The 213,827-nt window shown below is 47.7% G+C and overlaps 4 protein-coding genes, 1 non-coding gene and 2 pseudogenes across 18 annotated transcripts; 3 read left to right on the top strand and 4 right to left on the bottom strand.

The window, feature by feature from the left end:
• The first annotated feature begins 16,080 nt into the window (after positions 1 to 16,080).
• On the top strand, positions 16,081 to 28,217 carry MORN3 (MORN repeat containing 3). Its single transcript, XM_057743792.1, has 7 exons — positions 16,081 to 16,171; positions 18,941 to 19,114; positions 22,757 to 22,914; positions 24,441 to 24,600; positions 27,264 to 27,448; positions 27,698 to 27,778; positions 28,154 to 28,217. The coding sequence occupies exons 2-6, from the start codon at positions 18,970 to 18,972 to the stop codon at positions 27,770 to 27,772; spliced, it is 723 nt and encodes a 240-aa protein (XP_057599775.1). The 5' UTR covers positions 16,081 to 16,171; positions 18,941 to 18,969; the 3' UTR covers positions 27,773 to 27,778; positions 28,154 to 28,217.
• A 4,457-nt stretch (positions 28,218 to 32,674) lies between these two features.
• On the bottom strand, positions 32,675 to 46,789 carry ORAI1 (ORAI calcium release-activated calcium modulator 1). Its single transcript, XM_057743791.1, is given in 5 exon segments — positions 32,675 to 33,686; positions 46,183 to 46,515; positions 46,517 to 46,666; positions 46,668 to 46,745; positions 46,748 to 46,789. Coding segments are annotated over 5 exon segments (1,215 nt in total). The 3' UTR covers positions 32,675 to 33,074.
• Positions 46,790 to 59,760: 12,971 nt separating this feature from the next.
• Positions 59,761 to 59,861, top strand: LOC130859707 (U6 spliceosomal RNA; annotated as a pseudogene).
• Positions 59,862 to 71,942: 12,081 nt separating this feature from the next.
• KDM2B (lysine demethylase 2B) lies at positions 71,943 to 191,992 on the top strand. Of its 12 annotated transcripts, none has more exons than XM_057743781.1 (23): positions 71,943 to 72,078; positions 74,092 to 74,236; positions 77,146 to 77,224; positions 79,182 to 79,228; positions 99,016 to 99,194; positions 99,386 to 99,492; positions 110,126 to 110,219; positions 111,607 to 111,760; positions 120,372 to 120,487; positions 126,166 to 126,292; positions 128,616 to 129,097; positions 144,682 to 144,768; positions 172,028 to 172,252; positions 177,165 to 177,308; positions 178,512 to 178,599; positions 178,765 to 179,033; positions 179,218 to 179,331; positions 179,988 to 180,026; positions 180,157 to 180,836; positions 181,458 to 181,621; positions 181,713 to 181,874; positions 182,531 to 182,749; positions 190,401 to 191,990. In XM_057743781.1, exons 1-23 carry the CDS (start codon positions 72,031 to 72,033, stop codon positions 190,580 to 190,582), a joined length of 3,951 nt encoding a protein of 1,316 aa, XP_057599764.1. In that variant the 5' UTR covers positions 71,943 to 72,030; the 3' UTR covers positions 190,583 to 191,990. The 12 variants fall into 12 exon arrangements, with proteins under 12 accessions (XP_057599764.1, XP_057599767.1, XP_057599766.1 ...); XM_057743784.1 differs by lacking the exon at positions 71,943 to 72,078 and adding an exon at positions 72,718 to 73,028 and having other exon boundaries at positions 178,512 to 178,598; positions 178,773 to 179,033; XM_057743783.1 differs by lacking the exon at positions 71,943 to 72,078 and adding an exon at positions 72,718 to 73,028.
• On the bottom strand, positions 80,414 to 80,485 carry TRNAQ-UUG (transfer RNA glutamine (anticodon UUG)). Its single transcript has one exon. It is a non-coding gene; the product is annotated as a tRNA-Gln (tRNA).
• On the bottom strand, positions 93,870 to 94,438 carry LOC130858048 (ferritin light chain-like; annotated as a pseudogene).
• Positions 191,993 to 195,101: 3,109 nt separating the features above from the next.
• Positions 195,102 to 212,953, bottom strand: RNF34 (ring finger protein 34). 3 transcript variants are annotated; one of them, XM_057746718.1, is made up of 6 exons: positions 212,828 to 212,953; positions 201,366 to 201,584; positions 199,737 to 200,144; positions 198,194 to 198,295; positions 197,734 to 197,935; positions 195,102 to 196,052 (listed from the first exon to the last, which is right to left on the bottom strand). In XM_057746718.1, the coding sequence occupies exons 1-6, from the start codon at positions 212,831 to 212,833 to the stop codon at positions 195,862 to 195,864; spliced, it is 1,128 nt and encodes a 375-aa protein (XP_057602701.1). In that variant the 5' UTR covers positions 212,834 to 212,953; the 3' UTR covers positions 195,102 to 195,861. The 3 variants fall into 3 exon arrangements, with proteins under 3 accessions (XP_057602701.1, XP_057602703.1, XP_057602702.1); XM_057746720.1 differs by having other exon boundaries at positions 199,737 to 199,787; XM_057746719.1 differs by lacking the exon at positions 212,828 to 212,953 and adding an exon at positions 212,177 to 212,304.
• Positions 212,954 to 213,827: the final 874 nt, after the last annotated feature.

Below are 213,827 nucleotides of genomic sequence, written 5' to 3'. Positions count from 1 at the left end.
TTGCAAATATTTTCCCATTTTGTGTGTTGATTTATATATATCTGTTAAAAAGTGTATGTATACATTTTAACTTACTCAACAATCTCTAACTTAAAGAAAACTTGCAAGTACAGTACATAAAACTTATTTTTCGGACCCATATGAGCGTAGATCGCTCACCCAATTCACCCTATCACTCCTGAACACCTAAGTGGGCATTTCCCACAATCAAGAACATTCTCTTAGGGACTTCCCTGGTGGCACAGTGGTTAAGACTCCATGCTCCTAATGTATGGGGCCCAGGTTCGATCCCTGGTCAGGGAACTAGATCCCACACGCATGCCGCAACTAGGAGTTCACATGCCACAACTGGGGAGCCCGCCGCAACTAAAACCTGGTGCAACCAAATAAATAAATTAAATAAATACATTTAAAAAAAAAAAAGAACATTCTTAGGAGAATGGCACCTAATCAACCAAAGTACAATCATGGAAATGAAGACATTAACAGCGATACATTACTCCTTCTAATCCTCGGACCACAATCAAGTTTTCCAATTGTGCCAATAGCCTCCTTCACAGCAAAAGGATCCAATCCAGGTTCATCTGCCGTACGTAGTTGTCCTGTCTCTTTAGCCTCCTTTCATATGGAATGGCTCCTCAATCGTCCTTCTCTTGATTTTTCTGAACAGGACAGGATGGGTATTTTTTAGAATTTTCCTCAAGGGGGGTTTGCCTAATAGGTCCTCTGATTAGACTGAGCTTAGGTATCTTTGTATCTCTTAGCAGAAGTCATGCTATTCTCTCCTCACTGCAGCTCACCAAGCAGCACAGAATTCCAATGTGTCCCACTACTGACGACGTTCACTTTGCTTGATTAAGGTAGTGTTTTCCAGGCTTCTTCTGGGAAGAAGAGTAAAGTTACTTGTATTTCCTTCGTAAGCATTTTATGGGAGGCACGCTAACTATGTAAATATTCTGCTCTGCACCAGTTTCCATTTATTTATATCAGCATGAACTCATATTTTTTTAGTCAATGAGTTATAATCCATTACTGTAACTATTTTGATGCTCAAGTTGTCACAGACTTGGCCACTGAGATTCCCTTTTAGCTGACTTCTGTGTCCTTTTGATAGCTCTCCATCACTCTTTGAACATTTCCTTACTTTTTGACACAAAAAGATGTTCCAAGCGCATCTTGCACATTCTTGGCTCCAACTCTGAAATCAGCCATTTCTCCAAGCATTCCTGGTTCCCTCTAGTGGAGAATGGCATTTAGAAACCAAGTTGGTTTCTTTTTTAATTTGTTTGGTGGTTTGTTTTTTTTTTTTTTTGCCACACTGTGCAGGATCTTAGTTCCCTGACCAGGGATAGAACCTGTGCCCTCGGCAATGAAAGCATGGAGTCCTAACCACTGGACCACTAGGAAATTCCCTAGAAACCAAGTTCTGAGTACTAGATGTGTGTGTGTGTGTGTGTGTGTGTGTGTGTTCATCACTGTGGGCCATCACTACTCTCTTCTCTCAAAGGAAAGATCTAGGGACTGTATTTGTATATTATGCATGTATGTATCTGTAGACATTTACACCTTTATTAATAACTCTATTTATAAATATTGAAAACCATGACTTCACAGCAATATCCAGTTCCAATCCACAGCGTTCATTCTAGTTAGTCCCGTTTCCACATTCACTATTCCTCTCTCCAGCAATGGGAGACCTGGCTCCCGTCATCTTTACTTATCCGATCATTCCTCCTCATATAACCAATCTCCCAGGGCCACCACCATCCTCTCCCCAGTCCTGAAGCCAACCTTGCCCCAAATAAGTGTATCTTAATGAGAGGGATGATGAGAACATTGATCTTGCTCTTTGGTTTGGTGTCCAGATTAAAACGTCTTTTTTTCTTATGTGAAATCATACCCAACCTCTGATGGCCATTATCAAAGAATTGTGAGTGGAAGGAAGTGCCTGATAAAGATACAGAAACTGAACACTTCCTAATTCACCTCAAAAGGCATCTAAGAATATTTGAAGAATCTATTTATCATTAGACATCTCTGCTGTCCTCATTTATTGCAGACACAAAAAAGCCCTATACCCTGGGTCCCAGCCAACCCTGTTATTTTGGAGGCCCTCTGTCAAGCAACAGGGAGAAAACATCCGGGGACTTCCCTGGTGGCGCAGTGGTTAAGAATCCGCCTGCCAATGCAGGGGACACAGGTTCAGTCCCTGAGCTGGGAAGATCCTACGTGTCGTGGAGCAACTAAGCTCCTGTGCCACAACTACTGAGCCTGCGTGCTGCAACTACTGAAGCCCATGTATCTAGAGCCTGTGCTCTGCAACAAGAGAAGCCACTATGCTGAGAAGCGTGCACACCTAAAAGAAGAGCAGCCCCTGCTCTCCACAACTAAAGAAAGCCTGTGCACAGCAATGAAGACCCAACGCAGCCAAAAACAAATAAGTAAATACATAAAATAAATTTATTAAAAAAAAGGAAAAAAGGAAATATTCAGTGTCTTCAATGCATTTGAAGAATTAGGTCTGACAGTTCCCCAATGAAGCCATATTTACCAGGTTCTTTCGTATAATGGCGGATATCGGAGGAAGAGTGTAGGTAAAGGGAAATTCCCCAAAATGTTTTCCAATCACCAGGGGAAGTGTTGGCTGCTTTTTGTTTTCCGTGTGGTTTGCTTTTGAGCCTGCAAGACTAAATCTTATTTAATTGCACCACCTGCCGGCAACTTTTAAGAATTTCTGTTTCTTCCAACAAAAGGCAAAAAGCAACAAAGAGTTATTCACAAATAATATTTTTTCTTTCACCTGAAAAACTACTACTCACAGAGCTGGGGTGGTAGAAATATGTCAACATTCTTCATCTTTACTGAAAGAAAAATCTGCTTTCCATGTTTTCAACAATGAGACTCTATTACCTTTTTCTTGTGACATATATACAGAAAAATGCATAAAATGTATATGCATAGTTTAAATAGTAATCATAAAGAGAATCTGGATAATTAAGGCCCAGGTCAAGAATAAGACATTGCTGGGACTTCCCTGGTGGTCCAGTGGGTAAGACTCCCCGCTCCCAATGCAGGCAGCCTGGGTTCGATCTCTGATCAAGGAACTAGATCCCGAATGCATGCCACAAAGAGCCTGAATGCTGCAACTAAGACCCGGAACAGCCTAAATAAATAAATAAATATTAAAAAAAAAAAAGAATAAGACATTGCCAACGACAACAACAAAAAAAGAAGACATTGCCATCACCCTAGATAACCCCAGGCCCCTCTTCTGTGATCCTTTCTCCCTCCCTTTCCCCTAAACTAACCACTATTCTGATTTGGGGGATAATCATTTGAACGTGAATTACTTTTATAACCAGAAAACAACTAAAGTATTCATTTTAAAAAATAATGTAAAAAATTGGTGTAGCTATTTAATCTGGAAACTTACATGGTTACGCCTGCATTTAACAAATATATATCGAGTCCATCATGATTAGTCATCAGGGAAATACAAATCAAATCGTAATGAGATACCACTTCACACCCATTAGGATGGCTAAACTTGACAAAGAATAATAATTGTTGGCAAAGATATGGAGAAATTAAGACCCTTGTATATTACGGATGGGAATGTAAAACAGTGCAACCACTTTGGAAAGTAGTTGGCAGTTCCTCAAAATGTTAAACATAGAGTTACCACCTGACACCTAGTGATTCCACTCCTAGGTGTAGTACCAAGAGAAAAGAAAACATACGTCCACACAAAACCTGGTACACAAATGTTCATAGCAGCACTATCATAACAGTCGAAATGTGGAAACAACACACATTTCCATTAACTGGTGAATGGATAAATAAAGCGTGATATGCCCTACGATGGAATATTACTCAGCCATCAAATGGAACGAGGTATAGGCTACTACATGGAAGAACCTCGGAAATATGATGCTGCGTGAACGAAGTTAGCACAAAAGACCACAACTATATGATTCTGTTTATATGAAATGTCCAGAATAGGCACATCGACAGCAACAGAAACGAGATTAGTGGTTGCCCTGGAATGGGGATAAGGGAAAGGGAGATGGACTGCTAATGGGTACAGGGTTTCTTTTTGGGGTGATGAGAATGTTCTGGACTTAGATAGTGGTGATGGCTGTACAACTCTGAATACACTAAAAACCGCTGAAATTGCATAGAGTGAATTTTATGCCAGGTGCTGTATCTTAATTAATTTGTTATAAATAATTTTTTTGAGTACCTACTATGTATCAAGCCCCATGCTAGGCAATGGGGTTACAATAAGGAGAAAAGCTAGATAGGGTTCCTGTTCATATGTGGTATACATAGTGTTAAATATTGCATCACACAAAAGATATTCAAAGATCTTTAAAGGGAAGGCAATATCCAATTAATAACACAAGACTTCCCAATCATTTCTGCTTAGTAGAGTTTTGTTATGATTAAGTAAAGCTCTAAATCTCATTTCTCACTTGAAGGAATCAGATGCCTGCCCCTCCCCCCCACCCCCATGGCACTGCACACACCATACGGGTAACTAACAAGTGAAAGAGGCCTTGACTGTAGAATGGAAACTTCAGCAGCATCATGTTACATACATGCTTAATTTTTTCCTGCTTTTTATTTTGGGAAAAAATTTTCAAAAGAAGGAAGCGAGGAAGGGAGAAAGGAAAGAAAATTTTATTTGTGAAATATGCATACAGAAAAGAGCAAAAAACGTTATGAATAGTTTAACAAAGGAACAAAGGATTATGCAGTGAACACCGATGTAACTGCTACCCAGGGCAAGAAACAGAGCATCACCAGCCCCCAAAAGCCTTGAGTGTGCTGATTCCCAATCACAATCTCCTTCTTTACCCAGACGTAACCACAGTCCTTTTTGGGTTTTGGGGGGGCTTTTTTGTCTGCACTGCAGGGCTTGCGGGATCTTAGTTACACAACCAGGGATCGAACCCGAGCCCCTGTAGTGGAAGCATGGAGTCCTAACCACTAGACCACCAGGGAACCCCAGAGTCCTAATTTTTAACCACAGTCCTAATTTTTATGGTAATTTCTTTGTCTTTCCTTGTAGTTTTACCACTTCTCTTTGCATTCCTACCTAACAGATTTGTTTTTCACTTTTTATAAGTGAAATTATGGGACTCCCCTGGTGGTCTAATGGGTAAGACTCCACCACTCCCAATGCAGAGGGCCAGGTTTCCATTCCTGGTTTGGGAACTAGATCCCGCATGCATGCTGCAACTAAGACCCAGTGCAGCCAAAACAAATAAATAAATAAATTTCTAAAGTGACATTATACTCTGTTTATTTGTTTCTGGTTTGTTTTTATGCCTCTTGTGCTCAGTATTATGTTTTTAATTATTCATCTGTGCTTCATGGACTATAATTTGTTTTCACTGCTGTGACATTCTATGGAATGAGTAGTTCCCAAGTGATTTACGTGTGCTATCAATAATAAACATCCAGGTCATTTCCTTTTTGGGGTCTGAAGGACAACGCTGCAAAGGGCATTCAGGTATATTTATCCTGGTACCAAACCAGGAGTTAATTGCCAGATGCAAGGTTACTCGTATCTTCAGATCTCACCAAACTGCCTTCCAAAGTGGTTCACGCTCCCTAAGAGTTTGACCCTTCTGCTTTTTCAAAATACCTTTGAAGTGTATTTCATATGGTTGGTGGCTTAAAAAAATTCTAAGTGGGTTTTCATGAAAGCTGCTATTGGGCTGTTTGAAATAGGGAGACAAGTGCCACTTGCCAGAAAAAGCACTTTAAAGAATTTAACAACTGCTCAGCGCCTCTCAGCTCTCGGCTCTGTATGACAACAGTGCAAACATCACCATTTATACCTCTTCCACGCACCTGCCATGGGAACAGTTGTTAACTGTGTACAGTATGCTTTCACAAACAGTACTTCAAGTAATCCTCATAACCCTGAGAGGTAAGTGCTCTTATTGTGTGTTTTAGAGATGAGGAAACAGAGAGCAGCAGCTGTCCAGAGTATCCAGTGAATTCCAGTGCAGGGGCTTGTAGCTCGGGTTAGTCTCTTCATCACCCTTAGCATGGGAACCTGAGATTGTATGTTGTATAGAGAATTTTGTTGTAAAGGACTCACTGTGACCAGATCAACAGAGCACTGCATACTCCATAGGGGATTTGGTCATGTAGCTTGTTTTGGTTAACATTACCAAAGATGTAAAAAGCACTTGAGGGACTTCCCTGGTGGCACAGTGGTTAAGAATCCGCCTGCCAATGCAGGGGACCTGGGTTGAAGCCCTGATCTGGGAAAATCCCACATGTGATGGAGCAACTAAGCCCGTGTGCCACAACTACTGAAGCCTGCGCACCTAGAGCCCGGGCTCCGCAACAAGATAAGCCACTGCACTGAGAAGCCCGAGCACCACAGTGAAGAGTAGCCCCAGCTCATCACAACTAGAGAAAGCCCGTGTGCAGCGACAAAGACCCAAAAGCAGCCAATAAATAAATTTGAAAAAATAAAAAATAAATTAAAAAAAAAAGGAAAAGGTTTGTCCAATTATAATTCACCCCCTGGCTCTGGGGAAGAGGGCTCACTTTCCCTAGACAAAAGGGAAGCTAACATATTTGGAAATCCGCCATCAAGGAGGAAGGAGGGGGGTGAATTTCAGTAGCAATCAACAGTGTGTCCACCATAGGGGACCACAGCCCCCATTCTACCTGCCCCTATTATCATGGCCCAGGAATTGTCAGAGGCTCAGGACAAAGTCAGTATAATCAAATACAATGAGACGAGATCGGGTGCGTTCAGGGTGCTATGGCCATAGATAATATCACTGCAGAAAATGAAGTAGGCTGGGAAAAGGGACTGTTTTTCAACCATTCGCCAGACTTGAAAGGTTGGACAAAGTTATTCTCTTGATACCTCTTTTGTCATCTCTTGAAGAGTCAGAGATGATAAAAATTGTCCTTTATTCAGCCATCCATTTATTCAACGAGTATTTATTAAGGACCTCCTGGGAACGGTATTCATTTGCTAGGGCTGTCATAACAAAGTACCACAACCCGGGGTGGCTTAAAAGACGGAAGTTTATTATGGAGGCTAGAAATCTGAAATCAAGGTGTCAGCAGGGGTGGTTCTTCCTGGAAGCTCTGAGGGAGAATCCGTCCCATGCCTCTCTCCCAGCTTCTGCTGGTGTGCCTGCGTCTTTGGTGTCCCTTGGCTTGTGGACAAGTCACTCCAATCTCCCTTGGCATCCTCCTTGTGTCTCTGCCGCCAGATTTCCCCTTCACGTAAGGACAGCAGTCATATTGGATCAGGAGCCACCCTAATGACCTCATCTTAACTTGATCATCTGCAAAGACCCTATTTCCAAATGTCACATCCACAGGGACTGAGGGTTGGGATTTCAACCTCTTTGAGGGGAACTCAAACACAACGAGAACACGTTTTGGGGCATACAAAGCCACAGCATACTTAAACTCAGCCTCAAAGGAGTGGGAAGAAGTCAAGTAAAGAAAATCGGAAGAAAAGAGGGATAAACAGAAGACCAGCGGAGAGAGGCAAAGAAGAGAGAGTAGGAATACGAAACAGAGAGAAAAAACAGAGATGCAGAGAAGTGTTGGAGGGAGGCAGGGCTGACTACTTAATTTACGAGGCCTGGTGCGAAATGAAGATGTGGTGTCCTTTAAGAATTATTAAAAATTTCAAAACGGTGACAACAGAACATTAAGCCAAGCACAAGGCACTTCTGCGTGACTGCCCTGTGAGGAGGGTTGTGCTAACTGGTGTATTTTGAGTCCATTTAAGGGTTTCCTTGATTGCATTTCATTATTTTTCTGTTCTTTATGAGGCATCTGTGAAACAGTTCATTCTTTTCACAGCAGGTCCATAGCTTAAGGAGAAGGTGGCTACCCAACTGTCTGAGCAACTTCCTAAGGGTACCCAAGAATCACCTTTCCTTTCCTTTTCATTGTTTGCATCCTTAATTATAATTCATAACTTGGCAGTTTGGGAGGTTTTACTGCCTGCCAGGTTGGGACCTTCTTAGTTTTCCCAACCTCTCCCTGTTTAACCAAAAACTGTGGTCAAAGTCTCACCTTCTGCCTCATTCCCTGCCAGCCGATCAAGTTCAAGAAAACACAATGGTTCCCGGCCACTGGGTTTGGAACCAACCTTCCTCCGCCTGGCATCTAGACCTCCTCACTCCCAGTCTATCGCACTCTGTTCATAGGACACAATCGCCCATGTTGTGTGAGGTCATCCTTCCACTTTGGTCAAGACAGTGTCCAGAGTCACTACACTATCATGTTTGCCTCGAAGACCTTGTCCAGGCTCTTCCCATCGCTGAACCCCAAGGTCCTTCCTTTCTGGGTGGACTTGTCAAGGGCAGGGGCTGAATTGTATTCACTTTTGAATCTCCAGTACCCAGCACAATGTACATATAAAAGAGATGTTTTCCACAAATATCTATGGAATCAAGTTGGTGAACTGACACAGGGGACTTTCAAAACATTTATAACTTTTACGACACAAAATCACACTTACCTCTCTGCAGACTTGTTTCTCTTCTGGCTCTTGTTAAATTTATCTTCCTAATGATTTCCAGACTGGGATTCCTGACTAGGACCTACCATTATGTGGGTGAGAATGTGTGCTCTATTTTCTTTTTAATAATACTTGTTTTCAACCTGGACACATAGGCACTCAAATGTGTCTTTATTGAGTCCTGACGTCTTTTAGAATATAAGAACTCATGAAGGGACTTCCTTGGTGGCGTAGTGGGTTAAGAATCTGCCTGCCAATGCAGGGGACACGGGTTCAAGCCCGGGCACGGGAAGGGCACGGGAAAAACCCCATATGCTCCGGAGCAACTAAGCCCAAGCCCATGGGCCACAACTACTGAAGCCTGAAGGCCTAGAGCCCGTGCTCTGCAACGAGAGAGAAGTCACTGCAATGAGATGCCTGCGCAACACAGCTAAGAGCAGCCGCCCCTCCAACCAACTAGAGAAAGCCCACGCGCAGCAAGAGACCCATCACAGCCAAAAAATAATAAATAAGTAAATAAATAAAAATTAAAAAAAAAGAATTCACGGGGGTACTTCCCTGGTGGTCCAGTGGTTAGGACTCTCAGCTTCCACTGCAGGGGGCCCAGGTTTGGTCCCTGGTCAGGGAACTAGGATCCCGCAAGCTCCACAGCGAAGCCGAGAAAGAGAGGGGGGAGAAAAGTCATGGGGAAAAAGAAAACAGGGAAAATCCTCTTTCTCCCTAAAATCTTTACTTAACACATATGTAAAAAAGAATACTCTTGAAAAATCTTTCTAAAATCGAAAATTAAGTTCCCTGTGATCAAATTCTGGTCTTTACGATTCTAGGTACAGTAATTCTACAGCAGGACATTTTGTATCGTCCCTAAATTCAGCTTTCCGTTCAGCTACACCCGCCTCGGCCGCGCTTTCTCCCTCCGCCCTTTGGGCTCTGCAATACGATCCCGCCCACCTCCGGCAGACGCGCTCTCAGCGCAGGCGCAATTCCTGGAACCAGTCCCCGACCTCCCGGTCTGGCGCTGAAGTACGCGCATGTGCAAGGGGGGGGAGGGGCTGGTTAATTGGGCGGGAGAATGCAGGTCCACGGAACTCACGCGACTGTCTCCTCCCACCTAAATAGGCGGGAGGAGCCGAGAGCCGCCTCGGGTTTCAGGCAGCGCACGCGCATTGAGTGCAGGAACGTGGCGAGCAACGAGGGCAAGTCTTTACGCCTGATTATTTAAATAAGGCAGGAAGCTTCTCCCTTCTGCTCCTTAACCCGCCTCCTTTCTCTCCGTTTTACCCGCCTCTGACTTTTAAAGGGCCAGAGCTCTTTTTCACCGAATTGCTTTTTTTTTAATTAAGCATTTATTGAGAGCCTTCTGTGTGCCTGGCCCAACTTCCCAATTTTTCCTTTGTAATACTTGTTACAATTACGTTAATATGTATATTTTTGCGTACATTTCTTTCCTCGCCCTAATTGTACCATGCCCTTGGAGGCAATTCTCCGAAATGGGAGGGCCTCTGACGTTCTGGGCAGATCTTCCCATGTCAAAAGCTATAAGAGTGTTAATCTTATCTTAGCCACTTATCTGCTGTTTTACTCTAGGTATTTTGTTTAAGTTTTGTGAACCTGAGAATTTGCGTATTTTTTAACTGAAGATAAGGCTATCTCCCTACCTTATAGAACTGTTGTGGAAATATGCGATTTTTCTTTAAACTCTGTAAAGTACCAAATACCAGCTATGTATTAAATATATAGGAGTTGTCAAGTGGAATTAGTCAGAAAATAGTTTTATGGTTTCTGTAACATGGGTTCCAGATGGTTCTTCGGGAGGATTTAACTAATTGCCAGGATAGCTAGCGTAGGTAATGGTGCCTTTTCTCTCACAGTGTTGCCAATATCACAGTCCATCATTTTTACACATTTTTCTAGTCTAGACAGTATGTAATGGTATGGTAGGGTTATTTTAACTTTCATTTCTTTAATTGCTGGTGAGGCTGTGCATTTTCCCTGGGGATGACTTATTAGCGGTATTTCTTTGCATAACAACTATTTTCAAACACCATAATTTCCACTGGCTTATCCCTGCAGACATTATGTTAGGTTCTGACAGAACATTTCTCTGACCAACTTAAAAAAGGGGGGGGGGGGATGGGGAGCTGTGGGCAGTAAAAGGAAGCTTTCCAAGGAAAGGACAGAGCAGATCAGAGCTCAATCCCTGAAAGCAGTGCTGTCCAGTAGCACTTTCTGTGGTAAAGGAAATGTTCTCTATCTGCGCTGTCCCCTAGGATAGCCAGCTGCCAGCTGTGTCTACTGGATACTTGGAATGTGGCTAGTACAACTGAGGAATTGAATTCTTATTTATATAAAATTCTTTGATGGCATAACCCTAGAGATTAAGAAAGAAGGAGAGAAAGGAGGGGAAAAGAGGGTCCTACAGAGTCACTTAGAAGTGACCTCATTCTGTTTGGGGAAGGAAAAGCACCTTTTACCGAGGAGGCTGTAAAACATTTAGCGTCTTGGGACTTCTCTGTTGGCACAGTGGTTAGGAATCCTCCTGCCAATGCAGGGGACATGGGTTCCATCCCTGATCTGGGAAGATCCCACATGCCGTGGGCGCCACAACTACTGAAGCCCTCTCACCTAGAGCGCATGTTCTGCAACAATGAAAGGCAGCGCACTGAGAAGCCCGTGCACCACAAGGAAGAGTAGCCCCCGCTTTCCGCAACTAGAGAAAGCCTGTGCGCAGCAACGAAGACCCAACACAGCCAATAAATACATAAATTAAAAAACAAACAACAACAACAACAAAAGTTTAGGGTCTTGTCTCTTATGGTCTTACATCTTGACCTTAGGATTGATGTCCAGTACTACTGTAGTGCAGATAAGTGGCTCAATTGAGCACAGCTGTATTTTAAGAACTTTGTTCCCCTAGGGTGGTGAGTGGACCTAGAGGTGACCATTTGTAAAAAATTTGAAAATTTTTCATTGTTCCACTTTCAAAAGTACTGCTTTTGTTAAACCCAGTATTTAGTTTTTCTTGTAATACATTTTGTTAACCTGTGTGAAAGGATTAAACTTCATTATGGTTTTTAAAACGCTATTTGTATGTGAATTTAAGTGCAGCCATATTGTTTTTTAAAACCATATGGTTTACCCCTGATTTCCCAAAGTTGCAATAAATTCTCAAAAGTTACAAAAAAAAAAAGTGCCCTCATATATATGAAGGGACTCAAATTTAGACTTTTGGCATTGTTCCAAAGAGAGACAGTCCCAGCGAGTCCTTTGTGACAAGAATGGTGCTCAGTTTACAAAAATCTACCAAGCTATAAACTATCTCCACTTTTCTATATGTATTTTATACTTCAATAAAAATTTAAATAGTATTTGTTGCACTTTGTGTTACCCTCTTTAGGCATTTCTCTGATTTTTAATTTAGCAGAAGTCTCAACAACAAGAAGTGTCCTGTGACTCGCGCCGGACATCTAAGAGCCCCTAGAGGGCGCTCATTCTGCACCGGAGACTTTTTAAAACAGCTTTATTGAGAGAGAATCCACGTAACACACAATTCACCTATTTAAAATGTACAACTCGATGGTTCTTGGTATATTCACAGAGTTATGCATCCATCATCACAGTCAGTTTTAGAATATTTTAATCACCGCAAACAAAAAGAAAAAACCCTGCCCTTTAACAATCACCTTCTTATCTCCCCATCTCCCCCTTCCCCAAGTAACCACTGATCTACTTTTTGTCTCTATAGATTTGCCTATTCTGGACATTTCATATGAATATAAACAATGTATGACCTTTTGTGTCTGGCTTCTCTCACTTAGCATAATATTTTCAAGGTTCATCCATGTTATAGCCTTTGTCAGTATTTCATTCCTTTTTATGGTTGAATAATGTTCTGCTCTATGAATAGATGACATTTTCTTTATCCATTCATCTTCTTCTTCTTTTTTTTTTGGCCATGCCACTAGGCTTGTTGGATCTTAGTTCCCTGAACAGGGATTGACCCAGGCCGCCTGCAGTGGAAGCACTGAGTCCTAACCACTGGACCCCCAGGGAATTCCCCTATCCATTAATTTTTTGATGGATATTAGGGCTGTCTCCAGGTGGGTCCTTCCTGCCAGTTCTGGGAAGGTTGAGACCCAGATTGCTCAACTCCAGAAGACTCCATTCTCATTTTATTTAGACAGTGCTCTCAGGAATGGACTACAGTGTGAATATCAGTCCCTGGAGTTGACAACTCAGCAAGCATTGGACAAAACCTTGGGATTTCTTGCCAGGGTGGAGCATCCAGGCTTCTAGCCAAAGCTCTGTGCCCAGGAAAGTATATGCCTCCCCAAGGGAATGTTTATCTGTGGGTGTATGGAGGAGTCCCTCTCACCCGAGACTACACAGAAGAACTCCGTTCACCCCAAGCTGTAAACAAGGTCCTTGGGAGGAGCCCAGCTAAATTCTAGCCATTCAAAACTGACTACCTGGGACTTCCCTGGTGGAACAGTGGGTAAGACTCTGTGCTCCCGATGCAGGGGACCCAGATTTGATCCCTGGTAAGGGAACTAGATCCCACATGCATGCTGCAACTGAGTTCATATATCGCAATGAAGACCCGGTGCAGCCAAAATAAATAAATAAATATTAAAAAAACAAACAAAAAACATGGCTACCTTTTTTTGGTTTGTTTTTGGCCAAGCCAAGCACAGCATGTGGGATCTTAATTCTCTGACCAGGGATGGAACCCGCGCCCCCTGCAGTGGAAGCATAGAGTCTTAACTACTAGACCACCAGGGAAGTCACAAATCTCGCCATTCAAATCTGCCAAGTTATTATCAGAAGGGTGTATGGGACAGGGGCCCTCAAGCTTGATGTTCCTGGCACTTCAGTATTAAGGAGTAGCAGGTCCATAGCATCTACTCAGGACTTTGTGAATAATGCTACCAAATTATGACTCCATAAGGAGCATTATCTCATAGATTTGTAACCTGCCCATCCAGATTGCCTGGCAAGGCAGATAAACTTTAACCTGCCCCAGATTCTTCTCTAGGGGACAGTCCTTACTTCCCCTGAGCCAGGGTCTGGCTTAGTGGTTGGAAAAGGGCTTCTTGGAGGGGTGGGACTGAGGCTTGAGGCTGTGTCTTAGCTTTGCCTTAGGAGAGAGAAAATTAGACCATTACAGTGCCACTCAGCAGGTGGCAGGACAACTCTGGACAAAGTCATAGCACAGGGATAGTTTGCACCAGGATAGAACCTGCTGGGACACCAGGCCAGATACCTGAGGAGGAGAGGAGAATGTCTTGAGGAGAACCACAGCATGACTGGTCCTGGGCAGAGCCTGGACCCTAGGTGAGCCAGTCATGAATTTGGGATTGGAATTCGGAAAGAGCCAATTAATTTCTGTGAGTGTTTGGAACCGGTGTGGAACCATGAGCATGAGAAAGCTGATTGGCAGAATGAGAAAGATGAAGGAGATGTGCAGAGAAAGAGAGAGAGAAAGGGAGAGAGAGAGAGAGAATGGCTTTGCTATTGACAGCTTTCCAACACTCTTGTATCCTGAATAAATTTCCTTTATTGGATAGTGTGAGATGGTGTCTCTACTTGAAACAAAGGAACCTTGGATAAGGCAGGAAGACACATTGTGTAAGTTCTATGTCAATTACCTTCTAATGAGACAGAGAGACACCCAACAAATTAACTACAAATGATGTGATAGTGTGGAAATCAGAGCAAAATTCCCATTCCAATGGGAGTGAAGAGCAAAGCAATGAAGGGGAGCCCACTGGTAATCAAAAAAAAAAAAAGCCATCAAGACAAGTTCTTTTTCTATGAGGTGAGTAAGGAGCTTTTAAAAACAATAGTACTCAATGTGGCCAAAGGGTAAAGGTGGGGGAAAAACAAGACACTCTTCTGTTGTGTGTATGGAACTGATACAATCTTTCAGGAGGGCAATTTGGTGATATACATCAAGAATTCAAAAACCGCTCATACCCTTTGACCCACAATTCTGCCTCTGGGAATCTTTCCTAAGGAAATAAGCAGCCGTGCACAACCACATTTACATGGAAGGACTTTGCTCAGAGCAACATTTATAATGGGGAACATTGGCAATAAATCTATGCCCATCACCAGGAGACTGGCGAAGAAACTATTTAGGTATTACAATGATGTTCTTGAATGTGTTTCATCATGGAAAAACTGTGCCATTCTCTGGGCAGTGGTGTTTCTCCTATGGTCACAAGTTGGCTCCAGTTTTGTAAAAAAGAAAAAAGTATATATAATATTTATATGATTTGTTAAGGAACTGCTCCCAGGGAAAATGGCTAATAGACAGGGGAAGTGAGTGAAGAAGCCCAGTGAGTGCACCCTGATCCCATGGGGAACTCTAGAGCAAAAATTAGACTTACACAATTATTCTGGGAATTCCCTGGTTGTCCAGTGGTTAGGGCTCCATGCCTCCACTGCAGCGGCGACAGGTTCTGTCCCTGGTCAGGGAACTAAGATCCCCGCAGGCCGCTTGGCATGGCCAAAAAAAGGGAAAAAAAAAAAAAAAACTTTGCCTTAGAAGAGACAGACAATAAATAAGGGTGTGTGTGTGTGTGTGTGTGTGTGTGTGTGTGTGTAGTGCCAAAGAGAACACAAAACAGGAATGAGGCTGGGAAAGAGGAAAACACTTCGGAAAGTATAAATGGAGATTCCAATTTTAAATAGGGTGGTCCAGAAAGTCCGTACTTAGGTGATGTTTGAATAAAGCCCTGGAGAGCAAGGGGTGATCCAGGCTGCTATTTGGAAGAAGAGATGGTCTGGCAGAGGACACAGAAGAGGCAAAGCCCTGAGGCAGGAACATGCCTAGCATCTTCTAGGAACAGAAAGGAAGCAAGTGTGAGTCTAAAGCAGGGTGGGACTGAGCACAGAGTAGGGGACAAGCTCAGAGAGGAAAGGGGAAGGAGGTGGGCAAATGACACATAAGCCACTATAGGCACTGTGGCTTTTAGTCTGAGTGACTAGGGCAGCCACTGAAAGGAAGTGAGCTGAGGAATGACTTGGGCCGACTTGTGTATATGTAAATCGGATGCATCCTCCCGGGTGGAGAGGCTATATAGCTTCCCTCAGATTCTCAGAGGCGTCTAGTAGACCATCACAAAACAAAGAACAGGTGTAATGCTGGTTTTCCCTTCAAATTTTGCCCCTTTGTCTTTGCAAGTAGGCAGAAAAGCCTTTGACGCTTTCCTGCCAACTTCGGGCGAGGTATTTGCGCTGGGGAACCCGGGAGGGGAGGGAAGCAAAGGCGGAGAAGGCAGTAAGCTCCCGGGGCACACCATGGCTCAAGCTCCGCGGATATCAGGTCTCTCGGGCTCGCCCACCACCCTTTGGCCACCAGGTCAAAGGTGCACCAGCCGGCACTAGACCTCCACAGGCCCGAAGACGTCCTTCCTCATCGCGGAAGGATCTTCAGCCTGCCTCAAGCGCGACTCAGCGAGCTCACAGCCTCCGCAGGAAGGGGCGGGCCCTGACAGCTGCTTTGCTGGGGCCCCGCGTTGTCATAGCGACCCCGGCCGGGATCGCGACGCCGGAGCGTTGAGGCTGGAGGCAGCGGGCTGAGACCGCGCCGCTCTCGGCCGGGGACTCCAGATCCAGGCTCCATCCTGCAGGAGAGCGCAGGTGAGCGGGTGCAGGTGTGACGCGGCGCGGGCTGGCAACTGACCGCCCAGCCATCTGGGCTCCGCTCCTTCCACCTTCCATGGTGGTAATTATTCGTTATCAAAACAACCCGAGCAGAGTCCAAGCACCTCATTGCAAAACTTTCTTTTCCTTTTTTTTTTTTAATGCTTGGCCGAGCACTGGGGCTTGCGGGATAGTTCTCCAGCCGCGAATGGAACCTCCATCCCACAGTGAAAGCGACGAGTCCTAACCACTGGGCAGCCAGGGAATTCCCCAAGTTTTCTTTTCCTATCAAGAGCTCTATGCATTAAGACCGCAACCTCCTCTTGGGTAGAATCAACATTTCCGAAAGTGTGGGACAGAGGATGAGTTACACTGATGAAGCATTAAGTATCACCCAATGACATTGTAAGAAAGTTATTAGATTCTGGGTTCTCTTACAGTTCTGAGTAAGCCAAGGAGAAAGTGTCAGTTTGGGTCTAATATGGCCATAACACCTTTCGAACGTTCGCTAATCTCAACTGTAAGCCCCAGTATCTAGCTAAGACTTAAATAATGATTGTAAAATCTCTTTCTTGGGTAAACGTATTGATTTAAAAAAAAATAAATTTATTTATTTATTTTATTTATTTATTGGCTGTGTTGGGTCTTTGTTGCTGCACACGGGCTTTCTCTAGTTGCTGCGAGCAGGGGCTACTCTTCACTGTGGTGCACGGGCTCCTCATTGTAGTGGCTTCTCTTGTTGTGGAGCATGGACTCTAGGCACATGAGCTTCAATAGTTGCGGCACACGGGCTCAATAGTTGTGGCTCACGGACTCTAGAGTACAGGCTCAATAGTTGTGGTGAACAGGATTCCACAGTTAGTTGCATGTGGAATCTTCCCAGAGCAGGGCTCAAACCCGTGTCCCCTGCATTGGCAGGTGGATTCCCAACCACTGCGCCACCAGGGAAGTCCAAATGTATTGATTTTTTAAGTGAATTAATTTCAATATAAAGATTAATCACAGTACACGTGGTACGTGCAAATGGGAGAAAAAATAAAAACATTAAATTTAGGACCTGAAACTGTTTCCCTCTGCCCAATTTTTGTCCTGGCAGTTTTCCTCACCTGGAGTGACTTTCCCTATTCCTAGGCATGATTGTCAAAATATGTACTAGCCACTATGGTTGGCCAGCCTAGTCAGACTCCTGCAGGTCCTTGCTGTGGCCCTGTAGGGAACTCTTTGATGGGCAGGGCCCAGTGCAAAATGAAAATGTGAGGCACTAGCTCATTAAATATTAAGAATTTCAAAACAGTGACAACAGAGTCGAGACCAAGCACATGGCCTTCTAAGGACCAGGCCCTGTGCAACAAACTGTTCAGGTTGCACACCTGTGATGCTGCCCCTGGGTGGGTGGATGCCTGTCACACCATGATCTCCTGAAACCTGCTCAGCCCTGAGGTCATAATCATTGGTCAGTACCTCTGCCTGGGAAATCCCTGGTTGCCAAGTGGTTAAGGACTCTGAGCTTCCACTGCAGGGGGCCAAGGTTCCATCCCTAGTTGAGTGACTAAGATACATCAAGCCACATTGTGCACAAAACAAAACAAAACAAACAAAAAGGCCTCTGCCTGATGATGGTTAATGAAATAGTTCACTCTACTCCCCTCCCCCATCCTCTTATTCTCCTATCCCTCTACTCCACCCCCCACCCCCATCCCAGGCTGCTAGCACTGCTCAAGTGTGTGTGTCAATGTGTATGTGTGTATTTCCCAAACCAATGGAGCAGGATAGATGGTACTTGCTGAGGAGAAACAGGGATTCTTATGATTTGGAGGCGGTCTTTATCACCTTGCATAAGTCCCCTGGAGACAGACAAATGGACATCAATGTCTGCACTGGAGATCCTGGGGACATGAAGAGCACAGATGGGGGAGCTCCCAGACTGGGGAGAGACCTTAGACCACCTAAAGTCTCTCTGCAACCCCACCAGGCAGGGTGGGGAGGAGAGCCCTGTTCTGATGAAAAAACCTAACCAGGCACCCAGGCAGAGGGCAGAGGGTGGCAGTAGAAGAGTGATTAACCATCCTGGTGTGCCTGGGACTGTCCCAGTTTTAGCACTGAAAGCCCAGTGTCCTAGGAAACCCCTCAGTCCCAGGCACAGCGGGACAGGTGGTCACCCTCGAGGCAGTATCTTTAGTTGATGGGCGCTCCTGACAGCACACAAACCTCTGCAAAGCCAGCCCTTAGGCTCTTCTACCATCCTATCCACCAGTCAGAGGAGGCAGGACCCAGGGGGCTAACCTGCTGAGTGTTGAGCCAGTGGTGGCCGTAGCAGCGTCTGCCAGCCCAGACAAAGTGGCCTGGCTAGGCCCCAGCTCCCCTAGAGTGGGTCCCAGTGCTCACAACTGGAGGCTCCAGGCCAGCATCCACTCTGATTACTCATATTAGTTATTAAATATGTGACTTTCACCCTCTCCCCCGGGGCAGCTTCTTCCTGATGCCATCACAAACCCCTCTGATCTACTGGTTTCCCTGGGTTCCCATCCAGCAATTGTGTCATCAGATCCCCCACCCCAGGGGGCCCCTGGAGAGGCAGGGAGGAGACAGCTGAGGGTCAGCCCAGCACAAAGGAATCCCCCCCAAGGGCTGCTCATCTGCCCTGGGGACTCAGAACACACATGACTCACCCCATTTGACCTCAGACAAGTGTCTCCCTGGGAAGCCGCAGGATCCGGGCATTACTCAGGGCAAACTGAGCCCTTGATGTCCTTAACCCTTTGCCAGCACCCTCTGGTCCCGCAGAAGCAGCCAACATGCCTGTCTCCAAGTGCCTGCAGAGGTCGGAGCCTCTGTGGAAGGGGTGGGACCGGAAGGCCCAGAAGAACGGACCGAGGCACCAGGTGTTTGCTGTCAATGGCGATCACTATGTGGGCGAGTGGAAGGACAACACGAAACACGGTAAGTGGGGGACCGTCAGGGGCTCAGGCGGTGCGTATGGGGGCTGGGCCATGGTGGGCAACCAGGGCCAAGGAAGCAGCTTGCAGCGCTCACTGGGGCCATAAGATATATTTACAAGGAGTGAATGCTGACTTGGACCAGCCAGCAGCCTCCTCATGCTGCGGTACTGGAACCCAGCTCAGCCCTGGCTTCAGCCGAGCAAAGGGACCAGCAGGGGACAAAGCAGTCTTTAGACACCAGCCTCAGCCTCTGCTGGGGGCTCACAGGACACCAGCTCATTCTCTACCCTCTGACATCTGGGCTAAGCATGGGACTGGCTAGCAGGAGGAAAAGGTGACCCCCAGAAACGAGCTTGCAACTGGGATTCTGGTCTTCAAACTCAGCCCTTCAAACCAGCAGGGGGCGAAGGAGGACACCTGCCCCACCCCCTCAGTGGCTGAGGCTCTGACTTTTACTGGGCTGGGTTCCTGGTCTAACTAGTGGGGAGTGTGAGCTCCTTGTGATACAGACTGAGCCCTGAATTTTAAAAAAAATAAAGTTTTTACTCAAAAAAGTGTTATGGCTTCTCAGTCCAGTCTTGCAATTCCAGATTCTCTGCTCTTGGCCACTCTTCTCTCCTGCTTTCCGGCGTTAAATGTTTGAGTCCATAAACCTGGGTCAGAATCTCAGCTCCACCAACGGCGACCTTTAGAGATTTACTACACCACTCTGAGTCCCAGTTTTCCACCTGTAAGATAAGAGATGTCGTTCATCAAGTACGTCGCTAAGGGTCTGTGCAGAAGGGGAACTTCTGGAATGTTCTCTGAGGGCTGCACATGGCAGGGATCACTACTCAGACCTTCCTTGTCCAAGAAGCCCCCCCAAAGTTGACCTCACCCAGTGTGTAACACAACACCCACCCTAAGCACTGACTTAAAGGCCAGGCTTTATGCAGCCGCTTGGAGCTCTGTGTGTGGTTAAGGACGTCTGCCTGCGTGTTTCAATCCTTGTGGGCAGCCTGTGGTGTGTACAGAACCCGGGACTGGGCGTCAGGACCCCGAAGTTCTGAGCCTGGGTCTGCTACCGAGTAGCTGTGTGACTCTGGGTAAGTCGTTTTACATTCTCTGCACCTGGCTGCCCCACCTGTGATACGACCTTGTGGGCTGGTGTGGCCTCTGAGCCCGCCTGTGTGAGTCCTGCCTCCCCTCTGACCGTGGAGGCATGGAGCTTTGGGGCTGGGGCTGCAGAAAGCAGATCTCTCGGAGCACCCAGGCCCAGCGCCCCCTCTCTTGACCCTGCTCTCAGCCAAGCTGAAGTGGGTTGCCGCCGTATAAGCAGATTGGACGCAGTCAAGACAGTCATCATCCAGGGCAAGGATAGGCTGGCCCCGGTGGTTCCCCAGACCACGCACTCCACTGACATCCATTGTGCCCCTGGTCTGTGCCAGGCCCTGTACTGGGCATCTGGAATAATCCCAACTCTCAGGGTCCTTCCAGTCCCACTGACAACTGCACAGTAGGTAATGTCCCGTTTTACAGGTGAGGAAACTGGGGCTCAGAGAGAGGAGGCGACTTAATCAAGGCTGCACAGCTAAAAGTGGTTATCAGCATGATGTAAAGAGGACCAGAGAGAAGCTATGAAAGGGACCACGAGAACATAGACAGTCAGCGAGGGATGTTTGAGCCAAGCCCAGAGGATGAAAATGATTAGCCAGGCAGGGGGGAGCATGTCTTCTAGATGGTGGAATCAGGAATGGAGGGATGCTTTCGGCTATTACATCTCATTCAAGGAAGGGACTGGAAGCCAGTGGGCTGGAACACAGAGAACAGGGGGGAAAGGGGCAGGTTAGGAGGGCCAATCATATACCGCCTCACAGGCCTTGGTTAGTTCTGCCTTCATCTGGGAGGCAAACAGTCTTGTTGGACCAACTTGGGTCACATGCCCTTCACTGAAGCAATTACAGTGGCCTGGGTTGGATAGACTACACTAATTGGCTCGGCTTGCCAGGAGTCAGCCCCATGCAAACCTCAACGATTGAGACTGAGGGAGGGCTGATTCCTCAAAGGAAATAAACTAGAGGAAGGACAGGTGTAAACAGCCCTTTATGTGCTACAATGTAACTGGATCTTACCTCAAGGGCAAAAGTCATTGATATCATCTTTTCTATTTGCAGGCATTGTCCTAAGTGTTCTACATATATGAATGAATTTAGTGACCAGAACAACCCCTTGAGATATTCTTGTACCCATTTTACAGATGAGGAACCTGAGGCCCAGAGAGTTAAGTTACTTGCACTAGATCAGAAAGCTCACAGGGACAATGCTGGATTTGTGCCTGAGCTACCAAGGACCAAGACATGAGTTGGCATGCATAGGTACTTCACAAATATTGCATTCGTCCCTTTGTTCAACAAATATTGGTCACCTACAATAAGCCAGGAACTGTTCTTCCATGCTGGAAATAGAGCAGTGAACAGAACAGACAGTCTCTCCCCTTGTGGAGTGTACATTCTCCTGGTAGAGACAGACAATAGACAATAAGTGATAAATAAATGAATTATCTATTATGTTGAGTTGACAAGTGATATGGAAATAAATAGAACAAGTTAAGGGAGTAAAAGAAGCTATAATTTTAAATGGGATGATCAGAGTAGGCCTCAATGAGGAAATGAGATTTGAGCAAAGGCTCGCAGAGGGTAGGGAGTGAACAAATATTTGGGGAAGAATTTTCCAGGCCAAAGGAGAAGCAGGTACAAACGCCCTGGGGTGGGGGGTGGGGGTGGGCCTCCCTGATGGTCCAGTGGTTAAGATTCCATGCTCCCAATGCAGGGGGTCCGGTTTCGATCCATGGTCAGGGAACTAGAGCCCGCATGCTACAACTAAAAGATCCCGCACACGGCAAGGAAGATCCCACATGCCGTAACTAAGAGCTGGTGCAGCCAAATTAAAAAAAGAAAAGAAACCCTGAGGTGGAAGCATATCTGGTGGGTTCCAGGAACAGCATGGAAACCACAGTGGTTGGAGGGCAGAATGGAAAATGGGAGTGGAGGACACAGAAGGGGTCGGAATAGTAGGAGATGGGTCTCCATGTGTGTTCAGGCCAGCTGAAGAAATATGCAGAACCTTTTCTAGAAATCCTGATCATCTGGTGTACCCATTCAGTATTATTAAAAAGATGAAGCTGACACAGGGAGAGCAACTCGATGATGGGTGATAACTTAGAGGGCTGAGTAAGGAGGGTGGGAAAGAGTTGCGGGAGGGAGGGGATATGGGGATATATGTACAAATACAGCTGATTTACTTTGTTGTGCAGCAAAAACTGGCACAACAGTGTAAAGCAATCATATTCCAATAAAGAGCTAAAAAAAAAAAAAGCTACTCAGGGAAAAAAAAAAAAGATGAAGCTGAAACACTGAAAGGGCAGATTTCTACTTGGGGTCTACGGTATCAGTTTGGCTTCCGGGCAAAGGGCTGTAGAAACAACTTTCTTGGGGTTTTCCTGGGTGTTGGAGGTCTAGAGACCAGACACAGACCCTGACCCAGTCCTTGAGAATTGTCCAGTCTAGGGGCCCCTAAGGCCCAGGAGGACACAGCACCTGCCATCCTACACCCCCAGCCCCATGAAGGCCATGTCTGCGATGTTGGCTCATCTTTGTGTCACTAGGGAAAGGAACACAGGTCTGGAAGAAGAACGGAGCCATCTATGAGGGGGACTGGAAGTTTGGGAAGCGAGATGGCTATGGAACCCTCAGCCTTCCTGATCAAGAGACCGGAAAGTACAGGAGAGTCTACTCAGGCTGGTGGAAAGGCGATAAGAAGTGTGTAAGTGGTTCCCATCACGTCCTGGGGTGAGAGCCAGGCTGAAAGCAGGGTGTGTGTGTGTGTGTGTGTGTGTGTGTGTGTGTTTGGGGGGGGGGGGGGTTAGTCAGAGAGGCCTGGGAGAAAAGGGAGGAGGGATCTAAGGAGGGGAGGAGAGCAGGGTTGCTGTGTGGGTGGGAGAAGGAAGGGGTGGGGGAACATGAAGGCTTCTCAGAACAAAACCCAGGAAACAGGAAGCAAGAGGAGAGGGCCCAGGGAGGAGCCCACAAACCCTGTGGCTACAAGAAGCCAGCCAGGCTGTGAGGGGGCAAAGTCTCCACCCCACCTCCCCACTCATTTCCTGGCTTTCTTTTCCCCTGGCATCCCTTTCTGAGAATCCCCCTTCTGTTGGGACTGGATAAGGAGCAGGGGGTGGTTGAAAAAGTGAGAGCAAGAAAGAAAGCAGAGGCCACACCCTTGGCCAAGAGAGTAAGATCCTGAGTGGTAGAAGCCAGCCAGAGGCATGTCCCCAACCCATAAACATCTGAAAACTCACCATAGGTCATGGGGACAGTACTACTATTGAACAACTGCTATTGTGTCCCTGGAACATGATATATTGTAAAACTCACAACAACAACATCACCATCATCATTACTATTTTTATTCCCGTTTTACTGATGAGGAAACAAGCTTAGAAAGGTGCAGTAGGTCAAGTGCCTTGCCTGGAGTCACACTGTTGGCAAGCTGTAGAGCCTAGGATTTCATGATCTCTGCTCTCAATGCTTATTGGCCAATGGGGACAAAGACCCCAAAATAAATAATTTACATATAATATGGTGCTAGTGTAGAGGTTTTCACAGAAAGTCCAGAGGAGGTGATAAGATGCAAGGAGTTAGGGAGTAAAAAAGGAGAAGGGGAAGCAGCAAGGGAGGCAGAAGTAGCAAAATGAAGGAGCTATGAAACAGCAAGGCGTGTCTGCCCACAGGGGTGGGAGTGAGGGGAGGGGTAGGTGGCGGCCTTGAAGGCTATGTGGGGGATCACAATTTGGGGAATAGATTTGGACTGCATAATCCAACCTCTTTAGGTGTGATTTGTGGGGAGTCTGTGGTGCTTCTCTGTGGCTGCATGATAAGTGTTTATGTTCATTTTTCTGGGGAGAAAGCCCATAGCTTTGATTGATTGTCAGGCATCTGAGAGTTTTAATAGGGTCAAATCAGAGTTGGGGAGACGGGGCAAACGTGATTAGATGCGATGTAAAGATCCTCCTAGCAGCAGTATGGAAGATGCATGGGCTTGGGGGAGGAAGGGGGAGGGGAGGAGGAAGACCAGTGAGAAGGGGAGAAATGATGGTGGGCTGCAGGAAGGCAGTAGCTCAAGGATAGAGGGGAATGGACAGCCTGAGAGATTTTTCAATAAAAGACGGTCAGCTTGGATGTAGGGCTGGGGGAGGAAGCGAGAAAGCCCAGGTGTGTGGCTTGAGTGCCAGGAAAGATGGTCAGGGTTCCTCGTGTGCGGTAACGTGAACGGGGACACCTTCGTGCTTTCAGGGCTATGGGATCCACCTTTTCGGACCCAAGGAGTATTACGAGGGTGACTGGTGTGGCAACCAGCGCAGCGGGTGGGGCCGCATGTACCACAGCAACGGAGACATCTACGAGGGCCAGTGGTGTAACGACAAGCCGGAAGGGGAGGGCATGTTACGCCTGGGTGAGTGCCTAGCCCCGCCCCAATGGCCTGCTGGCCGCGCCCACCCGGCCACGCCCTCCAGCCACTCTCCTCCGGGCCCTGCATGACCACGCCCCGCCTGGCCACGCCCCCTCATAGCCCTGCTCCCGAGTGGGTTAACGTGAATGACGGCACCGGGTCCTTGCCTTCAGGAAGTCTATGCTCTAAAAGGGGAGCCTAATAATAAATATAAACAATTAAGACACTGTCTTATGGTCAAAATAATTATAGCCTGTAAGTATACAGCCCTGAGCTCATTTAATCCACACTGCAATCCTATAAGATAGGTACTCTCATCATCCGCACTTTACAAATAAACTGAGGCACGGAGAGGTTAAGTATTTGCTCAAGGTTACACGGTCTCCTCTGAGGTCAAAAGTGCTAAGGAATTCCCCTTGAAAACAGGAAGCTGTGTTGGAAAATGACAAAGGCGTTGGGGTCAGGGCTATTTAGATTGGCTTAGGGTCAGAGAATGCCTCCCTGAAGAGGTGAGGTTTGAATAGAGAAGGAACGAGAAGAAGGGGCCGGATATGTACTGAGCTGGGGAAGAAATTCCTAGGCAGAGGAGAGTACTGAGAAGCCCCCACTGGTGTCAGGACTTCATCCATTCTCTACAGAGCAACCAGAGCAAGCTTTTCACAAATTGAACCTTGTCATTGCCTTGCTTTCAACCTTCCCATAGCTCCCTGTCGCCCTCAGACTGAGTTCACAGGCCTGACTATGGTCTGAGGGGCCCAGCATCATCTGGCCCTGCTCCCCTCTCCAGCTTCACCTCCTCTCTTCCCCTGGACTCCCTTCATTTTGGTCACACTAACTTTCAATTCCTCCCACACTTTCTGCCTCAGGGTCTTTGCACTGCTGTTCCCTCTTCCTGGAATAGAAAGATGATTCCTCCAAATCTTTGCATTGTCTCCTCAAAGAAGGCTTCCCTGTACATCCCACCTGAAGCACTTTCTTCTCATTGTGCTCAGCACTTGCTTCCTTTCCTTCTCAGCACTAGGTGTATAATCTTGTATCTCTGTGCCTTGGTTTCCTCTCCTGTAGAATGGGAATAATGGCAGTACCCACTTCACAGGGCTATGGGGAGGATTAGATGAGGGAGTCTGTGTAAAGTGCTTAGAACAGGGCCTGGCTGTCTATAAAGCTAGTATCATCCCTCCAGACTGTGAGCTGCAGGAGGACTGGGACTGTCTGTTTTGTTCCCCACTGTTTCCCCGGTGCCTGCCATGTAACCGACACTCTTGGTAAGGACGCAAACCAGAGCCCTGTCTCCTGAAAACTCAAGATGCCAACTTCCAGTGAGACTTGAATAAACCGAGCCGTTGGGCAGCTGGGGAGGGTCAAGGCCAGCTGCTCTGTCATTCTCAATCCCCCAGGCACCCACCTTCGTGCCTGATTTCAATGCGCATCTCCTAGTAATAGCCTGCATTTAGGGAGGGCCAGCTGTGGCCCACACAGTGAAGGAGCTTTAGGTGCACCACTTTTAAGGCTTGGACTCTGGAGCCAGCCAGCCTGGGCTCAAATTCTAGCTCAAGCTCTGCTAGTTGTGCGACCTTTGGCAATTAGTTTCCTTAAATTCTCTATGCTTCGGTTTTCTCAACTGTAAAGTAAGGGGAAAATAAAGCTTAACTAGAGTTATTGTGAAGGTTAAATGAGGCTTATATTTGTAAAATGCTTAGCATGACATGGAATGGTAAGCGCTCACTATCAGTACATACTTGTCTGTCGTAGGGCTCAGCAAACTATGGGCCAAATCCAACCCAACACGTTTTTGTAAATAAAGTTTTATTGGCACACAGATGTGCTCATTCAGCTATGTATTGTCCACGGCTGCTTTTGTGCTGCAATAGCAGAGTTGACCATCTTTGCAATGGCAGAGACCCTATGGCCCGCAATGCCGAAAATACTATCTGCCCCTTTGCAGAAAGTTTGCTGACCTCTGACCTAGAGTTTATCCACTACTCTTCTAAGTCCTGTCTGTGTATGGACTCATTTAATCTTCACAATAATTCTATGAGTGAGGTGCTGCTCTTGTCCCCGTTTTACAAATGAGGAATTGAGACAGGATGGTTAAGTGACTTGCTCAAGGTCACGCAGCTCCTAAGTGTCTGAGCTGAGACATGTTAGCTTTATTATTATTTTTACACCACCACCCCCATCCCATAGAAAGTGGAATTGATTCCAGATGAAGGGCAGAGGCTCCTGGGATGAGCAGGATTTGGTCTGAAACCCTGCCTCCGCCACTTCCTAGTTCTGAGACCTTGAGCAAATCGGTCAAATTCCTGGAGCTTTTCAAGGTCCATGTATAAAATGGAATCCTTCATAGAACTGTTTTTGTGAGATGTGAGGTCAGAAACAGCATGGAAGCAGGCACAGAGTAAGTGCTGGAGAAACACTGCCTGTCAGTATTATTAGCTATGTTTTTTCACAGCTAGGAAACGATGGTGCTCATCCAGGTTCAGGTGGGCAGTGGAGGCGAGATGTGAACCAGGTCTGAAACTGGAGGTCGCTGACAGCCCTGGGCTCTGTGGCTTTCTGGTGGGCACGATGTCCAGCCTGGGCGTGGCAGAGGGTCCAGCCAGGGTGTATGCAGTCTGGCCTGGTTTGATGGGCCCGCACCCACAACTCCTTGTTCTTACCCCCAGAGAACGGGAACCGCTACGAAGGCAGCTGGCAGAGAGGCATGAAGAATGGGTCAGGGCGTTTCTTCCACCTGGACCACGGTCAGCTGTTTGAAGGCTTCTGGGTTGACAACGTGGCCAAGTGTGGCACAATGATTGACTTTGGCCGCGATGAGGCCCCCAAACCCACCCAGTTCCCCATTCCTGAGGTGGGCAGTTCAGTTCTCACCCCACCCAGAGGGAGACAGAAAACAGCATGCCCCCCAGCCACACCCAGCCTGGCCGAGCCCAGCCCAGCCAGGAAACAGACGGGGTTTTGTTTTCAGTCAGGGCATCCCCAGGGAGGCTGCAGTAACCCCCAAAGCAGGCAGCACCCCCACGAGGCAAGGCAGTGCCCCGAAGGCTGGCAGCCTGGGCCTTCCATGCACCTCAAACCAACCCCTGCTGCTTCCCTCCAGGTCAAAATTCTAGATCCTGATGGTGTGTTGGAAGAAGCCTTGGCCATGTTCAAGAAGACAGAGGAGGGAGATTGATGCCAGGTGAGAGGCGGGCATGCCTGCCACCATCTAATGTGGTCTGGGCAGCTCCTGGGGTCTCCTCTGGCCAAGGGGCTCAGGGTCCAGACCAGAGAGGCCGGGTTTCTTGCCTCCTGCAGTCCTACTGGTCGTTTTTGCTTTCTCCACTTCAAAACTGTTTTCCCTGCACAAGTCCTGCCAAATCCTCCCATTTGCCTCCTGGGCTTATTGGAGTCAGGTGGTCTGCTCACCCCAGAGTGCCCCTGGCCTCTACTTGCCTGTCCTGTGGGGCCTTATTCAGTGCTAGCCCCTCCTGGTGTGGGTATAACTGAGGTGGAGGAGAGAACATTGGTACAGCATCTTTGAAACGCCAGCCTCCCCCACCCCTCGCCCCTGCAGAGAGAACACCAGCATTTCTGGAGGAATTCAAACCGGAGTCACCCAACTGCTGGAACCTGTGTGGCTCCTGCTGGAGGAGCAAGCGGGGACTCAGGCACACCCCTGGCACCCTCAGAAGGCCCCTTACTCCTCCCGGGACTGGATCATTCTTTACCCGTGGAAGCCAGCACTTCTCTCCCCTGCTGGCCTTGGGGACCCTCTTGTTACTGCCTTTATTCCTGGACCCCATCCCTGAGCACACCAGAATAAAAGAGAGCCTGGCAGCATGAGCTCAGGACCTGTGGTGGGTGGCTGGAGTGCAGGGGAGCCTCAGGAGGGATTTCAGGTAGAGAAGAGGGGAAACATCCCCATGGGTGCATGGATTTACCTTGGGGCAGAAAGGGGCCGTGCCTCTCATCTCTGAGAGATCCTGGGAAGGAGATAGAGCCTGCATGTGGTTACACTGGTCACTAAGATTTGGCATCAAAATGTGACCTGGCTTCTCAGCCTAACACAGAGGCCTCCAACCTTGGAATCCCATGGGAGATTTAAAAGCTAGGAATGCCCAGATCCCATACCCAGAGATTCTCATCCATCTGGGGTGAGGCCTGGGACTTCAGAAAGTTCCCCGGCTGACTCTAATGTGTAGCTGGGGCAGAGAACCTCTGACTTACTTGTTTTGTATGTCTAACCAAGGGACCTCAGTTGCCCCATCTGTAAAATGGGACTTTGGAGATCTCACAGGGGTGTTTTGAGGATTTGCTAGTGGATGTAAAAGTTACAAATAACGTGTACTGAGGTTACTTCTAAAGCAGATTTCTGGGAAGGGCTTTGCATAATTCTAGAAAACATTCCTGCAAGATAAGAAGAACTCTTACATAATGGGAAGGAACAGGAGTTCTGCGGTCAGACTGCTTGTGTGAATCCCAGCACTGATTTATTCGCTATGTGTTTTTGTGTATGTCACCCAACCTCTCTGTTCTCCAAGTTTCGTCTCCTCTAATGCAGTACTTACCATCCGGGATTATTGTGGTTACTGGAAGAATGAAATAAGGTGGTTCAGCCAAGGGAGAGTGGTTTTGTCCCCCTTCCTTCCCTGGGGACATCTGGCAAAGTGTGGAGACATTTTTTGTTGTCACAGTTGGCAGGGAAGAATCCTACTGGCACCCAGTGGGTAGAGGCTGGGATCCTGCTAAACATGTTATAATGTAAACATTCTGCAGAAGAAACATTCAACCCAAGTTCAATGGTGTCATACCATGAAATAACCCTGAAATATCATGATGTTCATAGAGCCCTCAGCAAGTGCCCGGCATGTAGTAAAGGGCTCAGTAAAGCGTTCACTGACACTATTGAGGTTCTCTCTGCCATCTAAATCCTAAGCAAGTGACCTGATCCGTGGCATGGTTCTCAATCGGTACCTCTGAAGCCAGGAAGCTGAGCCTGGCTGCCTCTGGACACATAACTAGCCAGATAGAGAGTTACAAATTGCCAGGCACAGTGCTGACCTCTTAACATGGGTGCTCTCCCATGACCCCTCAACAACCTACAAGGTGTCTTGCTATTATTTGTGTCATTTTGGAGGAGAAAACTGAGGTTCAGGAAGGCTCACAAGTCACCAAACTATAAAGTGACCGTGCTTAAACTTAGGCCTGTCCACTCTTAAGGTGAGAACAGTGGCAGTGAGTATAGAAGACTACCATTTTTTTTCAGAAAAAGTAGGGTGTGTGCTTGTTTATATATAAAATCTCTAGATGGGAACAAAATAAACTGGCAACAGTGGTTCTCTGTGGAGAATTGGGAATCTGGGAGGGACAGTAATTTTTCACTCTTGTATTTGGAACCTATGAATGTATTATCTATTCAAAATATAAAATTGAAATTAGATTGTGTTTTTAACTGTCTGTTTCCCTAAGTTGCCTGAGTTTGAGTACCTGAAGTGCTTGTTAAAAAGAGATTCCAGGGGACTTCCCTGGGGGTGCAGTGGTTAAGAATCCGCCTGCTCATGCACGGGGAACGGGTTCGATCCCTGGTCCGGGAAGATCCCACATGCCAGGAAGATCCCACATGCCGTGGAGCAACTAAGCCCATGAGCCATAACTACTAAGCCTGTGCTCTAGAGCCCATGAGTCACAACTGCTGAGCCCACATGCCACAACTACTGAAGCCCATGTGCCTAGAGCCTGTGCTTTGCAACAAGAGAAGCCACCACAATGAGAAGCCCACTCACCACAATGAAGAGTAGCCCCCACTCACCACAATCAGAGAAAGTCTGCACACAGCAAGGAGGACCCAATGCAGCCAAAAAAAAAAAAAGAGATTCCAAAGACACCCAGACCAGCTTGAATTGGAATCTGCAGAAGGGCTTGTAAATCCACATTTTATAAGCCAATCTGATGATTCTCGAGTTCAGGCAAGTTTAGGAAAGGAAATCAGACTACAGGGTCCCAGCCCAGAAATTATTCCAGCAGGATCCCAGAAAGTCTCTGCAGAAGCAGGGAGATGGGTATTGTAAGCAAAGAATGGAAGATGCCCAGGTCTTCTCTGAGGAGTGGTGATTTTCACATAGGGGTACCTGCCCCATCCTACTTGGTCTCAATCAGAGGGCCATCTGGGGACAGGGAAGGGGTGGGTCCTGATGCATGTGACGCAGGATGGTGGCAAGAAGCTGCAACAGGATAAAGAAGGACCCCTTCCCCATGCAGCCCACCACGCTGCTGTTGGCACAGCAGGACAAGAGCTTAAGGTCATACTTTCTCCCAACCAACTTTCACTTCAGCCAGAGCACTTTGTACCACTTTCTATATCAGGTTTATGGGACAGAACAGAGCTGTCAAACTCAGAGGCCTTCTGGGGCCAGGCACGTAACATACGAAGCTGGGTTGGTGTGATACAGTAGGGAGTGGTGGGGACTGTGGCAAGTACATCTCCTGGGGAAGAGGTAGCTGCAACTCAGCTTCTGTTCACTCCTGCCCTGCAAGAAAGTGGGCCCAGTAATCTCTGCTGTTGGATCTTCTAATTTCTTAAGCAAAGCCAGAATCAGCCTATGTAAGATTTTTGTGGTCTAGGCTGCGAGCCAGACTTTCAGGCTCAAATTCTTCCCAATAATTACTTACCCTCTTTGGACATCAATTTTTGTCATCTGCAAAATGGAGATAAAATTCCTGCCAAAATGCACAACCCGATCATAAAAATGAGGAAATAACAGAGAAACTAGACAGAAGCGGTGTTCTACAAAAATGTGGATATTACAAAGGACAAATCCTGTTGCAAGTTAAAGGCGACTAAAGAGACATGACAACGCAATGCCACATGTGATCCTGGATGGAAAAATCACTGCAAGAAAGGACATGTTTGGGACAAGAGGGAAATTGAAAACAGATGTTATATTAGGTAATAGTATCTCACCAGAGTCAAATTTCCTGAATTTGATCACTGAATTGTGGTCATGTAGAGGAATGTCCTTGGTTTTAGGAAGACACCTACAACTAATGTATATGGCTCAGGAGGAAAAACATATTCTCCTCCTCATTATTCATGGTTTCAGCATTTGCGAATTTGCCTACTTGCAGAGGTCAAACAAAGTGGCCTTCGTTGCAGCTCCTGCTGTAAAAAAGTATCCTTTTCATGGTCTATTTAGTGCCACATTTCTCACATTTCGGTGCTTTTTGTTGGTGATTTCACTACCTAAAATGGTCCCCAGGGGTAGCAATGAAGCACTGTCTAGTGTTCAGGGCACAGGAAGGCTGTGATGTGCCTTACAGAGAAAATACATGTGTTACTTCAGTTTTAGTCACAAATGAGTGATAGTGCTGTTGTGACAGTGTATAAGTTCAACGTTATATACAACAACATATATTAAGTAAGGCGTCTTTAAAAAGAAACACACATAAAACAAGGCTACGTATTGAGACTGGCTGACAAAAATGTTGTGACTGGAGGCTCGCGGGAACCTAACCCCGTATTTCTCTTAAAAGCAATGGTTTAGGGACTTCCTAGGTCACACAGTGGTTAAGAATCCGCCTGCCAATGCAGGGGACACAGGTTTGATCCCTGGTCCGGGAAGATCCCACATGCCGCGGAGCAACTAAGCCCGTAAGCCACAACTATTGAACCTGTGTGCTGCAACTACTGAAGCCCACAAAGCTAGAGCCCGTGCTCCACAACACGAGAAGCCACCACAGTGAGGAACCCGCATACCACAACGAAGAGTAGCCCCTGCTCACCGCAACTAGAGAAAGCCCATGACCAGCAATGAAAACCCAATGCAGCCAGTAAGTTTAAAAAAGAAAAAAAAAAAAAAAAAAGGGCAATGCTTTAGTACTCACTAATTCAGTGTTCTGTGACTATAGAACAAAACCACTGTGAATAATAAGAATTGACTGTACATCTATTTCAGTTACTGTTCATGCAACTTTTTTGGGTAGGTTTGAAATTTCCCAAAATGTTAAAAAAAAATTTCTGCTTAGAGACGGATCTGACTGGGGCAACAGGATAAATACCAGGTAGTCCAGACCCAGCAAATACAGACACAAGAGGAGGTGTCCCTTATGAGTATATTTCTGTGTTCACACGCGCACGCACACACACAATCGACGCTGAACGGGAAGGGGGGTCAAGACGGAAAGGACAGGAGGCATCCCGGTGGCACTGGCATGTGGGAGGAGGGGCAAAGGGAGCCTTTGTCCCCACTCTGGCTCCCACCAGTGGCCTCCAAACAGGTGAACCTGGAGCTGGAAGATCAGGAACTGCTTCTTCTCTTAGAGGAAAGTTTCAAAGTGCAGTAATTTCTCTTAAAAAAAAAAAAGCCTCTTCCCTTCACTCTCTGCCCCCTGACGAAAGCCCAGCCCCCTGTGCAGGCTGTCCTTGAGGCTGGGGCAGGACAAGGTCATGGGGAAGGGCGTTAAGGCCAAAAGCTCCGCAGTGCCCAGCCCGGGAGGGCTTAGGCATAGTGGCTGCCGGGGGTCAGGGGATGGTCCCCTCTGTGGTCCAGCTGGTCCTGCAGGCGGGCAAACTCGGCCAGCTCGTTGAGCTCCTGGAACTGTCGGTCCGTCTTATGGCTGACCAGTGAGCGGTAGAAGTGGACGGCAAAGACGATGAAGATCAGGCCGAAGGGGACCATGATGGTGGTGGAGGCGATGGCGGCGGCCTGGCCCGCGGTGATGCCGCCTGCGCTGCTGCTGACGTTGGCGGCCGCGCCGCCGCCGGCCGGGGTCTTGCTGGTGGGCTGCGGCTGGCCTGGCTGCTTCTTGAGGGGCAAGAACTTGACCCAGCAGAGCAGCACGACCTCGGCCAGGAAGAGGAGCGTGCCGATGACAGTGGAGAAGGCCCAGGCCAGCTCGATGTGGCGGTGCATGCGCTCGTGGGGGGACTCCTTGACCGAGTTGAGGTTGTGCACATTGCTCACCGCCTCGATGTTGGGCAGGATGCAGGTGCTAATCATGAGTGCAAACAGGTGCACGGCCACCAGCACCGTGGTGCAGGCGCTGAAGGCGATGAGCAGCCCCGGTGGGTAGTCGTGGTTAGTGTCCAGCTGCACCTCCACCATCGCCACCTGGGGGGGAGGGGAGAGGGGGGGCTGAGTGACAGGACAGTCATGGCTCAGAGGCTCTCCTCCCATCAAGCTCTGGGAACCCGGCTAAGTCACATGGCCTCTCTGAGCCTCAGTTTCCATATCTGTATAATGGGGATAATAAGACCCACCCACTTAGGGTTGAGAAGTGGCAGGGAGTACTGGTGGAGAGTGCAGGCTTGGAGCCCAGGCTGCCTGGATTTGGATCCCAGTTCTGCTACTCACGAGTGACGTGTCTTTGGGAAAGTCACTGAACCTCTCTTTGCCTCAACTTTCTTATTTGTAAAATGGGATATCGTATCTGTTCCTAGGATTAACAATTAAATGAGAGCTCCTGGTAGATGGCAAATACCTCCCAAATAGTAATCATCAAAAATGGTTAAAATGGTAAGTTTTGTGTAAATTTCAGTCTGATTAAAAAAAAAAAGTTTACACGAATGAAAAAAGGTTCACTTCCTGTTGGTGCCACACTCCCAATTCCCAAGCAGAGGTTTCTTCATGCCCTGCTCTGGGGACAAGGAGAGGGGTGGGGTGAAGGGATGAAGGCCCTCCCAGGTCATGCCCAGGCCCTTTCTGAGAACACAGTGCACCAACCAAGAAGGAATCAAGAGAGGCTTCCCAGAAGAGATGGGCTCTGACCGGCTGCTGCGCTGCAGTCGGTGGGCCCCGGGGCCATCTCCTCTTCCAGCCCCAGCGCTGGGCTCAGGGCCCCAGGGCTGACGCACTAGCTGCTCCCCAGTTCCTGGAGACCCGTGGATCTGGGGTCACCAGGGGCACACTCCAGGCCTGCCACCCGCCTCCTCTCACCTAGGCCTTGCAAATCACCCCCATATAAAGGAGCCAACTCATCACATCTGGGTTGGGAGAAGCGGGCGGTGGGCACACTGCCAGGGTCTGCCTGCCGAGGCCGGAGGGCCTGGGGCAGCAGGTGCCAAAGGCAATACCATTAAGGAGAATGACCCTTCGTGAAGGGTTCACTGTGTATGTGCCAGGCTCAGAAGGGGGAGGTCTGATGCTAAAGTGCACCCACGAGCCTCACACCTGCCCTGACCCCTCCTGACTCCTGGGGAGGGAGTGGGCTCCTTCCTTCCCAGCTTTCTTGCCTATAATGCCTGCTCCTGTCTGCTTTCATTTCTTGCACCTCCGCAGCCTTCCGAAGCCTGGAAAGGTGGTGTGGGGCAGTTGTTACCACCAAGGGCTCTGGAGCCAGGCTGCCTGCTTTAAGCCCTGACTGCTCTGCCCTTTATTAGGCAGTGTGACTCTGGCAAGTTCCTTCAACTTTCTGGGCCTCAGTTTCCTTATCTGTAAAAAAAAGAATATTGGGGGACTTCCCGGGTGGTCCAGTGGGTAAGACTCCATGCTCCCCATGCAGGGGGCCCAGGTCCCATCCCTGGTTGGGGAACTAGATCCCGCAGGTTGTAACTAAGAGTCCGCATGCCACAACTAAGACCCAGAGCAGCCAAAATTAGTTAATTAAAAAAAAAAGAATATTGGGGGAATTCCCTGGCGGTCCAGTGGTTAGGACTAAGTGTTTTCACTGCCTGGGCCCAGGTTCGATCCCTGATTGGGGAACTAAGATCCCATAACTTAGAAGGTTGTTCTGAGGACTGAGTTAACCCCACATCAAATATTTATTTAGTGCCTGGCACAGAGTAAACCCTCAATAAAAGGAGCTTTACTATTACTGTTATTCAGTTTAGAAACCTCACCCTCGATCCCAGTGTCTCTAGATGAAACCCTCCTGTTTCTATCCTCCTGCCCGGGCTGAGAACACCGAAAGCAAACTGGCAGATTGGGTTTTGGCTCCAGAACCACCCCTGTTTCCCTGAGTGACCTTGGTCAAGACCCTCCCCTTTGTCTCTGTAAAAGGAGGGGATGTGGCAAGATTAAGGTCACCATCTAGAGCTGATCTGGGGTTGGACACTTTTGAGAATTTGGTGGAAATACTGGATACTCCTTAAGACAGCGAGCTGTATACAGTCATAGGACTCTGCAGCCAATTTCAACAGGATTCACAGACTTTTGTCTTAGAATTCCCACAACTGATCACTGTATAAACTTTTCAGCCCAGGAGTTTGTAAAATGTTTCAAGCTCATATAAATCTGGGGCAGTGCCAAGAGGATTTTGACCATTTTTAGGATCACTCACTGGTGGCCTAAGGCCAACGCTGAGATTTCTTAGCACATGCAGGTGAGGGGCAGGGCATCAGGGCAGGCCACCAGGGCACGGTGGGTTAAGGGCTGCACCCTGGGCTCCCTGGTCTCTGTCCTCAGGCCTGACCGCACTGGAAAAGGGGGGCACCTCCAGCAGGGTGTACCTCCTGCCACCTCCCCAACCCCAGCACTTCCTCTTCCTGTTTTGGCCTGCTGCCTCAGAACCCAAAACCAGAGAAGGGACCAGCAGGACAACCCACTGCTTGGCTGCCCGAGGTCCACTGGCTATCGATTCACTCACCGGAAATGTCCAGACCCATTAGGACATCAGGCCCTGAACTGGGCTCTGGGGGTCTATACCGGGTGGGAGTGGGGTGCTGACATATACAGATATACACGTAACCAATCTGTTCCCTTAAGCCTGGTATCTCCACCTCTGTAGAGCCATTAAGAGTAAACTGGCCCCTCCACTTACAAAGCTGGTAACCTCTCTATGCCACAGGTTCTGCATCTATAAAATTGGGGCTTTTATGAGGATTCAACAGATTAATGAATACAGAGCCCTCAGCACAAGACCTGGTGCGTGCGCGCACACACACATATATACATACATATATATATATGCTTAATACATATACATACATACATATATATACAAGCATACATACATGTATCTATATGCTTAATACAATGCCAATGATTATTAGCAACACTATTGTTACTTTTTTACAAATGAGGAAAGGGAGGCTCATAGAGGTGAAATGTCAGCTGTCCCAAGGGTTACCCTGTTATTGAGTGGGGGACCTGTACTCAAGCCCACTTAGCTCTAAAGCCCGTGTGCAAAGGGGGTAATAGCACTTTCCTCACACCTGCTACTACAGACTTGAACATCTGTAAACCTTCTAAATTCATATTTTAAATCCTTACCCCCAAGGAGGTAGGGCCTTTGGGGGTGATTACGGCATGAGGGTGGCGCCCTCGTGATAGGATTAGTGCCCTTATAGAAGAGCCCCCCTCCCCGACACTCCTTCACCACTCCTGCCACGTGAGGACACAGTGAGTAGTAGACAGTGTCTATGAACCAGGAAGCCAGCCCCTCACCAGACACGGAACCTGCTGGCACCTTGATCTTGGACTTCTAGCCTCCAGAAGTGTGAGAAATAGATATCTGTCGTTTATAACCCACCCAGTCTGTGGTCTTCTGTTATAGCAGCCCAGACAAAGACAATCACTGAGGAGAGTAAATGAGGTCTTGACATGTGTTTAACAAAGGGCCAGCCCACAGAATGTCCTCAGTAAATCTTAGTTAAACAGAAAAAGAGATGGAAAACAAATAGCCCCTGGGTGCCGTCAGCGGAGGCTGGTGAGAGCTGACCCCATATGCCCATGTTCTGCCTCCTGGGGAGGGTGATGGGCTCGGTCCCCCACGCTAGGCCTGGTCTGCCCCTTTCTGAGGCTGCCTCAGCTCTAAACCCTGGGTATAAGGAGAACGTGTGCCCCAAAGCACACAGCTGGCCAGACGGCCACCTTGACAGGACAGAGACCACCCTTGCCACACCATCTGTCACGCCCGCAGGCTCCAGAGCCAGAACATGCAGCTGTTGGGACACACCTGGCCTGGGGACACCAGAACGTCCCTGGAGGTCTCGGGCTAGGGGGGAGTCTCGGTAGCTCAGCCTGCGACGCTGGGCCCTGGGGAGGAGGAAGGGGCCTGCTGCCATGCCCTGGAAGAAACCCCATCACCCTCGTCGCCGGACCCTACAGTTCCTGGAACTTGGACCCCGCCGGCTAGGTGTATGTCCTGTTCCCACGTTGGGGACCAAGCTCAGTGTTCTGGGCTGTGTGAAGGGAATGGTTGGCACAAAACATGGCTCGCGATGAAAACTGTTCACAGAAATAAAAACGACTGCTTTTTCCACAACATGTCCCACTTGGGAAATCTCCTCAAGGGTAGGGAGGGTAAAGCCAGGGGGGCCGCTCGGAACCTGGCAGGCGACTCCCAGGGCCCCAGCTGAGTCCCGGAGAGATCAGATCAGATCAGATTGCAAGCAGCTTCGCAAGGTAAATATAGCCAGAGTGCTGGGCTGTTAACCTAAAATAAACAGCTCCCGGCCAGCCATGGGCCTGCTTAAACCTGGCCACATGGGTCCTAAAGGGTGAGGAACGGCCAGCACCCCCTCACTCTGGTCTGCAGACCTCCAACCCCCCCCACCCCCGTCACCCCCCACAGGGACACCAAACCTCAAGCACCAGCCCAGAAGAGGCTCCTGAGAAGGGCAGGGCCTGGCTGGCTTTGCCGGGTATCTGCTTACCACGCCCGAATGCCAACCACGTCTCCTCACTCCTGCTGGGCTCCATGGAGATCTTCGCCACCTGGCGCCTGGGAGGCCAGGCCCTTCCGAGGCAGCCCTCCCATGCCTGGCCCGACACCGGTGCCCAACAGCTGGGAGACACAACTCCCCTTTCGTAAGCCTGGGCCTCTGTTCACCTGGGCCACCAACCCACCGTCACCCCAGGTCACCCAGGGCTGCCTGAGCCTGCGGGCCCCACCTCAGATGCAAACCATCTATTAAGAGAGGACTGAGGGCTCGTCGGGTAATTTCAGAACGCTTTTCACGACTACAGTCCAGTATTCCAAAGGTTTCCATAAATAGAAACATACCCATTTATAACAGAAACAAGTTTCCCCAAACAATAATTATCCTTCAAGCGCGCTAATCCAGGCTACTCGTACAACATGTGACATGACGCATACGGCTGCTTTCTACTTCATTCCACGCTTATTCCAATAAAAAAAAAATGCCTGTTGCGACTCACTTTGCGTCACAAGCCACGGACAGGTTGAACCTGCAGGTTGGGGGGAGGAGACAGGGAACAGGCCTAGCCCTTCTCTTCATCTGGCTAATTTGGACCTCTTCAGGTTTTTACCTTCCAAGTCACCCCTGCTCCATGGCCTCCCATGTGAGGATGGAGCCATTCATTCATTCGCGGAAAATTTTTTTGTTTCTTTTGGCTGCGCTGCGCAGCTTACAGGATCTTAGTTTCCCCATCAGGGATTGAACCTGCGCCCTCGTCAGTGAAAGCGCGGAGTCCTAACCACTGGACCGCTAGGGAAGTCCGCTCACAGACCACTTTTACTGAGAATTTACTATGTGCCTGGAGGCTCTTGTGGCTCTGCTGGAGAGAAAGCAGGAAGACAGCAGAATCCCTGCCCCAGGGAGGATGACGGGCACTAAATGTTCAGGCATGCATTTTCAGACCGTAGGGTCTATCCACCAATGCTCCTCCACCACTGCACTTGCCAAACACGTTCGGAAGATGTAATGACACGTCTGGTTTCCTCCACTTTACTTCCCTGTTTACCCAGCTTCCAGCACTGGGCCTTGTCCCTCTAGGGGCCTCAGTAAACGAATGTTAAAGCAGTAAACGAAGGTAGGGCTTGACCTTTGGGGATTTCAGCCCAGGGCCTCTAAAGTGTCCGAAGACAATCCTATGTGACCCACTGGAAACCGGAAGACCATACAAGAACTCTGATGATATTTTTTTGGCTCATCCTTTCAAGTTTTCCATGTTGTGTTTTTATGTACTTTTTTTTTTGGCTGCACCACACAGCTTGTGGGATGTTAGTTCCCTGACCAGGGATCGAACCTGCAGTGGAAGTGCGGAGTCTTTTTTATTATTAATTAATTAATTAATTGGCTGCATTGGGTCTTTGTTGCTCCATGTAGGCTTTCTCCAGTTGTGGAGCACGGGCTCTAAGTGCAAGGGCTTTAGTAGTTGCAGCACGTGCGCTAAATAGCTGTGGCTTGCGGGCTCTAGAGCACAGGCTCAGTAGTTGTGGCTCATGGGCTTAGTTGCTCCGTGGCATGTGGGATCTTCCTGGCCCAGGGATCGAACCCATGTCCCCTGCATTGGCAGGTGGATTCTTAACCACTGCGCCACCAGGGAAGCCCAAGTGCAGAGTCTTAACCAATGGACTGCCAGGGAAGTCCCCTATGTAGCTTTTAATACTCATGTTTTATTAGCACACATACCATTCATTACCATATATATATGTATATATATGCACATAGCGTACATACTTGCGCGTACAAACACTGAGCCTAGTGTTGACAATATCTTCAGTGGGGTGTGCACTCAAAAGTTTGGAGAACACCTCTTAGACCAGGGGTTGCCGAACTGGCCTACAGTGTGCTTCTTTGCAAATAAAGTTTTACTGGCACACAGCCACATCCACTTAACTTAAGGTCTATGGCTGCTTTCAAGCTAAAATAGCAGAATTGAGTATAGGTTTCCCCCTGTAACGTACCTCTGAAACCTTTCGTAAGCTGAAATGGCCTAAAGGGATGGAGCAATTACCTTAGGACACATCTTGCTAACAAATGCACACATAAATCAAGATTAAAGCACAGATGCTCACAGACACGGCTCAAAGCTCTGGCGACTTGATGCCGAGATGCTGAGTATGGTTCCCGGCAAATGAGCTTGGTGGTGTCAGTCTCACCCCTGAGGGTGAACGCTGCCTCTATAATGGCTTGCTGCAAACCAAACGCTGCATGCTATTTTCACTTTTCGCCTTTTTTTACTAAAAGTAAAAATTCTCTTTGGGTTTCTTTCGGATTAGTGAAAACAGGTACTAATGAAAACAGGTACTAATGTAGGTCTTCTATAAAAGCGAGGTGGCATAAAGCAAACTTTTGAAAAGTGGGAGACACCTGTAGTTACCACTGAGACCGCATGGCCCGCAAAGCTGAAAATACTCACTTTACAGAAAAAGTTGGCCCATTCCTGGGTTAGACCAATGCTCTTAAAGAGAGCTGTCAAACCACAGTACCAGAAAATTCTCCTCCAGGGAGCTTGTGGTTTTCTTTTTTTTTCTTTTTTTTTAATATTTATTTATTTGGCTGCGCTGGGTCTTAGCTGCAGCACGCAAGATCTTCGTTGCCACATGCAGGACCTAGTTCCCTGACCAGGGATCGAACCTGGCCCCTTGTGTTTGGCAGCACAGAGTCTTAACCACTGGACCACCAGGGAGGTCCCTATCATTTTTGTTTTCTTTTGTTTTCGGCCGCACCGCACAGCTTGCAGGATCTTAGTTCCCCAACCAGGGATTGAACCCGTGCTCTCTGCAGTGAAAGTGTGGAGTACTAACCACTGGACCGCCAGGGAATTCCCGTGGTTCTATCAGTTTGAGGCATCCCTTCTGGGGAGCGTACGAAAGGCCTCCCAGAAGAAGTTCCACCAAAGAGAAACCTGTTCTTGTTCAAACTTTCTCAGTTTTATTTCTCCAAGGAAACTCCTTCCCAACACTGATGACCACAGTGCCACCTTGGGAAGCCCCAGAGCTCTCGTTCACAGCCCTGCACCCAGAAACCAGCAGAGTTCAGCACAGGCCATGGCTGAAACTCCAGACACGTGCCACAGGCACTTGTGAAGTTTTCCAAAAGGCTTCTCAGCTAGGCAGGGAGTACCTGCCCCTTGGGGCATTCAGCAAAATTCCATTTATACGCAGCTCAGAGTGCAGAACTGCACATCTGGAAGACTTCAAAGGCCTAGTTTTCAACTAGCTACAGAGGACACAGCAAGAGGGTGGTTGAGTAGAAAAGGCTCCAAGCCAGACAAACCAGGGCTTGAAATCTACTAGCTGGGTGATCAGAATCTCTATGAGCCTCAGTTGGCCTTAGTTTCCCCACCTACAGTACATACCTTTAAGACCTGTTCTGAGGGTTAAAAAAGGATGAAAGAAAAGGGTCCAGGCTCACGCCTGGTGTTCAATAAACAGTAACACCATCAACATTATGCAAGAATTCATCATGGAACTCCTCTGCTCCAAAACCTTCCATGGCTCCCCACTGCCTGCAGCAGAGTTCAAAAGTCCCAAACAACAAGTCAAGGCCCTGCACCGTCTAGTCTGGCTAGATTCGTCTTCCTCTGCTACTCCTGACACACCCTCAACTCCAGCCACACCAGACTCTGCCTTTTCCTGGAGACCCTATAATTTCTCACCTTTGCAAGTTTGCTCCTAATACTTCCCCTGATAGAGGGTTTTTCGCCAAGCCCTAACTCTACCCACCTTCAAGGCTTAGCTGGAATCACATTCTTCTAAATGAGTTAACCCTTATAAAAGCAGTCCTGGGAATTCCCTGGGGGTTCAGTGGTTACGGCTTGGTGCTTTCGCTGCCGTGGGCCGGGATTCAATCCCTGGTTGGGGAACTAGGATCCCGCATGCGGTGGCCCGCCCTCCCCCCAGCCCCCAAAGTAGTCCCAACACCACGGGAACAAGGGTAAGCAAGTTTCCGTCATACTCCGGCCAGGTACATTCTAAGTGCTCTGCAAATACAAATGAATCCTCACACCAACCCTATGAGGTTGCTATTACTATCACCCCCATTTTACAGATGAGGAAGCGCAGGCCCAGAGACATTAAGCAACTTCCCCAGGATCTCACAGTTGTCAGTGGTAGAGCCAGGATTTGCACCCAAGTTGTCTGGCTCCAGAGTCCCGTGTTCTCACTCTGCTCTAGAATACTCTGAGCCTCCCAACTCTGACCTCCCACCACTCTCTCTGGTGCTTCCTCTCCCGTAGCAGTGGGGCCACACCACGGTCACACCTGCAGCTTACCAGCCAGGTAATCTTGGACAAGTCATGCACTGGGGAACCAGCACCTACCCTCGTTCCCCAGGCTGTGAAGATCACAGGAGATGGTACAAGGAGAATCCTTAGCGTTAGCCCAATCAACAATGGCAGTGATTACCGTTAGTAATGAGTGCTGGGACTTCCCTGGTGGTCCAGGGGTTAAGAATCCGCCTTCCAAAGCAGGGGACGCGTGTGCGTTCGATCCCTGGTCGGGGAACTAAGATTACACATGCCGCCGGGCAACTAAGCCTGCGCAACGCAACTACTAAGCACACAGACCACAATTAGAGACAAGCCAGCACGGCGACAAGGATCCCACACGCCACAACAAAGATCCCGCGTACTACAACTAAGACCCGAGGCAACCAAAAATACAATAAATATATATATATTTTAAAAGTAATGAGTACCATGAGGAGTAATAGTAATTTCTTACTCTTCTCCAGGCCCTGAACACGTCACAGAGGCTCAATAATGTCGTGATCTGAGCCCTTCCTTCGGACTCATTTTCAGAGAAATTCCAAGCAGCTTCTGAACCCACTCTGGAACCTGAGAACAAAAGGGTGCTGGCAGGTGGAGAACTTGAGGAGGCAGATAATCCAAAAATAATTGATCCCAGGTCACGGAAAGCATTTTGTTTACAGCAGCAGGCTGCCCTTCCCAATTATCTACTGCTTAGGCTAACGTTACAGGCTGCCTCCCCAGCAAACCAAGACTGCCGTGTGTGCTCGCCACGGTCCTGAGGGGACAGGGTCAGGCTGGCTGCCTTTGCTGAGAGGTAAACTGAGGCACGGATGGCCCGAGTCACGGCACCCTCGGCTCAAGGGGCACTTGTAGGCTACTGAGCATGTGCTACATCCAGGGCCCTTGGTTTTGGAAACTGGATATTGAATCCAGACAAGGCCCGTTGTTGCTGGAAATGCCATCAGGAATGGGAATCTTGTCTGCAGACTAGACAGGGTCCGCCTAAGGTGTACATCACCGGATCCTGATAATTCTTCAATCCTTCTTAGGCCCAGCTGGAGCTTATAATGACTCCTCATGCAAGTCCATGGGAGAGCAGGATATGTGCCTCCTTTGTACACATGAGAAAACTGGCCCCAAGGAGTAAAGCCGCTTGTCTGAGGTCCCACGGCCTATCTCCCCAGCACATCAGGGCTCCTGGCCAGGCCCTTCCACTCATGAAAGAGGAGTCTCTCCATCCCCTCCAGGCTCTTGGGAAACCCTCCCTCAATCTCACCTTGTGTGCAGGTGAGTCTGGCATCCTCACCAACTCTCCCACCCTTGGAAACCAAAAGTCACATCATGTCACTTCTGGTTTTCCAAGTCTCTAGGAAAGAAGCCCTCTGGGGGCAGGAAGTTGGTTGTGCTGACTCACAGGTCAAGGGACAGCAGTCCAGGAAACCTGCTCACAATGTTTCCATGGCGCTCGGTTGCGTGGCACCCCTTCCTCTCCAAGGCTTGTTCACAAGGCTGGCTGGCTGTGGTGGGCATGGGGCACGGGCAGACCTGCCCTGCTGAGCCCTTCTCTCCACCCCAAGCCACCTCTCCCCATTTCCAGACTCACGGCAAACGCAGTTACTCTATTGTAACTGCTTCCCCAGAACGGAAGCTGTCATGGGGTTTAGCCTTCTCTGCTGGCAGAACTTTGGGATCTCAGCAGTGGAGGCAGGAAGCCTTCTCCACCCCGAGACTGGGTAAAAGAAAGGTCCCCAAGAGACAGTCTGGGTGAGTCAAGGCCCACCAAGTGCTGCCGGCTGCCCCTGCCGCCTGACTTCCCCACACTGTTTTTAGCAAGAAGAAGAGGGGGTGACATTTGATTAGAAGGCCCAGCTTCTAAGAGGCAACTCAAGAAAGCAGGAAAGCTTCACCCATCAGCTCCTCACTTCTGGAGTGAGAAGGGTCTGGGCCACTATGAATTTATGACCCCAAGAAAAAGGGGAACAGGCATCCCACCATCTAAAACCCAGAACACTACTGTGAAGAACTGACAGCCACTGGTGTCACTCCCTTCCCCCGACTGTAACATTTTATTTACTTAAGAGAAGTTTTTCTGCTCGATTTCTCGCTCCCTAAAAGGCCTGGTCCTAACAGGTCCCTGGCAGGAGACGGCTCAGAGCTCCATACATCACAAATGGCACAAGTGTCCAAGAGAGTTCTGGATGCCAGCTGACCTGGGTTCAAATCCCACTCCAACAGGTGAGCTGTGTGGTCAGCTCAAAGTCCTATGACAAAATTACCTCAAAGGGTGGTTGAGGACTCAGTGCGTAAGCTAGGGAACCTGCACAGTGCCAAGCACTTAGTGGGTGCTTGGCAAGTGTCAGCTATTCCCAGGATTTGCGGCTGACAGAACAGAATCCCTTCATGTAGACCTAAACTAAAAACTAGAGTAACACTTCTTACAAACACACACATTCTCTCCTCCCCTCTCAAAGGCTTCCTTGGTCAAATTCTTAAAGTCAGAGAAACTTCTGAGTAGCAGACTTTATTCACCACTTCAGAAATTGAGGCCCACAGAGAGATGACGATAAGTTCGCACAGGCAGCATGTGGCAGAGGCGGGAGAACCCCTCCCCTACCTCAATCACCTGGCTTTCCACCGGGGCCCTGGGGTGCTCTGGGCCTGCTTAGGGCTTCTAAAAAGTTCTTGCCCCTGTGCATCGCCCATTAGTTTGCTGAACACAGGGAGAGTACTAGACACACTCCCTTCCCAAGAAAACCTCAAGGGTGCAGCCACTCCCTCCCTCAAGGCCAAGAGCTTAGCTCACTCACTGGTGAGGCAAGAGTGCTCCGGGCCAAAAATCTTGCAGGGGTGGTGGGGGTGAGGTTGGAGGGGGCAGACCCCATTCATGCAGGCTGAGGTCACTGAAAGGGATAATCAGGATTTGTTCTGTAGGTCCCTGTCCTGAGAGACTCCAAGATCCCCAGCCTGAAGGCATCCTCGGGGCCACTTCTCAGCCCAACCTGCAGCCTCACCTACCCCATCCCCCCAGAGTCTGGTTCTCACTCCAACCCAGCCCCCTGGGAAACTAAGCCTACCCCCCTACATCAAGAAAGAGCCCACTGAATGGGAACATGTCCCACCCTCCTCCCCCACACCCAGTGACTCAGTGGCAAGTTTCTGGAGAAGAAGCTGAGGGTGGGGAGTGGTTGTCAAACCCCCAGGCTGAGGCCTCGGAAAATGCAATAGGAGAAAGGGTGTCGGGAAATCCCCTCGATTAGGTAATAAAAGAACCTGACCTCAAGTGTGGGGGCACAAGGGAGATGGCTCAGGGGTCCTTCTCCTCCCAACCTCCTGACACCTGCTTCCAAAGAGATCAGACCACTTTACGCATTTCCTTTCCGCCTGAACATATGTGGGGCTGTCTTCTTACAGATCTACGTCGAGAATCCTGCTGTTTCTCCCTCCTTGCTGCATCGAGCTCGCCCATCTGAAGGCATCTGAGCCCCCCAACCCTGGACATTTGCATGATACCCAATCTCCCACATCGGGTGTCACTTGTCCACCTCTCGTGTCCAGCACCTCTGGCCCCCTCCAGTATCCACGACAGCTTTCTCCCAGCTCTTCCCTTCACCCCCAGCCCGCCTGGCCCGCCCAGCCAGCTCCCCTGCGGGCCCCGTCGGGGCTGCGGGCGGCAGCGGCCAGGACCTGAGAGGGGGCAGGGCAGGGCAGTGCGGCCCGAGCTCACCATGGCGAAGCCGGAGAGCAGAGCCGAGGTCCGGCTGGAGGCTTTGAGCTTGGCGCGGCTCAAGTAGAGCTTGCGCCAGGACAGCGCCTGCATCGAGTGCTCGTTGAGGCTCATCACCTCCGAGTAACTCTGGCCGATCCAGTCCGGGTAGGTGACGGCGGGCGGTGGCGACGACCCCGGGGGCTCCCCGTCCCCGCTGCGGCGGCGGCTCCGGCGGCTGCCGCTGGTGGTGTCGCCGTCGCTGAGGGGAAGCTCCGGGCTGTTGCTGCTCGGGGGCGGGGCGGGCTCCGGATGCATGGAGCACGCTGCAAAGGCGCGGGCCGGCCCCGGCGCCTAGCGAAGGCAGCGGCCCCCACCCCCCGCCGCACCTCCGCCTCCGCCTGGCCCCGCGCGGCTCCGACCTGATGCGGCCGGCCGCCGAGGACGAGGAGGTCGAGGAAGCGACCGCAGCACAAACTCGCAGGCCCGCCGCGCCGCGCCGCGCCGCTTGCAAAAGCCCGGGGAGGCAGAGACGAGAAGCTGAGCGCGAGCCAGCGTCCCGGATCTCCGGGCCTGGACCCCCCCCGGCGCGCGCCACGATTGGCTGCCGCCCCGGACCGATTTGCATGCTCCCCGCCCACGATGAGGTGGGCGGAGCCAGTGCGAGTCATGTGACTCGTCCCATCCGACGGTACCGCCTACAGTCCCTGGCCCCGCGCCGTCAGCGCCCGCGCCTCTTCCTGGAAGTGCCCCAGCCCCCGGGCCTCTCTGGGCTCCTGCTGCTGGCGCCTCCCATCTCCGCAGCTGCTCCGATGGCCCTTCTCCCAGAGCTCCGACTCCTGGGTCGGGCCACCTGAAGTCACCTCTGGGCGCCTCCTGAAGCCCGTTTCCCCCTTGGAACAAGGTGACTCAAGGCCTGCAGGAAAAAGAGCAGACTGTGATCTAGAGTTCATTCATTCTCTATTTATTGAGCACTTACTGGGTGCCAATACTGTTCTGGACACTGAGGGTAGGGTGGTGAACAAAATCGACAAAATCTTCTGCCTTCCTGGAGCTAACATTCTAGTGGCGGAGACACGCAAACACCAAGGAGTAAATTATAATAGTTTAGAAGGTGATACATGTATAGAAAAAATAAAGCAGGGAAAGGAGGCACTGGTAGTGCATGGGTTGCAGTTTTAATTGAAAATGCTCTGGGCAAGGCGTTTTGTTATTGGTGTTTTAGGGCAGGGATTTTTGGTCTGTTTTGTCCAATTCGTACACTTAGAGTTCACTGTCATCTGAAACAAGACGGGATACAGAATAATAAACCCATTCGGTAAGTTTACTGCACACCTACTAAGCTCTAGGCTGAGGGATTTCAAGAAAATGGTAACTTTCATGGAATCTTATATTTTAGTGAAGAGAACAAGCAATCAACAAACAAAATAAGTTCACATCATTCTGACTTGGTCACTTTTGAGCTAAGATCTGAACCAGCAATGCAAAGCAGGGACCTGCTTTCCAGGGGTGGAATGGAACAGCACATGCAGAGACGCTGGAGCAACAATAACTGCCCTTTGGAGCATTACGAGGCCAATGTAGCTGCAGAATAATGGAGGGCAGAGGTGAAGAGGGGGTAGAGTACTGGGCTAAGAACTGTTTCCTAGGGTATCGGCTCCAGGAGGGCAGGGACCTTCACTGTGGGTTTCACATCTCTACCCCCAGCATCTAGAGTATTGCTTGGCACACTGCTCAGTAAGTATCTGTTGAATGAATAAGTGTGGGAGAGATAGAAATGAGTGAAACTCCTAATTAGCCCAGAGTCAAGGCACAAGCATGCAATTAGCCCAGATTCAAGGCACAAGCATGCGGCCCTCCAGGTCAGCTATGTGAAATTTAAATCTTGTCACCACTAGAGGGTGCCCCTCCACTCACCCAAATTATGGAATAAAACTGAAGGCCCCCCCTCCTCCCAAAAGTCTCTGGGATTCTCCCAGAGACCTCTCTCTGTTTTTAGGAAGACTGGGGACCTTGGAATTTGAAATCTCACCCTACTGGGCTTGTTTCTTTGGTGGCCTTTGTACTTGTTACTTCTTTCACTTACCATCTGTGTCTCAGATCAGATATCACCTCCAAAGAGAGACCTCCCTTCTCTGTCGAAAGTGGCCCCCATTCCATGTTCTGTCACCTCACCCTGTTTTATTTTTTATTTAAGTATTTGATATTTTTTTCTTATTAGTAATGTATATATGGATATCCCAATCTCCCAATTCATCCAATATTTCCCTTATAGTTCTGATCACAGTACCTGAAATCACCTAGTTTATTTATGTACTGACTTGTTTCTCTGTGCCCCCCACTCCCCCAGCAGATGAGTATCTGAGAGCAAAGTTCCCCTATGTTAAATTACTTCCTTATCACCCAGGGCCTCTCATAGGATCATGCACACGGGAGATTCCCAATAGGAACACTTTCAACGAAAAACAGCATGAAACCTCCTTGGTTCTAAGAACCTCCCCCCCCCTTCCCCCGCCCCGCCCCGGCCAGCTCAGAATTGGGTTTGCACAACTTTTTGAGGGCCCATGGGGCCTGAAGGGGGCGGGGTGGGGCAGCAGGTCTGGAAGGGATGAGCCTGGAAGCTGGGAGGAAAGATTTGCTGATTAAGGAAGAACAAAAGGATGTGGGAGTGGCAGCTCAGCAGGGGGCTTTGGGGGTGGGTATGGGGCCAGATTTCCTTTCTCCAGCTACTACATCATACCCCTCCCACTCCTACTTTTGTGGGATTTGAGTCCTACCAAGTGCACAGAGCAAAAACCAAAAATACTATTGAGACGAGTTGGTGGCTTGGGAGGGTGGTGGGCACCTGGGCAATCCCTGCTTCCTGCTCTAGGGTCCTGGAGCCGGGAAGGGTCAGTTGTTAATAACTTTTCCCCACATTGTTAGAGCTAGTTCGGGCCGTGAGATACACCCACCCCATCCCAAGCCCCTGCTTAACAGAAGCTGAGGCCCCAGAGAGAAAGCACCTTGGCAAAGAACACCAAACAAGCCAGTGGAGAATCAGCCCCGGAACCCAGAATGAGGCTGCCCATCCCGGCAGTACCTCCAAGACCACGTGTGGCTCCCCCTAGTGGCTAGGGGTGTGTGCGGGCTCAGCCTTTTGGGGTTTATATTTGAAAAAGCCAAATAGAAATTTTCAATCAACTCTGTGCATGAGGACGATATAGAGATTCAACCGAAGGGGATGCTGCAACCTGCTTCACCACTGTGGCCAATGGGCACAGCCCCAGGCGGACCAAAGAGGGCATGAGTTGCCTTGGGAGGTAGCAAGCTCCCCATTGCATGGGGTAAAAAAAATACTTAGCACTTCAGTAGTGCTAATGAATGACAAGCATTATTCTAAGTGCTTTATTAGTAAATAATTTATATACTGATTATAAATAAATATATAAAATATATTTTAATAAAATAGAATGATATATTTATTAAATATATTCAGTTATATGTTAACATAACTTTGTTATATTGCATATGTTAAATTACTTTGTTGGTTACTATTATTTTATTGTATTGACTATATTATGTTGAACTTGAGAATTCCTTACAACAAAGTGTTGTATTAATATCACCATTTTTTTTAAATTGAAGTAAAGTTGATTTACAATATTGTGTTAGTTTCAGGTGTATATCACCATTCTACAGATGAGAAAAATGCAGAGAGCCAGTAAGTAGTAGTACAGACATTAAACCCAGATGGTGGATCTCCAGAGTCTGGGGCTTAACTACCACCAAAGTCACCTCTGTCCTTGCATCAGAATCTCCAGAGGTATTTTTTTAAATGCAAGTTACTAACCACCCCCCTCCCAAGCAGTTTAGTTTTAGCAAGTTTTTTGGGTAAAGTTTGAGAACCACCAAACTAGATGAGCTTTAGTTTTTGAGTACTTTTAGCCTTCTGCAGTGGTTAAGGTTGGCTGTTCCCTTGGCCACTCAGTTGCAGTGTGACCTTGGGCAAACTACTTAACCTCTCTGGGCAACCAATACTCTTAGCAAAAACAAAGATATTATAGGACTTCCCTGGTGGCACAGAGAGAATCCGCCTGCCAAAGCAGGGGACATGGGTTTGATCCCTGGTCTGGGAGCATCCCACATGCCATGGAGCAACTAAGCCCGTGCACCACAACTACTGAGCCTGCACTCTGGAGCCCAAGAGCCACAACTACTGAGTCCACATGCCACAACTACTGAAGCCTGTGAGACTAGAGCCTATGCTCCACAACAAGAAAAGCCACTTCAATGAAAAGTCCTCACACCCCAATGAAGAGTAGCCCCCACTCGCTGCAACTAGAGAAAGCTTGCATGCAGCAATGAAGATCCAATGCAGCCAAAAATAATTTAAAAAGAAAAAATATTATACAAACATCCTGAGTTCAGACACCCAGTCACCTCCCCCAGTCAAATTTTTAGGAGGGGTAAATCTGATGCCCACATGAAAAGGAAATCCCTTGCCCCTTCCTGCCCAAAAAGGCTTCAAAGAATTCTCCAGTTTCAGTTTGAAAAAGGAGCATTTTGTCAGAGCTCATCATGGTCGCTTGCCTCTATTTCCTTCCCCCATCTCTGCCTTACCCTCTGATTGTTCTGAGGCTTGAAACCCCTAAATTAATAATAAAAGAGCCATCATTTCTTGAGCTCTTGCCTTTACAGACCTGTGCTTGTAAACCTCTGGTGATGGGACGTGCCCTCCTTCTGTATCAGTTATTTATTAAAAAAATAAATAAATTTATTTTCCACTGCGTTGGGTCATCATTGCTGTGCTCGGGCTTTCTCTAGTTGTGGCGAGCAGGGGCTACTCTTCAATGCAGAGCCCAGGCTTCTCATTGTGGTGGCTTCTCTTGTTGTGGAGCACAGGGGGTAGGCACAGGGGGTTCAGTAGTTGTGCCACATGGGCTCAATAGTTGTGGCTCGTGGGCTCTAGAGTGCAGGCTCAGTAGTTGTGGCACACGGGCTTGGTTGCTCCTTGGCATGTGGGATATTCTCAGACCAGGGATTGAACCCGTGTCCCCTGTATTGGCAGGTGGATTCTTAACCTCTGCACCACCAGGGAAGCTCTGTATTGGTTATTTCTAACAGAAAGTTTTCTTTCTATGGAGCTGGTATAGGCCTCCCTGTGACTCCCTCTGTGTGTCACATAGAATGTGGGAAATCCCTCTTCTGCTCAGCCCTTGCGCCAACTCCATACAACAGTTGGAAGCAGCATGAGTGAGTGATCCAGGGGCTTTCAGAGTCAAAGAATTGGATGAAGGAAGCAGGGGACTGGTTACAAAATTCCAAATTCGGGTTTGTGATGATCTTAAAATGATTCTCTATGCCTGACACTCAGAGACCATGCCCAGGGGAACCCCTGTCCTGCCTCCCTGCTCCCCAGGCCCTGGGCTTTTAGGGCTCACCCTTCTCCCTGGTCAGAAGCCATTGCTGGGGCTGTGTGCTTGTGCTTATGCCTTTTATGGTTAGTTTTTTTGTGTCCTGGCTAAGAAATCTTTGCCAACCCCAAGGTCATGAAGATAGTCACCTATGTTTTAAAATTTTAAAACACAGAGTTTTAAAAAAATTTAGAGGGACTTCCCTCGTGGTCCAGTGGTTAAGACTCTGTGCTCCCAATGGAGGGGGTCCAGGTTCGATCCTTAGTCAGGGAACTAGATCCCACACGCCCTAGATCCTGCATGCCCTAGATTCTGCACGTGGCAACTAAAACCTGGCACAGCCAGATAAATATTTTTCTTTAAAAGTTTAAACAAAAATAAAAAGCTTTAGAGTTTTTGCTTGTATATTTATGTCTATGATCCATCTCAAACTTATTTTTTATTTATTTATTTATTGGCTGTGGTGGGTCTTCATTGCTGCACATGGGCTTTCTCTAGTTGCAGCGAGCGGGGGCTACTCTTCATTGTGGTGCATGGGCTTCTCATTGTGGTGGCTTCTCTTGTTGCAGAGCACGGGCACTAGGCACATAGGCTTCAGTAGTTGTGGCACTCAAGCCCAGTAGTTGTGGCTCACTGGCTCTAGAGCACAGGCTCAGTAGTTGTGGCACATGGGCTTAATTGCTCCAGGGCATGTGGGATCTTCCCAGCCCAGGGCTCAAACCTGTGTCCCCTGTATTGGCAGGCAGATTCTTAACCACTGTGCTACCAAGGAAGTCCCGAAACAGGGTCTTAATAGAGGTAACCAAATTAAAATGAGGTCATTACAGTGAGCCCTAATCCAATATGATTAGTGTAGACACACAGGCAGGCCCAGAGAGAAGACGATATGAAGAGACACAGGGAGAAGATGGCCATCCACAGACCTGGGTCAGATCTTCCCATGGAGCCTTCAGAAGGACCACAGCCCTGCTGATACCTTGATTTCCCAGACTTCTGCCCTCTCAAAATGTGAGACAATAAATTTCTGGTGTTCTTGGCTACCTAGTTTGTGGTACTTTGTTACAGCAGCACTAGGAAGCTCTTATACATACCCTGGACCAAGTCGAGGTGGGATCTTAAGTCAGCCAATGGACTTGAATTCTAATGGGTTTATCAGGGGCTGCAAGTGTGTTCAAGATGTCAGCAGAGATTAGAAAAAGACAAACAGACTTTGGAGCTAGGTGCTCCTCAGTGTGAAGCCCAGCTAGTTATTTTTTTGGCTGCACTGGGTCTTCGTTGCTGCACGTGGGCTTTCTCTAGTTGTGGCAAGCAGGGGCTACTCTGTTTTGGTGCATGGGTTTCAGTAGTTGCAGCACAAGAGCTCAGTAGCTGTGGCACATGGGCTTAGTTGCTCCTTGGCATGTGGATCTTCCTGGCCCAGGGTTCCAACCCGTGTCCCCTGCATTAGCAGGCGGACTCCTAACCACTGCGCCACTGGGGAAGTCCCTGAATCCAAGCTTTGTCAGTTTATAACTGTACCACTTTGGGTAAGCAACCCAAGCCTCTCTGAGCCCCACCTGTTGAATAGGGATAGTAAGTAATGGGACTTGGCAGAAAGGGTTACTATGAGTGTTCCATGAAAGAACATTTGTCTGGGACTTCCCTGGTGACACAGTGGTTAAGAATCCCCCTGCAAATGCAGGCGACACGGGTTTGATCCCTGGGCCAGGAAGGTTCCTACATGCCGCAGAGCAACTAAGCCTGTGCACCACAACTACTGAGCCTGCACTCTAGAGCCTGCAAACCACAATTACTGAAGCCCTTGTGCCTAGAGCCTGTGCTCTGCAACAAGAGAGGCCATGGCAATGAGAAGCCCGTGCACCGCAGCTAAGAGTTGCCCCCATTCACCTCAACTAGAGAAAGCCCATGTGCAGCAAAAAATACCCAACACAGTCAATCAATCAATCAAATTTATTAAAACAAAAACAAAAACATTTGTCTGGCAAATGTTTATATAATGCTTATATAATGGTGGTTATTATTTTCCCTTTGGCGGGGTGTGCTGTGCTCAAGGAGAGGGTATTATTTCATTCCAAACCTGATGAATTGGCTAATCTCTAAGTATTCACGAAAGGCAGAATATCAGTGAGAATCCAACCAGGAAAAACAGACACTAGAACAGGGGAATTTATACAAAGAATTGCTTCACAGGTAATGGAAGAACCATGGAAAAGGCAAACAGGAGAGCGTGAAGAACCTACAGATTAGCAATAGCAGGAAGGCCAGTACCACCCCTGGGATTGGAGGGACAGAGTGGGGAGGTGATGTTTCTGGTACCCAGGAAGGATTGGAGTCACCAGATAGAAGCTGGACCCACAGTGGGCCTGTTGGTGGAAGGTGGGGACATAGGAAATGTAGCTGCTGCTGGAAATATTACCTGAGGCAGAGAGAGGGAGAAATACTCTGGCTTCTCCCTTCCTCCCACCCACCAGTCTCCTATCACTGCATCCCATTGGTCGATCTACACAAGAAGCCAGTTGATTTGGCAGCCTGCAGAGGTTGACCTCCATGTGATACAGAGCTCAGCAGAGGAAGGGCAAGGAATGGATATGAGGGCAAACGAGCCCAGGCCCAACACTGGGGACCTGGAGTTATATTTAATCTCTCTAAGCCTCAGATTCCCCATCTAGAAGACGGGGATAATGATGTCTTGTGAGTACCTCTCACAGTACAGCTGTCTGCATAAACAAGATAGCAAAGAGAAACAGTTGAACCTGGTGCGCCGGGCACCTAGTAAGGAGTGTGTGAATGTGAAGGAATTATCAAGTTAGTTGTTTTTTGGTCAGAGGATGAAAGGAAGGAAGAGGACAGAGGCCTGGGAATAAACTCAAGGTACTGCAGCAGTTCTGGTGCTAGTGATATTTTTATCTTGCAGACGTGCCCATCTGTCCTCTCTCTGTTTTCAGCTGGTGACTGTCAGTCTCCTTTTAGAAACCCTGAGTCAGGGCTCACCACACAAAGTTCAGGGTAGTCGCCACACTCCTTCAAAAGGACTTCAATCCACTAGATTTTTAGTTGGTGTCTCTGCCTCCAATTGCTGCCAAACTTTCTTTGCCTCTCCTGGCCTGGGGCTGAGCCATTTCCAGGATCTCTCTTTGTGTAATTAAAAAGAAAAATAGAACTGCCAATGTTGCCAAACATGTATTTAAAGTGACACCCTGGGTTCAGGGAGTGAAAAATAAAAATGTTTAAGGTTTAGATTAAAAGTCTCCATGCCCAGCTGTCTCCTGACCTTGGAATGTCTCCTCGGCCCTGCCGCCTTTAATCCCCTGCCCTGGCTTGTAAAAGCCTTTTAGACCGAGGGCATTTATTTCCCCGAGAACTATTCCAGCCTAATCACATAAAAATGCCCAGCAGCACAGGAACAGCCTGTCAAGTGCAATGCAGTTCTGTGGTTCTCTCCAGAGGCCCTGGAGAAGGTGGGGAAATTGGGGCTTGGATCACCCTAGGAGCCACCCCTGAGTCCTCGCTTCCCTTCACTGTGCCCTTCCCCTGCCACATCTAATCCATCAGAAAACCCAGTCGATTGTAACCCTTAACGTTTTCTTAAAATCTGACCTCTTCTCCCCAGTATCACTGCTTCCATCTTAGCCAGGCCACCATCATCACTCCCTGAGAGGTCTGCAGTAACCTGCTCCCTGATGTCTCTGCTTCTAAAGCCATTCTGGGGAACTTCCCTGGTGGTCCAGTGTGTGAGACTGTGTGTTCCCAATGTAGGGGCCCGGGTTCAATCCCTGGTTGGGGAGCTAGATCCTGCATGTATGCCGCAACTTAGAATCTGCATGCTGCAAATTAGAATCCACATGCCACAACTAAGACCCGGTGCAGGGTCTCAGTTTTATTTATTAAAAAATTTTTTTTAAATTTATTTATTAAAAATAAATAATAAAATAAATTAATTAACATTAAAACCATTCTGTAACAGCAACCAGAAAAATCTTTCTAAAGCAAATCTGATGCTGTCCCTTCTCTGGCTGTACTATCTTCCCACTGTTGCTGTAACAAATTACACAAATTCAGTGACTTGAAACTCTACAAATGTATTCTCCTACACTTCCAAAGTTCAGAAGTCCAAAACGAGTCATAAAGGGCTAAGATTAAGCTGATGAGAGGACTGGTTCCTTCTGGAAACTCTGAGGAGAAATCCATTTCCTTGCCTTTTTCAGCTTCTGTACTCCTTGGCTTGTGAGCCCTTCCCACTTCTTCAAAGCACGTTAGTCCAGTCTCTGCTTTTAGCGTCACATCTCCTCTCTCGAGCCCTCCTCTACTTTGTATAAGGACCCTGTGTTTACCTTGGGCTCATCAGGATTATTAAAGATAATCTCCCCATCTCAAGATCCTTGACTTGGTCACATCTGCAAAGCTCCTTCTGCCATATGAGGTGATGTTTTCACAGGTTCCGGGGATTAGGATGTGGACGTCTTCGGGGGTCATTATTCAGCCTACCACACCTGCTTAAAGCCTTCCAATGGCTTTGCATCTGAGTTAGAATAAAATCCAAGCTCCTTACCCTTAACAAGAAAGTCTCATCTGATCTAGTGCCTTCCTATTGCTCCAGTACCATGCTCTGCCCCACCCCGCACCCCTTAGCTTCCCTTGCTTCTCACAGTTCTTTCCACAGCCAAGCCTAATATGTCTTGTCTCAAGGCCTCTGCACATGCTGTTTCTTCTGCCTAATTGCTTTTCCCCCAGATCTTCATGTGGCTGGCTGCTTCTTCCCTTTTAGACTTTAGCTGAAGTCTAAAGAGACTTCTCAGAGAGGCCTTTCCCTGATTAATCCATCTCACCCACCACTCCCTGCTCTCTCTCATATCACCTAGGTATACTTAATGTCAACAGAAGCACTTAATGTTACTGTTGTTGGTGTTTTTGTTTACTTATTTACTGTCTCTCTCCTCCTTTAGAAAGTGAGCAAATGAGAGAGAAAAACTCTTCCTTGCGTTGGTCACTGCTGTGTCCCCAGCAACTGGTAAACAGTATCCTTGATAAATGTTTGTTGAATGGATGGATGGATGGATGGATGCTGATGATGGTCTGGACATCCAATTTGGTCTCTGGGCTTCAGTGTCCAGGATTTAGGCTCAGGATGGAGTTAGGTCAGAGAGGCAGGAGGGTGCAACATTTAATGAGTACTTCCTGTGTACCAGGCCCTGTGCTAGTCTTTCGTTTATGCAATTTAACATTTATTGAACACCTACTGTATGCCAGGCCTGGTGCAAGTTACTTATTCATGCGTTATTTATTCAATTCAAGGAGCATTTGAGTGCCTACTGAATGCTAGGCAATGTATATTTCACAAGCATCTACTGTATACTGGCTGCCCCAAATCAGTGCCTACATACACAGTAGTTACATAAATGCCTGAATCAATGAATGCCCTCAAGGAGCCCCCAGTCTTCCTGCTAAAAAGGACTGTAAATAAATAAATCTAACGCACAAAGATAAGCTATAACATGGGTGTGTTCAGAGTGCAGAGGGGCCCCTTATCACCTTGTACTGGCAGGTACATTTCCCAGTCTTATCTTCTCACCTGGGAACTAGCTCTTTGAAGGTCAGGTAGACTCACCCCTCACTCACCTGCCTGTCCATCCCTTGGGCACCCAGGAAGGATCTTGCCTGTAGCACGTGCTCAGTCAATGCCTGTTGTCTAATTACTGCTGATCCCCTACTGGCAGTTGTTCCTTCATTCATATCCCGGGCAAGAGGGCAGCAGCCTGGTCCTAACCCTGGTGCTGCTGGCAGTGTGCTGGGGGCCTCCGACAGGCTACCCACCCTCCCATTTGGCTTGATTTTTCCAGCCATTGATGAGAGATTTGGTCTCCTTCCTTGGTGTAATCCCTTGCCTGGACTTCTATATAATCTATTCTTATAAAAATTCAGGCAATGCATAGAAACTGTTAAAGATTCAAATCCTCACCATAAGGGACTTCCCTGGTGGCCTAGTGGTTAGGATTCCAGGCTTTCACTGCAGTGGCCCGGGTTCAATCCCTGGTTGGGGAAGATCCCGCAAGCCACGTGGTGCAGCCAAAAACCAAACCAAACCAAACAGATCCTTGCCATCGTCACAAGGTTTGGCCTGATATGACACTTTCCTTCCCTCCTTCCTTCTCTTCTTCTTTTTAAAAAAGTAGTTTTACCAAAATTACCATTTTAACCATTTTAACATGTACAGTTCTGTGGCATTAAGTACATTCCCACTGTTAGGCCACCATCACCAGCGTCCTTTCCTTCTTTTTTAATAATAATACATAAGATGCACTATTTAGGTATTATCTTTTAATGGGGTCTTACATTTAATGATCAGTTCGTTTAGTTACAAAGATAACTTTAATAATGTACCAGTGATTTTGATAAGAAATGGCTGATATGGAGTTTGTGATAGTAAAATGAAGTAGTGAAATTACTTTTTGGACAGATGTAGAGAACAAACATATGGACACCAAGTGGGGAAAGTGGGGGGGGGGATGGGGGGAGTTTAAGATGAATTGGGAGATTGGGATTGCCATATATACATTACCAATAAGAAAAAAATGTCAAATTGTACACTTTAAATATATGCAGTTTATTGTATGTCAAAAAAAATATTTCCAGTTGCTTCCCATCACACTTATAATAAATTCCAAAGTTTTGCACACACACACACAAACTGGAAGCCTAGAGAGGGACAAGTACCACTGCCACGTTCAAATAAAGTTGTATCCTAGGGGAAAAAAAAAGTGCAGAGGAGGTGAGTCCATAAAGAATAGAATAAAATAAAATAAAGTTTAAACCATAAAAAGAAAAAAGAAGTTACTTTTTGGAGTTACTGTTATGCAAAGTAATTAAGATTGTGCCACTGTGAGCAAGTATAAAAACAAAGAATACTATGCAGTTGTAGGCTTAAAAAATAGGAAATAAACATATATATGGTGTATTTTATTTTATTTTTAAAATTTTTTATTAATGTTTTTAAAATTTATTGATTTATGTTTAGGCTGTGTTGGGTCTTTGTTGCGCTTGGATTTTCTCTAGTTGCGGCGAGCAGGGGCTACTCTTTGTTGTGGTCTGCAGGCTTTTCATTGCGGTGGCTTCTCTTGTTGCGGAGCATGGGCGCTAGGCACATGGGCTTCAGTAGCTGTGGCACACGGGTTTAGTTACTCCGTGGCATGTGGGATCTTACCAGACCAGGGATCGAACCTGTGTCCACTGCATTGGCAGACAGATTCTTAACCACTGCACTACCAGGGAAGTCCCAACATATATATGGTTTAAAATAATAATATATTATTGTGATCATCAATTTAAGAAACAAAACTTTACCACTTTCACAGCAGCATTATTCACAACAGCCAAAAGGTAGAAACAACCCAAACGTCCATCAGTGGAAGAATGGAAAAACAAGGTGCTATATACATACCATGGAATATTAGTCTTAATAAAGAAGGAAATTCTGACACATGGTACAATATGGATGAGAGTTGAAGACATCATGCTTAGTGAAATAAGCCAGTCACAGAAGGACAAATATGGTGTGATTCCACTTACATGAAGTATCTAGAGGAGTCAAGTTCATAGAAATGCAAAATAGAATGGTAGTTGCTAGAGGCTGGGTGGAGGGGGATTTGGGGAGAGTTATTTATTCATTGGGTGTGGAGTTTCTGTTTGGGATTGTTTTGGGCTGAATGTTTATGTCCTCCCCAAACTGTCATTTTGAAGCCCTAATCCCCAGTGTGATAGAACCTTTGGAAGGTAATTAGTTTTAGATTAGGTCACGAGAATGGGATCCTTACGAGGGGATTAATGCCCTTATAAGAGAAGGAGAGAGAGAGAGGTCCCTCTCCACACATGTACCTAGGAAAGGCCATACAAGCACACAGGGAGAAGGTGGCTGCCTACAAACCAGGAAGTCGGTCCTCACTGGAAACTGAATCTGCTGGCACCTTGACCTTGGATTTCCCAGCCTCCAGAAATGTGAGAAATAAATGCCTGTTGTTTAAGTCACCCAGTCTATGGAATTTCGTTATTCTGGCCCAAGGTAACTAAGACAAGGATAATGAAAAAGTTCTAGAGTTGGATGGTGGTGACAGTTGCACCAAAATATAAATGTACTTAATGCTATTGAACTGTACACTGAAAAATGGTTAAAATGATAAACCCTACATTATATGTATTTTGATACAGTTAAAAAAGTGCTCACTTCAGTCTACTAAAATTGGAACAGTACAAAGATTGGCATGGCCCCTACACAAGGATGACATGACATGCATATTTGTGAAATGTTCCATTAAAAAAGCAAATAAAAGAGAAAAAAAGGGACTTCCCTGGTGGTCCAGTGGTTAAGACTGCATGCTCCCAATCCAGGGGACGTGGGTTCAAACCCTGGTTGGGGAACTAGATCCTGCAAGCCGCAACTAGAAGAGCCTGCATGCTGCAATGATCCCGTGTGCCACAACTAAGACTCAGCGCAGCCAAAAACAAGCAAACAAAAACAAAACCCCTAAAAAACCCTTAAAATTAAAAAAAGATCTCTTAAAAGAAAAACAAAAAACACAGAAAAAAAAACCCAAGAAAAACCCTAATATTACCAGCATTTCTCTCTGAAATTCTCCATCGCCTCATTCCAATCTCCTCCTCCTTGCTTCCCAGAAGTAACTACTATCCTCAGTTTTGGATTTATCCTTTTTTGTTCCATTGCTTTTCTATATACAGTTTACTTTGGCCTGTTTTTGAACTTTATATACACTTTACTCTGAGGCTACTTCTGCAACGTGCCTTTCAGTTCAACATTTTTTGGTCAGAGTCACCATGTAGACGCAAGGAGAACTAGGTCATTCTTTTTAACTGCTGTGTAGTATTCCATCTTCTTCAGAGCCTCTCAGCCTCTCCTCTTGGGTGATTTCCTTTGGCCACTTGCTTCATCCTAACCATTAATTACTATGTTGACAGATTCTGTGTGGGTTCTGACCAAATGGCCTCCATCTGGAGCTTCCGCATGTGACACTGAGTGACTGCCTAGGTGCTCATGCATGGGTAATCCTGAAGAAGAAGGGAATTTACACCCCATGGGACAAACCTTTGATGAGAAGCCAGAAGATAATTCGTCTCCCTTCTTCCTCTCCCCAAAACTGTCCTATGTTTCCATAGTAAATATGGCCTCTCCTTGGGACCCTCATTGACGCACCGCTTTCCCTGCCTCACTCCCCCTTTTCTGCACCCTTGTTTCCTTGGGACTGCATTCCCCAACAAAGCAGTACTGCAAACTTTTGATTCAGATTCTGCTTTCTGAGGAAACTGAGAAAGACATATCGGCAATGTGTCCATGCCCATCGATGCACAGTTGAGTCCTTCCATGTTTTCTGAGATCGCATACAATGTGGCTGGGCCTACCATCCTTATTCATGCTTCCTGGTGCACTTGAGTGTATTTCTCCAGAACGTTCCTCACTCAGAACTGCAGGATCATAGGCTGCACATTCCTTCAGGTTTATCAGATATTGCCCAATTAGTTCTTCTTTTTAAAAAAAAATTTATTTATTTATTTATTTATTGGCTGAGTTGGGTCTTCCTTGCAGCAAGCAGGGGCTACTCTTCATCGCAGTGCACAGGCTTCTCTTGTTGCAGAGCACAGCCTCTAGGCATGCAGGTTTCAGTAGTTGTGGCACACAGGCTTAGTTGCTCCGTGGCCTGTGGGATCTTCCCAGACCAGGGCTGGAACCCGTGTCCCCTACATTGGCAGGTGGATTCTTAACCACTGCACCAGCAGGGAAGTTCCGCCCAATTAGTTCTTTTTTTTTTTTTTTTTTTTTTTATTGTTAGGTATAATGTGTTTTTTTTTTTTTTTTTTTATTATTATTTTATTTTATTTTTTTTGGGGATACACCAGGTTCAATCAACTGTTTTTATTATTATTTTATTTTATTTTTTTGGGGGGTACACCAGGTTCAATCAACTGTTTTTATACACATATCCCCATATTCCCTCCCTTCCTTGACGCCCCCCCCTCGATTCCCCCCCACCCTCCCTGCCCCAGTCCTCTAAGGCATCTTCCATCCTCGAGTTGGACTCCCTTTGTTATACAACAACTTCCCACTGACTATTTTACAGTTGGTAGTATATATATGTCTGTACTACCCAGTTAGTTCTTAAAGTGCTTACTTATTTTTCCAGTGTATTTCATCCCTAACCCCCACCCTCAGCTCACTACATTTGGGTCATATGGGCCTTTTTCAGTTCCTTTACTGTATGTGCTCCCTCATCACGAGGCCTTTGCATCTGCTATTTTTTCTGCTTCCCCCACACTCAGCCTCTTTCCTCAGAGCTCAGCTCTGTGCCTCACTTCCTTAGAACAGCTCCTTGACTTCCTCCTCAACCCCAGGCCAGGTCAACCCCCTCCTCCCCCCGCCCATATTATATATCTCATAGCCTCGTATACTTCTCTGCTGTGATCCGCTTATCAGTTGCAATGTTCCCTCTATCTGTGCAACTGTTGGTACAAAGTCTCCCCTCTGCTAAATTTCACTAGCCTGAAAGTCGTGACCCACCATGTTGGTTTCAGCTCACTCCCATATCTGCAGCACCCAACACCATGCCTGGCACATACTAGGCAATTTAAAAAAAAATTATTTATTTATCCACCTACTTATTTTTTTGGCTGCATTGGGTCTTAGCTGCAGCACTTGGGATCTTTGTTGTGGTACTTGGGCTTCTCTAGTTGTGTGCATTCCAGAGTGTGTGGGCTCTCTAGTTGTGGCTCACATGCTCAATAGTTGTGGCACATGGGCTTAGTTGCCCAGTGGCATGTGGGATCTTAGTTCCCCAACCAGGAACTATGTGTCCCCTGCACTGGAAAGTGGATTCTTAACCTCTGGACCACCAGGCAAGTCCCCATACTAGGCAATTGATATTATTATTCTAATAGCTATTCTATGTTCTCACTCATGTTTGAGCTCAGTATGTAATTTTTTTCCAACATTAATTAGCATCTACTGGGGGCCAAGATCATGACAATGTAAACAAAATCCTGTTCCTTGAGGAGCTCACAGATAAAGTTTAATAAACATTAATTGAGCTCACTGGACCCTTACCTATTTTAAGTGCTTAGAGCTAAGCACTTAAAACTTTAACTGGCTCAGAAGTCACCTCTAGTCTGAGTGTTACTATAATGAGTAATGAAGACCATTGTTTATTGAGCACTTATTATGTGCCAGGCACTTTACCATTTCATTCTATCCTCATGTCCTACCAGAGAGGTAGTATTATTACCTCTATTTTACAGATGAGGAAACTGAGCCTTAGGAAGGTGAAGTCACTTGTTCCAGATCACACAGCTAGTAAATGGTGCAGACGGGATTTCTCAGCCAGAGCACCTAACTTCCTATCACGATATTAAACTTCCCCTGTCCCAATTACACTGCTTTCAGTTAGATTCCAGAGACTAAATTCTTAATCACAATGGTAAACTAATAATAGCTACCATTATGGGGCACTTATTGAGTACTAATCACTTTACATCCATCCATTCATTTATTCGGCAAATATTTACTGAGAACTTATAACATGCCAAGCTCTGTTTGAAGGGCTGGGGGTACAGAGGCAAACAAAACAGAATAAAATCCCTGCCTTGCAGAGTTGACATCCTAGCGGGAAAAGAAAAAAAAAAAAAAAAGAAAGAAAAACCCCTAAACAAACAAATAAAAAAAAAATATGATAGGTGGTAATCAGTGCTACAGAGCAAATGGAAGCAGAAAAAGGAAACAGAGTGTTATGACTGGAGTTTCCATGGTCTCATTTCATTCCCCCAACAATATATTATTTTTCCCATCATACAAATAATAATGAGATTCAGAGAGGTGTAGTCACTTTCCCCAAAGGCACACAGCTCACATGCTAAGTCAGAACTCTGGAAGAACAAGGAAACCATCCTGCACTTTTTGCTGTGCACCCACTGAGTGCCCAGGGTTGAAGACAAAAGGACCAAGAGTTTAAGATCTGCCAGGCCAGTAAGTTGATCCAGGTGAGAGGAGGAGTCACGAAGCTGCACTCAGGTGCACAGTAAACCTGATCGCTTATGGGAGATACTGAGGCTGAGACTGTAGGCTCAGGCTGACGAATCGATTCTAGAGATTAGGAGCAGAAGATGAAGGCTGCCTAGTTCTTTTGGGGGCTGTTGGTGACCCAGAGGCCCAACAGTCCTTGCCCTGCCCCCACAGCTGGCTCCGCGCCGCGCCCCTTCCGCCCTAGGTCTCCAGCCTCCAGGCCATCAAGCTGGGAGATCTAGAAAGTGGCTAGTGACAGAGTGCAACCCCCCCCCACCCCAAAGCCACAATCACATGCAAATAGGGCCTCCCCTCCCCCATCCAGCATTACTAGCTTGAGGGGCCTCCTGGATAGCAAGGGCCTGGGTTCTGGAATGGGATGCTGGTTTGCAGGCCTCAGCTGTGGGCGTTGACAGCTGGTCCCTGCCCCCAGGTGGCCCTGCAACTCAGTTTCTGCCAAGCAGATCTCATGAACCCTGAACCCGGGAGGCAGTCTGGAATAGAGTGAAGGAGAGCCTGGGCTCTGGAGCCAGAAAAGTGTAGAGCACTGCCTCCCCCAGTTCACCACTTTTGTCTGTTGCACTTCAAGAGGCCCTCTTAGAACCCTTGCACCTTCTTCAAAGAGGTACACTTTAAGGTTTAGTTGATCAAGCTGAAAACAGACATATTTTGGAGTTTGTGGGACTCATTTATTCATTCAACAAACGTTTGTTGGGTATATTTTATGAGGCAGGCCCTAGGGGCTGAAGATAAGCACTGAGCAAGACCATGTCTCAGAGACTTCTCTTTCCAATGAGACAGATAGTACACTATTAACATATGAGCATTTCATTATAATTGTGAGAAGCGTTCTGGATGAGAAAGGGTTTCGTGCTAAGGGAAATTGAACAAACTCACCTGTTCTCAATTTGCAATGGGCAAGATTTCTCTCTTTAGACTGGGGATAAAAGCCAAAGGTCCATCTCATTTCAGAACATCCTAGTCTCCCCAGGATGAAAGGCCTGCCCTTAGCCATGGATAGGTGTTGAGGGGTGAAGGAGAGGGTTTCCTATAAAGTCTGCTCTGTTTATGAATCTAGGAGGCACTCAATAAATAATTGGTGAATTACTGAATGTCATTTCAAGGAGGGTTAAAAAAGCCATTGACAGCTGCAAAGGGTGTTACACTATGGGTCTCTAGGAAAAGAGAAAATCTTAGCAGTTTTATTCCTAGCTTTCTGGAAGGGAAGGAATTTGGGGACTAGGGGAAGCAAGTTAGGGGTGTCAGACGTCCATTAGACACTTAGAGTAGGTGCTGGCACTGTGCTACCTGGAAGATAATCAATGAATGACAGAGACAGGGTTCCTGCCCCCCCAGGCTCATGGTCTGGTGACAGCACAGGCAACAATAAAATAATGTAATGAGCATCATGTAGAACCAGGAAAGAGAAGCCATCTAGACTGATTCCAGGAGGATAAATAAGAGCTATGGAGAGGAGGAGGGCTGGCAGGAGAGAATGCTCTGAGTGGAGGGACCAGCACAGGCAAAGGTCTGGAGGAGAGAAAGCAGGTTTATTTAAAGAACTCAAAATAGTTTGGCATGTTCAGACTTTGAAGGAGACCTGCTGGGGAGAGAAAGAATGTTGGAGAGAAAAGCAGGGCTGTGGCACCCATCTCAGGCAGCCTTCCTCTTGGGGGAAAACTAAATTTCTTTTCCTTTTTTTTCCATTTTTATTGGAGTATAGTTGATTCACAGTGTTGTGTTAGTTTCAGCTGTACAGCAAAGTAAATGTGTTATACATATACATATATCCGCTCTTTTTAAGATTCTCTTCCCATGTAGGCCATTACAGAGTACTGCGTAGAGTTCCCTATGCTATACAGTAGGTCCTTATCAGTAATTTATATTTTATGCAGTAGATGTATATGTCAATTCCAATCTTCCAGTGTATCCCTTCCCCTCCAAAAAAACTAAATTTGTGGATTCCACAGCTAATTAGGGTTATTAAGTCCAGGTGGTCGCCTTCATTTCAATGAAGACACACCATTTACTGACCACCCTATTCCAGAACACTGGCTCATTCAGTCGTCACATGAACTCATACATCTCATATCATGACCCCCCATTTTACAGATGGAATAACTGAGGCTCAGTTTGGGCCCTTGGTCCAAGGTCACATAGCTCATTACATTTGAGAATTTAGAATGTTCCTTTATGTAAAGGCTTCTGTTCTAGCAGCTGGTTTTTTTGTTTTTGTTTTGTTTTTCCATGAGGTAACACATGTAAAAGCTTTTTTGTGATAGAGGCATGTAAACATGAAGCATTATTATTAGTTTTGCTGGATTTCTGGTTCTATCCAGTTTGGCCTGCAGCATTCAGGGAGCCCAGGAAGGGGCAATAATGAAAACCAAAAGGCCCAATGGCCTCTATTAAAGTTCCCGCACATCTATTCTGGTTCCCTCTCTGGGGCACCTCCAGATATTATCTTCTGCCGAATATTGAGTTTGTTTCTCAGAAGTTACAAGACGTGGGAGATTAAAAAAAAAAACAAAAAACAGCAGCATCAACAACTACAAAAACCCTTGCAGCAGCCTGAACACAAAGAGTTTGAATTTTGAACAAAGGGCAGGGTGAGACCCAAAGTAAATGCTGACACATCCTCTCTCCAGCTGTGAACTGGGGGTCTGAGGGCTGCTGCAAAGGTCATCTGTCTCTACATCTTTGGGCAGGAAATGCAATTCAATCTTCTCAATGACTGATCGCTCTGTAAGATTAATGGAAATGTCTCCAACACTGGTCTCTGTTCTGACAGCACAAAAAGTGAATCAAACTTCTCTCTCCTTCCTTCTCCTCTTACTAAGCAAGGTCAGCTGATTCTGCATTTTAGAAGTTCAAAACTTTTCTTTAGGAAATTTGTCCCTGGGTGTTCCTTTGCAGGGCAAAACTTTCTTCTGGGGTGAGAACCAAAGATGGCATTTGAAGGTCTGGGGGGCCTTTCTAGGCTTTTTATCTGTCCCTGCTTCATCTTTCAAAGTAAAATGAATGTAAAGGGTATGGTCGTCCCTGAAAGGGTTAACTGCCAGCCCGGCTGTCCAGCCCTCGGGGATTGGCAACCAATGACAATTTAGTATGATGAAGTAATGCTTGCATTTTGATTTCCATTGGTTAACACACTTGTCCATCAATCCAAAGATGCAAGTTTTGAAAGTATCTTTGAACTTTTATGACTCTCTTCCTGGCGTTAACCCCTTGATTAACTCACCCGTTATTTCTAAGTTTCCTTCCAATCCTCACGCTGGAAAAGAGATATTAGAATATGTAGAACTCTAGCCATAAACCTGTCTTTCCCAAAAGACCAAAGCCGGACACTGAGGCCATGTGTAATTCTGCTCTTTCTTACTCAGATACTTCAATCCACAAGGACTGAAGAGCTAAACAAAAACCAAAACAAACAAAAGTCTCTGGGAACTACAATCACTTTAACTGTAATAGTGTGGTCTATTGTCCCAGAGTACTTATTAAATTGCAAAAGTAACACAAAATATGACAAAACTCTAAGGTTTGGCAAAGGTAGGTGCTGGATACACAAGTCCTTGCTTTATTTATTCACATGTATCTTCTATGCCTTTCTTTTTTTTTCTTACAATTCCTTCAACGAAAATTAATTTGTTTATAAATATAGATTTTCTAAAATTGGGGTATAGTTGTTTTACTATGTTGTATTAGTTTCTACTGTACAGCAGAGTTCCCTGTGCTATACAGCAGGTTCTCATTAGTAATCTATTTTAGACATATTAGTGCATATATATCAATCCCAATCTATGCCTTTATGTCTGAAATATTTGATAAATTTAAAAGTGCAAATTGGTTGTTAAAAATGCAAATAATATATTAGTATAGACTCTACATTAACACCCTCAAAATTTTCTCCTCTCCTCAGAAGTGATCTAACAATGGTTTGTCGTTTTAGTCAAGGCTTTCTTTTTCCTTCCTTCCTTCCACATATCTATACATTACCTATACATAGCTTGTTTTCACAGAAATGGGATCATTACATACATGTTATTCTGTGATAATTTTGTTTCTTAACCAATCTTGAATTCTTCTGTATCACAACATTCAGATTTAATTCATCCTAAATAATATTTTAGAATGAGGCAGTTTTACAGATGGTACATGGAAAGAACTCCAAGATCATATTAAGTGAAAAAGGAAGGGGAAGGACAGTGTGTATATTTTGTGACACAATAATAAAAAAAAATATATGTAGATGTTTGTAAGAGCTGAAGCCATTTCTGGGAGGATACCCAAGAGACTTCCTAAGTTTTCTGGGGATGGGAGTGTGGAGAGGAGAAACTGGGAGTGGGAGAGAAAGAAAGCAATTTTAAAACAATTTTTAAATAGTGGAACATTTCATAAATACAATAGAATTTGTAAAATATTTACGTACACTTAAAGAATTACACTTGTGGCCACCATCCAGATTAAGAAACAGAAAATCACCAGTACCTTTCACTGTTCGTATTCCCTGCCCCAGAATTGAAGTTTTTTTCTGGATTTTGTGTTAATCACTCCTTTGATTTTTTTTTTTTTGTTGTTGTTGTTTTGTTTTTGATATGGACCATTTTTAAAGTCTTTATTGAATTTGTTACAATATTGCTTCTGTTTTATGTTTTGGTTTTTTGGCCACTAGGCATGCGGGATATTAGCTCCCTGATCAGCGATTGAACCTGTACTTCCTGCCTTGGAAGGCGAAGTCTTAACCACTGGACTGGCAGGGAAGTCCCTACTCCTTTTCTTTTTTACCACTTATGTATGTATAAGTAAATAATACTTATTTGGTTTAGATTTGCCTGATTATGAAACTTACAGGCTCAAAAAGCACGAATAAAATTAAACTCAATTTTGAGTAGGTAATACATCTACATAGTATAAAATTCAAAATGTACTGCAACTTATAAAATGAAATTAAATCTATAAGATTCAAAATCAGGCAACACTAATGCATATAAATGGTTAAAAATTTCACACTGTACCAAAGAAAAAGTTTTCTTCTCTTTTCCCAGTTCTTTTCCCTATTTAAAAATTGTATTTATTTCCAGAGAAAATTCTGTGCATATACAAAAAAATATGTAGATACAGATATATCCCCTTGGGTTTACATATGTGGTCTTCACAATTTAGTATTATTCTGTATCTTGTTTTGTTTTAATTTAAGGATAACATGAAATCATTTTACATCTGTATATATAGAGCTACTTTATTCTTTTAAATAATTTGATAGCATTTCATTGGTCATACAAATGGTCCAAGAATTATTTAATGAGTTCCCCAACTTTTAGATTGTTTTCAATCTTTTCCTATTGCAAACAGGGCTACAATGAATTGCACCTTTGTGCTTGAGTCTGACAGTAGGATATATTATCAGGAAGTAGCTATCCATCGCTAAGGCTTCCTGCTTCATCACCAATTATCTGTCCTTGAGAAGATTGTCAGATCTGGGCAGGTGGGGCAATCTTACATCTGACTGGCATCCCCAGGTGCCTACATTGCCATGCTCTTGGCAGGCACTCAGAGTGGGTGGTTTAAGAGTTAACACTCCAGACATTCACACTGTACCAGACAACTGCTTCTAGAAAATCTCTGCAGGTATCCCTGGCCTCCTTTCCCCAAGACAAATTCTGGAAAACACTCTAAGGTTGCACTGTCCAGTAAGACAGACACGAGCTACATATAGTTATTTAAATTTAATTAAAATTAAATTCAACATTCAGTTCCTTAATCCCACTACCCAGATTTCAAGTGCTCAAGAGCCACATGTGGCTAGAGGCTCCCGTGTTAGTGCAGACATAGAACATGTCCATCTTCATGTTCTACGGGACAGCCCTGCAGGGAGGACTAGTGGGAAGCCTGTGGGCTCTGGATTCCTTCAAGCCCTGGTTCAAATCCTGTCTCTGAGATTTCACAGCTGTAAAATGTGGGCAAGTTACTTGACCTCTCTTTGAGCCTCAGCTATAAAAGTTGGCAATTATAGACCCTCCCTTATAGAACTTTGATGAGGATTCAGAGAGCAAATGTGAGAGGTTGTGCTCAAAGACATAGTAAACTCTCAAAAATTAGGAGCTATTATAATCATACATGAATATGACAGCTTCAGTTTCTGACGGATTCTGGGAGTTCCTAACTTGAGAGCCCTTCCTAACTTGCTTGGGAAGCGGTGGGCCACCTCTTGCCCAGCCAGGAGTAAGTCTACAATCAGAGCTGGTTTTTCTGTCCTCTCAGTCTTTAGAGCACAGAGCCGCTCAATCAACCTTTGATGAATGAAGAAATGAATGAATGGGGCCAACACAGCCAGGATCTAACTGGGCCTTTTGTAAGAATGAGCAAGAGGGTCCAGGAAGTCCTTATTATTATGTTTCAAATACAACTGGCCTGGTCTTTCTTTCCTGCCAGAAAAAATAAAAACCTCTCATGGGGAAATCACCTTAAGCTTCCCTCCCATGTCTCACCTACAGTCCACTCCTCTGGGACAATTAGCCAAGGAAGGAGCTCAAGGGTCTTGGCCCTTCCCCCTTTGGCCCAACATAACCTCCTCCCCCCACTTTGAGCAAATGCCTGGAATTCTTTCAACGGGAGGACAAAGCCTTTCATCTGCCAATTACTGATAAAGGGAAAATGCAAATATTGCTGGGGAAGGTGATCCATCTTGGGCCCAACATTTATTGAGTGACCACTTAGGATCAGGCAGCAGGGTAGGCATTCTGGGGGCATCAAAGGGGAACAAACCCCCGGCTGGCCCATTCTTCTCTCTGGTCTGTGGTTTCCTGGCGGTTTGTAAAGGGAGGGGATTAAATTAGGTGACTACTCAACCCCTTCCCACTCTGACAGGCCAGGAACTCCCCATTGGGGTGATATATGGACTGAACTGTTTTTACACTAGGGTGCCTGCCATCGGGTCTTTTCCTGACACCAGCTTTTGGGGACACCGTATCCCATGGGGAGACAGAAGGGTCTTTGGAGGAAAGGAGAATTAAGACCAAGTGTTTTATTTCACAGTTTTGCTTTACTGCACTTAACTCGTGACCTCCCAGCCCACTGCACTCTCCTTTGGACATGATCTCATTCTGTGGGAGCAGTGGAGATGGACCACATCTAAAAAAGGGCGTGGTGGCATGGCGGACTCTAGCTGGAGCCCCAGCAACCCCATTTATAAACTGTGTGATCTTGGGTGATTGGCTTTCCCTTCGAGGCGGTTTCCTTATTTGCAAAATGAGGAATAACAAAACTATTTCCCTTAAAGGGTTCTGGCAAGAAAAAGAGAAGCAAATGAAATGGCCCCAGGTTCTTGACAGAGGCTGAAAGCACAACCTTTTCACTCCCATTAAGCCAAGGTGGGCGATTTCAGTTTGGAAGAAATTTTCGATGTGTGCCAGCTAGTGGACTTAGATTAAAACAAACTTCAAAGAGTAGTCTTTGGAGGGTGGGTGGGAAAAGATACAGAAAGATAGGACAGGAAACTTCAAGGTGAGCGAGGGGGAAGCTGTCTCTTACCCTGACCAGTACTGAGCTGATGGTGTTCATCTGATCTCTGACTGGCAAGCCACTTCCTCTCCCCTTATCTGTCTGATCACTGTGTCGACAGAGGGAGGCTATGAGGGTGGAGCAATCATCCAGATTGAGAACGTCTCTGAGCCTCAGTTTCCCATCCACAAAATGACCTGCTCCAACCATCATCCCACAGGGTTCAAAAGAGAAGTAAAATTAAAAGTATGGGAAGTTTTTTTTTTTGCAATGCCTGCTATCAGCTGATATAAGGCTCCTTTACTGTAGTCCTGGTGCCATCCCCTCATCGTGATCTTTACCCCCAAGATCAGGCCTAGTTGGGCTGGAACAATGGTTAGGGCCAGTTTTTCTCACAACCAAAGTCGATCTGACCGTTGTCCACGAGGTACTTACAGGACAGCACGTTTAGGATTCCAGTTTTGGGGGTGGTCACAGTGAACTAGGTATGTGGACAGGGAAGCATACCGAGATCTAATGATACTCCATATATGTATAGAGGGTGCCCATACGTCCTCCGAGAAGCGCTGTAGGATTAATCAAGGGGCGCCCAAAGTTCCCCGCGCCCCATCCCAGCGCCTTGCACCTTTCCACCGACATTTCTCCTGTAAACCACCAATAAGGGCTTACCCTTCGCATGTTTGCCAGCTGCGTTAGGAGGCGCCAGATCCGATTCTCTCGGTAGTTCGCTCCTGAGCATCTATTTCCTCCTCTTGGCGAGCGCAGGGACCTTTAAAAAATGTCCAGCTTCTCTTCCAGGGCTTGTCGCCTAGTAAAGGACTCCACAGACGCGGGCAGAATGAATGAATGAAAGGCAACGTCTTCCGGTCAGCTCGGGTCTGAAAAGCCTTTGGTCTGGATGTATTTCCTGTACCTGTGTGTATGTGGATCCTTGAGTCCAGGAGTTTAAAAGTTATGCAGTCCGTACAGGTATGGAGCTGCGCTAATTTCTTCCTGAGCCCCCCAAATGTCTCCTCCGTATCGCAAGTCCGCTTATGGGAGTCTATAGAGGATCCCCCCCCCCAAAAAAAAGTAGTAGAAAAGAAAAAAAATTATATATACACAAAATGCTTTGAATTTGGGTCGGCCACGTAGGTAACGAGGTGGGGTGAATAAAGGAGGAGGAAGAGGGGTGGCCCGTGGGGGCTGTGGGCAATGGGGGCAGGGATTGAGGTGGGAGGTCGTTTTTTGGGGGTGCCAGGCCCCGGGGGCTTTCACTCCAGCACGGTCGGCTTGCATTTCCGCGCCTCCCGCTGAGGCCAGCCGTGCAAATCTGCACCTCCCTCCCCACCCCCTCCCTCCTTCCCTTCCTCCCTGCCCCGCCATCTCCGGGATGCGCCCGCCGCCTGCAACTCAGCCCTTCCAAAAGTCAGCTCTGCACACAACTCCCGGGCGGCGGCGGCGCCTGCGTGCAGAGGCGCACTCGTGACCCAACAACAAAACAGCGATGCCAGGGCGCTAACGGCGCCCGGTGCCTCCCGGGCGCCCTCTCCGCCCCACACCTCCTCGGGCCGCCGCCCCCGCCCACCCCAATCCGTGGCCGAGCGCGCCCCCCCCCCCCAACACACTAGCCGGGCCGCGGGCTCAGAGCGCGATCGGCAACAATGTTTACGTTCCGGGGATTATGACGTCGACGCCTCCCCCCCCACAACTGCTGAAAATGGTTTCCTAGGACTTTGCAAACGGATCTGCTTAAGTGTTGGTGCAAAACTTTGTAGATCTCGGCTCTGGCTTGCTTTATTTATTTATTTTTTGGTTTGTTTTCTTTGGTCTTCCCTCCTTCCCCCCTCCGCCAAAATGCAGGGGGCAGGAGTGTTGACAATTAATTGGTGAACTCTCTTAAAAAAATGGAGGCAGAGAAAGACTCTGGAAGAAGATTGGTGTGTAGCTTTTTTTTTTTTTTTCCAAATCTGTATCTGGTATATGATAGATCTATTTTTTTTTGTTGTTGTTTCTTGCTGCCTTTTCTTTCCTTTTCTGTATTTTGCAAGAGGACCGGAAAAAAAATATAATAAATTGCATGCAAAAGGAAGCAAGCAGCTTACTCCTCCAGTCCCTTGTGAGGCTCAGAGTCTCAGACACTTAAGTGGGGAGGTGGTAGCGGGGAAAGGCGTGGAGGGGGGCTCAGCGGGCTCGGGGTTCGCCCGGAATCTGGGGGGCTGCGGGGCCGGGCGCTCGGCGGTGGAGGGAGGAGGCAGAGGATGCGGGGAGTGGTGGGGGATTCTCCTTAGGAAGTGAGTGTGCGCGCGCGCTTGTGGGGAGATGAGGCAGCTGCTGGTGCGTTTTGGGGTCTCCGATGGGAGCTTTGTGGCGGGCCGTCTGCCTCTCCCCCTCCCAAGCGCCGAACCCCCCCTCCCACTTCTTCTTCTTGCACTGGCGGTCGGTCGGCGGGGGCGGCTGGGGTCTCAGCCCTTCCATTTCAGCTTTCTCGCTTCCCCGGTAGCTCGGGGGCGGCTCCAGTCTTAGAAATGCCGCCGGCCCCCGGTTCCGGCTTCCCGGCTCAGCCGCTGCGGCCGCCAGGGCTGCTGTTAGCGCCGAGCCGGGCGCTGCGGCGGCTCCTCCCGGGGCCTACAAATGCCCCGCCAGCCCGTGCGCGGAGCCCCCCTCGCGGGTTACATAACCGGGCTCCTGGCCGAGTGGGCAAAACTCAACACCTCTCGGGGGTGGGGGGCGAGGGAGAGTCCCCCAGATATCCCTTACATGGCCTCCAAAGATGCAGGAGGGGAGTGCCCTGTCTAGGGTGCAGCCTGACCCTGGGGGTGCGGGCCCCTCTCATTATCCTGATTTTCAGCATCTTTGGCTTTTGCGCAAAGTTGCTCCGGTCGCATGGGTGGGGTGCAGGGGGCGCGCGGCTCCTGCACCTGTTCGAGCTGGGCCCAGGGTGAGAGGCGACCCCCAGTTCCCCCAATAATGTCCTGGGCTCTCTGGTTTGGGTCCCCGCAGCGCCCGATTGACCGCCAGAGATACGACGAGAACGAGGACTTGTCGGACGTGGAGGAGATTGTCAGCGTCCGCGGCTTCAGCCTGGAGGAGAAGCTGCGCAGCCAGCTGTACCAGGGGGACTTCGTGCACGCCATGGAGGGCAAAGGTGAGGCGCCCCCTCCTCGGGCCGTCCTCCGCGGCGCGGCCCGAGCGCACGTGGGGAGGGAGCTGCCGGTGGCTGGGTTCGTATTTCGCGCCCGCGTCCCCCATTCCAGGGGATCCGGTGACGAAAAGAGGCCGAGCACTGGGGGGGTGGGGTGGGGTGGCGAGGGAGGAGGGCAGGCGGGAACTGGGGCCGGACGTGGGCCTAGGCCCGGCGGGCGCCCACCACCAGCCCCAGGGTGGGCAGAGCCAGGGAGCCGGGGGACCGAGGGACCTGGGGACCGACGGGCGGACAGAGGGAGGGCGGGTGCGCAGCGTTCTACCCCTCCCGGAGCCGGCCCAGCTCCTTGCAGCTGACTGGCCGGAGTGGGGCTGGGGCACCCCAGGGTCATTGGGGTGAGGCTCCCCCCAGGCCTGAAGCCTCCCGAACCCCGTGCCATTTCTGGCCCTGCCAGTTAGGACCTGGCGCTGGGGTCGCCCCGGGTCACTTAGTGACAACTCCGCAGGCCTGGGGTCTGCTGAGCCCCATCACCTCTGGGCTCTGCCAGATTGGAGCCGGGTGGGTGAGCCGGGAGTTGCTAGCTGGCCCCCACTTAAGCCTGAGGCCCCTAGCCCTGCAGCCCTGAAGTGGGGGCTGCAGGTAAGGGGGTTATCCCCACTCAGGCTCCAGGCTGCCCCCTGGCAGTTTGAGGTGAAGGCTTGGGGCACCCCCCTGGGGACACAGGGTCTCTTCCCAGGCCTGAGGCCTTGAGAGCTCTGTCTCTCTTGTGAGCCCTGCCAGTTTAGAGCAGAAGTTGGAGAAGCCTCTGGGGTTTGGGAACGTCACCCCAGCCTGCGACCTTCAGGGCCTGACTAACTCCTGGACCCTGGTACTAGCCAGGTGTCTGGGAGTGTCTTCCAGACTTCGAGGTGATGCTCTGGCTTGGGTCTAAGGCCTGCAAGCCCCCTGGTTCAGCCTGTGGGATTGGGATTTTGGATTTGTCCCTGCCTACTTAGGCATCTCCCAAATGCCCTTCTGGGGTTTGTAAGTTCATTTTTGCCCCACAGACATTTGGGTTTCCTTTATATTACTCTGTTTCCATTTTGTTTATCCCCCTCCCCCCTTGGAAAACCCTCCCATCCCTCAGTGAGCAGATTATAGGGAAGCACATCCCGCCTCCAGGTTCCGGTTGAGTGGCTGGGGCTGTGGGGTTAGCCCCTAGGAGAGACCATCCTGGCTTTGCATTTTTGAAGTGTCTCTTTTGTGCCCATTGCTTCCTGGAGGCTTTGGTGGTTGGGGGTGGTTGTGGGGGCAGGGAAGAAAAAATTTCTTTCAGGCTTCCAGGTCTTAAGAGCATTGCACACGGAGGCTGGACAGTTCAAGGGGTCTAGTCTCAGCTACATTTAAATTTCCTTAGCACAAATGGGATTTTAATTCCTCTCCTTCCCCATTTTTCTTGAGTCGTTTGATGGATCGTAGGAGAAAACAGTATGCAACTCTTTCTGGTTATTGGTGAGGAGTTCTCTGCCCAGGATCTCAGTGTTTTCTCAGGCTCATTTGAGGAAGTTGAAGCTGACCCTGGGGGTGGACTTTGGGTGTGTGTTTATGGGTGGGGGGGAGGTTTCCAGCAAGGGAGATTCCTTAAACCTGCTGTCCAGGCTTCTTTCAAAGGAGAGGGCTCTAGGGTTTTTGGTTGTTAATTCACATCTTCCCCCAAAACTGGAGGGAGGAGCTGAGAAACAGAAGGAGCCCTTAGCTTGGATTCAAAATTGAAGCTTAAACTTCTCTGCCTTTAAATCCTTAGGAATCCCCATTCACCGGGAGCCCCTGGGGATCTGAGCTGCTAAGGTCAGGGCTTTCCCCAGCTCTGGTTTTGTTCTCTCCCTCCTCTGAGCAGAGTTGCCTTGGTCCCCCCCCTCCCCCCAAAAGCTGCCCTAGTGAACTGTTTCCCTGGGGCAGGGGCTTCAGTGGCCTGGGATCTCTTGTCTGTCTCCCTTCTGACAGGCCAGGGAGGGTTTGTGCCTTTGTGAATTGTTTTCAGTTACCTGAGGATTTGGGGATGTGAGGATTTATCTCTGCCTCCCTCACCTCCATATTTAGGGATATGGTTGGGTCAGATACCCTACTTTTGGTACTAAAGTAGGTTAGAAACTAAGGCTTCCTTCATTCTCCAGGGCTTTCGATAAGGGCCAAGCGTACGTCAGACAGAAAACTACACGAGGAATTTTCTTTAGGCCTCACTATGTCCCCTTCACACTGGCTTCACCTGGGGAGCATCCCTCTCGGTTATCCAGCTGAAGCAAGTGTTGTGATGGCTGCAGCAGAATTTCACTATTAAGACAACAAAGCTGTGCCCAGTTCCCTAGTTATTTTGGCACCAAATACAGTTTCCAGGGAAACCGGCTTCCCCCCCCCCCCCTTCACTATGCAGGATATTACAATAAGATCTTCCCTGATGCTCAGTTACAATGAGAACCCTCCTCTCAGCCTCCTCTCTGGGGCTTCAGATCCTCCCAGGTGGCATTCTTCAGTTTTGCAGTTCCTTTACTTTCTGAGCTCAGCTTGGGATGCATTTCTCTGTCCGTCCCTGTTTCATAGTGATAACTGGGGCTCTTTCTGTGTGGGGTTCTTTCATGAGTCTCCCTCCCCAACCCTTGCAGGCCTTGGGCTGTTCATTGACAAGTTCCGACCCGTGGGGCATGCAGGGAATGACTGAGTAGGCAGAGGAGCTGATAGTTGGCATGGCTTCTTGGGCTTTGCCTAATCCATTTCGTTGTCATTTTCTAGGGAGCTCTTGCCCTTTGAGCTGGTGTCTGCATCTATTATAACCCCTGCCCCTTCCTCCATCATTTTTCTTCCCCTAACCAATGGATCGTGGTTCATTTGCTCCTTCATAACTTAACCAACCTCTTTTAATTCCAATCTCCAAACAGATTTCAACTATGAGTACGTGCAGAGAGAAGCTCTCAGAGTTCCTCTGATATTTCGAGAAAAGGATGGCCTGGGGATTAAGTAAGTTGCTGAGACTAACTGCTTCTTCCCCTGTCTCCTTCCCGAACACAGTTTAGAGTTTGGGATGGATTTCTCCCACCCTTTTCCTTACCTCTCATTACTGACAGGGATTTTTCTTCTTTTTTGTTTTTTTTTTTTGGCTGTGTTGGATCTTCATTGCTGTGCGAGGGCTTTTTCTCTAGTTGTGGCAAACAGGGGCTACTCTTCGTTTAGGTGCACGGGCTTCTCATTGCAGTGGCTTCTCTTGTTGCTCTAGGTACACGGGCTTCAATAGTTGCAGCAGGTGGGCTCAGTAGTTGTGTCTTTAGGGCTATAGAGTGCAGGCTCAGTAGTTGCGGTGCACAGGCTTAGTTGCTCCGTGGCATGTGGGATCTTCCTGGACCAGGTATTGAACCCATGTACCCTTCATTGGCAGGCGGATTCTCAACCACTGCACCACCAGGGAAGTCCCGGAAAGATTTTTGTTCATTATTTGGGGATCGTATCTCCTTGTTCAAGGTCTGACAGAGGGGAAAAACTCTTTAAAGATTGGTCTTGATTTTCAGAGAATTTGGACGGAGAGGTCACAGGCTACTTAAACAGTGTGGACTTTTCTCCCTGACCCATCCCAGTTACACGCAGTAACTTCCCAAAGAGAATTGTGCCCTCCCCCCGTATCAGGAAGCTGAGGCAGGGCCTGAGCTGCGAAGGGATTGGCCAGCCTCAGAGGCAGGATGCCTACATGCATATTTTCTGCTCAGACTCCCACTATGTGGGAAATGGGGTCTTTTCTGCAGAGGGCGTGTTTCCTAGGATGCTAGGCCCTTGTCTCCCCTCTCTGCTTGTGCCCCAGGACCTGCCTCCCCATAGTGTCTTGTTTGGTTTACATTCTCTTCCAGATCTGTCAGAGTCAGAGCTCCAGTTAGGGGAGAGATCTGGGAGGCAGGCTGGAAGAACAGGTTTCCACCCCTTGGGCAGGGGTAGGGAGGAAACCAAGGGCGTCATCACAGCCTCCCTCCCTCCCCAGCATCTACTGCCAGGCTTGCTCAAGAGTCTCATTCCTATGAATAGAAGTTAAACCTTTGGCGTCATTATTAATTAATAGTGAATGTCACCGCAGTCATCAGAGCCAGTGTCCCCAAATCCCTGGAATCGGTGTGATATGTTTTTCTCCCCCCTCTACACTTAAAAGGAGTCCCTTCCACCCTCCATACAACTCCTTATGGAGAGTATTTTCTAGAGGAGGAGCCTCTAGAAAGGGCTGCCCACCCTAAAAGAAAGCAGATGTTTGAATACCCACCTCTAAGGCTTCCCTTGACCACACACTTCAGTCTTCCTTGGAAAAGTTGGGGGGATGGTGGATGTCCATCCTCTTCCCTGTAGTTGTGCTGAGGTCAGGTGTCAGGAAGAGTGAGGGGTTTGGTTTGCCTATTTTTTTTTTAAATTTTTTAATTAATTTTATTTATTTATTTGTTGTGTTGGGTCTTTGTTGCTGCTTGGGCTTTCTCTAGTTGCAGCGAGTGGGGGCTACTCTTTGTTGCGGTGTGCAGGCTTCTCATTGCAGTGGCTTCTCTTGTTGTGGAGCATGGGCTCTAGGTGCATGAGCTTCAGTCGTTGCGGCACGTGGGCTCAATAGTTGTGGCTCATGGGCTTAGTTGCTCCGGGGCATGTGGGATCTTCCTGGAGCAGGGATGGAACCCGTGTCCCCTGCATTGGCAGGCAGATTCTTAACCACTACGCCACCTGGGAAGCCGCTGGTTTGCCTATTGAGGTGAGGAAGCTGCTCCTTGGTTTGGCGGTGACCTTCCCTTGAGGCCCCAGCTGTTCACTGCCCTCCCGCTGAGTCATCCCATTTTGGGTTCCCAGCCTGAGAACTAGGGAAGTCTCTTGGAAAAATGGCCTCCCTCTGCCCCCATTGTTGGGTCTAACCCTGTTGTTTCTGGCTTCTCACCCAACGTCTGTGTTCCTCTTTTTCCAGGATGCCTGACCCTGATTTCACAGTCCGAGATGTCAAACTCCTAGTGGGTAAGTTGCTGTGTGTGTGCGTGGCCAGGAGATTCTGAAGTTGGGGGTGGAGGGGCGGGGTAACAAGACCTGTACCACCTGCCCGTTTGGATATTTAACTGCCTCTGAAAAGAAAGTCCCTGTGGGAGGAGGCAGGAGCAGGTGTGAGCTGCAACCGTCTCATTCTGGAGAACAGGTCAGATTGCAAAGCCCTAAGAAGCTGTATTAGAGCATGTTTGCCAGTGCAGTTTTATGAGGCTGATTTGGACCCTAGCCTCTAGCTTGGGTGTCAGCAAGGCAATCTTAGATCTCTCCTTTGCGTTTGTTTGTGGGTTGCTGGGTAAACACTGGGTGCTGTGTGACCCTTGAAAGACTTCCAGAGCTTTCAAGGGGAAGGATCATTCTTCCTGCTTCCTCAGGATTCCAGACAGATCTAGGGTGGAGCTTGGCGCTGAGCACCTGCAGAGCTCGGCCGATCACTGAGTGCCCCGGACTCCTGACCGAGTAGCGGGCTGTCTTTCAGATATTACAGGAAGTTGCTCAATACATCCATGCTTTCCAGTAGTGTTTCTCAAGTAGCTCCTACATGGCAGGCTAATTCAGATTTGTGAACAGATCCCTGCCCTCTTGGTTGGAGTGACAGGCAACAAAGAAGTAAACAGTTTTTAAAAACTTATATCTTTTCGGAGGGTGATAAGGCCTATGAAGAAATAAAGCAGGGTAATGGGATAGAGCTTGCTGAAGCTGTGTTTTGTTTTAGATGGGGGTAGTCAGGGAGGGCCTCTGGGTGGAGGTGATGAGGACATTTGGATAGACACCTGACTGATGAGAAGCCAGCTCTGGGAAAGAACATTCCTGATGGAGGAATGAACAAGGGCAAAGGATGGGGGAGGAATGGAAGGAGTGAGGGGGAAAGTAGTAGGAGAGGTGGGAGAGGTCACAGGACCAGGCCCACATAGGGTATTCTAGGTCCTGGTGGGGAATTTGGGTTTGACTCCTGGTGCAATGGGAGGTCATTGGGGGAGTTTTAAAGTGTGGTGAGGGGGTAGCTTTGTGATCTGATTATTTTCTTGGGAGGGGAAATTAAAAACATTTTTTAAATTGAGGTAGATTAAAATTCACCATTTAACCATTATAAAGTGTGCAATTCAGTGGTTCTTTTTTTTTTTGCTTTTTGGCCACCTTGCACGGCTTGTAGGATCTTAGTTCCCTGACCAGGGATTGAACCCGGGCCGCAGCAGTCAAAGCACTGAGTCCTAACCACTGGACTTCCAGGGAATTCCCCAGTGGTTCTTAATATAGTCACAGCGTTGTGCAACCATTACCACTAACTAATTCCAGAACATTTTCATCACCCCCAAAGTAAACCCTGTACCTCCCAATTCCCCTCTTCCTCCATCCCCTGACAACCACTAATCTGCTTCTTGCCTCTGTGGGTTTGTCTTTACTAGATATTCCATAAAAGTGGAATCATAATATGTGGTCTTTTGTATGTGGCTTCTTTCACTTGACCTCATATTTTCCAGGCTCATCCATGTTGTAACATGTCTCAGTACTTTATTCCTTTTTGTTTTGTTTTATGTGTGTGTGTGTGTGTGTGTGTGTGTGTGTGTGTGTGTGTGTTTGTTTGGTTTATTTATTTGTTTGGTCGCGCCAGGTCTTAGTTGCAGCATGCGAACTCTTAGTTGCAGCATGTGGACTCTTAGTTGTGGCATGTGGACTCTTAGTTGTGGCATGTGAACTCTTAGTTGTGGCATGCATGTGGGATCTAGTTCCCTGACCAGGGATGGAACCCAGGCCCTCTTCATTGGGAGCACAGAGTCTTACCCACTGCACCACCAGGGAAGTCCCAGTACTTTATTCCTTTTTATGGCTAAATAGTATCCCGTTATATGGATAGACCACATTTCGTTTACCCATTAGTCAGTTGATGGACAGTTTGGTTGTTTCTACTTCTCGGCTATTATGAGTAATGCTGCTATGACTATTCATGTACAAGTTTTAGTGTGAAAATATATTTTCACTTCTTTGGGGTAGATATGTAGGAGGGGAATTGCTGGGTCATAGGGTAACTACATTTAATCTCAGGAACTGCCAGACTGTTTTCCAAAGTAGCTGCACCATTTTAAATTCCCATTAGCAACATACGAGGGTTCTCATTTCTCTACATCTTTGCTCACACTTGTTATTGTCTGTCTTCTTGTGTGTGTGTGTGTGTGTCTTTTTGATGCTAGTCATCCTGGTGGGTGTGAAGTAATGTGATCTGACTTAAGTTCTATAAACGCTGACTCTGGTGGTTGTGTGGAAGGTGAAGGCAGCTGACCAGTGGGTATGCAGATGATCCAGCCTGAATTATTGACCCCGAGTTGTGTTAACTCAGAAGGGAGAACCAGGGACTTCCCTGGTGGTCCAGTGGTTAGGACTCCCCACTTCCACTGCAGAGGGTGCAGGTTTGATCCCTGATTTGGGGAACTAAGATCCCACGTGCTGCATGGCCAAAAACATAAAAAAGAGAAAAAAGAAGGGAGGACCAGTTGGCTATAAGGAGATACTGCTGTTGACAGAAGGATCTCGGTTAATTGGTGAAGACTTGCTCAGGAGATAGGTTTTTTATTTTTAAAGCTGGATTCTGGAAATGCTGAAGAAAGTGGATGTCAGAGCAGAAAGGAGGCAGCCTTCCAGCAGTGAGCAGAAGATGGGGCAATGGGCTCCATAAATCAAGTCTTGGCACAGGTGACTCTCTGGTGCCTCAACCCACCCCCAGTCTCTGTTGTTGGGACTCAGTGCTGCTACTTGACTGAGTGATTTGGGGCAAGCTACTTTATCTGCTGAAGCCTCAGTTTCCCCAGCTGCAAAATGGAGCTAATAGAAGAATCTGCCTCAAAGAAGGATCCTGTAAGAGAATGAGTGAATGTTTATCATTATGCGGGATAATGGGAATGGAGGGCCCATTAAATGGTCCCCATTATTATTTTTTTAATTTATTTTAAAATATTTATTTATTTATTTATTTATCGGCTGCATTGGGTCTTTGTTGCTGCACATGGGCTTTCTCTAGTTGCGGCGAGCGGGGGGCTACTCTTCATTGTGGTGCACGGGCTCCTCATTGTGGTGGCTTCTCTTGTTGTGGAGCATGGGCTCTAGGCACCTGGGCTTCAGTAGTTGTGGCACATGGGCTCAATAGTTGTGGCTCACGGCTCTAGAGCTCAGGCTCAATAGTTGTGGCGCATGGGCTTAGTTGCTCCGCGGCATGCGGTATCTTCTGGAGCAGGAGTTGAACCCGTGTCCCCTGCGTTGGCAGGCAGATTCTTAACCACTGTGCCACCTAGGAAGTCCCCCCATTATTATTTTAATGGCAGGTTGTGGATCCCATGAGGTTCTCTTTATGGACAAGGATTAAAGCCAGATTCTCAAATCTGGGGTTCAAGCAACAGCACAGTCTCAGTAATGTTGCCCTTGGTCTTTTTGAAGAATTTTCAAGCCCTTGGTAGTTTTGTTATGCTCTGGTTGTATCCAGGATGCCTCTTTCTTCCTTGAGCCTCGTTCTTCTCATCGTGAGAGCGAGAGGATTCAATTAGATGGTCCTGATGTCCTTACCAGCTCTCGAAAAGTCTAGGATGGCAAAGGAAGTGAGAAGGAATAGTGGGACTTCTCTGGTGGTCCAGTGGTTAAGACTCCACTCTCCCAATGCAGGGGTCACAGGTTTGATCCCTGGTTGGGGAACTAAGATCCCACATGCCTCACGACACGGCTAAAAAAAAAATAGAAAGTGGGAGTGGGAATAGGAATACCTGCAGCTTGTGTCTCTTGGCATTTCTGTAATGATTGCATGGATTGGTGAATATGAAAGTGCTTTGTAAAGGTGCATCACGGTGAGGGATGCCTGTGATGGCAGTAGGCAGGGATACGATTATGCCCATTTTAGTCTCTGAGAGTGCACACAGGCTTCTGGAGAGTGGCGAAGGGGAACATTTGTCATGGTGACATAAGTGACAAATGTAACTCAGTCTGCCCTAAGCAAAACAGAATTCAGTGGTTTACATAATAAGTTCAGGATGTGACTTTAGGCGTATCTACATCTAAGTGCTCCAAGAAGATCTCAAGAACTTGGCTCTTATTTTTCATCTTTGCTTCCCTTTTTTTTGCTTTCTCTTTCTGCTTCATTCTCTGGCAGGTTTCTCCCCTCGTGGCAGCAAAAATGGGGAGCACAAGCCCATGCCCAGAGCTGGTGGTGGGGTCAGCCCGCAGAACCATGTGGAGTGAGAGTGGGAAGGAGTGACTCCCCAGGGTTACTGGGTAATGTAACCATGCCCGTAACACAATCGGAGGTGTCCCCCCGCCCGACCCTGGCACCACCACGTGTCTTGCAAGATCTTAGTTCTCCAACCAGGGATTGAACCCATGCCCTCAGCATTGAGAGGGCAGTGTCCTAACCACTGGACCACCAGGGAATTCCCACAAATGGGAGTTCTGCTTTGGATGGCAGAGTATGGAGGAGGTTAGACCATCCCTTGCAGTTAGGGGGAGATTTCAGCCTGTCTTCCAGCCTCTTGTCCCCTCCGCAGGCCCTGTGTCTTGGGAGGCGACTGTCTGAGAAGTGGGTCAGTGCATGGCCAGCTATCAGGCCACAACGTGGGGCTACAGACTCTTCTCTAATTTCGTAAAATTGGGCTTTTTGCTCTCAGCCCTGTTTATCTGCCTGCTGGAAGACAAGTACCTAGCCTCTGTTTTTATTTTTTTTTATTCATTTTTAACTTTATTTATTTATTTATGTATGTATTTATTTGGCTGTGTTGGGTCTTTGTTGCTGCACACGGGCTTTCTCTAGTTGCAGCAAGTGGGGGCTACTCTTCATTGTGGTGCAAGGGCTCTAGGTGCGTGGGCTTCAGTAGTTGAGGCACATGGGCTCAGTAGTTGTGGCTCACGGGTTTAGTTGTTCCGTGGCATGTGGGATCCTCCTGGGGCAGGGATCGAACCCATGTCCCCTGCATTGGCAGGCAGATTCTTAACCACTGCGCCACCTAGGAAGTCCCTGGCCTCTGTTTTTAGCTCCTCACCTGTAAAGAGCAAAAACAAAAAGTGGCGCTTTCCATTTCCTTGGCACTGTACACTTAAAATAAAAGCTTTTCATTGAAGTCATTATACTTATAGAAAAGTGCATATATAGTAACTGTATAGTTAAAATTTGTATAACTTTAACAAATTGAAAACACCAGCGTAACTGGATCCCCAGAATCAACCCCCCTTGAATTCCTCTCCAGTCCCTCCCCTCCACTGTTATTCTAACTTCTTCTAATGAATTTTGTGGATGAATTTTGCCTGTTTTCACATTTTATGTTAGTGGAATCATACAGGGTGTCCGTCTTCTTTTGGTTTTGGCTTCTTTCACTCAACTTCGTGTTTACGAGATTCATCCATATTGTTGTGTGCAGTCGTAGATGATTTATTTTTGTTGCTATGTAGTTTCCCAGTATGTGATTATTTCACAATTGACTTACTCAATGAGTGGGCAGTTGGGTAACTGCTGGTTTAAGGCTGTATGCGTAGTGCTGCCATGAACATTCTAGGCGTGACTGGTGAACACATGTGGATGCATTTCCATTGGGCATATACTTAAGAGCAGAATTGCTTAGGTCAGAGAGTTTGCATACGTGTTGAGTTTTAGTAGTTACTGTCAAGTAATTGTCCAGAGGGATTGTTCTGGTTCTGATTGCTCCACATCTTCCCCCAGAGTTGGTGTGTTCATTGTTTGCATTGTAGGCATGCCTCCATGCTGATGGGAGGACAGTTCTATTTCACTGTGTTTCAGTTGGCATTTTTCTAATGATTGATGAAATTGAGCTCCATTTCATACATTTCTTTGCTATTTGGATATCTTCTTTTGTGAAATGTTTGAGCAACTCTTTTCTCCATTATCTTCAAGATTATTTCTTATTAAAAAGTTTTTTTATTGAAGTATAGTTGATTTACAATGTTGTGTTAGTTTCATGCCTATAGCAAAGTGATTCAGTTATACATATATATATATATTTGTATTTTTCAGATTCTTTTCCATTATAGGCTAGTACAGGATATTGGGTTTAGTTCCTCATGCTATATAGTAGATCCTTTGTTGTTTATCTATTTTATATATAGTACTGTGTATCTTTTTTTAAATATTTATTTTATTTATTTGGTTGTACCAGGTCTTAGTTGCAGTATGTGGGCTTCTTAGTTGTGACTTGAGGGCTCCTTAGTTGTGGCATGTGGGCTCCTTAGTTGTGGCATGTGAATTCTTAGTTGCAGCATGCATGTGGGATCTAGTTCTCTGACCAGGGATCGAACCTGGGCCCCCTGCATTGGGGGTGCAGAGTCTTAACCACTGTGCCACCAGGGAAGTCCCAGTACTGTGTATCTATTAATCCCAAATTCCTAATTTATCCCTTCCCCCTGCTTTACCTTTCGGTAAGCATAAGATTGTTTTCTATCTGTGAGTCTGTTTCTGTTTTGTAAATAAGTTCATTTGTATCATTTTTTTGAAAAGATTTCATGTATAAGTGACATCATATAATATTTGTCTTTGACATACTTCACTAAGCATGGTAATCTCTAGGTCCATCCATGTTGCTGCAGATGGCATTATTTCATTCTTTTTAACGGCTAATAGTCCATTGTGTATATATATATATACACACCACATCTTTACTTATTTATTTTTAAATTTTATTTATTGATTTTTTTTGGTTGTGTTGGGTCTTCATTGCTGCACATGCACAGGCTTTCTCTAGTTGTGGTAAACGGGGGCTACTCTAATTGCATTGTGGGGGCTTCTCACTGCAGTGGGCTCTCTTGTAGAGCATGGGCTCTATGCATACAGGCTTCAGTAGTTGCAGCACGTAGGCTCAGTAGTTTTGGCACATGGGCTTTGTTGCTCCGCGGCATGTGGGATCCTCCTGGACCAGGGATCGATCCCATGTCTCCTGCATTGGCAGGCAGACTCTTTACTACTTTGCCACCAGGGAAGTCCCTACTACACCTTCTTTATCCATTTATTTATGTTGTTGGTGGACATTTAGGTTGCTTCCATGTCTTGGCTATTGTAAACAGTGCTCCTGTGAACATTTGGGTGCATGTATCTTTTCTAAATAGAGTTTTTCATCTTTTCTGGATATATGTCCAAGAATGGGATTGCTGGATCATATGGTAACTCTGTTTTTAGTTTTTAAAGGAAACTCTGTACCGTTCTGCATAGTGGCTGCATCAATTTACATTCCCACCAACAGTATAGGAGGGTTCCCTTTTCTCCTCACCCTCTCCATCATTTATTATTTGTAGACTTTTTGATGATGGCCATTCTGACTGGTGTAAGGTGATACCTTATTGTTGTTTTGATTTGCATTTCTCTAATAATTAGCAATATTGAGCATCTTTTCATGTGCCTGTTGGCCATCTGTATGTCTTCTTTGGAGAAAGGTCTGTTTAGGCCTTCTGCCCATTTTTCGATTGGGTTGTTTGTTTTTTTGATATTGAGTTGTATGAATTGTTTGTATATTTTGGAAATTAAGCCCTTGCTGGTCACATCATTTGTGTACATTTTCTCCCAGTCTGTAGGTTGTCTTTTCATTTTGTTTTTGGTAAAGATTGTCTCTTACTGATTGTAAGGTGTATCAGTTTGCTAGGGCCAAACATAACAAAGTACCACAGAATGGGTGACTTAAGCAACAGAAATTTATTTTCTCATAGTTCTGGAGCTGAAAGTCCAAGATCAAGGTGTCAGCAAGGTTAGTTTCCTTGAAGCTCTTTCTTAGCTTGTAGATGGCTGTCTTCTCCCTGTGTCTTCACATAGTCTTCCCTCTAGGTATCTGTGTTATAATCTCCTCTTCTTAGGAGAACACCTGTCTCACTGGGTTAGGGGCCACCCTGAAGACCTCATTTTAACTTAATAACCTTTTTAAAGACTTTATCTCCAAATAGGGTTACATACTGAGTTACTGGGGGTTCATACCCTAGAATTTCAACATATAAATTTGGGGGAACACAATTCAGCCCATAACATAAAGGTTCTCTCTGTATTCCGGATGTTAGGACACATTCCAAAATCGTCTCCTACTTTGTGGGTTGCCTTTTCACACTCTTAAAGATGTCTTTGAATGAACAGACAGTCTGGATTTTAACAGATTATTTAGCTCTTCCTGGTCCATTAGTTCGTTTTGTGTCTTGTCAGATGAAGGACATTTTGCATACTCCAAGGTCACGAAGATATTCACATGTTTTTCTCGAAAAGCTTTAGTGTTTGAACTCTCACATGTACATTTGTAGTTCATCTGGAATTGACTTTTGTGTTTCGTATGAGATAGGGGTCAAGATCCTTTTTTTTTCCTGTATGGATATCCAGTTGATTAGTACCATTATTGAAAAAACACCCTCTCCCATGGCGCTCAATCAGGTGACTTTGTTGTGAATCAGGTAACTGCGTTTGTGTGGGTCTGTTTGATGCTTTAATCTGTGCCCCCCGCCCCCAGGATTGCTCTTCTGGAGAGTTCAAATAAGAAGACTGGGATATTTTCACATCTATGGGTTGGGAGTTTGGGGGATAGGGAGACTGGAGAAGAGATAATTTTTATTGTCTCTGAAGATGCTTTAAACCCTCTGAGAAAAGGTATCCATAAATTACAGGGTCCCCACTCATTGTCTGTACTTATATGACTGAGGGTTGGGAGGGCCCATGGCTATGGGGAGACTTGCATATTATCTCTTTATTGTAGTTCTCTCTAATGAAGGTACCCAAGCCAACCGATGCTTTCTTTGGCCCCTTTTCTTAAAAAATGTTCATGACAAATCACCTTATTCAGTATTCATTTATTCATCCTATTAGAGTCATACTCACCTATCTTCTACTGTATGTTTACCATATGACCTCATTTTGTCCTCACCAATAATCATAAAGTAAGCTTTATCATTCACTTTTCCGGAGGGGGCATCTGAGGCTCGGAGGGAGCTGCCCACACAGCTGGTGGGTGGTGGAGACAGGATCCGAACCCAGCCCTGGGTGTTTCCAGAGCTCATGCTTTTGCGTGATGACTTCCTACTCTAACCCCAACCCTCCTCCACTCATTCCTCACTTACAAATTTACCGCATGTCTGTGTTGTGTCTGGCCCCGTGCGATCTACTGTACAGCACAGGGAACTCTACTCATGGGACGTGGGCTCTGCCCTTGACTGGCTGTGTTTAGGGAGAAGACTAAATTCTCACTCCTTAGAAATCAAAGGTGGGTGATTTGTCCCCAGACCTTATTTATATATATATATATATATATATTTGATCTTATTTTATTTTCTTTTACTTTATTTTATTTTTATTGGAGTATAGTTGATTTCCAAGTTTGTGTTAGTTTCAGGTGTACAGCAAAGTGAGTCAGTTTTATATATATATATATATATATATATATATATATATATATCTCCACTCTTTTTTACATTTTTTTCCCATATAGGCCAGACAGAATATTGAGTAGAGTTCCCTGTGCTGTACAGTAGATCCTTATTAGTTATTTATTTTATGTATAGTAGTGTGTGTATGTTAACCCCAATCTTCCAATGTATCCCTCCCCTGACCTTATTTTTTATTTTTACTGTTTTTTTTAAAAATTGAAGTATAGTTGACTTAACAATAGTGTATTAGTTTCATGTATATAGCAAAGTAATATATATACACACATACATTTTCACATTATTTTACCTTATAGGTTATTACAAGATATTGGATATAGTTCCATTTGTTATACAGTAAATCCTTTTTTGTTCACTATTTTATGTATAGTAAGTAGTTTGTATCTTTTAATCCCATACTCCTAATTTATTCCTCCTCCTTCCTAGACTTTTTAAGTTTGTTTAAATTCTGTACAAACATAAATATGAACATATGTATTTTCTGTGAAATGGGATCATACTGTGTATAGTTTTTTATAAACTACTTTTTCCAATTAAATATATGTGGTAAATATAAAAAGAAATTAAGTCGGTTTAAAATTACACTTTAAAAAATTTTAGGGAACTCCCTGGCAGTCCAGGGGTTAGGACTCCGTGCTTTTACTGCCAAGGGCAACGGGTTCCCCGGTCCCTAGTTGGGGAACTAAGATCCCGAAAGCTGTGTGGTGCTCCCCAAAAATAATAATAATAAAAAAAATAAAAAGTTTTAACCTCTGGAAGAGTGTTTAGAACTCTCCTAGTCTTACTTTCCCATTTCACAGGTGGGAAAAACTGAGGCCTGGAAAGAAGTTACTTGTAAGTTGCCCAGACAGTAGATGGCATATCAGATTCAGATGTAGGTTTGAATGTCAGCAATTGGGAGATGATGCTACAAGCTACAAACTGAATCCAAGAGGAAGTGTAGACTTGGGAGGGCGGTGTAGGTGAGTTCAGTTCTGGCCACTTTGAATTTGAGCTCAGGAGTGACATTAAGGTTGGACAGATAGAAATGCTAGGAGGGGAAGGCACATGAGGTCAGGAGAGCTGAGGATCCCAAGGGAGGAGGGTTTCAGAGGGGTTTAGTTATGTTCTCAGCTATGTTTTCTCTCCAAGAGAAACACCCACCTCACTAATTTGTTCTGTTTCCCTTTTCCTAGAAATCTAGTGCTCTAAAATCAAAATCCTGATGGTGCTAGGGGCTAAGGAAACTGAATTTGCTTCTGCCCATTATTTGCCTAATAGGAATCACTCCCCTGTGGGGTAGCTCCTTAGAGTATCAATAATAGTGTTAACTGCTGTTTACTGAGATCTTGTTATAAGCCGAGGAGCTTTCCTATATATATATATATATTTTTTTTTTTTTTTAATAAATTTATTTATTTATTTATTTATTGGCTGCATTGGGTCTTCATTGCTGCGCACAGGCTTTCGCTAGTTGTGGAGAGTAGGGGCTACTCTTCATTGCAGTGCATGGGCTTCTTATTGCAATGGCTTCTCCTGTTGCAGAGCACGGGCTCTAGGAACACAGGCTTCAGTAGTTGTGGCACATGGGCTCAGTAGCTGTGGCTTATGGACTTTAGAGCACAGGCTTAGTAGTTGTGGTGCATGGGCTTAGTAGCTCCATCTTCCCAGACCAGGGCTCAAACCTGTGTCCCCTGCATTGTCAGGTGGATTCTTAACCACTGCGCCACCAAGGAAGCCCTCCTGTATTTTTCTGTCCGATCACATAAAACCCTATTTAACACTACCCCTATTTTATAGAGATAAAAACTGAGGCTCAGAGTGACTTGTCCACAAACAGCGAGCGTGTGGAAGAGCTGAGATTTGTTCCCGTATTTGTCTGAACACAGAGATGTTCTCTTAACTTTGTCACGGTACTCAGTGTCTCTTCATCCAGAAGTCTCTGTTGTTGTTGGCTTGGGTGTCTTGGATTCTCTTGCCTGCCTGGGTTCAGCCCTGGTTTGTTACTCTGGGTTTGTATGTTCTTATGCCCTTCTGTTTCTGAGGGTCAGAGTCTTGAGCCCAGGACACAGAGGACAGCCTGGCACTGGATCTGTCTTGGGGATAATTTTCTTTTTAAGCTTTTTATTGGAATATAATTGCTTTACACTCTTGTACCAGCTTTTGAGGTACACCAAAGTGAATCAGCTGTAGTTATACATATATCCCCATATCCCCTCCCTCCTGCGACTCCCTCCCACCCTCCCTGTCCTGGCCCTCTAAGGCATCACCCATCATCGAGTTGATCTCCCTTTGTTATATAGCAACTTCCCACTAGCTGTCTGTTTTATAGTTGGTAGTGTACATATGTCTATGCTACTCTCTCACTTCATCCCAGCTTCTCTTGGGGATAATTTTTAAAAGTGCAAAGGTGAGGCAGTGAGAAGGTATTAGTGCTTAGGGAAAACCTGTAGACCTCTGCAAGCATTGTCTTATTTCACAAAGAGGAAGCTGAGGCCTAGATGGGGAAGAGATTTGTCCCAAGTTGTGCAGTAACAGCCCTGTGTTTTCTCTTTCCTGTACTCTTGCACCTTCAATTTGTGACAGTGTCCTCACTAGAACCCCTGCTTTTTTTAAAATATTTATTTTTAAATTAATTAATTAATTAATTTTGTGGGGTGCTTTGAGTCTTTGTTGCTGCACATGGGCTTTCTCTAGTTGTGACAAATGGGGGCTACTCTTCGTTGCGGTGCGAGGGCTTCAGTAATCGTGGCACCTGGGCTCAGTAGTTGTGGCTCATGGGCTTAGTTGCTCCTCGGCATGTGGGATATTCCCGGACCAGGGATCAAACCCATGTTCCCTGCGTTGACAGGCAGATTCTTAATCACTGTACCACCAGGGAAGTCCCAGAACCCCTGCTTTTAAGTTTACAAAATGCTTCTGATAATTGTGTCAGGGCACTAGGGTGGGTCCTGTTATGTCCACTTTGCAGGTGAGGAAACTGAGGCCCAGAGAGGTTCAGGGATATACCACTGCTGGGAAGTAGTGGAGCAGGATTTGAACCATGGCTGGTGCTTTTGCTAAGAAACTCTGTCTCTCTGAGATGGATGAGGAGATACTTCCAAGAGGCAGAATGAAAAACCAGTCCAGAAACTTGAGGTTGATAGAGAAGGTTCCAGAACTGTGATGCGGGACTCTCGTGCACACTCTTTGAAGAGTGGGCTCAGGGGGAGTTTTCAGTCAGTGGCCACGCATGATTTATGTTAGCCTTCAAGGTGACCTTCCACAGCCTCCTCCCGGCTCTGAGCCGTGGCTCTTGGAGCTGGAGGATGGAGTCTTCGAAGCAAAGGCTGTGGGGCCACGGATTAATTTCTGCAGCTGGAATTTGTTGGATGTGTGTATAGACAGTGAGCCCAGAGAACCAATGAGACCAGGAGGGAGAAGGAGTGGGGAGAGAAGCGGGGGGTGGGGGATGGCTGAGCTGTTGGCCTACTTAGGAACTCCAGGCACCTCTCCAACATGGAAAATTTCTCCTGTAACCCCTTGACTTCAGGGGCCTGAGTTCCAGCCCTGTGGATCCCTTGCAGGCTCCAAAAGGCACCTTGTCCCTGTCACATGCTTCAGGGGTGGCTGCTCCCCACAGCTTGGAGTGCCACATTCCATTTCTTAGCACTGATCTGTCCCTTCTGTCCCTTTGGGCCACTTGCCTCCTCCCCAGAGCTGAGCTTCCTGCTCGGAGACCCGGCACTCACACCGAGCTCCCCTTTGCCACAAGTGGCAGACCAGACTGGAACCTGAGAAGATGGAGGCCTGGTGCTTAATCTCCCAGCTCAGACTGAAAGGGACTGGCAGGCCTTAAGTGTCCCCAGTGACTCCTTGGGCAGGCCTCTCCATCTCTCCCCTCTTCCTCCTGCTCCCCCCAGTTCACATTTAAGGGATATGATCTGAGTCTTTAAGAACTAGCCTACATAACATTGTAAAGCAACTATACTCCAATAAAAGGTAATTAAAAGAAAAAAAGCACAACGTCATAAAGCAACTATACTCCAATAAAAAGTAATTAAAAAAAAAAAAAAAAAACTAGGCCAAAAATCAGTGTGTCAGCCCTGGAAGAGGACCTAAAAATGACCTAACCTAGTGGTTTTCACAAGGAAATCCCAGGAATCCAGCTCTAGATTCTGAGTGCCACCCCCCTTCCGGCTTCAGCCTGAGCTGCTTGTTTTTATTTATGTATTTGGCTCTCATCAAAGCTTCTGTTTGAAGGAAGAGTTCTGTGGCAATGAGAAAAGTTATAAAGGTCAGCTTCTTCATGCTTTTACCCGTGAGGCAACTGAGGCCTAGAGCAGGGACAGTCGGGGTTGCTGGGACTAGGGCTCAGTCCAGGGCTCTTGGCACTATCCCAGGGGTCCTTGAGGCTCCCACTGCTCATTCTGGGGTCCCCCGTGGGCCATCACTGCCGGAGGAACAAGTTAGGTACCTGTGCCTCCAGCCTGGTTCTTCAAGTGAGAAGAAAAGAACCTGGATGGGGCTGTGGCTTCAGGGCTAAAATTGGGGTCCCTGAGAAGTCCACATATGGGGGAGAAAGAGCTCCCTTTCCCTGTCTGATTGGGGCCCTCTTCGCTTTGCATTCAGAGCCACATGGATCTTTTCAGAAGTGCTAAGTAGCTGGTGGGTAGGTGTGTTGCAGACCCTACCCCGTGCCAGACATGGTGTTAGGCTCTTACATTGAAGGACCTGTTTTACAGATAAAGACCCTCCAAGTCTAGAAAGGGTAGGTGAGTCCCTGAAGCCATAGAGCTAGTAACAGCCAGAATTTATAAAAATCCTTCTGATTGGGGAGAATTTTAAAAAGTAACGAGAGTACACAGAAAGTATAGTGAACTCCTGTGTACCCATCACTCAACCCCGATACCAATTAATCTATGGTTCTACTCGTTCCATACCACCATCCACTTCCTGTTTTCCTGCAATATTTGAAGCATATTGAGACATCATGCCATTTCATCCCTAAAGTTTTCAGTATATAGTTCTAAATCAGAAGGGTTTATATATATATATATATATATATATATATATATATATATATATATATGTATGTATTTATATATTTAATTTTATTGAAGTATAGTTGATTTACAAGAGAAGAGATTTTTAAAAATGTAATCACAACAGCATTATCACACCTAGTTTTTTCTGTTTTTTGTTTTTCCTGCAAAAAGCTAAATTGTTTCCATTTGATCCAAGGCTTGGGAGAGGGCTCCAAGATGGTTAAAAATCTGGCTAGTGGCTGCAGAGAGGCTTCAGGCAGAAGCCCTGATACCAGAGGGGCTCTTCAAAGGCTGCTGGGCTCCAGAGCCTGCTAGTCTTGCCTGAGGGTGAGTGTTTGAAAGAGATAATGGCCTGGCCCAGCCTGGGGACCAGCCAGCCTGTTAAGGTTAGTCAGGTGGTTACCCATCTTCTTGATGAGTTTCACCTCCTCATTTAGGGAGTGGCTCCAGGAAGTCACAGAGGTGTGGGTCTGTGTGGACAGAACCCAGGGCATGCAGATCCAAAAGGGCCTCATTCAGGTTCTTCTCCGTGAGAGTGGCGGCTTCTGTAGCATCCTGGGTTTTAGCCCACTCATCTTGGGAAGGCTTCTGTACCTCCTGGAAGAGGATGCAGCCACCATGCTGGTTTGGCATTTTTAAGAGATGCTCAGTTCCCTCAAGCTTTTCCTCTGCCAATTTATGGAGAAAGTGGCCCACGCCCTCTAGAGCCGCACCCTGGCACATCGTCATGGTTGAAATAGAAGCCCAGAGAGAGGTAGGTGTAGGAGACCCGCAGAGGCATGTTCACCAGGCGGTTGACGGCAGCTTCCACTGCAGTGGAACGTTTTTTGATGAATCTGGGAGCTCACGGTTGATCCGTAGTAAGGAGCTAAGCTCAAACAATGGTGTTGGCTGGTCCTGGAGGTCAAGGATACCTGAGCGGCTGGTTCCGAAAGTTGTGACTGGAAAAAAAGGTTGGAGGGTGGTTGAAGGCTGGAGGAAGAGGAGTCTCTGGGTCTGTTCTGTCCAGACACTGTTGAAACAAGAGACTGATCCTCGGGACCCCAGAGTGCACTCTCACATGTAGTCTTTTAAAAACTAGGAAGCTTAAAAGCTAAGGAATTTAAAAAACTCCTTAAAGTGAGTAAATGTCCATATTCGTTCAAATTTTCAGTTGTTTCATATATATTATAAATGTTACTGTCTTTTAAAAAAAATATTTATTTATTTATTTAGGCCGCACCAGGTCTTAGTTGAGACATTGCGGGCTTCTTAGTCTCGGCACATGGGACCTTCGTTGCGGTGCTTGGGATCTTTAGTTGTGGCATTGTGGACTCTTAGTTGTGGCATGCATGTGGGATCTAGTTCCCTGACCAGGGATAGAACCCTGGCCCCCTGCATTGGGAGCTTAACTACTGCGCCACCAGGGAAGTCCCCACTTTCTTTCTTTCTTTTTTTTTTCACGATTGTATGAGTCAGAATGTAAATAAGGGTCTTGTGTTGTGATTGGTTGAGGTGCCTTCTAAGTCTTTCATAATCTCTGGGCTCTCCCTCCACCTCTCTCCAATCTGAAGACATTGGATTGTTTAACCTGTAGAATTTTTCATTGCCTGGATTTTGCCTTGGAGTAGCTTAACAGGCTCTTCCATTCTCTGTGTTTTCGGTAAATTAGTAGTTGGATATAGATGCTTGATCAGATTCAGAGTCTGTCTCTCATTCATTCATTAGTTTATTCATTTTTTTCTGACTGCTTCATAGATCCATCAGGAGACACAGGTTCAGTTCTCCCTCTCTCTCTCTCTCTCTCCCTCTCTCTCTGATGTTAGTAGCGATTGATGTCTATCTCCATTATTTTATCAGGGGCTGCAACGTGGTGATGGTCTAATTAATTCTGTCATTCCTTGGCCTTTTTTTTTTTTGGCCACTCCTTGCAGCATGCAGGAATCTTAGTTTCCTGATCAGGGATCAGGGATTGAACCCACGCCCCCTGCAGTGGAAGCGCAGGGTCTTTTTTTTCTTTTTTTTTTTAAATATTCATTTATTTATCTGGCTGTCCCAGGTCTTAGTTGTGGCACACAGGATCTTTCATTGTGGCATGCAGGCTCTTAGTTGCCGCATGTGGGCTCTTTAGTTGCGGCATGCAGGATCTAGCTCCCTGACCAGGGATCGAACCTGTGGCCCCTGCATTGGGAGCATGGAGTCTTAACCACTGGACCACCAGGGAATCCCTCCACTGCCATTTACTGCCTGGAATATATCTATGGAGAGAAACTTTCCTTCATCTGCTGTTTTCTTCAGAGTTGGCCCGTATCTCAGATGTGTCAGACTCCTAAGCCAATGGTCACTTCAGTCCATATCGTTCTGCCTCCCTGCAGAGTGTGCTCATGTTTCTGCGTTTCTCATCCCCACCTGTGGGCTGGAACCCAGTGGGGTTGCATCCAGTTGCTGGTGCACTTGTGTTTGCCTGGGGGTTTATGGAGCCCAGGCACCCAGAAGTACTGGTTTTCCTTCCTCCTCCCTTTCTATTCCCACTCCGACTCCTGCCACACGCTGTGCTGTGCTATGGCTTCCAGGACACCTGGGGAGCCGGTTGGTGCTCCCTGCACACCAAGGAGGCTATTCTTAGGACCACGACAGATACAGTCCCTCGGCCTCACCCACCCCCAGGCCTCTTCCCTCCTGCCCGTCTCAGCCCAGGTGATTCTCACAGCTCTAACCGCTCCAAGTCCCGACTTCCCTTTTAGACTGAGGGTGGGGCAGGCCAGGGTGGGTCGACTGGGGACCTGCACCTGGCTAGGAGCAGACGGGAGTGAGGGTGCGCAGGGAGCCCTGGGGATTGTGTTGGGGAGGGGGGGTCTGGAAGCCTGGTTAGTGCTTAAAAAAGTAAAGAACAGACCTTTTCTACCACATCCTTCTTCTGTTCAGCAGTGTCTTATATTGCTTTAAAAAAATTTATTGAGGTGAAATTTACATAACGTAAAATTAATCGTTTTCCTGTTTTTTTTGGTTTGTTTTTAATATTTATTTGTTTCTTTATTTTGCCTGCGCCAGGTCTTAGTTGCGGCACGCGGGATCTTCATTGTGGCACGTGGGATCTTTTAGTGGTGCCATGCAGACTCTTAGTTGCGGCATGCATGCAGGATCTAGTTCCCTGACCAAGGATCGAACCCAGGCCCCCAGCATTGGGAGCGTGGAGTCATACCCACTGGACAACCAGGGAAGTCCCAAAATTAGTCATTTTAAAATGTACAGTTCAGTGGCATTTAGTACATTCACAGTGTTGTGCAACCACACCTTCTGCTGGTTCTAAAACATTTTCTTCACCCCGAAAGGAAACTCATACCCATTAGCAATTATTCCCATTTCCTCGCTGCCAACCCCTGGCAACCACTCATCTACTTTCTGTCTCTATGGATTTACCTATTCTGGACATTTCATATGAATGACATCATACTACATGTGACCATTGGTGTCTGGCTTCTTTCCCTTAGCATAATGTTTTTGAGGTTTATCCATGTGATAGCCTGTATTGCTACTACAGGTCTTCGACTTTTGATGGGGTTACATCCTGATAAATCCAGTGTAAGCTGAAAATGCACGTAATACACCTAACCTACTGAACTTCACAGCCCTGCCTTGCTTACCCTAAATGTGCTCAGAGCACTTACATTAGCCTACAGTTGGACAAAATCTTCTAACACAAAGCCTATTTTATAATAAAGTGTTGAAAGCTCACGTGATGTATTGAACACTGTACTGAAAGTGAAAAACAGAATGGTTGTAAGTGTATCGGTGGTTTGTGATTGTGGTTGACTGGGAGCTGTGGCTCCTTAATGCTGCCCAGCATCGCAAGAGAGGATCATATCGCTGGGCTGGGAAAAGATCAAAATTCAGTATTTGAAGTACAGTTCTATTGCATGGGTATTGTTTTTGCACCACTGTAAAGTTGGAAACCCTAGGTTGAACCATGGTAAGTCGGGGACTGTCTGTACTCTCCTTTTTATGGCTGAATAATTTATATTTTTTATTATGTGTTTTTGAAGTGGATAAGAGACTTTTGAAAGAAAAATATATTTTTAGAAAAACCAACTTTGTTGGTCATTTAGCACCTAGTGTTTTTGTTTAATAACAGCTTTATTGAGTTATCATTCACATACCACACAATTCACCCATTTAAAGTGAACCATTCGATGGTTTTTCATCTGTTCACAGAGTTTGTGCAGTCATCGCCAGAGTCAGTTTTAGAACATTTTCATCAACCCTCATGACCCCCTCCCCCCACCCATTAGCCATCCCGGTTATGTTTTAGGATTGTAAGTGGTCAGTCCTTTTGGACTGGCTGGCAGAGTTAACTGGCTCTGATTTCCCACCACTTTCTCCACCTGTAATTATAAATGAAAATGGCCAGTTAGGTAACACTTCCTACTTGCAGGCACTTCTCAGGAGTGTTTCATGTGCATTATCTTGTTTAAGTCACAGGACAACCCCATAGGCGGGCTACCATTTTTGTCCCATGTAGCTGATGGGGAAACTGATACTCAGAGAAGCTAAGAGGCCTAAGGCCCAGCTGGGGTTCAAACCCACAAAGTCTTAGCTTTGCTGAGCTCCGGGCCTTTAATGCCAACTTGCACCAGCCTCTAGGCTGTGATTCCCATCACCTACCTGCCCAGCAAATCCCCTTCTCCAGGGGCCTTTGAAGATGGGGCCCTGAGCAAGGTGAGGGAGGAGAGGCGGGGGAGGCCAGAGGCTGGCCAGAAAGCAAGGAGAGTTGGGGGCCTGTTCTCTTGCTCTCCCCTACTCTAACAGAGCAGGTTCTCTGCCAGGTGGGCTTTCCAGAAAAGCTGAGCAGAGCCCACCTGTCCCAGGAGCCCTGGTAAGGAAGGAGCCGGCACTGCCCAGAGCATGGCCAGAATTTCCAGCAAAGTTCAGGGATGCCCCCTGGTGGCTTTGCACTCCTGACTCAAAAACAAAGAGGTTCTCCAAGGCTTCGCGGGATCTGTGGGGCAAGGAGCCAGCCACGGAAGGCGCGGATCATTTTTCAACCTTAGCATGTGATCTGGATTCAGTATTGCATAGGGCAGGAGCAGGGGTTGGGGTTGAGAATCTGGGCTCCAGGATACCATGGAATTAGCTTCAAATCCCAGCTCTGCTGCTCAATAACCGAGCATTTTGAGGCAAGTTAGTTGTGGCAGAGGGAAGCGGATGGATTGGGAAGGGATTCGTTTTAAGATTGAAGAGTGACTTGGTGGGGAAAACTGATTAGGACGAGGTAATTGAGCAGATAGGGTGTAGGGGTGACGTGTGTGGGGGATGCTAGGGCAGGGGCAGGTTTTGTTTTATGGGGCCTCCCAAGTAGGATCTGGGGAGCCACCAGCCTGTGGATTCTACCCCCAGGTAGCCGGCGGCTGGTGGATGTGATGGACGTGAACACGCAGAAAGGCACGGAGATGAGCATGTCCCAGTTTGTGCGGTACTACGAGACGCCCGAGGCCCAGCGGGACAAGCTGTACAACGTCATCAGCCTTGAGTTCAGCCACACCAAGCTGGAGCACTTGGTGAAGCGTCCCACTGTGGTAGGCCCCCGGTTGCGGTCCCCTCCCCGGCCACCTTCCGCCTCCTCTCCTTGCTTGAGGCCAGCCTGTGCCAGCTCCGCGGGAGGGCGGGAGGGGTTTGGGAGCAGGAGGAAGGGTTGAGGTAGTGATGGGATCCAGCTTAAGAGTACCTGCAGCCAGGAAGTGCTGATGGTGGCCTGGCTGGATTTCAGGTAGACCTGGTGGACTGGGTGGACAACATGTGGCCCCAGCACTTGAAGGAGAAGCAGACGGAAGCCACCAACGCCATTGCAGAGATGAAGTATCCGAAAGTGAAGAAGTAAGACTTGCCTGGCTGGCGGCGGGAGCTGGGAGGGGGTGACTTTCAGCCTTGTCGGGGGCGGGGGCTGGAAGGGAAACTGGGCTGAGGCCACAGCCCCATGGGGGTGCTGCTGGGATGTGAGGGCTGGGGGTCCTTGATGTGGGGAGGTTGGCATCTTACTTCCCTGGAATACAGGGGCTCCTCATTCTCCTCTAGGTCTGCATTCTCCATCCAGGGAGGTTCTGTGGCCTCCCTGCCAGCTCTTCCTGGGGGATGTGATCTGAAGAGTAATGGGAACCATCTCTGTGTGCACGTGTGTGTGTGTGTGTGTGTGTGTGTGTGTGTGTGTGTGTACTCCCTCTAAGTTACAGTGTGTCCTGGGAGTGGGTGTTTTAGGGACCCACCATGGACACTTTGCTTTAGCTGAGGGCTGGGTAGGGGTCTGGTATTCTTTTGCTTCCTGCTATTGAGACCTGGGACCTCCGATCAAGAAGAACCTTTCGTGAACAAAGCCAGGGGCCACTTCCTCACCAGACATTCCTTAGAGAGACGGTGCCCTCTACCAGGAGGTTGATGCTGGGCTGGGAAGGTGACGACATCTGATTGCAGGGACATGTGTGGTGTGACCGGCGAGTCCTGAGACTGATTATTTAATGCGGGCAGAGGCAGCTACGAGCACCTCCATATTCTAGGACTTGAGTGGGAGACCCTTGGATGAGGAAGTCACCTTGGGGCCCCTGGCATCTCAGGCCCTCTGTGCTTCCATCTGTAAAATGAGAAGGAGATGCTGGCGGCCCAGGCAGGGCTATTGCTTTGGGCTTCCTAGAAGAGTTGGCTCTGACGACTCTGAATCCATTAGCATCTCTGTGCTCAGCCCTGCTGCCAGGAGTGCCCCCAGGAGCTTAAAGGCTGTGAACTTCTCATTCACTTAGCCCTTCATTCAGTACAAATTGAATGCAAACTCCGTGCCAGGCTTTGTAAGGGAGGCCAGCACGCTGGCCCTGGGCTTCTCAAGGTTTTGCTTTCAAGCGCGTGGGCGCTCTCTCTCTCTCTCTCTAATTACTTCTCAGGCATTTTTTCTCCCCTCAAAGCTGAAGCTCCTTATACCCCTTGGATCTGGTCTGCCTCAAAGAGAAAGATTGGGCTCAAGGAAGGGTTGGTAGGAGGGTTTTCAATTCTGTTCTGTTCCGATCTGATCACAGCAAAATTTATGGAGCCCCTGGGACAGGGAAGTAAAAGATGAACAGGACTAAAAGCTCTCATCCTAGGCAGAGGGAAACAGGTTCCCGGAAGGCAAACAAGGAGAGGAGGAATCCTTTTGGGCTGCTGGCATCAGGAAATCATCTCAGAGCGGATATGGACCTGGGCTTTATAGGGCAAAGGAGACCGGAGGAAAGTGGGGAGGGATGGAGGTAGGCAAGTGCCAAGGTCCTTGATGGAATCACAGAGGTGGAATTCGAGGAAAGAGTGTGGGACTTATTATTTAGAGGCAGATCCTGGCCCTCGTTGATTGATTGATTGATTCAGCCTGTATACTGAACATATGATTGGTGCTGGACACCAGGAATACAGCGGGAGAAAACCAGATGAGCTCCCTGCCCGCATGGAGCTTACAGTCTATCCAGGAGACAGATGTTAATCCAACAATCAGAGAAACAAATGGAAATTTGCAGCTGTGATGAGGCCACAAGGCAGTGACCCACAGTGCGATGGGAGCATGTACCAGGGGATTCAGCAGGTCAGGGAGGGCAGGGCAGGCCACCCGGAGCTGCAGTCTAAAGGGCAGGGGGGTTACTTAAGCGAAGAGACCTGGGAAGAGCTTTCCTGGCTGTGTGCAGAGAGCCTGGGATGGTGGGGAGGGCTGGGGAGAGGGCAGGGCCGAAGCACTTGCCAAAGAAAAGCCAGTGGGGCCGGAGCAGATGGAGGGAGGATCAGTGGTGCAGGAGGAGGGGTGGGCCAGGCTGACAGGGCCTGACAGTGTCATAGTGAGGGGGCCATATTTCTCCTAAGAGCTGTCGGAAACCTCTGAGATTTTAAGCAGAGAGGGATGTGTTCAGATTTGCATTCGGTGAGTTCTGCAGCTGCTGCGTGGATTGAAGGAGGTGGGGGCAGACTGGTACGAGAAGCCACTGCATCATCTAGATGAGGGTGAATGATGGGGCAGGGCTAGAGGAGAACAGAGGACAAATGGGACATGTGTTTAAGAAGGTAAAATAGCCTTGGGTGACAGATTTCAATTAATGAATGTCTACTTTGCCTCTCTGAGATATTCAGTACATTCTTTACTTTATTGAAAGATTCCTTTAAGTGGTCAGCTCTGTTAATACATTGAGAATCCTATCTAATTGCCGAAAAAAGGCTCACATACAGTTTTCTGGAACCACATGTCTTGGACATATTGGTTGGATTATGTGGCAAAATAGATTTACAAACCCTGTCAGTGGCCGTGGGAACTTGTTATAGGATTTAAACCTTGTTAGGAAGAAAATTGCCACCTTGGAAGTAGTCCATTTGTTCGGCTGGAAAGAATGCTGATTTCGGTTAATAAGCAAGGTAAAAATCCCATGATGATGAAGTCCTCTGGGATCATGGAATGGTTCCTTGGAATTTAATTAAAATGACACTTTCTAGAAATCACTGCACTTCTATGTTACAGGTGCCTGGGGAGTAGAGACAGCTGAAGGGCCACCTGAACTAAGGGTTTGCAGGGGGGACGAGAGGAGGATTACAAACCCATGACTAACTTCTCCCTGGTTTTAGGATTTATGTCATTTGATCATGGAAAGGGGTTAGGAATTTTTAAAAAATATGTATGTATGTATGTATGCCGTGTTGGACCTTAGTTGCAGCATGTGGGATCTTTAGTTGTGACATGTGGGATCTTTTTTTTTTTTTAGTTGCAGTGTGGGGACTTCTTAGTTGTGGCATGTGGACTCCTGTGGCATGCATGTAGGATTTAGTTCCCTGACCGTGGATTGAACCTGGGCCCCCTGCATTGGGAACGAGGAGTCTTACCCACTGGCCCACTGGGGAAGTCCCAAGGGGGTTAGGAATTTTAATGGGTTTTGGTTCATGTATTTAAGGCAAGGGGTGGAGACAGTTGTCAAAGGGGTAGTTGCAACTTTGTGGGAGACAGAAGATTTGTAAAGAGTATCCTAGTATGGGAATTCCCTGGCGGTGCAGTGGTTATGACTTGGTGCTTTCACTGCTGTGGCCCAGGTTCGGGGAACTAAGATCCCACAAGCCACATGATGCGGCCAAAAAAAAAAAAGAGAGAGAGAGTATACTAGTGTATTGGTTTCCTCTTGCTGCATTTACTGTGTATTCTGTGCAAGACACTATTCTAAGTAATTGGTGGACTCAGTGAATAAACAAAGTCCCTCTTTTCATGGAGCTTGTAGTCTGGCTGGGAGAAGAGACAGGCCAGCAAACAAGTAAATAATATAATTTAGGAGGTGATACATGTCATGAAGAAGCAGGATAAAGGGAGAAGATGATGACAGGGTGGGCTGAATGTCAGCTGCACCATGCATGTCTGCCACGGCCTACCTGCCCCGCCCCCCGCTGCCCCCTCCCCCATCACTGCCCTGCAGAAATGTTTTGGCTGTACAGAATTATTTGTCTTGGGACATTCCTTATAATTGTACAAACAGTGACAATGATTTGGAAGTATCCCTGTATTCGTTGTTTATTGCTGCATAAGAGATTACCCTAAAACTTCACAACTGAAAAAAAATTTATATCTTAGCAGCATCAGCTCACAGCTTCTGTAGGGCAGGAATCTGGGCGTGGCTTAGCTGGGTGGTTCTGGCTCAGAGTCTGGCCTGAGCTTGTGTGGAAACTTAGGCCTGGGGAATTCCCTGGGGGTCCAGTGGTTAAGAATCTGCGCTTTCACTCCTGCAGGCCCGGGTTCAATTCCTGGTTGGGGAACTAAGATGCCACAAGTGGCATGGTAAACAAAACAAAACAAAAAACAACTAGGCCTGGGCCTCAGTTCTTCACCATGTGGGCCTCCCCATAGGGCCGCATGACACGGCAGCTTCCTGCCCTCCGCCAGAGGTGGTTTGAGAGAGAGCAAGGAGGAAGCCACAGTGCCTTTTATAACCTAATTTTGGAAGTCACATAGTGTTTACTTCTGCCATATTCTATTAGTTAAAAGCGAGTCACTAAATCTAGCCCACACTTGAAGGAGGGGAATTTGGCTCTGCTTCTGGAAGGGGTGAGGGAGCTCTCAAAGCCTTTGTGGACAGGTTTTAAAACCTCTGCCGTCTCCTAGGTCTGTGACATGGGCACACCTTTTTCACTTAGGACTGTTGGGTGTTTTAATGCATTCCAGAAAGAAATTAGCAAGTCTTTTCCCTTCTCACCTGCTCCTGTTGCACACCGGGTTTGCAGAAATGAAGTTTGCTCACGTGTTGGAGATGTACCACAGACTGAAAGAGCTCAAAAGCCCGGCCAGAAGGAAATCCTGTATAAAACATACATTTGGCCCCTCAGAATTGAAAATTGACTTCATTTTCTCCTCCATGTGCTTTCTGGGGCAGGAAGCACAGGGGAAAAATTGGGGGGTGCAAAAATGAAACAGGATGAAGACAGGCGCTGGGATGACCAAGTTTCAGGCTGCCTCTGCCACTGCCTGTAGCTACGGCAAGTCTTTCATCTCCTGTTAGGGAATCAGTTTTTCCCTCTGCAAAGGGGGGATTCTGTCATCCCTGCCCCGCCTCCCTCCCATGCTGTGGGGAAGATGGAGTCTACAGTGGGTGTGAAACGTGGTTGGGATAAGATGTTTGTCCACATGGCCTCGTGTAGACACACAGGGGCTGTAGCTGCCATTGCAATTCTGGCATCCTTTGCTTTTTAATTACCCTCCCTCATGTTTGCATAGGGCATCTCTACAGCCCACATTTACCTTCTCACTCACATCAATCATGTTTGCTGACATCATAAGTGGTCATCCCTGTGTAATATATCACATAGAGAAACTGACCTAGAGAGGCTGCTGATGTCACACGTGGGCTACGCCCTGGACCCAGGCCTCTGGATTCCTGGCTTTTCCCTTCTACCTTGAAAGAAGAAAAAAGAAAGCCAGCCTTTCCTGTGGTGCCATGTATGGATCCAGGTGCTGTGTTAGACACTTAGCACACAAATCTCAACGATACTGGAAGCAGGGTACTATCCCCATTTAACAGACAAGAAAGCTGGAATTCACAGTGGTTCAATGCAGTCATGGGTGTAGCAGCCGAGTGTAAGACAGTAGGGGCTGGTGCGGCTTCTGGATAACTGGAGAGGCAGGCTTGCTTGCCAAACCAAGCACATCTAGGGCCTGGTTTGATCTGTAAGGGCCACCAGTTAGAGGGCCCTAACTGGTTTAACAAATGGGATGCTGAGTTCCAGAAGGGGGAAAGATTTGGTCCAGTGTCACATTAGAATAATTGCAGGGCTGTTGCTGGGTGCTGCACTTACACAGATAAATCTGGTGTGGTCCCTGCTCTCAAGGAGTTGAGGCATTTGTAACTTAAAAAGTAACATGGGGGAAATTCCCTGGTAGCCTAGTGGTTAGGATCTGGTGCTTTCACTGTGAACGTCTGGGTTCAGTACCTGGTTGGGGAACCATCCTGCATGCCCTGTGGTGTGGCCAAAATACAAAATTAAAACAAAAACAAAAACAAACCAGAAAAAGTAATATGTCTCCCATGTGGAGAGGCTGATCCTGTTGTCAGGGCCTCCTCTTAGCTCATTTAACTCAATGACTGGTGCTCAAATCCAAGGTCGGAGATAGTCTTTGTCATTACTATCTTCTCTTTTAAATAGGCAAAGCATGCTTAAGGTAAAAAATTCAACCAGTTCCAGGGAGTTTACAGTTTAACCCCACAGCAGGCCATCAGGGAGACACTAATGGGTGAGCCATCCTGTAAGTGACACCAGGAAGCAACACCCTGGGCCAGGGCGTTGACCACCTTAAAATGGTTTAATGTTCACTTCCCTAAAATGGGGATTATTGGGTGTTTTAAGGGTAAAATGATATCATGCATGTAAACAGCTATTATTATGAGCACTTGATAATTGGAACCTATTCATTAATAATGGTGGGTAGCCCAGGGGATGGCATTTGGAGAAGTTTGATTGCTGCCGCTGCAGACCCCTTGTGGTCTGGGGGCCAGAGGGTGGGATGGGAAGAGGGCTGTGGTCCTGATGAGCCTGCCCTGGAGGGGGGGACTTCTGATTTGAGCTGGACTAACTGCTTCAGTTAGTGGTTGAGGTTTGGCTGTAACCTGCAGACTCTGCTTCTTGAGAGTCTTGGGATTTACCGGGGAGACTTGGGGAGAAGGGCTGAGAAACTCTGAGACAGGCTGCTTGGGTAAGCACCCCACTGCGAGGGGAGTGATCAGGGTGAGTCACTAACTCTGAGCCGCTCTGCTTTCATCTGTAAAATGGGTACAATTCTGGGAAGGACCTTACAGCGTTGTTGTGATGACTGGATTAAGTAATCAAAGTATTTATCTCAATGAATTCCCACAATAGTTCTATGATGTGGGGTTACATAGCTACTGAGGAGGCAGGTAGGGGCAAGGGCAACAATAGAGCATCTTAGATTGCAGGTGAACTTCAGGTCACATCCCTGCCCTCAGGGCAAGGAAACTGCTGAGAGAGGGGAAGTGGTTGTCCAGGGCCACACAGCTGGTCTGTTTTAGGGCCAGAGCCGCATCCCTGGTCTCTGGGCTGTCATACCCGGGATCTGACAAGCCCTCCACCCCCGACACTGGGCCTTTTTATAGCTTTGCCCCAATGGGCACATTTCAGGAAGGTGGTTTTGCTGGGTCGTCGCCTTCAGCAGCAGGACGGTGTCCACGCTCCCTGAAAACGGGCGTGCGGGAGTCCCCGAGCACCTGCCAGTAGAACGGAGGTGGGGAGAGCTACCCTCGTGCCCCCACCCGGCCCGGGCGAGGGGGCGGCCGTGGGAGGCGGCGGCGTCCCCTGGCGCTGGTCGGGCGCGCTTCCCTGTCACCGCCGCGGCCTCCCTCCGCCTCCCTGGCGGCTGCCGTGCCGCGCGGGTGTTCAGTTTCAGCGCGGGGATGAGCGCAGGCGGCGCCCGGCTCCCCGAGAAAGAAAGGAAGGAAGCGAGCGAGGGCTCCGCGGTCCTCGACCGCGGCCTGGCAGCGCCGTGGAGGGGGCTCAGCTCTGGTCGCCGGGGCCGGGCGAGCGTCGAGCCTCCGCCGCCAAGCGGGACGCCCGGGAGCCGCGCCGCCGCCGAGGGTAACCGCGGGCGGGGCTGGGCGGGCGTCCCTGCGCTGCGCCCGGCGGGCCCGGGGCTGCCCGGGCGTCCCCACTCCTTCGGGGCGCGCTGGGGTGGGGGGTGGGTCGCCTCCCGCCCGCGGGCTGCACGGCCGGCGTCGTGGAGCCGCTCTTTGTGTCTCCCGGGGCTGCGTGTAAGTGTGTGTCGTGTGTGTGCACGCGCGCTCGGCGCCTCCAGCCCCATCACCCGGTGCCAGCTTTCCAGGTCCCCCACCCCCCTCCGCCAGACCTTTGCCCGAGGGGATGCCGCCTGGGCTGCCGGGGGAGTTTCGCTAAGTTGGAGGGAAAAGGGCGGGCTGGGGCTGCCCCGCCTCCCCAGACCCCAGGCAGCGCCCCAAAGTTGGTGCTGCAGGTGCAGCGCCCCCTCCTACCACGCTCCTCCCCAGCCAGCCCGGGCCTTGGGAGGCGGGAACCCCCCAAAGGCTTAGCTCGGGGGCGCCGGCTTTTCAGCCGCCAACTTGGAGGGTGTCCTACAGAGGAGCCATCCGCGCCGTGGGTCGGGGGTGTCGAGGGGCGCGGCTTTCCGGGCAGGGGGCGGCCGAGGCGGAAACCAGGCTGGCTGGCCGGCCGCGGAGAGAGCTTAGCGGCCGTGGCACCGAGCCGGGGTGCCCATGTGACTGCGGTGTGCTTTGGAAGAGGAAGCTGTTAGAGGTCAGTGCAAAGGCGTCACGCCAGAGCGAGCGAGAATCAGGAGTGAGGGGGGGAGACGTGGAATGAGCGCGGGGCAGGCGAGCGGGCGGGCGGGGTGAGGGCTGCAGCGGCCCGGACAAAAGCCGCCCTGTCCTAGCTACCCTGGCCGCCCTAACCCGTGCAATTGCCCGGCAGGAGGGGCGGCCCCGGCCTGGCAGCCAGGAAATGAGGGACATGGGAGGAGGGGCCTCTCCTGGAGAGGCGGGTCTGGAAGTGGCGCCCCCAAGCTCTGAGGGGCCTCAGAGGATGCTGGAGGGTAACTGGGAGGGCAGATCAGACACAAGCTCAACTTGAAGAACTTTCCCTTGTAGGCAGCAGCCGCAGCTCGCAGGGATTGCGTTTCCACACGTGCTGGGGAGGTTGGGGCTGGGGTAGGAGACTGGCAGGTTGGAGGTGGGTGATCTGTTTGGTCCTGGAGCCCAAGAGCCAAGCTCCTCTCCTTTCTGCTTTGGGCACCTGGGTGGGTATCCAGCTGCAGACCGAAAGAAACACCTGGCCTGGCTCCACCCCACAAACACTTAAATTGTTTTCCCTAGACTGTGTTCTGCTGAGGCCTGGAGGAGGTGGAAAACCAAGGTTAGATTAAAAAAAGAAAAGAAGAAAACCCAGAGGAAGAGGTGGTTTTAGGAAAATGAGGACTAATATTTTGAAGTGGTGCTTAGAGAGGAGGCCGGTGTGGTCCATGGGGGTGGGGTGGGTGGGGGCTTTAGCACCCCCCCCCACCCCTCCAGTTCCTTGGAGAGAAAGAGAATCACCCAGGCCTTCAGCGTGGGGGCCAGGCTGGGTGGGCTGGAAGGAGGCAACAGGGTGTGGAGCTGGAGCCCGAGCTGGGACTTTATCAACCCCGGCGCCAGCACCGCAGCCCGCGCCTGTCTTCGTGACAGGGCTGCGTCCTGTGCTGTCAACTACACCCCTCCGATGGGGTTGCTAGGCAGCGGGGCTCTGATGTGCGGGAAGGCCTTCTGATTTGTCAGCCTCCTGCAGACACATGGTTAAGGCTCCTTCCAGCCTATCCGGAGGAGGGACACGGGGCACGCTGCCTGCATATTGCCGAGCCCCGGGTCCACCTGAATGTGAGGTGCAAAAGGCAGCCAGAGGGAGGGGGCACCTGGAACCCTCCAGCCTCCTAACCAGCTCAGCCCCCCCCCCCCCCCCCCCCCCCCCCGCCCATTATCTCCTCTCAGACTGCTGGCTCCTCCCTCCCATCCCCGCCCCATCCCTCCCCTCTTCCCCCAAACCATGGAAAAGCAAAGTGCAGCAGGGAAAAGAGGTCAGTGGGGTAGGCATGTGTGTGCGGGCCTCCGGAGGTGCCAAGGTGTGGGAGCACGAGCCTTGGGGGACTGCCCCAGCCATGCTCTTGTGGCTCTTGTGGGAAGGGGTGGGTGGGAGGGAGGGAGCCCTGGCACCGCCGTCTGCCAGGCCAGGACCTGGAAGCCTATCTGTCCCCCCTCCTCCTAAGCTCTGCCCACCCCTAGGAGGGCAGCAAGTGGAGGGAGGAGGGAGGAGATGGGTGAGTTCCTGTAAGGAAGGGTGGGTTGTCTGGCAGTTGCTAGAGCTCAGAAGGGGGGCTGCTGGCAGGTTTCTTCTCCCGAATGCACTCTCTCTGTCCAAGCCTCTAAGGGCCAGGCTCTCCCTGCCTCTCTCCTTCCCTCCCTCTCTGCCTCTCCACCAGCCCACCCCCAGGGTCTTTATCGCTTTACTGTTTTTAGCAGCTTTATTGAGGTATAATTCACATACCATTCATCCATTTAAAGTGTACAATTCAATGTTTTTTAGTATGTTTACGGAGTTGTACAACCACCATCAATTTTGGAACATTTCTGTCACCCCACAGTGAAACCCTGTACCCATTAGTAGTCACTCCCGATTTCCTCCCCACCCCCACCCCCACCCCCCGCGGCCACCCCCCACTAACCTGCTGTCTCTGTAGATTCGCCTACTCTGGACATTTCATACGTGGAATCAAACACTGTGGTCTTTTATGGCTGGTACCCTTGTACTTTCAGCTGCATTGCTTACTTTGCAGTCAGTTGCAGTTTGTCTTGCCATTTAACTTTTCCAGGGCAGTGCTCCAGTAAGAGTGTTTCATCCTTAGGGGCAGGGGTCTTACGCGTTTCTCTGAGTGCCATGCCTAGCCCTGAGCTGGACCACTGGTTGGCTCTCAGTAAGGGATTGTTGAATGAATGAGGAGATGAATGGGGACTAGTAACTGGCAAGCTGTGCAGGTGGTTTACAGCAGAATTCCAGGGGGCCCAGCTGCTGCAAAGGGGCCTGGCAGCTTGGGAGAACTGTAGGTGTAGGAGCTGGAAGGAGCAGAAATGAAGCCTCTTGCTTGGGTAGGAGGCGGGGTGGAGCAAGGTTAGAAACTGTCTCCGAGGAAGGTATGAAGTGGCCTGTGGGTTGCCACCTCTCTCGCGGGAACTTGAAAACAAAAATGCCTCCCCCAGCCTTGGGGGCAGGTAGCCAAAGCTTGAGATGCGCCACCTGATCATAGGGGCTTCCCCCATGGGGAACTCCGATTAGATTTGGGTTTAAAAAAAAAAAAAATTCCCCAGTGTCAGCGTTTATAAAAGGGCCGCAGGTCAAGCATCTCTGAAGCTGTTTGCTCACCTCCTGTGATTCAGGCATTGAATTGTTTTTTTTCTGCTTCCCGGCGTCTGTGCTGCAGGTACTGTCTGATGAGCGTGAAAGGTTGTTTCACGGACTTCCACATCGACTTTGGAGGCACTTCCGTTTGGTACCATGTTTTCCGGGGTGGGAAGGTGAGTTGGTCTCTTCAAATCTCTGTACATCCCTGGCTGTGTGTGCGTGGAGGGGTTTGCTCACCTTTCTTTTTCCGCTCCTGCCTCTAGCCAGCCTCTGCCCTGTGAGTACTTTCAGGGCCCCTTGGTCCCCCTGGGGCCACCTCCTCATCGTCTGTCTTCTGGAGGGAATGATCCAGGTCACCTCTTTTTTTTTTTTCTTTTTAATAAACTTATTTATTTATTTATTAATGGCTGCATTGGGTCTTCGTTGCTGCACACGGGCTTTTTCTAGTTGTGGCAAACGGGGAGAGGAGGCTACTCTTTATTGTGGTGCATGGACTCCTCATTGTGGTGGCTTCTCTTGTTGTCGAGCACGGGCTCTAGGTGCGCAGGCTTCAGTAGTTGTGGCACATGGGCTCAGTAGTTGTGGTGCACGGGCTTAGTTGCTCCGTGGCATGTGGGATCTTCCTGGAGCAGGGATCAAACCCATGTCCCCTGCATTGGCAGGCGGATTCTTAATTACTGCGCTACCTAGGAAGTCCCCAGGTCACCTCTTTTGCATCACTTCTGGTCATTCATTCACACCTGCCCACTCAGTCCAATGTCCTAAGCATCTTAGGCCAGATTAGAACTCCAGATTTGGCTCCCAGCAATCTCCACATTCATTTCCCCCAGCTATAGTTTCAGCTCCAGCCCTGGGATCTTTTAACTTAAAAGTCTAGTTGCCTCCAAGAACATTTTCACATTCGGGATGGACATCACCCAGAGAAAGGAGGTGAGGCGTGTATTCAGGGTGCTCCTGCTGTGTCTGCTTCTTGTGTGCATGTCCACGTGAGGATGTAGGGGTCCCTGCACAGATGTGGGTGCTCCTTGAGATGTGGGTGCCACCCTGCTCCTCCGGGTCTGTGTGTACATTTGTTTTAACCAAACATGTTGGAAGGAATTCTGGGTAGGAAGTCATCCCTCTTGGTTCCAGATGTTTTTCCTCCTTCTCCAGAGCGAGCACAAGCTGGGTTTATTTATTGGGCTGTTTTATCCTACAACTTAGGAAATCTCCCTTCTTCTCCTTCCCCCACCTCCCCGACAAGCCCGTGGCTCGGGAGAGAGAATGTTTCACCCAGTCCAGGAAGTCTTCCCACTCTGGTGTTTCAGCTGGAACGGAGACTCTCTAAAGGCGGACGGGGGCGTCCCAGAAGGGCGGCACAGCCCTCCTTGCCACCCCAGAGACCCTTTGGCCCTGGTCCTGGTGGGGCCCCTGGGGATGGGTCCTCCCCTGTGGATGGGTCCTCCCCTGTGTTCCCCTCTCCCAGGCAGGTGGGGCTGTCTCCTGGGTTGTGGCAGAGCCTGGAAGAAATCAGAGACTTTGGCCTGGATCTTTAACTCATTGCTTCCTTTTCCTCCTAAGATCTTTTGGCTGATTCCTCCAACCTTGCACAATTTGGCACTGTATGAGGAGTGGGTGCTGTCAGGCAAACAGAGCGACATCTTCCTGGGAGACCGTGTGGAGCGATGCCAAAGAATTGAGCTGAAACAGGGCTACACGTTTTTCATCCCTTCTGGTAGGTTCCCGCGAGGCTGGTGCTGGGCTCTTGGTCAGTCACCGACTCTTCAGCAGTCTCCTGTGGCCCGGTGGCCTCAGCCAGGGGTTTAGGCCAAGTGATGGGGTTTCTCTGGACCTCCTGGCCTTTGGCAGTCCCTGAGAGAAGCAGGTCTCTGGCTGCAGGGAAAAACGGCTTCTCACATCTTACCTGTTTTTTCCTGCCCATGGGCTAGAATTCTCTCCTGGGAGAAAGCCTAGGGCCCTCCCTCAGGGGAAGTTTGAATGCCTTCCTCCTGCTGAGATTTCTGAGTGTGAGGATGAGAGTGATCCTGTGGGGTGGGGGAGGGACAACTTTACCCTGAGGGCTGGGGAGGGGAGAGGGGAGGGTTGGCCCAGAGGAAGGGCAGACCCCTTGGTCGGGATGGGGCCGGGGTGGTGGGTAACCAGGCACCAAAAGCCTGGGTAGAGGGAAAGGCATCCAGAGTGGCAGCCTCCTTCCTGCAGAACAAGATGAAATGTAATTGGGATCAAGGTCAATTCCTGCACTTGAACTCTCCCCTTCCCCCCAAAAAAAAAAAAAAAAAAATTAACTCCACAACTATAGCAGAAAGCAGTTAATGAAGAGCATGGGCCCTGGGGCCAGAATACCCTGCCCTAATTCAAATTCCTGCTCTGCTGCTTACAAGCTGTGACTTCCTGGAAATGGCTTAACCTCTCAGTGCCTCAGTGTTCTCATCTGTAAAATGGAAAACTTCCCAGGGTGGTTGTGAGGACTGAGTGAACTGAGACCTATTTCCCCTACTGGGAAATGGGCTGAGGACTTTTGGCTACTTACAAGCTGAGTCACAAGTAGATGCGGCAGGTGACCTAGGGATCTTAGGCTGCATTAGTGGAAGCATTTTACCCAGCATGAGGGAGGTGAGACAGTCCCACTGTATAGAGTGAGAGGGTCAGGTCACACGTAGGAGATTGTGTTCCTCGTGGATGTAATGGTAAGGCAGCCTGGAGAGAGAGAAGAGTCTGGATCCCACATCATTTGAGGTGAATTTGAAGGAGGAATTGGGTTGTTTTACCCAAGAAGTGAAGGTATATGGTTATGGCCATCAGCCAGTTGAGGGATCATCTGAAAGAAGAGGTGTAGCCTAGTGGTATTGGAATGACTTCCTCTGCTAGGTGCTGAACTCCCCGTCACTGGAGGTATACAAATAGAGGCTATATGCCAAGGAGCCTGCTGGGAATTTGCCACTGAATGGAAGCTTGGATCTTAGGGTCCAAGGCCTCCTTTGAGGCCACTAAGATCCGTTAGATGGAGAAGCTGGTCACAGTTAAGTTTCTCAGAGTTGGACTGGAGTTGACCTTGGGTCTGGACATCAGGTCAGTGTCAGCTGAAGGGGGAGTGCTTGTGGTGGCAGTTCCCACCATGGAGATGGGACCTGCGCACTTGGGCTCTTCTAGAAAGTTGGGCAGAGATTTCACTATTAGGGAAATTGGGGATTTGGAGGTGGTGGGGTTTAGTGACTTTGTTGTCAGGGCCCCAGATCCATCCTTGGACTTGCTTGACTCAGAGGGAAGGGACCCCTGCTTGGGACAGGAAGGAATTGTAGTCGGTGGGCAGTGTTGATGGAGCACACCCTGGCTGACGTGGCATGGAGAGTCGGGAAGGAGGCAGTATCCTGCAGCGTGTTCAAGGCCACTCTGCAGGTGTTGGAGAATTGGCCTGGTGGATTCAAAAGAATGCTGGCATGCTCTTGGCCTTGCTTCTGTCTTTGTGACTTTGGGCTGATATCTTCCCCTCTCTGTGCCTCAACTGTCCCATCTTTACAATGGGGGAGGGGTGAGGCTGAACTCTGGGACCCTCAAGATCCCTCCCAACTCTGCCCCCTGCGTGCAGGCCTCCTAGTCTCCCTGGGAGGACAGGTGTTTTTCTCGCAGGACCTTTTGCAGAACTGGGAGGTGGCGCATCGGTTCCCCCCACCTGGGATGGGAAGGGTGTTAATTTTGGTAACTTCAGCAAGTTGGAAAAGGTCTCAAGAAGCAGCATCTAAGCCCCAGCAGGGATGTGACTGTGTGTAGAGGCAGGAAGAGGAGACGTGGATTTGAACTGCAGCTGGCAGGAGTCTGTTTAGACCTCAGCAAAGACTTCTGGCCCTAATGGTCTTGAGTGAGACACCAGGATTTTTCCCCTGGATTTTTGGGAAGAAAAAGAAGAGGCAGTTAGATTTGTCACTTTCTCAGGGGCAGGGTGTACATATGGTTCCCAGACATTGATTTTATGAACCAATGAAATTAAAAAAAAAAGTTGGGAACTGATATCAGGGTTATTAACTTGTAGTTTTGCTAAATATGGGCATTAATTCTTTTTTAATTAATTTATTTATTGGCTGCGTTGGGTCTTCATTGCTGTGTGTGGGCCTTCGTTGCTGCGTGTGGTCTTTCTCTAGTTATGAGGAGCAGGGGCTACTCTCCGTGGCGGTGCGCGGGCTTCTCACTGCGGTGGCTTATCTTGTTGCGGAGCACAGGCTCTAGGTCTGTAGGCTTCGGTAGTTGTGGCACATGGGCTCAACAGTTGTGGTTTGTGGGCTCTAGAGCGCAGGCTCAGTAATTGTGGTACACGGCTTAGCTGCTCCACGGCATGTGGGATCTTCCCGGCCCAGGGATCAAACCCGTGTCCCTTGCATTGGCAGGCAGATTCTTAACCACTGCATCACCAGGGAAGCCCTGGGCATTAATTTAAAAAAAAACAACAACCTGTCAGCTACTTTTGCTGATGTTTTATGAAAGGAAGACTATTCTGACACTGAAAAAGATGAGGGAGTACATAATTCCAGAATAAAGGACAGTCACTACTTTAAATTTGATAGTTTGGAGTTTATGAGAATCTACAGCATCTTCATTTTTCTCATTTTGTTGCCAAATAGTGAACACTAAAGGACCAGAGTTTTGGAGTCACTGAACTAGAGGAGCATCTTGGGTCCTCGTGGGAGCCTGGGGACTCATGCTAGCGTCATACCCTCTGAACCAGACAGACGTCTGAGATTTGTGGTAGTTGGGATGTGGCTTTGGGCAGAGAGCCTTGGGGAATCCCACCCCTGCATGTGAGCTTTCGGGTGTGGAAAGTAGAGAATCTAATTCTGGCATTTCCCACCTCTGACCTGGGTTTTCACCCCCACAGTGTGACCTTAGATGTGCCCTACCTAATGCCAGCCCCAAGCCTCCCCATCAGCTCTGTGAAAGTTCATGGATGCCAGTGGGTTACGAAGATTTTTATATTTTATTTTATTTTATTTTATTTATTTTATTATTAATTAATTAATTAATTTTATTGGCTGTTTTGGGTCTTCGTTGCTGCACACAGGCTTTCTCTAGTGGCGGTGTGCGGGGGCTACTCTTCATTGTGGTGCACGGGCTTCTCATTGTGGTGGCCTCGCTTGTTGCGGAGCCCAGGCTCTAGGCGTGTGGGCTTCAGTAGTTGCAGCACGTGGGCTCAACAGTTGTGGCTCATGGGCTCTAAAGCGCAGGCTCAATAGTTGTGGTGCACGGGCTTCGTGGCTCCGCGGCATGTGGGATCTTCCAGAGCAGAGATCGAACCCGTGTCCCCTGCATTGGCAGGCGGATTCTTAACCACTGCGCCACCTAGGACGTCCCAGGAAGATTTTAAATGTCACAGTATCTTTGTGAGACTTGGTTTATCTTTTTCTTCTTTTGTTTGAAGGGGTGGGGTGCTGCCTGTGTTTCAGAGGTGGTAGTTCTTCAGGCCTCATTCCTGGGTAGTCCAGGAAAGCTGCCTGGAAGAGGGAGACTGTTGAAGGTGACTGAGGAGTAAGATGACCTGCAGAAAGGGGCTTGGACTTGTCTCGCTGAGCTGGCCAGCTCTCGAAGGTAGAGGAGGTGGGGATACAGTGACCTTGCCAGGCCACAGAGAGTCAGAGGCAGAGTCGGGAGTGGCCCAGGAGTCACCAAGATTCAGCCTGATCATTAGGAGTAAGGAAAGCTGGGGTTGGAACTCAGCAGTGAACCTGGTGACATCTTCTCCCTTCCCTTGACCTGACGTATGGCCAGTTCCCCCTCTGGCTTCACCCGCCCAGGAGAATTATAGTTAATAGTAACATGAACTTGCATTACTGAGCGATGATCATTTTATGTACATTTCTTCTCCATAAGAATGTAAGGAAACATCCCCCCACCCCACCCTCTTTTTTAAAAGTGAAGGTTTCTGAGGCCCAGAGAGGTGAACAAACTAGTCCAAGGTCACACAGTTAATAAGTGACAGGGCAGGATGAGAACTCAGGTGTGTCTAGTTTTAGAACCCACCTGGTTCCCTGTCAGCCTGCGAGTCAGCTGACTTGGGGTCTGGTCCCCCTTCTCAGCTATGTGACTTTGGGAGAATTGTGGGCTCATTTAATAAACTTTTTTAAGGGTCCACTTGGCGGTGTGGAAGGTGCTGGGGAGGACGTGAGACAGATTCCCTCCGTCGTGAGTGTATGTCCAGTCAGGTAGCAGCCAGGATAGTGGAGCCCAGTACAGGGGCGTGGGGAGGACCCTGGGGCCTGTGGCTTGGGCTGGCCTGAACTATTTCCCATCCTTGCCTTGTAGTAAAACTCCCGGTAGCCCCAGGTACTTCTTAGACTTGGGCAAGTCTGAGAAATAGTAACTCCTAGCTTTTTTTTTTTTTAATTTTTTTTTAGAACTTTTATTGAGACATAATTGACATACAGTAAACTGCATATATTTAAAGTGCACAATTTGATATTTTTTTTATTAGTAATGTATATATGGCATTCCCAGTCTCCCAATTCATGCCACCCCAACCCCCGCTCCACTCCTAGCTGTTTAACAGTGTAACATGGCTTGGGCCTGAGATGATCTATCTGTAAAATGGGTACAGAGCAGAGAAAGGCTGGCAGTGAAGCAGGCTGGGGTGAGGGGCTCTGGGAAACTGGGCAATTGCTGCTCAGCTCCAGCCACTTAGGGCTGGAGGGCCTGGTGGGCTCATCTTCTCATCTTTCTGGGGAGGAAAGCAGTTCAGACAGCCTCGTGAAATTTCCCTATTTTGATAACACAGGTGGGTCAAACTGTACACGCCCCTAGGTCTGACGCAGCCCGTGGCCTGCCAGTTTGGGCCCTTGGTACAGTTATGAGGTCCCAGAGAGGAGAGGCCAGCCCTGCTTCATCCTGGCAGCCGCAGTGCCCAGCCCCGGGCCTGGCCCAGTACAGGGAGCTCGTGGATGCTCCTGGAGGAAGCAGGATGTGGGCCTCTGTGAGGCACCCCCCTGCTCTGGGACCTTTGGGTTTATCCCTGCAGTAGCCGCAGAGGTAGACACATGCAGTTCAGGGGCCTCTGGATTCCGAATCCTGAGTGTCTGGGTTGTGGGTCAGACTCCGTGTGCCCCCGCTGGCCTCGGCCCCCCCAGGTCCCAGAGAACACCCACCCGTAGGTTTTGTGGGTCGCCTGCTTTCCTTCCGTGGCTGGATCTGTCCCTTGTCGCTTGGCCTGAATAGCCTCTGTTATTGCCTTCATATTGTTGGAGACAGTGGCCTGGAAGCAGGAGGCAGATGCCAGCCTCCCCGGCACAGTCACCAGTCTGGGGACGCCCGCTCTCTCGTGCTTCTTGGGGTGCAGTGAACGCGTCGCCATTGGGAGTGTGAGTTCGGACACGGCTTCTGAACGCTATTATTTCGACTCCCTGGTTCTTCCGGAGGCAAGCGTTTATTTTTTTTAGGGTTTTTTTTATCAAATCTTTTTTTTTTTTTTAATTTTTTTTTTAATTAAAAAATTTTGAGGGGTGTTCCCTGCAGGATGTGGGATCTTAGTTCCCTGACCAGGGATGGAACCTATGCCCCCTGCAGAGGAAGTGCAGAGTCTTAACCACTGGACCACCAGGGAAGTCCTGAAAGCAAGCATTTAAGTAACAGAGCAGATGTAAGGAGGGCTGGGGGGAGGGGCTGGACAGTGTTTCTAATCCAGGCCAGGCTGCCTGACCCACCTGCAAGGCTCCGGCCTGGAGAGGAGAGGAGAGTGGAGAGAAGCTTCTGGAATGTCAGTACAGATTCCCTGCCCCACTGCTTGCAACAGCACCTCTACCTCTCACATCTGGGGAATAGATGTAAGTCAGGTGTGTCTGCCTTTCCAGAAGGGAGAGTCCGGGGCTGATGAACACAGAGTCACGTGGGCGCCGTTCTTGCCAAAGCCCTCGTGGTGGACGAGACTACCACGGATGTCAGCGGCAGTTGCATACACAGTTTGCGTTCTTATTCACAAGGGAAGCAGAAGTCTTCCTCATTTCACACGGGCACTGGAGGACAGGAGAGGGGCAGTCAGGTGCCCCAGGCCACGTGGTGAGTCAGCACTGGGGACAGTCTCCAACCCGGGCCCCTGGATGTGGGCTTTCATAGGGTGGTAGGCGGGCGTGGGAAGAGCTTGGGAACGGGACGCAGGAATCCTTGCCTCGTTTGGGCTGCACCCCACCGTGAGCATCTGCCTGGCTGTCCTAGGTCCCAGTGTTAGGAAATGTTACTTAAATAACGCTGATACGCTAACAGCAATAATAGACAGCGTGGCTGTGCTTGGTAGAAACAAAAAGTGTACCCTTGAGAAGATTAGCTGGCGCACAGTTGATGTGGAGAGACTGCAGCAGATGTGGAAACGGGGACTTATTTTTTTTCTTCGTTTTTTAAAAAATTTTTGGCTGTGCTGCATGGCCTATAGCATCCTGGTTCCCGGACCAGGGATCGAACCCGTGCCCCCTGCCGTGGAAGCACGGCATCCTAACCACTGGACCTCCAGGGAATTCCCGGTTTAGAGGTGGCAGCTGCACTCCTGCACAGAGTGGGGGAAGGTGGTGGGGAAGGCACCCAGGTAACTCCACAGGGGCACGCCTGCCCGGCAGAGCGGCCGCCAGAGATGTGCACGCAGCAGAACCGGGTGACATAAAGCCTTCGTTCCTGTGTTCTTGGCTGGCGGGGTTTCCCTGCCCTCCTGCGAGCGCCACCAGCTCTGCCCGACCAGTTGTCCCCAGCAGGAGGAGGGCCGGGCGCTCAGAGTGTTGACACAGGTGCCAGCAGTGGCCTCGTGGCCCCCAAGCTCTCTTCCCGGGTGGCAGCTCTGCTCCCGGTCGCTGTGGCCGCCCGTGGCTGCCCGTGACTCGGGGCTGGCGTGTTGAGCTCACCCAGGAAAGAGGCTGGAGCTGCTCCCGCTCGGGGGTGGGCAGGGAGGCCTCTGTGATTTTCCTCCGAGCAAATGAATGAGGCTCAAGGTTGTGGGGGAGGAGGCTCAGGATCTCGCGGTGCCCCGTCTGCCCCCTTTCCTCTCTGCCGATCGTCTGTCTTTCACTGGGAGGCCCTCTTCCTCTGTCTGTCCTTCTCTTTGCCTCCGTCTTCCTCGTTTCTTTTTGCCTCCCCTCTGTGTTTGCAGGCCATCTGCTGGGACTCCCAGGCCTGTGCTAAGCCTCTGGTGCAGCGGCAGTGAAGCATAGCAGTTAAAAACAGAGCTGCTGTCACTCACCAGCTGTGATGTCATTCAGCAAGTGACTTACCTTCTCTTAGCCTTGGTTTCAGCATCTGTAAATGGGAGTGGGTTATAATACCACCCATCCCCTAGCTCTGCACTGTCCAGTACAGTACCCAGGAGCCACATGGAGGTCTGTTGAGCACTGGAAACAGTCAGTCCGAGATGCCTTAGTTACTCATTGAAGAAATTAGGCAGTTTGCTTTGTCTCTGGCATTCTTGGACCAAGTGGATCCGACTCCCTGGGTTCCAGTGCTTATAAGTGACTTCACTTTTCTGTGCCTCAGTCTTCTCATCTGTCATTTGGGAATGAATGTCGCATGTACCTTTTAGGGATTTTATGAGAGTTAAATGAGACGAGTCCTGTACAGCCCTCAGGCCAGTGCCTGGCACAAAGGTAGTCCTTAATTATCCTTCTGAAGATTGCAGTGCCAGCCTTTGGGCTACGAGCTCAGGGATATGAAGAAGCTGTGCCCCAAGCTGTTAAGAAGCTGCTGTCAGCAGGAGGGAGACTTGTCAGCAGCTGCAGGGCAAAGCAGAAGCAGAGCTGATGTGGATGGGGGTGCAGGTGTCGTGTGGCTGAGGAGATGGGCCTTGGAGGATTTTGATGGCAGGTGGTAGCATTGGGCAGAGGAAGGCATCTGGGTTCTGGCAGGATGTCACAACCCCTGGTGAGATGTTATGGCCCGGAGGAATCCTCGACCCCTCCTGAGGTTGGCGGTTGCTGGGATGATGAAGAAAAGGCTTCAGGACGTGTGAGTAGCCTGAGTGAGGGGTTTCCCGCTCCCTGGGCAGCAGGGGCAGGGGACAGGGCCTGCTTCTCTATTGGCTGCTGCAGCCAGGTCCATCGTAACACTTTGTCACCAAGGTCTTTAGGACAAGGTCTGCAGCTGCCCAGGACTGACTCGACCTAGTCAGAGGTCACTGCCAACAGCAGCCCAGTGGGGCTGCGGGCCTGGGTCTTCTAGGCCGGCCCGGAGCTCGGCTCTCTGCATCAGGCAGCCCGAGCATCCTCACGCGGGCCCTGGTGCCCACCTGGGCCTCTCCTGCGCCCTCCTGCATGCGGGCATTGTAAGGGGCCCCAAAGGGCCCGCAGCTGACCCTCTCTGTGCCCTCCCCACCCCAGGCTGGATCCATGCAGTCTACACCCCTGTAGACTCTCTGGTGTTCGGCGGAAACATCCTGCACAGCTTCAACGTGCCCATGCAGCTGCGGATCTACGAGATCGAGGACAGAACGCGGGTGAGGCGGCTTCCTTTTCTTCTCGTGGCCGCGCCGGCCCCCCGAACGCTGCCTGGTGCTCGGGGCGTGTGGGACGGTCATTCCGAAGTCCTTCCTGCTCCCCTCGTCCCTCCTGTTCCCTGCCTCAAGCCGGGCCTTGGTCCTGGTTCTGCGGGGCAGGGGGTGCCCACGAGAGCCCCACCCAGAGCCCCGGGAGTTTCTGTTCACCTCCAGGCCGGTGGCAGCCAAAACCCCCTTGTTGAAGAGGAAGTATCTCTTGAGAAAGCACCGTGAGATGTCAGGAACCCTGCTTCTTCCTTCTTCCCATGTGTATAAAGGGATGCGAGGGACTGGGGGGGATTTCATGGTTGTTGTGGTAGTTTGGAGGGGGGCTGGGACCTTGGAAAATAGGTCAGGTCTTGACCATGTGGGGACTCCAGATGTGATGTAGGACCCCGAGGAAGCCGGTGTCTGGGAGTCCACCAGGGTCTGTCTCTGAGTTCCGTCTCAATGTCTGCTTGCAGATATTGGGGGGGGGGTCCCTTTTCTCCTTGAAGGTTTCTCAAACGTTGCATCTACCCCTCGACTCCCTCCTCCCCAGCCCCCCACCCCCTTACCCCCCACCCCCATGCTCCAGGAGCAGGGGCTGAGGCTCAGACACCTGACATGGCCCCTCTGCTCTTCCCTGTTCCATTCCACGAGTTTCCTCTGAAAAGCATCGGCTCTTCCTTGCTGGAACTTGACCCAGTGTCCCTCGGCATTTGAGACAGGTCTGAGAGTTGGAAACTGGGGCAAAAAGGGCCTACTTCTTTTTTCTTACAGTTCTTCAACTATTTCTTCTCTCTCTCTCTCTCTTTTTATTTTATTGAGATGTAACCCACATACACAAAGTGCATGATTCAGTGGCATTTAGCACATTCACATTGTGCAGCCATCACTTCTACTTCTAAGACATTCTCATCGCTCTAAAAAGGAACGCCATACTCAGTAGCAGTCACACCCCATTCCCACATCCCCAGCGTCTGGCAGTCATGGGTCTGCTTTCTATCTCTGTGGATTTGCCTGTTCTGGATATTTTATGTAAATGGGGTCATATAATATGCCCTTGTGTGTCGGCTTCTTTCACTTAGCATCATGTCTTCAGGGTTCATCTCCGTTGTGGTAATTGTCACTGCTTTATTCCTTTTGGTGGCTGAATCATATTCCACTGTATGGAGAGATCACACCCAGTCTTCTTGGGCTTTGCCTTGGAGGGACTTTTGCCCCCAGAGAGGGTTGCCCTGCCTGGACCCTAAAGAAATGTCTCATAGAAGCAGATGCTCTGTGCCCAGGGTTACTGCCTTTCTTGGTCTTGTTTACAGGCATTGGTCTGCATGGAATCACATGCGTGAGTCAAAGTCTTAGCTACTGTGTATGCAGCTGACCTTTTTAATAGTCCCGATGCTGAGGGACCTCACCCAGGGGTTTCCTGGGGACCTCGTCGAGCCATGTTCAGTGGGCAGGTGTGTTAACAGGGGCCAGTGCACATTGTCAGATTGGCGGGTTTGCTGCTGGGGTGCCCGGACCTGCAGAGACTGGGTCTTGCTTTGTGGGGTTTTGTGCGCCTCTCTTCTGTTGCCTGCCTACCATCCCTTTCCCGGTCTGGGGGGGTCGGCGAGTCCCAGCCGTGGTCTGGAGGATGCTGCCCTGTGGCGTTCTAGAGAAAGGCACCATTTGGGTGCGAGTAGTCATCTTATAGTCTGGGTCAAGTGCTGTCTGGGACTCTGGCCAGCTGTTCTTTGGCCAGCCCCGAAGAATGGGCCAGTTTGTTTGTGAGTAGACGAGTAGGTGTGGGGTAGAAGAGGAGAAAGAAGTCAAGCCCACAACTTTCCAGGCAATTCCTGAAAGCCAGAGTCAGGCTGGGATTTCTAAAGGCTTCAGCGACTCACTTGGCAGCTGTTGCCCCTCCCCCAGGGAATGTGGATCATACATCTCAGTGGATTTGGGCCCCATCATTCCATTAGGAGCCCAGTCCCCTCCCCCTCCCGCGGGAGGCGGGAGGGAGGGTAATGGAGTGGAACCCCATAGCGCCACGCTGAGCTGCTGTGGGATATTGCTCCCACATGGAGGTGAGCACAGCAGGGCCCCCTCCCCCAAGGCCCCTGTCCCCGTCATCTCAGCGGGCACCTCATCTGGTTTCCTGAAGCAGGTGGACGGGTGGGGGGCAGGCGGGCGAGGGGGGGGCTGGGCGGGAACCAGCGGCAGGCTGTTTAATCTGCTTTGATTTCTGGTCTTTGGAGAGGGCTTGGCTACAAGGCCCAATTGTTTATGTTTTAGGAGCCAAGGCAGACAAAAGATGCTGGGGAGAGAGCACTGGAAGCCAGATAAAATGCCAGGGCTCCTTGTCAGCTCGCTACAGCTTAATTCTTTATATCCCTGCAAGCTTCCTTAAGAAGGTTATGGCCATTTAAAAATAGTTTTTCAAGAGTCCTGAAACATCGCTTTGCTTGGAAACCAAATGCCGAGGGTGGGACAGAGGAAACAACCTTCAGTCTCTAAGCCCCATGGTGTGGGTTTGTTTTAGAAAAATAATTTGCCTTTGTGGCCCAAGGATGGGGACCTCCCCATCGAGACCAGGGGAACCCCAATGTTCTCCTGTGTGTAGGAAGCATGCCTTTTCTCATGATTTGAATTTTTCTGGGCTGGAGGATAGGTGACTTCACTCTGCTGCCCATGAGGCAAGCACAAACAGATGCAGGCGTTCTGGGGCTGAGGGGCTTTCATTTCACGACCCCCTTATGTAGATTAAATCTTTCCCTTCTCATTCTAGAGATAAGCAGAGGGGTGAAGAGCTACACCAAAGAATGGATGTGTTGCATGTTTATTATTTGAAGATAACATCTCAGCAACTCTCACTACATATTTTTAACTCTAGTTAGCTTGATAAGGGATAGGAATGGTCCAATTGATCATTAAACTGCCGTCTCTCTTATATTTATCTTTTTTTTCCCCCTAATGGCTCTAGTGAAAGCAGCCTTCTCAGGAAAGGTAATGCCAACACGCCCCATTCCCTCTCAGCTAGTGAATTTATTTGGAAATTGCAATAATTTATCTTTCCTTTCCCCTTTCCCCTACCACTGGATTTTTTTTTCCATTGACTTTTCTTTTTTTTTTTTTTTTTTTTCCAGGAGAAAAACAAATTTTAAGACACTTCCACCCACCCTCATATTTTAGTTTTTCAAGTCCCTGAGACCTGGGAGTTGTAGATGCACCAAAACATCTTTGGTTCTGATCTCCTGAGGTCACGCAGCTCCAAGAGGAAGGGCTTAGGCCAGGTGCCACTCGAATGGACCTTTGGGAACTCAAACTGACCCCTTGAGACCCGCTGATAGATTGATTACCCCCCAGGCTGGGAGCATTGCATGCTTTCTGACTGCCTTGCCTTTCGGTGAACAACTCAATTTGGTGAGGCTCCAGAGTTGTCAGCAAATAATGTTGAGCAATCGTGTGTTTAATGTTCCCAGGCATGTGGCTGAAACCTTTTGATGGCGAAGGGTGGAAGGCGACAACCCGTTTGTAAGTCAATTCTTTGCAAATTTTGTTTCCTGCGGTGCTCTCTTGGAAAAAAAAAATTAAAAAAATAATAAAATGAAAAAAAATTTGAATTCCTTCATCAGCATTTGTTTTCACCCAGCTGGTTTCCCTTGGGTTCAGCAACAATGAGGGGAGACTTACCTTCCTCTCCTGAACTACAGCTAAAAAAAAAATTTTTTTTTTCCTAATCTAGAAAGATTCGCAGGCGCCATGGTGCCCCATCAGGGCAGAGTGGCTCAGATGGTCTCCCAAATTTGAAAAGTCAAAAGCAACGTGGGAGTTTTACCAGTCGAGTCTAAAGTCAGGAGATGTGAGTGAGGGTCTGAGAAGAGGTGGGCCTGCCTGTCCTCAGCCCGCTCTGTAGGTCCTGATGATTTGTTGCAAAATTACTTGGCCTTCATTCTGGAGCAGCGGTGGTGTTGAGAACCACCTCCTCCCCAGACTCTCTTCGCAGGAGGCCAGGGTCTGCCTCAGGCCGAAGAGCCTCTCTGCTTTTCAAACGCCAAAGGATGCTGATCCAATGACTGTAAAAAAAGAATGATACCCTCCCAGCAATAAAACTGGGGTTCTCGGGAAAGTAGCTGGAGCCAAGGAAACCGCTAGATGACGTTCCCAACTCCATGCATTCCCCCCGCCCCCCCCAGGAGCTCAAACGCATGCGGTGGCCAGGATCTCATTCCAAAGCACACCATCCCCAGACGCAGGGAGATCAAATGGACCCAGGACGCAGATGGGAGAAGTGAGGCCCCAGTGTGGGGAAAGGGCCTCACAGCTGGCAACTGAGTCAGCAGGGCCTGGGCTGGATCAGGCAGCTGGGGCTGGGACTCTCAGGGCAGAGTGGAGGCCTTTTCCAGGTGGGCACTGAGAGAGGCAGGAACATGGCAGGTGGAGCACCCAGGTCTGCTTGTATTCGCTTTCCCCCCGGATGGAGCCTGTCGCCCGTTGGTTGTCAGCACAGCAGGTGGCCTAGTGTGCGTCCTTGGCACCTAACTCCCTGAGTTCCTGGAGGACAGGGGAGGTGAGGAGGGGTCTCTGGCTCCTGCACAGGTCCCTCAAGGCAGACACACCCTTGGGGAGATGGTCCAGGAGTGAGTGTGGACGTGTCTGATCCATGTATAGCCTCGGAGAAGAGGGCCCAACTGTGGGAGCCAGACCACCTCCCACCACCCTCGCCCGCTTGGGATGTGGTTTCTGGAAGGCTTTTCTGTGCCAGGGCCATCAGTGGTATTGCTTCCTCCCCGTCTCTTGCCGCCATCTCATCCGTATAGACCCCACCCCGTGCTGCCACCCATCGGAATCCCCCTGGGGCCCGGGCCTTTTCACAGTTCTGATGTACAAAGCGCTCTGCACCTAGACGTCCTTCCCCTGTAAGAAACAGCCAAAAGGGGATCTCCAGCTGGACTGCTGCTCCAGACCCGGGAGTGTGTCCCCCAGGGTTAGGATGGTCCCAGGTCACACCAGGGACTTGTGTCAGAGGCAGTCCTCTGTGGAGATTTAGGCTGGAAGCCCCAGGTGGTGTGGGGGAGGAGCAGGCGGTGGACCCCTCTGAGGCCCCGCCCCCGGTGGTAGGCGGGGCCACACCCCCTCCATCCTCATTGGTGCGCTTTATGTGGCCTCCCTCTCTGAGAACAGGAGATGCTTGACAGCCTGTCTGCAAGTGGGTTTGATTTCTGTTTCTCAAGGTGGGAGGGAGGGGTAGTAGAGTCTGTGCAGGAATTTGTGTTTGTTGTAGCTAGAATCAGGCAGGCGCTCGCATCTGCAGGTACCCGCACCCTCCATCAGCAGGTCAGGGGACAGCTCTGTTCCTCTGCATCTCACAGAAGCACAAAGTGGACCCCGTAGAGCTTTCCCTGCGCGAAGCTCAGGGACCCTTGAAATGATGCTCTCACATAGGCCTCTTCCCCCGCTCTTCCTCCTCATTTGTGCATGCTGGTATCTTGCCCCTTCCAGCGCTTCCTTCCACCCACCCCCCATTTTTCCTTCACACCATTTGTGCTCTTGCTAAGATGATGAAAAGAACTCCCACACCCAGGAACTCCCCCCACCCCCACCCCAGTGCCGTTCTCTCCCTCCTCTTCCCTCTGCCCTCCAGAAACTGACCTCTGGCCCTGGATCTTTGCTTTCAGGTGCAGCCCAAATTTCGTTACCCCTTCTACTATGAGATGTGCTGGTATGTCTTGGAGAGATACGTGTACTGTGTGACCCAGCGGTCCTACCTCACTCAGGAATACCAGCGAGAGTCAATGCTTATTGGTGAGTGAGCCTTGCAGCCTGGCCACTTCAATGGCTCAGCTGGGGCAGAAGTAATTTTTTTCAGTGGCGATTTAGGAGTCCTGGGTTCTGGAAATTCTTTTGAGCCAGGGTGTTGGGCAGATTCCTAGAGACTCTTGAGGAGGGGAGGGGAAGCCAACCTTGTCAACATCCCACTTAGAATACAGCGTGCGAGAGAAGGAAGTCGTGGCCCCAACAGAGTCATCTGGGTGGCCCCCAGGTCTGGCTGGTTGACTATGCAGATGTGGGGGGTGAGGAGGGGGGCCAGTGCCAGGCATGGTTGCTGAGACAGGCTTCCTACAGAGCAAAGAATCCTGGTTCTTCTTTTTAATCCCTCCCTGGCCACCAGCTGATTCTTTTTCCTCCCTGCATTGGGGGTTAGGTTCTTGTCTGTATAGAAGCAGGCCTAAGAGATGCAGCAAGTCCCCAAAAATCCAGGCCAGCTATAAGCCAGAGGGAGGGGTGACCAGAGCCAGGGATGCAAGCTTGGCAGAGCAGTGGGTGGTTTTGACAGAGGCAGGGAGGGAGCATTTATAAGCGCAGCTGCAACTCCCTGTCCTGCTGCCATTACTTAAAGGGACATCATCCCCCCAAAATGGCTCAGTGCTTGAATCTTGACTCACAGGCACCTGCCCTAACGTCGCATCTAGCCGTGACAGCCCCGAAGAGCGATCTGTAGGGAGAACGTGCTTCTTCCCCTCTGCCTCTGAGCAGTTATGCCGAGGGGTTTTCCTAGATGCTAGAGTCACTGTGCCTCATTCACTGCATCTTCCTCATGAAAGGATAGAAAAATGTGATTGGTCTGTCTCCATTAGGGTCTGCACGATTTCTCCTGTGACCTCCAGGATTTTTAGGTCTTTTTTTTTTTTTTTTTTTTAATTTATTAATTTTGGCTACTCCAGGTCTTAGTTGTGGCATGCGGGCTTCTTAGTTGTGGCATGCGGACTCTTAATTACGGCATACATGCGGGATCTAGTTCCCTGACGAGGGATCGAACCCAGGCCTCCTGCACTGGGAGTGTGGCGTCTTAGCCACTGGACCACCAGGAAGTCACTCCAAGATTTTTAGATTTTTTTTTTTTCTCAGTGTAAGCCTCTTCCTTCCTTCCCTTGTCTCCCCTCCTGACTTTAGGGGTTTCAGGGTGGCCATGATGGGGAACAGATGTTTCTGCTGGGGTCTTTATTGGGGAGTGCCTCCTGGAAGTTCATTTCTGGCTGGGTAGGGGCATCTGTTGTGAGTTTCATTCCTGTTAGATGATTCAGGCACTGAAAAATACCAGAATCCTACAGCCTGCTCTTCTGAAGCTTCCAGCCTGGTAGGAGATGGGAAATGATCCTGAAGTAGTGTGATACTCTCTGTGGTTGCAGTAGCTACACGTTCCCGTGGGGACCACAGGCTTGATTTTTGTGGCAGCCGCCAAGGAAACTGAGAGTCACTTCTCTCCTTTGGAAATTCAGGGCCATAGAAGAAAGTTCCCAATTCCATTCCAGGCTTGAGAGGAAATGTGGAGGCAATGTGTGGGTCTTTGGCGCCCTCTTTTCTTAATTTTTCTTGCCACTGTTTCCCTCTGCCTCTCTAGTCCATCTACCAAAGAGAAGGGGGGACATTCAGGAGACACCTCATGTTCTGAGTGCTGGTTGTGCGCCAGGAACCGTGCTCTGTGATGCCTTATTTAATCCTCACTACTCAGTACTTTGGGGGAAGTATTCTTTGCCTATATTTTTAAACAGCATTCTTGGGGTATAGTTCACACATCATACAATTCACTCATTTAATGTGTACCATTTAGCGGTTTTTAGTCTATTCCCAGGGTTGTGCAAACATCAGCACAGTCAATTTTTAGGACATTTTCATCATCCCAGAAGGAACTCTGTACCCTTGAACTACCACCTCCTCCTCTCACCCCACACCCATGCCCTCAGCCCTAAGCCACCACCAATTGATTTTCATTCTCTATAGATTTCCTCCTGTTCTGGACATTTCATATGAATGGGATCATATAATACGTGCTCTTTTTTTGCCTTATTTTTTATACATTGAAAAATACAGTACCAGGTGTGTTCAGAGAGGTGAGGCAACCTGTCTGGGTACACACAGCTGAGGAAAGGCAGAGCTCTGACGGACTCCAGCCTTTCAAGAGCCTGAGGGAGGCAGAGGCCATTAGAATTGTCAAAAGAAGCTCAATCTGCAGAGTAAAGGGGAGGCGTAGGAAGTGGGGGGTTCCGGGGACTTCCAGCAGGGAGTTTGGGGCATTCATCTTGGTCTTTCTTGTGACATCCTTCGCCCCGCCCCCCACCCTCTGTAGATGCCCCAAGAAAGCCCAGCATAGACGGCTTCTCATCAGATTCTTGGCTGGAGATGGAGGAGGAGTCCTGTGAGCAGCAGCCCCAGGAGGAGAAGGAAGAGGAGGAGGACGAGGAAGAGGAGGAGGGTGCAGATAAGACGCCCAAACCATCCACCGATGGCCCTGCCTCACCCACCAGCACCCCCTCCGAGGACCAGGAGGCCCCTGGGAAGAAGCCCAAAGCCCCTGCCATGCGGTTCCTCAAAAGGACTTTGTCGAATGAGTCAGAAGACAGTGTGAAGTCCGCCACGATGCCTGTAGACTACCCCAAGACTCCCACTGGCTCTCCTGCCACCGAGGTCTCTGCCAGATGGACCCATCTCACTGAGTTTGAACTGAAGGGCCTGAAAGCTCTGGTGGAGAAACTTGAATCCCTCCCGGAGAACAAGAAGTGTGTCCCCGAGGGCATCGAGGACCCCCAGGCACTCCTGGAGGGTGTGAAGGTGGGTAGGGGGGTCACCTCGGGCTGGGCAGCTGAGGAGGACCAGGCAGATGCTGTTCAACAAGCAGGTTCCTGAGGGCAGCTCAGCTCCGAGGGGCTTAGTGCAGACTGTCCTGGGGGTATGTCCTTGCGTGGAGAGGGGCCTCTGGTCTAAGCAAGCCCATCTGGGATGTCCGAGCAGAGGCCACTGTTGAGACTTGCAGGGGGATCTCATGGTGGAAGCTGGCTTTGCAGTTGGCAATGAACTCTCTCTCAGGACTTGTTGAAAATCTGAGGCTTCAAGGGCAGTAGGTGTTACTGCCTACAGCGCACCAGTAGTGCTGTTGTTGGGCTGGGGGACAGCCTTCTCCTTCCTGATCAGGAAGACTCACTGCTCTGTGCTGACTTCCCCTGGACCATGCTTCTGTGTCATGTGAGCAGGTTGTACATCCTGGTTGTCCTCTAGGTAGCCAGCTGAGGTGGGCCACCTGGCCACCCAGGATTCAGAGGTCTCCAAGTAGAGCCTGATTATTGAGCAAACTCATTGAGCACCAGCTGTGCTGGCCATGGGGAATGGGAAGCAGGCAGGTAAAGAAAGCAGGAGGGAATTCCCTGGCGGTTCAGTGGTTAGGACTTGGTGCTTTCACTGCAGCGGCCAGGGTTCAGTCCCTGGCTAGGGACCTAAGATCCCTCAAGCTGTGTGGTGCGGCCAACAAAGAAAAAAAAAAATCAGGAGACAGGGTATCGACTGCCACAGTGTGTACCCAGGGCATGGGAGTGGTGTGAGGGGACACTCGTTGGCCACACCAGGGGCCAGGGCTCTGGGGGAGTTACGCAGAGGGAATTTGAGTTGGGCCTTAGAGTTCTCCGGATGGGGAAGGCTGTTCTGGGCAGAGTACAAACGTGAAGTGTGCTTAAGAAACAGGAAATACACTGGGAGGCCTTGTCTTGTGGTAGTCGTGACATTTGTTGCAAACTTGCTACCGGCCAGGTAGCAGTGCTAGGCAAGCGGTTGGTACCCTTATTATCTGCGCTTAACTAATGACAGAGTAGGCTCCGAGAGGTTAAGGGCCATGCCCGAGGTGACGGAGCAGGTAGATAGTAGGGCTGGGATGCAGCCTTCAGAGTGCCTGTGTGGACATCACTACGTGGAACTGCCTCCTGTCTTGGCATCGGGAAGGCTTTTTGGTAGGAGGCCTCAGAGATAGTTGGGCTTCCTTTTCCAATGTCTAATGCTTAAGTGACTCCAGTTGCCCACTGGGGTTAGAAACTGAATTTAAGTCTCTTCTTTGATGGCTGCAGACTCCGCCCAGGACTTGTTAATTAGTTCATTTGTACATTTGTTCGTTCAGAACACATTGTGTCAGGCCCTCGGATATAGAAATATTAAGACTGTTCTGCTGCCCTAGAGGTGCTCAGTGATCAGGGGCTGAACTCTTGAGGTCTACCAAGAGTGACACCCGAGGCCCAATCATGTCGCTTAACAGGTACCAGCAGCAGAGAGAGCTGGTGGACAGGATCATTAATCCAGGTATGTCTTACTTTATATAGCAGGTGTATCCCCTACAGGTGCCATGAAATTAAAGTCTTATAACTCTGGGAAATTGCCAGCTAAAAGAACTCTGTGGTGGATATCCCTACAAAACAGATCTTTCCTTTCACATAGGTCTTTTTCATTAGGTCTCTTTGTTCTCTCGTCTCAGATGTTGGGGTTTCTTTTGCACTGGCTGAGAAATAAAGATCAGCTCAGGAATGTGGGTTCAAGACAGAATTCTTAGCCAATGCCTTCTCCTCCCACTACCACTGAGTGATTTGTGTTTCTCACCAGTGGTGGTTCCCCCTTGATGGTTAATCAGTTATGATCTTTGGCTTGTGTTGCAAAAAGATGAGGTCTTCTTTCCTTTTCTTTCTCTGGGACCTCAGAGACTGCTGCTAATGGTGGCTCGTGGTAACCAGAGCCCCTGGGATTAGAGACTGTCCCCAAAGTTACGTCAGTCTCCAGATGGCTAGGTTTTAGCTTTTATCAAAAACCCATTTTTTTTCCTTTCATTTATAATGTATGTTTTTTAATTGTGATAAAATATATACAACATTTACCATTTTCATTAGTTAATTAATTGTACTTACTAGATTACCATTTACAATCTTCAAGAAAGAAACATTGACCATTGTAACCAAAGTGTGTGATTTAATGGTATTAAGTATATTCACAATATTGTGCAGCCACCACCTCTGTCTAATTCAGACCTTTTTCATCATCTCAGGCAGAACCTTGTGCCCATCAGCAGTCAGTCTCCATTTCCTCCTCCCCCCCAGTCTGCTTTCTGTCTTTATGGATTTATTTACACTGGATATTTCATCTATATAAGAGTTTTAAGTGTAGGGAGTTCCCTGGTGGTCTAGTGGTTAGGATTCTGGGCTTTCACTGCCGTGGTCCGGGTTCAGCCCCTGGTTGGGGAGCTGAGATCCTGCAGACTGCACTGTGTGGCCAAAAAAAAAAAAAAGTTTTAAGTGCAATGGTGTTAAATGATCAGCATAAAAAAAAATTAAACATTATAGGCTAGAGGATAGAAAACGTCCCCTTCCTCAATTCTTACATCCTGGAGAATAACCTCTGTTAATCACTTACTGAAAGCACTTCCAGAGCTTTCCCCTTACTCCTACATATACAAACATATATAAATGATTTTTTTGAAATATATTTATTTTTTTTAAGGTTAGTTTTTTTTTTTTTTTCTTTTGGCTGTGCTGGGTCTTCGTTGTGGCATGTGGGTTTCTCTAGTTGTGGCATGTGGGCTTCAGAGCACTTGGGCTCAGTAGCTGTGGCATGTGGGCTTAGTTGCCCCATGGCATGTAGGATCTTAGTTCCCTGACCAGGGATCGAACCCATATCCCCTGCATTGGACAGCTGATTCTTAATCAGTGCACTACCAGGGAAGTCCCTATATAAATTAAAAAATTAGTTCATACTTACTTTTGTTCCTTAAAGCTTCCTTTTTTGTGTCTGTTTCTATAGGTCTAGCTTAGTCTTTTTTGTGGGCAGGATTTTTGAAAGTTGATTTTTTCCTTGTAGACATGCTAATGAGAGTACCTCAGTGACCCTATGATTTAAACAAGACCAAGTGAGCTCAGTTGGACCTTGAAAACTTGACTGGGGGTGGGGGTGGGTCTTGATTTAGATTCAAGTCAAAATTATCATCCTACTTTTTTGCTTTTTGACAGGAAAGGAGATGCTACCATCTTTTAAAAATCTAAGAAAGCCATTTCTTTTCCCATCCTTGTGAAAGGAACCCTTTGGGATTTGGCATTGAGGTGACTTCAGTGACTCCCTTCTAAGACAGTTATTCTACTGGGGGTGCAGCATATTGGTCTGTGCATAATTGGAAAAACAAGAAATCAGGACACGAGATGCTTGAATTCAATTTTGGTTTCTGTTCTTAGCTATTTGCTGTGTGGCCTTGGGCAAGTCACACCATCTTTCTGTTTACCTGTATGTAAATCTAGGATATTAGACTAAATGTGCTTTGTCTTTCCAGGGGCCAGATTCTGTGGTTCGTTGGCCATTCTGAAGTGTGTAACTGATTGAAATCTTGAGTATTCTCACTGTAAAATGGGGATAATAACAGGGACCTAGGTCACTGAATTATTTTGTGGGACAATGAGGTAATGAACACTTAGCTCTCCTAGTAATCCCTTGGAGAAAAATTATCTATTCTTAGGTAACAGGCAAAGGAGAGTCAGGCTGGCTTTGACCAGCTCCTCATCCTTCCCATGCTCTTTCCCCACCTTTCAGCTTCCCTCATCCCTGTTTTAGGTTAACGATTACCATTTGTATTAGTTTCCTAAAGCTGCTGTAACAAAGTACCACAAACTTGCATAAAACAACAGAAATTTATTTTATTATTTTTTTAAAATTTATTAATTGATTGATTTTACTTATTGGCTGCATTGGGTCTTCACTGCTGCACAGGGGCTTTATCTAGTTGTGGCGAGCGGGGCTGCTCTCCATTGTGGTGCGTGGGCTCCTCATTGTGGTGGCTTCTCTTCTTATGGAGCATGGGCTCTAGGTGCAAGGGCTTCAGGAGTTGTGGCACACGGTCTCAGTAGTTGTGGTTCACAGGGTCTAGAGCGCAGGCTCAGTAGTTGTGGCACACAGGCTTAGTTGCTCCAAGGCATGTGGAATCTTCCTGGCCCAGGGATCGAACCCGTGTCCCCTGCACTGACAGACTTATTCTTAACCACTGCGCCACCTAGGAAATCCCAACAACAGAAATTTATTGTCTCACAATTCTGGAAGCTAGAAGCCTGAAGTTAAGGCCATGCTTGCTCTGAAGGCTCTAGGGGAGGATATTTCCTTGTCTCTTCCAGCTTTTCTTGGTTGCTGGCAGTCCTTGGAGCTCATTGGCTTGTAGCTACATCCCTCCAGTCTCTTCACACTGGCAGTCTGTCTTCTCTGTGTGTGTCTGTGTGTCTTCTCTTCTCAAAAGGACATCAGTCTGTGGACTAGGGCCCACTCGAATCTGGTATGACCCATTTCCCGATAGGGTCACATTCTGAGGTTCCAGATGCACTTGAATTTTGAAGGGCACACTATTCAATTCATTGCATTGTCTTTTTCCCTGTTTATCTCTTGGATTGGCAACCATTAATCAATCGGTGGACAAAGTAATTCATAGCAAGATGGGAGTTGCCCTCCATGCTGTCCCTCCTAGAGGAGTCTATACTTTCAGCTTGAACTCAGCGAGAGAGCTGAGGCCCCTTATGGGAGGGAAGGAGGGCTTGTGGCCATTCCTGTAATCAGTTGTAAATGACTTGAAAATAACCAGATGCATTACAAGCTTGTGAAGGCTTGGGCCTAAGTGCCCAGTGACCACTGGGATAGGGAGTGGGAGGGTCTTTGTCAGATACGCTTTTACAAGGTGATTCTGCAGCTGTCCTTGTTAATTAAGATAATGCCAGGCTCTCTTTCCTATGATTCCATGCTCCCCTGGCTGCCAGAGTGTCAGCTTGGGGTGGAAATGCCTGCTCACTTTAGACAACCACCTTTCTTATTGCATGGAATTATGGGGCCTCACAGAATTATGGGACTGATGGAATTGTGGGTCTGCATGGAATTATGGGGCCACATGGAATTGTGGGTCTGTATGGAATTATGGGGCCGCATGGAATTATGGGACTGCATGGAATTATGGGACTGCATAGAATTATGGGGCCGCATAGGATTGTGGGGCAGAATGGAATTGAGGGGCTGGAAGAGAGAATGAGGGGCCAATGCTTTTGTGTGTTACTTTTTTTTTTTAAACACTAAAAGGGAGATCAGTTGTATTGTTCTTTCATCAAAACCCAAATAGGAAATAATCTAAATTAAGAGTACCTCACCCAAACAGGTGTTATTTTTTAAGACCAAAAGTTCAAAAAAAAAAAAAAAGACCAAAGTTTCTAAAGCCAGGCTGACTTCCCTGCACCATCCATTAACCAGCTGACTGCTTTGGGGGAATGCAGTAGAATCATGCCTGATCGAATTTAGTGAGATGACACGTGTAAAGAAAGCCTTAGCACAGGGCCTTCAGGCGCTCAGTGAGCTAGAGCTGATATTACTATTATTATTTCAGACACCGTGGAATGAGAACAGGTCCATTTAGGGTCAAGTGGGAGAGTCTGTGAAACCCATGGCTGTGAGAGGAAGGTGTGTACAGCTTTTCTCCATTGGGGTCGTCAGGTCCCGACCCCAGAACACGCTTGCTTATCTAAGGTGCCCTTCCTTGGGTCTTGCTCTTTCGCAAAACAGTGAGGTGTAGAGCCCAGACCTCCAGCACTGTCACCGTTTTAAAAATCATCACAGCCCGCCTGCTTCAGAGGAGCCAAAAGGCGGGAAGCCAGTGGGAGGGCTGCAGCCTGGCTTGCTCACACCCTGAAGATGACCCAGAGCATAGAAAACAGGGAACAACCAGATTCAGCCTATCCAAGGGGTCAGGCCTCCGATAGTCATTGAAGCTCTTCTGCTGGGGGCTGCATGTAATATTGAGCCGCGTGTTTGGTATTTTGGCTGGGCCGTGAGTGGGTAGAGCGTTGATACAGACATGAATGAGACAGGCGTGTCACCTAAGGAGCCAAACAAGTCATTGTATTCTGAGTCTGCTTCTGGTACCCCCTCAGGAGGACAAAGGAGGGCAGTGAGGGGCCAGAGATCTGAGTTCTAGATACCTGTGCAAACCCTAGACTTGAAAAATGGGTAGGTTGATCCATGCCACTTGGGGTTCCTTTTAGCCTAAAACTTGACTTCTGGGTCCCTGAATCTCATTTTTATCTCCACTAGTTATGCAGCTAAATCAGCTTTTAAACTGCCCTTGCAAACTAAATAAACTTAAAATTTTTCCCCTATGCTTAGAACTTGTTAAATGGAAGAATTCTGCAAACAGAGAATGGTGACAGTGTATCCCAACAGGAAATATGGTATAAGCTAAAAGGGATCAGCTAACATTTGTTGAGCATTTTCCACATGCCAAATACCTTCCATGCATTATCATCCTGGCAAGGTGGGGGAGGTTATTATTCCATTTCTTAGATGGGAAACAGACTCAGAGAGATGTGGTGACTTGCCCAAATCATGTAGCTAATAAGCTTTTGCTTTTTTTAAAAAATATTTATGTACTTATTTATTTATTTTGGTTGCAACGGGTCTTGGTTGCAGCATGCAGGAGCTTTAGTTGTGGCATGCGGGCTTCTTAGTTGCGGCATGCGAACTCTTAGTTGCGGCATGCGAACTCTTAGTTGCGGCATGCATGTGGGATCTAGTTCCCCAACCAGGGATCAAACCCGGGCCCCCTGCGTTGGGAGCGCGGAGTCTTATCCATTGGACCACCAGGGAAGTCCCACTAGTAAGCTTTCAATCATGATGCACTATGGTCAGTGTGGGGTATTAGTTTCCTGGGGTCGCCGTAACAAATGACCACAAACTTTTGGATTAAAACAACAGAAATTTATTCTCTAACAGTTCCAGAGGCCAGAAGTCGCAGATCAAGGTGTTGGCAGGGCTGTGCTCCCTTGGAAGGCTCTGGGGAGGATCCTTGCTTGCTCTTCCAGCTCTTGGTGGTTCCTGGTATTCCTTGGCTTGTGGCTGTGTCACTCCAGTCTGTGCCTTTGTCTTTCCATGGGCTTCTTCCTTATGTCTGTTCACATCTCCCTCTCATTTCTGTCATAAAGACATCAGTCGTTGGATTTAGGGTCCACCCTAAATCCAGGATCATTTCATCTTGTGATCCTTAATTAATTATATTTGCAAAGCCTTTTTTTTTTTTTTCCAGATAAGATCACATTCACAGGTACCAGGGATTAGGACTTGAACTTAGCTTTTTTTTTTAAATCTTTTTCTTCGGCGTACGCCGTGTGGCTTGTGGAATCTTAGTTCCCAGACTGGGAGTTGAACCCTTAGCAGTGAAAGCAGACTCCACTGGACCACCAGGGAATTCCTTGAACATAGCTTTTTTTTCTTTTTTCTTTTTTAAATAAATAAATTTATTTATTTATTCATTTTATTGGCCGTGTTGGGTCTTTTTTTGCTGTGCATGGGCTTTCTTTAGTTGCAGTGAGTGGGGGCTACCCTTCGTTGTGGTGTGCGGGCTCCTCATTGCCGTGGCTTTTCTTGTTGTGGAGCACGGGCTCTAGGTGCGTGGGCTTCAGTAGCTGCAACACATGGGCTCAATAGTTATGGCCCATGGGCTCTAGAGCACAGGCTCAATAGTTGTGGCACACAGGCTTAGGTGCTCCACGGCATGTGGGATCTTCCTGGAGCAGGGATCGAACCCGTGTCCCCTGCATTGGCAGGTGAATTCTTAACCACTGCACTACCTAGGAAGCCCCGAACATAGCTTTTTGAGGGACACAGTTCAACCCAGCACAGCTGGGTTTTTACAGGCATACACAAGATGCTTGGGCTGGAGTGGAGGGAGGGATCTTGGGAGACCCAAGGTGCATTGATGCCTGGATGCAGGGGTCCTTACCTAGGACTAGGAGGGACCCCAAGACTGCTGGGTTCCCCACAATGGCAGCCCGAGCTGCTGCATGCCATGTTACTCTCCCTCTGCTGGCAGGTGGTTGGTGATTCTTTCCTGAGACCTGCCTCTGTCACAGTGTTGTTTTTTTTTTTTTTTTTAATAAATTTATTTATTTATTTTATTGGCTGTGTTGGGTCTTTTTTGCTGTGCGCTGGCTTTCTTTTTAGTTGCGGTGAGTGGGGGCTACTCTGTTGTGGTGTGCGTTGCCATGGCTTCTCTTGTTGCGGAGCACGGGCTCTAGGCGCGTGGGCTTCAGTAGTTGGAGAACATGGGCTCAATAGTTGTGGCTCATGGGCTCTAAAGCGCAGGCTCAGTAGCTGTGGCGCACGGGCTTAGTTGCTCCGCGGCATGTGGGATCTTCCTGGAGCAGAGATCGAACCCGTGTCCCCTGTGTTGGCAGGCGGATTCTCAACCACTGCGCCACCTAGGAAGCCCAGTGTTGGTATTTTTAGTCACAGTTATAGATGGAGTTTCTAATTATTAACGCCCCATTCTGGGGAGCAGTGGGGCCTGAATCCATTGTTAACTAATTAAGCTCTTTGAGAGAAGTTGGCATAAGGGGGAGCAGAGGCCCAGAACATCCATTGTCTGTGGTTACCTTGTTAGGTCAAAACCAGGCCAGTTTCCAGCAGAAGGGGCCTGGTGGCCCCAGTCTTTTCTCTTCTAGAAAGCCTGTCCTGTGCTTTCCTACTTAGAAGGCATATATGGTGTAACCCAAAGAGTGCTGGGCTGGTACAGGCATCCAGGCTTCCTAGAGCCCCAGGGACTGTATAAATTCTAGTAGAGCCCAGGGAAGCCAGTGACATGATTCCCTTCAGCACAATTTATTTCTCAGAGAGAAAATCTCCAATTAGAGTAATCTCCTCTTCCTGCAGCCTGTCACAAACAAATGAAAATACTTCCCTGAGGGACGGGGCCCAGAGCTCCCCCTGGTGGCCACTGATAGCCACACAGGGAGGGGAACTGCTTCCTTCAGGAGATTTGTGTATGAGCGCCCAGACTCAAGGATACTTGGGGAGATCTCTTTAATTTTAATTATTATTTATCATGTATTAATTATTAATAATACTTAGACTTTCAGTAATAGTTTTGTAACCAGACATATCTCTAAAGAGGCATTATTTCAACGCTCGTGAGTTACTGACTCCAGCTCTGATACTGAAATGACAGGAAATCTTGACACAATTCAGAAGGAAACTCAATGCAAACCAAGGCGAGTGGGCATTATTTTCAATCATATCCAAAACAGCGTTTGTAAACTGGTCACCCATGACCCAAGCCAGGCTATAGATATATTTGGCTCACAGTGTTTTTTTTTGTTTGTTTGTTTTTTTTAAATTTTCAGTCAGTTGCCAACGCTTGAAATTGGAGAGATTTCAAGTAAAACTCTGGATCTTTGGTTTCTTCTGAAAAATCAGAGATCTGGTGGGGCTTTCATTCCCACAGGAGGTTAGTAGGTTGAAATTGAGAAGCATTTGCTGTCTTTTTTATTTTTTATAAATTTATTTATTTATTTATTGGCTGTGTTGGGTTTTCGTTGCTGCACATGGGCTTTCTCTAGTTGTGGCCAGTGGGGACTACTCTAAAGCACAGGCTCAGTAGTTGTGGCACACGGGCTTAGTTGCTCCACGGCATGTGGAACCTTCCTGGAGCAGGGCTCGAACCCATGTCCCCTGCTTTGGCTGGTGGATTCTTAACCACAGCGCCACCTAGGAAGCCCCGTTTGTCGTCTTTAAACAGAGCATGTGGTCTCTAGTTTGCCACAGGCCGCACTTCTCTGTCGCTCAAGTCCATTTATATTTTCCACTTTCTGTGACTGGTTCCTAAAGGCATTTGAGTTTGTCACCCCCAGCCCAGAGTTTGAGATTGGGATAAGGGAGCAGAAAATCCTGTGGAAGTCTTCTGCCCCACAACCATAGGGTGAGGTATAGATGTATATATGTATAGCTTTGGCTAAACATGGAGCATCTTCCTGAAAAGCTTTTTTTTTTAATGATGGGAGGTGGGGCAGGAAACATTATTTTTAGAAAAAAGCAAACCCTGATGTATTGTGGAGGAAGGTGTTAAATTCCTCTGGGTTATTAAGAACCACGCAATGTCAACAAAGTTTCATTCCTGTGCAGTTGGTCATGCGAGCCTCTTCTGTGATTGAGGGGAATGTTTAAAAAATACTTTTTATAAAGGTATTAGTGGCTGAATTAATTCCCTCTCTGATTTGCAAGGAATAGGTGATTAACTTCAGCATTTGTGAGTTGAATGGTAAATATGAGCCCAGATTGTCTCTTAGGTGTCTTTTTTTTTTTAACGTTTTAATAAAATTAAATATTTTAATATTTTATTTATTTATTATTTTGGGCTGCGTCAGGTCTTAGTTGCAGCACTCGGGCTCTTTTGTTGAGGCGCAGGCTCCATAGTTGTGGCCTGCGGGCTTAGTTGCCCCACAGCATGTGGGATCTTAGCTCCCTGACCAGGGATCGAATCTGCGTCCCCTGCATTGGACCACCAGGGAAGTCCCTTAGGTATCTTTTTAATAGTGGGGTAGGGATCAGCTCAAGAGGTTGCTAGCATGGTTTCCTGAGGCTTCCTGAGGAGTGACAGCCAGTGTTACTCCTTAGGCTTGTCGTCAGGTGGACCAGGTCAATGTCAGGTTCCACTAACTTCTCAGCTGTGTAACCTTGAACTATATCACTGAACCTCCGAATTTGAGTTTCTGCTTTAGTGAAATGGGGAGCATCAACCCCTCCCCACAGATAGGATTATTTTAATGTCCAGAGCAAGCACTCAACAAATGTTCCTAAGAATGGTAGTAAAATCACACTCAGCTTCATAGCGTACAGTCAAGGTGTAGATGTCACGGTTCCACCCTGAGGCCGCACAGTAGGAAGCTGTGGCTTACCTGAGGTCACACAGGTTGTAAATTGTAGAACCTGAACCCAGATCTTGTGACTCTAGATCTAGTGTTGCCCCAGGCATAACAGCAGAAGTTTAACTAGTGAGATAGTATGCCCCCAAATTGTACTCTCTAGAGCCTCTGAATCCATTCATTAGGGAGGGACTGCTTTGCCTCACTCCTTCCGTTTATCATTTTAACCATTTGTAAGTGTTCAGTTCAGTGGCATTAAATACGTTCATATTGTTGTGCAGCCATCACCATCCATCTCCAGAACGGTTTCATCTTCCCAAACTAAAACTCTATCCAGAAAAACAAAAAAAAATTAAAAAAGAGAGAAAATAACCCAAGAAAATCCCGTCCATATCCAGTCAATAATAACTCCCCATTTTTGCCCTCCCCCAGCCCCTGGCAACCACCCTTCTACTTTCTGCTTATATGAATTTACTGCTTTAGGTGCCTGATATAAGTGGAATCATATAGTACTTGTCCTTTTGTGTCAGGGTTATTTTACTTGACGTAATGCCCTCCAGATTCACCCCGATACAGCCTGTGACAGAATTTCCTTCCTTTTTCAGGCTGAATAATATTCCATGGTATGTATATTATACATATTATTTATCCATTCATCCATCGATGGACACTTGGGTTGTTTCTACTGTTTGGCTTTTTTTTTTTTTTTTAAGATTTTTAAAAAATTAACTAATTTATTGGCTGTGTTGGGTCTTTGTTGCCATGCGTGGCGAGTGGGGACTACTCTTGGTTGCAGTGCACAGGCTTCTCCGTGTGGTGGCTTCTCTCGTTGCGGAGCACGTGCTCTAGACACTTGGGCTTCAGTAGTTGTGGCACACGGGCTCAATAGTTGTGGCTCGTGGGCTCTAGAGCACAGGCTCGGTAGTTGTGGTGCATCGGCTTAGTTGTTCCGTGGCATGTGGGATCTTCCCGGAGCAGGGCTCGAACCCGTGTCCCCTGCATTGGCAGGCGGATTCTTAACCACTGCGCCACCAGGGAAGCCCCCTGAAGATTTTTTTTGATGTGGACCATTTGTAAAGTCTTTATTGAATTTGTTACACTATTGCTTCTGTTTTATGTTTTGGTTTTTTGGCCGGGAGGCATGTGGGATGGTAGCTCACCAACCAGGGATTGAACCCGCACCCCCTGGGCTGGAAGGCGAAGTCTTAACCCCGGGACTGCCAGGGAAGGCCCCCGTGGGGCTGTGGTGAACTGTGTGGCTGGGAACATGGCTCCCCGCCCTTTTGTTCGGAGATGGGCTGGTTAATGCCACGGTTAAAAAGCTCGGGTCCTGGAGTGGAGGCGTCTCCACCCCTTATTGGCTGAGTGGTCTTGGATGGTTCCCTCCACCACCTAAGCCCGGCTTTTCTCATCTGCGCCCTGGAAATGACGATGGTTCATCCCACAGGGTGGTCAGGAGGATCGGATGAGAGCACAGATATGCAATATTTAGGACAGTACCCACCGCAGAGCAAGCACTCAATACTTCTTGCTCTCATACGTTCATTCAGCAGAACGTGTGGTGCCTGCCCTCCTGGTGTTCACCGTTGCCCCTCACCTGGCTAGTCCTAATACCCCGGGTGGTGACCGAGGTGGGAGAGGGCCGTGGGAGTGACCCACTCAGATGCAAGTCCTGCGGGGCACCATGTCTGCAGTTCATATAAAAACAGTCATGAAAGAACAAAGCTGATCAAAAGTTGCTTTGCTTTTTATCATCATCAGGAACTGGCAATTCTAAACAACGTCAGTGGTGAAATACTCCTCCCTCCAGGCACGGTCATTGCCGCTGCTCCCAGCCTTTGGTTGCCTGGTAGACGCCATGTGGATTCCACACATGAGCTGAATCGTGTCTGTATGCTTGGTTCCTGTCTACTGTATTTCTTTTTTTTTTTTTTTTTTAAGATTTATTATATTATTTATTTATTTTTGGCTGCGTTGGGTCTTCGTTGCTACGCACGGGCTTTCTCTAGTTGTGGAAAGCGGGGGCTACTCTTTGTTGTGGTGCGCGGGCTTCTCACTCCGGTGGCTTCTCTTGTTGCGGAGCACGGGCTCCAGGTGCACGGGCTTCAGTAGTTGTGGCACATGGGCTCAATAGTTGTGGCTCGTGGGCTGTAGAGTGCAGGCTCAGTAGTTGTGGTGCACGGGCTTAGTTGCTCCGTGGCATGTGGGATCTTCCCGGATCAGGGGTCGAACCCGTGTCTCCTGCATTGGCAGGCGGATTCTTAGCCACTGCGCCACCAGGGAAGCCCTTGTATTTCTTTTTAAATATGCTGCATAGGTGTTAGAAAAATTGGCAGCCTGAGAATCCTGTTTTCCTTTATTGCAGTTGTTTCTACTGTCTGATTGACTTTTTTTTTTTAAATTTTATTTATTTATTTATTTGGTTGCGCCAGATCTTAGTTGCAGCTCACTGCCTCTTTAGTTGCAGCATTTGGGCTTCTTAGTTGCGGCTCATGGGCTCCTTAATTGTGGCATGTGAACTCTTAGTTGTAGCATGTATGTGGGATCTAGTTCTCTGACCAGGGATTGGACCCAGGCCCCCTGCACTGGGAGTGCGGTGTCTTATCCACTGTGCCACCAGGGAAGTCCCAGCATTTTAAAAATTATTTTTTGTTAATAGACTTTATGTTTAAAAACAGTTTTAGAGTTTTAGAAAAATTCTAAAGATAGTACAGAGTTCCACATACCCCCCCACACTCAGTTTCCCCTGTTATTAACATCCTACACGAATATGGTGCATTTGTTACTTCTAAGGAACCAAGATTGATACATTATTGTTCACTGAAGTCTAGTTTATTCACATTTCCTCAATTTTTACCTAATGTCCCATTCTTTCTCCTCTTGGCTATGATAGTCTCTCAGAGTTTACTTGTTTTTCGTTGACCTTGACAGATTTAAGGTGTATGGTTTAGGCATTTTGTAGAAAGTCCCTTTTTGGGGATTTGTGGCTTTATTAATTTATTTTTAAGTTATTTACCGGAGGCTTACTGTAGGTTACTCATTATGCGAGGCTGGGGATATAGCAGTGAACCAAGACGTTTTATAAACAGCGTTTATAAATCATTGACATTGACTCTGGGACTTAGAGGAGGTTGTACGTGCTGAGAATTGAACCCAGGCAGCCCCAGAGCTCCAACCCTTGACCACCATGCTGTTGGCCACCTTCCATAGGGAAAGGACAGAGTTGTTCAGGTGGGTTTGAGATAATAGGCACATTTTTTTAATTTTAAATTTTTATCTATTTTTTAAATTAAAATTTTTTTAAAAACTTCTAAATTTAATTTTATTATTATTACTTTTTGCTGCTGCACAGCTTGTGGGATCTTAGTTCCCTGACCAGGGATCAGACCCGTGCCCCCTGCAGTAGAAGCATGGAATCTTAACCACTGGACCGCCAGAGAAGTCCCAACATTTTGAAAAATTGGGCAACCAAATGATGATCATAAAAGTAGGAAAATAACTGGAATAAATGAGAAGTGAATTGGATTCTTTCTGGTGAAGATTAGGGAAAGTGAGTTAAAATCATGTTTACCTGCATTTATCTTCTGAGCTCTTCTGCTCTTCCTGTTAAGTGCTGCTGTGCAACTTATTCTGTTCTTAAATGTCTCTGCAGGAATGTTTTTGTACAATCCAGAAATTAATGGTCAAGGTCCGAATAGGTCAGTGTCCATCCCTAAACACTTTTTTATGGCCAGCTGTGGATGCTGCCAGAAAACCCATGTGTGACATGGTCAGGAGGCAGGAAGTCTGGTGCCAGAGAGCAGGGTTCAGGGGCTCTGCCCTCCCAGTCTGAGGCGGCATCCAAGTCCTTTGAGCATTTCTGAACCTTGGTTGCCTCACCGAGAAATTAGGGGTAATTCAGTGGAGTGACATCGTACACCTTGATGAGATTCTAAAGTTAGCAGCACGCAAGGCCAAAATCTGGTAGAGTCAGGATTATCCTGAAAAGCCTTGAAACCACCCACAAAGGAGTGAACACAAAGTGCCATGTGGGAGACCCTCACACAGTCTGGCAGTACGTCCATCACAGTCGATTTTTCTGCCAGCATCTGACTAGCTGACTCCAAGCTGCTTCCAGCCAGATTGAGCATCTGCTTGTGTTTAGGGCCCTTGATGCAAGAAACAATGACATATCTTTACACACCAGGATGAGAATACGTATGGCTTGCTGACCGATGGAAAACCAGAGTCAGAGCTCATAGGTGAGACCTCGTGGTTGCTTTTGTTTGTTTCTCTGAGTACGTAGTTGAACTTGTGTACATTAGAGGATCTGTCGCGCCACTGCCCAGCCCCCTCCCAGAGGACTTGGTAAGGATTAAATGAGCTTGGGTTCATGCGAGTGCGTGGTGCTCTGGACAAATGTTTGGTGTCGTAAGTATGATCAGTGAGCGATACATTCATGGAAGTCGTAGGGAGGTGTGTGATTTGCTTTCAAAAAACTTTTTTGGAGAGGGGGATGTTCTATGTTTTGCAGACCCTGGGGAATCCTGGCAACTTGGTTTCTATTGAGTGTGTGGATATTGGTGGAGCAGGGACAGGCAGTGACTCTGCAGAGAACTCTGTCTTTTGCTGGGTAAGGTCCAGCCTCCAGCCCCCTTCAGAGACATCCTGTCTACCCTTGGCTAATATGGCTCCTTTGTTTGATCACAGAATGTCCTGAAGGAGCATGCAGACGATGATCCCACTCTGGCCATCACTGGGGTCCCTGTAGTCACTTGGCCAAAGAAGACTCCAAAGGTAAGACACAGATTGCCCACAGCTGGGAGACCATATCCACTGCTTTTTCGCATCTCCTGTAAGATGAATGTCAGCAGCTCTTCAGGGGGGTCTCCTGGGAGAGGGCACCGCAGTTAAGATGAATGGTGTTGATGAATTGTTCGTTGCAAGTTTTCGTTTTTTAAAGGGGATCGTTTTCCCTAGCTGTGGAAACTGCAGGCACTGCCCCCTGGTGGTCACTCAGAAAACTGGGGGGGAAGTGATGCCTCAGCTTTCCCTGTCATTAGGTGAACTTTCTCCCTTTCCTCCCCCCTCTCCTTTTTTCTATATTTCCTTACTTCCCTTTATCTTCCAGCTGCTTCACGGCCTGTTTTCTTCTCTTTTAAAAGTAACTTTTTTTCTCTTTCTAAGTGTATTGGTGCTGGGGAATTCCCTGGCAGTCCAGAGGTTAGGACTCCACGCTTCCACTGAAGGAGGCACGTCTTCAGTGCTGGTTGGGGAACTAAGATCCTGCATGCCTTGCACCGTGGCCAAAAAAAGGGTGTGGGTTAATGCTCACCATGAAAAATCTAATCAAACAGGAAAGGACAAAGACACTGGGACAAATAGTAGTGACATCAATGAGAACTTACCAGGGGCAGGTTGCCTTCCCTAGTCCTCTGCATCCCCTGTTTTATTTAGGCTCCAACAGTCCTGTGGGATAGACACTTGTGATTTGTTTTACAGATGAGGAAACTGAAGCTTAAAATGACAGAGTTACTTGTTAGGTTACTTGGGCAGAGCCGAGGATGCAAAGGTCTGTCTAATTGCTAGCAGAGACCAAACTTTCAACCAGTGCTCTACCTCGGCTATACCACTTTCTTGAGCAAGTTATATAAGCTCCAGGAACCTTAGGTTATACCAGTACCTACTTTGAATGGTCCTTGTGAGGACTAAACAAGATAACGCATGCACCGTCCATACGACAAGGGCTGACTCATGGGAAGTGTAACCTAAGTAGCCTTCCTGTTGATGCGTATTTGGCTAATTTTTGATTTTTTACTGTTATAAAAGACACTGAGAGGAACTTTCTAGATCTGTACTGTCCAAAAGTGTAACCACTAGCCATATGTGGCTATTGAGCACTTGAAATACGGCACACCCAAATTGAGAGGTGCGGTCAGGATAATATACATAACAGATTTCAAAGACTTAGTATAAAAAAGAACAGTGCGCAATACCAGTTCAATTTGCTTTTTATATTGATTGCATATTGAACTTAGGCTTGCCAGAGTTTGAAAAGGAAGCCCATTTAAATTTGAATTTCAGATAAACAACATACATTTTTTAGTATAAGTATATCCCATATAGTATGTGGGATATATTTATGCTAAAAAGATTTTTGTTCTTTATCTGAAATGTAATGGGGCATACTGTATTTTTATTTGCTAAATCTGGAGACCCTAGTTGAAATGATAATATTAAACAAAATGGATTATTAATATTCATTTCAGCTGTTTCTTTTTACCTTTTGAAGTACACATGTGGCTAACGTTGTATTTCTGTTGGACAGCGCCGTTCTGGGTTATTCTTTTCACTTTTGTTTGATTATCTTCTTAGGGTATATATTTTTTTGTTTGTTTGTTTTTCTGACCATGCCACACAGCTTGCGGGATCTTAATTCTCTAACCAGGGATTGAACCCAGGGCCATGGCAGTGCAAGTGCCAAGTCCTAATCACTGGGCCACCAGGAAACTCCCATTAGGGTATATCCCTAAATGTGGAATGGTTAATGGGGAAAGGTCACCCACTGCTGGTGGGTATTGAGTTATAATTCTCTTTGAAGCTTAGTGGGAACTGAGGTGGCCATAGGAATGAGAAGGATTTGCCTCCACATCTTCTGCCTTTAGTTCCCCAATCTATGGACCTGCATGGGGTTTTAGAGTTGACTTTCCCCTACATGGGCAATAAATATAAATGTCATTTATCAGACCACAAACTGTACTTGCAGACATAGCACCTTGAAATAGCCCAGCCAGGCCCCACAGCTGCTTTGAACCTGTAGAGGAAACCGTGGCTTTGCCTCGCTGCCCGCTTCCCTCCTAGCTGAGGAATTGCTCCACGGATTAGGGTTTGTAGTACATGGGCTTTTTTTAAAAAAATAAATTTATTTGTTTGTTCATTTATTTATTTAATTGGCCATGTTGGGTCTTTTTTTGCTGTGTGCAGGCTTTCTTTAGTTGTGGTGAGTGGGGGCTACTCTTCGTTGTGGTGCACGGGCACCTCATTGCCGTGGCTTCTCTTGTTGTGGAGCACGGGCTCTAGGCGCATGGGCTGCAGTAGTTGCAGCACATGGGCTCAATAGTTGTGGCTCATGGGTTCTAAAGTGCAGGCTCAATAGTTGTGGCGCACGTGCTTAGTTGCTTTGCGGCATGTGGGATTTTCCTGGAGCAGGGATCGAACCCATGTCCCCTGCATTGGCAGGTGGATTCTTACCACTGTGCCACCTACAAAGACCCCAGTACATGGGCTTTTAAAGAAACACAGTTGCCACTACTCACTGTAATCTCAGAATAAATGGAGGGGTCCAAACCAGCCTTTCTGGGGGAAATCACTTCAGGACCACAGATGTGCCCTGTCTTCCATGCTGGAGAACCTCAGCCCACTCTTCAGGGGCTTCTGGGCATTTTTTTTTTTTTTTTTTTTTTTTTGAAGCTCTGCCCCCTTTCCTCCCTAGGCCTGGAAATAGGAAGCTGGCTTCTGGGGGGAGTAGCCCTTATTTAAGATTCCCGTGGAGGATTGGTTTATAAGCACTGGTCATATGCAAGTTCCACATGGCTGTTATCAACACTGGTGGGAGAAATTGGAGCCCTTAGGCTGGTTGGGAAAGAGTGGGTGGGAGGGAGAAGTAAGAGCTTTTGACATTTAACAATGCTTGTGTGGGTACCAGGCTTTTTTTTTTTTAAACACCTTATAATATAACAAATAGAACTCCCATACCTTACAGTTCTCCCACTTAAAGTGTACAATTAAATGTTTTTAGTGTATTGAAAATATCCAGAGTTGTGCAACCATCACCACAGTCTAATTTTAGAACATTTTCATACCCCCTAAAAGAAATCCCTTTAGCAGTCAGATTCCCCTCCCCTGAAGTCCGCCCCTCCCCCATCCCCTGGAAACTTTCTGTCTCTGTGGATTTGCTTATTCTGGACATTTCATATAAATAGAATTGTACAGTATGTGGCCTTCTGTGACAGACTTCTTTCACTTAGCAGAATGTTTTCAAGGTTCATCCAAGATGTATGTCTGACAGTATTTCATGCCTTTATAGGGTCAAATAATATTCCATTGTATGGATGGACCACAGTCCATTTATTCACTCATCTGTCGATGGGCATTTGGGCTGTTTCTGCTTTTTGGCTGTTGTGATGGATGATGCTGTGAACATTTACGCACAGGTTTTTATGTGAACATATGTTTTCATTTCTCTTGGGTGGGAAACCTAGGTGTGAGATTGACTGGTCAGATGGCAACTCTACGCTGAAGTTTTTGAGGAACTGCCTGACTGTTTCCCAAAGTGGCTGCAGTATTTTCTGTTCCTCCCCAGCAATTATGAGAGTTCCAATTTCTCCACATCTTCGCCAACACCTATTAGCTGTCTTTTTGGTTAGAGCCATGCAAGCACAGTCTTTTTCTTTTGATTTTAGTTTGTTTCCTATAAATTATTCGAAGTTTATTATATGCATTTGAAAGGGCTGCCATAACAAAGTACCATAGACTGAGTGGCTTAAACGACAGAAGATTAATTTTCTCACTGTTCTGGAGGCCAGAAGTCTGAGATCAAGGTGTCAGTTGGCAGAATGTATTTCTTCTGAGGACTCTCTCCTTGACTTGTGGATGGCCGTTGTCTCTCTGTGTCTGCACACGGTCTTCCCTTTGTGTGCGTCCTAATCTCTTCTTGTAAGGACATCAGTCATACTGAATTCAGGCTTACCCTAACGACCCCATTTTAACTGAGTTACCTCGCTAAAGACCTATCTCCAAATACGGTCACATTCTGAGGTGCTGGGGGTTCAAACGTTAACATATGGATTTTGGGAGGACACAATTGAGCCTATAACATGTATAATAAATTATACAGAAAGGAATAAATAATGTAATAATGAATACCATGACTCTCCCCCCCCACCCCCAATCAGTTCTAGAAATAAATTATTGCCAGTATAACCAAGAACCCCCAGGTATTCCTTCTAAATGTATGCAACAGTTTTTATTTTTATTTTATTATTTGTTATTATTATTATTATTATTTATTTATTTATATATTGGCTGTGTTGGGTCTTTGTTGCTGAGCACGGGCTTTCTCTAGTTGCGGTGAGCAAGGGCCACGCTTTGTTGTGGTGTGCAGCCTCCTCATTGTCGTGGCTTTTCTTGTTGCGGAGCACGGGCTCTAGGTGCGTGGGCTTTAGTAGTTGCAGCACATGGGCTCAAAGTTGTGGCTCATGGGCTTTAGAACACAGGCTCAGTAGTTGTGGCACGCGGGCTTAGTTGCTCCATGGCATGTGGGATCTTCCTGGAGCAGGGTTCGAACCCATGTCCCCTGCATTGGCAGGCGGATTCTTAACCGCTGAGCCACCTAGGAAGTCCTATGCAACAGTTTTTAGATTTTATTTAATTCTTACAACAAGGCTGGGAGGGGGATGGAATTGTCTTCATGATGTAGCTGAAACTGGGGACTCAGGGAGGTAGGCTGGGAAGCCTCGGGCCACATAGCTTGTGAATCTAAGGTGTTCGTCCCCAGATTTGTCCCTGTGGCCTGAGAAACTCGATGAAACGTGATGGAGGGCGGGGGAGGGGAGTATTTATGCATTTCCTGACTGGTGGGGTTAAAAAGTTAGCAGGAAAGGAGGAAGTAAGTAAACGACTGACTGCCTGGGCCGCCCAGGGTCTCTCGATTCCCAGGTTTGCAGTCGGCTTCCTCCCAATTTGATGCAGGCTGGGTTGAAAGATCAAGGGTGCTCACTGAGGCTGTCAGGATGCGAAGTCCGGAGCGGCACTGGGTCTGGCTCAGGTTACTTAAGTAATGAATGCTAAATGATGATTAGCAAGAAATGCTTTGATCTCCCACCTTGCCTCCCGGAGAACAAAGTCCCTTTCTGGAACTGATTAGGTGCCGTGAGCTCATTTCTGATGTGGTGTCTCAAATCAAAGATGCTACTGAATCACCCACCGTCACCATTTCCCCCGATTGGCTGTTTTCACCAGTGGGGATGGTTTTGTTTTGATCCGTCTACACTCTGGCCACTTCCTTTTATGACCAAGTGGTAGGAATTTGGGGGGCCTGTCTTTGACCTTAGAACCAAGCTGAAGGAACTGAACTGCTTTGAGGCTCAACTTCTGACCTCAGCCTTATTAGCAAGTTGACCTTCTGCCCACCAGCCAGACGCTTCTACCAGCCAGCTTGTGTTCCCAGAGAAGGGAACTGAGGAAGGAGGTAAGACGAAGCCACGGGTTTCCTTGAAAGCGAGCGTGTTGATGCATTTGCTTTTAATCTCTAGTGGCCAAACCAGGCTGCCTCTTGAATTTCAATTATTGGCAATTTTTCTGGAGTGGAGGAGCAGAGGCTGGAGAGTGTACCAGTAAGAACCCTGACGGGGACGTGGGGACAGCCATCCTCAGCAGTTAGGGGATCAGTTTCCTTATGGGGACGTCACAGGAACCACAGGAGGAAGCCACACACACACACCTGATGTCTGTGTCACCCTCAGTTCCGCTTTGTTTAGAGAGAAAAAAAAAAACTCCCCTTCCTCCGTACTTGGTCATTTAGCTCTGGGAGGCCTGATAAATCTGGCGTCCCGCAGGAGTGACACGCGGCCTTTCTCTGAAGGACAGGCACTAAGTCAGTAAGAGAGGCCTCGTGTACTTCCTGTTTCCACTCTGCCCTGCTCCCAACTCCCGTCTCCCCCGAGTAATTAAGTTGGTGATGTACAGTTGAGGAGGAGGAGGAGGAGGAGAATGACTGCTGTTCATTGTTGCCTACTCAGGGCCAGATCACTTCCTGGAAAGGCAGTGTGGCCTCATGAGGACCAGTCCTCAGGCTGGTGGCGTCCACTTTACCTGGGGAACGTATTTACAGTTTCCTGGGCCCCCACCCAAGATTCTCTGATTCAGTACGTGTGGGTGGGGCCTGGGAATCTGCACTTTCTAAATGCGTCATAGGTAATTCTCATGCACAACTAGGGTGAGCTCTGGGGTCAGATGCACCTGGAGATGGACGCCTGGCTCGGTCACTTACTAGTTGTGTGGTCGTGGGCAAGTCTGAGCCTTAGTTTACTCACCTGTAAAAAGGGCTAACAGTGCCTTTCCTACAAGGTTGCTGTGAGAGGCTGTCTGTAAAATACCTCTATAGCAGCCCGTCGGTCAATGATAGCAGTTATACATTTCCATAATTATGGTTTATAAGTAAACACTCATCCTGAATCTACTCACCCAGAAGACAGAAATAGAAGACACTGAAGGACGAGTTGGATCAGAAGGGGGTGATTGGTGCAGAGACATTTCCCATCCCTAAATTATTACTGGCTGGTGCAAAAACTGAATCTCAAGCAAGGGCCTGAATGGCTTAATTTCGCGGAAGTAGTCACAGCTGGCGTTTCCTGCGAGGGGGGCTGGTTTAAGAAAGTGCTTCTCCTTTATGCCTTCCACACTCCACCCGAGGGAGAAGTCCTAGGTCTGTGAGTGGGAGGGGAACTGTTGGCTTCAAATGTGCCGGAAGAGGCCTCGTGAGACCCTGGTGGGCGAACAGCCTCAGGGAGTGGGAATATGAGATGCTCAACAGGCCGTGGGGAGGCCGGCCGTGGGGGCCATGGGGCCAGGAGAGCAGAGAGTGGACAGCGGGGAGGGTTTAGTGAGGGGAGCCAAGTGCACGACAGTCTGGGCCTGGGAGGAGAGAGAGGTTGGGGTATTTATTTCCGCAGCTTCCTCCCTGTGGGATCATTGCAGGTTGGCTGTCTCCTTCCATTAGGGACCACGGCTCCTATTTCTTGGCCCTCTCCAGCTTTTCTTTCTGAATTTCCGGTACAGTTCCTTCCCCTAGTCCATCGGCCAAAGGGAGGTAATGGCTCATCACTGTCATCAGGCTTGGGGTGCATCCCTGTTCCTTGTTGGCTTCCGTTAACCCCACTTACACTCTGCACATTGAGCCTCTGTTAAACTCCCCTCAATGACCTGGTGTGAGGGTGCAGGATGCCATCCATTTCCTGCCAAGATCCTGACTGATAGGCTCCCCCCGTTTCTCCCTCTGCTGGATGTCCACATTCTACTCTGCATTTTGTTGCATATCTGTCTTAAGCTTCCGTTGTCTTTTTGAGACTGGAGCTTGTCTTATTAATTTTTTCCTTATCCATTTTTGTATCCTGTCAGGCAAGATTGCTCCCAGAAAATGAATGAACTTGACAGCAAAGTTTCCCCAGAGCTTCTAATAGATGAAGTTGTATTCAGTCAGTTCAGTCTCTTTGTCCTCTTTCACCTGTTCTCCAAATGCCTGAGTTGTCTCTCTGGTGAGAATAAGTTTCTCTCCTCACTTTAATTTGTGTGTCCCAGTCGCAGCCCACTGTTAAAAGAACGATAAATAGAAGAGAACTAAGAAGGGCTCTTGGTATTCCCTGGACCCGTCTGTCCTCAAATTTAGGCATCTCCCTTTATCCTCCTGGACTTAAAACTATCTTCTCTCTCACCTGGAATTTTTCAGCCATCCATCTGTATCATTTTAGAACCACTTTATTGGAACTTTAAGACAGCATTCAGCTGAAATAACCTGTAATTAAAGTCTGCAGCCCAAGATTTCTTTCTTAGTCTGATAACCAGCTCGGCTGTCTGTGTTAATAATGCCAAAGACAAATTCTTGGAAAGCAGTGGAGATATTGAGGGCTCCTGCCTCTGGTGGAGTAATTAGAAAGCCAGGCAGGCACTGTAAGTGGTTGCTTCCCATCATCGTGGTTTTATTTCTGGAACAATGGTCTATCCTTCAGACTTTTCTTTTTGTCAAATGCCATGGTATGTTTCCTGTTTTAAAGGAGGATACTTGATCATTGACATTGGGAATAAGTTGTCGTGTTCTTTCCCTCCCCACCCCCCTCAACCCTGCCTCTCTGATTTGGCTTTGTTAGGAAGACTGATGTGTGTGCAACCGAATGATGTCAGATAACCTACTCCCCAAATTTGGGTCATCTAGAGAAAAAAGGGGCACAATTATGTGAATACAGGTGAAATATTTGCATTATTTAAGTTTGAATCTTGTTACTAAGGTGGGAAGGGGAAGTATATTTGTTGGAACAAGGGGAACTTTATACACAAAGAAAGTAGATGGGAAGTGAAAGCTATAGTAAAACCTGCTCTAAACCACTGACCTTCTCCACCAATGAATGTGAAGGACCCAACAGCAAAGCACTTTGCAGGAGTGAAGAGATAATCTCACTTATAAAATTTTTTTAAATAAATTTAATTTGTTTATTGGCTGCGTTGGGTCTTCGTTGCAGCACACAGGCTTTTCTCTAATTGCGGCAAGCAGAGCAGGGGCTACTCTTTGTTGTGGTGCGCGGGCTCCTCATTGCAATGGCTTCTCTTGTTGCGGAGCACAGGCTCTAGACCCGTGGGCTTCAGTAGTTGCAGTGCGTGGGCTCAATAGTTGTGGCTCGTGGGCTCTAGAGCACAGGCTTAGTAGTTGTGGCACATGGGCTTAGTTGCTCTGTGGCATGTGGGATCTTCCCGGACCAGGGCTCAAACCCATGTCTCCTGCATTGGCAGGAGGATTCTTAACCACTGTGCCACCAGGGAAGCCTTATTACAAGATATTGATTACAGTTACCTGTGCTATATAGTAGGACCTTGTTGTTTCTTTATATATAGTAGTCTGCATCTGCTAATTCCAAACTCCTAATTTCTCTGTCCCCCTCCACTCCCCTTTGGGCACCATAAATCTGTTCTCTACCTCTGTGAGTCTGTTTCTGTTTTGTAAATAAGTTCATTTGTATCATTTTTTAGATTCCACATATAAGTGATATCATATGATATTTGTCTTTCTCTGTTTGAGTTTCTCTTCACTTAGTATGGTAATCTCTAGGTCCATCTTTTTGTTTTATCTTTTATCACATTGTTTTAAATTGTGGGAAAAGATACATAATATAAAAGTGACTATTTTAACCATTTTTAGGTGTACAATTCAGTGGCATTGAGTACATTCACATTGTTGTACAACCGTCACCACCATCTGTCTCCAGAGCTCTTTCATCATCTGAAACTGGAACTCTTAAATCCCTTACACACTAACTCCCATTCCCCCTTCTTCCAGCCCCTGGTAACTTCTACTTTTCGTCTCTGAATTTGACTCTTCTATGTACCTCATATAAGTGGAATCGTAACAGTATTTGTCTTTTTGTGACTGGCTCATTTTACTTCACATAATGTCCCCAAGGTTCATCCATGTTGTAGCTTTTGCCAGAATCTGCTTCCTTTTTAGAGCTGAGTGGTATTCCCTTGTATGTATACATCACGTTTTATTTATCCATTCATCTGACCATGGACACTTGGGTTGCTTCCACCTTTGGCTATTATCAATAATGCTGCTGTGAGCATGGGTGTATAAAAATCTTTTCAAGTCCTTATTTTCAATTCTTTTAGGTACATACTCAGAAATGAAACTGCTGGAATCATAGAATAATTATATGTTTAATTTTTTGAGGAGCTGCCATACCGTTTTCCACAGCGGCTGCATCAATTTATATTCCCATCAGCAGTGCGCAAGGGTTCCAATTTCTCCACATCATTGCTAATGTTATTTTCTGGGGGGGTGTGTGTGTGTGTGTGTGTGTGAGTGAGAGTGAGAGATAATAGCCATCCTAATGGGTATGTTATTTCTTTTTAACTAACTTTCTTTTTTATGCGGAAGTATTCTTCAAAGAATGACAGACATCATGACAATTCTACCTCTAAATACTTAGGTTTGCATCTCTGAAAAAGAAGAATATTTTTCTCCATACCTGAAATAACATGATTACACCTAGTAAAATTGACAGTTCCTCCTAATACTGGGTCATATACATTATCTTTTACAGCTACTTTGTCCAAACTAGGATCCAATCCAGGAACCACGCATTGCATCTGTTCTTAATTCTGTCTTTTACTCTTGACCTTGCTCAGGATATTGATTGGTAGAGAGGATGGAAACATGTCCTGAAGAATATCTCACTTTATGCATTTGTCTGGTTGCTTTCTTGTGGTGTCATTTAGCTTTTTTGCGATCTCTTGTGATTTCTACAAATTGGAAGTTAGGTCTAAAGGTTTGGTTAGATTGAAGTTAAATATCATGGATTAAGGTGATGGTGGTCTGATTATTCCCCTATTGTTCAGTTATGTTCATCCCTCTTTCCTCCAGAGAGTAATCTGGAAGGAAATACATGGGGCCCCTGCGTCCCTCTACCATTCACTGATGGTTTCAATACCAGTTATCATTCTTTCCTGTATCAGTAATTTTATCAGGAGATGAAAATGAAGCTGTGGGACTTCCCTGGTGGTCCAGTGGTTAAGACCCTGAACTTCCATTGCAGGGCTCATGGGTTTGATCCCTGGTCGGGGAACTAAGATCCCACATACTGCATGGCACGGCCGGGGGTGGGGGTGGGGGGGAAGGAAATGAAGCTTTGAAGTATTGTCATCCTTCCCATATGAATTACTTGGCATTTTTCTGCAGAGCTTTCCCTCATCAATTGGAGCTACCCTTAAATACAGCACACGTGCTTCATTCTTTCCCTTTAAATACCAGTTTTCAAGCTAAGGAGTTGGTATAATGGCTGCTTCGAATGGTGACAGATGAGTTTTGTCAGACTTTTTCTATTTTGAGTGTCTTGGTAAACTCATGGATTTTCATAGATCCAGGGGCTTTTAGAGGCAAATTGGCCTGCTGGAGGTGAGCCATTTGTAAAGGAAAGCAAGAATATAAATGAAGAGAGTCCCTTGGCAGCACCCAAAATGGGTGCGAGTGTGTGTCTGTCCCCCCATCCCTGCTGCCAACCATACCAACCTGTGTGTATTTGCATGTGTCAGGCGTCCCTAAGTGAAAGGCTTTGCAGTGTAGTCAGAGCCCATCAGACCCCCACTGTGATTGTTAGCAGCTCATTTAACAGGTGATTCAGCTATCACTTTGGTTTGGTTAATTTCAACCTGCTCCAGGACTTAGGGGCTGCATTTCCTAACCAGGTTACCTCTCAGGAATAGGAACTAAGATCACTCTTAAATGATGACTTGAGAAGGGGAAAAAGAAAAAAAAAAAAATCACACACACACACTCACTTTTAAAAATTTGGGGTACAATTCACCTAGCATAAAACTAACGATTTTAAAGTACCAATTCAGTGGCATTCAGTATATTCAGAATGTTGTGCAGGCATCACCTCTTTCTAAATTCCAAGATATTTTCATCACTGCCAAAAGAAACCCCATTCCCATTAGGGGTCACTTCCCATTCCCCCTCCCCCCACCCAGCCCCTGGCAACCCCTAATTGGCTTTGTGTCCCTATGGATTTGTCTAGTCCAGACATTTTATATAAAGGGAATCATACAGTATGTGGCTTTTTGTGTCTGGCTTGTTTCACTTAGCATCATGTTTTCAAGATTCATCATATTGTACCTTGTGTCAGAACTTCATTCCTTTTTATGGCTGAATAATATTCCATTGTAAGGATAAACTGCATTTTGTTCATCAATGGACAGAATCCGATTTGTTTCCACCATGTGACCACTGTGAACAGAGCTGCTAACTTTACTCCTATTTTGGCTCTTTACTGTCTTATCACTTCATTTAAAAAAAAAATTTATATTTATTTATTGGCTGTATTGGGTGTTCATTGCTGCATGAGGCTTTCTCTAGTTGTGGTGAGTGGGGGCTCCTCTTCGTTGTGGTGCACGGGCTTCTTATTGCCATGACTTCTCTTGTTTTGGGGCGTGGGCTCTAGGCGCGCAGGCTTCAGTAGTTGTGGCATGCAGGCTCTAGAGTGTGGGCTCAGAAGTTGTGGCGCATGGGCTTAGTTGCTCTGTGGCATGTGGGATCTTCCCAGACCAGGGCTCCAACCCCTGTCGCCTGCATGGGCAGGTGGATTCTTAACCACTGTGCCACCAGGGAAGTCCCTATCATCCCATTTTGAGTAAGCTTTAGATTTGGTCTTTTCTTTTGAGTCTTTATAACCTGGTCCTCCAGGGTCTTTCTTTGGAGGATGATGGGATAGAGAGAGTGTGATGGGTGGTCTGGTAAGGAAGGAAAACCAAGGGGGAGATTTGGTCTTGTTAAGAAAAATATTTTTAAATTACAAAAATCCTGGTTGTAGGCCCGAATTACGCTGGCATTTTCTGTATTTTTAGCCTCTATTTTCTGGGGGTGTGGGATGGGATTGTAAAGTGAATCCATTAATCCTGTCTGAATTGTCTAAGTTCTCAGCCTTAGCCTGGATTTTTGTAAGGAAATGAATGGAGAAGGGAAGTATTTTCTAAGGTCAGTGATTGAGTTGGAAATGGGGTGGATGGCAGGAAACATTTCTCAGATCAACACCAGTCACCTGTTAAATTAGTTAATTGAAAAAAAATCCTGTGCACAGTCACAAATCTTCCAGTGAACATAAATATTTATTGCTTGATCTTGGTAATGTAAGGAGACAGTATTAGGAGAGGGACCCTATTTAACAGAAAGTTTGATCTCTTTAAAGGACCCATATGACAGATATATGTGTGTTTTAAATGCTTGTGAATGATTCTCCAGGGAGAAAATAAAAAGCAATTAAACAACATTAGTAATTTCTTTAACAGAAATCACTGCAGCCCTTGGTATGTCATACAGTCACTCTTTGAACCATAGTTTTATCCAGGCAACCCTGGAATTAGTCCTAAATTGCTATGTGACACTATGCAAAAATTTCTCTCATTTATGCTTTATTAATGAAAATAACTCTGCAAAAGACCTTCTCCTTGTGCTGTTAATGGGGAAAAACCTTTTGAAGAACAGAGAGACAAATGGTAAAATAATAGTAAAATAACTGAAGCATGCATTCTCTATTGCTTGTTAAACATACATTATTATGTGTACTAGGAAGGAAGCAACCCTTTGCATCATTTCTGTTCCCTCCTTAGGGGCACGTTTACAAATGGTGTCCCTTGGTTCGCCTGCCAGCCAGTTACTGGTCTGGATACAGAGAATTCATTCTCTTTCCCTGACCCAATCCTCTGGAAAATAATGTTCCCAAGCTTTAGCCGTACCCTTTGTGACATGGGCACAAGGAAAAGGGCCACATGCTGTAGAAACCCTTCCCTATCCTACGGAGCCCAGAGTCCAGGGGGCACTAATCCAGTCTATCCCTTTTCTTACCTGTTCCTGGTTGTGGGGATGGAGAGGACTAGAGGGGATGTCCGCCCTTTTCCTTTTACCTTTGGTCACTGCCCGTTCCTGCCCTGGGACAGCCTGCAGTGCCCTTTGGTGGATAAGTCTGGGCAAAGTCTCTGGACAGACCGGGATCATTCCCAGTGTCTTATGATCTGATAGGCAGACCAGAACAGTAAATGACACTTGGAGAGAAAGCAGGGAAATGGGTGACGACTGTGACCGAGGCCGACTTGGCTTCCATCTGTGTTTATTTCCTCGCCACTTGGTGAGAGTTCTGGATCCTCCTGGTTCAGGGCAAGCACCAATGCCCTGATGGCATCAACTTTGGGGAACTCTTTCTAAGAATGTAAGCCTTGGCTAAATGGAGCTGGGAGCCCATTCAGTTCTTAGGGTCACTTGAAAAGGAGGTCAGAAGGGAGAAAGGACGAGCCTAAGGCACAATATAAATGCTAAACTTTAAGATGGCAATTCTGCTGGGCAAGTGCTGGCATAATGTATTTTATATACAGTCTAGCACACTATTAATACAAAACAAACATTGGGTAGTTGTGTGTACCAGTTCGTTAAAGGAAGCTTGATCGAAAAAGTAGAGATGTGAAGAGGCTCTTTGCAAATGTCAGAAGAGGAATTTTTTAAAGGTATTAGGGTAGTGACTGTTGGCAGGGGCCTTGTTAGAGTTTGGAGAGGACCCACCACATGGTCATGTCTTAGTCCTGGTTTCCTCCTTCTACAGCAGCCCCCACAGATCCATCAGACGGCCTTCTGGTTACCAAAACCATACCTAACCGTCCTGAAACTGGATCTGAGTTGAGAACACAGAATTTGCAAAATTTAGTAAGGGACAGTTAATTTTCTGCATAAGTCTGAGTATTTCACTTGCATGATTACACAGGTCTCACTTGGCATCCTCCTTTCTTGTCTCTGGCATGAGGCATTGGTGCGATGTAGTTAACAGCCCAGGCTTCAGGCTCCAGCTGCTTATGGGTTCAAATCCAGGTCCTTTCTCTTCCTAGCAGTGATGTGCCTCAGACTTTCTCATCTGTAAAATGGATGAATAATGGAATATACCTCATGGGGCCGTGTAAAAGAATAAATGAGATATATCTACCCTTCACTTAGCATGGGGTCTAGCCCTTCAATCATGCTTAGTACACATTAGCTGCTGTTATTGCCTGGACCCCTGGAGGGGGTCTCTGGATGGTGTTATACAAGGAGCCCTGGGCTTCAGAGCTACTTCCTAATTTTCTTTGAGCCTCAGTTTCCTTACCTGTGAAGTGAGGGGGTCTGGTGAGGCCCCTTCTAGCTCAGAAATGATGTGACGGAAGGAAGTTTTGTGTTAGCTGCAGCTTCTGTTCATCAACACTTTCCCTTTCTCTTTTTTGAGCTATGATAAATGAGAACTGTCTTTTTACTTCCTTAAATACAGAATGAGCTTTTGAGAATTCTCAGGAGAAATCAGCCCAAAGACAAGTCTAAATATTCTTGCACTCCTGATATGGAATGAGAAAGACTTTTGAGAAAAGTCCTGTTTCCATACCTCTCTCTTGAGGTATTATGTTATTTATGTATCTCTGTACCCTTGCAGTTTTGACCAGTTACAGTGAAGCGAAAGCATGATTAGCATTTTTTTCAGCCCCTCCTCTTTCTTTAAGGGACTTCCTTCTGGGTCGAGTGGCCCCTAAGAGGTCATGGGATACATCAGATACAGACTTTAGTCCAGACAAGGTAGTTTACAAAAGGCTCAGACTTTAGGGGGTGGACTGAGGTGGAGGGGGGAGTGTTCTTTTCAAAACAACAAGTTTTTGTTGTTAATCTTGAGTGAATTGTGAAAGATGTAAGAAGGGAGAAAGGAAACTCAGAACAGGTATGTTTCAGTAAACAGCAAATCTGCTGGCATTTTTTTCCCCATAGTGTCAGTGGGTGTATAAATTTCAGAGAGACTTTAAAATTCACTCAGTAAAACTGACATCGCTGTTTATTCACTCCTGCCGACTCCCTGCTAGAAGCCTCCTGGGTTTTATGTCCAACGCGCATTCTGCCTTCCTTGAAAGCCCAGGCCATGACCTGCCTGTGGTTCCCTTCTATTCTCAGAGTGGATTTCATGGCCAGTGGCCTGGGCGTGAATAACAGTTGGACAACACTGCAGAACTGATCACCAGATTTCAGCTAATGAGCTTTTTCTTGGGAAAGCCTCTAATCCTTTGGTTAGGTAAACCTTCCCATTTTACAGATGAAGAAACTGGTGCATATATGCATGTTTAGTGTCACCTTGGACATTCTTAGTTAGATGATGAGTATGCCAGTTACCTAGCTAGGTCACCCTGCTCCTTAGCTTGAGTATAGCTGTGGTTTTGATGCTTATAATAGCATTGATCACTCTAGCTAATGGCCACTGAGCTCCTCCTTCAGAGTAAGGGCTGCTGGCATAAGTGCCCCCTAGACATTTTTGTTTCCCCCCAGTAACTGTTTTCTGCAGAAGTGGGCTGCTTTAGGAGTAAGCATTAGGAATGTTTCCAGGTTAAGAATTTAGAAACCCACACCTCTGGGCCAGCTTCAGGCACTGCCAGTCTAATAGGAGACTGGGTTCTGGCCGGCCCTCACCACTTCCAAGATCGACCTCTGGGCACCTCAGGAAGGGGGGTGGGTCCTGTCCAAGAGAGTGGGGAGCCACCTCAGGGCAGAGTGCATTCGTGGTGTTCTGTCTGGCAGCCTCCAAGTCAGGCAGCTCGATTGGAACTCCCACCTGTACCACCCTACATTTTATGCTGACTCCCTGGGGACCTGGAAAGGCAAACCTGAGGATAGAAGAGGGCAACGCCACGGGACCAGCCCAACCCCACTGCAGGCGTCCCGGGGAACTGGCTCCCCAAGACCATACCCAGGCCAGCAGGCCTGCAGGGGGTACGGGACTCCCGGGTTCGCGGGGCATATCAGGTTCCGGTCCCAGAGCTTGTGCAAACCCGAGAGCCCGTGTGCCCGCTGCTGGGGGCACAGGGACCCGTGCCTGGTGTCGCGTGCAGGGCCGCTCCCCATGGCCCGTGCACCCCCGGGCTCCTGCAAGACGCCCCGCAGGACCACACAAAAGACCCCACCCCAGGTCGGGCGTGCATTTCCTGTTAAGAGCGGCGGCGGCGTGCAGCCACCCATGTGCATCCCGCGGCGCGCGGGCCGGGCGGGGCGCGGGGCACGCCCCCACGCAGCCCCAGTCCCCGCGCTCCGGCCGCGAGGGGCCGCCCTCGGCGGGCCCGCCCCCGTGTCACCGCAGGCCGGGCTCCCTTTGTGTGCGGCCCGAGCGCCGCGGCCGCGTCATTGGCCCGCCGGCCCGGGGGGCCAGCCCCTTCCTGGCTCGCCTCATGCATATGCATGAGCGCCCCGGCCCTCCCCCCCCTCCCGCCGGCCCCTCTCCGCCCCCTCCCGCGCGGGCGTGCGAGGCGCGCGGCGCGGCTCCCTCCTCGCGGCAGCGGGAGCCCGAGCCCGAGCCCGAGCCAGGGCGAGCCGAGCCTGCTCCGGGCGGGCGGCGGCGGCGGCGGCGCCGCTCCAGCCATGTCAGCGCGCGCGAGCCTGGGCCCACCATGAGCCATGGCCATGTCCGTGAGCGCCGAGGACGACGACTATGAATCGGAGCCGGACCAGGTCGGTGGCCCGGGGTGGGGCTGAGGGAGGGACCCGCCGCCCGCCCGCCCGACCTCCCGACCGACCGACTGACGCGCCCCGGGCGGCCGCGACGCCGCCGCCGCCGCCGCCACGATGAGGAGAAAGTTTTGCAGCCGCCGCCGGCGGGGCTGCCAGGGCCGGGCCCGAGCGGGGCGTGGAGGAGCGCGGCAGGCCGGCGGTCGCCCGGGCGCCGCGGGCCCGCAGCCGGCCGGGGCAGGGGGCGTGTGCGAGCGTCTGTGCGCGAGGGTGGCCGGCAGTGCCGCGGGGACAATGTGGGCCTCGCCGTCGGGCGGGCCCTGCGGGGCGCGGGCCACGGCCCGCGGGCAAGTTGCGGGCGGCCGGGCGCGCCTCGCCCTCTCCTCGCGCCCTCGCCCGCGGCCCACGCGCGTGCCGGCCGCCCCGGGCGCACCCGGACCTGCGGGCGCCGGCGCCGCCTTCCTTTCTGTTTGCAAAGTTGCACCGGGACCCTCGGCCTCGGGGCTGGAGGACGCCCGCGGCCCGGAGGGTGGGCAGCCCGGGGCCCGTGGGCCCGACGGCCCGAGCTTTTGTCTGGGCGCCGCGCGCCCGCCGTGGGCTGACGGAGACAGGAAGGGGTGCGAGGCTCGGGCCGGCGCGGGGAATCCGGAACCCAGCGAGTCCGCTCCACGGCGGCGGCGGCGGCAGCGGCGAGAGGAAGCCGTGACCCCAGATGGCAGTATTTGGCCTCGGTTGGATCTAGAAGGGAAAGCAACCTCTCTTGGGACCAGGGGGGAGAAATCTGAATAAAACAAAGCCCTGGGTGTGTTTACAGCGTGAATTTACTCCGGGAAGATTCGTGTTTAGGAAGCGGGGGAAGAAAGTTGAGGTTTTACGAAGTAGAATCTGCATGGTATTTAAAACAGGGCACGGGCTAGGTAGGCTTGTCTGAGGAATTAAGCGTTAGACGGGTTGAGTTATCATGTGGGCATGGGACTAGGTGAATAAGATGCTTACTTATAATCCCGGGTGCATTTCCTCAGTGGAATGAAGATGTTTTGGAATGTTCAGGCCGAGGTGTAGGAACATTTTTTCCGTCCATCAGGCGTGGTTGAGGAAGTACTATATATGGTGCACTTAAATCGTAGCACATATTATTAAGTGGTTTTATATAACAGGGACAAGTTAAAGTATATTTTCTTCGTTTTGTTGGACGTTTTTCAGGCTGATGTATCTTATGAGGTGTTTCTGAATCTCACTCGTCTTATGCATCAGATGAACGCAGAGACAACCCAAGTGGTTTTGGCTTGGAACTTTCATTAAGTCAGTAGCACAGCATGTGAATGGTTCTCAGTGCTTGCCGCTTAGTTCATACGTCAGCTCTTGGTCTGAAAATTTTCATTTCAGTTTGGATCTGCCTAATCCCTGCCAGCCGTGTACCCTTTCTGCATCTGGTCATTCATAAGACACTTGTGTTCAGCGTTGACTGCACTTTGGTGTTTCAGGAGTAAGGTTCCTGTTACCTGTTTTGTTTTGGTTTTTTTAATTTGGCCACACCTTATGGCCTGTGATAGATATAATCTTTGACATTACATCAGATATATGTCTTTGGGCTTAAATCACGTTTTCACTTACTGCGAGAGAGAATTCCATCATGAGAGACCCATTCGCCCTATAGCCGGATTTTTTCCCCTCCTCCTCGCATCAGTTAACCGGGATCGTGGCACTTCTGGAGTCGTTAGCAACAGAAGTTCTCCAGGTTGCCGTGTTCACTTTAAGAATGATGCTACCACGCACCACTCAGGTGCATTAAGGAGACGACCTCTAAGCCAGGCCAGTGGGTAGCAGGTTTTCCCCATTGTCCCAACAGAGAAGTTGGCTGTCAGCCCCGGCCCCTGCATTTGCTGACCCTCCAGGCCGTGGGTCCCTGCTGCTTGTCTCCCCCACCCTTTCCTCACCTTTTATCAGCCCACGATTTCTTGGGCCTGAGAAGAGTGGTTTCCTCTTAAGGCATCTGTGTCTTCCAAATGGGAGCTCGCAGGCCATAGACCCCACTCTTCTCTAAAGAAGGCTCCTTCAGGGAGGGTGGAAGTCTTGGAGGGTGGGCATGCAGGTATGCTCAGCCACCTGCTGCGTGAAAGGCCCCAGTGGAGGCCCTGTTGGGAAGTTTCTATTGCCCGGCCTACCCCTGTAGCTGAGCCTATCCCCTCACCCTTCATCAGAATTTTGCTTGCTCTGTCTTAATAGTCCACGTGCTTCCCTCATCCCCATCCAAGGCTGGCGTCCAGTCTTGGGTGACATCAGGCTTCCTTACGCCTGTTCTGTGGGGCTGGCCTGTCTGCCCCACACCTTCTCACAGCAGCCTGGGTTTCCCCTGCTCCCGATGTTGGGCCCATGGGGCAGGAGACAGCCTTTCTCCTGTGGACTTCCTTTGCTTCTCCAATGCAGAATGTGCTGGAAAATTCTTCAGCTCTGCTTTTTAGTTTGAGGAGATGCCCCTTAAAGAAGGGCTGTTAGGAGAATTCCATCGTGTCTTTTTTTAACCTGTGAAGTGAAAATAGCATTATTCCTGTTTTTTAACTGAAAATGATTACTACTTTGTTCAAAATAATAATTAGGGGGAATTCCCTGGCGGTCCAATGGTTAGGACTATGTGCTTCCACTGCAGGGAACATGGGTTTGATCCCTGGTCAGGGAACGAAGATTCCGCATGCCACATGGCACGGCCAAAAAATAAATAAATAAAAGAAAAAAGAAGGAAATTACGGTGAAGAAGATCTCAGAAATTTATATGGCTATAACCACTGTGTTACTCATTATAGCTGCTTAAAGAATGAAATTTTCATATGGGTCCCTGAACCTTCCCTGAATTACATACGAAAGTTTTGTGACTTTGTGCCTATGTGCATTTTTCTGAGGAAGAGGTCCTTAGCTTTCCTCAGATTCTCCCGAGGTCCACACATCCCCTGGGTTTCTGGTAGCGCCTGTGTTTTTATTCTCTTGCTCCTTACTCTCAGGGTATAAACAAACTGAAGCACTCTCTGGAGTCTGCAGGTATGTGTTAAGGGGCCGGCAGCACAGCTAAAACGCAGCTTTTCCTGGGATGTCCGTTATTCTTGAAGTTATGGGAACAGACATGATGTTGAAACACATTTGTTATAGAGTTGAAGGCAACGTTAGCATGACAAGGATTTCCACGATGTTCGGGGGCTCTAGCTGCCCTTTGTGGGGCTGAGTGTCAGTGTGCTCCTGTCAGGGGCAGTTTGGTGGGGAATAAAGAACTGTCTGCATTGTAAAAACAGACAGCCACGTTTACTGTTCTCACTGACTCTTCTTGACAGTTGAAACTCTAGCCTGCTCCCTTCTTGAAACTCTTCCCTGTCTCCGATGATGCCACAAGCTTCTGCTGCCTTTCCTGCCTTTCTGGCCATTCCTCAGCAGGTTGCTGTTTGTCACCTGGCCCTTGGATATTTTCAGGCTTGAAGGTGCTGCCCAGGGCCCTCTTACCACTCTGCACATTCTCCCTGAAGAACCTCTTGGACTTAAGGAGGTTCAGCACTGTGCGATGCTGATTCCCAGCTGTGTGTCTCAGCTCCAGTCCCTCCTGGCTGCTGCTTGCCACCTTCCTTGGATGTCATGTGGGTCCCTCAGATTCCATGTGTCCACGGTGGATTCGTGTTCTCTCTCCTGAGCCCCTTGTTCTCCTGTTGCTCAAGCCCGAAACCTCAGAGTCTTCCAGGACTCTTCTTGCTTGCATACCCCCGTGCAGTCAGCCTTCTGGGTCTTCAAAACCGGCTCTGCTTCTAAAACATCCCTGATCATCCCCTCCTTGTCATTCCTTCTGTGGCTTCTACTCCAGACTTCATAACCCTCATCCTGGACTACTGTAGCACCCTCAGCTCATTTCCTTGTCTTTCATCTTGCCCACCACCCAAAAAATCCACTCCTCACATTGTTGCCAGAATATGATCATGTTGCTCCTGCATGTAAAATCCTTTAACTGCTCTTACAGGGGCCACCATTTCTCTAATGTGGTGTGCAGGGCCCTGTAGGTTTAGGCTCCTGCTACTTCAGGGCAGTTTTCCAGCAGCCATATCAAGCCATTCCTTGAGTGTGTCGTCTAGTTTCACATCTCTATCTTACTCTTCCTTCTGCCTAGAATATTCACTCCCTAACCCCACCCCTACTCCTGGCCTGCAGTGTCCTGTCCTCTCTCTAAAACTCACTTTAGTCACCACCCCCTGTATCGGACACTTCTCCCAGCCTCCCTTCCCAGTGAGATGAGGCATTCCTTCTGGGTCAGCATGCCAGGGTCCAGGCTTTTAGAGCCATTGCCTGGGTATCTTGACTTCTCATTTACTGGCAGTATGACATTGGGGAGATTACTTCACTGCATTGTGCCTCACTTTCCTTATTTCTAAATGGAAATGATAATTCCTGCCTCATAGATTATCGATACAAATATTGAAAAGTGTTACTTCGGTAAATGTTAGCTTTTGATATCATCATTGTGTTACAGTGCGTTTATGTGGTAACATGTGTTTCTCCCCTCAGACTGTAGTGCCTTTGAGAGTAGGGAACAAAAACCTCTTACGCATCTTTGTAGTCCCGTCACCTAGCACTGAGCACGTAAAGCATAATTCACAGCCAGAAAGCAGTTGGGTGGGTAGGTGGGTGAGGGGTTAGTGAGTCTCTGCACAGACCACATGTTCTACTGGCTAGTGATGTAGAACATTTTTTTGTGTTTGTTGCCCATTTGTATATCTTTTTTCTTTTCCTTTATTTTTGAGAATTATCTGCTTAAATCCTTTGTTTATTTTAAAGTTGGGATATTTGTCTTTCTATTGTTGAGTTGTTTTATACCTTCTGGGTACGCCCCTTACCAGATGTATAATTTGCAAATAATTTCTCCCATTCTGTGGTCTTATTTGATAGTCCCTTTGAAGCATAAGTTTTAAATTTTGAAGTTCAGTTTATCTTCTTTTGTCATCTGTGCTTTTGGTGTCATATCCAAAAAATCATTGCCACTTCCAAGGTCATGAAGACTTATCCTATGTTTTCTTCTGAGAGTTTTTGATTTTAGCCCTTACGTTTAGGTCTTCTATCGATTTGGGTGTTAATTTTTGTATGTTATGTGATGTAAGAGTCCAACTTCATCGTTTTGCATGTGGATATCCATTTACCCCACAGCATCTGTTGAAAAGTCTGTTCTTTCCCCCACTGAATTGTCTTGACACCCCTTTCAAAATCATTTGGTCATAAATATTGTGAGGCTTCATTTCTGAACTCTCAATTCTAGCGCAGTGATCTGTGTGTCCGTCCTTATGCCAGCACCACATTGTTTTGTTTACTGTAGTTTCATAGTAAGTTCTGAGATAGGAAGTGTGAGTCCTCCAGCTTTGTTCTTCATTTTCAAGATTGTTTTGGCTGTTTCAGGTCCACATGAATTTATTTTTATTATTTTATTTTATTTTGGCCGTACTGTGTGGCTTGTGGGATCTTAGTTCCCCAGCCAGTGATCAAACCCAGACCCCTGCAGTTGAAGCGTGGAGTCCTAACCACTGAACCACCAGGGAATTCCCTCCACATGAATTTTAGGATCAGCTTTTCAATGCAGATGAGCCAGCTGTGATTTTCATAGGGGTTGCATTGCATCTGTAGACCACTTTGGGGAGTATTACCATCTTAACAATATTGTCTTTCAGTCCATGAAAATGGGATGTCTTTTCATTAATTCAGGTTAATCCAAGTAATGTTAATCCCAGTATTTTAGAGATGAGAGATTGAAGGTTCTGCCTGTGAATACTCTGGAGAATAGGATCTGATAGGAGGCACTCAGTTAATATTTGTGGAATGAATGAACTACCTCAATAGTATCCTTTTATTTTATTTTAAAAAATTTTTATCAATAGTACTCCTTTTAAAGGGGAAACTTATGAGATGTTGATGGAGAAAAAGTGTTGGAATACGAAGATTTGTGTATATGCGTGTGGACTCAATTTTCCTAACCTGATGGAGTGACAGTATGAGTCCTGGGCTGAGAAAATCAACATATGGCCTTGGGGTTTGGGAGGCTGGTTTGTATGTGGAAGTCAGTGGATGCCATCATTGCCTTTCACTGAGAAGAACATTTCAGGCTGAAATTAACAAGGGATTCTGGGTTACTTGAACAAATAGAGGCAAAGGTAGGATAGAGTGGAATTGAGTATTGGTTTGTGAACCTTTAGATGTCACCCAAAAGAGATTAGGACAGACGCCCAAACGAGAGGCTTGTTCACCTTCCCTAATAGAGACCCTCCGATGTCTTTTTTACCTGTTGATTTTCTCAGTGGCCTTTATGAGGATCCTACATTTTAGGTGTTTCTCAGTTGACTCCTGACCAGCCAGCTGGCCCTCAAAGCTACAGGCAGCAGCAGCTTTTCTAGCTTGTTTGGCAGCCCAGCAGAGAGGGTATGAATCAAGGTCTTTGGAAAGAGTCGCCCTTACACCTCTTCCTTAGAGGTGTTGTCTGCCATTGGCTCTGTCATCTTCCAGGATGTCTTAGCTGCCATTGAAATCCAAGTGGACTTGTTTTTTTCCATAGTTTGGAAAAGTGCTTCTTCAGATGAGAATGAACTTTGGAAAACAGGAAGGTGTCCTTGTTTCACAGTCAAGTATGAGCTTTGTGACTCTGGCCGAATCGACCCAGCTCTCTTCTCAGCGGCCGGTGAGGCCAGAGGTGCTCAGTGGCTTATTATACCTGATGCTCCTAAGTGGGAGACAAGAGCCATGTTTGGACTCCTGGGATTTTTTTAATTCAGTCCTTCACTAGAGAAGCTAGTCCTCAGACTCTCCTGCTCCAGGGTCAGAGTGTGAGCCTTTTACCTCTTTCTTTTGTTTTTGTTGTTATTGTTTTAATAAATTTATTTTTTAATTTTTTATTGGTTGCATTGGGTCTTTGTTGCTGCTCGTGGGCTTTCTCTAGCTGTGGAGAGTTGGGGGTTACTCTTCGTGGCGGTGCACAGGCTTCTCATTGTGGTGGCTTCTCGTTGCGGAGCCTGGACTCTAGGCGCGGGCTTCAGTAGTTGCAGCACTTGGGCTCAGTAGTTGTGGCTCGCGGGCTGTAGAGCACAGGCTAAGTAGTTGTGGCACACGGGCTTAGCTGCTCCGAGGCATGTGGGATCTTCCTGGATCAAGGCTTGAACCCATGTCCCCTGCATTGCCAGGCGGATTCTTAACCACTGCGCCACCAGGGAAGCCCTTACCTCTGGTTTTGTTCCTGGAGGCTGGACCACGCGCTGCCCTCCCTGCACCTGACTCGAGGCTTTGGATCGCCCACCTCTTGGCCCATGTTTCAGGGATTTGAGGAGTGAGTGCTCTTTACCAGAGAGTCTTCCAGGCTGGGAAGAGAGGGAGAAACCTTCCTGGTCTCCATTTCTGTGGATATTGATGTGCTTCTCTGCACCTCCTGTTGGCACCCGTTCTGCTAAGGGCCTCGAAGTACTAGCCCTGCCAGGGCGTGTGGTCAGTTCCCATGGACTCTGGGGGCTCTTGTCCTACTTGACTTAAACCATCGCTGTGGTTTACAGTGTTTAGATGCAGCACAGGGGTATGCACATCCTCTGCTGGCTCCATGACCTTGTGCAGGTCACTTAACCTCTAGCTTCAGTTTCCTCATCTGAAAAATGGCATCTCCCATAGAGTTATTATTGGGAAATTAGGTAACAAAATATGTAAAATGATGAGCAGGATGACAGGCACTCGGCAAGTACCCACCTGCACGGCTGTCACCATCCCTGTCATTGCTGCTTCCACTGAACACTCCTTGCTGCCTAGTTTTCAGGTCCATGGTCTCTTATGTGCTGTTCTCAAATCTAAAGCCTCTGAAAACTGTTTTTTTTTTTCACTACTCTTCTGCCACCAAGACCTGACCTGAATTGACAGGCGATGCATAAGATAGTTTATCCCTCTTAAGGTGCCACGGCTGTGGAACTGCCTATGTGCATGGCTAGGGGGCGCCCCAGAGCTCCCTGGGCTGTGGTGTATGGGGAGGCCCTCCACTGCTTGCAGGAGGAGTAACTGGCGTTGGGGCAGCCCCTCACTCTGCCTGGTGACGGGGCTGCTGGTGTGGCTTTGTGGGAGCGTCAGGGTCAGGGCAGAGAGAGGTGAGGACACATGGGCCAGCGGAGCCAGGTCTCCTTTCCTCTTTGGAGTTCAGAGCAAGTTGAGAGGGATGAAGACCCAGAGCAGCAGCACTTCCTGACGTGGGCACCAGAGGCTTCGCAGTTTCCTTGAGTGCTGCAGGCTGTTGGAAAGATCAACCTGAGGGAAGGGTCCACTTAGGTGTCAACACCAAAAGGTGTGTGTGGGACCTTTGGCTCTGCACAGGGACCACTGCATCGCAGGAGAAAATGATGGGAGTGAGGCTTGATTCTCAGAGGACCATGGACTGTTTTCCTTGCTGATGTGGTTGTAAGTTTCTAAGCAGCCCCTGTAGTTGGGGGGGCGGGGGCGCCGTGTGCATTGTGGGGAGGGGAGGTTCCTGGAAGGAAGACCCTCTGCACTGTAGTACGTTATAGCCACATTTCTGGGCCCAGAAGCTAGCAAGGGATGGGATTTTGTTCAGGGACCCTAATATGACAAGCAACTGAAATGAAAAGGCTGAGATGGACTGAATTTTGTTTAATTGGCTGAGAAGGGCTTTAAGCATTTGATGCCAATTAGATCAGATAGTTTTGGGGTGAGAGTGTGTCTCTGTGGCAGAGGGATGAACCCATTTTTCAGCAAACTCAGAAAGGTGCTTGAGAGGAGACACTCTCCCTACCATCATGATCCTTCCTAATTCCTGGGTGGACAGTGTCCCAGCAGCTGGCCACTGATCCTAGTTTGCAAGAGGCTCTGGGGCTGGTTGCCACATTGTAAGGACCTCAGAGCAGGATGTGTGGCTGGCTCATGCCCTGTTCAGCATTTAGCACCACTTTCTGTTCATCTGCCGCTCTCTGTTTCCCTGAGTCACAGGGTAAGAAGAATTTGGAGTCTATTTGGAGATGGTCTCAGAAGTCAGTTCCTTGGTTACCGTCTCATTCTCTTGGAGTCTGGTTTACTGAGCATATGCCAGGTGCCAGCCGTCTTGCCGAGGAATAGTGGTGACAAGACACCCTCCATAACTGCCTCTCTGAGCCCCCTGCCTTTAAAGGGAAGACCCAGGAGACAACAGACAGTTATGCTGTGATGGGGGCCCAGTGCAGGACAGTCCGGCAGGGCTGTCAGGAGAAGGTAGTGTGTAAACTGGGTCCTGCAGCCTGAGCAGGCACTGGCCGAGTAGGGTGGGGAGGGGGTTGGTGTTCCTGGCAGAGGGAACAGAGGCGGATTGTGTGGCCTCCCTGCAGAAGCACAAGTAGCCTGAGGAGCCTGGCCTGAGGCGTGGGGGCCACAGACGGGTCTTGAGCCAGGGCGTGCTGCCCTCAGGAACAGGGGTGTCCCTGTCAGCTTCCCAGGGCTGCTGTAAAGAAGCACCAAAAACTGGGTGGCTTAACGTATGGACCCCTGGGGGGAAGTGGGGTGGGATGGATTGGGAGATTGGGATTGACATGTATTCACTACTGACACTATGTATAAAGTAGATAACTAACGAGAACCTACTGTGTAGCACAGGGAACTCTACTCAGTGCTCTGTGGTGACCTAAATGGGAAGGAAATCCAAAGAAAGAGGGGATATATGTATGTGTATAGCTGATTCACTTTGCTGTACAGTAGGAACTAACACAACATTGTAAAGCAACTATACTCCAATAAAAATTAAAAACGAAAACCAAAGTGGCTTAAAACAACGTATCCGCTCACAGTTCTGAAGCTTAGAAGTTGGAAGTCAAGGTGTCGCAGGGCCATGCTTTCTCTGAAGGCGTTAGGCGAGGACCCTTCCTTGCCTCTTCCAGCTTCTGGCATTTGCTGGCCTCCTTGACATTTCTTGCTTGGCTTGTAGACCGCAGCATCTCTCTGGGCACGTGGCTGTCTTCTCTCTGTGTCTTCACATAAGACCTCTCTGTGCCTGTGTCCAAATTTCCCCCTTTCACAAGGACCCCAGTCCTGTTGGATTAAGATCCACACTAATGACCTTATTTTAATAGTTTTGTCTGTAAAGACCCTATTTCCAAATAAGGTCACGTCCTGAGGTTGCGGGATTAGGACTCCAGCATATCTTTTGTGGAGGGACACACCTCAATCCACAATCCCCACACTTGGCTGACCCTGCGGGTGCCCATCTCACCAGTTCCATGTGTTCTCCCGCAGAACCGGGCGGTAGGTCGGCCCAAGGGGAAGCTGGGCCCAGCCTCCGCGGTGAAGTTGGCCGCCAACCGGACCACGGCGGGAGCTCGCCGGCGCCGGACGCGATGCCGCAAATGCGAGGCCTGCTTGCGGACGGAGTGCGGAGAGTGCCACTTCTGCAAGGACATGAAGAAGTTCGGGGGCCCCGGGCGGATGAAGCAGAGCTGCATCATGCGGCAGTGCATCGCGGTGAGTGCGCCCAGGAGCACCCTGCCCAGGTGGCTGCCGCACTTCTCCCCCCAGGAGTGGAGGTGGCAGCCCTTCTTTCTCCAGGATTCGGGCGGCCCTGAATCCAGGCCCCACTTCCTCTGCATCCGACCGGTCTGTTCCTCTGCTCGTTGGTCTGTCCGGTCCCTCCACTTAAAGAGAATGTGGCCACAGCAGAAACCTCAGAGGAGTGCTCTGTCCTGGGAAGAAACTGGGGACTCGTGCTGTCCACGCTGCGGGACTCGGGAGAGATCCTGCTGTGTGTTCAGGCTCCTTTTCCTTCATAGTCTGATGGTCTTGTAACTCCTTCCTTCCCTAGATGACCAAGTACTTTGAAGTCTCTGCCATTAAAGATGTCAGGGCAGCCTGTCCTGTCTGTGACCCCGTTGCCAACATTTATGGTCCAGTTCATGACGGTTCTGGGCCCTCCCTTCCTTCCTGTCCTGCCTGCAAAGTCAGAGGTCTGGGTGGAAGGTCAGTGCCGCTCCTGAGGGGGCTGTCCCAGAGAAGGAGGACTGATTTATGGTGTTTAGGAGCTGGGAGAGCCTGGCCAGCCCCTCCAGACCACCTCGCCTGTCCTCCAACCTTGCCCCAGGACTGGGCAGTGGGCACAGACTTTGGCAACCGCATCCCCCTGCACACGCTCACGTATTCTGCCTTCCTTAGGGCTCTGCTCTGGGCCCCGGGGTCCTCCCTGTGGGAGTAGTGATCTCTGTGCTCCCACGGGAAAGCAGGGTCGGCAGGAGGGACAGGATCCCTGGCCCTGGGTGAGCCGCTCGAAGGCCCAGCCTGGCATCAGGCAAGCCTTCCCAGGCTGCAGACGACCCCCCGCCCCCAAGCCTGGGGCACCTTCCCCTTCTCCCTCCAGCACTACTTGTGTTTTTGTATTTTCTTTGTCTCTCTTAATTGTGCTCAAAAACTTATAAAATTTACCATCTTGACCATTTTTAAGTGTACAATTCAATGATATTACCTATATGCTCCTTGTTGTGCAAACTGATCTTTAGAACTTTTTCATCTTGCCAAGTGGAAACTCTATATCCATTGAACAGCAACTCCTCATCCCACCTCGCACAGCCCCTGGCAACCACCTTTCTACTTTCTGTTTCTAATTGTTTGTAGGTTAGACACCTCCTATAAGTGGAATCAGGCAGGATGTCTCCTTCTGTGAGTTTCTTTCACTTAGCTATAATGTTTTCAAGATTCATCTACATTGTAGCATGTGTCAGGATTTCCTTCTTTTTAAAGGCTGAATAATGTTCCATCGTGTGGATATGCTGCTTTTTTCTTTTTTTAAATCTCTTCATCTATTGATGGATGTTTAGGTTGCTTCCACCTCTTGGCTACTGTGAGTAATCCTGCAGTAAATATTGGTATGCTGATATCTCTTTGAGATCCTGCTTTGAATTCTTTTGGACATATACTCAGAAGCAGGATTGCTGGATCTTATGGTCATTCTATGTTTAATTGTTTGAGGCATCTCCATACTGTTTGCCACAGCGGTTGCTCCGATTCACCTTCCCACCAATAGTGCTACAAGGGTTCCATTTTCTCCACATTCTTGCCAACCCATGTTATTTTCTCTTTTTTAATAGTGCCATCCTAATTGGTATGAGGTGGTACCTCACTGTGCTTTTGATTTGCATTTCTCTGATGATTAGCGATGTTCAGCATCTTTTCATGGGATTGTTGGTCATTTGTAGACCTTCTTACACGTGTCTCTCGAAGTCCTTCAACTATTTTAACGTTGGATTGTTTGTATTTTTGTTGTTGAGTTGTGGGTGTTCTTCACATATTCTGGATATTAAGCCCTTTGTAAATATTTTCTCCCATTCTATAGGTGGCCTTTTCACTCTGTTGACTGATTCCTTTGCTGTGCAGAAGTTTTAAGGTTTCATTGCTTGTGGTTTTGTGACTGTACCCAGGTCGTTTGAATGAATTTCAGGGAGTTTGAGTTTGAGCGCCGCCTTGAAATTAAATATGGATTTTTATTTGTGTGCATGTGTGTTTGTGCATTTTTCTAGAGAGAGGGTCCATGGCCTATTGCATTCTGTCACGGTTTAAGAGAAGTTGTCTATAGGGACTGTGGGTTTTGAGAACAGTGTCACCTAAAACTTGGTGCATTAGCAGTGCCCCAGAATTGTCTCTTCCTCTTTAGCCATACTTTCTCTTTCACCTCCACCTTCCCTCCAGTGACCCAGGCCTAGTTATAGGAACCCATCTCTGATGTCACCTATTCTTTGCAGCCCCGGTGCGTGGCCCAGTGCCTGACAAAGGGAGTGTTGGTTAAAGGAAACCTCACTTTTGTGTGTGTCTTCATCTCTCCAACCTGATGGAGCTTCTGGGACTGATGGCAAATGCAGCCTCGGCCTGACCCTCACTCAGGGTCCTTCTTGCTCTTCTTCCAGCCTTCCCAGTCTGTTGGGGCACTTCCTGCCACATTTTACCCACCTCTGACCCAGGCAGGCTGACATCTACTCCTTTTTCAGGCGCTGTTCCCTGATGTGTGAGTCTCCCTCTCTCTGTAAGCAGCCGTCCTTTTGCGCCCTCTGGGGGGAGGGGGGGAAGGGGGAGGCCTCCACCACAGACTTTATCCATCCCTTCCCACCACCCAGCACCCTCTCCCTCTAGCCCAGGCCGGGGTGTCCGCTCCTGTGTCTCTGCAGTAACTTTGCCTCTGGTTCTGCTTCACTTCACCTACTTCAGAGTCTGAACCAATGATGATTCTTTTGTCTTTAGTGTTCTGTTTATTTGAACAGAAATGTTTGTGTCATCTTATAGACTTTTCCAGTTATCGGTGGAGCTCAGTTTAATAAAAATTGGTTGTGTGTTTCCTCTGGATCCTGAGTACTGGAGGCAGGCGTGTATAAGGAGGAGAGAGTGAGAGCCTGTCCACAGGGGTTTTACAGTCTAGTACATCAGCTCTCAAACTTTGTGGTCTAGGGACCTCTTTACTCTCTTAAAAATTGTGGGAACCCCAAAGAGCTTCTGTTTATGTGGGTTATTTATTAATATTACTGTAATAAACATTTTAAAATATTTTGAATTCATTTAAAAATGAGAAGAAACCCACTACATGTTAACATAAATAACATTTTTATGAGAAATAACAACTTCCAAAATGAAAATGTAGGGAAAATACCATTGTTATATGTTTTTGTAAATCTCTTTTGCATCTGGTTCATTAGGGAAGACCTAGATTTTCATATATGCATCTATATTCATTCTAAGATGTTGTTTTGGAGGCACTATATGAGGAAAATCTGGCCTCATAAATATGTGGTTGAAAAAGTAAGGAATCTTTTTCTTTTTTGAGGGGGAATGAGGGGTAGCATTACGTGGCTTGTGACTGTGAAAGTGCGGCATCCTAACCATTGGACTGCCAGGGAATTTCCCGGGAGGAGTCTTTTAATAGCCTTTTCAGATGATGGTGGATATTCTTCTGATCCACCACCAGAAATCAGCAGGTGGCAAATGCTTAAAGGTTAGTTGCAAAGTGGAATCTGAAACTGTATCAATGAACTTTTCATATTGTTACATTAAAATTCATTAGTCTTTCTTGCCCCTCATTTGCTCATGAGTATGGTTATAACATCAGACATTGTAAGCCATTTTCCAAATGACCAGAGTTTTACAGATTTTCCAAATAGGGCTACTTAGTGTTATACAATGTTAAAAACAAAAACAAAAACAAACCACCACCACCAACAAAAAAACCACATTTGTTAGCACCACCAGCAATATCCTCAGAAAAGTCTTTAAGTATTGGGAAGCTGTCTAATTCATGGTGGCTAATGTAAATTTTCCAAGATTGTAATTTTTGTTTGAAAATTTGAATTTCATCATCTGCAACAAATGCTTTAAGTTATTTTTCTGGAAGTGACAGGCTTACTTATTTCCTCTTTGAGAAAATGTGCCAATACCCTTTTTCCTCTTTTTTTTTTCTTTTTCTTATTTTTTTTTTCTTAAGCAGTCATTCTTTCAATAAAATGATGTTTCTATGGAGAAAGTGGCCAGTTCAGCTCACAGCTGGGTCATGAGTGCTTTTCCTTTAGATAATCATCATCCTTTGGTATTCAGCTGGAGTAGCCGATGCATACTTCCTGTTTTGTGGTGCAGAATAGTAAAAGAATGTGGACTCAGAGGTCAGAGTTTTAATAAAATTCATAATTTTTACTGCTTTATCAAAGATATCCTTAAATGAAACTGGTGATCTTTTTAAGGAGCATGCGGCCAGGAACGGCTCAGTGAATGCCCAGGCACATTGGAGCCTCTGCCTTGACAGGTGCCAGCAGTTTCACCCACCAGTGCAAGTGTCAACACAGTAAAAAAGGCAGTGATGTCTTAGTGGTATTCTGAAGATAGTCTGACTTCTCTGTAGAGTCTCGAGGACCCGGAGTCCTTGGATTGCGCTTTGATAGCTGCTGGAGAGATGCAGCCTCAGCCCCTGCAGTTCTGGGCTCGGTTCATGTGCCACTTCCTCCTGCAGGTTTTTTCTCACCTGTGAGGCTGTCCTTGATCTCTGCGTTTCACATTAGCCTTCCTTTCCCCCACCTCACCCCTGGCTTGGCCCTGATGGTTTTATTTTTCTCCATTTCCCTTGTCACCATCTAACAGACTCTTCTTCATTTTGTTTGCCTCCCTCCACTAAAATGTAAGCTCAGGATGGCAGAGAATTTTATCTCTCCGATTCAGTGCTATAGCCAGCACTTGGAATAGTACCTGGCACGTTGGAGGTAGTAGTTGGATAAATATTTGAATGAATGACGGGCAGTGCCTGGGCTGGTTCTCCTGTGGCTCCTGGAAGGCCTGGGGGGAGCAGCTCATTGCCTTTGATATGTCCCTCATGGGGTCCTGGCCATGCTGACTTCTCTGTGTTCTCCCCTCTCTTCAGCCAGTGCTGCCCCACACCGCCGTGTGCCTAGTGTGTGGCGAGGCAGGGAAAGAGGACACAGTGGAAGAGGAAGAAGGGAAGTTTAACCTCATGCTCATGGAGTGCTCCATCTGCAACGAAATCATCCACCCTGGATGCCTTAAGGTGAGCAGCCTTGGGGGCGTCTGGCCGTGCTGCTCAGCACCTCGCCCTGCACCTCTGGTGGTGCTGATGCTGTGGGGGTTTGAGGGGTGGAGGGGAGTGAGTCTAGGTTCCTTCCCTGGAGGATATCCAAGTCTGGGGGATGATGTGTGTCCAATGATGAGCTGAGGGCGAGAAGGGTCCGGAGTAGCTCAGACCTTGCACCCATATCTTTGTGGAAGTGAACACACACAAACACACACACACATACTTTCCACCTTCCAGGACCTCAGAACCAGAGAGCGTTCCCAGAGTCTTGCACCTGGGCCAGGGGGAGACTGGGTAGTTGGGCTGCTCTCTGGGCTTCTGGGAAAACAAGGTCTGCGCCAGGGGAGGGCGGGTCCTGTAATAACAGGTGGTTGCATTCCTGTCCTATGTGCCAGGAACCTGTTCCCTTGGTGTGCCCAGGGCAGGACTGCCTTCTCCTGGGGACGTCATGCTGTACCTGCCTGTCTTAGGCAGCAGGTTCCACCTTTGAAAGGAAGATTGCTCTGAGCTGGCATATACCTCATACCCTCTGGCTCAAGAGAATGTCATCATACCTGGCACCTCCCATCAGCCCAGCTGTTTACAGAGATGAGGGTGGGCCGCCCCAAAGGGTGCTTCAGCTCTGAGGTGTCTGTCCCCTTTCCTTCCGTGATGTTAGTGGGGGTTTGTTTTGACACTTACTCCGCTCTCCCCAACACACACACTGCCCACTCAGAAAGAGGTGTTATGATTTTCCCCTGGCCCCTGGTCGCTTCTCTCTCTCCCGGATCAGAAGCTCCAGGAGGGCAGGGACAGCACATTTGACTTGCTGATACCAGGCACCCAGTACGGTGCTATTAAATGACTGAACAGTTTGTGGGTCCTTGCTGGGTGCCAGGCCCTGAGCTAATTGCTTTCACTAGGTTACCTCATTGAGTTATCACGGAACTCCATTTTATGGCCGAAGGCACTGGCCCACAGAGATGGGAGTGATTTGTCCAGGGTCGTTGAGCTAGGAAGAGGCATGATCAGGATTTGAACCCTGACCTGAAGCCAGATCCACCCATCTTAACCACTCTTGTTTTCTCTTGGCCAAAGGTGGTATGGAAATGGCATTTGGGAGGGGGGTGTCGATGCTCTTGGCAGAGCTGGCCTTGTCCACCCCCGCCCTGCTCGCTGACTGGTGTGTGTCCCTCCCAGATTAAGGAGTCAGAGGGCGTGGTCAACGATGAGCTTCCAAACTGCTGGGAGTGTCCGAAGTGTAACCACGCTGGCAAGACCGGGAAAGTGAGTGCCGGGCTCCAAGTCCCAGGGGTCAGCCTGGGAGGGGTAGACCTTGGCCTTGCCAGGCCCATCCTGTCCCTGAGATGTTGGCTTGGGGGGGGTGCTGTGGCCTCGGGGGCAAGGGCAAGTCCAAAGATATACAGTTTGTGTGTTCCTTCCCTGTTTTTGGCCTACAAGCAAAAGCGTGGCCCTGGCTTTAAGTACGCCTCAAACCTGCCCGGCTCCCTGCTGAAGGAGCAGAAGATGAACCGGGACAACAAGGAGGGGCAGGAGCCTGCCAAGCGGAGGAGTGAGTGTGAGGAGGCGCCCCGGCGCAGGTCAGACGAGCACCCCAAGAAGGTGCCCCCTGACGGCATCCTGCGCCGAAAGTCCGACGATGTGCATCTGAGGAGGAAGCGGAAATACGAGAAGCCCCAGGAGCTGAGTGGACGCAAGCGAGTACGACTGGGAGGGGTGGGTGGTGAGGGGTGGCCTGGCTGGTCCCGGGTGCAGGGGCGCGCGGGCGGGGGCGGGGATGGGCAGCGGGACTGGCCGTCCTGAGCAAGTCACAGAAGTCCCGAGAGCCCGGCCCAAGAGAAAGGAGGGGAAAACCAGCAAGTCACTCCTCTTCCCACCCCTTTAGGCCTCGACGCTTCAAACGTCCCCCGGTTCCTCCTCTCACCTCTCGCCGAGGCCCCCTCTAGGCAGCAGCCTCAGCCCCTGGTGGAGATCCAGTCTCACTTACTTCCAGCAGCAGGTGCTCCCACGTCGCCCCGCCCTCCCCAGGCCCCGGGGACTCGCGAGTCCCGGGCCGCCCCCACCCTGCCCCACTGGCCCTCGAACCCATTGCCGCAGACGCTCCGAGGCACCTGCTCACCGTAGCTTCCCAGGCCTCAGCCCCGGGTTGCTGGCTCGTGGTCCTGGCGTGGGGCCTGGGAAGCTGAAGCTGCCGCAGGGAAGCCCTGTGGATCTGGGGAACCTCGGAGGATCCTGGCGGCCCCGCCCCGCCCACCGGCCCTTCCAGCATCAGCCACGAGGTGGCGCCTGGTCGTCTTCTCCCAGCTCTAGCCATTAAGGCTCGGCTGGGAATCCCGCAGACCCTGCCTCCGGGACTGGCTCCCAGAGCCAAGTCCGACCTGAAGGGGCGACTGCATAACTTTGGGTCTGTCCAGGGGTGGGAGGTCAGTTGGGTGGGGACAATTCGATCACCCTCCGCCACTTCCGGCTTCTTCCTTAAAACCAGCAGGCAGGGCCCACCCGTCTGTCAGAGTGGAGGAGATGGGATTTGTTGGGAAGGTGACCCCCCCAGCCTCTACTTTAGAGACTGTGGACTCTTGGTGGGACTGGGTGTAGAGGGGACCAAATCTCATGAACCCTGGGAGCAAGCTCTGCATCTTTTCTTTTCTGTGACAGCTAAAACCTGGCAAAGAAGATAAGCTTTTCAGGAAAAAGGTACCATCTTCCTCCTTTCCCCCAGGCCCACTCCTGGGGCATTGGGTTCTGGGGTGGAGGATGGAAGGCCTGGGTGGGCGCAGCCCCGGGCCTAGAGGCTTACCCCCCTGTGTGCCCCCTCCTCCCTCAGCGGCGGTCCTGGAAGAACGCTGAGGACCGGATGTCTCTAGCTAACAAGCCTCTCAGGCGGTTCAAGCAGGAACCGGAGGACGACCTGCCTGAGGCGCCCCCCAAGACTAGGGAGAGCGACCACTCCCGCTCCAGCTCCCCCACTGCTGGGCCCAGCACGGAGGGGGCGGAGGGCCCCGAGGAGAAGAAGAAGGTGAAGATGCGCCGGAAGCGGCGGCTCCCCAACAAGGAGCTGAGCAAGGAGCTGAGCAAGGAGCTCAACCAGGAGATCCAGAAAACGGAGAGCAGCCTGGCCCACGAGAACCACCAGCCCATCAAGTCGGAGCCCGAGAGCGAGAATGAGGAGCCCAAGCGGCCCCTGGGCCTCTGTGAGCGCCCGCATCGCTTCAGCAAGGGGCTCAACGGCACCCCCCGGGAGCTGCGGCACCAGCTGGGGCCCGGCCTGCGCAGCCCGCCCCGAGTCATCTCCCGGCCCCCTCCCTCCGTGTCCCCGCCCAAGTGCATGCAGATGGAGCGACATGTGATCCGGCCACCCCCCATCAGCCCCCCGCCCGACTCGCTGCCCCTGGATGACGGGGCGGCCCACGTCATGCACAGGGAGGTGTGGATGGCCGTCTTCAGCTACCTCAGCCACCAAGACCTGTGTGTCTGCATGCGGGTCTGCAGGACCTGGAACCGCTGGTGAGGGGGCGCCGGCTAAGCTCGGGTGGGGGCATCAGGGGCCAGGCTAAGGCTCAGGCTAGACCAGGGCGGCACGTGCGTCCGCACTGGAGTCGCTCATGATGCTCTTCCCTTCTGAGTCAGTCCAGCTTCAGTATCCTTCTCAAAGAGTTCTAGCAGCTACAGCAGTCTGGTCAGTGTGGTCTTGTCAAAAGAGGTGAACATATTTACTTTCCTGATTTAGCTCCTTGGAAGATGAACCTAAGGACCAGGGGGAGTCCTTGTCCTTTAAGAGCCCAAGTTAAGAGTGCCGTGTCAGTTTCTGATCCTAATCCTTGCTTTGATAGTTCCCAGCTTTCTGACCTTGGCCTAGTTACGTACCTTCATCTGTGAACAGGCATGATGCTGGGTTGTTTTGAGATTTGGCCTGTGGAGGGTGTAATTAAGCCCCCAGTACATACTTTACAACTGCTGGTACTTTACATGGGGGTTGTGGGGGAGGGCTGTGGCAATCAGAGCAGAGGCTCCCACATCCAAATGAGATGGAAACTAAACAGAAGGGCCCAGAGGGCTAAGCTAAGGGGGCTCCCCAAGTGAGCTCCCAACTCTGACATTGCGCCCTCTGCTGGGCCTGGCCCCCAGGTGCTGCGATAAGCGGTTATGGACCCGCATCGACCTGAACCACTGCAAGTCCATCACGCCCCTGATGCTGAGCGGCATCATCCGGCGACAGCCTGTCTCCCTGGACCTCAGCTGGACCAATATCTCCAAGAAACAGCTGAGCTGGCTCATCAACCGGTTGCCTGGTGAGCACTGGGCCAGGGACCCACAGTGTGCGGGAGTGGCAGCTAGGGTGTGTCACCTGACCTGTCGCCCCCCCCCACCCCGTTCCCCCAGGGCTCCGAGACTTGGTGCTGTCGGGCTGCTCGTGGATTGCAGTCTCAGCCCTCTGTAGCTCCAGTTGTCCGCTGCTCCGGACCCTGGATGTCCAGTGGGTAGAAGGACTAAAGGACGCCCAGATGCGGGATCTGCTGTCCCCGCCTACGGATAACAGGCCAGGTGAGTGGCCGGGCCAGGGGTCTGCTCAAGGGGGTCATAAGAAGGTGGTGTGACCAAGCTGTGCCAGTGGATCTGGTTTTCACCCCAGACCCCGTCTGGTACTCATGTCTTCAAGCCTTCTCTGGACGCAGAGCTGAGTCCCAGCTGCTATTCTTGGGTCAGCTGTGGGCACAGAGGGGATCCGTGAGAAGGCAGAGGCTCCCAAGATGCCACTTTGGGAGCCCTGCGTGCATCTGACTGCTTCTCTGTTAATTTGTCCTTCATTGGCTCCAAGCCTCAAAAGCATCAGGGTCAGTGTGGCCGGACAAAGCCTCATGGGATGGAGCCCTCCTAGGTCAGGTCGCAGGGCTCACTGCTCCCCACCAGTACCTTAAATGAGGAACCCGTGGTGACCCAGAGATGCTGTGCTCTCTCTGCTTTAATTGGCCGAGCACCGCTGGGTGGAATGCAGGCTCTGCGTTTCTAGGTCTTCTGACTTTTAAAGAATCTACAAGGATAAAACTTGACGTGGGATATTCTGATTTTTAAATGTTGGAACCAGTTCTGATCTGTTGAGGGAGACACTCAATGGCTACATGAAAGCCAGGTGTTCCATCTGGCTGTAGGCCTTGTAGAGTGTGAGGATGACATGTTGCCTCTCCATCCTGCTCCCTCAGGTCAGATGGACAATCGGAGTAAGCTCCGGAACATCGTGGAGCTGCGTCTGGCCGGCCTGGACATCACGGATGCCTCCCTGCGGCTCATCATTCGCCACATGCCCCTGCTCTCCAAGCTCCACCTTAGTTACTGTAACCATGTCACTGACCAGTCCATCAACCTGCTCACCGCTGTGGGCACCACCACCCGAGACTCCTTAACTGAAATCAACCTGTCAGGTCAGTCAGGGGCACCCATCGGGGTCTGCCCAGGACCCTGTGGCACGGGCTGGGCATTTCACATTCATGGGGAAATACCTGTGTGCCTGTTGCTCTAGGGTCACAGTGTTAGGTGCTACGACACACCAGTGACCAAGACAGACAGACGCACGGCCTAGTCTAGAGGGGAAACACACAGTAAACAAATAAGCACTATTGGATTTTATTTTAAATAATTGCTACCAAAAACTAGTGCTAGTAGCAGTGAGAGCACGTGAGCCCATAGCAGTGATTCTTGACCCAAAACATGGGCTAGAAAAGCTTCCCTTGGGTGTTGTGGACGAGCTGGCACCTGGCAGTAGGGGGTGTGGGAGAGCAGCTGGCAGTGAGGCCAGGCCATGCCGATGGAGTGAGCATCTTGATTTCTGCTACTGTTGTCGCTCACGTGTCCCCCTCCTGACCCTGCTGTCAAGGGGCCTGTTGTTGACAAGGAGAAAACAGCAGAGTCCTCACTTCCTGCACTTACTTGATGGGGTCGGAGTTGGTTCCTAAGGACTTGGGGTGCAACCATTGGGGTGGTGGACAGAGGCAGCACTGCCCGTTCTCAGCCCAGTTAACCCGGTTCTCGTCTCTTTGCTCAGGATGGTCAGATGGGGCATGTAAGATTTGGATGAGACCAAAAAAAAAAAAAGGAAAAGAAACTTTTTTTCTCCAGAAATTACCAAGTAATAAATGATACCCTCACCTCATTTAAATTACATTTTGACACTATCCAATCTGATGTTTGGCTTGGTCAGGATTCACATGCCGTTTAAGTGCTTGCCTCTCTCCATCCCACATTCGTGCCTGAGAAACACCTTCTTATTTCTGGTGCCACATCCGAGTGGGAGCTAAGGCTGTACCTTAGTGCCTAGGGCACCCTCCCTCCTCCTCAGGGAGTGTTGGTGGCAGGTGGCAGTCGCACCCCACGGAGGCAGAGAACAGAGAGCCACACTGAGGTGAGCTTCGACCAAGACCCCAGCTCCAGGCACAGCCTGTGGTCTTGAATTGATGCCGGGGCTGCCCTGTGGAGAAGGGCTTGGGGAGGCATCTTGTTCTGAGTGCTTGGTAGTAATGAATTATTTTCCTTTATTCTAATTTAGTTACTATGCATGTATAGCAGAGATCCCAGTATAAATCCCCCTCCCCTGCGCGCAGTCCATGATGGTGTTTGTATACGTCATCTTTTGCATTTCTTTTTCCACCACAATCCATTCAGCTCATCTTTTTGTCTCAGGACCTACATACAGATCTCTGCATTTGCGTTAAGAGCTGTGACGTATATGAAGGCCAATCTCTCTCATACCCAGTCTCTTCTAGATTCAGTTCTTTTTAAAATGTTTTCCTCTCCTGTCAGTGTAACTAGTTAACGATAAAGTAAGTCTCTGCCACAAAATGGATGGCACTTGACATGTTTCCAGATCCTTCAGTGTGGTTGGAAGATTAGGTCTAGTGACAAAGTGAAGCCGTGATTGTCTAGTTTTTGATATTCAGGCTGTGTTTCGTGTAGAAACGCTAACTGGGTGCTCAAGGCGGCCCTTTGGCTTTCCCTTCCCTGCCTCTGATTCTCACCTGGAGGCAGCCACCTTCCGTTCTTGAGCTCTTTCTATTTACCTCCCTTTTTCCAAACAGCAAGCCTACATTGCTATTTCTTGTTTTGTTTTGTTATGCTTTTTTTGTTTTTTCCCTATTCAGATGTTCTGTGTTTGTTAACTTGCCTGTGTAGAGCACAAAGATTACTGTTCTTACCTTCTCTTACCCTGCTCCCTTTTCTCCCTTCATCTTCCCAATCTGTGGTTAAGTCACTATTATTTACCTTATTATGGCCATATGAGTATTGTGTATGTTTCCTTTCTCGCACATTTTTTTTGTTTTCCCTAGAGTTAATAATTGCCTCATTTCTGTTTGCTTAGTTTCTAAACAGACTACAACAGACTTGAATACTATTCTTTCCCCACATGAACTCATCAGGCCCTCAACCTGTGTAGGAAACCACCCTCCTGGACTTCTTTTCCTCCTGCCGCACTTGAACTTAGCTGCCTCTGCCTGCTGCACAGCTGCCATCCTGGGGCTTCTTTGGTCTCTGTCTTGTGCAGGGACCCCTCTTTCCTTGGTCCCATATCTGCTTTCTTGATTTATCTGTTCATTTGGTGGAGGACAGCTTCCAGACCTTATATGTCTGAAAATGGTTTTATTATACGTTTATGTTTAATTGATAGCTTAGATGGTTATATAGGCCTCATTTGGGAACCACATGGTTTCCGAAAGCAGGAGGCAGTGCTCCTTTGGCTTCTGCCTTTTCATAGTTGATGTCCAAAACGATTTGATTCTCCATCCTTCAATGAGTATTTCCTCTCATTGGAAGTTTGTAGACATGATCTTTTTATTTATTTTTTAAAAAGTGTTTATTTTTTTATTTATTTGGCTGAGCCAGGTCTTAGTTGCGACGTGCAGGATCTTTAGTTGCAGCACGTGGGCTCTTAGTTGTGGCTTGCAGGATCTAGTTCCCTGACTAGGGATCGAACCCGCATACCCTGCATTGGGAGTGTGGAGTCTTAGCCACTGGACCACCAGGGAAGTCCCATGTAGGACATGATCTTTATCTCTAAGTTTTCTGCAGTTTTTGATGATTGAGCCTTGGTTTGAGTCTATTCTCTTTGACTATACTGAGCATTCATGAGCCCTTTCAAGCTCTCAATTTGGAAATAAATGTCCTTTTTTTCTGGAAAATGTTCTTGAATTATTTAATTTCCTTCCTTTCTGTCTTCTTTCTTTAGCAGTCCTCTGATACCTTTGCTTTTTCTCCCCCTTTTCCCACCTTTGTCTTTTTGCTCTATTCTCAGGTTCTCCTTCACTTATCACACAATTCATATACCGTTGACCCTTGAACAACTTAGGGGCTGGGGTGCAGCCCTCCTCACAGTAGAAAATCCTAATATAACTTACAGTTGGCCCTTGGTGTCTGCACTTCCTCCATAACCTCAGAGTCAACCAGTAATTTGTAGCCTGTCATATTTAGTATTGAAAAAAATTGGCACATAAGTGGACCCGCACAGTTGATACCTAGTTCAAACCCATGTTGTTCAAGGGTCCACTGTAGTGAGTTTTTCATTTCTGCTTTCTTCAGGTTCAAACGTATGAAGCTGCTTTTATGTAGGTCAAAACACAGTCAAATGTTGGCAGTTTTCGTATGGTTTAGCTTGCATTTTTAATTTTACAGCCATAGTTTGTTCTCTAAACTTTTGGAGAGTGGCTTGTACTTGTTTCTTAGATCCAGATACTGTCCATCCTGAGCACACTGATGCTTTTATCTTCTTCTCCACAGAGACCATGCATTCCTTCAGTTGCAGGCAGTGGCCCTGCCTCAGGGGCCCTTCTCAGATTTAGTGTCCACACGAGGTTGTCTGCTCAGGTGATTGGAGGCTCTGGGGACATGGTGGGAGCTGGTCTGCTGTGGATATCACTGGGTGATCAGAATGGGTTGTTTCTTTGGGGAAACCCAGATGTGACATCTGTCAGTCTTCCCTTTTAAGCAGGTCAGCGTTACCAAAGGACACTCTTTCCTTGATCTCCCAATTGAAGGTCTCAGGCTCGGCTGTCAGTGTTCTAGGGCTTGACAGGGAAGGACTCTGGGGGTCTCCACAGTCAGCAGGTAAATTTCCCTGTAACCCCCATTTTTTCAGTGGGTGTCCCTACCTTCCACGGTGCCTGGTGGTGCTGTCTGGTCTAGAGACTTTCTCTTTCCCATCAGAGACAAACTCCGCTTTTTTTTTTTTTTTGCTGGGGAAGGGAATCTTAGCCTCTTACTTGCTCCTTAAATAGATTTTCAACCAGTCCTTCAGTCTCTAACTCCATCTTCAGCCCCACTTTCAATGTACTTGTTGCTTCTAGTACCTGTAGGTCTTTGTAGATGTCTTCTGTAGAATAAATCTTCTTCTCTGCTTTTCCTTCAGCCAGTTTGGGGTTCAACTTTCTTAAGTCTAGTGAATTGTTACCTCTTCTCCAGCTTTCTAAATTAAAAAAAAATTTTTTTATTGTGGCAAGATACACATAACATAAAATTTACCATTTTAACAAGTCACTAGCATTAGGTACATACATGTTGTCGTGCAGCTGCCGCCACCGTCCATCTTCAGAACCTCTTCTTCACCCTGTCAGAAACTCTGACCCCACTAAGTATAACTCCTCCCTCCCTTTCCTCTCCTGCCCCCAGCAACCACCATTCTGCTGTCTGTCCCTGAATTTGATTCCTCTAAGTACCTCACATAAGTGGAATCATACAGTAGTTGTTTGTTTTGGGACTGGCTTATATATATACAACATTTTATTTATTCATTCATCTGCTAATGCACACTTGGGTTGCTTCCATCTTTTGGCTATTGTCAGTAATGCTGCTGTGAACATGGGTGTATAAATTCATTGTTCTTTGGGTATATAACCAGAAATGGACTGGCTGAATCACGTGCTAATTGTGTTTACTTTTTTTGATAAACTATCATATCGTTTTGCATAGCAGCTGACCTGCTCTACATTCCTACTAACAGTGCAAAGGGTTCCAACTTCTCCATATCCTTGCTAATATTTTCTGGGGTTTTTTGGTTTGTTTTTTTTCTTACTTTTTAAGTAAAAACCATGCTAATGGGTATGAAGATCTCAGTGTGGTCTTGTGTTTCCTTAACGATTAGTGATATTGAGTGTCTTTTTGTTTGCTTATTTGCCATTTGTGTATCTTCTTTGAACAAATGTCTACTCACGTCTTTTGCCCATTGTTTAATCAAATTGCCTTTTTGGTTGAATTGTAGCATTTCTTTATATATTCTGGATATTAATTCCTTTTTAAAATTTATTTATTGGCTGCATTGGGTCTTTGTTGCTGCATGCGGGCTTTCTCTAGTTGTGGTGCACGGGCTTCTCAGTGTGGTGGCTTCTCATGTTTCAGAGCATGGGCACATGGGCTCAGTAGTTGTGGCTCTCGGGCTCTGAAGTGCAGGCTCAGTAGTTGTGGTGCACGGGCTTAGTTGCTTCACGGCATGTGGGATCTTCCCAGATCTGGGATCAAACCCGTGTCCCCTGCATTGGCAGGTGGATTCTTAACCACTGTGCCACCAGGGAAGTCCCCCTTTAATTTCTTTCAGCATTGTTTCTTAGTTTTCAGTGGACAAGTCGTTCACTTTGTTAGATTTATTACTAAACGTTTTCTTTTTGATGCTATTGTAAATGGAGCTGTTTTCTTAATTTTCTTTCAGATTGTTCATTGCTAGTGTTATAGACATGCTACTAATTTTTGTGTGTTGATTTTGTATCCTGCAGCTTTGCTGAATTAGTTGTGTGTGTGTGTAGAGTCCTTAGAGTTATCACATTAAGGTCATGTCATCTGCAAGCAGAGACTTCTTTTCCATAAGTATCATTTTAAAAAATTTCATGTTTTGATCTGTCTAGATTTTATTGTGAGGTATGGCCACATTGTTTGAGGTAATTTATAACCCGGCTTCTCCTTTCATGGAACATCTGTTTTTCACCCACCAGGGGCCTATCCATAATGTTCCCCACACAACCAACTTTATATGTAGAACATTTTCCAACATAGAAAAATTGGACGAATAATACCATGAACACACGTGGCCTCTGGCCAGATGCAACGTTTGTGCTGTGCTATCTGTGCTTTATCTCTAGACCTACCTTTTTTCCTTTGGCTTCATCATTTTAAAGTTGCAAACATCATGACACTTCACCCCTAAATGCCTCTAGGTACTTCAGTGTGCACCTCCTAAGAATAAGGGCATTCTTCCTGCATAACTACAAAAGCACGATTACACTGAAGGGAAAGACTAAAGAGTTAACACCAGATATGATGTCTTATTCCAGAACAGTCCCTACTTGTCTTTCTCCCCAGAGACAGTGGCCTATTGAAGGGCCCAGTGTGGTCTTCTCATAGGACATCCCGCCCTCAGGATTTGTTTGTTGGCCTTGTATCCTTTAGCTTAAATGCCATCCCCTGTATTTCCTATAAACTGCCGATTAGGTCCAGAGGCTCGCTTAGATTCCGCTTAGATGTATCTGGCAAGAAAACCTTGTAGGTGACGGTTATATACTTTGTGTATGTCCTGCTGTGAGCAGTGGAACTGCTGCTCACAGAGCAAATGTGTGGCGGGAAGGCCCCCCACCCCACTGGTGCTCCCCTCTGCTGCCTGCCATTCCTATAACCCTTGGGGACCTGCTTTTGGTCGCTCCGTCCTCCTCAGAGTCTTCCAGCTTTAGCCCCCTTCCTCTTACAGGATGTTACACAACATCCTTTTGCAGTAAGATTATGGGGGGACATATTTGAGGGATTAATTAGGTTAAGGGATACCCTTGGAAAATCTGAGGTGTTATCTTTCAGGTCATGTCTTTGGCATCATTCTTGTCACTTTCCTATCTGCCTGGCCTTCTCAGTGGCAGTGCATGTGAGGCAGACAGCTTTCCATCACCACTTGTTCTGAGTACATGAATTCCTACTTCATGAGATTGAGTTTTATTTACGTTGTCTGAAATGTGTATCCAAGACTCTATGAGTGTCTGTGCAAGGGTTTTGTGCAGACCTGAGGAGAGTGCTTGAAAGGGGCTATTTTTATTTGGTTGCGCCGGGTCTTCGTTGTGGCTCACGGGCTTCTTAGCTGCAGCATTTATGTGGGACCTAGTTCGCTGACTAGGGATCGAACCCACGCCCCCTGCATTGGGAGTGTGGAATCTTATCCATGGCGCCACCAGGGAGGTCCCCAGGGCGGTTGGTTCTTTGGTGACTCGTTGCCACCTATGAAGCTGGAGGGACTGTGACAGTGCGCAGGCCTCGTGTGCGTTCCTGCAGCTTGCCCTTACTGATCTCATTCCTACTCAAGTTAGTAGCAGAATGAAAGTGCAGATACTAGTGATGGTGAGCAGGGGTCTCCAGCTTCATGCCACTGAGGTGACGGAACCATTGGGCTCAGGGTGGGGACTCAGCCTCAGCTGGACACGAGCTGGCGTTGTAGACCCCGTTGACTGAGGATTCAGTTCTAGAAGAAAAGAGTGTGACAGAAGCGAAGTCCAGATGGATAGAAGTACTCGGTTGAAGAGCCCATCTGCTGGTGAGGGCACGGTGGAGGGTTCTGAATCCTGGTGTTGCTCTCTGTGGACAGACTCTCGCTGGCCGCTTCTAGCACGTTGGTCTCCTGCATAGATTTGAGGTAAACGCCCCACGGAGGGCGGCCAAACACACAGGGCCTCGCTCTAAAGTGCGGGTGCCCAGGGGAGTGGGAGGATCCCAGGATGACCTTACAGGTGTCCTCTCCCCTGGGAATAAGCAGATAGCGCACAAGAACCTGCAGAGAGGTGTTCCTCAGCAGTAGAGCAGATGCGAAAAGCAAGCCATTTTTATATATCGTGGGATCCTATCTCTGTAAGAGTGGCGGCCATGGGGTAAGAGTCTAAGCAGTTTCACTTGGCATGTGTAGATGCTTTTCAAGCATAGATGGACCTTTTACACATGGTAGAGGAAACCGTTCCCCATTTGAAGACAGCGTTTCAGCAAGGACTGCTGCTGCTCGGGTGCTGAGTGGGGTTGGGGGGCCTTCAGCTCCACGCTTCCTCCACCTCACCTTGTGTCCTCTCCCTGCAGACTGCAATAAGGTCACTGACCAGTGCCTGTCCTTCTTCAAACGCTGTGGGAATATCTGTCACATTGACCTGAGGTACTGCAAGCAAGTTACCAAGGAAGGCTGTGAGCAGTTCATAGCCGAAATGTCTGTTAGTGTCCAGTTTGGGCAAGTGGAAGAGAAACTCCTACAAAAACTGAGTTAGTCCGAGGACAAGTATGTAAATACGGGGTGGGGGTGGGGGGGACGCGGCAGGGGAGGGTAAAAGACATTACAAAAACTAGGGCTTTTATTTTCAATTTGGAACTTGGAACAACAGACCACAGAACGATTCCATTTTGCAAGTCTCGCCGAGGGAGAAGCCAGTCCGCCACCATTTTGGGGATGAGTGAGTCAGGCGCTTACCTTTGGTCTTTCTGAATCAAAACTGCACTGCTTTCTGGACCATTTCTAAGGTGGCCTTTACCAAGAAGACATTCCCGTCGGAGAGGAGGATGAACTTAGAAGAATTTCTCTTACTGAAGCATGAGCTTAGGAATTTTTTTTTTGGTGGTGTTTTTGTTTTGGACACCTTATTCCTGGCAACTTTGGGGTTTTTGGTGTCAACATAAAGTGGACCACACACCACACCTGCCGTTTCAACATGTTTGTTTGTTTGGTTTTGTTACATCTTACATTATGCAGAACTATTTTTGTACAAATTGTTTAAAAGTTATTTATGCAAGGTTTGAATGCATACCAGTGTTTTATTGTTTTGAGATTGCCAACTTTCCTGGTTTCCTTAAGGTAGGAGAGAACTTAACCTGTACTTCATACAAATCCATCTACACACGTGCCCAGATCTGGCAAAGCAGGCTAAGACCTTCCAGTTAAAAGCATGTCTAACTGGAAGTTGAGAGCCTGCTTTGTATGTCAAGAAGTTACATAAGCATGTTGTGGATCTATGTAAATTATAGTCAAAGCGAGACACTTTGCTAAATTTCCTCTGTATAGAACTCACCTTTTTCTCAAAATTTTAAAATTCAGACTTTAGCCTTTGCACTCAGGAGGGTTTTGCTCCAGCATGAGCTCTTATACTCTATAAGATCTAATTTATACAGAGTCAAGAAGTTGAATAAATAATCCAACATAGCCTTTCTTTTCCTTTTTTTCTCTCCTTTGAAGTGTGAGTTGAGTTCTCATTTAAGGTTTATAACATGGCTGTTTCCCAGGTGTAAAGTTATGCATTCATAAGTGCCATTGTCGTAAGGTGTTGTTTTCCTAGACCTTCCCTGACGCGGTTTTACCTTTGTTGAATTTGTATAAACAACTGTACAAAAAAACCACTCTTGGACTTTGAGGGTTTCTGTTCTGGGGGTGGACTAGAAATTTGACTGGGAAGTCCAGAGGCAGTCATCTCAACACCAGCGTATACTGTTTTGAAGCCAAACAAGGTATAGTTTCTTACACACCTGAGAAATGCAGCAGCGCCTTGGTATGTGTTTTTTGCATCTTCAGAAAGAGGTCTTGCTGTTTGTGGCTAAGAAAGGTAACGGGAAAGAACTGTGCTACACCAGTGTCCACGTGTAAGAGTTGGGTACGAACTGCCTTAAGGGGCAGGGTGGCTTACCTGTTTGGGTGCCTCAGACCACACCTGTATAAAATAACTTACACGGCCACTTGGCATTTCCACTGCCAAAGGGGCCAGGGGTCCACCTCCTCAGCCTGCACTGGAGGCCACTCAGGGGGGGCCGCATCCTGCACTGGTCACCTGGGGCTGGGGTGGCTGGAGGCACTTGGTTATGAGGTAGCGTGTCCAGGTAGCGGACTCAGAAACCAGTGAGAAATAAACTTTAGGTCACAGAATTTTTTTAAATGACAGGGCCTTGCAACTTCCTACTCACATACTGGAACAACTGCTCTAGTCACCTGAAAAGGAAGCTAACTCAGCTTCCTCCCTCAGTCAGCAACAGCAACATCAGACTTCAGGCTCAGGGGACTAGCCTTTCCTGCTATGGTGGTTTCACGCCAGGCCCCCTAACCCCATCCCCCCCCCTTTTTTTTTTGCCATGGTGAAATAGTTTTTGTGCCTTCTGTTAATTTAAATCCAAAGATACTTCGTTTATTTTCTTTTTTTCTTTTTTCTATTTTTTGGCTGCACCACGCAGCATGTGGGATCTTAGTTCCCTGACCAGGGTAGAACCCAAGCCCCCTGCAATAGAAGCACAGTTTATGAACCACTGGACCGCCAGGGAAGTCCCCAGAGATACTTTCTGACTCAAACTGGAGACATCTGAAGCTGTTGCACTTCAGAATTTAACTCAGGAGATGCATTTCACAGAGGTATGGTTAGTTTAATGCTCTGTGGTTTATTTGGAAACATGTAGCTTACCTTTGCAAGTGTGATGGCTCATCCAGGAGCACCCGCACAAGAGGTCAAGTTGCAGTTTTCCTGGCAGCCTGAGTGCTGTGAACCTCCGAGAAGAGTTACCCTGATGTCCAGTAAAGGCATCTTCTCCCTTGGGAACCACTGAAGGGTGACAGTGGTTTTCAGGTGGAATCTCTTTCCCCTGTAACGTTTCTGGGAGCACACAGGTCTGCCAAGAGAGGAGGTGAAGGAGGGGCTGCCAGGGCTGGGCAGCTGGAGTTACTGTAGGGGACACACCACGGAGTGGGGACAGCATCTCTCTAGGCTTGAAACGGCCAAGGGAGTGCGTTGGGCACAGATGACCTTCCCCCAAGTGTACTGAAGATTATACCCCAGTACAGTCTTGAACAGACCTATTCCTTCAAAAATCAGCTTTAGATGAGGCCAGGCCAAGCTAGATGCTTGCAAACAGCTGCTCTGAGCCCATGTGTCGTGTCTGATGAAGTAATGGAAGGACCGTAAACCAGAGGGACCACTTCTTGTGTGAGATCACAACTTCTTTTTGTTGTTGTTGTGTTTTTTTTTTTTTTTTTTTGGCACACGGGCTTAGTTGCTCCGTGGCATGTGGGATCTTCCTGGAGCAGGGATCAAACCTGTGTCCCCTGCATTGGCAGGCGGATTCTTAACCACTGCGCCACCTAGGAAGCCCCACAACTTCTTAACCCAGGAAAAAGGAGAGGCCCCAACCCTCCTTTCTCTAGGGATCCTGACCTTTACAAAGGCAGGCACCACAGCCCATCCAAAACATCCAGTGACATCCTTCCATCCTGTGAGGACAAAGAGACATCATCATATTCCATTGTGAACTTGCAGAATTCTATCCATATGGTAGATTACCTATTCAGAAAATTAAAGAGGCATGGCATGCAGGTAGAAAATGCAGATTCCAGGGAGAAATGTTTGCCCTCTGTGCAATAAGTTAGTCCCTTGCAATTCAGTAATTCCAAGTATCAAGCCTGTCAGGCTAAACATTTGTTGGCTTCTCACTGAGCTGAGGTTATTTCAAAAAGCTGCCTAAGAAGATCCATTAAGAGTTTCTGTTTATTGCTAAAACAAGCACCTGAAACTATAAGTCCAAGAGGAAACAGTAAACAAGCTGTTGTAAGCTGAGACTCTGAGCAAATAAATCTCAGTTTTCTAATTTAACTCAAGATACACCAACACCTGTTGCTCAGCTTCTATTTTGGGGTGTTTACTATCACCCGCTGGCCTGGATTTGAAGACTTCCCCCACCAAATTAGAGATCTGTGGGGAACGCTGAATTTCTGGAGTTCACTGTCTCACGAGAAGCACAAACTAAGTGCTCCTAAAGCTTCAGCAGGGGCTGAGCTTTTACTGTCCATGTGAACTGTAGCCAGTACCTGCCCTGGGCCCTGCAGGGAAGCACAAGAGAAGGATATTTGAGAATATCCACCAGGTTTCAGTTTACATGCTTTGACCCTCAAAACCAGAAAAACACAGAAAGGCAATTTTCACAACTAGCCAAACTTTCTGCCTTAAGCACAGTGGGGCAAGACTTTTTACCTCCTTTGCTGTAATTCTGAGCTCTTGTGGACTGACTTCAGATTCCTAAGCACCTGAAGGCATGTATTACCCACTGTAAAGTCAAGATATTAAAAAACCCACAGGACTCAGCCAAGAAGTTATGTAGTTTCCTAAAAACATACCTGCCCACAAGCCGTGCGAATGAATCCACAGTTGGCCTCAACTCAACCAAAAAAACCACCCTGATTAGAGTCAGACCTAAAAGAGATTTCGGATCATTAATGTCCCAAGAACCTTTTTACATAAGCTAATGTCTCAGGTTTCTCATCTGTGCTAAGAAAAAACACTATCATCAGAGCTAGGTTCAAATTCTGATGTGGGGACTTTAATGGGTTTTTTTTTTTTTTTTTTTTTTTTTTTTTGCCGCACCACACGGCTTGTGGAATCTTAGTTCCCTGACCAGGGACTGAACCCGGGCCCTCAGCAGGGAGAGCTCAGAGTCCTAACCACTGGACCACCAGGGAATTCCCTATGGTGACATTTTAACTGTGAGATTTGACTTCTCAGAGGTCGAGTTCCCCATCTGTGACATGAGACAGTGTCTATTTCAGAATGCTGGAGTTAACCATACAGCACCTGGCAAAATACCTGGTCACAGTAAGTGGCGAATATGTAGTTAAACTTACTGGTAAGTTAGCAGCCAAGGCAGACAGGTGCAACATCTTTGAAGGTGCTCCTTTCTCTCATGAAGAATGTGCTAGACCAGGCCTGGACACCCATTCATGCTGTACCCAAGTGAATTAGGAACTGACCAGGACAGTGTAAACAAAAGCATTTTTTAAAATCTAATTTTATTCCTAAAGTTCAAATTAGTTAGCGGGTAGCACTGAAAATACACTTTCACTATACAAAACAGTGTAAACTGATTACACGTTAACAAAGAATTTAACACACACACTTCTCTAATGAAGGAAGCTAGATGCAGCCCTTGCTATAAAAAGCTGTACCTGAACAAAAATGGACATGTTTAGTCTAAGGCCCTGGCAGTTGACTATAGAATGTCAGTTGTTCCCAATTACGTTTAAACGCAGAAATAGCAACAATGTGGAAACTTACATTCATCAAATAGTAGCATTTAAAATATACATGACTAATAAAATGAACATTCAGAGGTGCCACTGCTCAGCGTGTACCATGTCGGCCATTTGCAGACAGTGATCTCACCCATCCAAAGAGAACAGAAGTTTCAAACATCTGAGTAGTTTAAGTTAAAAACAGGATGAAGGAGAAATAAGAGAACAGGATAAATGTTCTCCAAAGAGAGCAGTAGCTGATGCCATAAGCAGTCTGACTTCAGCGATTAGTGATCAGAGAGGTGTGAGGAAGCCCAGCAGAAGCTGGGAAACTGAGCCCATCCTCCAGCTGACAGGCGAACGGCATGGACCAGTGTTGCCGCAACTTAGGATGAATCTTTCCCGTCCCCAGTTAATAGTGAAAATAATTTTTAAAAATAGCTTCAGCTTTTGAACAGGAAGTTTCCAGTCCCTTCTGTGCACAGAAATGTCTGGGATTGAGCTGGGGGGCCCTCGGCTTCAGGACTTGAATACGTGCACAGCGCGCACCACGTACTGCCGGCAGATGGGACACTCGCTCATGCGCTTGCCGCACTTGGTGCAGGTGACCATGTGCCCGCACTCGAGCAGGACGCAGTCGATGACGGCGTCCATGCAGATCCGGCACAGGCTGTCGTCTTCTTCGTCCTGCAGCTGCAGCCGCTCGCCATCTGAAAGGCAACAGAGAACTGGGGCTGCGGGCACAGCTGCTAAGTGACCCAGAGCGACTCCCCCGTAAGAGAAACAGTCCCACTTCTCTGCACATTGGTTCCTCCCACCAGAAATGGCAATAATTACACCTGGTAGAGTTTTGTGAAGATTAAATGAGAAATACTTAGCTTAGGGCCAGGGATCAAGTGCTTAACACGTGTTAGCAAATTTTTCCTGACCCCACCCCTATTTAATTTTATTTTATTTCTACATGTAATACAAGGTTTTTGTGATAGCTTGCTTCTATAAATAAACATGAAGAAACCCTAGGCTGTCTTACACACGGGCCTCAGAGTCAGAACATGATTGGAATTTCCAGCCCAACTGTGTAGCCTTGGGAAAGTCACAGCCTCCAGGACCTCATCTCAGCAGGAGGAGGAGCTTGCTTGCTACACCAATAGGAAAGAGAGTCATACATCAAGTAGCCTGTGGTTGGGGGAAGGTGCCCCCTGAACCTCGGAAGCATCTCAAAATTCATCTGTGTTTCTGGCTACGATAGTACAGTTTGGGAGTCTGTCTAACTCAAAAGGTATGGGACATTCTGGTTCTGAATAAGAAAGGTGCAGAATGAGTTTAAAAGGTTCACTGCAGCCTGAGATTTGGCCACAGAACTACGGACAGTGAGGCTTCCCTTCCTACAGGTCACAGAAGGCATCAATGGGAATCATGAAGAAGGTTAGAACCGAGCAAGAATTCAAGCTTGAAGGGCCAGCAATCCCTGGATTTAAGAGAAATAAACACTGTCATGTCAAGGAAATCTTGTCATCTGAGGTCCTAGTTTATGGCCCATACCACTACTGGAAAGTGGGGAGAAAGGATCCAGGGAATAAGATAACAGATGAGCCTCTGTAGGCTCCAATGATTAAGATGCCTGTATCTACCATTGTGGTATCATCTTAGAAACAGGCATGCCAAAATACTTTCTGCATATTCTGGGCATAAACCTATCAATAAATGCTGTATTATAACCAGCTTTTAAAGAAAAAAACTCAAGATGATAAAAAATGATGGGAGGACTGTTTTCTAGATAAGAACATAATATTTGTCAGTCTGAACACCACTGAATTCTTTTTTCTTGCCTATAAATGTTCTGTGGCTTGGCCCTGGTACCAGCTGAGGATTCCAGCTCCACACTTCATCAGTAAATAGTTCAGAAGTTCTTAACCTCAGCTTTGCATGACTTACACAGAAACCTACTAATACCTGATGCTAAGAACTACTTAACATCTTGGATCTTGGGAATTCCCCCTCCCCCCCCCCCCCCCCCCCCCCCACTGTTTGATTATCTCAATTGTAGCTTTTAAATCCTAAATACTGGCCTGCCAGACAGGTTAGTTAGAAATCAAGCCTTTGTATAGATACAAGGAATTTCATTAGAGTTCTAACAAATTATGACCAGAAAAACCAGAGTGAACAAATGATTATCTATCTCATTGGCAATGGTGATCTCAAAGCCAACAACACATAATGAACTTACTGCTTAACAGATCTATAAACAGGTTCATGTAACTAATTCACACTCAGTAAAAGGATACATAGTTTTCTCAAAAATAAATTGGACTTAACTGTGACAGAAACAGCCCAGTTTTTAAAAGCCTAAAGGAGGCTACTATAGGGGAAAAAAAGGAAAAATAAACCTACATGACTTTTGGTTTTCTTCATTCTCTTTGTATAACCGGTTGACTTTTTCTACTAGCTCCCATTTTTCACAACAGCCAGAATAGTTGACAAAATTCCGAGCCAGGATTTCCTTGAGCTGGCGCACGCTCATCCCTTCCACATCTTCAAGGCTTGACAGGTCAGACAGAGAAGCTCTCACTCTCTTCTTAGCAAGGCCAGGTGTCTGAAATCACAGAGTCCGTCCATTACCTCTGTTCCTGAAATGCAGCAAGGAAGACAGCATGCTGCCTTCACCCTCAGTCCATCACTGGCCCTGGAGAGTCTCCCCAGACTTCTCACCAGTCCTTGAAGTGTTTTATATATCATGCTGCATTCGAACCAGAAGAAACATCCTGTGCTAATCTAGCGAGAGTCCACATGGGCATTTCCCTTGCCTACCAAGGTGACACGTCAGGAAACTGAATTTTACAGGCAGTCTCACCCGCTCCTCCGAGTTTTCTTCACCCTCGTCCTCATCCTCGTCGTCCTCGTCCTCGTCGTCGTCTTCATCTTCTGTGTTTGCTGACGCTATTTCACTTTGCACCTACACACATAATGCATGTTAGGTCAGGAATCACTTTCCTAACAGTATTAGCCCATATTTATCACTGGAGAAAACCCTCCCATAGATCCTCCCCAAGAATGACCCTAACCCCTGGCATATTCCACACCTTCCCTGGATCCTGAGTGCTGCTGCCCCTCCCAAACAGGTGGGCCCCACACGATTCCATAAATAACTTAACTTCCACAGTTATCTCAAAAGTCAAATTTCTATGTGTTTGTGTGTGAATCTGTAAAATCTAACCAGAGTATTAACTCCCCAGGAGTTAAGAAGGTCCATCACGGAATGTCAAAACCAAAAGTGTATGGAATTGCACTGTGTCCTTATCAAAGGACCTGCACATGGCTGGTTTAACTGGAGCCTCTAAGATACAGGTGGAAACTAAAGCTCTAAGATCAGCCCTGGTGTCAGGGGTATTCGATTTCAAAGATCTCAATCCTACTACCTCATACTTAGACATTCTAATTCCAAACAATGCTTTCTAGACTGATTCACTGATGGTTGACGCTATTTCTAGTTTTTAGAAATTCCTCAACAATCAGATACTCTTTTCTTCAGGGAGAACAGAAAGCCTAGGTCAATCCCCAATTTCAAGTATCCTACCCCACTAGTTCACAAATACCATATTGCAGCATCCAAAGACCCACATCTCCCAAGTGGTGTCATATACCCAAAAGTGACACAAAAGTCAGATGTGTCTTACGTTTGCATCATAATTAGGCCAGCTGCCATCTGGGAAAATAATAAAACTCCTAGCTTGGGCTTATCTAATTTATGACTATTTAGAAAGCAACTAGACCACATTTCCCTCTGCTTCTAACCTCTTTCCTCAGAGGAAAAAATTTAATGTGGAGATAAATGTTCAAAACAATTCTTTCAGCATTTTAGAATCATTCATATATACAAATTGAGTATTAATTACAAGGCCTTGAATGTTATTCAATCAGGATGCCCAAGAACCTCACTGGGACAACATTCTACACTGGCATTTCTTTGAAATGAATAAATAACCGTATACTGTTACTAATTCAGATGGCTCTTTCCCAGTATCTGAATTAGAACAATTTTACTGTAGCAAGGCAACTGGGCATTAGGTTAACTTATAGTTTCCATGGTCACTGACACACAAATAGTCCTGCAAATGTTTATATATGACGTTTCACAGTCATTATTTCAACAGCTAGTATTTAACTACATAAGATAGGGAAACTGAGGTAACTAAGGTTAAGAGACTGAGGAGCTCTTTTTGGACCCTTCGGGCAGCACCTAAGCTCGAAGCCTCACATCAGGAAAGCCTGCAGGCACAGAGTTCAGCAGCACGTGGAACCCCTGCTCAGCAAGGAGGCATCAGCCCTAAAGGCCCCACCATATTGCCCAAGAGCAGAGGACATGCCAGGCCCTCAGGGTACTGACACCTTCGTACCTGTGCCAGCACTCCAGATCCTAAGGTCCGGTCTCCACCCATAAGCTCTCCCTGAAACGAAGACACGGTAGCAGATGGGGCTGTATAGTTTGTAAAAAATGAATGTGTGAAAAAGCTAGAAGTCTGGGACCTTGAGGAATTCAGACTGCTCGTGTCCAGGTCGTCCTCAGAGCCCAGCCCATGGTGACACAGTACCAGATCTACCAAGTCTTCTTTTTCTCGACAGGTATCAATCGGTATGTTTCTAAGAATGAGATACTGCCGTAGATCCTTCACTTTCAGTCGCATTAACTGAGGGCGCTGAAAGGCCGTCTCTTGTAATAAGTGACAAGTGGAACATCTACGGAGATTTTCTTGTAAGACCGAACAAACGGAGCAAAAATCTTTCTTGCAGTCACAACATACATGCTGAAGAAACAGACAGAAAAGAAGCATTTAATGAGAGCCAGGTATAAGCCACTGTGAAAGCACCAGTTTTCCTTTTGCCTTCTATTAAAATTAAATTTTAGTTCTTATGAAGTCCCCCATGGGCATTTTCGTATTCTAAAAGCAGTGAAAATCAAAACAGTCACTGCTGAGGCAGTTTGGATTCACAGAAGTTCAAATACAGCTGTTTAAGAAAAACATACTCTTGTGTTAATGAATTAAAACCTTTCCACCCCTTGGTGCAAACATGTAATTAGCAAAACAGATCTGACTTGAACCACATGGAGCAGAAAAAGTACAACCACAAACTCTCTTCCTTCTCTTTTCCTACATGAAAATTTCCCTGTTTAAAGAGAAGGGGGACTGTACACCTGAAACTAACACAACATCGTTAACCAACTATATCCAAAAGAAAATAAAAATTTAAAAACAGATAAATAAATAAATAAATAGAAGGGGAGAAAGCCTAACACAGAGAGGGAAAGAGAAAGGCAACTGATCTCTCAAGGTCAGGCCAAGCAAACAGAGGACCCACTTATACAGTAATCTGTACCCTACAGAGCCTTAATCACAACCAAAGCCACTCCACGAGCAAAGCTTAAAGAAGACACTAAGATGTGGTCATTCTGCTTGGGGCATTGTTCCCACAAGCTAACACCTTGTTCCTTAAGTATTCAAAGAACTGAATTGACAGAGACTAGCAATATGCTAGTTCTCAGAAAGAATGACTCTCTGTCCTAAAGAAAATAACTGTTTTAGCCCAAGTGTTGTATGTTGAATCTTTTAACAGTAGTTAATATTAATATACTGTACTCGTTTCTTCACTGGAGTTAATATGGGTAGGGATACATTTTTTGAAACTTGAGATCAGAGTTATCGTAAATCATCCCTGAACAAAACTGCAGACTAATTAAATCTCTTGCTTCAGAACATAAGCATCATCGGGAGGAATCAAAGTATACGAACCCGGTCAGAGTCCAGGAGAAAGGATGGCTGAGCAACACGAGAAGTGACATGTCTAGTCAGAACACTTAAGCAGTGATACAGTCCCTGCAACTCAGTACGTTTCTAAATGGGAAATGGTTATGAGGACTAACTTTTTGATATTTGCAGAAGAAGAAATAAATATTAGCATTCAAAATAACATACAATCAAGAATTCTGATACATGCGTTTTTTGTGTGTAACATTTCATCCAACTCACCTTCTTTCTAAAGACTGAAAAGGAAAGTCCACAGGCTTTGCAAACTATATTAGGCCCTTCTGTAGGTGCTGGTGGGTAAGCGGAAAAATCAGAGTTTGGTGTAAATCTGAATGGACCAGTTCCTCCTGCAAATCCTGACTGCTGGCCCCTGACAGCTCCGGTTCCCATGACTTCATTCAGCAGCCCACAGCACGAAGCCCACATAGACGTGGCACCCGCCTAAAAAAGAACAAAAATAGGCACTAGTTTAAAGCTGAGTGGAACCTGGGCTCTCTGGGATTCTCAGGGAAAGTCATTCTGGAGAGGCACCTTTGACCTAAATAATTTCGAGATTACTCTTTTAAGCATAAAAATTTTAAGCTGTTTGGAAGTGGATAATTTTCTGGTATTTACAAAGAATATTTGGCTTTGGGAATACTCAGGATATATTGTTAAAAGGAGAAGATACAATATGAATCCAGTTTCGTTAAAAAAAAAAAAAACACATATGCTTAGAGATGCATGTGCATGTACACAGGAAAAAAATGACTGGACAGAAGTACGTTGTGTGCAATATTTGGGATATGCTTATACCCAAAAAAATGTTCACTGTTTATCTGAAATTCAGATTTCACTGAGTGTCTTGTATTCCATCTGGCAACCTTAGACTGGTGACTACGGCACCATTCCATAGGCTGAGGAAGACTTTCCCAGGTATCACTTAGCAGAAAGAATATAAATGCAAATTAAACTTCTGTCCTCTCATTTGTAGCTGGGCATAATAAACTATGGCATAAGAATACTTTTTTGATTTTTTAAAAATGACTGTGAAAATGTCAAAATGCCAACTGAAGCACTAAGTTTTTATGTATATCTCATATAATTTGTTTTCTAGAGTTTTCCTGTATTTTCCAAACCTTTATAAAGAATATATTAATTTAACATTAAGGAAAATACTTTTGAAAAGCAAACTGAAATGGGACTTCCCTGGTGGCACAGTAGTTTAGAATCCACCTGCCAATGTAGGGGACAAGAGTTCTATCCCTGGTCCAGGAAGATCCCACATGCCGTGGAACAACTAAGCCCGTGTGCCACAACTACTGAGCCTGCGATCTAGAGCCTGCAAGCCACAACTATTGAGCCCACATGCCACAACTACCGAAGCCCACAAGCCTAGGGCCCACGCTCCACAAGAGAAGCCATCACAATGAGAAGCCTGAGCACCACAAGGAAGAGCAGCCCCCAATGGCCACAACTAGAGAAAGCCTGTGCACAGTAACAAAGACCCAACGCAGCCAATAAATTAATTTAATTAATTTTTAAAAAGTAGGGACTTGCCTGGTGGCACAGTGGTTAAGAATCCGCCTGCCAACGCAGGGGTCCTGGAAGATCCCACATGCTGCGGAGTGACTAAGCCCGTGCGCCACAACTATTGAGCCTGCGCTTTAGAGCCTGTGAGCCACAACTATTGAGCCCATGTGCCACAACTAGTGAAGCCCACGCGCCTAGAGCCCATGCTCCACAACAAGAGAAGCCACCACAACGAGAAGCCTGCGCACCACAACAAAGAGTAGCCCCCTGCTCACAGCAACTAGAGAGAGCCCGCGCATAGCAACAAAGACCCAGTGCAGCCAATAAATAAATATATATGTGTATATATGTATGTGTGTGTGTGTGTGTGTGTGTGTGTGTGTAAAGCGAACTGAGAATACTGAACACAATTTTGATGACCTGAAAATCATAATGACATTTTGAGGTGTAAGGGCTATCTGCCACTGCACTAAGTGGCTTAAAACTAATATGCTGCCTTTCATGCTTTTTTCTCTCCTCTCCTCCCTTTCTGTGAATCACCACTGCTATCACTATATCTACCTCTAGCAACCTGTCTTTCCTTTTTTAGCATTCAGAAATCTGATAACCAGGCTTGTTAGAAGTGTATATAAAAATATATTTTCAGTGAGGGCTCAAGGCATTTTCCCATGCTTAAAATATAAAGCTACAGTGTTGGGAACCAATGAGCCTTTGTCCCTTGTCCTAATTCTTAAGCATATTCTAGACTTTAGATAATATGATAAGTAATGGAAGTCCAGGTAGGTGAGGTCTTATTAGTTAAAAGGGCATGACAATGGCACTGTTCCATTTATTATCCAATTCTGTCAAACATTTACTGTTTGTCTAATGAGCACTTAAGAAAAAAAATTTCTTTAAACAACCTTAAAAGGCTACTTGGAGGGACTTCCCTGGGGGTCTAGTGGTTGACACTTCGCTTTTCAGTGAGGGTTGGGGATGGAGTGTGGGTTCGATCCCTGGTTGGGGAGCTGGGATCCCACATGCCTTGTGGCCAAGGGACCAAGGCATGAAGCAGGGGCAGTGTTGCAGCAAATTCAATAACGACTTTCGATATGGTCCACCTCAAAAAAAGTAATAAATTAATAATAATAAAGCTCAAGTTCTTAAAAAAAAAAAAAGGCTATTTGGAGGGGCTTCCCTGGCAGTCCAATGGTTAAAACTCCACGCTTCCTACTGTAGGGGGTATGGGATTGCTCTCTGGTCAGGGAACTAAGATCCCACATGCTGCATGGAACAGCCAAAAAAAATTAAAATCTATTTGAAATGCTATAGAAGGATCACGTCATTCTTGCTACTACCCAGAAGTAATATGCTATATTAAACATAGGGAAAGGAGAAGGTAAAGTAATATGAAACCACAATACAAGGTTCAAATAGTCTTAAGCATCAGAGTCACTGATTATATGGCTGCGAACCCTGTAAAACTCAAGAAATAGTGATGCCTTTAAAGGTCAGGTTAAGTTATAATTAATAGTTCATACCTTTAAATAAATATATACCTCAGACTCTACAGCCATGGTTTGTTAAGCATAAAAATCCAGATTTACTAATAGTTCATTTAAAGTGAGTGTTCTTTTAGCAAAGGATTCATCTGCAGTGCCTTCTTTTTTTTAATTAATCATCTGCTGTGCTTTAAACAGTGAGCTCTTAAAACAACTGAAAATGTTTTTAAAAATTCAATTTGAGCACTGAATTTTGGGGGGAATATCTCAACTACAGAAAGTACCACCAGGAGGAACTTTTTTCATTCCAGGAGTTTAAAGAAGTACAGTTTTTGAGAAACTTCAGCTTCCTGCTGACCTAGCTACTAAACAATTACATTGCTGTTAGGTTTTATCCTCCTTTTGATTCTTGGGTGGTGATGTCTCCTCAACTCCAGTGAAAGTTCCTCGTGTACAGAACTTCCTTCCTCCACAGCACCTAGTTCCATCATTATGACTAATAAGTAAATAACTGTGTAAAAGTTTTCTTTATGTTACCTCTTTAAAGGCAACATAATTTTTTGTTCGCTTTTTGAACTTAAATTTTAAGTTCAAATTGTGTCTTGTTGAGAAAGAGTAATAAAGGTAAAAAAGGTTGACCTAGCAGGCCCAAAATCTCAAATGATACTTTTAAAGGAGCACTGCCACATATTTTGTTCTTTCTATCAGAAATCAGTTTTACAATGAGAGTTAAGGAAGGATACAAATTTTCAAACTATGTTAATAAGTAGGCTGAAAACATACACAGCTCTGGGGAAGAGAATAGAAGGATTTGTTTTGGGAAAACAAGTGAATCTCTTTGTCAATATCAATATTGGCAGGTAACTATTTCACCCAATTCCTCATGTTTCTATAAAGGGGAGACAATTTTCTCTTCACTCCCCAGAAGGGAAAATAATGAAAAGCATGCCTCTATCTTCTTTCACCCATTTCATTATAAATAAAAACTAAAAAGCAAAGCCCAAGCCAACTCCCAAAGTGTAGTCCCAGGCAAAAACATGTTGCTATAACCTAATATCTGGTACAAATCAGCCAAAGACCATAGCAGAGGAAAAAAAGAAACACTGAAAAATCTGTGTTTCAGCCTCATTAGATCTGTTAACTTAATTTTGGACAAAATCTCCCAATAAGGGATATTCCTAGCATGATACTGAGGGGTAAATCCATCTGTGTATACCGTTACCCTCTGACAGTAGCATCTGCAGCACCCTAGCCTTTCTTGAAAGAGTTCAGAAATTTGAAAGTGGAAGCCCCAGTCACCAGTTTTATTTGACGTACCTTTCTTTTCCATCCAGCATATTCTTAAAAATGGAAATTTAATTTTCCATTCCCCCATTAAGACTGTGTTTTCTGGCACCCCAGTGCTGAAATGAGGGTGACCTCTTCAGTGACTCCCCCTTCCCAACTTCTTTGGAGCCGGTATTGTTAGTCCTGTACCACAGGGGCTGCTGTCACTGCCTCTCACTAAGGAGCTACCTAGGCCTGTGTAACTGCCCTTAAGACAGTGGTTGGACCCATCAGGAGACCTTTAAAAAATACTAGTGCCTGGGTCCCAGCCCCAAGATTCTGATTTAACTAGTCTGGGGTACAACCTGGGCATCAGAATTTTTTTTTTTTTTAATTCCCCACGTGGTATAAATGTACAGGCAAGGTGAAAAGGTTAACACCTGCTCAGTCTGGGGGATTTCTCCTTTCTGCCTACATCATTTCAGCTGGACAATCGCTCAGATTCCCGAATGGAAGGGGCTGTGGTTACTTCTGAATCCTGTGCCTCTAGAGTTCTAGAACCAGCACCTCCTCCACATGCTCCTCACTACCTGTGTACACACCCCACCTCCCCACCTCTGGCTATGCCTCTAGTGTTTCCTTTCCCTCTCTGGTTTCCCCTGATCCTTTCAGAAAGCCTCAAATGAGTTTTTAACAATTTAATCTGATTATTAAATCAGTTCCTTTCCTTTTTTTTTTTTTCTAAATAAACATTTTCCCCTTTAAGAAAAATATATTTTTTAATGTTTTTGGCCGTGCCTCGGGGCATGCGGAATCTTAGTTCCCCAAAGGCCCCCTACAGTGGAAGCATGGAGTCCTAACCACTAGACCACCAGGAAGTTGCCAGTTTCTTTCCTTTACCACATATTAACCTGGAACTTATGCTGAAATGTGGTGCCTTCCTTCATTTTATTTGCTCTTTGCTTTTTGGCCCAAATTTCTTATTTCCTAACTTATTCCTCTACATATTTTCTTGGGTGAAATCTCCAATATTGGGAGAAAAGCAGTGATTTCTGGGTCTGTCAAAAAGCCATTTTACAAACTATTTTTGTCCTTCACCTCCAAGTTGAAGAACCCTCCCAGGAGATCAATCTTCCAAACTTAAGCTCCATCTCCCTGCCTCCTTAGTGTGTTTCATCTTCTTGCACTTTCCCTTAAAGTCCTAACTGCCTGAATTTCTTCTGCATGTCGCCTCAGGGCACAGGGATCCCTACCTGTTACCATTGCCTCTCCGGTCACCTAATGATGCTTGAAGTGTCCTATACTGATCTTTCCCCTCTCAAATCTGTCCAAATTTCTGTTAATACTTGATATAATAGTCCTATTCTTCGAGTGACAGAATCTACAAAAGCAATTAGGGAACAATTTAAGAGAGCGTTTTGCCAACAGTTTATTGAACGTGTGCTCTTGGGAAGAGGGCGCGGAGCTGAACGTGAATTTACTCTCTGAGTTCCTCATTCTCCGTCTTCGCTATATTTCCTTGGAGCCCAGTTACTGTATCTGGTAGGGTCAGAACCAGAAAGCTTCCCCTTTTTGCACCCTCCTCTTAAAAGCTTTCAAGACCCAAGTTCACATTCTCTCCACTTCTGTCATCCTTATGCTCTAAGATCTTCCACCAGTTTAATCAGCCTGCAGTCCCTTATTTTTCTTGTATTCACATTCTGCTCACCTTTTGATAGTAAGAGTAAAGCATATTTTCCAAATTACTCCATTTCCTCCTAAATTTTCTGAGCAAACCCAATTCCTAGGCAGACAGTACACAGGCATAGCTCTTTGGTTTTTGGATTTGCAGTAAATTCACTGAGTTTTTGCTATGCTTCAGTTCCAAAGAGGTGTATTACTTACATAAAGGTCACCATCCATCTTTCAATTGCTTACTTTGTAAAAATAATAATGATAATAATCTACTACCCTTCCACACATAAAGCCAGTCTTGATTTCTGAAAACTAAAGCTATGATCTGGGTTTATGTGACTAACAATTCTAAACCCTACTTGGGACCATGGTTGAGAGCAGGATTCTACAGACTAAACCACATGAATCCAAGAGGTGAGAAGCAACAATAATCTGTAAAGATGGCTACATTTCCTCTCTTGACCATGAATATAATTCAAAAACAACATAAAGGGACTTCCTAGGTGGCGCAGTGGTTAAGAATCCACCTGCCAATGTAGGGGACCCGGGTTCAATCCCTGCCCCAGGAAGATACCACATACCGCGGAGCAACTAAGCCCGGGCGTCACAACTACTGAGCCTGCACTCTAGAGCTCGTGAGCCACAACTGTTGAGCTTATGTGCCATAATTACTGAAGCCCACGTGCCTAGAGCCTGTGCTCTGCAACAAGAGAAGCCACTACAATGAGGAGCCCATGCACCACAATGAAGAGTAGCCCCCGCTCACTGCAACTAGAGAAAGCCCGTGTGCAGCAACGAAGACCCAACACAGCCAATAAAAAATAAATATATAAATAAACTTAAAAAATAAATAAATAAGAGAATAACCGGAGAAGGCAACCATCAACTTATATCTGGCACAAAACTCCTAGTTCAGGGAATTTAGCTGTGTTGCAGTTGATTTTTCTAGTCATCAATGACTACTAAAAACAAATGACTTTTTCTTGGTAAACCTAATCCATTTCCTACACATCCTCTTAGATTAAAATTGCTCCTGAACAGATTAGCCATGGAACATGGCCTGCCTGGCATCAGTTAAGACCCAGATATCATATTAAAAACTTACATGGCCCCCAGTAAGAAATTAAATTTTAAAGCCTCCTGTCTGGACTGCCCCAGACACCTAGATCTCTTCATGTTATTCTGGTATCCAATGCCAGTTCTTATGTTTTTTTCAAAGCCATTGCACCAAGATTTCAGGGAGCCAATAACACTACCTTTTTTTTTCACTCCCATTTTAAAACTAAGAAATAAGACAAACAGAAATTTAAATATCTGTTTGTTTTTTTTACTGGTAACACCAACTGGAGAACACGACTGGCTCTGCAGCCAACTGGTCTTGATAACATGCTACTTAGCCACCAGCACAGCTGACCAACAGCAGCTTACCATCTTGTTGACCAGAGTACCTTCCCTACCCATAAGGAGATAGATCTGAGAAGCTCCCAGAAAAGTACTGAGCCAAGCATGTTTAGCTCTTTTGCTAAAATCACCAACATAAAAGTTCCTCTTCATTCTCTAGCAGCAGAAAAGCTGAAAGTGTTCCTCCTGTATCGTTCCTTCCTATAGAATGAATTAGAAATTCCCTCCCCTCTGTAGGAGTACAGAGGAGGGGAGGGGACTGTTATCCATAAATGTAAACAATTTGCAGGAGTGGGACTGACAGTTTCCAGTGCTGTGACACTTATTTCCACAACAATAGCAAACCACCAATTTTATAAGCACTCTCCCAGTTTCCTCAGTCAGATTCACACAATAGAGGCCCATTCTGAATCATCATTTCAGTCAACAAAAGCAAGAGGAAATGTGTTACTTCTTTGCAAGAGCAGTAGCCCAGCCTTCTTTCTGGCAGCAAGCCAGTTTTCAAATGGCTCAAGGTTTAGCTGTCTTTGATTGTGTGTGTGTGTGTGTGTGTGTGTGTGTGTGTAAGAAAGAGAGAGAGACCTAATGTGTTTTTTAGAATATGTGGGGGTTGGGGGCAGGAAAAATGCTCCACCTAGAGAATTAACAAAAAGTTTACTACAAACTTTGAATTCTGTTCTAAACAGGATGTGATCAGGATGTGATCCCTCTTCATGATTCCACCAAAAGTAATAGTAGCCACACAAACTAGAAAGAAGACTAAGAAAAGCTACAGTGATTTCCCTGAAGATTAAATGACAGAGAAAGAGAAGGGGGAGGAGGGAGGTTGATGGGCTTGAGAACAGCAAAAAACTAAATGATCATAGTCTAAATCATTTTCTTCTGATTAAGTTAGGTAAACAGCAGTAATCATAATGCCACCTCCTAAGAATTGCTTGCCTCAACTCTAAATTAAATATGGTAATATTTTACACAGTTATTTTAAGGATAAACCTAGAAGTTTCCATTTCAAGAACATTAATTTTCCTGGATGCAGTAAGTAGCTACAAGGACCAGGCAGGGATTCAGTTCTTCCACCAGTGGAAGCTTCTTCAGAGAACTCAATCACCACAAGCTGTGTCTTTTAACTCTGAACAACCTTCAGTTTACTAAAACTCAATGTCCTGTTAAACAATATGAAAAGACGTTTCAAATCTCAGTACCTGTGATATAAAAGAATAAGTTTTACAGTTTAAATTTCAATTAGGTTAAACCTCCCTACCTGTGATATAAAAGAATAAGTTTCACAGTTTAAATTTCAATTAGGTTAAACCTCCCTACAGAACTTAAAGCAAACCAGAAGAAACCGTTAAGGTAATAAGCAAAAATCTTTACCCTATTTAGAGCCACTGGAGAAACATAGTTCCTTAAACCCTGAAAGGATTTCTCACTGAAACTGCTGCTTCAACTGAAATATAATACACCAGGAACTCTGCTAACTTAATGACCAAATATCAGACCATATACCACAAAGGAGGAAATTCTACATCCCAAGTTCTTTCTCTCATACCATCTGGACAATAAGCAGGATGCAAAAACAAATGCTGAGCTTAAAAATGTAATATTTTTAGGTAAGACATTGGGCCAAATTGATTTTTTACAATAAAGTATTCTGGAGATCATAAGTGTTATCTTCTTCATGTTTGGGTTTTGTTTTCTTTTTTTAAAACTGCATACTTGACCCTTAGCACCACTCCCCCACCTTTCAGAGACAAGAGGAGAAAGAAAAAAAAAAAAAGGAAAAGGAAATTACATTAAACAGATTACTTTCTTCTTCATGTCTCATTTTGAGCTTGGAAGAATCAACATGATTAGTAAATTTAAGGGTGAGATCAATATAAATATGGAAAAACAGGAAGGAGGATTAAATCAAATTAACATAAGACACTAATTTGGATTTTTTTAAAAATCCCTTATAGGAATTTAACTAGATGCTACTCTAAGGTAAAACAGTTAGTTGAATCTTTGAGACATAAACCTATTTCAAAACAACAGTTTCTAAACAACAACAACAAAAATTAAAGGAAGAAAGTAAATAAAATACCCATTCTACACATATACTAACAATCAGCTCCTGCTCCTGGGTTTGTGGGAGGATGAACTTATCTGATTGCTTGGCTTTTAAATTAATTCTAATTCCACTGAAAGAAGTGCTTGCTTAGATGTCAGAATTCCATGACATCAGGAATCAATGACCCTGCCCAGAAATCTATAGATGATACTGCATAATTAAACAATTTCAATATGAAACAAAGTTAATAAACAGCCCAAATCCTAAATTTTGTGAATCCAGTTTTCACAAAACTTTAAAGGAAAAGCAGTATCTTCATAATTGTCATCTTGTTCAGATTGACGTCTATTTAGGTCTGCATTTTGTTTCATAAAATATACACCTTTTTACATTTTCAAATCCCATCCAACTGTGTTTCTAAAATTTCAACTCAGAAAGCAGTATCCTCCATCTAAATTCAAAAACACTTCTGAAAAAATTTCAACACTGGACTTGCCCCCTAATTTTCTCCTTCTACATCTTGCTTCTTGATGCGTCACAAACTTAATACTAATAAAGGTACTGACATTCTTTGAAGCATTATGTATAAAGATCCCAGACTTCCCTGGTGGCTCAGTGGTTAAGAATCCGGACATGGGTTCAATCCCTGGTCTGGGACGATCCCACATGCCACGGAGCAACTAAGCCCCATGCGCTACAACTAGTGAGCCTGCACTCTAGAGCCCATGGGCCATAACTACTGAAGCCTGCGTGCCACAACAACGAAAGCCTAGAGCTGCTGCTCCAGAATAAGAGAAGCCACCGCAATGAGAAGCCTGTGCACCACGACGAAGGGTAGCCCCTGCTCTCCACAACTAGAGAAAGCCCAGGCACAGCAACGAAGACTCAACACAGCCAATACATAAATTTAAAAAAAAAAAAGAATATATTATGTATAAAGATCCCTGCTTTGTTTTTGGATCTGAACAAACAGCAAGATGATGGTTTTCAGGAAAGAAAGATAGTTTCAGGTATTTTAATAGGTATTCTAAGTTGAAATATTTTATAGCTGAACTGGGAAGTTAAAAATAAGTCTTAGAATATCCTCATACTTTAATACCCAGTTCAGAAGTTACCTATTTCAAAAATCTTCCTTGTTTCCTATAGCCAGAAAAATCCTTTCTTGCTCCTGAGGGTTTTGCAGTTTTTCGATACCTTACATCAAATTCTGCCTCATAATGTGGTTTCTGGAGAATATCTCCTCTCTTTTCGTTGGCAAACTCCTAAAGGGTGGGATTGTATTCTGAATTACTTCTACACATGACATATCCCTCTTAGCTAACACATAGGAAATGCTCAACAAAATATTTGCTTGGGGCTCTGTGAAGGTAGAGTTTTAAGCTAGCAGTTCACTCTGCTATTTTTCTTACCCCCACCAATCACACCTCTTCATTGAGATTAATGAAATCATCTGTGTCTGAAAGAGTATCACTTTATGACTCATCCCACTTGGTCTGAATCAATACCGGAATTGATTGTTGTACCCAGAGCTCTTTAGAACTCTCAGTGATCAAGTTGAGAGAATCAGCTCCCAAAAGTAGGCCAGAATCTCCCCTTCCCCCTTTCCTTAAACTTCTCACTCAGTGATGCTCCCACGCTCTCACACCCACCTTGAAGGCTCAAGATGTCAAATTACTTGCTGCGTACCTAGCGGCGACAGAGACACATCGGACTTGCTAAGCGCTCTCGGTCACGGCCCCAGTGTTAAGCCTGCGAAAGATCCTTCAGGGTGGGATCCCCGCCCCGAGGCATTTCTAACCAGTTAGCCTGGCCCCAGCCTCACGACTCCCCGCACCACTCCTTTTCCCTTCGTCCTGCAGTTTCCGTCCTGCGACAGTCCCGTGGTGTTCCCGACAGCTGGGTTAGTTCAAGGACTCGGGGCGGGAGAGGGCACGCTGTGGGCAAAGGCACGGAGGGTGAGGCGAGTACCAGTGGGTCTGCCTCCGGCCCCCGAGGACACGGACAAGGCCCGGCGCGGAGAGGGGCCCACCAGGCGTAAGTGGGGGGGGAGGGGGGGCGCCCGGCCTCTCCTCCAGCCTCGCGCTCACTGACGGAGGCGCTTTGGGAGTTGCAAACGTCCGGGAGCCCAGGACATCCGCCCTGCTGGTCAGGGCCCCAGACGCCGGCCGGGGACCCCTCCCTGCGCGGAGCTCTCCGAGGTGCCGGCGGGGTAACCAATGAGGCGGAAAGAAGGCGCTTCGGGAGCCCTGGCCGGATAGGAGAGGGCGAGGAGGGACTGCCCAGCCCCACCGGCCCCTCACCTTCATGGCCGCGACCGCCGCGTCTGGGTCGGCTCTGCCCGGGAACTCAGCACCATAGCAGCTCCTAGCACAGCCGCCCTCCTTCCTTCTGGGCGGCGATTACGGGGCCTCCGGAGGCGACCCAGCGTCCAGACGTAAGGGGCGTGGTGACGCCCGCCGCGCGCCCCCGGGTAGAGCGCCGAGCGGCGGCCGAGTCGGCCAATCCGGAGCCGACACTCGGGGGGCAGGTCACCAAAGCCAGTGAAGTGGCGGGAATGGGGCGGGGCCTCCGTCACCGCCTGGTGGGCGGTCTCGGGGTGGCGGGAGGCGTTCTCCTGACGGTCTTGTTGGTTGGGTCGCCGAGATCCGAGTCAGCGTCTCTTGAGGAACCTGGGCGGCAGAGATTTGGGTTTAGGGCTGGGTGGTCACGTTCCCCGGGAGGTGAGGGCGGGAAGGGGCGTGGTAGATTTGAAAACGCCGGTTGTTTGGAAGGTTTTTCTTATAACGGTCAAAGCAGGGCCTCGGATTTCCTCCCTAGACGTTCAAGCTTCTCACAGTCGGTAGTGACCTCAGGTCTCCTCTCCGGAGGGTCCAGTGAGCAGTGGCAGCTGCGCACGCAAGGACGACACTTTAAAAAACAAGGTTTTATTGGAAACGCTTGAAGAACCAACAGTTCTCAAATTCCAGCTGCCCTTTTAGAGCGACGTTCAAAATAACCGAAGCCTAGCACGGTGAGAGAGTTAGGGTGAGCCCTTGGAGTTGGCTTTATTTGGACAGAGGAAATTCATTGGTGAAGTATCGATTTCTTCAGCCTGACTTGATGACACTCCGTTGATTTTCCTGTATGTCTTCCTCTCCCCTCTGTCAATCAGAACTTAAATATTTAAGTAGAGAAAAATGTGAAGATGGCAATTCACTTCTCATGAAGACCTTTTGAATAGATTTGCTTATATGTACTAGGTCAGATTAAAACACGAAGCCACCCGCACTTTCTTAGGCTGCAATAACACTTGTTTTTTAC

The sequence above is a fragment of the Hippopotamus amphibius genome, chromosome 8, assembly GCF_030028045.1.
Source record: "Hippopotamus amphibius kiboko isolate mHipAmp2 chromosome 8, mHipAmp2.hap2, whole genome shotgun sequence".
NCBI classification, from domain to species: domain Eukaryota; kingdom Metazoa; phylum Chordata; class Mammalia; order Artiodactyla; family Hippopotamidae; genus Hippopotamus; species Hippopotamus amphibius.
Note: the sequence above shows the minus strand (reverse complement) of the source record. Positions and strands in the feature narration are given on the sequence as shown.

Bases quoted from the DNA above. Each gene is read 5' to 3' on its own strand.
- MORN3 (XM_057743792.1), top strand. From the start codon at position 18,970: ATGCCTGTCTCCAAGTGCCTGCAGAGGTCGGAGCCTCTGTGGAAGGGG. The intron at 24,601-27,263 runs GTGAGTGCCTAG...TCTTACCCCCAG, and splicing joins GGAGGGCATGTTACGCCTGG to AGAACGGGAACCGCTACGAA. The intron at 27,449-27,697 runs GTGGGCAGTTCA...GCTTCCCTCCAG, and splicing joins CCCAGTTCCCCATTCCTGAG to GTCAAAATTCTAGATCCTGA.
- KDM2B (XM_057743778.1), top strand. From the start codon at position 73,617: ATGCCGCCGGCCCCCGGTTCCGGCTTCCCGGCTCAGCCGCTGCGGCCG. The intron at 111,761-120,371 runs GTAGGTTCCCGC...TCCCCACCCCAG, and splicing joins CACGTTTTTCATCCCTTCTG to GCTGGATCCATGCAGTCTAC. The intron at 129,098-144,681 runs GTGGGTAGGGGG...GTTTGATCACAG, and splicing joins CACTCCTGGAGGGTGTGAAG to AATGTCCTGAAGGAGCATGC.
- RNF34 (XM_057746718.1), bottom strand. The intron at 200,145-201,365 runs GTGAGTTGGATG...CTGTTTCTTCAG, and splicing joins TTTCAGTCTTTAGAAAGAAG to CATGTATGTTGTGACTGCAA. The intron at 198,296-199,736 runs GTACGAAGGTGT...TTATGTGTGTAG, and splicing joins GATCTGGAGTGCTGGCACAG to GTGCAAAGTGAAATAGCGTC.